Source organism: Pagrus pagrus (assembly GCF_965226575.1).
Source record: "Pagrus pagrus genome assembly, chromosome: 17".
In the NCBI taxonomy this organism is placed as follows: Eukaryota; Metazoa; Chordata; class Actinopteri; order Spariformes; family Sparidae; genus Pagrus; species Pagrus pagrus.
Genome location: NC_140201.1, coordinates 6,687,334 through 6,942,238, shown reverse-complemented (window position 1 = coordinate 6,942,238; position 254,905 = coordinate 6,687,334). Strand labels below are relative to the sequence as shown.

General features: G+C 41.5%; 24 protein-coding genes across 45 annotated transcripts; 9 read left to right on the top strand and 15 right to left on the bottom strand.

Moving 5' to 3' along the window:
- The first annotated feature begins 31,863 nt into the window (after positions 1 to 31,863).
- Positions 31,864 to 37,855, top strand: LOC311273122 (serine/threonine-protein kinase Sgk1). Its single transcript, XM_084380014.1, has 13 exons — positions 31,864 to 32,077; positions 32,592 to 32,667; positions 33,429 to 33,507; positions 33,600 to 33,640; positions 33,750 to 33,807; positions 33,914 to 33,997; positions 34,115 to 34,246; positions 34,357 to 34,469; positions 34,590 to 34,713; positions 34,805 to 34,900; positions 34,996 to 35,151; positions 35,256 to 35,345; positions 35,848 to 37,855. The coding sequence occupies exons 1-13, from the start codon at positions 32,008 to 32,010 to the stop codon at positions 36,010 to 36,012; spliced, it is 1,284 nt and encodes a 427-aa protein (XP_084236140.1). The 5' UTR covers positions 31,864 to 32,007; the 3' UTR covers positions 36,013 to 37,855.
- A 1,401-nt stretch (positions 37,856 to 39,256) lies between these two features.
- eya3 (EYA transcriptional coactivator and phosphatase 3) lies at positions 39,257 to 54,597 on the top strand. 2 transcript variants are annotated; one of them, XM_084379906.1, is made up of 19 exons: positions 39,257 to 39,363; positions 43,560 to 43,664; positions 44,046 to 44,095; positions 44,281 to 44,375; positions 44,451 to 44,531; positions 44,648 to 44,702; positions 45,010 to 45,119; positions 45,385 to 45,522; positions 45,695 to 45,792; positions 46,129 to 46,306; positions 46,725 to 46,894; positions 47,345 to 47,428; positions 47,515 to 47,604; positions 47,717 to 47,775; positions 47,917 to 48,077; positions 48,611 to 48,725; positions 49,045 to 49,166; positions 49,271 to 49,371; positions 49,620 to 54,597. In XM_084379906.1, the coding sequence occupies exons 2-19, from the start codon at positions 43,608 to 43,610 to the stop codon at positions 49,698 to 49,700; spliced, it is 1,845 nt and encodes a 614-aa protein (XP_084236032.1). In that variant the 5' UTR covers positions 39,257 to 39,363; positions 43,560 to 43,607; the 3' UTR covers positions 49,701 to 54,597. The 2 variants fall into 2 exon arrangements, with proteins under 2 accessions (XP_084236032.1, XP_084236033.1); XM_084379907.1 differs by having other exon boundaries at positions 43,557 to 43,664.
- Positions 54,598 to 55,527: 930 nt separating this feature from the next.
- On the bottom strand, positions 55,528 to 59,818 carry LOC311273114 (XK-related protein 8-like). Its single transcript, XM_084380004.1, has 3 exons — positions 58,775 to 59,818; positions 57,887 to 58,077; positions 55,528 to 57,192 (listed from the first exon to the last, which is right to left on the bottom strand). Exons 1-3 carry the CDS (start codon positions 59,068 to 59,070, stop codon positions 56,444 to 56,446), a joined length of 1,236 nt encoding a protein of 411 aa, XP_084236130.1. The 5' UTR covers positions 59,071 to 59,818; the 3' UTR covers positions 55,528 to 56,443.
- A 106-nt stretch (positions 59,819 to 59,924) lies between these two features.
- Positions 59,925 to 64,515, bottom strand: xkr8.3 (XK related 8, tandem duplicate 3). The gene is made up of 3 exons (XM_084380003.1): positions 63,883 to 64,515; positions 62,459 to 62,646; positions 59,925 to 62,250 (listed from the first exon to the last, which is right to left on the bottom strand). The coding sequence occupies exons 1-3, from the start codon at positions 64,206 to 64,208 to the stop codon at positions 61,502 to 61,504; spliced, it is 1,263 nt and encodes a 420-aa protein (XP_084236129.1). The 5' UTR covers positions 64,209 to 64,515; the 3' UTR covers positions 59,925 to 61,501.
- Positions 64,516 to 66,122: 1,607 nt separating this feature from the next.
- srsf4 (serine and arginine rich splicing factor 4) lies at positions 66,123 to 72,408 on the top strand. The gene is made up of 6 exons (XM_084380005.1): positions 66,123 to 66,322; positions 67,609 to 67,802; positions 69,531 to 69,637; positions 69,945 to 70,159; positions 70,424 to 70,501; positions 71,495 to 72,408. Exons 1-6 carry the CDS (start codon positions 66,216 to 66,218, stop codon positions 71,982 to 71,984), a joined length of 1,191 nt encoding a protein of 396 aa, XP_084236131.1. The 5' UTR covers positions 66,123 to 66,215; the 3' UTR covers positions 71,985 to 72,408.
- Positions 72,409 to 73,137: 729 nt separating this feature from the next.
- msto1 (misato mitochondrial distribution and morphology regulator 1) lies at positions 73,138 to 80,067 on the bottom strand. 2 transcript variants are annotated; one of them, XM_084378914.1, is made up of 14 exons: positions 79,891 to 80,067; positions 78,667 to 78,796; positions 78,398 to 78,467; positions 78,236 to 78,311; positions 77,888 to 77,948; positions 77,659 to 77,812; positions 77,218 to 77,332; positions 76,851 to 76,985; positions 76,582 to 76,734; positions 76,223 to 76,354; positions 75,948 to 76,132; positions 74,699 to 74,803; positions 74,496 to 74,608; positions 73,138 to 74,186 (listed from the first exon to the last, which is right to left on the bottom strand). In XM_084378914.1, the coding sequence occupies exons 1-14, from the start codon at positions 79,972 to 79,974 to the stop codon at positions 73,927 to 73,929; spliced, it is 1,773 nt and encodes a 590-aa protein (XP_084235040.1). In that variant the 5' UTR covers positions 79,975 to 80,067; the 3' UTR covers positions 73,138 to 73,926. The 2 variants fall into 2 exon arrangements, with proteins under 2 accessions (XP_084235040.1, XP_084235041.1); XM_084378915.1 differs by having other exon boundaries at positions 77,659 to 77,809.
- Positions 80,068 to 81,503: 1,436 nt separating this feature from the next.
- apoea (apolipoprotein Ea) lies at positions 81,504 to 85,012 on the bottom strand. The gene is made up of 5 exons (XM_084379287.1): positions 84,971 to 85,012; positions 84,657 to 84,720; positions 83,759 to 83,903; positions 82,830 to 83,117; positions 81,504 to 81,963 (listed from the first exon to the last, which is right to left on the bottom strand). The coding sequence occupies exons 2-5, from the start codon at positions 84,697 to 84,699 to the stop codon at positions 81,663 to 81,665; spliced, it is 777 nt and encodes a 258-aa protein (XP_084235413.1). The 5' UTR covers positions 84,700 to 84,720; positions 84,971 to 85,012; the 3' UTR covers positions 81,504 to 81,662.
- A 2,368-nt stretch (positions 85,013 to 87,380) lies between these two features.
- Positions 87,381 to 88,871, bottom strand: LOC311272611 (uncharacterized protein). The gene is made up of 4 exons (XM_084379144.1): positions 88,790 to 88,871; positions 88,648 to 88,697; positions 88,395 to 88,545; positions 87,381 to 88,183 (listed from the first exon to the last, which is right to left on the bottom strand). Exons 2-4 carry the CDS (start codon positions 88,685 to 88,687, stop codon positions 87,604 to 87,606), a joined length of 771 nt encoding a protein of 256 aa, XP_084235270.1. The 5' UTR covers positions 88,688 to 88,697; positions 88,790 to 88,871; the 3' UTR covers positions 87,381 to 87,603.
- Positions 88,872 to 109,057: 20,186 nt separating this feature from the next.
- Positions 109,058 to 110,261, top strand: LOC311272687 (uncharacterized protein). The gene is made up of 4 exons (XM_084379261.1): positions 109,058 to 109,108; positions 109,213 to 109,264; positions 109,352 to 109,502; positions 109,590 to 110,261. Exons 2-4 carry the CDS (start codon positions 109,225 to 109,227, stop codon positions 110,167 to 110,169), a joined length of 771 nt encoding a protein of 256 aa, XP_084235387.1. The 5' UTR covers positions 109,058 to 109,108; positions 109,213 to 109,224; the 3' UTR covers positions 110,170 to 110,261.
- Positions 110,262 to 111,141: 880 nt separating this feature from the next.
- On the bottom strand, positions 111,142 to 116,504 carry tomm40l (translocase of outer mitochondrial membrane 40 homolog, like). Of its 3 annotated transcripts, none has more exons than XM_084378909.1 (10): positions 116,417 to 116,504; positions 115,666 to 115,880; positions 115,419 to 115,486; positions 114,827 to 114,919; positions 114,629 to 114,730; positions 113,571 to 113,676; positions 113,256 to 113,378; positions 113,061 to 113,137; positions 112,870 to 112,972; positions 111,142 to 111,921 (listed from the first exon to the last, which is right to left on the bottom strand). In XM_084378909.1, exons 2-10 carry the CDS (start codon positions 115,877 to 115,879, stop codon positions 111,782 to 111,784), a joined length of 1,026 nt encoding a protein of 341 aa, XP_084235035.1. In that variant the 5' UTR covers position 115,880; positions 116,417 to 116,504; the 3' UTR covers positions 111,142 to 111,781. The 3 variants fall into 3 exon arrangements, with proteins under 3 accessions (XP_084235035.1, XP_084235037.1, XP_084235036.1); XM_084378911.1 differs by lacking the exon at positions 116,417 to 116,504 and adding an exon at positions 116,314 to 116,331; XM_084378910.1 differs by lacking the exon at positions 116,417 to 116,504 and adding an exon at positions 116,129 to 116,289.
- A 1,101-nt stretch (positions 116,505 to 117,605) lies between these two features.
- On the bottom strand, positions 117,606 to 128,946 carry LOC311273176 (putative ATP-dependent RNA helicase ddx6). 2 transcript variants are annotated; one of them, XM_084380090.1, is made up of 13 exons: positions 128,778 to 128,946; positions 125,721 to 126,807; positions 125,525 to 125,629; positions 125,115 to 125,244; positions 124,862 to 125,008; positions 124,568 to 124,662; positions 124,354 to 124,476; positions 123,856 to 123,984; positions 123,414 to 123,530; positions 123,038 to 123,101; positions 122,697 to 122,798; positions 122,254 to 122,467; positions 117,606 to 122,153 (listed from the first exon to the last, which is right to left on the bottom strand). In XM_084380090.1, the coding sequence occupies exons 2-12, from the start codon at positions 125,961 to 125,963 to the stop codon at positions 122,259 to 122,261; spliced, it is 1,464 nt and encodes a 487-aa protein (XP_084236216.1). In that variant the 5' UTR covers positions 125,964 to 126,807; positions 128,778 to 128,946; the 3' UTR covers positions 117,606 to 122,153; positions 122,254 to 122,258. The 2 variants fall into 2 exon arrangements, with proteins under 2 accessions (XP_084236216.1, XP_084236217.1); XM_084380091.1 differs by having other exon boundaries at positions 117,606 to 122,148.
- A 1,186-nt stretch (positions 128,947 to 130,132) lies between these two features.
- lipea (lipase, hormone-sensitive a) lies at positions 130,133 to 140,832 on the bottom strand. Of its 6 annotated transcripts, none has more exons than XM_084379833.1 (11): positions 140,515 to 140,832; positions 137,088 to 137,335; positions 135,666 to 135,950; positions 135,320 to 135,410; positions 135,091 to 135,236; positions 134,805 to 134,990; positions 134,366 to 134,518; positions 134,010 to 134,154; positions 133,040 to 133,267; positions 131,664 to 132,055; positions 130,133 to 131,094 (listed from the first exon to the last, which is right to left on the bottom strand). In XM_084379833.1, exons 1-11 carry the CDS (start codon positions 140,522 to 140,524, stop codon positions 130,828 to 130,830), a joined length of 2,151 nt encoding a protein of 716 aa, XP_084235959.1. In that variant the 5' UTR covers positions 140,525 to 140,832; the 3' UTR covers positions 130,133 to 130,827. The 6 variants fall into 6 exon arrangements, with proteins under 6 accessions (XP_084235959.1, XP_084235962.1, XP_084235958.1 ...); XM_084379836.1 differs by having other exon boundaries at positions 140,519 to 140,541; XM_084379832.1 differs by having other exon boundaries at positions 140,488 to 140,526.
- A 6,208-nt stretch (positions 140,833 to 147,040) lies between these two features.
- On the top strand, positions 147,041 to 162,516 carry slc9a3.1 (solute carrier family 9 member A3, tandem duplicate 1). Of its 2 annotated transcripts, none has more exons than XM_084379225.1 (16): positions 147,041 to 147,714; positions 155,675 to 155,977; positions 156,696 to 156,856; positions 157,902 to 157,980; positions 158,168 to 158,345; positions 158,444 to 158,664; positions 158,757 to 158,959; positions 159,044 to 159,133; positions 159,222 to 159,292; positions 159,384 to 159,513; positions 159,754 to 159,899; positions 160,257 to 160,380; positions 160,755 to 160,928; positions 161,148 to 161,202; positions 161,311 to 161,397; positions 161,655 to 162,516. In XM_084379225.1, exons 1-16 carry the CDS (start codon positions 147,402 to 147,404, stop codon positions 161,951 to 161,953), a joined length of 2,634 nt encoding a protein of 877 aa, XP_084235351.1. In that variant the 5' UTR covers positions 147,041 to 147,401; the 3' UTR covers positions 161,954 to 162,516. The 2 variants fall into 2 exon arrangements, with proteins under 2 accessions (XP_084235351.1, XP_084235352.1); XM_084379226.1 differs by lacking the exon at positions 147,041 to 147,714 and adding an exon at positions 153,736 to 153,840.
- A 124-nt stretch (positions 162,517 to 162,640) lies between these two features.
- olah (oleoyl-ACP hydrolase) lies at positions 162,641 to 165,813 on the bottom strand. Its single transcript, XM_084379227.1, has 7 exons — positions 165,706 to 165,813; positions 165,443 to 165,617; positions 165,056 to 165,194; positions 164,874 to 164,973; positions 164,192 to 164,361; positions 164,027 to 164,109; positions 162,641 to 163,520 (listed from the first exon to the last, which is right to left on the bottom strand). Exons 2-7 carry the CDS (start codon positions 165,570 to 165,572, stop codon positions 163,378 to 163,380), a joined length of 765 nt encoding a protein of 254 aa, XP_084235353.1. The 5' UTR covers positions 165,573 to 165,617; positions 165,706 to 165,813; the 3' UTR covers positions 162,641 to 163,377.
- A 1,409-nt stretch (positions 165,814 to 167,222) lies between these two features.
- ago3b (argonaute RISC catalytic component 3b) lies at positions 167,223 to 184,201 on the top strand. 5 transcript variants are annotated; one of them, XR_014624653.1, is made up of 21 exons: positions 167,223 to 167,364; positions 167,550 to 167,825; positions 171,348 to 171,519; positions 171,719 to 171,839; positions 172,080 to 172,288; positions 172,951 to 173,087; positions 173,528 to 173,662; positions 173,927 to 174,014; positions 174,114 to 174,261; positions 174,492 to 174,611; positions 174,694 to 174,837; positions 175,489 to 175,655; positions 176,040 to 176,224; positions 176,349 to 176,508; positions 176,602 to 176,692; positions 176,914 to 177,108; positions 177,545 to 177,679; positions 177,909 to 178,010; positions 178,225 to 178,424; positions 178,793 to 179,088; positions 179,261 to 184,201. XR_014624653.1 is itself a non-coding variant. In XM_084380182.1 (20 exons), exons 2-20 carry the CDS (start codon positions 167,807 to 167,809, stop codon positions 178,899 to 178,901), a joined length of 2,583 nt encoding a protein of 860 aa, XP_084236308.1. In that variant the 5' UTR covers positions 167,223 to 167,364; positions 167,550 to 167,806; the 3' UTR covers positions 178,902 to 184,201. The 5 variants fall into 5 exon arrangements, 4 of the variants coding, with proteins under 4 accessions (XP_084236308.1, XP_084236306.1, XP_084236307.1 ...); XM_084380182.1 differs by having other exon boundaries at positions 174,694 to 174,816; positions 175,522 to 175,655; positions 178,793 to 184,201; XM_084380180.1 differs by having other exon boundaries at positions 174,694 to 174,816; positions 178,793 to 184,201.
- A 2,461-nt stretch (positions 184,202 to 186,662) lies between these two features.
- Positions 186,663 to 190,625, bottom strand: LOC311273220 (free fatty acid receptor 3-like). Its single transcript, XM_084380168.1, has 2 exons — positions 190,497 to 190,625; positions 186,663 to 188,739 (listed from the first exon to the last, which is right to left on the bottom strand). Exon 2 carries the CDS (start codon positions 188,702 to 188,704, stop codon positions 187,712 to 187,714), a length of 993 nt encoding a protein of 330 aa, XP_084236294.1. The 5' UTR covers positions 188,705 to 188,739; positions 190,497 to 190,625; the 3' UTR covers positions 186,663 to 187,711.
- Positions 190,626 to 193,323: 2,698 nt separating this feature from the next.
- On the bottom strand, positions 193,324 to 197,424 carry LOC311272830 (free fatty acid receptor 3). Its single transcript, XM_084379530.1, has one exon. The coding sequence runs from the start codon at positions 195,401 to 195,403 to the stop codon at positions 194,321 to 194,323; it is 1,083 nt and encodes a 360-aa protein (XP_084235656.1). The 5' UTR covers positions 195,404 to 197,424; the 3' UTR covers positions 193,324 to 194,320.
- A 92-nt stretch (positions 197,425 to 197,516) lies between these two features.
- Positions 197,517 to 201,935, bottom strand: tekt2 (tektin 2 (testicular)). Of its 2 annotated transcripts, none has more exons than XM_084379529.1 (10): positions 201,866 to 201,935; positions 200,804 to 200,966; positions 200,362 to 200,487; positions 200,052 to 200,257; positions 199,830 to 199,973; positions 199,619 to 199,733; positions 199,180 to 199,287; positions 198,922 to 199,065; positions 198,691 to 198,770; positions 197,517 to 198,125 (listed from the first exon to the last, which is right to left on the bottom strand). In XM_084379529.1, exons 2-10 carry the CDS (start codon positions 200,957 to 200,959, stop codon positions 197,921 to 197,923), a joined length of 1,284 nt encoding a protein of 427 aa, XP_084235655.1. In that variant the 5' UTR covers positions 200,960 to 200,966; positions 201,866 to 201,935; the 3' UTR covers positions 197,517 to 197,920. The 2 variants fall into 2 exon arrangements, with proteins under 2 accessions (XP_084235655.1, XP_084235654.1); XM_084379528.1 differs by lacking the exon at positions 201,866 to 201,935 and adding an exon at positions 201,686 to 201,857.
- Positions 201,936 to 202,636: 701 nt separating this feature from the next.
- usf2 (upstream transcription factor 2, c-fos interacting) lies at positions 202,637 to 212,417 on the bottom strand. The gene is given in 11 exon segments (XM_084379552.1): positions 202,637 to 204,077; positions 204,657 to 204,785; positions 205,238 to 205,329; positions 205,904 to 205,962; positions 207,131 to 207,218; positions 207,463 to 207,620; positions 207,622 to 207,687; positions 207,689 to 207,834; positions 208,432 to 208,547; positions 208,783 to 208,826; positions 211,444 to 212,417. Coding segments are annotated over 11 exon segments (1,026 nt in total). The 5' UTR covers positions 211,482 to 212,417; the 3' UTR covers positions 202,637 to 203,987.
- A 2,725-nt stretch (positions 212,418 to 215,142) lies between these two features.
- On the top strand, positions 215,143 to 223,635 carry LOC311272850 (lamin-A-like). Of its 2 annotated transcripts, none has more exons than XM_084379551.1 (13): positions 215,143 to 215,324; positions 216,072 to 216,425; positions 218,451 to 218,607; positions 219,701 to 219,826; positions 220,125 to 220,295; positions 220,440 to 220,565; positions 221,152 to 221,372; positions 221,460 to 221,730; positions 221,978 to 222,085; positions 222,182 to 222,301; positions 222,418 to 222,474; positions 222,732 to 222,929; positions 223,081 to 223,635. In XM_084379551.1, exons 2-13 carry the CDS (start codon positions 216,088 to 216,090, stop codon positions 223,114 to 223,116), a joined length of 1,929 nt encoding a protein of 642 aa, XP_084235677.1. In that variant the 5' UTR covers positions 215,143 to 215,324; positions 216,072 to 216,087; the 3' UTR covers positions 223,117 to 223,635. The 2 variants fall into 2 exon arrangements, with proteins under 2 accessions (XP_084235677.1, XP_084235676.1); XM_084379550.1 differs by having other exon boundaries at positions 222,729 to 222,929.
- A 711-nt stretch (positions 223,636 to 224,346) lies between these two features.
- On the top strand, positions 224,347 to 229,716 carry naxe (NAD(P)HX epimerase). Of its 2 annotated transcripts, none has more exons than XM_084379554.1 (7): positions 224,347 to 224,435; positions 226,111 to 226,301; positions 226,387 to 226,495; positions 226,774 to 226,884; positions 227,530 to 227,640; positions 227,987 to 228,134; positions 228,379 to 229,716. In XM_084379554.1, exons 2-7 carry the CDS (start codon positions 226,129 to 226,131, stop codon positions 228,576 to 228,578), a joined length of 852 nt encoding a protein of 283 aa, XP_084235680.1. In that variant the 5' UTR covers positions 224,347 to 224,435; positions 226,111 to 226,128; the 3' UTR covers positions 228,579 to 229,716. The 2 variants fall into 2 exon arrangements, with proteins under 2 accessions (XP_084235680.1, XP_084235679.1); XM_084379553.1 differs by having other exon boundaries at positions 224,362 to 224,512.
- A 455-nt stretch (positions 229,717 to 230,171) lies between these two features.
- On the bottom strand, positions 230,172 to 236,585 carry scn1bb (sodium channel, voltage-gated, type I, beta b). The gene is made up of 6 exons (XM_084380217.1): positions 235,448 to 236,585; positions 235,193 to 235,359; positions 233,339 to 233,576; positions 232,988 to 233,129; positions 231,397 to 231,471; positions 230,172 to 230,684 (listed from the first exon to the last, which is right to left on the bottom strand). Exons 1-5 carry the CDS (start codon positions 235,494 to 235,496, stop codon positions 231,402 to 231,404), a joined length of 666 nt encoding a protein of 221 aa, XP_084236343.1. The 5' UTR covers positions 235,497 to 236,585; the 3' UTR covers positions 230,172 to 230,684; positions 231,397 to 231,401.
- Positions 236,586 to 236,782: 197 nt separating this feature from the next.
- Positions 236,783 to 241,733, top strand: zbtb22a (zinc finger and BTB domain containing 22a). The gene is made up of 4 exons (XM_084380216.1): positions 236,783 to 237,173; positions 238,663 to 238,871; positions 239,008 to 239,779; positions 239,902 to 241,733. Exons 2-4 carry the CDS (start codon positions 238,665 to 238,667, stop codon positions 241,017 to 241,019), a joined length of 2,097 nt encoding a protein of 698 aa, XP_084236342.1. The 5' UTR covers positions 236,783 to 237,173; positions 238,663 to 238,664; the 3' UTR covers positions 241,020 to 241,733.
- Positions 241,734 to 243,632: 1,899 nt separating this feature from the next.
- On the bottom strand, positions 243,633 to 251,419 carry mbpa (myelin basic protein a). Of its 4 annotated transcripts, XM_084380220.1 has the most exons (7): positions 251,148 to 251,419; positions 248,961 to 249,056; positions 248,488 to 248,514; positions 247,242 to 247,262; positions 245,347 to 245,430; positions 245,215 to 245,235; positions 243,633 to 244,773 (listed from the first exon to the last, which is right to left on the bottom strand). In XM_084380220.1, the coding sequence occupies exons 1-6, from the start codon at positions 251,265 to 251,267 to the stop codon at positions 245,233 to 245,235; spliced, it is 351 nt and encodes a 116-aa protein (XP_084236346.1). In that variant the 5' UTR covers positions 251,268 to 251,419; the 3' UTR covers positions 243,633 to 244,773; positions 245,215 to 245,232. The 4 variants fall into 4 exon arrangements, with proteins under 4 accessions (XP_084236346.1, XP_084236344.1, XP_084236345.1 ...); XM_084380218.1 differs by lacking the exon at positions 245,215 to 245,235; XM_084380219.1 differs by lacking the exons at positions 245,215 to 245,235; positions 247,242 to 247,262 and having other exon boundaries at positions 251,148 to 251,417.
- Positions 251,420 to 254,905: the final 3,486 nt, after the last annotated feature.

Here is a 254,905-nt window from a genome sequence, read left to right as displayed (position 1 = left end):
AAACGACAATATAGCATGCAGATTTATTGATAAGCTGCAGACTGTCATACTAAGTATCTAATCTAGCTTTACTGTCCATTTATTTGGTGTGATAAAACTAGAAATGGGGGAAGCCATCTTGGGAAAAAGTGTGAAAAAGTCAGAATAACAGGAGATTATCGCAGTCTCCTGCAGTGATGCAATGTAACTAAGTACATTTACTCAAGTACATGGCAACAGGTCCGTCATTTCCACACTTCCCACTCATTGTCAGTAAGCAGCCATACGATACATTCAAGAGACAGGGTGTTGTGTTCTCCTCACTTGCATTGTGTTGAGGTCAGGCAGCTTTATGTAAGTCAGGTACTTCCAGCACAACCTGCCGCCTCTGGAAAGTCCCAAAATGTTTTAGTCAGTGATCGTCAAACTGTGTGTTTTGTCAGTTTGCGAGTCCACAGTAGATTATGCAAATGAAGCCATGAAAACAAACCATTGTGTATCGGTTTCTTGTTTTGGAGGCAGACTGCGGTGCAGGTTGTATTGAACTCAATGAGAGATGCACAGTGAAACACACTTCAACCCAACATCTACGTTGTACGACTGATTTCCACTGATGAGACTGAAATTACACTGCAAACAGGAGCCTGTCCTACACTCTGGAGTGTGTACTTTCATTTTCTGGAGGCATTTCTTCATCAGAAGTCAAATGATGTAGTTATATTGGGTTTCAGTGTGTATCTCCATGCATCTCCCATTGATTTCAATACAGCTGGCACCACAGTCTGGCACCGAGGTGAGATTCTGTGACGTAATGACCCTTCCCTCTTTGTTTCAGCAGAGGAGAGCACCTGTCAGTCATCTATCATGACACCGCCTGTCAGGCGTCCAGCTCTGGGAAGCCCTGCTGCCACTGCATCACACCCAGAGACAGAAATGAAAGTCCTCAGCGAGACATAATCCCTCGTGAAACTTGTTGCCCTTTACATTTTATAATCTGTGTCGCTCCCAGAGGAACACTATGTTCTTCTGGGATACGAATGTAATCCCTGATAGTTATAAACTATGAATGATGTTAGCTTCTACGTCGGACTTAAATATTAATGATTCACAGCAGACATGGATCTGCTCCAATTATTCCTGCTATTGCAGATCACCGTGTGCTCGCAGACTCAGCAATAATTTAATATGTTTACACTTTGAAGTCGAGTGCGTTTCACAGGTCTGCTGTCTGCAGCTCGCCGTGCCCAGACGGTGGTATTTCACACTGTAGGATGATTTGTTGCCTGTAGAAGTGGAGCTATGTTTGGACTCTCCTTGGATGTAGGACAGTTACATGAGCACATCAACTCATCTCCCTATTTTACATAAACACACTCTGTTTCGGTTTCTGATGCCAGGACATGAGCGGCGATATTTCAACGCTGTTAAATCGAGCGGATGCAAGGTGTGAGGTTTTCAAAAGCACCTGTAAGTGATGCAGGATGCTCTTTTATCCCAAACTGAGGCTGCGAGCTTCAAAGGCTGTGGAGCATCAGACGCCCGCTCTGCATCCTCTGATCTCTGATCTGCTTAAACGAACCAGCTGCTTTCTGCCGAGATACGAGAAGCAGCCACTTGCCTCTTCCTTCCCTGGGTGAATTAGAGAAGCTGCTGTTATCAGGGTCAGTGAGGCAGAGGAGGGAGGGAGGAGGGAAGACGCTCACTTTGAAAAGTATATCAAAGTGGCAGAGAGAGGACTGATCGTGTTAGTCCGAAGCCGCCTGCTGAGTTTATTCAGTTAAAGGTTTGTTGTCACTGTGCAGTGTGATTTTAATGAGTCACGATCTTTTTAGCTGGACCGGTCCACAAACATTTCCCCACCCTTTGGCGGGCCACAGTTTTTGCCTCGGGAGGCTCAGTTTGCCGTGTGTGTGTGAGAAAGTTTGTGTGTGTTCGTGCCAGTAGACTCAAATACAAACACACACATACACGCTAGTTTGTTGCATCACCTTACATAACTCATGACCGGGTTATGGCACCCGACTCTCATGGGAGGCGTCACCGGACTTAGCCGGGGTTGCCAGGTATGTGCGACAACAACAGCCCAAAAACCACAACTTAAAATAGACCTCTGCCAAAACATACACCCAACAACAGTTTTTTCACCTATAATTACCTTCTGTAATTAGAAAGAGTATATTTATTAAATATACAGCTTTAATTACGCTCTCTGCCTCTCTGTCCTTTTGCTTTCTCTTCTGGGCATCATGTGTCTTCCTGCAGTTGCTGGCTACCTTCTTTTCTTCACAAACTATAGCAGACTTGGAATCGAGACTTTCATTTTAAAAACTTGTAGGATGCAGATCCAACGGACGCCGACCCAAGTGGCAATCTATCAGATTTTGGTGAGATCGTGAAGATACTTGAGAGGAGATCCGAAACGACTGCAGCAGATGTGAGATGTGGCTAATCTACAGTTTGCAGCAAGAATGAAGCTGCTTTTCATTTTGTCTGCACTTTCAAAACAATCTTGTTGTTGTTGAACTCCTGTAATTTCCTCCCTGATCCAGTTTAACCACCTTGCTCTACAAACATGATATTCGATATTGCTCCTATTGTCTCCGTCCGTTTCATTATCCTGGAGTCTGGAGTCAATCATTCAGCTCAGTTCAGACCTGCAGATAAATTTAGATCGGCAGAGTGATTGTTAAGAGGATTAGCCCTGTGGCGTGGTTATGTGTCACCTGTAAAAGACTTTCATTTAAAAAACAGTGCAGCATGTTATCTACGAACACAGTCACTACTTTCTCCCACACACTTTGCTTTGTCTGCATGGAGGCATCAAAGCCGGCTGGGCGAGGCCAGACGATCGACTTGCCTGTTGCGTCAAAGTGGTGCCACGATGCTATTTATAAACGGCATTGACAGGCCGTGATCAGTGTAAATGAGAGGGCGGAAGAATCCACGGTTAAATTAAGCATGACTTTTGTTAATCCCAGTGTGGTATCTGCACACCACGATCTGACGTCAAAGGAAAAAAACTTACAGACTCTTGACAGCAGCATTGTCTGCCTGTTTATGCAAATCTGTGCTTTTGTGTCAAGAGCTGGGAGGCGCTGGCAAAAATTAGCTGCGCCATCTTGGCCTAAATAAACTCCTCGTGGAAAGAAACTGTCAGAAAAAAAAAAAGCGCAGATTAACATCCTCTCGCAGATGCATCAATATTTTCCCGATAAAAACACTGTCACACGGACTGCGCTGACCCACTTCCACCTGTGTCTATAAAACAAGACGAGAAGAAAGCTGCTCTCTCCGGGGAAGGCGCCGAGTGGAAAATTCCTCCTTCGGTGGCCAAACAAACAGCGTGAGGCCCCAGAAGACGCCTGGACAAACTTGGCATTGTTCAGAGAGAATAACCGCCTTATCTGAGGAATCCCAGAAAAACAATGGCATTCCTCCGAGAGAGAGAAGGAGGAGAAAACACGCTGCAAGGTGTCGGAAGAATCAATTAAAAGACTTTCCTCCAAGCAAATGTGACCCAGTGCCCTCTGTGAATGTTCAACAGACGGTGAAGGACAAACGTGAAGCAGTTGCATAACGCTGTTTGCATGGCAGAGCTGTGATTAACCCTCAGCCTCGTCTTCACAGGAAGCTGCCGTTTTGATTCCCGTCCTTTCTCGACCTTGTGACTAAGTCTGCAAACGATCCACATCAAACATTTCACCTCATTTTGTAAACAATCTGTAGGTCAGGCCTGTTTAAACTCACTGGGCTGTTTACGGCTGTTATCTAGTAGTAAAGTGCTATAACTACCTCACAAACATGACAAAGCTCAGGATATTAATATTCTACCTTCATCCTTGAGTGTTGGATGGAGAAAGAGCACCTGCAGAAAAATCAGTTTTATTTAGAAATGATTATCTTTACATGAGTTTTAGCATTTAGGAAGACAGAATAAGACTTTGCTGCATTAGAAGAATGAATCTTAAAATCTTAAAAGAAGCTAATTTCCATATTTTTCACTCAATCTCAATCACTTTCCCGAGAAGTAAAGCTTACCTAGTTTCTGATTGTTGAGTTAAAGTCACAACATCACAACAACATATCGGCAGGTTTTTAAACATTTTTCAAAAAGTACCTTAAGCTTGGTTTTTAAGGGGTTGTGATCAATAAATGTGCTGAAAAATCCCATTTCACTCATTTTTGAGTGCCATGTCGCCCCTTAAAGCAGAGTTACAAGTAGCAGTGGAAGAGATCTCCCCTATGAACGTGATAACCTTCAAGACCTTCATAAGTTATCAGTCGTCATCAACAGACGCAACCAAACATTTCCAACATTCTTCAGCTGTGGTGACTTCTCTTGTGTTACGGTGGCAATCCTGGTTTTATCACAATGTCATTTGCCATCTGATGGAGACAGACAAGCATGAATGCTATCAATCAGGTCATCAAATAAAAAGATCACTGCTAGTGGTGTTTCAAAGGTCAACATTAGCAACAGGTGCTCCTACCCCGCCAGTCTGCATTGATATTAGAGGAGCTGTACCAAGTGTAGCAACTTCTTCTGGATTTAAGTTAAATTTCAGGCGTCATAAGCCGTCAAAGGGGACGACTGCCATGTTGAAATACGTTTAAATGCAGGACTGTCATGCACAAATCAACAATAAGAATGTATAATAAGCTAGCCAGCTTGTTAGCTACCAAGACATCAGCAAACTAGTAGCAATTGTTTTCTGATTGTTATAAAGAAAAGGACCATAACGCATCGAAACGACACCCGGATAGCAAAATCGTGGGTTCGATTGATTATCGTCCTGGCAAATTATCAGATCTGATGTTCAACATTTTTTTGTGGGATTTTTGGACTCACGTGCACTCATTTGGATCTGTGCAGCATGTAATCTGAAAAGTAACTAGTGATTAAGGTTATTAAAAATGAATGTAGTGAGTAAAAAGCACAATATTTGCCTCTAGACTGTAGTGGAGTGGAAGTATGAAGTACCAGAAAATGGAAGTAAACTACAGGAACCTCAAAATAAAGTACAGTACTTGTGTAAATGTACTTAGATCATCCATTGTTCCAGCTGTTATTGTTTTTTTAAACCAACTATCCCCTCCATGAACTTTGACAACAGTGTAAGGTGATATGGATATTGTGTTTGCGTGTGATGTATTGTGTGTATTTGTGTTAAAAACCAAACTGCCCAACACGGACATTAAGGTTTTTCTCCACTTCTTATGTAAAAAAAATGTCTGTGTCATTGCAGATCAGTGAATCTACGTCATCTTCAGCAGCAATAATGAAAGAAACAGCATCAGCGACCTTGGTTTTGTTTAAACTGCTCTCAGCCTTCAACCGACACTGAGTCACTACTGAGTCCTTGTAAGGAAATATCTGTCACTTACTGGTAGCGATTCACCACATTCTGTAAACTAATGGCGGTGGGTGAAGCGTTTGTTCGAGCTGCACACATATAAAAGTCGTATATCAGTGAGTGACGACGGTTACGGTTAGATGACCCAACAGGCACTTAGCATCGGGGATCATGTCAGAGGTTTAGCCCACAGTACACTGCAGCACACAGATGATTTAATTACCCCGTTGGGACTGTTACATAAGGAGGAACATGAGCGGCAGAGGGCTGAGACACCAGGCAGTCCCTCCAGAGAGGCTCTCTGCAGCCTTCACTAACAGGACAAGTTAAACTCAAATTGGCAAAGAAGATTTAATCAAGTCATTCTGCAGCACGTGCGATCTTTTAGTCTCTGCATCTGGACTGTGTCAAAGTGGCACCAGCTGGGCCACAATCAGCAGACACAGGAGGAGAACGGCCGGGAGTTAGAAAATCAAATTTGTGCTGATTTGGACATGGGGCCAAGATTTCACAATCTACATGAATGATAGAAATATATTTCTGCGACTGATCTGAAGCAGACCTCCAGTCAGACAGAGCAGTCGCCAGGATAAAATATTGGCAGCTAATGTTCCTGCAAAACCACTGATATATTCACATTTTTACTTGTCATATGCCGTTCACATTACATTTATATATGTCCAGCTGGAGTGTGGCGACCAAAACCTGAGCTCTTCATAACTTTAACCAAGTGGTTTTTGTGCCTAACCAGATCATAAGCACAGAAAAGTGCTCTGCCAACATTTATTCTGGCGACTGTGTTGAATCAGAGCAGTCTCACTGGCCTTGACGCTTTGATTGAAGCAGAAAGATACTTTTCCTGCCTTCATTCAACGGTGCAGAGTCGTGTATGAGGCGTTTATTTTTGCTACGACCCACAATGCAGCTTAAGATTGTCAGTCAGGGCACGCTGTCTGCCGAGGTCGCTGGTCGGGAGCTGGGTTGTGTAACGGGGACGTGAGATTGTATCTGACGTGGAACGGCGGAGCTGTAGTTGCCTCAGGATGATGTTCCCTCTTTCATAACTCTTCATGTGTTCTTAATCCTCCGTCAGACTAAGCCTCCCTCCAACCGACGCCAACTTTTACCTCCCGTACACCTGCCCCATCTCGCTCCAGCTGAGCCCCTCACTCTGTATCTGGGTCTGACCGTGACACTGCTGAGTACAACGCTTTCTCTCTGTCTCTCCGCATTGGTTGTCCTGTTGAAAGAGCCGCAAATCTCATTGCCAATATTTTATATGTTCAAAAGCTGAATAATATGAGGCGTTCAGGCGAGTTTATCTTCCTCTTCATGGTCGAGTCGAGAGATGTCACCGAAAACCAGCTCAAACTGTGGCTTCCCCTCACAAAGACCGGTCACGTCCGTCTCGTAGCATCACCGTCATTCCTCACTTCAGCACGGACGTTTGGTTGGAGGCGAGAGTGAAATGTTAAGCTCTCATCTATCAGCTGTTTGAAGGAAGTGAATCACATCTCTCAGATCTCGGTGGTTCAGTCAGGCAGGAGCTGACAGGCGCTGCTCACACCTCCCACCGCTGAGCCAACGTGGCCGGCTGTATCCGCTCGTCACCGCAAAAACACTTTCTGCTCATTTCCTTGGTGAATACACGACTTGAAAAGATCAATTCAGGACTCTTGACTCGTCTAACACAAGTTATTCATCGTCTATTTTACTCTAAATTGGACTTTTATTTAAGAAACGAACACCATGCTGTGTTAAAGACAACTTAAAACTAGAGACTGAGACCATAAACCTCTCATGAAAGTGTTTACTGAGGTTATAAATCAAGTGAGAAGTAGGGTAATTTCCTCATAAGCTTACATACAAGCTTACTTCTTTTTGCAACCAGGGAAGTCGCACAATGTTGGACTTCAGAAAGTTGGCCTTGGCCCAAAATGATCTTTTGTCGACTGATGGACAGAAAGAGAGATTCTCAGTATATGGGTTGAGAATAAAACAGAATATTGCACGTCTGTGAATAAAACTGCTGCTATAAGATCTGTTGAATAAATGCAGGGGTTCAAGCTGGGTAAGGAAATTATAATAATATATATATAAGAGTTTGGGATGTGAGCCGGGATTACACAACCAACATGAATAATAAAAGTACCATCTTAACTTTCTGCAACTGATCTGCAGGCGATGAGAGCAGCGCTGTTGATCTCAGACACTTGGTGAAGCATGCATTATAAATCAATGTGCAGATGCTTTGATCCGGTTTAATTTCTTTCGATAGATTGATTAACATTTTCACTGCATGTATCTGTACGGCTCAAGTTGATCTCAGGTCAGTAAACATGCAGATCCACGGGTGGTGGATGTCTTGTTTTGGGCTTTTATTTTAAAAAAATGCAACCATCTTCACTACCTGCCTGAGGGGAACATAATCTGTATTTGACAACTTTGATATTATTTTTGTTATTTCAATTTTCCATCATGACATCAGTTCAGAAAAAGCTCAAAATCCAGAGAGAAGAGACTTTAATCTGTTAGAAACCTCCGTGAAAGAGCCCCCGAGGGATTAAAGTGGGGAGAGTGATGCCTGGAGCGGACTGAAGCTGGGATTTGGTGAAGAGTTCATCCATGTAACACTTTAAACAACACGCTAAATATATATTCACTCTGTTTATTCACTGATTTATGATGCTGCTTCAAGCTTAAGCTGACGTCTCTTTTATTTTTCTTTCTGGCTGACCTCCATATCACACAGAGAGAAACAAACCCACACTGCCTTCTGATCCAGTCCCACAGTGAGCCAATTACATGCTGTCGATATGTGCATCGGCCCACACAGGTCTTTGAGCTAATGTCCAATTACAGCCACAGCAGGAACTCAGATCCACTGACCTTCATCAGCATCATGGGCGCTGAAATTACATGACTGGACTTTAATGATGAAACAGTGTGATAAAAATATATTAAGAGGATATTTTACAATACATATTATTGGACAAGATGAGCTGTAAGGAGCCATTTTATGTATTTTATGGTTGTTTTTTACGTTTTAAACCAAGTCTCCATCTACTTCAGTTGTTTAGGAGAATGCTGCAACGCTCCAGAAATGTTTTGTGGACTCTAATCCAACTTTCCATCGGCATGAGGGCGAGCAGATAATGACTGAACTTTCATTTTTGGTTGAACTGATCCTTTAAAGTCATCAAGATAAGGAAGTGCTGACATGGTCGATACATGCTGGCTATTTTCTAAATAAGTCAGTTAGTCGTCTTGTTAATGAATTGTAAAAAATGCCGAGTGTAATTTTCCAGAGCTGAAGGTTTCCTCTTTTAAACTTCTTGTTCTGTCCGACCAAAAGTCCAAAACCCAAAGATATTCATCTACCTATCAACTATCGCAAGAAAGACAGAAAATCAGAGTGTTGAAACGATTGATTGACTATCAAAATATTAAAAATAAGAGTGAAAACTTAAACTTAACATCATTTTTAAAGGGAGTCGCAGCGTTACCTTGCAAAGACTTCGCTGTAACATAAAGCATTAACAAATCACATACATGCAAGCCCATACAGTATTGCTGATGGATTACTTTGTGATTTCCACTGTTTACTTCCTGATCGTCATGAAGAAACACAGAAAAGTCTTAAAATCCTGTCCACGAACCACTCTGCAGCGTCTGAAAGGTCACGCACTGTTTTAACAGCATCTGAATCCTTGTTAAGCGCACGCCTCTGCCAACAAGCCATGAAAATTGCCCTTTGTGCTGCATTTGGTGGAAATACAGGTCAAAAATGACCCCCTCATAACGTGGAGGGTGTTTATACTTCAGCAATCAGCAGCATTTAACTGCCTTGTTTATTGTAATCATTGATTTATTTATTTCCACTGGCTCCTTGACACCTCCGCAGTATCCTTGCACTCCAGCGTAGGCGAACATTGTGGTCAAAAATACAGAAAAGCAGCGATTCCTGTGATTAAATGTTTATATATAAAATTGTTTTTCTGTCATTCACTCTAAATGTGACAGCTTCAAGGTCACATCAAGGCCACTCTTGGTGTTATGAGATCAGATCTGTGCTCTGTTTATATCAGGACATCTCCTGCCTCCTTATCAGTATGACTTTGTGCTGTTCCTTCAGTCGAGCTGCAGCAGCATTAACCCAGATACTCTCGGCTCGGTGGAGAAAAAAGCTCGCCTCTTATGCAACCCCATCATCTGAGTGGGGCGGCATCACCCGCGGTCTGATCCTCAGAATCACAAAGGAACGAGAAGAATGACGAGACGGGAGCAAAACAAAAATGACTGGAGGTTTACGAAGTAAAAGCCACCGCGTTCATCGACGGAGGCTCCTCGGGCCGCGAGGCCGAGCGCGGAGGCAGCCACGCGTCAACTCAGCTGAATGAGCTAAAGAGCTTTGGTCTTTCACAAGGATTGGAGTTTTTCTGCTGCAGTGGCCTTGTAGTTTATGTAAGAGAAAGACTGGCAATCAGGCCGGATGACGTCAGCGGCCGTCGGGGCAGATGAAGAGAAGACAGAGGGGCAAATTAAAGAATAAAAAGCAATCAGACAGAGTCCGGCTTTCCAGGTTAAGATGACTGAACTGTAACGTCATGTATCATCAATCTGTTCAGTCACATAACTGACACTTTAATCATTTTGTTATTTGATTGTTGCTTTATTCCTCACGTTATATCACTCGTAACTCCTTTATACAAGTGTGAAGACGAGACAAGTTACAGTTTTACATAATTCAGAGAGTCGAATCTTCAGCTCCGGTTCCACAACAACCACCTGTTCAAAGCATCAGCAAATTAAAAACACAGATTTTTTTGCACATATGGTAAGTACGTGAACAAAACAAAAGGGGTTATGTAAGCTCTTCCATGACTGGAGCTGAAAGTTTCCTGAGCTCAGCAGCAGCAGCGACATTTCTTCCACTGAGGCAGCGGATTCTCATTTCTGAGCCCAATCAGCAGAGTTAATCATGAACGCAGGACAAAGTGTGCAGGAAGCATTACGACTAAACTGATTAATGCTTTGGACACAGGTTATTTATTAATACGTGCACCGGAAACACAGCTCAGAAGAAGTTTGGAGAAGGGATGACCCGTCAGTGAACTTTAGAAAGTCGTCGGCCTCGCTCCTCTTCTCCTCCCACAGCTGTGTTTTGCGCAGACGCTGCATATTACAGCATTATTAATCTCTGGTTTACATTTGTCTGGGTTACATGTCTGCAACAGCTGGCCGATCCTGACCTGCTTAGGGTTGCACAACTCGGGTATATCCGTTTGATATCAGAGATGACGATGATGTCATTATATTTCAGAGGGAGATATCGCACTCCTACTACTCTCCACTAAATATTCCTGATCTCGATTTTGAAACTTTTTACCCTGAAACCTCCATCGATTGATGTCCAATCGATTGATCTACACATGTACCTCTCTGTCTGTCTTTATTTTGTTTTCCCCCATTTATTTTATGTCTTACTTTATGTTTTGAACATTGTTTTATTATCCTTGTTTCACGTCCTTTATGTGGCTTTATTTCTGCTCACATCTGATCTGTGTGTGCTACCGTTATGTTTACCTGAAATCTTTATAAAATTAAATAAATATTTAATAAAAAGCACTCGTACTACTCCACTGCATCTATTTGGCATCTATAGTTACTTTTTTCAAACTAAGATTTTAGATAAAAGCATACAGTGGGGTCCGAAAGTCTGACAGCACATTAAAAATCTCCTGAAACCTGGAAATATTCAGGAAGTTTGAGGATTCAGAAAGTAAATTAAAATGTCAGGAGTCACATTGTTATTCAAAAACACGAGACCTGTCAGAAGAAGGCTGTCTTGTAGTGTCTCAGAGGACGAGTAGCTATTTCTAAACCACTTCTCAAGAGGTGAAACAAGGCCAAACGCTTATGGTGGGCTAAGATACTCGGCATGGCTGATGGAAAACTGTGGATTATTCTAAACACTCTAACTTTAAAGTAACACAGCTCTTTGAAGTGCTGTTAGTCGCTGTTAGCTCCGTCATGTTTCTTTGAAATGCCTGAATATCAAAGTCCCGACAGCCCCGACCTCTTCTGTAGCTCACAGAGGCTGCTGATCAGCATTCAACCTGGTGTGACCCACCTTTTGTACCAGAGGTCTAAGCTGCCTGAGAGTTTAAATCCTTTTACAGGAGGTGAGAACATGACACCGTGTAGCTCACCTGACATTTATCGAGCAGGTATGTTCGCTATGTTGCTAATCAACACTTGATGACAGAGGACAAATGGATGTGACGTCTATAAATGTCTCGATGTGTCAAAAATAAACATTTATTGCCACTATACTGGGAAAAAAAAGCAGAAAACCCTCATATTTGATGTGAAAACACCAAATCAATTACATTTGAATTAATAAGATAGTTGCTGGTGACTCATACGTTTGGATTTTGGATTGTCAATTGAATATCAAATGGACGAATGATACATGGACCTCAATAAATCCTCTGTAAACTGTCAACCTCTCCACCTCAGTCACGTTGGAGAAGGCTCAGCATCTCCAGCTGACCGGGACTAATCATCGCCGAGTTCATCGACTTCAGCCACCTGACGGGGACGCCTGAACAACCTTTCCCGTCCAGCTCTATTCAAATGAATCTGGTCTGTCGGCTTCATTCAAACAGCTCCGTGTGCGCTCCTGCCGCTGAGTCACGCTCTGAATGCTGCTGGGTATCTGTTTTTACATACAGAAACTCTGCTGGTTAGCCTGGTTTGTTTGTTCACACGACATTCAGCGACTGCAGTCTTGCATCACCTCTGACTTTTTACAACCTCGTTTCCCTGAAAAGCCACGAATGCCGAGAACTCCTCAAATATTTCCTGAAAACGTCTCCCCTCAGGTGCTGAACATCTTCATCTGATTCGTTTTTTATTACACCTTCAGGATGAGTTTACCCAGGAGGCCTGTGCATCCTGTCATGGGATTAAAGCAAACAAAAGGCCTATTCTGCAGCAAGAATGTGCAACTCCTCCGTCATCTCGACTGCGGATCAGTAATGCGAGTCCACATGCTGCGCTTGTAGCACCACATGAGACGAGCCGGGTGGTTTCACGTGTGCTCAGAAGACTGTTTTTTTTTGTTTACGACGGGGGGAAAGACACCGATACGGTCAGATCCAGGCTGCCGAGCAGTTTTCCCCTCGTGAATTATGAACAAGTGCTTTTATCTGGTTCATCTCCGGGGATTGTTGTTACACTTTGACAGTTTTCAATTACACAAGATGAAGAGGATGTTGCTGTAGCTTCTGACAGGAGTCGTCATGCCGCCCGACACATTTTGTCAGTTTCGGGGCTCATTATGAAATGGCTGTCTCGTAAAAAAGGCTCCACTTCTCTAGCATGCATGTTAAAAAGATCACGATGCAGGTGGCCAATTCATAAGCCCAGAGTTTTTTAATTGTTCCTGCTCTCGAACATCCTTTCAGAAGCAAATGACGCACTCGTTTACGTCAGCCCAAAATGTGAAGTACTCTCAAATCTTTGATCAGTCCATGCAGAGAACAGAAAACACAAAGCAGGGAGGGATACTCATTTAATAGTTGAGCTAAACTATAAAGGAATAGTTTATGACATTGCTTTCTTGCTGAGAGTAAGAGGAGAAGATCAATATGTCCTGGTTTGGGTTTTTGGTTTAGTCATTTCCTGTTTTATTTTGTAGGTTAATCAGCAGTTTCGACAGTTTGATAAACTAGAAATGATGGAATTTTGTTCTGACTTCTGGTCTAATTCACAAATTAATCGTTTATTTAGATATCATCTACATTAAACATTACTTGAAAGTGAACAAATCACATTTGTTTTAAAACTTAAGTGTTTGTTTGAACTGTGTTTCTTTTTTCTTTGCGCCAACCACAACACAGCAAACCTCCGTAGTCACAACAAACAAACTACTTCCTTCATCCAGTCACGGCTCGAGTTACATAACTTCAGTTTGATCTCTTCCCCGTTTCCTGTTTCCCGTTTCACTATCTCGATGAACGGACGCACTTCAGAGAACGACTGATGAAGTGTGCTCTTCCATTTTCTGAGGGCATTTCTTCAACAGAAGTCATACGATGATGTAGAAATGTTGGCTTTTAGCGTGTTTCTCCATGCATCTCCCATTGACTTCAACACAGCTGTCACCAGTCTGGCCCCAGAGCGAGATTCAGTGATGCAATGATCCTTCCGTCTTTTTTAGGTTCCTTGTATTCAGTCACGGCTCCCGTTATATAACTTAAAATGTATTTCCACACTTCCCGTTAGACTCTTCACTGTCTCTACACAATGAAGGCAAAAAAGCCTTAAAAATTATTTAAACAAAGTAAAAGAAGAGATTACTCTATGGTCGAAAACAGTCCAACAGTCCCTTTTATCCGCATCGAATCGTGCTCACTCGTAGATACCAGCTCCTGAAATACGCCTGATTTTTTTCATCAAGATCCATTTATCATTTCCTGAGATATTAACAAAAATCTTGAAAATCATCCTACAAAAGACGATCCTCAGTCCAAATTTCGTGGGAAAATCTGATCAGTATTTTTTGTGTAATCCTGCTGACAAATCAACAAATAGCAGATAAGGGTGGAAACATAACCTCCTTGGGGAGTGTAATAAAGAAAATACAGATATTTCTCTTTTTGCTGACCTCTCACATTTTTGCATTTCTTGTGAAATACTGGATGCTTTTATCCAGTCAGGCCTTTAAAAATCCTTCATATGAAACAAGACAAGAAAGAAAAATCACTCTTTGACTGAACCGCTCAAACCTCATGTCCACAACAAGGCCATGACCTGTGATGAGGGGTCAAAACATTACTTCATTTCAAGCCAGAAAGTTTGAAAACCACTGCCCTATTAGAGAAATACAGGTGATCACAAATGTGTGCTTTTTATGAAAGTCATTAAAGTTATCAAGCACTGAACTCATGCACAGAAAAAACCCATAAAGACCACTTGAGTTAACGAGTCTCCACAGCTCCACAGAGTCAGAACGAGCGTCTCCACCCACGAGGATTCAGCTCAAACCTCCTCAAACAGAATCAGATTCTCTCTGAGGTGCTGCTGGTTGTTATTTTCACTTATGTTTGTTTTCTCCTCGTGTCTCTGCACGAAATGTATAGATCTGACATGTGTTTGGGTACTAAACTTGCACGCTGGGTCCAGCAGCCAAAAAAACCTCCCACAGCGGCTGCACCTGCAGGTCAGAGCCCGGCTCCCCCGCCGGTTTCTTTCTTTGGAGCCTCTCCTCTCCGGGTGTTACGTAACAAACTCCTCCACTGGACACGAGAGAGGAGTGCAGTCAAAATACATGAGCTTCAATCTGTTTGTTGCAGGGGAGATGAGTTCAGAAAAAGGGCATCAACCATAAACTCAACTTATATCCTCTCACATTTATGTAGAAATGAAAAAAAGACCAGATTTTTTAATCAACGGATCATTTCCGTCGCTGTGACAACATCGTTTTCTGTGATTTTACAGTGAAATTTAATGCAAATCTAGAAGCATGAATGAAAAATGAGGATGTAACATTATCCCTCCTCATCCCAGCTGCTGGACTCTTCAAACATATTAGTTCAAACCTTTTTTTAAACAAAAAAAATAATATTTAGTGACTTTAGAAGTCTTTAATTAACTTTTTTTGTCATGTAATCAATGGACCCGTAGAAAGTGTACATGTAAATATATGTGCAGTCTTTACTTTCACTTTACTGGTACTTTTTATACTCAAATACATTTATCATCAGATATTTACAAAATGAGCATTTTAAAGTAATAATCTCAAAGATTTTCATGTAAATAAATATCTGTTATCTATCGTCGAATGAGGTAAAACAAGCAGCAGTGGCTGGTCGGCCAGAGAGAGCAGGTGGTTCGCATGCAACATAACAGCTCTGTTCGGTCTCTGCTAGTGTTGGGAGTAAACGTTACTGTTAACTGTCATGCAAACAAAGAAAAGACTGATAACAGCAGACGATCGCGTTCATGCGGTGTTGTTACAGAGGCGTCGTAAAGCTGCCAACTCACTGACGTCACACAGGCGACACTGGGAAGCAGTGAGGTCCAAAAATACCCCTGCAAGTGCCGTTTTCTGGAAATCTTCAAGCTTGCCACTTGAACACGTTTACTGTTACTCAAATATGACTTCAGGGTACTTTATTCAACACTGCAAAGAGAAGTTTGCATTCCCCGAAGTACGGAATAAAAATAGGACTGGTTTTGGTTTTGGTATCAGTGTTGACACCCTGGTATCATGACACTTACTTACAACATCAGGGTCTTGGTTTGTCCAGTGTAATAATATCCCTGATGGATTTCCCAAACTAGATAAAACTGAAACTAAAGCGGATCTAGAGGTTTGCCTTGACCTGACTGAGTGAGTGATTGCACTTTATCACATCCTCTGTGTCATCGGACATCACAGAGTGATACTCACTCACATTATGTAAATGTTCCGGTCGTGTTCTTCAGGACTTGTGCAGCGATTCGTCACCAACACTTCGGGCCTGCACCTGCTCCCTGGTTCTCCTCTCCGCGGCCTGTCCCACAGACTCTGTCACAGCAGACGGGCTCATTAATATTAAACTCGCAGCCCCGGGCTGACGTAATCGTCCTCCTCTAAACTCTCACCAGCTCTCTCGCTAACACCCGGCGGCAGTGATGTCATCTAATGCCCAGCGGACATCTGGATTAAAAGTCTCCGCGTGGCGATGCAGCGGTTATTTGTTTGACATTCATCTCGAGCTGTGAATCAAAAATATTTTCAGGGCCAACATCGATTCTTGGCAGCGTCGTTTTCTACTTCCTGTTGGCTGGGGAGCGTGTGATGCACCCATCAAATTAAAGGCTGGAGAACTAGTTCAGTCACTCTGCACTGTTATGTAAAAGCAACATGAAAGCCTGGAGGCCAGTATTATCTGGGGAAAATGGAATAAAACTAAGGGAAAAGCTTTAAAAACGGATCCCTCGCCCCTCTCTCCACAGTTATCGGGGACATATATTTCATGTATTCTCGTTTATCTGTAAACAGACCATAACCTCTGATTTTTACACGACCATTTTTGACTTTCCATCCCAAAACTACAGGGACACAACTCTGCTAGTTTGCAGACTGATTCTTTTTCACTGGAAGTCGAATGAAGCTCCATCATTTCTGCATTTGTTGAGACACGTGCTGTGATATAAAATATCCTTTCATAGACTTTATTGAAGGTTTTCCTTTCATCGAATGTACTGTTTACCTGGCCGTAATGACAGTAATCACACAGATATATGTGTATCCTGTTATTTTGTCTTCATAAACATACTCATCATGTTGCATTGGAGTAGGAAGTCCCCGTAGTCTCCTCTGTTCTGTGGGTTTTCTTGTTGTTTTTCTCTTGAGCCCTGGAGGACGGGTGAGGGGAGGTATTTCTACATACGTTTTGTATTTTGGTTGCTTGTTTATCATGAACACCTGTTCAGCTAACTTTAAAATCAGAAGATAAAGTATAAAAAAAATGGATTCTGCATGTAGAAGATCTCCTCTCTCCTCGTCAGTAGTCCCGCCTTTAATTCCGTGACTTTGTGACATCACCACGTCACACATTTGCATAATTAATGCTTATATTCACAGTTGAAGTGAAGCTAACTGGATGCGGAGACACGGTGAGCGGTGCAGGCTCAGGCGTGTGTGAGCTGACCAATCAGGGCAGACTGGGTATTTGGGGGGGGGGGCCTTAAAGAGACAGGAACTAAAACAGTGCCGCTGTATGAAAAACAAAAGCGATTTTTGAACATCAAAGTATGTAAAACAGTTCTAGTAGTAACAAAACATAAAAATTATGAACCTGAAAAAGAGCATAATATGTCTAAGTAATGTTTAAGTAATACTGGTCAGTAATCAGTTAATTATTTCACATTTTCGTCCCTTCCTTAGCAACACGCTGCCCTCAAACTCACCTTCGCTGCTCTAAAACTCTGCACAGGCCGCCGAATCAAAACCAAACAGAGCCCTCACTTGTGTCACACGGGCAGCCGGAGCTCTGTTCAGTGTCCAGCCTTGATCTTTTAAACAACCTTTAACATTTATGGTGCTTTTTTTAAACACTTTCACCGGCCCTGCTGTGTTTGGCAGAGCAGGAGTGTGTGAAGAGGACAGAGGCGGACCGGAGAAGCGAGTGGTGATGATGATGATTTTCCTACATCTATAAACTGCAGAGTTGAAGTGAAGAGTTACCAAAAGAGAAGAGCTGATAAGTGTCGGTCAGTGGCTGAACAAACAGGAAGAGAAGATGTGATTCACTGGTATTAAATGACTTTGAGAGGGAAGTTATGGAGTCAACACCCAGTTACGGACATCTACAGCCACAAACTCTCACTGTTACATTGCTGCCACATACCAGAATACTTTCCAACACACACACACAAAACAAAACAAAACAAAACAAAACAAAGTTGTTGTCAAGGGTTTCCAATGATTTTATCAAAGCTAGAACTCATATACTTTGATTTAAGCTGTTTGTTGTTATTTCACATTTTTAGATACGATTTGGGCCAAAATTTGAAAGAAATCAGTTTTGGCAGCTGCGACTAGTGATTATTTTTTATTCAGATTTGCTTGTAGTTTGTTGCTTTTTTGATATTTTCTGCTTTTATGTTCGCATGTAAAGTGTCTTTGAGTCTCTTGAAAAGCACGATTCAAATAAAATGTATTATTATTATTATTATTTGTTTGTGCATTAAACAGCTTGAAATATCTACCAATAACCATTTCAACAATATCAGTCTTTGCCCCCAGACTGGAGTGACGAGCCTCTGAAGCAGGATTTAATCATCATCCACAAACAGGGAAATTAACTGCTATCGGACAGAACTGGGACAGAGCTGATGAAGCCTCTTGGATAAGTGACAATACATCTGTGAGATGTAATTAAGGCAATCCAATAGCCTGTGATTTTATATATTTATATAAACCTCTAGATGTTTTGGACACAGGAACATCTGTGTCTAAACAAATGCCAACTTCTTTTGCATTTAGCTTCCCTGTACATAGAGGAAACTTAGTAATCCTGCACATTCTGCGAAAAGCCTTTATTTACTGATTAATAGTCTTACATATGTGACGCATACATTGCTACTAAACTCACATCATTCCCAGTATCCCACCACATCCCTGTAATCCTCCCCAGTAGCGCAGCAGCAGCAGTTAGGTAAGGCTCTGAGAGGTGTTGTGTAACTTTCCCAGCACAAAGCGTTTCTGACAGACATTTAAACTCATCCTGCTCACTGGTCTGCAGCTCTGCACACATGCACGCGTACATTCATACCCGCAGAGTTATAGATGCATGATTGCACGCAGATATACACACACACACACACACACACACACACACACACGCAGCCCCTCTTATGCACAATAAGCTATCATCGAGGAACGGGCAGTTGATGACATTTCAGCGGAGAGATTATATATTTATAACAGGATGTGGTGTCATTAATGATCTGACCTTTTACCATGATGTAATGTGTCTCACTACCGTTTTTTCTGACCTGTTAAAAGAAATTAAAAAAAGCAGGGGACTTCTGAGAATTACATACGTGTGAGAGGTCTATTTTTATACGTTATACTTTCCATCCCGCTCTGTCCTCCGGGGCAGACTGGCCAGATGCCCTACTATAGTCCAAGCAAAGTGCGGTGTCCTCATTACTGACTGAAATGAAGCTGTCACATTTTTAATAGCGCAGTGACACAGCCGGCCTAAACTTTCCCTCCTCTCGTCCTTCAGAGCATTAAGAGTCACTTCATGTTGGGTCCAAAGTGGGTCAGTTTCAGCTGTTTAGATGTGTCCTTGTTTGTTGTACTGACATCCAGGCGATGTGCTCCCTTAAAGATCTGATATTTGACTGTTTTTACAAACTCAGGTCTTTGTACTCTGAAGTTACATGGTCGACACTGAGCTGTTAAGTAACCAGGCGATTTGTAAACTGCACTTATCTTGTCTGACTCCTTTCAAGAGCCCGTGAGAGTGTGTTTGTGTGTGAAGTTGACGTGAGGAGGAAACATAAACGAGCAGCATCTCGTGTCTGCTGGTAAATATACCGTCTCCTTTCACACTGTGAAATCACCAGCATGCGTAGCTCACGTGTGCAGATGGCCAAGAAACACAAACTCCGACATGTCTAGTGCACCGTTTCTTGTTTCCTTAACTTACTTAAAGGGTCTCTAGCAGCGGTTGGTATGGAGGTCACAGTCATACGACAAACACCTCTGACTGTAATATGATGAGAGCATGTGAGAGAGTGAGATTATAAGAGTTTGGATCCACACTCAAAGCCAGTAAGTCGCACTAATGCGCCTAAAAGTTGTTTCCAACCACCATTAAAGGGGGACTAAAATTTCTTCCTCAAACCTACATAGTGCACCTTGAAACAACAAAGGAAGAAAACAGGATATATGAAAACGAAAGAGGACACTGTGATGCTGCGAACGAGCGGTGGATCGGACGAGGACAGTGTGTCGGCATCGTTCGACAATTATATGCGAGTGTCAAACATGCTAACGTATATTAGATGCCATCTTTTTAAGTTAAATTTTAAAGCATTTTGTCTAAATGTGTCCATTATATCAGTGGGAGTGAGTCCTGAGAGCTTACCTCAAAATGCAACTTATCAAAAATACAAATATTTACTTCTTGCAGGCCTGTGTATTGGTTTTTTCACGGCAGACATTTTTATTGGTCATAGTGAGAAAAGCACATGTGATCCTGACAACATTAAGCCTTGACAGTGTGACAGTGAGTCAGCATGCACAACACCAGGAGCCTGTAACTGAGGCAGCTACATTCATTTCCTTATTAATCCACTACAACATGTTAAAATCTTCTTTCTTCAGAAGAAATGTTCACGTCCGCTCGGTCCGTGCCAAGTGTGACTCAACATTTCACATTTAGGATCGCACGGTTCTTAAGTCGACTGAAGTAGCCCAGCCTGTTTCTATTTATGTGACAGTGGGTGATAAGCTCCTCCATGTCTAGAGAGCATCTTAAATCCACCCTCACCTAATGAGTGACCCTCAAACACAGGCTGACGTAAGGTTTTCTCTTCGACGCGCCCGAAATTGTAGAAAGTCTGTTTTTCTACAGCTCTACAGAGAGACTGTCCTGGTGTTGGATTAGATTTTCACGGCAACACACACACAAACACACACACACCTGACAGATCTCTCTCCAACATGACCTGCCGCTAATCAGGTTAAACATAGCAACAGGTGATCCGGCACTGTTCCCAGAGTGACCTACTGTACAGACAGACTGATCTCAATCCCTCACCTCCTCTGGCCTCCTCACTCCTGCTCACAGGTTATTTGTCCTTGCCGTCGATGCAGTTGACTTAGCAGGTGAGAATTGGCTGAATAATGCTGAAGCAGGAAAGTGGTGGACAAACTCAAACACAGGTGCAGATCTGCAGGAAACAGCAGGACGGGATGAGCACGTGCAATGACTCTTTAGTCCATCTGTAAACACGCTGTGCGGCCGCTTTGGTTGCAGGCATTAACACTGATTTCCTCTGACTGGACACTCAGGTTTGTCCTCCATATCAGGGTCTTAACTGGGCGACTGTTTACTGTATTCCACATTGGGGCTGTAACAAAATGTTAATGCTCTGACATGCAACTGCTCAATACTTTATTTGCTGGACTAATCAGTTGAGGCGTTAGTTTAGAAATTTGGGAAATGTGCAAATTTGCTTCCTCACCGAGAGTAAGATGAGAAGATTGATACCACTCTCATGTGTGTCCATTAAATATGAAGCTACAGCCAGCAGACAGTTAGCTTAGCTTAGCATAAAGACTGTAAACAGAGGGAAACAGCTAGCCTAGCTCTCCTGGCTCCAGCATGACGTCTTTCTCTCCAACCTGTTCAGATTTATCAGGCAGATTTTGCTTGAATCATCCCTACAGCAGCCGACTTTCCTTCACATAGTACGACTCAGTTAACTGGGGTGAAGGAAAGGTAAGGCAAACAAAAAGAAAAAAATAGGTTTTACTGTTTGTGTCTGACAGGAAAAAGTAACGCAGCAAGTAATCGTCTCCCTCATTTCTGTGTCGACTCCTCAACAATGAAGCCAAACACTGTGAGTGACAATCACATGTCCGTAGCTGCGTCACTCCGGCGGCTCACACTAACTCATATCCGTGTTACATTTCCCTGCTCGCCTCTTGCCCTAATTTAAATTACATGCAAATCTGTCCAGTCAAAGTGTCACATATTATTTCTGTGCTTCGGCCTCATCGTGAAGCACTCGGGCTGTAATTCTATCAAAAAAAAACATCCCTGCAGTCTTTACTCAAGTTACAGAAAATCAATCTGTATTTGTTTTCACTTTCCCTGTGAACTATGTCATGCAGTGTTGTTCACAAGGTGATGAGCAGGCTGAAAAAATATGTTTGTTGGCGACGTTGCTGCATTTCAACACAGGGCTGCGGATAGAAGATGACTCAGTGGAAGTTTTTAAAGAGGACGCCCAGTTCTCTTCAAAAACTTCATTCTAATGCGAACAATTATAAACTCTCCTCGACCCCTTGAGGTTTTGAAATTTAAATAATGCTCGTTAGTCGGCCGTGGGAGCCGTTTCATTTCGCTGTGAGGTTCGAGTTCAGCAGCAGGACACGAATCTGTGCGTCAGAGGCGTCTGATTCAGTATTAATAAAGGCAGAATGAACGAGCTGCAAGAAACAAGATAGAAAATTGAGGCTGATCACTTGCTGTTCTTCTGTTCTTGTTTTTTGGGGCATTTCCAAATCCAAGTCTCACGTCCCCGAGGGTTTGTCCAAGTCAATTTCCTTGTTTTGCTGCACTAAACAAGCCCCGAGGCATTTATTTGGAAATTCAAGTTGGAAGTCTTGCAGGTGTCTGAATCCTGATCATTAAAATTAAACAACATTTTTCATTTATAGGCGCACTGTCTCTCCTTGTCAGCAGCACACGCCTGTTGTGTTCTCATATTTACCAATAGAAATGTAAACATATGGCTTTAAAGTACATCTTATACTCACGTTAGCTCTTGCAAACTGCTATTTCTTGAGATCTGTCTGTGTAAATCACATTTTTACATAACTTCCTGTTGGCAGGGGCTGTCTGACAGCAAGGTTAAGTGGTGAAAATAATCAAAATATAGCCTACACTTTAACTGATATTGATTTTTTTAGGTCGACCTTACTTAAGGTTGCTAAAATTCATTTTGCTGTTGACCCCGTCTACGCAGGACATCGCTTAGCTTCCTACACGGAAGGCCTCATGCCCAACAACCAGATGCTCGCCGAGGTGCTCCATCCCTTTTTTAGCCGATTCATACGGGGTCTTCAAATCACTCTTAGTCTGCCCCCTCCCCTGGGACCAATTTGCCCTGGGAGCCCTACCAGGAGCCAATGCAACATAGCCCAAAGATACACAGAAACCCCTTCCCAACATAAAGGTGGAGTAGAGATGCTGCTCCTCCATGTTAAAATGAGTTGCGATGGTTCAGGATGCCTCCTGGGCGCATCCCTTTGGAGGTTTTACGGGCAACTGGGAGGAGAATCAGTGACATACATACTTCATCTGGCCTGGGAACCCCTCAGGATCCCCCAGGAGGAGCTGGAAAGCTTGCTGGGTGTCTGGAATACCCAGCTTAGCTTACTGTCACCATGACTTGACCCTGCATAACCCTTTTGAATTAGACATGAAAACATTTAAATATTTCTGCTGCTAAGACTCAAGTGAAACCTCAAGTTTTCATTTTTGTGACAGTCACCTGACTCTACCTCTTCCTGTAACCTCGAGCAAGCCCCACACAAGCTACAAGTAGCTGAAGCAGAACATGATTTAATAATAAATGACCCGGGAAGCACCATGTTTGTTGACATGCCCTCCAGGCCCGTCTAACTAGTTTGCATATTGAAATCTGATCACCATGTAGGCAGAATCGAGATGAAGAGAGCCCTTACGAGGACCAGGTGCGAATACAAAAGCCCACGCATCGGGTGTCATAAACCAGATACTGTATCCAGGTACAGATCGCATGTTAATGTGTACAGGTGTGCTGCAAACTGATACCAACCTTTAAAGGGACCACTGAAGCGGTTCTGGTAGAGCAACGTCTCACTAAGACACATAATACTGATTTTTTCCATTAATTTCCAACCAATTTATATGAACTACTACATCGCATTTTACACTTTGCCTGTATAATTTGTCTGCTGTAAGCTTAAAGAGGCCGATTGTTTGTTTATGATAGCGGACTCCATTTCTAACGTTAGCCACCGTTGCTATTTGTTAGCAGATCGGAGAAAGGCATCGAGACGAGACACTCGAGAATGAGCATAAAGCCACATCCTTTGGACTTTCGTGGAAAATCTGACCCAGGCCCTTCACAAAGAAACCCACAGTCCGGCTGCATTAAACAACTTAAACAAATAACCCACAGGCTTGAAGAGGCAACCGAGAGAAATGGGAATTGTCACATAGAGCCCCTTTAACAGGACTGATAGGTTAAATTTAAGATAAATCACAAACTATTTCTATTTCTGAAATTATCTTTGATTTTGTTGAGGTCATTTGAGTCGATCGTTTATGAGGCTGTCATTTTTTTCAGGCTGTAAACATAAGAAATAGATAAATCACATCCTATCACCTACGTAATTTAAATAAAGTATGATCGTAGTTCACTAATCCGTGCCTCCAAAGCAATCAAATCATAATTCAGCTCAGCACCTCGCTGTGTGGCAGCAGCCTCACTCATCACTGATGCTGCTGCTGCTGCTTGTGTTCCTCAGGTGGTTCCCGTGTCATGGAAACCGGCTTCCCCTCCAGCGGGACTCCCACGCTCACGGGAGCCGTAACCAGACACCTGCTTTTGTTTTGTTCGATGCTCTCCAGGTGGATAAAAGAACAGATGAGGGAGGAGGTGGTGGGGAGGTGGCGGTAGGGGTGGGGGTTGTATAGAGGAGGAGAAGCAGGTGCGTCACGGATCTTTGGTTTCAGCTATTTTCTCTCAGAGCAGGCAGGGCGATAAGAGGAAGAAACAGCAGAGGGAAGAGGGAAGTGCAGCGGGGAAAGTTATTTGCCTGTGAATCGAAGAGTTTTTCTGACCAGAGCTGCAGCGAGAGTCACTGAGAGAGAAGACGGAGAAGGAGAGGGAGGCACATTTACAGGACTACATCTTTCTCATGCACTCCATCACCTGGACGCTCGGCAGCAGACAGACGTTCATTCATCAGAGACCCAGTGCCCGACAGCTCATATAATCAAACACGCAGGAGGACATGAAGACCGGCAAGAAATCCTTCATAGGTAGGCGCTGCTTTAATTCACCGTCGTGTTATGAGATTGGGGAATAATGTGCAGCCTCTGAGCACCACAGCAGAGGAGGATGCACCTGAAGACATGCAACTTTTCCTGTATTGCAGGTTCACATATTTGCTTGCATCCAACAGCTCGATCATCTGAATATTATCCCTTTTGTTTGCCGATTCAGTCATCTGACAATTATTTGTTTATTAACTATTCAGTTGCCTCCTCCCTTTCACATTCTCCTTATTTGCTTTGACGTCATTGGCACTACTCGGATTGCTTTTTAGCCGCACAAACGACAGGATGCCAATTTCAAAAGGCATCATCTGGCACTCCTCTGTCTGTCCCGGTTAATTTTGTTATGTCACAGAGCCTTGAACCTCTCTTGCACTTCATCTCATTTGTCACACGGGAGGATAAAAGCTACTGCCAGGCCTTGACAATGTCACCAGGACTGAGAGGGTTGGATGATTTTGGCATTCAGTGACGGCCCGATAAACTGTTTTGTTCCCATGGACACGGGCGGAAAAGCAGGGCTAGGATGATACATTTTCTCTTTATGTAATAGCTCCAAATGTTAAAGGAAGAGTCTGACACATTAGGAAATTTATGTGATTCATTGCCTGAAGTTAGACGAGAATATTGAAACCACTCTCATGTTGTGCGGTAAATATGAAGCAAGAGCTCGCAGAAGGTTAGCATAGCTTAGCATAAGGACTGAAAATGGGGGAAAACAAAATCTTCCTTTAATCCGTTAAAGAACTAAAGTGTAAAAACAGCAAGTATTCGTCCTGGAGTCTCAACTGTTGCCTATCAAACATACATATTTGGTGATAACAAGACTCCAGGGAGTTTCTGTGCCCGACCAAGAAACAGTCAGAAACAGTTTACACAACTTCTTGTTTTCACACTTTTGGGGGAGGAGGTTTTCCATCGTATGTGAGCCTTGGTCTCTTGGTCCAAGGTGTCGCTTACTCCAGGGCTAACCCCCTTCACCTCAATCTACAGGTAGCAGTTATTCATCCCCAAATAACCTAAACTGTACACACCCTGCTACCCTCCCCTATGGTTAGGCCCAGCAGGCCACCGGTCTTGCAATACACCGGCTCGTGGATTGGATTGCGTTAGCTTCAGACAGAGTCAGGCTAGCTATTTCCTATGTTAACCATTTGCTGGCTGCAGCTTACAATTCATCATACATGATTTAAGAGTAGTATCGATCTTCTCGTCCAACTACTGGCGAGAAAACAAAAAAGGATATTTTCCAAAATTTCCAACCATTTCTTTACGACATGGATGCACAAGTCCTGTTCATTTCTTGTTCTCAGTGGTGGATGAAGCTAAAACGGTTTCACTTCCTGGGTATAAAATTACCCAAATCTTCCACATTGTGCAGGCCACAGGGCGAGCGCACCAGAGACTTCCACTGGCAGAGCCGGCTAACTTCCGGGTTAGCCCCCTCGCTACATGAATTTCTTCTAGACTTTCCAAATGTTATTTGACCAAATGCATTACATCATTGTGTGGGGGTTGGGAGGATCAAAAAAATGTATCCAGTGTTTTACAGCTGCTTTTTTCACTATAAACTAATGGGGTAAAGACTTTTTAGGCCCCTGTGCATCATGTGATGTAACAACACTATTTGGCAACAATGCAAAATTGGCTTTGAAGCCTGTCGCTCTGGGATCTTGGTTAAGACTGCTACCAAACTTTGGTGTCTCCTTTGTATTTTGGTTGTGTTTCTGGGTGTTAGCCATGGCCTCACAAAGCCTACCCTCAAGCTTTACTTCACTCATCGACGTCTGGAGAAGCTCAGTAGGTGTCTGCTTGGATTAGGGGCATCACAGTTGGGCATAGACCAAAGTGGCTTTGGAGGTGATTGGATCAGACTTTAACCAACTACTCTCCCTCACATTTGACTCAATAAACACACCACTCAGTGAGCTCTTACCGCCTGGTTTCAATTTGGAAAAACACGACGGCTGTTTGGGAAATTTCCATGCACGCCACATGTTAGATCATCCACATCTTGTTTTGGTTGCTGCTGACGATGACCCTGTCATGCAAGACCACAAATTGTCCCCCAGTTATAATTTATAAAACAGAGTTGCTCGTTGTCATCATCATCTAAACCACTTCACACACTTCGTTAATTGGTTTTGCTTCCAGCTGCCACACTTGATTGATTCTCAGCGGATGTTTTCCAGATGAATATTTCATAGAGATAACTGACCCTCATGAGGCTTACGCTGGATTTGCGATGCAATCAACACTCAGCAAACCGCAAACCAAATCAAATTATTAACTTGGTGGCAGCGTGTTCGCTTTATTTACTATTCACTTTACAGACTAGAGCTTATACCACATGTCACATTTCATATGATCACAATGCAGGCACGAGAAGGGAAACGGGAACTGCATCCGATAACGGAAGGGGCCACTGTCCACTGATTCATGATGTTTGGCCTAAATGGGAGGTGCAGTTAGTGAATGAGAGCCTGGTGCTCTGAATGAAAATGTCTTTTTTTATCTGCTTCCCCTCTACTGAACTGTTATAGTTCAGGGAACCTGCTGTATGGAGTCACATGCAGCAGAAATGTGTTAGACCGGAGGAGTGCAGCTCACCATGATGATAGTAATTATCGCGGTAATAGCAGTCACGTTAATATAATTAATAGAGGCTTTGAGGTTTCAAAATAGGCAGGATCATCCCTCTTGCTTGGCAGCATATTAAAGTAACGCACCATTTGTTATAAACTGGCAGCAGTGTGTGTGTCTGAGCTGCACATAAAAGAGCAAACATTTCTTTCCATCGTTTTATCTGAAGAAGCAGGCGCATGAGCAGCCATCTAATCCCTGCAGAGAAAATAAAAACGCTTCTCATCTCCTGCCTGGGAATTGAGGAGGGAAACAAAGATGGTTGTAATTCAAGCTCTGGTTTCGTGAGCCAAAATCTGCTCCCACTCGCTGCGGCCCCCGAGGCTGCACTGCGACGCTGTCGGACTGGACCGCCACCTCCGGTCTGTACCTATGCGGTTCCCTGTATGAGTAACGCTAAGTGCCAGGAGTGTGTGAGAGGACGACGGAGGCGGAAGGCTCAAACAGAAAAGAGGAACTGGAGGGAGATGCGATGTTAGCAGAGATCTGAGGCTGATGAAGCTGGCATGACAGCGTGGGTGTGAAACTCACAAGGCCGTGATCGCTCCTGAGAGTCGGTCAACGAGACCTACAGTGTAATTAGAGATCCTCCATCCTCATTAGCCGGCAGCCTTCCTGCCAGTCCCACAGTTGGTCGCTGAGGACCTGTTTGCCTTTATGACTCATTCATCCACCTTCTGCTGCCTCCCACCTACAACACTGGAAGCAGGCAGCAAGGCAGGTAGAAATCTAGTTTCTTTTTTGCCTTTATATTTGAGTCAAAGCTTGAAGCATCCAATTTTTTGACAAATAAATACCCGGCAGCGTCTCATTTAACCGTACTCAACACTGTTCTGACAGCATTCACAGGATCCTTAGAGACTTTTCAAACCATCTGTTAGAAACATATTCGGTCCGCTGCACAGTAATACAGACTTTTATCTTTTTATCCAAAGTTGCAGCTTCTTCTCTTAATCCAAACAAATATAGAAATGACATATGTCTTGTTAGTTATTTTGGAGTATACAGTATAAAGAGCTTACTTTTTTGGAAATTGCCATTCTCATGCTACTTTATACTTCTACTCCAATCCATTTATAGGAGGGCTGGGGGATAAGGCCTTAAAAAAAATAATGCAATATATTTAGGCTATATCACAATACACGATATGAATCTTGATACTTCAAAATCTCCACAAAAAACAGTCCATAAATGGTAGAACTGGGCTAATGAAGCCTTTAAAACCAGGACAAGACGACACTTATCATGATATAATGATAACAATGATAATATCGATATATTGCCAGCCCTAGTTACTAGTTACTTTCAACATAGAAGTCATATGAAAAGCTTATATATGATGCATTAAATCTGCTAAGTGCTGTATCGTAGGACGTGTTTCGGTTTCTTGATGACGCACGTACACACCTAACGACCCACACGAATGCAGTTTGAGTCAACGGCTCACATGTGGCCGACTCTGAAACTCTGAGTTCACATGTGACCTTGACGACCCTGTAAGGACGCGCCCACACTGAGGTTAAAGCGTGCAAACTCCCCTCCTGTTAATCAGAAGTGCAGAAGCCTCTTGGATGAGAGGTGAAACGTCTTCAAGTAACTGAAACACGTCCAGTTGCCAATGATACAGCGGTTTGAATAACCTTGACCTGGATGACTGAGAGCCTTCATCAACATGCCGCATTACTATACTACAAATCTACCCAGTAGTATACAAAGAATTTAAATTCATTTTATTGTTTCAACAACAGCTGATACTTTAGCTGTCTGGCTGCAACTTTACTGCTGTGGTTCACTCTCAGCACTCTCTCATTGCCTAATTTTTGGCCACAGCAGCTGTTTTCCCGCTGTACAGTACCTGCTCAGCATCAAACAGCAGACAGACACAAACAGCAGCTAGTAAGTCATCATAGTTGAGCATTTAGAGGCTACGGAGGCAGATATTTCCCTCAGGAGACGGTGGAGACCAAAAAGAGAGAGCGAATGTCATCAGATAGACACAAACACGACACCAAATGAATGATAATGTTGCTCTGCGACTGCTGGATGTGTGGCTGAGCAATTGTTTGCTAACATTATAAAATAACAGGTGATGATGTGTCAGCGCTGTGTTTACAACCTGTTTCAGCTGCCCCGCAGCAGCAAAACAAATGCAGTTACTGCAGTGTTTTCAAAGATCGTCTGGTGTTTATTTTTCAGAGGAATCGGATGCTTGGCTCTGTGTCTCGAATGCAGCATTAGAGGCACGAGCTGGGGTTAATTTCAAATGCTGCTCACACACCAACCTGCAGCCCCAGAGGGGGCCTGAAGTCATGTGGCACCACGCTGAGGCTGGGGGGCAGTGATCGACGGCCCCCTGCGAGAGCTGCTAAGGCTTTTAGCGGATATGCTGGCAGGTGACTCACATGACTGCTTGTCAGCGAGCGGGAACACTGGCTGTCTGCTCAGCATCAATCACAAGATTGGACAAGCGGGATGGAAAAGCAGGGCAGCTAAATAAAACCTCAGTAATCTGGTGCTAAAAAGGCATTTACAGAGAGACAGAAAGAAACTGAAAGAGATTATTCTGATCCTCTACAGAGAAAATCACCTATATCACAACAGGAAAAGGCTCAGATCAGACTGACGTGGTCTGCTTTCACACTTCATGATCTATTAGTTCTGTTACGCAGAATAGCATCATTTACAAAAAGGGGAAATACCACTTCGCCCAGCTGTGTTTCTCTCTGTACCACCTGACTCTCTGTTCCATTATAGCAGCGACAATGCAAATCAAAAGGGGCAATAACGCTGCTTGAGGGGACCGCCCAAGTTTATTTTACATGTTACCAGAGATGACGACATGATACACTTGAATAATTTACAGAGAGACAAGATGAGGTGAGGAAAAAGCCCCCCGCAAACCCCGGGAGAGGTGTCGCTGTCATGTAACTGGATCTGGTGTGATTCGGTGTGTAAACAGAGACGAAGCTGAGGGTACTGTGACATGATTCACTGCTCGACGGCTTCACTCCGGCTGGTTTCTGTTTGAGCCCAACACCACAGTTCACTCACTCAGCTTCCTCTTTCAGCGATTCAAGAACTATCGGTCCTGTGATTGTCTCACTTCCATTAAAGCATGCATGACTGTCACATGTCAAACTGGGGACAAAACCCCAGAGTTTCCTGCTGTCAGAGGTCAGCTGAGTCCAGTCTCTGAGGACTGGAGCAGGTGGTTTTTAAGAGCAGAAGTGGAACAAGTACTCAGATTGTTTACGTCTGTGAAAGTAGGAGAGCTGCAGCAGCAATCAAATAACCTTCAGCTGGTGGTTTTCCATTTTAGGTTGTGTGTTACGGTTTTGATGGGTTTAGGCCAAAAATAAATATGGTTAGGGCGAGGGGAAGTCCGTTTAGGCTGAAAATACCTGCTTTAGTTGCCACAAACACAGATAGAAATGGGGTACTCTACAATCTCTAGTGGTTTCTCACTTACAAATGTTTAAACTCAGCCTTGAACTGCGGTCACTGGTGGCAGCCCTCTCGCCTTTAGGTTTTGGACCGCTGCAGCCGAAAGCAGCAGTTACGAGAGAAATGTTTTGTCGTTATCAGACAGTTGTAACCCTCGTCCCACAGCCATGATTGCTCTGTGAGCGATCCCCACGTCAATCAACAGACACACAAATCACTTTCACTGACTGGAAAATGTTCAGTGCGACTCACTCGGTCTCCTCCTCCGGCGGTATAGCTATCTGCATTATGGCACAGTTACGTAACTTAAAGGGTTAGTGGACCACATCTCTGACAGCTGGACCGATTACTGATTCGGCTTAAACGAGAATGATGTCATATGTGAGTTTCTCTGAATTTATGTAATTCAGCCGTGCAAAGTCACCTTTACGACCTTGACCTCGTCCAGCCGCGCAAATCCACTAATTATTCAGAATGCAGCACATGGAGATTTCAGGAAATCTGATTTAAATACAGGATTGTTCAAATAGGATTGTCGTTTTTCTCTTCTTTTTTTTAAAATCATGCATTTCTGTAGCTTTCACGTGGATTATCGGGGTCAGGTGCTGCAGCCGCTTCAGGCAGATGCTCGGATGCAGCAGTCGTGACATACATTTCTCGACACCCTTTCAAAATAAAACGATTCCAGCCCATTTTTTTGGTGGTCTGCAAGACATCAGACTATCTTTGCGTGTGATCGCAGTTTATTCCCCCTTTTTTTAATATCTGACTGAAGTCCCTTTGTGTGCACGGTGATTACAGTCAGTGGGAGAGAAAACGATGAAGAGGAGGAGGAGGAGGAGGAGGAGGTGGGAGAGCTCACCCTCCTCCTCCTCATCATCATCATCATCCTCCTCCTCCTCTGCGGTGAGACCTCCTCGTCATCCCCCGCCTCCCTGCAGGCAGATATGGCTGCGGCGGAATCCCGTGACGTCACGCCCCCCAGCAGTTGCCGTGGAGACGCGGGTGACGACAAAATGGGCGTCGCCCTTCCCCTCCCCCCCCCCCTCCTCGAGCACCACGTGGTCCGTATATATGAGCCGGCTGACTGTGGGCAGCGGCAACAGAGAGCGCAGCGCGGCCGGAGGAGATGCGTGTCGGAGCGGACCACTGACAGACACAGACACGGACTATTATTGATTTTTTTCTTCTTCTTCTTCGTGCTTTTTATTGGATATTTATCTTGTCTGCTCAACATGGCTGTGACCGAGGCTGGATGTGATCTCACTTACTGCAAAATGAGGGGGATTGTCGCCGTTCTCACCGGTGAGGAAAAACAAAACAAAAACAAAAACAATACAATCAATATTGATCACTTAACCTGCTGATGTATTGATTAGTGAAGCGAATTAAACGTGTTTATTGATTCGTGAACAAAACAGCCGCCAAGAGATCAAATTAAAAGTGCAAAGTGCCTTTTTCTGCTCCACTTTTATGGAAATAGCACATAAATCGCCTTTAATTGAGCGTTAATCTGCTTTAAAATCTGCACACTGATTATTTGCGCTGCGCTGGGAATCTGGGATGGAAAATGCTTTGTTGGCCACCACTGTTGGTGTCTGAATGAGTGACCCAAGTGGTTGCATAACCCATAAGCCCGCAGCATTAGGGGTCTATGCACAACACGCAAATCTACCCTATGACAGGCTGTGTTCAACTCAAAAACACAGCGGATTACAGCTCCAGCAGATATTTTCCCTCCACTAATGAAAGACAAAATGTTTGTGCATCATTGTTGTCATCACACGCTGACTTCTTCCCTTCCTCTCTTCATCCGCAGCTTTCATCAAGGAGAGGAAAATGGGGCTGAATGACTTCATCCAGAAGCTGGTGTCGACCCCACACATCTGCCAACAGTGAGTATTTCTATTTATTTTTTTAACATATTACATGAGTGTGGCACACAGGGGGCATCGCTTGGCATCAGTCACTTCCTGGCTCTATATTTATTTCCGATCATTAGCCCATTCATGATCAGTGTCCAATCCCATCAGCCACCTGAGTTTGCCAGGACATTCTGTGAACAGTTTAATCTGGGTCCGAGAAGCCAGGGTAAGAATAGTCCTTTCATGACGAGCCTGTTAACAACCTCTCCTCGGCTGCTGCTGCTGCTGCCGCCTAATCACCTTTCCACAAATCCCCTCTGTCCCCTAGACGAGGATAAACCGGTAATTCAGCTATTACATGATACATGGCTCGTCCCCTCACGGGTGTCGATCCTGACATCCAGGTCGGCGGTGTGGAAATATACCTGGGACGCTGCATCTGTTCCCTCCAGATGCTCCATGAGGGAAGGGCGTCTAAGCTGGACCTCTTGAGTCCTGCAGAGCCATCTCTCGTAGTGGGTCAGAGGCTTAAGCTTTTTCCCAGACAGGTTAGGCTGTTAAACTTGACCTGTCTCAGTCAGTCAGTCATTCACACCCCAGCAGGGAGCGTTCATTCAGCTTTTCAGTCGCACAAACTCCCGTGGATCCTGTGACTCCGCTGTGCCACAAAACTCAATAACACATAAATCATACTGAACCAAAAAAGGAACACAAAGCCACATGGTTAAAAGATATTATCTGATTAAAGTTCATCTTGTAACCAGATCTGTGTTTTCTTTTTTTCCCCCCAGTGTCGAAGTGAACAACTTCCTGAAGATTGATGAGAATCAAAACGAGGAGGTTGAGAGTGATGAACTTCCTGATAGTCCGGTAAGCAGCAGAAACTGTTTACAGAGAACGTGACTCACTTCTCTCCAAACTACGGCGCTAATTGATAAACTTCCTTAATTCATATCTTTCAGATGTGCCTAAATTCAAGAAGTTCACTGGCCGAGGAGACTCAGTAAGTATCCTTATAAAAATCTGAACTTTTAACGCCGTCAGCAACAATTCTGTAAAACAAACACAGTCTAAATAAAAATCCTAATCGTCTGTCCCTTTCTCTACATTAGGATCAAACCCTGTGATTTTGACTACCTCAAAATCATCGGCAAAGGCAGCTTTGGAAAGGTGAGTGTGTCTAACTTTTCCTGTCCATGACTGTCTTCTTTTTTACTTCCTCATATCTGTCAGCGCTGCAGCACAGTCACTGATGCAAATATTTGCTTTAATACAGGTTCTGCTGGCTCGACACAAGGAGTCGACCAAATATTACGCTGTCAAAGTGCTCCAGAAGAAAATCATCATGAAGAAGAAAGAGGTAAGACCTTTAGATAAAGTCTTTTATGTCTTTATCTTTTCATACATACACCTCAGTACATGTTCTCGCCGTTTTATAATGTAAAATGTCATATTAACTTCTATATGTTCCTTCCAGCAAAAGCACATCATGGCTGAGCGCAGCGTGCTGATGAAGAACATCAAGCACCCCTTCCTGGTCGGGCTGCACTACTCCTTCCAGACGACTGACAAGCTGTACTTCGTCCTCGACTACGTCAACGGTGGAGAGGTGAGTTCAAACCTCACAACGCTCAGAAATCAGACCAGAATCGGGTCAGAAGAACATCAAAGTATGTTTTGAGTTGTTTGCTGACGGATGTTTGTCTGTTTTCTCTCCAGCTGTTCTACCATCTGCAGAGAGAGAGGATCTTCCTGGAGCCCAGAGCCAGGTTCTACGCTGCTGAAATTGCAAGTGCACTTGGCTACCTCCACTCCCTGCACATCGTGTACAGGTAATGAGCGAACCTACAGTGCCTCCTAGTGGACTATGCTTACATGATCAATGCTGAACTGAAGTGAAGGAGGACCGGAGTCATTTTTGTAAAAGCTTTTTTCCTCTTTTTTCATCACAGGGACCTGAAGCCCGAGAACATCCTGTTAGACTCACAGGGCCACATCGTCCTCACAGACTTCGGCCTCTGCAAAGAAGGTGTTGAAGCCAACGGTACAACAACAACCTTCTGTGGGACACCTGAGGTACAAAACAAATCTCTAGATTTACGACAGAAACTCAACCAAATATGATTGTCTGACTTGTATTGACTCGTTCTTGTCTCCTTCCTTGCAGTACTTGGCCCCTGAGGTTCTCCAGAAGCAGGCGTACGACCGCACAGTTGACTGGTGGTGTCTGGGATCCGTTCTCTACGAGATGCTCTACGGACTTGTAAGTCAAATCTATCCCTTTATACCTCCTGTACGACTGCTGCTCATTCATGCATTGAATAAACTTAACTTGTTGTTGTTGCTTTTGCTTTACAGCCCCCGTTCTACAGTCGTAACACAGCTGAGATGTACAACAACATCCTGCACAAGTCTCCCGTGCTCAAGCCCAACGTGTCGAACTCAGGCAGGGAGCTGCTCGAGGGGCTCCTGCAGAAGGACCGGACCCAGAGGCTGGGAGTGAAGGATGATTTTGTAAGTGTGCAAGAAAACATGACATAAAAAGAAAGAACTGTATGAGATATGTGTGGCTTTTTTTCTATCAACCTGCTGATCTTGAAATGTATTTCTTCCTCCAGCTTGAACTCAAGTACCACTCCTTCTTCTCTCCAATCAACTGGGAGGACCTGATGGCCAAGAAGATCACTCCTCCATTCATCCCCTCAGTGGTAAGTTCAAACTAGGGCCGTGACCCACTTTTCTCAATCTATAGTACATGTTCTACTGGTGGTACGCAAGCTCCCTCTAGTGGTACGAGGCGGAACAATTATTGGAAATGAAATAAGTTCATTTAAAAACATATAATACTATCACAGCACTTCAAATGCTATAATTCAAATAAAAGTACTTCAACTGAAATGTAATTTAAATTAAGTTTTGTTTTGCCTAAAATATTTGCTCACACACGTCATCCGTGTTTTCAAGCTTAACTTGCACTGTGATGGCAATAAAGTAAACTAACTTTTTACAGTGGTCACAGTGGTGCACCTTACTTTTTCATTTTTCACATAATTGAGCAGCAAATCTTCACATTTTTGCATAATCAGTAACTTAAAATATCAATAAATTACCAGACTACAATGGTATTATGCATTACAATGAATGTCGATAGGTGCTTTGACATATTTCCTTTAGATGTCTAAATCCTGTCCTCTCCGCTTGGTTTCACAGTCCGGTCCCACAGACCTCCGACACTTCGACCCCGAGTTCACCCACCTGCCGGTGTCCTCCTCTCTGTGCACGGACAACCTGACTGTGACCAGCAGCGTCAAGGAAGCCGCCGGAGCTTTCCCAGGCTTCTCCTACGGGCCCCCAGCAGACCACTCCTTCATGTGAGCGCCAACATGTCGACCCGTCTGTCCAAGGAACTCACAAGAACCAAGACAAAATCTCTGGATTTAGAGTCTTATTCTTGACTGAGGGACCACGCTGGAGCAGCCTGTATGGGGGGATGTTACACAGCCTGATGAGAGGATCTAACTGACATGATGGACATGAAAACTTTGGGGGATCTTGTGCATGAAAAGTGTACAGATGGGTACTCTCATGTTACAACACCATTGGCCCTACTCCTCTGCCTCAACCGCCCCAAAATTAAAAATACATGTGTGCCAAGTGTGGATGCACTCTGAGGTCATGAAACATCGCTCTCCGAGGACTCGGGACCTCACAGCTTACTGGTGAAGTGACATGAGGAGAAGTGCCTGAGGTTCAAAAGGCAGTTTGGACGGCAGCAACAGCGTTATCAGAAACCGCAAATCCATTTCACTCGTTTGGGCTTTTTGACCCGAGCGCTAGCTGTTGAGGGTGATGCCTTCATTACACGTCTACATACGTTTAATCTGTTTTTGTTGTTTTCATGTAAATGCTCAATTGCACTTGAGGAAACAAGGGTCAAGAAAAGTTAAACATTCTGCTTTAAGCATCAGCAACTTCGGATTAGACAGCTGCATATCTTTGTTTATTTTCATATCTGTAGTTTCAGTGGTGTACACTTGGACCAAACTGTTAATTATGGTACGCTTTAAACACTTTTTTTTGACCGGTTTGTCCTCATAAACTGAAGATCAAAGTTTTACTGTACTGTGTAGAAGAAAAAAAGGTACATATATATATTTTATTGCAAAACCAAAAGGTTTTCCATCTTTTAATAACCACAAACATTCTCTTTATTATAAGACAGTTCTGCATATGTTATAAATGAGTTATAAATGTTTCCTAGTAAATATGATATGATATAAATATACATGAATAGATTCAATGAAAAAATATATTTCCTGTATGGCGATATCTCTTTATTTTTGGTTTGTCAAACGTCTTTTTGTTCGTGTTAATCTATATCTGCTGTTTGCAAACTTACTGAAAGACTTCTCTCGTTGATCAGGAGAGACGGAGCGTTGGAGAGTTCAACCAGCAATAACAGGCCCACATCGATGATAGCACATAATCTTCTTTCGAATATAAGTGATTGCTGTTTTATTGCAAACACTCCGGACAAACTATAGAGTCTATGATTACAGATGTTTTTGTATTTATGCATCATGTAGAGAAGAACTGTGAATGTCTTGTGCCTGTCCAAGGCGGCCTGATCCATATATATTCTATGTACATATCTCTTTTCCCTCAACCTCTTTGTCCCTTTTCTAGACAATAATCTGTTTAAGGAAGTGCTTCATTAACTCTGAAGAAGGACCACTAGGTGGAGCAGGCGCTGGCTTTCTGCAACTGTGTTTAGCCACCTGCGCTCTGCATCATATGGTTCTGGAAAGTGCAATAAAATCTTGTTAACTCTGGAAGAATAATATCATTTTATCTCTTTTAGCAAAAGTGTTAGTTGTAATTTATGATCTGATATTATTAAAAAGTAAGTTATTAAGAGAGAATCTTCACTCAAACAGAGATTGTTCACGACTTTGTTTTGCCCCACTCAGACTCCATATTGTAGAGTTTCATTTTCAAGCCTGCTGAAAAAGAAGAAGAAGAAAAAATAAGGCAACACACAGTTCTCGATAATTTTCTTCCATATTTGGAAGCGTTATTTTTCTGTTTTGTATTTTTTATGTATATTTATTTTCATGCTACTGCTACTGTATAAAGAAGATAATTTACATGATCAACTGAAATATTGAACTGTAATCTGTGTCAGAATTTCAGAAACGGCAAATAAATTCTCTAAATCAAGGCAAGTGTGCTGTTTACTTTTACTTTGTAATGCTATTCATGCTATTTTTATGTTAATAGTACTGAATACATAATAATTCGATAATACATATAGTACACATAGAAGGGTAATTTATAATTATTTTAATTGACAGTGAAGAAACAGACAAAAATGTTGTCAATTAACTGGTTGATCGATTGGTCTGTAAAATGACCAATCACCACTTACTGAAGCCCAATGTGGCTTCTTCAATGTCTTTTATCCAACTTACAGTCCAAAACCCAAAGATATTTATTACCATTAGACAAAGAAAAGCAACAAATCCTCACAACTGATGCTGGAACGAGATAACTGGGCAACTTATTCTATTATAAAAACAGTTGCTTATTAATTTTCTATCAACGCACTAACACATTTCTGCTCTTATTGAATTTATAGGGTGTATTTAGGATGAACCTCTTTACTAAGACCTAGAAGATTTAATTTTTTACTTCTTTTGACGCCTTTACATTTCATAGGGTTTGTGGTTTCTCCTGATATTTTATGTTTTAATTGATCTTTTGTCAGTTTATTTGATACATTTATTATGTTTAGTGATCAGAGCCAAATTGGCACATTTTTAGATTAATCTATTTTACTGGCAATCTGACAGAAAAATCACAGATACCAACAAATTTCAAAAATGCTGCCAGCAATGCCAGTGCCAGTAATTGGTCTAACCTTATTACTTGGTATTATTTATTTGGAAATGTATGCAGTGATCAGTTGTTACTCTTAACTAAAAAATACCAAATGCCAAAACACTAAAATCTGAGATTTATTTGCAGGAAAGCAACCATTTGAACAAATATGATGATGTAAATTGGTATTTACCTTGGTTGCAATGGATCTCATTCAGTATCGGGCTGGGCAAAATGGCCTTAAAATAATATTCTGACATTTTAAGGCTATATCACAATACAGGATGTGTATCTCTATTTTGCTAAATGCTTATTATATATACTGTTCCCAGACTGTCAAGTCCATCACAATACTGGCACCCAAAGCCTTTGTTTAATGTAATTTGTTCCTAAACATATATATGTTTTTATTTAGGCTACTAGTGCTTCTAACAATGTGAAAAAATAACAAATGAGCCTGAACTTAAACTTTAAACTTGAACTCAGCTAGCTTAAAATGAATTATTTTATTTTCTACGCGTCCTACAACTTGTTTGACATGCCTTTATAAGAAGTAACACACCCTGACACAAAGCTGACAACTTCTAACAACAGGGTTCGTCTGTTCAGAGAACAAATGTTTGCGGTTTTGTCCCTCACCTGTGTTGATGTACCGCCACACCTGTCGTCTCCCGTCGCGCCGCCACAGAAAGGACATCTGCGAATCAACGCCGCGCACATGCGCAGTAGGCCGAGCAACGACAACTTCCTGCTAAATAGTGCTCCCTAACAACAGACAAAGCTTGACACTGTGGATTCAATTGAAGGCGCTTTAATAAAAGCGTTTTCTCGTTCACTCCTTCAATGGTAAGACTAGTTTCGATCATTTTGGCGGTTCAGGAGTGTTTGTTGTGCGATTAGCTTCGCAGTTGGGCGCAGCGGGAGTGAGATGCTTCTACACGATGCCATTTCAGTGCCCACTCCAATGGCTGCTGGTGCCGACTAATTTCTGGAGCGGAAAACTTCAATGCCCGGGCCAAACTAAGTTACTCCCCGCCAGCTTACTTATTAAACCAACATAAAGGACAGATAAATAAACTAGCATGCATGGTAAACTAACACCGGATGACACCGTACTTTCCCATTGAATTACTGGTAAATCGTGTAAATACCTCGACTCTGTTGGCTAACGTTAGGAAGCTAACGTTCATGTTGGATAGCTTGCACGGTGGCGTGTAAATGCTGGGGGGTTCACTTTATTCATGTCTGCTGTAGTCTTACTAGTTATGTTAGCTGGTTTCCTAGAGCCTATGTCTAGCTTCATGTGCAGATTATGTTTCAGCTGCTCTGTGGTTGAATTAAAGCAATAGGAGGCACTGCTTCCCTGGATTTAATCTGATGTTAGAGCTGCATAGCTAACTGTACACGGCTCGGGTTATTTGCTGGATTCGCTAACATAATGGTTGTACTCGGCTAACATTTGCAGATGACCTGGGGAGAAACTGTGCCAGGATTTCTGCCCTGATTATCAGTGTGCAGGACAAACAGTTCAGGGGAGATGGGCGTTGGATCCAACAGAGTTGTTGGCACAGATGTGGTTAAAGTGTTTAATCATTACCAGTCTCTGGCCAGACACAGATTGTCAGACTGTAACATAAAATTAACGGTTGCATAACTGCAAAATGCAGTCAGACAGCTTCATGTGTCTTCATCAGAAATGTGTTTGTAATCTGAGTTGTTACTGGATGTAACTAACAGAGGTAGAAGTAGTTACTAGAGGTAACTAACTAACTAACAACCCCCTTTTTTTATTTTATTCATAACTTAATAATTTAAGTACATCAGTTATGTGAAGACCTTTGGTTCATGCTTAAGTTGACAGCTCCCACATTTTGCAACTCATTTCCTAGAAAGAAACAAAGATGACAGTGCAAATTCTTAGAAAGGTTTCTGGAAAAGCATATGTTACTTGGTAGGGTCGACCGATATGGCTTTATCAGGGCTGATACCGAAACCGATTATTAGAAATCAAGACCGAAAACTGATATTTGGGACTGATATTTCAAATAACCGATGATGTTTATACTTCCTCTTCATAAATTTTGTTGTAGCTTAAGTATGTTCAGTTTTCAGAGCAAAAGTAGCACCTTTTTGAATAGTTAATTTTATCAGCAATCTGACAGAACAATCACTGATACTGGTAACAGGAAAAATGCTGAATATTGGCCCGATAATCTGCCAGTGCCAATAATCGGTTATATATGCAGTGGTCGGTTAGATTCTGAGATTTCTTTGCAGGAAAGCATCCATTTGAACAAATATGAAGAGTAAATTTAAATTAGTATTTACTAGAGGTTGAATGGACCTCATTCAGCATTTTCCGATTATCAGCATCATTAATTTATCTGTCAGCTTGCCAATAAAATAAACTAACACTCCGCCAACACTGAAAAAGATGAATCTGCAAAGTCACCAGTAACCGAGTATTAAGTAGCAGAAAATGGAAATACTCACATAAAGTACCTCCAAATTGTACTCAAGAAAGAACAGTTCTTGAGTAAATTGTACTTCATCCCATCACTGGTTGTCCGAAATTATGACATTACTTTAATTTTTAATGCAAATGAGTATCAGTCCCAAGTATCGGTTTTCAGTCTCCTTGATTTCTAATAATCGGTATCGGCCCTGAAAAAGCCGTATCAGTCAACCCCTAAAAACGACTATCCCCATATTCTCAATAATCTCCTCTAATTCAAGTCCATCACTATATTGGCGCACAAAGCCGATGCTTAACTGATTTTCCCTGGTTGTGGTGTCCCCCAGACATGATCCTCCCTCCTTTGGGAAAAGACAGCGATCACTTGAAGCAGAGACTCCCAAAGGATCCTGTATCAGGGCGATGTTGTTCCTCAGGTAGCGCTATTTAACCCGAGTGTTGTCGTGATGCTGGCGGAGAAGAGGTGACTGTGACCGGCTCTGTTACCGGTGGCAACAGCCGGAGGGACGGCGGCTTTGATTAATTCAGGACTCTTAAAACCGCTAGAAATAAGAAGCAGTGATGTGTGGAAACTGGCAGTTTCTGGTTTGATTTAATAAGTAATGAACATGAGATTGTAAGATGTTTTAGGGTTTGTGCAGCTGAGAAGGTATATTATCAAATCTTTTTACTTAATCATGTTTAAAGTTTGTGATTTAAGCAGGGTGTGGTCAGATATGGCCTTACAATAATATCACGATATTACAGGGTGTTTCTAGGATAATGATTTTCTAGACAACATGACAAATAATAAAATAATGCTGGTTTACAACTCAAAATGGCTGTTGAGCTCTCCTCGTACTCAATCGAGTGGCCTCTGTGTGCGGTTGTGAAATAAGTTTGCAAGTCATGTTTTGTTGCCGTACATTTAAAAATAAATCTGACCTCAAGTTGTCATTCATGTTTACACGCTGACTCCCAAACTTGTGTCCCATCTCATTAATTTTTTCTGAACATGTTCAGTTTTCTGCCCTTTTTTTGCATTCGTCAAAAGCCTTCAGAGGGTTGTTTGACTGTTCGAGGCCGCTGTAGCGTGATAAAACACTGCCTTGTCCGAATATCTGCGGATCAACTTGTCTGTGGATCAGTGGTCTTCTTTGTAATGTGTGTGTCCAGTATACCCAGCAGCATATCAAACTGGACCACTGACCTCCTGAAATAAGTCAATTAATTTGTTCATCCAGCCGTAGCAAACAAACTTTCTTGACGTCAAACCCTTTTACTGCCACACAAGGACAGTTAAGGTTAGGGTTATGATTGGATGAATAGCGTTTCATGTTCATTTATTATTCATGACTTGACTTTGTCATCCTAGGAGGATAAATTTCACAGCTGGTGGCAATTTTAGTTCGCTTCCAGACATGCTTGTTTGTAGGGGAAGACAATCTGGACAAAAACTTGTGAAACGACTTGTTTAATCACAAAATTGCGATCTCTTTTTCTCCGTTTTGAAGTGCCCTGTAGACTAAAGCCAGACTTGAAATAGCCTATGAATTCTCCATTTGCACCATTTAAACACATTTATGACATTAAAGATAATTCTTTATTGACACAAGCGCCTCATTTGCCATGTTGCAGGCCTTATTATTTACAATATGTCACCCAAGGCAGAGCCACAGGAAGTAACTCATCCAGTCAGCATCACTCAGTTGGTATGTTTATGTAGTACGGATCTGCAAGTCAGTGAAGTCTGGAGACAGAAGTAAGACAACATTAAATACCGCAATCTTTACGATTCACCTTAAAAGTAGATTGCAGATGCCTTCGAGATCGATCACGAGTTTAAATCGTAATATATTTCAAATATGATGTTTGTAAGTTGATTGATCATCAGTCAGTACTTCCAGTGGCCTTAATTTCTTTCAAATGTCATCCGTTATTGAGTTCAGTTACATAAATCTTGCATAAGCTGACAGATGTGTCAATGGCCCAACCAACTTCAGTGACACTCTATTGAATTCAGAACGTGCACCGTTAACTGCTGCTATACATTCATGTGCCTTTGAATTTGCCGTGTGACCTTCTTTCTCCATCTGTGTCTGCATTATGTCAGTTGAATAAATGCTCCATCTCTCCGGCGGTGGGGAAAGGCCAGTTAAGCGAGCAGTGGACAAAATTAGGTTAGATCTTATCCCCTCGGGGCATCTATTGATACGACAGCTTGCACCTGAGCACCTAATGCCTCTGGAGAATATGTTTTCGTTGAATGAAGGTTAGGTCACATGTAAGGTGGCACGCTTCCTTAATCCCACTGTAAACATAAGCGTGGTGGGGACGTTGGGCAACTTGAGTGCCACACGTGCCTCACCTGCAAGTCTCGTGCTGGAGATTAGGCCAGGGTGCCCCAGTTCCTCTTATTACCGCCACCTCCCCGCTGATCACCCCGCGATAGTGCCAGGAGAGAGATGCATCGATGAGTGTTTATGGCACAAGGGGAGGGGGGAGTCGCGTGTCAGAAAACTACATAAGGCATAACCCCCGGCCATTTATTCTTTGTGTTTTTTGCTCCTGTGGTTGTGTAAAGCAGGGTCCGGACACGCTTTCCAGGTGCAGAGAGTAGGCTGTGCGTGCAGATATGTCGGGTCGCTCTGCTGCAGAGATGGACGACTCGCAGGAGCTGCCTGAGCTGCCGGTGAGTCTCCCAACAATGACGGCAACACACATCATGGGAGGGAAATGACTGCATAAATAACTGCGTTCATATATTTGTGTTTCTCTAGATGTTGAGAATTTTCTTTATTTATATGAACTTGTGAATTTCAGGTGAACTAACATGGGTGCTCTTATTGTATTGTGAGATTAATGCAAATATTTAATTAGTATTTTATATTTTGTGCTTCTCAGATCTCAACCCACCATCAACTCAGCAAAGTTGATGGTGGATTTCAGTGGATTTTAAGGGTGATGGGTCAAATTAAGAAAACATGAGCTTGACCAATATGTGAGGTTGATACAGCTGGGATGCAGCAGAGAAAATAGATTTATTGTGGAAAACCTTTCTGTGTGTGTGCAGACAAAGAAGGCCAAGCTTGACATAGACGGTGGACTGGAGAAAGAGCCAAGGTTTGTCTTATGGTGATTTCTTTTTTAATCTTTTTGAATTGCTGCTTACACATTCCCATAGAAAACAACTGAGAGCAAATGTTGAGTTTTGAATAGAGTATTTATTAAAGAAAGAAATGTATTATTTATGTGGTTGTGATTTACAGAAATCCTGTAATTGTAATGAATTCTTTATGCTCCTCCAGTGATTTAGGTGCTGATGATAGTCCAGTGGCTGGACTGGGTCCATCAGAGCAGGAAAGCTCTTACTCTGCCCTGTCCACAGCCCAGCTTGATCCAGGTGAGTGAAGAAAATGTGATAGCACTCAGAAATATTCCTGGAAAATATGATAATATAATTTGTGTTTGATCGCAGGTGATCAGGAGCAGTCAGATGCAGACAGTAGGGCAGCGTCTCAAGCGTGCAGTGACTCCTTGAACTCGTATGCACATTCAGGTAAGAACTGAAGCATCGATTTTATTGTAAACAACATACAGAAAAGGTGTGAAAAGAGAAGGAAGTTTCTCTTGTATGTCAAACTGAACCCGTGTTGTCTCTTGTCTTTTTGACAGCCACAGACACAACAGCCGCATCTGAATACACCCAACAGGTTTATCAAGGAAGCAAGTGAGTACACTACATTAAGCAAATCAGATTCATCATTCATCGTGTTCGAATGTTACGCGGGTTTAAGAAAGTGAAAGGTGACTTATAGTGCAGGGTCCCAGTGTGCAACCATTTGACTAAAGTGAAATCCAGAAAAACAATCTTGTGCGTCGCTAATTTTTTTGCAACTTACTCCAATTCCAGCAGGTATAAATGTGTCACTAAATAGCAAATGTTACAGTGAGGAAAGATGGGTTAAATACCAAATACTGCAGGTGTACCCTGATTTGATTTAAGTACTGAATCTCCTGCTCTTTCCCTCTTTCAGCCCGGCAGTGACGTCGTACACCAGCCAGGTGGCCTTTCCTCCTCTGGCTCAGTCCACTGTGTACTCCGCCTTCCCCCAGACAGGCCAGACCTACGGCCTCCCGCCTTTTGGTTAGTCCCTGCTTCTTCTCTAACAGCCTATTTTACCTCCGGCTGCTCACTAAAAACCCAGCATCACACCGTTGTTACTTTGCTTACTGTGCTTTGGCGCTTTTGAATCGATTTTTGCTTTTGGTCTCTGCTTAAACACATTAATTCAGTCCACATCTCGACTGAAAGACCTGATTTCTTAACTTTCTGCCCCAGCGTCTTCAGCGACACTCTCCTCTTGCTGCCTCCTTCATTCTCTGCTTCCATTGCTCTCTTTCATCTTCAGGTGCTATGTGGCCAGGCATTAAAACAGAGACAGGGCTGCCTGAGGCGCCCTCTGGTGGCCAGCCTGGGTTTCTCAGCTTCTGCACCGCATATACCTCAACGCAGCCAGGCCATCTGCACTACTCATACCCCAGCCAAGGCAAGCTGCGACCTCACTCTGTCTCACAAGATAACACCGTCACACTCTCTGCAAATAATAAAGGAGATTTTTCCAGTGGCACACCTCTCTGTTTTCCTCTCTTGTTGTCGGTCACTTCAGATACTTTGATTTTCCTCTTGCACTGATTTAGTCGAGCACTTTCTGTCCCCAGGCTCAAGCTTCACAACATCCAGTGTGTACTCCAGCATCCTTTCAGCTGCGGCTCCTACAACCACCACCACCACCTCCTCCACCACAGCGGTCCACCAGGTCAGTGTTCCTCAGAGAAATGAAGAACAAAACTCATGTCTCTCTGTGTTTATTGTTATCGATTCTCCTGTTTATCAGTGCAGGGATAAAGAGACGTTTATTTTAATGAAAAATTCTCTGTTTGTTTTTTATATTAGACTTTCAGCACACACCCAGACTTGTTAATATATTCCATCCCCTAAAATGTTTAAAAGAAAAAGATCAACTATCAATTAAGGTGGATGATATGAGAAGATCTTGGATGGTGTAGATTGTTATCTTTTTCTACCAAACCATCTCCTATCGATAACAGTTGTTTTGTTTTGTTTTGTTTGTTTGTTTGTTTACTTCCTCCAGGAATTTAGCAGCTACAACTCTCTGGCACAGAATCAGTTCTCTCAGTACTACGCTCTGCCTCCCAGCTACGTGCCTGCGGGGCTGCCCAGCAGCGACGACCAAGGTGCCGGTGTGGGAGCGGCCGGATATTCAGCTGTGAAGTCGGAGCAGGCCGCCTCAGCTGGACTGCCCCCCAGAGGTAAACTCTATATACTCTATGTAGCTATATAACTCTGAACTGTTATATTATTTCTGTTCAACGTTCTGTTTGTTTCAAAAGAATGATATAATATTCTGTTAACGTATGAAATAATGATTTAAAAAGATGAGTGATGATTTTGAGATGAGTGTAATAAATAGTATAACAATAAGGCTTAATTTTCTATTTGACATTTTATGATTCTCTAATATTACAGGTGTATTAATAAAGATCAAAGTGTAAAAATATAAAGGACCTATTAGATATAATATGGCCAGTATTTACAGTATAGATAACAAAGGTCACTGATAAGAGTTAACTGCTGTGCACAAGATAAAAAAAAATCACAATCAAGTTTTAAGGCATAACAGAAGAAATGCGTTATTCAGATACTAATTTCAGACTTTGTTGTACTTAGATGCGTCCCCACCAGAGAGCCTGCCGGCAGGTGCGGCCCTTCCTGCCAGTGTGGCTCTCCCCGCTGGAGCCAGAGATCAGGATGAGGTCGGACGCAGGAACTCTGTTGGAAAAGCCAAAGGGAAGGGCAAGAAGTCTGATAACTCTCCGCCTACTGAGAGTGACCTGGAGGTAAACAAGTCAGCAGCTGTCTTTTTATTTCACACATTGACAATCTACTAAGTCACTGCTTCACAGCTTGTTGGTCACCAAAGTATAGATTATTATTTCAGGTTAGGGTTAGGAAAACTCATGATGACTGCATTCACAGGAATAGATCTCTAATTTAATTCAAATCGCTCATTTTGCATAAACTTCTTGCAGTTATTATGTTCAGTGTTTTATTATTATGCATTGAATATTATATGAAATATCCATGAAATATCTCACTTGTCAGGATTCATCAGTGTACTCGATAGAAAAGATGTCCGTTAGAGTTTAAAACAAAGCTAAACATGTGTTGTCTGGAACAAGTCACATGGTCTGTAAATATTCCTTCATGTCAATTGTAAAACACAAAAGAAATCGATAAAACAGTGTTGAGGATTAACATGGCATATTTTTCTTTCATGTTGTTTTCAGCGCATTTTTCTGTGGGATCTAGATGAAACCATTATCATATTCCACTCACTGCTCACCGGCTCCTACGCTCAGAAGTTTGGAAAGGTGTGTCTCTGTAAATACGCACATGAAACTCAGGCGTACGACAGGATAAGAAAACGTCCGACTCAGTTTCTTGTTTGTTTGTTCAGGACCCAGCAGCAGTGCTGAACTTGGGCTTGCAGATGGAGGAGCTGATCTTTGAGCTGGCAGACACACACCTTTTCTTCAATGACCTGGAGGTACAGATTCAGACTGGTGTCACAGCAGCTGAAACTAACACAATGGGCTGTCAGTCAACTTCAGTGAAAAGAAAAGAAAAGAAAACTTGTCTGTCTTGTTGTTTTCTCTCAGGAGTGTGATCAAGTCCATGTTGAGGATGTTGCCTCTGACGACAATGGACAAGAACTGAGGTGTGTACACAGTTTACAGAACGACGACTACCTCATCACACACGTATTGGCCTTATTACAGCCTTCAACTTAATAACTGGGATGTAGGTTTGTTTCCATCATCTAAATAAATAAACAAAAAAGTATTTCTTCCTATTTTAGTAACTACAACTTCTTGGCGGATGGCTTTAACGGCCCCAGTGGTGGAGGGGCGTCCGGAGCAACCACAGGAGTCCAGGGAGGGGTGGAGTGGATGAGGAAACTGGCCTTTCGCTACCGCCGGCTAAAAGAGATCTACAACAGCTACAAAGGGAACGTTGGAGGTGAGTTGGAGTTTGAAATGAAATGCGAACAAGAACGATTTCACTCAAGGACACAGCAGGGACACTTGGATACCACCTTTGAAAGTACACTGTGCTCTGACGTCCTTCTTTCACATTGACTCTTGTCGTGCTTTCAGAGGCCTGTTTCAAGTCTTTTTTTTGTTTTCCTAAGAAAAAACCCCTCAAGCACTTTCAGCCACGTGAATTCCCATCATGTTTGAGGACAGTAAAAAACAGCTCCACAGTCAATATCCAAAAGGCAAAATTATGAAAACACAGGTCTGAATTCCCACAATTTATTCTGCGACAAACAAGGTAATGTTTCAGCCCGGTGGCCAAAATAAACAGAGCTGTTTGTCTGTCTGTGTGTGTCTGCTGCCTTTTTGCCTTTTGAGTGTCGGACTGTGAAAACGCTTGATTCAGAACGTTAGATTTCACGTGTTTGATCGTGATTTTCTAAATCTCGTAGTGTTAAGGTCGTATTCATACTGCACATTCAAATCTTCTGCATAAGTCCATGTTGTCTCTTTCAGGCCTGTTGAGTCCGATGAAGAGAGATCTTCTTCTTCGGCTTCAGTCTGAGATCGAGAACGTCACAGACGCCTGGCTCAGCACGGCGCTCAAGTCTCTGCTGCTCATCCAGTCCAGGTCTGAGCAGAGCACGGTTATTAATTTAAAAAATCTTTAATGTCTCTGCAGTGAGATGAATGTTTATTGTGAGGATGATACAACCCTAGATACTGTTTAGGAGAATATAAGTATATGCTTGGTTGTGATCTTGTCTCACAGTTTAGGGTCTTTCAATGATGTCTGTCATGTATTTTATATTTTATTCAGCTGAAATTGGCCCAATATCACTGCAAGATAAATGGCTCGATATATCGACAGTGTGCTCTGATAAAGCTTTTTGTTTTCACCTTCGATCCCATATTTATGTGCTTGTGTGTGTGTGATATTCCACCAACAGGGGGAAGTGTATGAATGTGTTGGTCACCACCACTCAGCTGGTTCCAGCGCTGGCCAAAGTGCTGCTGTACGGCCTGGGAGACGTCTTCCCCATCGAGAACATCTACAGCGCCACAAAAATAGGTACACATGAAACGCGACAGAGGAGGAAGTGGCATTAAGATCCTGCTTTTGGATTCTGTGCAAAATGTAATGTATCATTTTCCCTGCGGTTTCCCTTCATGCAGGGAAAGAGAGTTGCTTTGAGAGGATCATCTCTCGCTTTGGGAAGAAAGTGACGTATGTGGTGATAGGTGATGGTCGAGATGAGGAGTTTGCAGCAAAACAGGTAAACGTGAAAGTTTTTCGCGGCCTCCCTTCAGCTGCCTTCTTGTGTTTGTCTGTAGGCAGTTTACTGCAATAAAGTTGATTTGGCTGCTTAGTCCCAGATATATACACTCAAATAAGTGAAAAGAAATGGAAATTTAGTCTGATTAACTAGCGAATGTTGATCAGATTATTTTCCCACCTTCAGTTTGACTACATTTGGAGTGTCGTTTCAAAGATGTCTGTCTGTCTTTCTGTCTCTCTTCGTAGCACAACATGCCTTTCTGGCGGATCTCCACTCACGGCGACCTCGTGTCCCTGCACCAAGCGCTGGAACTGGACTTCTTGTAAAGGAGGCGGCTTTGAAAGTCGCTCACTAAAGGGAAAATGTAGTCGTCGTCGTCCTGTTGGTCTGTGGAGTGACATTGTGTGATTAAAATCCTCCACGACCTAAACGATACACACTATTACAAACACCTATCTGCCCTCACTAACGACTGAAGACTCACTGTGTGATGTGTGATGTACTGAGACAGACTTTGGGTCGGAGCTGACTGTGAGAAACAGACTGGACGCATCATTCTGCTGAATTGAGGTTCCTCACGTCCAGCGCCCCGTCCTCTACGGCAGCTAACCTCAACACAGCTGAAACTGGCACTGATCTGGACACAGAAGGGAAGACATCCATTTTTTTTTGTTTCCTCCTCTTTGATTTCATTTCCTTTTTTAAGTATCAAAACCTCCTGCAGTAAAACAATCCCTCTACTTTTAATTTCTCTTTGTGGATTCAACAACCAAAGGGCCTTTGTTTATTGTTTGTTGTTTGTTGTTTTCATCTTTTTGGATTGTTGCAGCTTTTTCTTTCGGCTCTGTGTAAGTCAGAGAATAATATCAAAGCTAATTTGCCTCTCTCTGGGTTGTTTTGCACTCATTCAACGACTTGAAAGCATCATTTTGCAGTCTCCCTCACAAACCAGGTTATTCACAGTCATCCAGTATCAAATGATCCCATTCTTATTTTGCCTCCCATGTAGCCATTCAACTATTTAACCTAAGGTACTAAATGTGGTCAAACGTATAACTTGGTCTTGACTTCCCGTCCTGATCTGACCAAACACCACAGCCTCAGTCAGCTGTCCTGACCTCTCCACTGTGTCCTTACAGGTGACGTGTGCTCCTCTTAAAAAGCGGCATGTGTGATGTCATCTGTGGTCAGTGAGCATGAGCCAACTTCTGCAAACCTGAACTGTATGACTGTATGTCATATGAAAGGTAGAAGGCAGAGCATGATCTGGTTGTGCTTTGCTAGTAAAGAGTGCATTTCCCATAAGGGAACCACTGATTCTTAAGCATGACGTCTAGTGTATCAATACTGGAATTTCCGACTTCGATACACCGTAAAAATTATTATAGATTCTTATGGAAAGGTAAATATAACAAGGCTTTTATACGGAAGCCCTGAGGGGCAAGTGAAGTCATTTTTTTTCCTTTCTAAGGATCCATTTTCTGAGTTTTCTCTCCTGTGTTTATGACTTGTGGGGAAAAAAGTTTCTTTCCATGTGTGAAACAAAAAATAATTTTTGATTTCAATTTATTATTATTAATTCTTATATATTTTCTTTAACCAAGTGGGGCGAGGGAATTCAGGAGAAAATACATTTTCGTGTTTTCGCTGATGGAAAATACATTAAGGAAAGATTATTCTGGCAAAACCTTTTTTCCACCAGTTCTCAGGAGAGAAAACAATTTAGATCAGACGTAGAAAATGGATCAACAGGAGGAAAAAAAACTTAACTGTCTCCTCCCGGGCTTCCGTACTTACATGACAATAAGGTACATCATTTTTTTCTTTTCTTGGCTAGTAGCAGCAGAAAGACGGGAAGGCGTTACATTTCTCACTTTGTTGAAACATTTGTTTTTTTCTCTTTAGATTTGGTCTTTTAAAAATAATGTTTGCTGTCGGAGAGAGGAAAGAGTGAGCTGGTGCCTGTGTATTGATTCAACAGAAAATGAGTATTGAAACTGTTCAAATATTCAGGATCAATATATCAATATGTTTGACAACGCTCATTACTTAATTAGTATAATCACAAAAACCTGAGGTCTGTCCCAAATCCATATTACAGACTAATTCCTGTAGTCATAGTATATTGATTTAGTAGTTTACAAAAAGTAAACATTTCATGACTGAAACGCTTTATACTTGCAACAAATGACACAATGTCATTGCAAGTTAATGACACAATGTCATTGCAAGTTAAAGACACAAATAGTACGCAAAGTGTTTTTAATCTTAATGAGATGTTTTTTTTCGAGATCTTTCTGGAGCTGTTTCTCCACCCGCAACTTATTTAAATAATGTTTCAACAACCACGAGCAGCTCCTTCATTTCTTTTGTGCATTGTGGGAGAATATTGGTCATCAACAGACCACTCCAAAATATACTGCGTTTAGTCTGTACATTTAACTGTATCATTTTTCTAGTGTGAACACAACATATACTAAAAACCTGTTTAGATTAGTATGGATACTGGATTTGGGACACACCGCTCTGGGCTTCAGATTTGGTGAATTTGAACAATTAGTGAAAAATGTTTAATTATTTGACCTAAAGCTAAAATCAGGACTGTCTGAGGGCCACCAGTTGTTTGACTGGATGTGCACAGTAGTGGATGAAAATGTTCATTAACTAACATTTTCTATTTGTGTTTTTTTTCTGGAAATTTGGTTAAAGCTTTGCCTTGCGCTCGGATTGGAAACCTGGCCACAGATAACAGCTCAGGATGCAGGATCTGAATTGGCTTTGAATGGAAACTGCAGGTTTTGAACCAACAGCAGCTCCCGAGAGCTCTGCTTCACCTGCAGGATGTGGCTCCTTTGTAGGAGCACAGGGGACCCATTGTCTCCTAATCCGTCCGTGCTCACACCTCTCAGCCTCTGACTCAGCTAATACATTGTCAGGAGGATCATTGTTCACTCAAGAGGTTACGTTTTAAGGTTTGCTGTTCTTTTTAGTGAATTGCTTGACAGTTGTAGCATCTCATCACAATGGTCACCAGCACAGTTTTAGTCTGTGGGACTGTTGAATTGTGGGAGAAAGAAAGTGACGCGTTAGCCGGTAGAATTACATTTTATTACTTTTACATGTTGTCATGGTTGTGTTAGAAAATCAGAATTGCTTTTTTTTTGTTGCGACTGATTGTGAAAATGGTCGTTTACCAAAGACACTATTCAACATGTTTCCTCAGTTGCTTAGGTTTTTCAAGTTGTTTGATTTAGCTGACGTTCGTTGTATTCATTAGTTAAAACTAGAGCTGCAAATAACAACTTTTGGCATTTTTGATCAATATTTTTAGGTTATTTGTTGAACAATTTGCAGTGAAATAATCAATCAATATAAAAAAATGATCTTCAACTATTTTGATAATTGTTGTTCCGGCTTCTTTGATGAAGGATTTGCTGTCTTTATTTGGTTTATATGATTATATATGTTCATGAGTCTTCATGAGTATTTTTGCTGAGGCTGTCGGTCAAAACAAACGTTTCGAAGACGTCACTTTGGGGTCGGAGACATTGTGAGCGTCTTTTGTTTACTTTTTATTGAGATTGAGAAACTAATCTGCAGATTAATCTGTGGTGAAAACGGATGTTAGTCGCAGCCGTAATTCTGTCTATTAATGTCAGGATATCTTTAAAATGCACATCACATTTTTTCAGAGCCCCAAGAGACGTCTTTAAAAATCCAAAGATATTCCTTTAACTATCATAGAGGAATTAGAAAAAACGGCAAATATTCGCTTCAAAATGTGTGAACTTTTGGTACTTTTGCTTCAAAACAGGTCAAGCGGTTAATCGATTAATCACCTCATAGTTGTGTCAGATGACTACAACCACAGAATTACTTAATCGCTCAGCCACATGACAAACCCCAAACCTTTCGCAGACGTAACGAGGGAAAGCGAAACAAAGGATGGTGACTGTGCAATACATTTCTACTTTGCTCATTAACTGTAAATCAAGGGATTTAAAAGAAGCAGGAGGGGTCCACTCTCCCCCGGTCTGTATGAGATTACGAGTGAACAATACTGAGCCTGAAGAAGATTTCGTATTTCCACACATGCAGCTTGACCGTTAAGAATGTGTATTTCCGTGTGTATTTGTTTGTGTCTTGCGTGACTGTGCATATTTATATTGTGCCTTTAACCATCATCTGTATGCATAATCTCAAAGGGAAACTTGTAAGATTTTTTGTTTGATACATTTATCACTGCATTGTTATATTATCCAAAGTGTTATCTTACTTTTTTTTTTTTTTTTTTTTTTTTACTCAATACTTCTTTTAAGTTCTGGTGAGACTTTTTGTTTCTAGATTTGATTGTCCTGTCTGCACTGTATTCGAAAGGTCTCCTTCTAGAAAACTATATATCCATTTTTGGGGGAAATGTTTATGTAGAACGCTCAGTTTGTAAAGAAAATTTCAGTGAAGGGCTTCAGATGGCTAACAGTTGACTTTGCTTTCAGAGTGACAACACGTTCTTGTTTTTCATAAATGTTCTTGTGAAAATATCACTTTTACGTCGGCTTCGTATTAGATTTTTTGCTTCCTTTTGGAAAGGAGATTGCATTTATTTTGTTGCTGTGAAACGCTTAGCGCCGCTTAGAGACAATCACAAACTAAAACACATGGTATTTTAAATGCAGAAAAGCCTGTTAAACAAGGTGCGCTTTTGATCGTTCAGTGTCGTACTACCTAAGTGAGTCCAAGAGCAATGAGACATGTTAGAGAAAATTGAGAATCCATATGCAATCTTTGCTTTTTTTTCCTGCTTTTTGAATGTGTTTTCTGTTTATTTTTACTTTGTCTGCATGTCATGTCTGTTTTGAAGTATACCATTGCTGTTAAAAAAAAAAAAAAAATGACCACGCAATGTTTAAGGGGCTATACTCTTCTTTGTGTCCTCTTTTTCTTTTCAATGCCAAATACTGTTTATTATTTTTATCTCTGTGTTGTTTTTGTTATGTATCTCATCTCATTTTCAAGGACCTGTGAGGCCACGTAGGGTCATGTAGAGAGCCTGAATGTGATCCTGTAAACCTAACACTATCATAATAATCAATGCTAATTTAATTACAGTAATCACTATTTTCCTTACAGTAGCTGTTCGGGACCTCGAGGCAGTCTTGTAAGGTTTTCCTGTGTACCTAAGACACTCAATACAGTGTAAATAAATGTAAAACAAGTTTCAGACTCAAGTTTATTATTTATTGGTGGAAAAAAAAACATTGACAAACGAAACATTTCAAACAAAGTTGGTCTCTTGACATGGCACACTGCTATGCTGGAAAAAACATCAGGGTAGCTGTTACAGGATAGGTTTATCTTAATACATTAAAAGCATTATTGGCTACTAAAAGTCCTTCTGTCCACACAGGCCACCTTCCTAAATTATGGGTATTTTATTGCAAAATGTAGAGAAAAGTTGAACAAAGCTGACCTCTGACCTGTGAATCCGCCTGAGCAGCAAAACGGTAAACAAATGCTTGAATTCGTCGGCTGTTTGGGTTTCAGGGAGAGTGAATGAGGGATGGATCGAATTACAAACTTGTAATGTCTTCGCAATAAAAGCTACCGCACATTTGCCAGTTAAATGCTTTTAATTTGAAGCAGCAGCCGCAATAGATGTTAAGGCAGCTCTGACACTGTCGAGTCAACGAGATATAATTGATAAAAGTGCTGGATTACATTCATGCATCCTGTGAGTCCCTTGTGTAAAGGCAGGCAGTCTGAATCCAGTGCTGGAATGGCGGACTCCGCCACTACCAATAAAAGCTACAGAGGTAAATGCATTCAATCACCGAAACTAATGGCGTCTGGTCCTCTGGATGAAAAAAAAATAGATGTTCCCAAAGAATACTCCTTTTTGTTGGCTATGTATGTACAAAATAATGCTTAAAAGTGATTCCTGCCTACAACAGAGTGATTCTTCTCATGCAGTTACTGTAGTATATCTATACTTAACTATTACTACTGGCTGCGCAGAAAGGTTAAAATAGTTTTTCGGGATGTTGGTGTAAAAGCTGGCCTGGGGCCTTGACAAATTTCTGAAAAAGCACCATAAATAAAAAAAAAAAGAATAAATGTATATTAAAAAAAATAGTAACAAAAAATTAGGTTTGATTTCACAAGAATCTGCAGGATTTACATTTAAATTGTAAACCATTTTAAATGAGTGTATTTAAATGCTCCTGTAGTGTTTTAAGATATTTGTGCGGAGGCTGTTGCAGTTTTTTTTTCTCTGTGTCAATTATTTTTCATGCAGTCCCTTAAAGTTTGGAAAGTATTTTTGCACACAGTGCATATGTGAATACAGTAGTAAAAAGCCTTTTGTGGCTTCAGGGGAAGCTGCATGTAATCTAGTAAATCCAGTGATGTCACTCAGTAGCTAAGAAGAATGTGTGGAATATGAAAATATATGGTATCAGCGAGAGCAGGAGTCGATTTACAGATCCAATACTATATATTCATCAGAAATGGGACCTTCCCAGCAGCTCCCTGTATACAACTTAACCAGTAGCCAATATCAATATCAATAAACGCGCATCCATACATTGGTAATATACAGCTGTGAAAAACTACAAAAAGTACTCAGTATCGGTATTTTGAAGGAAAAAATGGTATTTGACATGTCTAGTGTTGTCTACCATACATTATACCGCTATAGCATTATAACTGCATCCCTCTAAGTAAGTATGAGAAGGAGGAACAGTTACAGCGACCAGACAGTATTATCTACATAAGGCCACTTAAGTTTTGTTTACATTTAATCTTGTAAACAAATCCTTCAAAAAGGAAAACAGAATAAATAAATATTGACAGCTTAATGTGCTTTGGTTCACAGTAGTGAAAATGCAGCTATCTTAACTTGAACCTACGTCGTCCCATGAGGTTGTGTCTGTGGGCGACCAGAGAGCAGGCCACAGTCCTCTTTCCCACACAACCCCATGATGTTGATTGATCAGGCTGGTCCACTGAGAGTCTGCATGACTCAGTCTCTTTCTAACTTCCGTGTCGGCTGGATGTCAAGTGATGCAGGTCAGGAGTAGAAGCTCTCGGCCAACTTCCTCATCCTCTTATTGCAGCGCTTGTTGTCGGTTGCTGGTGGGCTTCCATCGACCCTACATAACATCGACCTCGTTTGCACAGAATTATCGTTTTCTTCTTGTGAGGGCAAAGGAAAGTCTACCTCATCTATGCCCCCTTTCAACTCCTCCTCCTTGGTGAGGTTTGGATGAAAGCGCTTATAATATATCATTTTAGAAAAGAGACCAAGCGTGTAAACTGCAACAACACTGACTGCAGTGATTATAGCATACAAGACTGATGTGTCAAAATAAGGTGGTTCTGGGCTCATCTTCATCCAGCAATATAAACTGCAAAGGAGGGAGATATCAGCCAGTATGTACCCATGATAGAGCAGAGTTTGGTACCTCGTCTTCCCCTCGACCACATTAAACCAGTCGAAATACCAAATGAGGGCTACAGTGGCTCGGTAAAGCCACTCTCCGCAAGTGCTTTCCATGAAATTGGTCTGGGATCGCCAGGCGAAGAAGAATAAAACTATCCAAGAGCAAATGAAGTGGGCGACAATGAAGCAGGGTAGCACGGAGGCAAACAGAGCGAGGGCGGTGAGGCGAGGCGCGATGAGAAGCAGGTTCCAGATAAAGTAGACCACTGACGAGCTTGGCCGCTGCTTCTTCTTGTCAGGCAGGAAGGAGCGCAGGGAGCGGTGGTACATGGTGACACTGCAGGCGATGGCTAAGGCTGACCCGATGGCCTTCAACACTGAGGAGGAGAAGACAAAGATGTCATTAGAGAAGCTACAACTAAAAAAGAATGAATAAATGGAGCCGGCTTTTAAAACTCAGAAAATATACTTTCTATTTCCGATGAAGTAAAGCTAGCAGAAGTCAAAAATAACAGAGTAACCCACAGTGAAGAGGATATTGCATGATTCAGTGTTATTATTGGACTGCTGAGGTGTCTGTTTCCACAGGTTGTATGAAAATTATCCAGAATAGCCAAAAAATGTTTTCTTAAAGGTCATTTTTACTGCTTGGAGCTACACAAACTGAATTTGCCTGTATTGTATTGTGTTGGAGGCAGAAATCTCAGAGACCTAAAACCTGAAAACATTGTAAGGTTGTTACAATGTTTACAGAGAAGAAAATGTTGTAAAAATACTACTGAGCAATATAGTAACAACTACCAACAACACAGGACAAAACCTGAGTTTATTCATTCATTTTGTCTATAATGGAGACAAAACGGAAATTGCAGTAACTAAGTGCAACATGTACTTAGTTATGTTCCACCATTTGGTGGAACTGACCCTTTAAGGAACTGACCCTTTAAAGAACTGACCCTTTAAAGAAAGGCTTTGGATCAGGACATCTCTGGCTAAATCTGTTCTGCACTGGTAACAATTCTGCCTGAAATCTACATGACTCAATCCCAAGACACGAGTAACACACTGCACCTGTCTCAGGGTCGAGCTGGCCGCGCTGCAGAATGACGGTGAGCATGAGGACGAGCTGAGGGGAGCTCTCTGAAAACGTCTCTATGAGCCGCAGCATGCTGAGGTCGTGGCTCAGGTACACTGCGAAGTCCTCACCATCATGGCGCTTTGTGGAGAAGCTGCGTGCGGAGACCTTGAAGACACCTGCATGCCTAGAACACACAGTAAAATATTGTTATCATCATATATCAACATAAAAACCAGTTATAACAGAGACATACACACCAGGAAAGACAATCTTTTGACTTATTTGGCAGTGTGGTCACACATAAAATATGTGTGATATATAAAACCAGTTTTGCAAAAATAATCAGATTATCTTCTGAAAGGAAGGAAACTGTGATTCAGCCCATGTCACCGCTACACACAAAAAAAGGCCACGTTACACTTAAACATCCTGTGTCATGCACTGTGTAAAGAGGAAATGAAAAAAGCGATGTAACCCATAGTGGAAGATTACATAATGTTGTTTTCTTCTATTACATGATATTAGAGTGCATTTCCTTAAACAATTTTCCTGTTTACTGTATGCCAAAACTAAACATTAAGTACCCCACCCTAGGAAGTAGGAAGTGCAGTACGATGCACCACAGTTTTCCTTTCAGATTATTTGTTGCCGTTTCCCATAAATGGATTGTCATGAATAGAGTGAGTGAATGAGGGTGGAGTTCTCGGATAAAGAGCCAAACATTTGAAAGAGAAACAACTAAAACATCTTCATTTTAAACACTTTAGTTCCCTGCATGCACACCCAGTTTTCCACTCAAACTACAGAGCAGAGCAGAAAGAAAAGCAGGCTGAAGGTATTTAAAAACACCAACATTATTACAGTATACAAAGCTACACAACCTGAAGTAGATTCCCAGTTGCAGCACATGGAGCAGCTTTAGTTGCCCCAGGCTCAGGCATTTCCCAACAGGCGTCTCCTGCTTAAAGTCCTCGTAGGTGTACCAGAGCCAGCTGAAGGCCTGGACAAGAACAGACGAGCCCACGAGAAACAGCAGCAGGAAACCGAGGCACACGTAGTCCTTTTCATTGTAGAAAGTCACGACAGCATATATGTCCAGCACAACGTCGAGAAGTAAGAACACCAGACCTAGGCAAGTGAAGCCAAAGTCCAGTGGGGATAACTCAAACACAGCCATTGTGTGTCACTATAAACTTCTTCCACGTCCCCTTTAAGTGCCTGCAGCGAGTGCAGCTACATGCCTCAGGACACAGCTGGTTACACGTCAAACCTCAGAGGGGTTTGAAAGCAACCGAAAGTAAGGAACAAGCCAAAGTTCAGTATTCAAATCCTGTGTAACTCCTCCTACAAAATGACCCTCCTTTAGGATATTTGACACCTTAAAGAGATACTGTAGTAGTGTGATCAACAGCAGTTTACGTAATCTATAACTCATACTGAAAGCTGTCACTTTATCAATCAACACTGTTACATTATGACATTACCGTGGAATAAAGGGAGGAACTGAGCTGTAAACCATCCAAGTCAGAGTCACAGAAAAAAAAACACCCGTTAAAAGAGATTGCACAATATTGTTCCACTTTAATAATTGCACATGGCATATGAGGTAAAAGATTAACAACCAGCAGTGACCTTGACTTTTGGTTTCAGCAGAGAAGTGGATCCACAACACTTTGTATGCACATTTGCAGGAATGAACAATGAGCTGGAAGAGGTTTAACAGGTGAAAATAACTTAAAACAACAAACATGCTCGCTCTAAAATCATGCTGATTGTCTAAGTGTAGCACCGTTTCATTGAGAGTTTAGATTGATGATTGACACGTGACATTTCAACAAGCAAACACTGAAAGAGTGAAAGAACAGAAGTAACACTAGTGTTTGAACCTATCTGACAACTAAAGCTACAATGATGACATCTGTTGTTGAATATGTAGAGTTGCAACAATTAATCCATTAGTTGACAACTATTAAACTAATCAACTATTTTGATAGTAGATTAATAGCTTTGAGTATTTTTTTAAGAAAAAAAAAGAAAAAAAAAGTGAATATATTCTGTTTTTTCTTGGGGTTGTGGACAAAACAAGACATTTGAGGACATTTTCCCCATTTTTGACGTTTTATAAACCAAACAACTAACAGATTAATCGAGGAAATTATAAATGAAAATGGTCATTAGTTGCAGCCCTCACTATAATAACAATTCTTAGCTGACATGTAAAAAATTAGCACTTCCTGACTTGTTTTACACCATTAATATCATTTTGATAAAAAACTAGCACCCATCAGGTGCTCTACAACAGGTGTTTCCCACAGTTAAAGAGCATAAAAATGACAAAACAAGAGATTATGTTCAAAGCTACATTCAAAGTCCTTCAATAAGTAACAGTATCAACAGCTGTAACACAACCCAAAAACACAACATACAAAATCAGATAGCCCTTTTTGTGATGCAAAACCCTCAGGATATCTGATCTTCTTTGAATTCACACATCACGTTTGTGCAAGGCTATGAGGAAACCTACGTGATGTGTCGCATAACAAGCCCCTCCTTCTTCTACAAGAGGTTTAGTAGTAACTTGTAGTAACCTTGGGGTTACTAAACCGTTTCAGATTTGACTGGATAATGTAAAAAATATTGTGATTTTGACATTACAGAAGTATTTGGTTTATGTTATTTATTACTTACCTTGTTGTCAAGAAACAAGGTTATTCTTTTACTTCCTTTTTCTCACAACAGTAAAAACAAAACCCTTTTCATCACGTCATATGATCTGGGAAAAAAGATGTCTCACGCATATGTAACGATAACAAAACATAAACTTGCGTTGTAGAAAATATATCAAAAAAAACTTTGATAGTTTAGAAATTAGCTTAATAAATGGCCGCAGTTTCAAGTAGCTTTAAGAAATATTACAATGTATGTACCATGTACGGTTTTCCACAGTTTATATGCTGTTTGTAATGAGTTAATTCCACATTTTTTCAATAGATTTCCCAATAATGTACTATAAAGCAAATGTGAAAAAAGTAGTATAAAGTCTTTTGTGACTTCAGAGTAAGCTTTCTGATAAATTTCCTCCAGTGGTGTCACTCGGTGGCTCAGTTGCATTGTGGGTACTGTAGGCGCCAGGTTAAGAAAAGGAAGAAGAAAGCGTGGAATAAAAAAAAGCCGATATCTGTTTCTGCTGTACCGATTTGTATCATTTGTTATGTAGTCCAACAGTGTCATTGGAGTGCAATGTTAGACCAGTGGACTGCTTTTCAAAAACCTGTTGCCTACATTACCCACAATGCAACTTTGCTGCTGAGTGACTTCACTGGAGGCAATTCATTACATGCAGCTTCCAATGGAGCCGCAAAAAGCTTTAAAACTACTTTTTTCACATATGCAGCAGTACTCCCCGAGACCTGTAAACACACTTTTGGTGGTTACCCTTTAAGTACCTTTTTCAGCTTGTATTTTGGTTTACAGTATAAGGAGAATGTGGTGAATTTGCAGCATAAATAGGAGACAGTTTAAAGAGAGATTGCTGCATTCAATCAGTACCACAGAAGGTAACATTTATCAGTGGTACACGTTTGGCCAAGCGCACACAAAATCAGACATCACAATCGTGACAGCTCCACTCTGTTTGTGCCATCAGTGTTGCTAACAAGTCCTTGCTCGGAGTAAAAATGAGTGGCATGGCATGCCATCCTTTTGTTGAGAAGCTGGGACGACGTGCCGTCCTGGATGGAAAGGTTTCTAAAGGACACTTCTGCATCAGGCAGATCAGTGGGAAGTCCTGGGTCCCTCGCAGGGGGCCTCCACAGCTTGGGGTGGAAGCAGCAGTAGTAGACGGTTTTGAAGAAAAGCCCCAGGAGGTAGGTGAGGGGTAGTGTGATGATGAGAGCGAGGGCGTACGACTCAGACTGGACAGGGTCTCTGTAACACCACCAAGTTGCCAGCAGGATTCCCCCATCAGTGGTGATGAAGGAGTGGTAGATGATGCTCCTGCCTCTGGTGCGACCCTCTGCTACATTAAACCAGCTGAAGTACCAAATGAGCCCTATGGTGGCCCGGTAGAGCCACTCCCCACTGATGCTGTCCATGAAGTTTGTCCTCTGTCGCCAGGCCCACAACACAAAGACGAACCACAGCATCAGGAAGTGGGCGCCGATGTACCCGGGCAGGACAGAGGCGAAGAGGGCCAGGACTGCAACACGTGGGGCAATTAGCAGCAGGTTCCACAGGAAGTAGATTAAAGAGGAACACCAACCCTGCTTGGCCTTATCTGGGAGGAAGGCGCGCAGGGAGCGGTGGTAATCCACCACCATCCAGGCTATGGACGTGGTTGATGCAGCAATGCTCACAACTGCAAACACAGAAGTAAAACCATCAGTGTAGAAACCAACAGGAAGTGAACACAACATGTATTTGTGGTGTGTGTTGACTTCCCAGAACCCAGGCGGTGGGCTTTTACAACCTCAACTGTGCTAACATCGATTCTGAAATGCCTCACTTGATTGCATATGTACGATTTTATTGTAGGCAGGAAGTAAATCAAACTAAAGAGAACTCACACTGAACAGTCCTGGCCTTGTTTGTGCGCAGCATGACATAGATCATGAGGGTGAGCTGGGGAGCACTCTCACAGAAAGTCTCAATAAGCCGGAGCATGCTGAGGTCGTGTGTCAGGTAAACAGCGTACTCTGACCCTTCCTGTTTTCGCCACCAAACCCTGAAGCCTTGACGTATGGCAGAGATGTGCCTGCATGGATGAACATGTCAGAGAAGTTATGACACACAGTTCACAACATTTTCTTTTGAGAAGCAATCTGTCAGGATGCATTAAGTGTCTTCAACAGCACTGACTCACTCATACTTTGAGCTTTTCATCCCTCATCATTTGTGCATTTTAAGCATTCAGTTCTCTGCTGAGACACTGGATTTACTAGTTGCCACACCTGTCATTTATTCATGTTCACAGCACCTGTCAAATGTTATTGCCTATTTGCATGCCAGCACTACTCTGTAGGACTTTCCAGTTTTTAATAAACAGATAGAGCGAGAAATACTTCTGAAGCTGAGGTGGTTATGCCTGAGGATGTGTCTCAAGAGTATTTTTCCAGTTTGTCAAGACTTAAGTGTGTTTGCATCACACATGTCATGTTATCTGCTGCTGAATCGGTTCCCACATATCAAAGGGGCACTATGTAGAAAGTCAAACTCAGAATTTTAATATCTACAATATTAATAAAGAAATAACACCAACTCAGAAATATTTATCTTTTCCATAACTGAATAAACAAGCTGTTCTCAGAGGAAACACCAGAACACTGTTTGAAGCTAGAAAGGTGGCAGGGTCCGCCAAATATAAACAAAGTGAAACAGTATTAAATTGTGTCGTCCTTTAAGGTCAGTTTGTTTATTCTGTTTATTCAGTCATGAAAGCAAAGGGAGTTTGTTTATTTAGATCGTTAACACAAAAAAGTGCACCTTTAACTGCAAAGCCTATCCTGTTGAAAAGTCAAAAGACTAAATATTAAGTATTTGCAGTCCAATAATTACTTTTATAATATTTGTATACATTTCCTGTATTTCTACTTAGAAATTCAAACTCAGAATTTCAATTTTTTAATTAATAATGAGGTAATAAAACAAACTATTTTCCATAAATGAATAAACAACTTGTTTTCAGAGGAAAATAAGGTCCCCAGAACACTGTTTGAAGCTAGCAAGGTGGCAGGGTCCGCCAAATACAAACAAAGTAAAACAGTATAACACTGTGTTGTCTTTTAAGATCAGTTTGTTTATTCAGTCATGAAAGCAAAGGGAGTTTGTTTATTTAGTTTGTTTAAGGCATAAAGTCTTTCCCCAAAACAACATAGTGCAACTTTAAGTGCAGTTACAGTCCCAGTTAAATATTTATGCTCTGTCCAACCAACCAAGTGATCAGCTGCACTTTTCTGCATTATTCTCATTAAATATTCAATCAGTTTTCTACCTGCACAGGAAGCCCAGCTGCAGCACATGCAACAGGCAGGAGAGCTCCACTCGGTCCCCGAACAGCACTGTCCCTCCTCCGGTCTGCCCGCTGAACCCCGGCAGCTCTCGGTCATACTTGAGCCAGAACCAGCTGAACATCTGGACCACGACCGACGACAGGACCATGAGGCCGACCAGCACCCCGAACCAGAGGAAGTCCCCCCGGCAGTAAAACTCGGTGGCCACCCACACGTCCGAGCCCCAGTCCACCAAGAAGGTGCACACTCCGACGACCGAGAAGACGAAATCGATCCAGGAATACTTAGAAAAAGTCGCCTGCTCCATGACGAGCTGCGCCCGGGTCGCTTCACGCTAACTTACGTTGACCAACCGTCCGACCTGTTGCTGGTTAGCTAACATTCGGCTAACGTCGTGTACCGTTATTTCCCTCCCAAAGCGACCTCACACTCTTCAACCCATTGGAGACAAAAACAACTTTCGCCCTCGCTTTCACATTTTAGCAGCAGGTTGAACTCACTCCCAAGGACGAATTTCAAAACTTTTAAGGCATATTTGTGTGAACGAGTGTCGGCCTGAGAGATAAAAATAACCGCCACGGAGAGCAGCTGGTGTGTTTGTAATGATGCTTCTCAGAGTCTTTGTTAGCCCCGCCCACCGCGGTTCGTACGTGCAGTGGACAGGTCACAAAATCCGGGACGGACAGGTTTTAATATTTAAAAACACCACTGTTTGACCGAATAGACACGGTCGATTATTCGATTAATTGATGCTTACACCAACAGGATGTATTGACAACAAGTATTAATGTCTTTCCACACAGTTTATATGGTGTTTTTAAGTTATGTTAACAATTCTTCAATACTGTACTACATAGAAAATGTGAAAAAAGTAGTATAAAGTCTTTTGTGACACCAGAGTAAGATGTAAATAATCTGATAAATATCCTACAGTGATGTCACTCGGTGGTTAAATTGCATTGTGGGTATTGTAGGTGCCAGGTTTTAGGAGGTAGTTGTTTTCAATCACTCGTTTACATAGTTTTCTAAGAAAAAATGCTAATGAAAGTCACTGATTGTGCATAAATGCCAAACACATTTCCAGCTTCTTAAGAGTAGTATTTGTTGTTGTGCAGTGTTTTATATGACTGTAGACATCAACATTTAACTTAGTCAATGAATATATTAGTCAGTCAGCAGAACATTACTTAAAGGTGCAATATGTAGGAATAGAGTGTAGTTTGTAGTCCTAAAACCTGGAAATCAGTTAGCATTTTTGCATATCCGGTTCCCTCGTCTCAAAGTTAATGGCTTTTTTGAATTGGTTTTTGGGTTAGATGTCTAAAATAATGTTTGTGGTGACCACAGGCTCAAGATGTTTACACATTTTAGTCTATGACATAAAATACATCATTAAATGTCCCAAATTTGAATCATAAAGCGTTTACGTGTCTTAAATAGTGGTTAAATGACACTACAGAAGTTGTCAGTGACATTAAACGTCATAACAGCAAACAGTGTGACTCATCTACTCACTAATCCATCTTTATAGGCCGACTTCAGTTATAAACTATTCTAACTCTAACTTTACAACTAGCAGATTTAGCAATTAAGAAAACGTGTACAGTAATTATGTAGTGAGACGCTTAGTGGTGGTGATGTTTACATCATGCGACTGCAGTGTAGTCTGTTTATAGTCTAACGTTAGCTTTTTACTTTTAGTGATTTAATTTACACAACACAATTTCATTACTTTGTTTATATTTGGCGGACCCTGCCACCTTTCTAGCTTCAAAAAGTGTTCTGAGGACCTTATTATCCTCGAGAACAGCTTGTTTTTTCAGTTATGGAAGAGATAAATATTTCCAAGTATTGTAAATATTAAAATTCTGTGTTTGAATTTCTTCTCTAAAACTGCATATTGCCCCTTTACAGCAAAAATAATCCAAAACATAAATAGTTGCATGAGGATTAAGTACATTTATTAACAGCTATTCTAAGACTTTTACCCAAGTACTACTTCAGTAAAAGTGTGTACTATATGGGTTACTTTCACATATATCAAACAATGTTTAACATAATATGTTTACTTGGAATCAAATATGACTTTTGGCCACTTTGTACCACACCACATAGTTTGCCTGGATACAATGGTGCTGCCTGAGAGACTAAACTCAGGCCAGAAGAACCTACGTCATCAGAAGCCGCGCCCCCTCCAGCCGCGACCTATTGTATCAAAGGAGCGCGTGTATGTATCCTCGCAGCCTCGCGCCTCCTCTCTCCTGTGTGCCGCTCGACGGATCCCGCATTTCGCTAGCACGCTCGAGCTAACAACATGTCGAGGGTGTACATCGGACGGCTGAGCTACAGAGCCAGAGAAAAGGACGTGGAGAGGTTCTTCAAAGGCTACGGGAAGATACTCGAAGTCGACCTGAAAAACGGGTAAAGTTGAAGCCGTTTGTCGGTGTGCGTCGCCGTCGAGGCTAATGCACGCACAAGGCCACACGGGCCTTGCTGGCTGCAGCGACCGCGGCCTGCTAATGCTAACTTAGCTAGCTAGCACGTTTAATACTTCCCCAAAAAAAAATCCGTCGAGAATGTGAGCTAAAGCGATGTCTTAGTGTTGCTAGTATGTTAGTTTTCGTGATCAAATACGAAAGCAAAGGTTGTTTGTGAGTTTTGGTGAGATTTGTGCGATTTCCCGACAACGGTGAACTAGCTAGCGATAATGTTGGACGTGGCAATGTCACAGGCGGCTGTTTGTACCAACGGCTAACTGTAAGCTAGCTTAACAAGCTCAAGTCCAGGCTCCTTCCGTGTGTAGCATTAGCTGGGCTGGATCTACTTTGAACAATAAACGTGCACGCGTTGTTGCATAACTGAGTTTCTGTTACATGCTTTACTTCCTGTTTAAACCAACTACCGTTTGGCTTCTGCATTTGTACCAAGAGTTAACTCTACTTACATAATGCTGAAGCTTTTTTTTTATTTATTAACGTTTAGTATTCATTTGAAGATTTTTTTTCACCGATTAACTTTTAATCGTAAAAATATCTGAATTTAAGATATATGTAGATATATGCAAAAACGATCGATGTCTGGTTTCGTCTGACCGCCAGTCTAAAACTTGCCCGATTAGTCTGACTGGTTAAAACCCACCATTGACTTGTCTGTACCACTGAAATGGGGGTCCACTGATTACGAATAGCCCCTTTAAGGAAATATAACATTACTTTGGTAAACTGAGGGCACACCCGCATTCATAGCTGTGCAAAATAGCCTTCATGTAGCATGTTATCCAGTCACAGATCGGGATTTTTATTTTGTATATGGTGAATGTTTTTGGTCCATCCATGCACATGGATATGCAACAAATAGACAATAGATGCACCCGTATCCCAGTATCCCTAACTAAGTTTGAGTAGTGTAATTGCATAAATGTAGCCACAAAAGTTAAAAATGAGTGAATTTCTCCACAGTAAAGCGATCAGACTCTTAACATTTGTTGTTTGGATTTATATTGCAGTAATAATGCATGGTCGTAACAAAACCTTGTGTCACACCGGGACTTGTATCACTGCACAGTAGTTTTCCTTTGCGAACCATTTTTAAATCACTGATGTACGGGATGTGTTTGGCCAGTGACCTCCACTGTGATAGATATAAGTAACATAATCAAGCCCCTTACTCGTATCCCTGTATTAAAACCTGTTCTCTTCTCTTGTAAGGTATGGGTTTGTTGAATTTGACGACCCCCGCGATGCAGACGATGCCGTCTATGACTTGAACGGCAAGGAGTTGTGTGGGGAAAGGGTCATTGTGGAGCACACCAAGGGACCCCGTCGTGATGGAGGTTATGGAGGAGGAGGAGGAGGAGGAGGTGGTGGAGGAGGAGGAGGTGGTGGTGGTGGAGGAGGAAGAAGTAAGTCTTCACCGGAGTATTGTATTGTATTAGTGTCACATGAATGATGTCATTGAGGGATTTCATTCATTACAGGGAACCATTGACTTAATTTCAAAGGGGCAAAATTTTGAAGCTTGTCCTTGGTGGCTGATGTGCATTCAATTTATATCCTAGTGTTAGTAATAGAAATTGTAGGGGTGACACTCCTGACACTGAACATTTTCTGCTGTAGATGATGCATCGAGCCTGGTGATTGTTTTTGTTATAATCTCTCTGATGTTTTTATTTATTATTTATTCATAAAAATGGCTTGTGTAATAGGCTGAATGTTTGTTTTTTGATATTGGTATTTCTGTGAGAAAAGGGATTTGGGTAGTGACAGAGATGTCTCGGAACCAGACTACAAATAGGATCTTGTTATTGCTTAAATTCACGAGGTAGAAAATAAGTAATGTTTTACTTTGGTCAGTGTTGCCCAGCTCTACTGATCTCCATTCTATGTCCCAACAGAGTCTATCGTCCTTCTAACTTTAACAGTTTTCAGTGAAACTAATTGTTTTCATTTTAGTTTTGATTGTCCTTGATTTGCACACACCCATCCACAACCACCCATCTTAATTTCATCAGGTCTTGTTGAGTTGGTTTCGATGAGCACTCCTGTTATTCAATGGCCTGTTTAACATATGGGCATGTCTTTTTTTCTGGATTGAGTACTCCAATTTTGTTGTTTGTTGTCTTGCAAATAAGCTAGCAGACAGTTGAACCACAGCACTTAGTTTATTCACACACTGAACAATAGACGCAGGAGGGTATTTCCTTCTCAGCACATAACATGATTAAATTTGTGTGCACCAGAGCCACCAATGACTTTGTAAAGTGTCTTGGATTTCCATAAGATGGGTTGAAATTGCAGTTACATGTGATGGGGAAATGGCTTACTGATGGAAAGGATATAAATGTCTTAATTTGAATACTGTAAACTAACTATTTGATTGTTAAATATCTTGTAATCTATTGATGTCTTATTTCGTTTTTTATTTCATATAAAATGATTGTCAATTTAAAGGTAAAGATTTAACAAAGAACCTCAATGTTTTAATTGAAAGAGTCCTTTGCTGACTGCCTGCCCCTATTGCTGGCCATGGTGTCCCCCCTTTCCAAGAGTGTGGTTTGACCATTCTGGGCCCCTGGGCAGACCAAAAAAGGGAGCCATTGTGAATGAAGACCGCTTTTCCCATTAGGCCCAGGCCGGGTGGTGAGGATGCCATGGGGTTAGGAACAGATGTGGGTTCAGCTCTTATAGGTGCCTGAAAAAAAGAACATGTTTTGTAACAGTGAAATGTTTTTAGATAGGATAGCTTAGAAACTTGCTTTAGTTCACCGTAAGTACTTCCTCGATCAGTTATGTTTTTGAATTTGATTTTTTTATTCTTTTTTCTTTATAAAATAGGCCTATTGGCATTTTTACCAAAATTTAATAAGATACAGTTGTGTTGTTTAGGATTTTAAATACAGATCTGAGCTTGTAGAAATGAATAATTAGGGTTTTATTTTTTTGATTTATGTAAATCTTTTTTTTTCTTTTTTTTTTTGCCACCTTTTGTTTTTCACCTTCTTTGTTTCCCTTTCCCAAGTGAATATTGACTAATTTTTTAGTGTGTAGCTTGGAGTTTAGTAAAAATACACCATCTCTGTTTCTTTTTCTTGTTCCTCATTTTTCCTGTCCTTTCCTTGTTACCTTAAAAGGTGGATATGGTCGCTGGGGAAGAGACAGATATGGTCCTCCGATAAGGACAGATTATCGACTCATTGTTGAGAATCTTTCCAGCCGTTGCAGCTGGCAGGATTTGAAGGTATGTATTTGTTGTTTGATAACATGTCAAACTTCTTAAGTGTTAAGGAAGTAATGTCAAAGCCAACAAAAGTGTCATGTCATTTATCATCTGCCTGTTTCTTGAGAACTTTGCATGTACAAGTACAATGCACTGGAACTGTCAAACCAGTTTTGCAAGATGTTCATTCCCAGTTCACAGGAATAAACTTTTGAATTTTTTCAACCAGCATGCAAAAAGGGAAGTGACGGCCGATAGTGCAACTTTCGTTGCTATTTTCTTCTATAATGTACATCAATCTTCAACATGCGTTTCCATTTCTCTAAAGGACTACATGAGGCAGGCAGGGGAAGTGACCTACGCTGACACCCACAAGGGCCGGAGGAATGAGGGGGTGATAGAGTTCAGGCTCTACTCTGACATGAAGAGAGCGCTGGAGAAGCTTGACGGAACAGAGGTGAACGGTAGAAAGATCCGGCTCATCGAGGACCGTCCTGGAGCCAAACGCAGACGCTCTTATTCTCGCAGTCGCAGCCGTTCCAGGTGAGACACACCACTGTAATTATACATTATGCATGTTGATGTTTCTCAATATAGCAAGGGTGAATGCAGAGTTTTATCTGCACATCACAGAATGGCATTTCAATGCGCACAGATTTAAACGGTTTCTAAAAAGCACTGCTTGAAAAATGAATAAATATATAGGAGTAAAGCTGGCGCCGCGATCGACAGACTCATAACAATCATTGCTGCAGTTGGTCTGCAAGAAGTGCGACTCTTGCTAATTGTTGGTTTGTTTTCTCTCAGGTCTCGCTCCAGGAGCCGCAGGTCTCGCAAGAGCCGCAGCCGTAGTGACAGCAGCAGCCGCAGCCGCTCCCACTCCAGGTGAGTAATATAAACTTTAAAAGCAGGGATATTAAACCAAATACATGTTGTCTCTGTAGTGAAATGAGCAGCGGTACACTTTTAGAGTAAACTTACTTGCAGAAGCTGTTTTTATGGATCATCTTGTTCTCTGCAACTGAACAAGACGCTATAGAGGTGCACCATGAGACTAAAAATGTGCATTCTAGTTCCCAAAAAAGCCTCTGCATGCTACTAACAACAATGGCAGACCATGTTTAAGCCTCTCAGCAGAAGCCTATTTCAGAACTACACTGAGATATTGACACTTCATAACCAGTTTGCAGTAAGATGAGAGCACATGACGATTCTATGAATAGATATTTACAAGGCCACCACACAGGTGCATGCACTGGTACGCAAGTAGCCCATAGCGATAGACCGCAAGCCACAGCCTAATATTTACAGCTGATGTTTTGCCACAGTCTCCATGTATTTGATAGCTGTGGGCTATTTTAATCTGAGCAGGCAAAGGAATGTAACCTTTTCAAGGTGGATGTGGGCTGGTCCCTCTCTGTCATAGTTCGTTTACTTGCCATAAAGGCTGATGTCAGAATGTCTCTTTAAAGCAGGACTCACACCTTTTATATTAAAACTGCCTGGTGGTCATCTTGTCCTTTTTTTTCCCTTTTTTTTTTAATGGTGTAAAACCATTCATTAGAAATAATTGGCAGAACTTTCATAAATTGGCTGAAAGTTTTTGCATAATTTGCCATTTTTGTGTTGCTCTGTGTAAAAGAGCTTTTAGCGTAATGGGTTGTTGTAGTAGGGACGAGGGGTGGGAATCAAAGTAACTCACAATACCAATAAATCTATGTGAATATAAATTAGGTTCACACCCCAAGGAGTTAAGATGTATTTTAATTGGGGTGGAGCAAAATCAAGTCATGTGTAGACATTTGTTTATTTCTTTTTTTAAAAAAGCACAGCAAGGAATCAACAACACTATGTTTCTCTATCTGATTTTGTCCACAGAGCGGCATCCCGCTCCCGCAGCCGTTCTCGTAGCAAGAAGAATAAGAGCAAGGGCAAGAAGGAGGAAGAAGAGCGCAGCAACGGCGCTCAGAAGAACAAGGACCGCAGCAGGAGTCGCAGCCCCAAGAGCAAAAAGATCAAGAAAGATGGGAAGAAGGGCAAGAAGGACGAGTCCAGGTCCAGATCTCGCTCCAACTCCAGGTCTCGCTCTAGATCAGGAATGAAAGATCGCTCTAGGAAATCTGGCTCAAAGGGCCGCGAGCAGGCTAAGAGCGACGACGAGGGGGGCGAGCCTGAGAGGGGCTCTCGCTCTCGTTCACGCTCACCTGACGAATCCAAATCCAGAGCCCGGTCTAAATCAAAGTCCAAATCCAAGTCCCGTTCCCCCTCACCCACCAAAGCCCGCTCCCACTCCCGCTCCGCCTCCCGGTCAGAGTCCCGCTCCAAATCTCGCTCCCAGTCTCGTTCTCGCTCCCGTTCCCGCTCTTAGTTCATATTTTGGACTGTTTGTCATGAGCCCTAATCCCACCGTCTCCCCCTGCCCTCGATTTACATTCCCCGAGCCCCACAACACTACCCCTGCCTCCTGTTTTTTGATAAGTAGCTGTAGAATACGTGGCACTCTACTCGATGTCTTTATGCACATGCTACTCCATTTCATTTGACTTTTACTCTGCCTATTTTTTCATTAGCGCTGTCTTGTATGGAGGTGTTTGTAAAATAACAGGGTTCAGTTTTATAAGTTTCAATGATGGTATGGTAAGTGTCTTAGCCTTTTTTTAATCAAACGTAGAAGCATACTGTTTTGTCAAATTGCCGGGTGGGAATATGTTCTGACATCTCCTCACCTTTTGTGAAATTCCTTGTATCATTTTATTTCAAATTAAAAAAAGAAGAAAAAAATGCTTGTTCTACATTTGTCTTTGGGTTTTTTTTATTGGTAGATTTAAAGTCAGTGATGTGGGATTTAATGTAATGATATTTGGAGCACATGACCATCTACACAGATGTTTTACACACATCTTTGGAACCATTTTTTCTGATGGGTGATAAACTTATTGTACCATATGTTGATGTTTAACCTTTTTTATATAGACATCACCATAATGAAATTACTATGGTTTTACAAGGTCAACAAACTAAATTTCTGTTTATCACCCCCCCTCTCTCATATCCTATTTTTCTGTCATACTCACCTGTCCAATAAAACCATGGAAAAAAGGGCATAAAATAGTTGAGTAAACTAAAAGAAATCACTATTGTATAACTGGACTACTACGGTCTACCAAGCACTCTACAAGATGTCACAATCGTACACACACTGAGGGAAAAGCCGTCCGTCTGAGTAATTTTGGAACCAATTTAAGCACCAACATTAATGGACAACTCCTTGCAGTCAGAGCCATCGCCATTTTTCATAAAAGTATTTCTATTACCTTTTTCTTTTTAAGTTTTACTACTTCAGAAGGAACTAATGGGCTTAGGGCTAGATTAAGAACACACTGACAATTAGTTTTGGCCTTCATGGGATCTGCTTATGGCATTATACACGGTAACGTTGGCTTTATCCCTGAAAATTTTTACTAAAAATCATTTTCTGACCGTAGCTGAACCTTGATTAAATATCTAAAACTGAAACAAACCATCTGCCAAGAATTTATTACAATTTTTCAAACCATGAATTAATACAAAGCTTGTATTAAAAGGTGCAACATGAGATTTTAAGTTTAAACAATCAAAAGTTAACGAATTATCACCAGAATGTGAGGAAATTAATCTGACTACATATCAATGTGATTCAGCGACATCGACTGAACTTGGCATGCTAACCAGCCAGCACCAGCCCATCCTTTTTCATAATACCACTCAGAGTTCCCAGTCAGAAACACTAGCTGCAAGGCTAACTAGGTAACAGCAGCTATAGTTAGCAGCAGTTAGTGGTTTATCATAATATATAAATAAATCTAGCTGCTGCTTGTTTTGGGCTCTGGTATTATGATATTGAGAAGTTTAAGTGCAGTGTATGGTCAGAGGAACCTTATGCCCAAAACAGTGTGACACGTACATCTCTTTATGTAAATACAGTCATTTTATATTGTACACTCAGTATAAAACACATTAATTACACATAAACAGTCATCTGAGGAAAATGTAACCACAGTCCGTACAGTCATATGATGCTACATCCATCACCTTCATGAATACTACGCATGGATCTCTTATAGAGGTCTATCTTCTTGCAGCTCAGTTCTGTCAGAAACCGTTTGCCTCTTGGTGTTTCATCAAACTCAGTGCTGGTCCTTCACCAACCAGAGGCTCAGCTCCTCTTCCTCTCTGTGTCAGTATGAGTGCATGCAAGCTGGTAAGCAAAGCGGATGCCAGGTCAGCAGCCATCAGTCTATCCAGCCCATGGGCCCCTAAGACTGCCACAGTCAGTCATCATCATCTTCCTCTGAGGAAGAGCGCATCACCCCGCTGCTGTCGTCACGGTAACACCGGGCCAGTAGGCGCAGCTGCTCCAGGGCCTCCTTGTAGTCGGCCATTTCTGGGCCCTGGGAGAGGAAGCTGGGGGCCAAGCGGCGGATGTCGAAAGTGCTGGCGCCACGATGCAGCTCGGAGAGCCACGAGCCGAGTGCGGGCCCCGACTGGAGGGACGTCATGACGGGTACAGAGGAGACCACAGGGGCCAGAGCTGCAGAGATAGAGGAGGAAAAAACAGGTTGAAGGAGAGTTGTTTTAAAAGGGAAAAGACATATTTTCCCTCTAACCTGTAATGCTATTTATGGAAACCCATAAAATATATATTTTTGGGTTCGTGCCATCTTGCTCCATTATATTCAAGAGAAGGCAGACATCTCTATGACCAGTATCTTTAAAACTCACACCAATATAATCTAATGGCACTACAGGTAAGAGGAAATTGTATTTTGAACTGTCCCTTTCAAGCCACAACAATGACATGCGGACAAAAAGATCTAAGTGAAATTAGAAATGTGCTTACAGCCCGGCGGGGGAGCCTGGCTCTGCAGGAAGCCCTGAGCATCGAGCGACTGACTGAATATCTGAGGGAAAGGTGGCGTCAGCTTGCTGGGAGAAGACGCCAACTGGAGAGCGCTGAGAGAGCGAAGATGGAGAGAGAACATGTAAAAATGTTTTATTTACCGTAAAGATAAACAAGTGATTTGTGACGGCGTGGGGACTCACAGAGGAGCTGTAGGGTAGAAAGATCTGATGTAGGCAGCCAGGACGTCTTCCCCACTGTGGAGGCTGTGCAGAGGAGTGGGTGGTTTAGTCCCTGGAGCCAGAGAGCTGAGGAGAGAAAATTGTTTCAGCAACGCATTGAATGTTTAATGCCTGCATGCCTCTGTGAGATATTTTCTCCGTTGATAATCCATTAAAATGTGGACTGCAACTTGTGTGTGACTTCATGTGACCGAATGACTTCATGAAATACTTAAATTCTCATGGATTCACACTGAAAGCTCAGAATATAAAAAGGTGGCCAAGCTCGAAACAAGGATTAAGAAATTTAATGGATCCTTTTTTTTGTAGTTGCTCTGATGCATGAGGTCTTGAGGCGCCTATGGTGCTGTAGAGGAGTTACTATTTTTATCTGTATGCTTTTATTTCCCTCTTCTCTCTGTATGTACTGCCCAGCCGTCTAGTGGTCTGGCCTCTTTGTCACCTTTGAGTTCATTTCCTTTTCTGCTCAGGCGTTTGAAATGTTCCATCCACAAATAGAGGAACTGTGACGGTTTCACCCGGAAGAAGGCTGTTTGTGGCGCTTCGCATGGGTTGCAGCTCAACCTGTTTTTAACATGCATTGTCATTATTTTTAAGAATTTCATCATGAAAAAGACTTTTGGACCTTTTGTGGTTGCGCCGTTTTTAATCTTTCTTTCTTATTTTTGAAGAATTGAAATCCCACCAGACTCCATGTTAATTTTTGCAAACTATTCCATACATTCACATTTGTCTTTGTCTAATACCTTTTAAAGTGTCTGGACTCCACATGCAATATATTTGGCTTTTTCAGCACAAACTCAGCTTCGTCAGTTTTCACAAAATATTCAGCCACTAGGTATATAAAATGCAAACGAAAAACTTCACCCACGCCTGTAAAAATGTTGAAAACTTTAGAGATGATGACTCAAAACATTGCTATAGAACAATTCAAGTTTGTAAAAAATAATGTACCGGTAATCAGTTTATACACACAAATCTAACTATATTTCTACACTATATTTGCAGTAACACTATCACTGAAAATATTATAGATGTTGTATGAAAGCCTTATATCAGCTCTTTGAACTGGTTTTCTGAGCTTGTCTTAACCTGATATATAAATAAAGTTTTGTCACTATAAAAAAAAAAACATGCTCAGTGTTTTAGATAACTTTACATCCTCTGTTTAAAATAACTATAAAAGCAGGGTACATCCATTTATGCTGACCTGGTTAGTTTCTGGCCCTCAAAGCCTTTGAGTGTCGCCCACTGGCCGTAGCACCGACCGTCGCCAGCTTCAGAGCAAGCCGATAGCGGTTTCCATGGCAACACATCTGCGCAGGCACTCAGGGCGTCGGGGAGAGAGCCTCCGTGCATCATGGGAAAGGGGACGGCACCGTAAGCAGCCACCACCTAGAATTTAAATACAACATGTCACCATACGATCAGAGGCTTCTTAAAGAGACGTGAACACGGCTGAAGAAAACAGTATCAGTGCGTCACCTTTCTACCGGACACGGCCAGTGTGTCTGCCACCTGCCACATGGGGACGCTGTTGTTCCTCAGCCTGTAAGGCAAAGTGAGGGCGTCGAGGGCCAAAGCCAGGACGGAGCTGGAGTGGTACCACAGTGAGGGCTGACACACAGGAAAGACAGTGACAGCCAATCAGTTTTTTAAGTTTACTTACATTTATACATATTAATGCCTAAATAACAGCATCTATGTAAGTCTTAAAAAGTCCTTGGTCATATATAAACTCAAAAACTTAGAATAAAGGGTCAGAAATACAGTTTTATCCTCCTTTATCCTGTCTCTTAAATGTGTGTTAGTAATACAGTAATAAGCAAAAAATCAAAGCTCACATCACAGTTGAGGAGGGGGAAGGTTGTGGGAGCGGAGGGTCGTCGGCCGAATCCTCCACGCAGGGTCAACGGGCAGAAGAAAGAGCTGTTATTGGCCAAGTGGACGGTCCCTAGTGTGCAGTTTAACTGGTGGTAGACGTCCTTCATTGGAGTCTGGTTGAAATGAAACAGTGCCATCAGTACAGAAGCCCATTTAAAAAACATCAGCTTTTACACAACAGTAACAGATAAAATAGCCACAGAGATAATGAGTTAAGTTTGTGACTCACTGAGTTTGGGTGGCTGACAGGCGCTAACCCCCACGTTAGGATGCCTCTCCCGCCATAAGAGTCCTGCAGCATCTCTGTGACCTTTGACCCCAGGCCTGCAAAGCCATCAGCCAGGTCACACAAAACCTGGAAACCCTGAGAGGAAAACAGGAGGCAGAAAGAGGAGAGATAATGAAAGGAACAAAAGAAGATGAGTGAAGTGCAGCTTAATGACTATGTGAGTATTTAGGAATGAAATACATCAGCAAAATATTTTTTTTCAATGTGCAACATCCTAAATATTTTTTGATTTATTGTTTGTTTTGTGCAGAAATGTACAAAATATTCACCAGGGAATGTGCAAAGTAATCCAAAAACAACGGCTGACCTGAAGGTAGTCGCACTCCTCCACAAAGAAGTGTAGTCTGTCCTCCAGGTCCTCGAGCACCGACCCCTGCAGGAGAGCCTCTCCCTGGCCAAAAGCCTCCAGACGGTGAGCCTCCCTGGACAACCACACATAAAAATATTAAAGCTTACTTAACCCACTGAACAAGAAAATCCATTGTTTAAACATGTTTGCATGGAGAGAAACTGCTCTCGTGCCCCAGTTAGTGATCTAACAGCATCTTTTCATATCAGATGTAAAAAAAAAAATTTTTTAAAGTTGGGCATTATTATTTAGGGTGCAGTCATGAGTAAAACAAACTTTTAAGATTCAGCTCACAGAGAGAAATCTGTGTAAAGGCTGACATCTACTGGAGAATAGCAGGTACTGAACTGTCTGTGTGGAACAAATCAAAGACTTCAAACTAGCGAGTCTGCTCGTTACCCGTCATGGTTATACTGGTGGATGACAGAGATGGTGCGAGGGTGCAGGTGGATCCTGAGGAAGTCGGACCACACCTTCACGCTGCCCTCCAGCCTGTAGCCCTTCTGGAGTCGATCCAGCTGGCTGTTCACAGTGTCTACACTCACTGCACCTGCTGGTGGGAGAGTTTTCAGAGTGAGTCACAGCTATGATGAATGCAAAATTTCATACAGAGATTAGTTTTTCTTACCTGAGCACTGAGGCTGCTGGGAGTTGATGTAAAAATCTGCATTGCCCAAGATCTCCCCTCTCTGGTGACAAAAACAGCTGTGCGAATAAGACACTCACCAATTGCAAAGACAGAACTAACAGGGCAGATCAGAAAATACATATAACACCAACATCGAAAGAATGTAAGAAGAAATTTATAAAATATCAAGATACAAATGTACAGAAGAGTGAAAGTCAGACTTTAAATTTCGCTGACAGCTGTTTTGTGTTTCGTGCTGTAGTTTACACCTGGCATCAGTGTCAAGAAAATATAGTGACATTACGATTCATGAAGCTGCTTTGTTTCACCTCCACCGTAAATACTCACATCCAACTTGTCCAGATCTTCAAGAAAGGGGTTCTTCGCAGCCGGACTTTCCTCATGCATCATGAGGTTTCCCTCCCTGCCGGACGGAGCACAGTTTTAAATAAAAAACTGCACGATATGTAAACACACAGGCAATAATTCAACACAGAGACTCTTATTTACCATGTGACAGCAGCGGTGTCTTTGCCAGGGTCATACAGATTTCCCTCCTGCCGTAGAGTCCGAAGACTTCCTGTTATAGAGTGACAGGCAGAGAGCAGGTTAATTTCTAAGTTACTGTATGAAACTACAGTATATACATTTAAGGAATATAAATAACAAAAACAGAACCCTTATAAAGTAATTAAACTATTGCACAAAATAGCAGACATTTAAATTAAAACACAAACATCTGCTTCAGCATTGATAAACACATGTGTCGGAGAAGTTACCTTTGAGATCCATGGCAATGAGGCGAGGTGTGTGGGTGACATGTCCGCCCAGAGTCTGTCCTTCACGAAACACGACATCACTCTGGACGTCACCTGGAGGCGTCTCTGGATCGTATGATAGAGACGCATCCTGCAGACAAGGACAAATTTCATCATTTATTTGTCAAAGACTATGAAGGCAAAGTGATTAAAAATACCAAAATACAGTCAGCTCCATCTGAGAAGAAATGAGAGTGAGATCCAGACTGTCTCTTGTTTAGGCTTCACAAATGCTTTTCCTTGTCTTTTTGTTGATTTCTGTACAAATCAATACTCTGGGTTTAAGACAAAACAACACAACTGATGGCATCATTCTGGGCTCTAGAAAGTGATGGACATCTTAACTGTTTTCTGATGTTTTATAGACCACGCCACAAAGTGATAATATCTTTAACTGTTGATTATGAAAAAAATCATTACTTGCAGCCCTAGTGTACAGTTTATATTCAATTAACTGGCATGTAAAAACTCCAGGCTAGACCTATAAAACTGGTTAGCATCTGCATCTCTGCTCCTTCTATCTAAAAAGACAATTAGCCCAAACATTTAAGGCCCGAAGGGTTTCAGGTTTCAGAAAGGGTGCCAGGCTTTTGTGTGGCAGATATTATTAGAGCTTTGGACAGGAGACACAGCTCTTATATGATCTTACGTAAAATAAGTTATGTTGTTTTCTGACAAGTGTTTCACCACTGCAGCTGTAATTGCGGTGTCTTACACGTTCATGTGGGCTGGGCACACTGCTGTATGTGGATTATACAATAAACAACAACTACCTTTACAGGAGACTGAATGTATGTTATACAACACAATCAGCATCAACATCTCCATCATATAAACAGTAGCTAATTAATCTGCGTCTTCTTCTGAAGGATCTTACCAATGTCTTTATGTGTTAACCTGGTCTAAAATAGACAGCTAACCTGACACTATAAAGTTAGCATCTTTAGCATCATAAAGCCTGGTGGCTGACGTTATTTGCTAAGTTGCATCTCCCGTTTACCAGCTTCATTTTCTCGCACGTCCTCCCCAGTCTCGTAAAATGACCATAAAATGCACATTCACGGTGCTGCTAGCATTAGCTGTCCCTCTGGTACAGAGCAGAACAGAGAGTACTCTCTGAAGTTTGACAACACATGCAAAGCTAACGCTAGCTAGCTTCGCGTTAGCCGCTACGGAGATCCTCACCTGTAAATTCCACCAATGAGTCCCGACAAAGTTAGAATAATGTCCCAGCTGAAGAGTGATGACTTCTCTACAAGGGTTACTCATCGTGACGGTGATCAATAATCAGGATAAGGTACAAAACTCTCTGCTTCACACATGATGGACATGTTTAGAAATGACAACACTGAACAGCGACAATCTAACGATGTGGGTGGCTCATAAAAACCCGCTTCTGTGATTGGCTAGAAGATTTGCATGAAGAAATGTGATTGGTGGCGCTTATGACGTCGGCGTGATAGTGTGGTTTCACCGTGCCGTAGCTTCACGTGTGGTGTCTGCAAGCTAGTCTGACAAAGTTTTCTATAATACGCATTAAAAATGACGAAATAATGATTAAATATATATAAATAAATAATAAATGTGATGTTTTTGTTTTTATTTTATCACTAAAGCAGGAAATGTTGAACGTGGTGCTTTTATTAAAATTATAAAAGTGATTTGTTAGTAAAATTAGAATCCAGAATTTTACACGTTTTAGTAAGAGTATTAAAAAATGGTGACATTTTATTATAAATATCATAAATAAATGGTAAATTTGGTAAATAGTTATTTCACTGTCAGCAAACAATAGATGCTTAATCAATATTTCATCTATAAACATCTTTTAGTGAATTAATCATTTTTTAGTGAATTAATCATTTTGATTCACTAAAATGTTTTACTGCTGTTGTAAAGTATTTTTATTGACTGCTGAAATATATATTTTGAGCTCCAGTGTTGAGGATGCAGCAGCAGAGCCAGTGTTTGGTTTGTCTGTTCTGGGCTACTGTAGGAACATGGAGGTGCAACATGGCCGACTGCCTGCCTCTGTAGATATAATGGGCTCATTTTAAGTAAACAAAAACACAACTGTTCTTAGTTTCAGGTGATTATACACTAATAAAAACATAATTATGAGTATTATATTCCATTCCTGCCCCTAAATCCTTCACACTGGACCTTTAATGCCCAAGATGTTAAGTTTGTACCTACATTACCTTTTCTCAGATATTGTTTTTGATATAAGATATCTATTGTGGTCTGAAGATGAAAACTCATTTGATTTGAAAGACTTCTTTAACGTCCATGAATGTGAGCAGCTCTGTCTGTAATGAGTGGTGCTTTGCATTTTACTGCATCTCAAACTCTGTTTCTTTTCTACAAGGTTAACACGATCGTCTTTGCTGGACTGAAGAAACAGAAACAGGTAAGATACATTCTGTGAATTTATATTGATCTGTGAAAATAGTTTCTAATACAATAGTTTTTCAAGAATGGACACTGTCATGATTTTTCTCTGGTGTTGTTTTGTTCAGTCACACATCTCACTAAAGATGCCAGCTCACCTTCACCCTCCCAGTTCACATCATGGATTTTCTTAAAGAATAATGCAAAATCCTGTTGCTGTACTCCAAAATACTTCTTTAATTACAAATAACTGAGCTAAATTAAATCATTTCTGTGATTATTTGTCTCAAAGAAGTATTCTAGTTTCAATAATTTTACATGTTTAAAAGAACTGAAGAAACCTGTGCAGGAGGACTTAGTGAACATGTTTGTGCACATTATTGATGATCAATGATTTTCTACACAAATGTGAGCAGCTTGTTTTTATTGAAGGTTACCTTCAGTGACAGACACACATTTAGACTGATGGTGGACATTTGTGATGAAGCAGAGACTTCCCTGTGAGTCTCATTAATCCGTTAAGGTGGTACTAATACAGACAGTGGCGGATAAACAAAAAGTCCAGATTACATTGAGAACATGGAGAGATAAGGCTTGAACCACTCGTTCAGCTCCTCCATCTTGTCCTCCATGGTGGATCTCATGTCTCCAGTGGTTGTCTCGAAGCGATCCTTGATGTCCTCAGCGGTGGTCTGGATCTTCTCCTTCATGTTCTCCACCTGAGACCTCAGCAGGTCGTTCAGGGTGCTGATCTTTGCCTGGGCGTTGTCACGCACCTGAGCGAAGTAAGGGTTGAGACGGGTCTTCATTTCCTCCACGTTGTCTGAGGTGCGGGACTGGAACTCGTCAACGTAGTCTGCAACTTGTCTGAGAGAAGGACAGAAGAGATTTAATGAGTGAGGACTCAAAAATATCAGGTTTTAAACTTCAGCACAAAGTCTGGTGTAAAGAAAGTGATGTTTACTGAATAAATGCAGTGTTAGGAGTATTCAGATCCTTTACTTCAGTCACCACCACCACAGTGCAAAATACTACATTCAAACATAATACTTCAGTAATAGGAGGAGGTATTATCTGCAAAATGTACTTTCTCACTGTATCAAAGGTATTTGCATGTCTATATGACATTATTTGTGTATTATTATTGATGTATATTTAACACATAAGCAGCACTTAACTGATTGAGTTTAAGCCAATCAACTTCTTTATATACTTTAGGGCAGTTTGATCCATAACAATCGATCATATTTTAGGAGTTGACCACAACATGTGGTGTAAAGAGCCACAGTGCATTTAATCTATACTCTAATATTCACTTGGCAAATATATGAACCAAAGTAAACTGACTAAAAATGACTCAAACGATTGACCGATTATCAAAATAGTTGACGATTAATTTAATTAACTAATAAATTAATGAACAAATCACTGCAGCTGTAGTATAATCACAACTGTTGACCTCATCAGGACAATCCACTCACTATTAATTCTGCTTTCTGGCAACATACAGTATATTAAAAACCAACAATAAAACATCAATACAACATCGATAAGTTTAAAGTATTAGAGAAATGAAAATCAATTTTTCTAATCAAATTCTCTCAGGAGAGCCAATAAATCTCAATAAAACGATAAAAAGTTGTTGTAAAAGTTAAAGAAACTGTCTCTTACTGGACAAAGTTTCCCTTCAGCCTTCAGCCTGCAGCGACTCCTCCCTGCTTCAGTTCACTCACCTCTTGATCTCCTGTGTGTCCTTGTTGAGGCGTTTCTTCAGCTTGCGGGTGTAGGCGGAGACCCTGACCCTGACGTCATCGACGTTCTGCTCCATCATGGTCTGGAGCTCCTGGCTGTACTTGTCCATCTGCTCCCGGGCCTCGATCATGTGTTCGCGGAGTTTGTCGGACAGTTTCTGCATGTCTGTGGCCATGCGCTCCCCGGCCTCCTGAGCGTACGGGGCCAGCTTGGTCTGCACGTCGTCTTTGTACATGGAGAGCTCAGACATGCTGTCCTGGATCAGGGTGCTGTTGGGGCAACGAGACAGTTACACTGAATTACTTTATTGGAAAAATGTAGAGAGCAAAGATATACATTTATCTGTAGCTCTGTTTGTACTGAACACCTCCATGTCCAAGAAATCAATGCAAAAATCAACTGATTCTAACTGAAAGGTTGAGTAAAGATACAACAGTGTCATAAAAGTCCAAATTAGACATCTAAAGAGTGGACTTGAGTCACAGCAGGCCTCAGTCAGCAGCTCTTTACATGTCTCACCTCACTGGCACATGCTGATTAACCTCCTCACACTCAGCTGAGGGCAGAATATATGTTGTGTAACGTCTAACAGTGTTGTGTCGAAGCTTTTTCATCATGCCAGCATACTCGAATCAGTCTGACGAGAACACAAAGACCCAGATAAAAGCTGGTTGGTCGCAGGTAAAGTATTCGGTTCATTTACTTTACGGCGACTACATGGAAGTATTGTGTGTTGTGATCAGTTATGAGTGTATCAGAGCATGTATGTGGATTGATAGCACATAAAGTGTATAAAATATCCACATAGAAGTCAGAGGTCATACAAATGTGCAGTCAGTTATCAGGTATTACTGATTTACGACTTGGATAACTGTTGCTGCGTTCATTACTGTGACGTAAGTGAACTCACTCCAGTTCTCTGCTGATCTGGGAGCTCTTTATGCCGCTCACCACCTCATCGGCCCTCGTGTTCAGATCTGTGAAATAAGCGTTGAACTTGTCGACCGTGGCCTCCCAGGGGGTCTGATCCTGAGGCAGGCTTTTGGCGTGGCAGCCTGGTGGGGAAAGAGACACATATGTCAAATACTCACTTCTAAACAAAGATGGAGGAAGTTTGGACATGAGAGATAAAACACAGAGTTTAATTATCAATGGCTGCAAACTGGAACAAGTTTAATTACATTTGATGATTTCTCTTCGGCCACTTCATAAAAATCTGTGACTCTATTTTGACAAGCTGAGGCCAAAAGAAGAGGATTTCTGGGCTGAGGGATCTAACCAGCATTAACTGAGTTTAGAGACAACTTTTAGCTGTTATTCAACATTTAGTTGACAAGAAGTTATTTTTGTTTCCTCTGTTATATCATTATTATTATCTTTATTATTATCATTGTTAGTGCGAGAGCATTGGTGGTCCTAGAATATAGTATTTTCAAAATTAAAGTCCCAAAAGGTAAAAACTTTCTTGCTCCATGAAGCTTGCACGCATCATTTGAAGTGATGTTTTATTAATAATCATTTTATTTATGTTTAGTTTGTTTCATTCAATTTCCTCCCCATTGTCCAATGTCCGTACTTAACTTTATTTTTCTTGATTTAATTAACTTGAATGAATTGTATTAAGACCACTTATACTCTCTGAAAAGGTAAAATTTTACAGCGCTGTTGATGCAACGCTTCTGTGCACAATATTGTATTTTATGTAAAATCTATAAATATAACTGTCAGGATTAGTTTAAAAAACAAATGTAAAATATAAAAAAAGGTTGAAGGAGTTTCTTCCATCAGACAATAAGCTCTGAACTCACCTGAGAGGACAGCCAGCACAAAGATTGCTGCGAAGACCTTCATGATGAGCAGGAAGACGGAGACCTGGAATATAAAAGAATAACTTGGTTAAAATCAGCTTAACATTTCACCCGTTTAACATTAATGAAGACTTTTTGTTTAAGTCAGATCTGAATCCTCGACATGTTTGTATTCTTGAGTGAAGCATTTCTCTTAATTACAACTGTAATTTTTTTAAATCACTCATTTAGCTCAAATAAACATAAATGTTGCGAATGATTTTATACAGTTAACTTCAACAGACTGTAAAAGTTTTATAGAAAGTGCGACTCACCTGAGCGATCCTGATCTGTGACGTCTGCGAGGCTGACTGAGCTCCTCACTCACTATTTATACAGTTTGAGAGGCATTGATTTGGTCCAATAAATGTCAGCAGGATTGCTGACCTGTGTCCGAAGTTCCCAACATGAACTGCGTTGTTGTCATCTTTTATTGCTGTGTGTGTTGTATTGGCTCCACGTCGCACACTGAAAGTACACACGAGGCACAGGCCAGAAATTAGCAAAACACCCAAATGTCTGATCAGAGTTTGCAGGAATGAGAGTGTTTGATATGAGAAGTTACAGTTTAGTAAAATGGGATTCTGTCTTCACCAAACTCATGTGACTCTAATCAGAAAAGCTTTGTATTTTTACTCTGTCCCTGTCTGACAAACTCAATGCTGCTGATAGCATCACAGCAAAGAGGCCAAAGGTGACTCTGGTATCGTTTCATTGTCCAGCTGATCTGATTCATATCTGCTTTAACAGCCGCTGCCTGCATTTATACAACTTTTATAAGATGACAATCTTTCAAATGAACCACATTCTGCGCAGACAGGGCGATAAATAAATAACTTTATCGCATGTATGTGTGGAAATGAACTTTGGCCCTCACTGCTGGCATTAATAGAAATAGACATGAGGCACTGAATGCATTAAAAACCATCAGATTTTATCAGATTTGTTGAGAACATTTAAGTCTTTTCAGTGCATTAATATGTAGACGTTAATGTTTTGTTGTGGCTCTTCACCTGGGTGTCAGGACTCTCTCAAGGAGACCAAAAACGAAGATGCTGTGAGATGATAAATGATATAAAAGCAGAAAAAACATATTTCTTCCTCACAGATATCATCTATTTTTCAGACTTTTCTTCAGGGCTCTAAAAATAATTTGAATAAGGTAAGAAAATGCACCCAGTGATGAGGGGTCGCAAGTAGATATTGCTTTATTTTGACAGGTCATGAGCCCAAAAAAAGGTTGTTAACCACTGGATTTAGGCAACAAGGTTGTCTTCATAGTTTTTCTATCAGCTTAGTGCCTTTAGCTTTTACTTCAAAAGTTTGGATTTGATATTTTTTTCACCAAGATTTTTTGTGAGCAGCACAACATCAACCGAAACCAAAACATGTTGGTCCGATAATAAAGTTGTTGATGTTTTGGCCTCCTTTGACTTTTCCCCTTCTACATACACCCTGGAAGTAGGGACATTTCTGCCACAGCTCTTTACTTCTACAATACTTTTTAGTAACACAATGGTATCATCATCATTATAAGAAGTTACTGTTATGATAAAACATTGTCAAAGTGTTTTATATTCAGATGATTTTTAGCTTTTCTTCGGTGAAGCAGAAGTGGAAACTACCCCTCAACTGTTTCATATTTCCTGGTTGCTCTGTCTTTCTGTGTTTGATGTTTTATCCATTCACAGAACTAACTAACATTATTTTATAGTTACTGCCAATCAACAGGAGGAAGTGGCTGTCTGCAAAGTTAAAGTAAGACCAGTAACAGTTTCAGGCTGTCTGAAAGGCAGGGGTCAAAAAAATAAATAAAAAGGGCCCGAGCACACGGAAAGCTGTGACACATTTAGGGTGAAACACTTCAAAGATCTTTTCTAGGACTGAGGGGAATCCTACAGGGCACTGCTTCATGTTTTCTTGCACATTGGGCAACAATAGAGGGCAGTTTATCTACCATGGGGTGCACAATAGGGCACTTGTGTTTTATTTTGTTGTTTGTTTTGTTTTCAAACAGAGGCACCAGAGAGGGAGATGTCTGCTGCATTCTGAATTGCATAACTTTTATTACCTTCAGTGCGTACAAGAGCTTCACTCCTTATTGTTCTGTTTTAATGTTACCTGTGTTTCCATAATAGATAGGAACAATGACTTGAATCTTGAATCTTGGCGTACTACTCTGTCGTAACATTGCACCTTTATTACGTGACATGAAGGCACTTTTATCTGTCGGAGAGCTGTCACCTCTCTGTTATCTCAACGGCTCAGTCAATGAGACCAATCTCACACTGCACAGAAGATTAATCGAGCCAGAGAAACATGCTGGCTGCATACTGCAAAATGGGACTAGTGATGTTATTTTGGCACACTGCATTTGACGTATTATGTATTAAGACAAGCTAAATCTTCTTTTCTAGCACACTTAACAGTATGTCGGTGTGGATATTTGAATGCAGCCTCTAACTTGTTTTGAACAGTAGTCACTGTTGCAAAAAGCAGCAATGACAAGATAATGATAAACACTATAATGTAGCTTAAAAATAGCACCAGATAACCAGAGTTATAAAGGAATGTTAATCTATCCTAGATGTGTAAATGTTTCTGCTTATAAATGTTGGACGACAACGGTTACATTCCTGGATTTAAAGCGCTTTTTTTTAATTCAAAGAAAGTGATGACTCAAAATACATTTAATTTAATTTATTGCTGTTTTAGAGATGAAAGCTTACAGTAGTAAACAGTAACACAATAGAGGAAATACTGACAGTATTCAGAAGGTTTCCTTTGAGAGCATCCTTCAACATAAAAACACAGACGGTGAGGTATTGCACTTTTTATCTGTCCCATAAACACCACCCTGATTCAACAGAGCTGATGAGGAAGAGGAGGATTTCAAACAGAGTCCGTTTTACTGGATCAGTTTGGTGAAGGACCTCCACAGACCAGTCAGCTGCCTCTTCATGTTCTGGGTGTCGGCGTCCAGCTTGGCCCTCAGCTCCTCTCCCAGTGGAACCAGGCTCTGCTGGATCTCCTGGGTTTTCTGGGTCAGCTGGCTCTCAAAGCTCTGGGCCAGGGGGATCATGCTCCTGCGAAACTCCTCCACGCTCTGCTCCATCTTCTCCTTGATCTCCTCGGTGTAGGGGACCATCTGGGCCTGCAGCCTGTTCACGTTCTCATCCATCTGCACCTTCAGCTCCTGGCTCTTCTGCAGCAGGACAGTCTTCAGGGACTCGGGGTCCATGGTGTTAGCGTAAGGGACGGCGTCCCTCTTCAGCTCCTCCACCTTCCTCTGGAGGTCAGCCACCAGCTCCTCGGTGTAGGGCTGCAGACGGGTTCCCATGGCGGTCAGATCTTTCTCCACACGTGTCTTCAGCTGCTCGGCCTCCTGGGCAAACTTGGACATGAGGTCCTGGGTCAGGGGAGCAACCTGAGTGCGGAGAGCGTCGGTCAGCTTGTTGACGGCGTCGGTGCTCTCAGAGATGAGGGTGCTGCAGAGACACAGAAACAAAGATTTGAATTAGTCTAAAATCTTAAAACAAGTCCCCATCTACTTCAGCTGCAACAATGTTTTGCTGTGAAGCTCCAGAAATGTTTCGTGGACTGCAAAACCTCATCCGACTCTCCATCAGCGTGGGGGTGAGTAGATAATAACTGCATTTTAATTTTTAAGTGGACTTATCCTTTAAGTAAGTGACTTACTTGACTTCCTTGCCCAGCTGCGACTGTCTGATCTGCTTCAGGGAGTCCTCTGCGGTCATGGTTGCCTTGGCGACGTAGTCCCAGAAAGCATCTTTCACCATGTCGACCTGCTGCCTGGGCTGGTTTTGCCACACGATGTTGGCATTGCAACCTGCTGAAAGAACAGAGATTTAAAAAACTATCGTCTTAATTCTGGTTCCAACTTTAATGATTCACTTCTTGACTTCAACAAAAATTATTTAACTTTTCTCACCGGTGAAAACAGCGAGCGCGAGCACCACGAGGACCTTCATGACTGACGTGCTGAAAAGAAACATGCAGAATTATCTCTCTGTGGTTACTTTTCATATTTATCTCACATGAATAGTGACCTCCTCCTCCTCCTGGTGTTTTACCTGTGTGGATGAGCTTCCCGTCCAGTCAGCGAGCTGTTGAATACACAGTGTGTGTCCTGCACAGCTCTGGGCTCAGTATATATAGGCAGCCGAGTTGTATAGAGGAGTCTCAGGAGTAAAGTCCAAACTCTGAGTGTCGTGCTGTCACGGCTGCTTCCACATCACAACAGTGCTCACAGTGGTATGTAGGAGATGACATCATCACTGTCTGGTGACCTCATGTACATTGCATATTATTACATCATGTCATCATACATCAGAGAGCTTTCAGAGCAAAGCAAAAAAGCTAATAAAGTTTGAAGTTGTAGGTGTGTGTGTGTGTGTGTGTGTGTGTGTGTGTGTGTAAAAAGATAAAACACAAATCTATCTACAAAGGTCATGTCTGTAAACACATTCAGAAGACATTATAATACATTTGTAAAGCTTTGAAAAAGTCTTTATATGTGTTTATAATCATGCATGACATCTTATAACAAGGATTATAAAGAATTATAAGCGGTGGACATAACAAGTCATAAGTTCAGCATTCATAACACTTTATACCTCCATGTCTACAGAAACGCTAACTTAGCCTGGGGCTAAGACCGCTCTAAGAATGCTATTAGCCCTGGGCCTAGTGCAGCGTGATGTTTGTATGTTTGTATGTTCTAATATGACACGATGTCAAGTGCTTCTGTGTTTCCACAACAGAGGACTAAGATAGACCTCAAAACACCAAACCAGTCAAACATTTGCAGTGCAGGCAGAAAAGTATATGAATAGAGCATATTTACAGTAATTGACTACTTGATCAAATGATTAAAAATCCCACAGCTCAAAGTTATAACAGTAAAATCTTTGAGTTAAAGGAACATCAGAACACTCTTAAATCATCATTTGCACAATATTTATTTGATTGAAGATGTCCAACATTGTCAGATTTGTGAATTAAACATGAAGGAAGAGAATATTGTTGGATCATATGCAGACAATTTTAGATAGTAGTCTTCTTTTTAACTGTGCAGACAGAACACAGTAACAGACTGTACTGAATGTGAGATAGTTATACTTAAAACTGTTTAGAATTTATTTTAATAATTTGATTTGATTTTATTGCATGCTATTTTTTGTTATGCCAATTTAATGATAGTATTATTTTTGTTCCTGATGGTGTTCCAGTAGGCCTTGCAGACCAGGATCAGGGACAGGTAAGTGTTATTCCAGGTGGTATGTGGGCTGGATGGACATATATGGTGTAGGCCAGATCTGGTCTGCTTCAATTTTGCTATCTGAGTCGTGCTGATGTTCTCATTTTTTTGCAGCCTGAACTAATTTAAAGTTTTTTTTAATTCATTGAAGAATTTCTTCAATGAAAGTAGGTTAACCGGAGCACCCGGAGAAAACCCATAGAAGCTCAGGGAAAACCTCAGATAGCAAAAATGGAGCAGAAACTTGGACCAGTTCCGTTTTTTTGACTGTTTTGCCATTTTGGTAGGATGGAGGGAGTTGGGGGTAACAAGATAGTTGCAGGATGACTTGGTTGTGTATGACGTAGGCTGGCAAATTGTCCTCAGGATCTCTTAAATAACCCTTTGACTCTTTTCCACACAGAAGGTTGTTTCGGCTTCTCCGTTTGCTCGACTAGGATGCGGACCTTCTCTGCCATATCATTCAATTTTGTCCCCCGGGTTTTCTCCTCAACCTCCAGGGTGTGTTGGATTTCACTGAGGGACTGGATGAGATTGGCCTTCTCCTCCTGCCGCTCCAGCTGAAGACTCTCCAACTCACTCTCTGTCTGATTGAGTGCAGCCTTCAGTACGTTGTTTTCCTTGTTCATCTGGACCACGCACTTGTTGAGGTCATTCTGGCTTTCTTTTTGCTGCTGAAGAGCCTCCTCAAGCTGCTGTACTTTAGAGAGCGCTTCAGCTTCAGTCGCCTTCTTCTCTGACAGCTGAAACTCCAGGTCCTCGATGGTATTCATCCTCTCCATCTCAGCCTCTTCATGGACAGCCTTGTTTCTTGTGAGTGTTTCCTGTAACACCTGCATCTGAATTTCTAAAGCCTCATACTTGCTCTGAAACTTGGAGATGCACTCTGCCTCCCACTCCTGCCGCTCCAGCTGAAGACTCTTCAACTTACTCTCTGCTCGGTTGAGTGCAGCCTCCAGTAAGTTGCTTTCCTTGTTCATCTGGACCACGCACTTGTTGAGGTAATTCTGGCTGTCTTTTTGCTGCTGAAGAGCCTCCTCAAGCTGCTGTACTTTAGAGAGCTCTTTAGCTTCGGTCGCCTTCTTCTCTGACAGTTTAAACTCTAGGGTCTTGATGGTGTTCTTCCTATTCATCTCAGCCTCATAATGGACATACTTGCTTCTCTCGAGTGTTTCCTTTAACACCTGCATCTGTGTTTCTAAGGCCTCATTCTCGCTCCGAAGCTTGTCGATGCACTCTGCCTTTTTGTTTATGAGCTGCTGAAAATCTAGCTCAGAGATGCAGATCATGGTCGGCTCTGTCTCACTGGTCCCAGGCTGCTGAACCTGGAGCCCAGGCACAGGAAATGTGGCCTGTTGTGTCTCAGGGTTATGGCATTGTGGGTATGGTGTCCAAAGCATTCCGTCTTGGACTGGACCGCTTTCGAAATCAGTGTCCTCAACTGCACCTGAATGTTGTGTCTCAGGGTTGTGGAAATCTGGGTATGGTGACCAAAGCGTTCCATCTTGGACTGGACCGCTTTGGAAATCAGTGTCCTCAACTGCACCTGAATATTGTGTCTCAGGGTTGTGGAAATCTGGGTATGGTGACCAAAGCGTTCCATCTTGGACTGGACCGCTTTGGAAATCAGTGTCCTCAACTGCACCTGAATGTTGTGTCTCAGGGTTCTGGCACTGTGGGTATGGTATCCAAAGCGTTCCGTCTTGGACAGTCCAAAGCGTTCCGTCTTGGACTGGGCCGCTTTGGAAATCAGTGTCCTCAGCTGCACCTGAATGTTGTGTCTCAGGGTTGTGAAACACTGGGTATGGTGTCCAAAGCAATCCGTATTGGACAGTCCAAAGCGTACCATCTTGGACTGGGCCCCTTATAAAATTAATGTCCTCAACTGCACCTGAATGTTGTGTCTCAGGGTTGTGGCACTGTGGGTATGGTGTTCCGTATTCGTTCATATTGGCTCTGTCGATCTCTCTCTGTCTGTTCACTTGAATAGCCTGACTGAGAATGTGGGAAGTTTATAAGACAAGCTCCTATAATGGGTTCCTTGCTGGATCAAAGGCAATATTCTAGATGCGTGCTTTGATGGATCAAAGGCAATATTCTAGAATGCGCCTGAATGGAAATAACAGAAATACAACAGAATGTTGTTTTTTTTTAAGAATCCATTCTTATTACCATGGAAACCACGTGGAAACACTCTTGCTTCAAGATGGCCGCCTGAGTGGACATTCTTAATGAACCGAATCATGGTGACGTTGTGGTAACAACAACAGCTACATCCGGATAGAAAACCGGCTGCTGATTTGCATTGTGCAGATATGTGAAATTGGCAAACTTGTTTAATTGTGTCATTCTCAGCCATAATTGTAACATTTAAAGATGTATAGTAAAACACTTTGGCCCAATCTTTCTGACATTTCGTTGGCTGACCTTTCTGTGCTTATTTAATTAACTTTAGTGACTAGTTATTTTCAGATTATTTTTCGGTTACATGCTGGCATTCCCACATCCCAAAATTCCGACATCGCAAAAATCCGACATACCGCCATTCCGACATGTCACCATTCCGACATACCACTATTCAGACATGCGAACGTTCTGCCATTCTGACAAAGTTTCGTCCCGGCATTCCGACAAGACTAATACTAACCCAACCCATAACCCTAACCCTAACCTTAACCCTTTTAAAAGATGTGTCGGAATGTCAACACGTTTAAAAAACGAAAAAATACCGCCATTCCGACCTTAGGAGGAAAAATTTGTCAGAATGGTGGGACGTTTAATTAAAGGTATAAGTGTTGCCATTCCGACAATTAGGGCCTCATGTCGGAATGGCGACATGTCGGAATGGTGGTTGCCCCCCTAATTTTTCATACCCTACTGTGCAGTGAAAACAATCGTATGTCCCGATGTGTTGATTTTGAATGTTTTTTATGATAAAATGAAGCATGAAGTGTTCCTTTATGTGCTGAGAAGACTCTTCTCCTTAAGATAATAAACTATGTTCTTATATGACACAGTGTCAAGTGCTTCTGTGTTTCCACAACAGAGGACTAAGATAAACCTCAAAACACCAAACAAGTCAAACAATTGCAGTGCAGGCAGAAAAGTATATAAATAGAGCATATTTACAGTAATCCCAAAGCTCAAAGTTATAACAGTTAAATCTTTGAGTTAAAGGAACATCAGAACACTCTTAAATCCTCATTTGCACAATATTTATTTGATTGAAGATGTCCAACATTGTCAGATTTGTGAATTAAACATGAAGGAAGAGAATATTGTTGGATCATATGCAAACATTTTTAGATAGTATTCTTCTTTTTAACTGTGCAGACAGAACACAGTAACAGACTGTACTGAATGTGAGATAGTTATACTTAAAACTGTTTAGAATTTATTTCAATAATTTGATTTGATTTTAATGCATGCTATTTTTTGTTATGCCAATTTAATGATAGTGTTATTTTTGTTCCTGATGGTATTCCAGTAGGCCTTGCAGACCAGGATCAGGAACAGGTACCCAGCCCAAGCTCTCTAAGAAGACGAGGAAAAACTCCCTGTGAACCTTAAAACTACCTTGAAAGGACACAGGAAGAAACCTCGGGAAAGGCAATTCAAAGAGAAATCCCCTCTCCTCGGATGGCTGGGTGTGTATGCGCATTTGTGCTTGTATATTTGCGCGGACCAGGGTCATTTTTACACTCGAGAAATGGTCCTTCATACGGCCTGCTCGTGGCTCAGATCTGGCAAACAGAAGTGGACTGTCCAAGTGCCATCATTCCAGGTGGTATGTGGGCTGGATGGACATATGTGGTGTAGGCCAGATCTGGTCTGCTACAATTTTGCTATCTGAGTTGTGCTGATGTTCTCATTTTTTTGCGGCCTGAACTAATTTAACTTTTTTTTATTCATTGAAGAATTTCTTCTTCACTGAAAGTAGGTTAACCGGAGCACCTGGAGAAAACCCATAGAAGCTCAGGGAAAACCCCAGATAGCAAAAATGGAGCAGAAACTTGATCCAGTTCCAGTTTTTTGACTGTCAGTTTTACACTCGAGAAGTAGTCCTTCATACGGCCTGCTCGTGGCTCAGATCTGGCAAACAGAAATGGACTGTCCAAGTGCCATCATTCCAGGTGGTATGTGGGCTGGATGGACATATGTGGTGTAGGCCAGATCTGGTCTGCTACAATTTTGCTATCTGAGTCGTGCTGATGTTCTCATTTTTTTGCAGCCTGAACTAATTTAAAGTTTTTTTTAATTCATTGAAGAATTTCTTCAATGAAAGTAGGTTAACCGGAGCACCCGGAGAAAACCCATAGAAGCTCAGGGAAAACCTCAGATAGCAAAAATGGAGCAGAAACTTGGGCCAGTTCCGTTTTTTTGACTGTTTTGCCATTTTGGTAGGATGGAGGGAGTTGGGGGTAACAAGATAGTTGCAGGATGACTTGGTTGTGTATGATGTAGGCTGGCAAATTGTCCTCAGGATCTCTTAAATAACCCTTTGACTCTTTTCCACACAGAAGGTTTTTTCGGCTTCTTCGTTTGCTCGACTAGGATGCGGACCTTCTCTGCCATATCATTAAATTTTGTCTCCCGAGTTTTCTCCTCAACCTCCAGGGTGTGTTGGATTTCACTGAGGGACTGGATGAGATTGGCCTTCTCCTCCTGCCGCTCCAGCTGAAGACTCTCCAACTCACTCTCTGTCTGGTTGAGTGCAGCCTTCAGTACGTTGTTTTCCTTGTTCATCTGGACCACGCGCTTGTTGAGGTCATTCTGGCTCTCTTTTTGCTGCTGAAGAGCCTCCTCAAGCTGCTGTACTTTAGAGAGCGCTTCAGCTTCAGTCGCCTTCTTCTCTGACAGCTGAAACTCCAGGTCCTCGATGGTATTCATCCTCTCCATCTCAGCCTCTTCATGGACAGCCTTGTTTCTTGTGAGTGTTTCCTTTAACACCTGCATCTGAGTTTCTAAAGCCTCATTCTTGCTCTGAAACTTGGAGATGCACTCTGCCTCCCTCTCCTGCCGCTCCAGCTGAAGACTCTCCAACTCAGTCCGTGTCTGGGCGAGTGCTGCCTTCAATAAGTTGTTCTCCTCTTTCATCTGGACCACGCACTTGTTGAGGTCATTTTGGCTCTCTTTTTGCTGCTGAAGAGCCTCCTCAAGCTGCTGTACTTTAGAGAGCTCTTCAGCTTCGGTCGCCTTCTTCTCTGACAGTTTACACTCTAGGGTCTTGATGGTGTTCTTCCTCTTCATCTCAACCTCATCATGGACAGCCTTGCTTCTCTCGAGTGTTTCCTTTAACACCTGCATCTGTGTTTCTAAGGCCTCATTCTCGCTCCGAAGCTTGTCGATGCACTCTGCCTTTTTGTTTATGAGCTGATGAAAATCTAGCTCAGAGATGCAGATCATGGTCTGCTCTGTCTCACTGGTCCCAGGCTGCTGAACCTGGAGCCCAGGCACAGGACTTGTGGCCTGTTGTGTCTCAGGGTTGTGGCATTGTGGGTATGGTGTCCAAAGCGTTCCGTCTTGGACTGGGCCGCTTTGGAAATCAGTGTCCTCAACTGCACCTGAATGTTGTGTCTCAGGGTTGTGGCACTGTGGGAATGGTGACCAAAGCGTTCCATCTTGGACTGGGCCGCTTTGGAAATCAGTGTCCTCAACTGCACCTGAATGTTGTGTCTCAGGGTTCTGGCACTGTGGGTATGGTATCCAAAGCGTTCCATCTTGGACAATCCAAAGCGTTCCGTCTTGGACTGGGCCGCTTTGGAAATCAGTGTCCTCAGCTACACCTGAATGTTGTGTCTCAGGGTTGTGAAACACTGGGTATGGTGTCCAAAGCAATCCGTATTGGACAGTCCAAAGCGTTTCGTCTTGGACTGGGCCACTTATAAAATTAGCGTCCCCAAGTGCACCTGAATGTTGTGTCTCAGGGTTGTGAAACACTGGGTATGGTGTTCTGTATTCGTTCATATTGGCTCTGTCGATCTCTCTCTGTCTGTTCACTTGAATAGCCTGACTGAGAATGTGGGAAGTTTATAAGACAAGCTCCTATAATGGGTTCCTTGCTGGATCAAAGGCAATATTCTAGATGCGTGCTTTGATGGATCAAAGGCAATATTCTAGAATGCATCTGAATGGAAATAACAGAAATACAACAGAATGGTTTTTTTTTTTAAGAATCCATTCTTATTACCATGGAAACCACGTGGAAACACTCTTGCTTCAAGATGGCCGCCTGAGTGGACATTCTTAATGAACCGAATCATGGTGACGTTGTGGTAACAACAACAGCTACATCCGGATAGAAAACCGGCTGCTGATTTGCATTGTGCAGATATGTGAAATTGGCAAACTTGTTTAATTGTGTCATTCTCAGCCATTTATTTATTTTATTTATTTATTTATTTATTTCGGCATGTTATTAGACAGTCATCATCACACATCATCTTAGTTAAAATCAGGTAGTACACATGGCCGAAAGGGAAAGCGGGAGAAGCAGATGCTTATCTAGTCCCGCCCCCGTTACCCACAGAATACATTATTTCCACAAATTATATTTCTTTTGTATTTTGACGTACATGTTACAGCAGCATGCAGTGAACAGAGCTGCAGTCCAGCTCTAGACAGTCAACAGACTACGTGTGTGTCTGCACAGTGTCTATATTGGTCCATCATGAGTGAACAACAGTCTCTACTTGTTGCCTGGAGTGTAACACAGTCATAGTTAGAAGCCACGTCTGCTCGCATCTTTCCCATGTACTCGCACATTGTGGAGATGCCAGATCGCATCTCCACCACAGCACTCCGAGTTTTGGCGTTGTCAGCCCTCACACTGGTCTGCTCGGCAGCGATCTTTCTCAGCTTCCGAAGTTGCATGAACATTCCATATCCCAGGGAGAGCATTCCGATTGTCATGAACGTGAATATGTACACGTCCTCAACGTCCTCTATATCCATTACGGCAAGGCACAAGACTCTCCATTTTCCCCATCCATCCATTGTGTAGCCGGCCATGAAGGTCCCGTCCGGGCATGTAGGCTCACCAGAACCAGTACGCCTTGTTGAGAACACTCTGTCGATTGCATTCAGTGACCAGTTTAGCAACTCCATCATGGACCAATAGATTCTCCTTTGTGTCTCGATTAACAGAGTCAGTTGAATTCTTCACAAAAGTGGATATTTGTACTTTTCAGTGTCAGCTATTGTTTGGGTACAGTTGGTACTTGTTTAGTCTTCCCTGTAGTCTCAACATAGCGTTTGCTGATTCCTGCCTCTGACCTTTACCAGACTCTCTTCTTGGTTCAGTTTATAACGATCAATAATCATATTTACATACTTTTTTTTGAAAACACTCAGATTTGCAGATTTTTTGAGTTCCTCATCAAGATTATTCCATTGTCTGACACCCATGACCGACATGGTAAAAGACTTTAATGTAGTTCGTACCTTTCTCTTTCTGAAAACAAAGTTCCCTCTCAGATTGTGTCCCTCCTGTCTATGTAGGAATAGTGTTTGTAAGTTGTGAGGGAGGCTTTTGTTGGCAGCCTTGTACATCATTTGTACTGTGCGGTAGTTTATTAAATCAGGTAATTTGAGTAATTTTGATTTGATATATAATTGATTGGTGTGTTCCCTGTAGTTGGCAAAATGTAGAATTCTCAAAGCCTTTTTTTGAAGCATTAGCAGGGGATGTGTGTTACCTTTATACGTGTGTCCCCAGACCTCTGCACAGTATTGTAGGTGTGGAGAGACTAGTGCACAGTACAACAGATATAGTGCTTTTTGATTAGGTAGTTTTTGCGACTTCCAAAGTATGGACACACTCCTGGCAAGTTTGCTTTTTAAGTGTTTAATGTGGGTTTTCCAATTTAACCTGTCATCGATAGTCACCCCCAACACTTTGTATTCATTGACCCTTTCGATATTCACTCCATTGACTTGAATGTTAATACTCTTGTTGTGGCCCTTCTTCCCATATAGCATGTATTTAGTTTTCTCTAGATTTAGTGATAGTTTATTTATATTGAACCACAAGTGGAGCTTGGCCATTTCATTATTGACTGTTTCCACTAATTGGTTCAAATCGTTCCCCGAACAAAAAATATTTGTATCATCTGCGAATAATATTAATTTCAAAATATTGGTTACTTTGTATATATCATTTATATATAGTATAAACAGCTTTGGACCCAGTACCGACCCCTGCGGGACCCCACAGACTATCTCCAAACAAGTTGATGAGTTCTCTCCCATTTTAACATATTGGGATCTCTTGTGTAGGTAGCTCTTGACCCACGTCAACACTATGCCTCTAACACCATATCTTTCCAGTTTAGCTACCAAAATATCATGGTTAATTCTGTCAAATGCCTTTTTTAGATCTATAAAGATACCTATTGAGTGTAATTTTTGGTCAATAGCATCAGTGATGAATTCCACAGATTCCGTTAGAGCTAGAGCAGTTGAGTGTTTTGTTCTGAATCCATATTGGCTATCGTATAATAGATTATGTTTGTTGATAAAGCTATCTAGTCTATTGTTAAATAATTTCTCTAGGATTTTAGACAGTTGCGGCAGTATTGAGACTGGTCTGTAATTTGTAAATTCATGTATATCACCTTTCTTGTACAGTGGGACCACTTTTGCAACTTTCATTTTGGTAGGAAATACTCCAGTTTGGAATGACAGGTTGCAGATATATGTGAGAGGTGAAATGATTCCATCTAAAACTGTCTTTATTAGCTTCATGTCGAGGTCATTGACATCGGTGGATGTTTTGGATACGCATTTGTTGACCAGGTGTCTAATCTCTGTGTCCTTCACTGGTGTGAGAAACATTGTGCTGGGATTTCTGCCTCTGTCCTTATCAAAGTGGTCCCAGTGTAGGGGTGAGTCAGGAATGTCCTTGGCTAGATCTGGCCCCACATTAACAAAGAAGTTGTTGAATCTTTCTGCTATGATTTCCATATTGTCTTCTTTCATATTATTATCCTTAAAGTAGGGAGGGTAGCTGGGTTTTGAGTTTTTGTTCTTGATCACATCATTTAGAATATCCCATAGTTTTTTGGTATAGTTCCTGTTTTCTGCTAGTAGATTACTGTAATATTCTTTTTTGTGATTATTTAGGATATTATTTAGTTTGTTTCTGTATCGTTTGTATCTCATTTCTGCCTGGTCCGTCCTTAATGTTATGTATTGTCTGTACAGGGTGTTTTTCTTCTTGCAGGCATTTATCAATGTTTTTGTCAGCCAAGGTTTCATGTCTTTGCTCTGTTTAGTTTTTCTTTTTTCTACCGGACAGTGCTTGTCATACAATGTTTTAAATATATGCAAAAAGGCATCATATGCATCATTCACATCTGTTGTATTGTAAACACTGCTCCAGTTTTGCCTTATTAATTCATTTTTTAGTGTATTCAATCCTTTGTCATTCCTAACCCTTCTATACGTACAGTTGGTCTGTATTCTTCTCACAGTGTGTTTCCAGTCATAGATAGCAAAGATTGGTAGGTGGTCACTTATGTCATTTATCAGTAGTCCGCTTGTTATGTCGTTCCCCATAATATTAGTGAAAATGTTATCGATTAAAGTGGCACTGTGGGTAGTGATTCTACTTGGTCGTGTAATGAGAGGTTGTAGGCCCATCGAATACATCGTATTGGTAAACTCATCTATCATCGTATTATTTTTTGGGTTAAGTAGGTCAATATTTACATCACCACAGATGAATACCCTCTTTTGGCTAGTTTCTGAGAATATCCCACCCACACATTCATTGAAATCATCTATCTTGGAGTCTGGTGCTTTGTAAACACAACTTATCAATATATTTCTACCTTTTGCAATACAGATTTCAATTGTCACACATTCCATTAAATATTCAACAGCTATAGACATATTTTGTACCGTCTCGAACTTGATGTTATTGTCAATGAAAAGGGCCACTCCACCTCCACCTTTGTTTCTTCTGTTCACACAAACAAGCTTATATCCTTCCAGGCAAAAATCTGCGCCTTTGTCTTCATTAATCCATGTTTCCGACACCGCAATGATGTTGAAAGGATTTTTGAAGTGGTGTAGGTATTCCTTGATGTGGTCAAAGTTGGTATATAGACTCCGGCTATTAAAGTGAATGAGAGACAGTTTCCCCTCCATCTCAATGCTCCCATTGTATTTCTCATCCGTGTAGTATTGGCATTTCTCAGTCATGTTACAGTAGAAGTGATTTTCCGGGTCGATTCCTTCATTCGGGTCTGTTAAGGTGTGTTTCACATGTTGATGTGTTATCAGCTCCACATTTTCATGTGTGGCAATCCTCTCTGTTATATTCATTGTCTTTTTGTACTGTGTAAGAACCCTTAACCTTTGTTGCTCTGTAGTTATGGAGAGATCGTCAGCCATACCTTAATTGTTGAATTTGTCCAGTTCTTCCTCACTCCTGATTTGCATTATTTTGACGTCTTCTGATGAAGATCCATTCGTTTTGATGTAGATTCTGCAGTTCGCCGTCCAGGTGTGTTGGATCTTGCCTCCTTTCTTCAGTTGTCGAGCTTTTCTGGCGATGCTCGCATTCTTTCTGGTGAGATTCTCGTTGATGTAGACGTCCGAGCCTTTGAGCTTCCTGCCCTGCTTCAGCAGTGCTGTCTTGTATTTTCTGTTGGTGAATCTCAGCACGACAGCTCGTGTTCCAGAGTCCTTCCTCCGGGGTAAGAGGTGACATACTTCCACGTGGAACTCAGACACCTGTTTCTCCACAGATTTGATATCTGATTCATCAGGCTCCAACGAGTTGGTCGCCGTCGCAGCTGCCTTTGCGTAGGTCTGATGCTTAATCTTGAGGCCCGTCACAATCACCTCGTTGAGTCTCCCTTGCTGTTCCAGGTCCTCCACTCTGTTCCCCAGCTCCTTTAGCAGCTGGTCTTTTTTTGCATTCTCTTCTTGGAGCTGTTTGATTTCAGCCATCATCTTTTGGAGAGGTTCCATCTTCTTCATGATTTCGGTCATGCTTGTCTTAAGCATTTCCTTTATCTCCTCTCTCAATGCGTTCATAGCCTCCACCATTGTCTCAGATTCGGCTCCACTGGTTTTATTAGGTCTTCCCATTTCCTTTTCTTGTCTTTTTCTCCTTTTCTGCTTTTCTCACTTGCTTTGTAGTGCAAGTTGTCTCAAACTTGGCTCTGCTGCGCACTGTTGCTGCTTGCTTGCAGCTCCACCAAGGACAAGGTGGAGCTGCAAATGTTACAATTATGTTACATAATTGTAACATTTAAAGATGTATAGTAAAACACTTTGGCCCAATCTTTCTGACATTTCGTTGGCTGACCTTTCTGTGCTTATTTAATTAACTTTAGTGACTAGTTATTTTCAGATTATTTTTCGGTTACATGCTGGCATTCCCACATCCTAAAATTCCGACATCCCAAAAATCCGACATACCGCCATTCCGACATGTCACCATTCCGACATACCACTATTCAGACATGCGAACGTTCTGCCATTCTGACAAAGTTTCGTCCCGGCATTCCGACAAGACTAATACTAACCCAACCCATAACCCTAACCCTAACCTTAACCCTTTTAAAAGATGTGTCGGAATGGCAACACGTTTAAAAAACGAAAAAATACCGCCATTCCGACCTTAGGAGGAAAAATTTGTCAGAATGGTGGGACGTTTAATTAAAGGTATAAGTGTTGCCATTCCGACAATTAGGGCCTCATGTCGGAATGGCGACATGTCGGAATGGTGGTTGCCCCCCTAATTTTTCATACCCTACTGTGCAGTGAAAACAATCGTATGTCCCGATGTGTTGATTTTGAATGTTTTTTATGATAAAATGAAGTATGAAGTGTTCCTTTATGTGCTGAGAAGACTCTTCTCCTTAAGATAATAAACTATGTTCTTATATGACACGGTGTCAAGTGCTTCTGTGTTTCCACAACAGAGGACTAAGATAAACCTCAAAACACCAAACAAGTCAAACATTTGCAGTGCAGGCAGAAAAGTATATAAATAGAGCATATTTACAGTAATCCCAAAGCTCAAAGTTATAACAGTTAAATCTTTGAGTTAAAGGAACATCAGAACACTCTTAAATCCTCATTTGCACAATATTTATTTGATTGAAGATGTCCAACATTGTCAGATTTGAGAATTAAACATGAAGGAAGAGAATATTGTTGGATCATATGCAGACATTTTTAGATAGTATTCTTCTTTTTAACTGTGCAGACAGAACACAGTAACAGACTGTACTGAATGTGAGATAGTTATACTTAAAACTGTTTAGAATTTATTTCAATAATTTGATTTGATTTTAATGCATGCTATTTTTTGTTATGCCAATTTAATGATAGTATTACTTTTGTTCCTGATGGTATTCCAGTAGGCCTTGCAGACCAGGATCAGGAACAGGTACCCAGCCCGAGCTCTCTAAGAAGACGAGGAAAAACTCCCTGTGAACCTTAAAACTACCTTGAAAGGACACAGGAAGAAACCTCGGGAAAGGCAATTCAAAGAGAAATCCCCTCTCCTCGGATGGCTGGGTGTGTATGCGCATTTGTGCTTGTATATTTGCGCGGACCAGGGTCATTTTTACACTTGAGAAATGGTCCTTCATATGGCCTGCTCATGGCTCAGATCTGGCAAACAGAAGTGGACTGTCCAAGTGCCATCATTCCAGGTGGTATGTGGGCTGGATGGACATATATGGTGTAGGCCAGATCTGGTCTGCTACAATTTTGCTATCTGAGTTGTGCTGATGTTCTCATTTTTTTGCGGCCTGAACTAATTTAACTTTTTTTTATTCATTGAAGAATTTCTTCTTCACTGAAAGTAGGTTAACCGGAGCACCCGGAGAAAACCCATAGAAGCTCAGGGAAAACCCCAGATAGCAAAAATGGAGCAGAAACGTGGTCCAGTTCCAGTTTTTTTGACTGTCAGTTTTACACTCGAGAAGTAGTCCTTCATACGGCCTGCTCGTGGCTCAGATCTGGCAAACAGAAGTGGACTGTCCAAGCGCCATTATTCCAGGTGGTATGTGGGCTGGATGGACATATATGGTGTAGGCCAGATCTGGTCTGCTACAATTTTGCTATCTGAGGCGTGCTGATGTTCTCATTTTTTTGCAGCCTGAACTAATTTAACTTTTTTTTATTCAGTGAAGAATTTCTTCTTCACTGAAAGTAGGTTAACCGGAGCACCCGGAGAAAACCCATAGAAGCTCAGGGAAAACTCCAGATAGCAAAAATGGAGCAGAAACTTGGGCCAGTTCCAGTTTTTTGACTGTCGGTTTTACACTCGAGAAGTAGTCCTTCATATGGCCTGCTCGTGGCTCAGATCTGGCAAACAGAAGTGGACTGTCCAAGTGCCATCATTCCAGGTGGTATGTTGGCTGGATGGACATATATGGTGTAGGCCAGATCTGGTCTGCTTCAATTTTGCTATCTGAGTCGTGCTGATGTTCTCATTTTTTTGCAGCCTGCACTAATTTAAAGTTTTTTTAATTCATTGAAGAATTTCTTCAATGAAAGTAGGTTAACCGGAGCACCCGGAGAAAACCCATAGAAGCTCAGGGAAAACCTCAGATAGCAAAAATGGAGCAGAAACTTGGGCCAGTTCCGTTTTTTGACTGTTTTGCCATTTTGGTAGGATGGAGGGAGTTGGGGGTAACAAGATAGTTGCAGGATGACTTGGTTGTGTATGACGTAGGCTGGCAAATTGTCCTCAGGATCTCTTAAATAACCCTTTGACTCTTTTCCACACAGAAGGTTTTTTCGGCTTCTTCGTTTGCTCGACTAGGATGCGGACCTTCTCTGCCATATCATTCAATTTTGTCTCCCGAGTTTTCTCCTCAACCTCCAGGGTGTGTTGGATTTCACTGAGGGACTGGATGAGATTGGCCTTCTCCTCCTGCCGCTCCAGCTGAAGACTCTCCAACTCACTCTCTGTCTGGTTGAGTGCAGCCTTCAGTACGTTGTTTTCCTTGTTCATCTGGACCACGCACTTGTTGAGGTCATTCTGGCTCTCTTCAAGCTGCTGTACTTTAGAGAGCGCTTCAGCTTCAGTCGCCTTCTTCTCTGACAGCTGAAACTCCAAGTCCTCGATGGTATTCATCCTCTCCATCTCAGCCTCTCCATGGACAGCCTTGTTTCTTGTGAGTGTTTCCTTTAACACCTGCATCTGAGTTTCTAAAGCCTCATTCTTGCTCTGAAACTTGGAGATGCACTCTGCCTCCCTCTCCTGCCGCTCCAGCTGAAGACTCTCCAACTCAGTCCGTGTCTGGGCGAGTGCTGCCTTCAATAAGTTGTTCTCTTCTTTCAACTGGACCATGCACTTGTTGAGGTCATTTTGGCTCTCTTTTTGCTGCTGAAGAGCCTCCTCAAGCTGCTGTACTTTAGAGAGCTCTTCAGCTTCGGTCGCCTTCTTTTCTGACAGTTCAAACTCCAGGTCCTTGATGGTGTTCTTCCTTTTCATCTCAACCTCATCATGGACAGCCTTGCTTCTCTCGAGTGTTTCCTTTAACACCTGCATCTGTGTTTCTAAGGCCTCATTCTCGCTCCGAAGCTTGTCGATGCACTCTGCCTTTTTGTTTATGAGCTGATGAAAATCTAGCTCAGAGATGCAGATCATGGTCTGCTCTGTCTCACTGGTCCCAGGCTGCTGAACCTGGAGCCCAGGCACAGGACTTGTGGCCTGTTGTGTCTCAGGGTTGTGGCATTGTGGGTATGGTGTCCAAAGCGTTCCGTCTTGGACTGGGCCGCTTTGGAAATCAGTGTCCTCAACTGCACCTGAATATTGTGTCTCAGGGTTGTGGAAATCTGGGTATGGTGGCCAAAGCGTTCCATCTTGGACTGGGCCGCTTTGGAAATCAGTGTCCTCAACTGCACCTGAATGTTGTGTCTCAGGGTTGTGGCACTGTGGGTATGGTATCCAAAGCGTTCCATCTTGGACAATCCAAAGCGTTCCGTCTTGGACTGGGCCGCTTTGGAAATCAGTGTCCTCAGCTACACCTGAATGTTGTGTCTCAGGGTTGTGAAACACTGGGTATGGTGTCCAAAGCAATCCGTATTGGACAGTCCAAAGCGTTTCGTCTTGGACTGGGCCACTTATAAAATTAGCGTCCCCAAGTGCACCTGAATGTTGTGTCTCAGGGTTGTGGCACTGTGGGTATGGTGTTCCGTATTCGTTCATATTGGCTCTGTCGATCTCTCTCTGTCTGTTCACTTGAATAGCCTGACTGAGAATGTGGGAAGTTTATAAGACAAGCTCCTATAATGGGTTCCTTGCTGGATCAAAGGCAATATTCTAGATGCGTGCTTTGATGGATCAAAGGCAATATTCTAGAATGCATCTGAATGGAAATAACAGAAATACAACAGAATGTTGTTTTTTTTAAGAATCCATTCTTATTACCATGGAAACCACGTGGAAACACTCTTGCTTCAAGATGGCCGCTCGAGTGGACATTCACAATAAACTGAATCATGGTGACGTTGTGGTAACAACAACAGCTACATCCGGATAGAAAACCGGCTGCTGATTTGCATTGTGCAGATATGTGAAATTGGCAAACTTGTTTAATTGTGTCATTCTCAGCCATAATTGTAACATTTAAAGATATATAGTAAAACACTTTGGCCCAATCTTTCTGACATTTCGTTGGCTGACCTTTCTGTGCTTATTTAATTAACTTTAGTGACTAGTTATATTCAGATTATTTTTCATACCCTTCTGTGCAGTGAAAACAGCAGAGGGGGGTGCAGGCAGGACGAGACATGAAGGCATCTGATTGGTTCTTTCAACTCGGACCGAGAGGGAGGGATTGGTCAGTTTTTACAGGCCTGCAGCTGCCACAGAGGTCTGATTTATTTTGTTCCTTTTTCTGAACACATTATGTACGGACTCCTCTCAGGGTGGGAAGACCATTTCACCCAGTATAACAAAAAGTGTTTCTGAACAGGATTACCAACTATACCTTTAAGATAATAAACTCTTTATAAAATCACCAGGGATTAGCTAATGGCCAACTTCCTGTTGCAGCAACAGTCTGTGTTTGAGCTGAATGCTACTGTTAGCATGCAAACGTGTTCACAATGACATCTAACATCACACTGATGTTAAGCTAGGGTGACCAAACGTCCTGTTTTCCCAGGACATGTCCTGTTTTCACGTCCTGTCCTGGCCGTCCCGGGAGATTTTTATAAAATGGTGAAATGTCCTGTTTTTCATTGGGCCATTAAATTGACGCTCACAACGAGCGAGCAGACAGCCATAGCACTCCTGCCTGCATCATCATGCCGAAGCGTAAATGCACATTTAACGATAAGCTACAAAAGAAATTCCCCACTTACCGTCCCGGTCGGGGCAAGTGGGAGGCTTCGTGCACTGTGTGCAAACCCAGTACATATGTTTCGGTGTCCAATGGGGGTGCCAGGGACCTCAAAGCCCACATGGACACCGAAAAACATAAAAAAAAGTGTGCGAAGTGAGTGTAGTAGTTGGATTGATGCAGAGGTATTTTTCAGTTATTTATTATTATTTATTTTTCTAATACAGAAGAGACATTATTTCTATCATTATTTCATTTGTTGTTTTTGAAACAATAAATATAAATAATAAATAATGTAATAAAACATGTTAAGTAACCTCTGAGAAGCATGTCTGAATGTGTGTCTTTGGTTATAGATAGTATTTTGTTTGTAATATATACATTTTATATCCATACAGAGGAGGCATACTTTAAATGTACAGTATGTTCATTTTAAGGCATCTTTGAGTGGATTTTGAGTATCATATCTCGTTGCTGGGCCGAGTGTCCTGGTTTTTGGTAATCAAAATATGGTCACCCTAGTTAAGCAGGTGTTGTGTTTCACACGTTTATTAGTTTTAGTTTCGCAGGTAAGCATGCTAACATTTGCTAATTAGCACAAAGTGCAGCTGAGGCTGGTGGGAAAGTCACCAGCTTTGCAGATATTTTGAAGTTATTGGACACATTATTATTTTGACCTGATGATTGCGCTTCATGTAAAGTCAGTGGATCAGAGAGTTGCTGAAATTCATCTTGAGAGAAATGGCAACGTCACCCTTCTGAGAAAAAGTCAGAAGATCACCAAATTCAGTGGAGTTCATCCTCCAGGGACCATGAAGGTCTGTACGAAATTTAAATGCAAAGTGGTGGAAAGACAGACTGATATTAAGCAGCTAGCATGGCTAAAAAAAATTATATTATAGCACATACAATGAAGAATTTACTACTTTGGTTACTGCTGTTCATTGCTGCTGATCAGATATAAACTGATACTAAACCGAACAATTTGAATAGGAAAATTCTGTCCGAAAAAATTCAGTGTTATATAAGTTATTGAACAAACTTAGGAAGGACAATCACAAAAACATATACTTCTACATGACGTCAGACTCTGTATAAACCCATGAGAATAAATGCACATTATCTGTTGAACAAATTAAATTAAGATTAGTGTGAAACACTCAGGAGACGTGGATTTGTGTAACCAGTGTAAACACATTGATGAGTTATGACACAGAAACTTCAACACTCGAAGAAATATCAGCAGATAAGATACTCGACTGTGACTGTTTCACTCTGTTGTGTCATACAGTACAAATACTGATTTGTTTCTGTTGAACACTGAAGAATCACAGAGTAAACACACTGACTCACTTGAATGCTCTCAACTTTATATCGACTGATCAGTGTTGTCAGACGTTTATAGGTCAGCGAGATGTGAGCAGGACTTTGATCGAGCTGTGCCATCTGACCTGCAGATTATCTCCACAGAGGAATGTTACGTTTCCTTATGCAGCGCTTCAGTCCGGACTAACTGATAGGACAGAGTGTTCCTCTCAGGACAAACTGCTGATAAACATACAGGTGTTTTCATATGACGCACACAAAGACTTTGGAACGAATTGTAAGGAGATTTGGAGAAGCTGATCTGACAAACCAAGAAAAATATCATGTATCTGTCATTTGAGTGTAGAGAGAATACATTAAATGAGAGCCATGGTTTCAAAAGTACATAAGAGAAGATGTCTTTAGACAGGATGATATTATTAAATGCCCTTCTCCCCCAGTGTCCTGTCGACTTTAAGCCTCCACAGAACCCTTTCTATTGTTTTTGTTTTCCCCAAATGCACTATTCTCCTTTAAAATTTCAGTTCTGTCATAGGATCGTAGCTGCGACGCTGTAATTTTACTTACTTTACATGAAAATGATGAATCCTGGATGCAAAAAAGGTGTTTGGCTGCTGAGCTTCAAGAACTTCTACAGCAATTTATTACAGTTTGAACAAGGGGTGTCGCAATGCTGCGATATTCACAATGAATGTGATATTAAAAAGTGAAATGCTGATATTGTGTTAATGATACACATATGATAAGATCGTTTGAATAATCCAGAGAAGATGTTCTTCATTTTTTTGTTCATGAGTTCATCTGGTTTCCTTCTCACTAGTGATTGAAACTGGGAGCCTCGAGACTGCAGATATACAAACTGTTGTGAGGTTAAAACAGTTTGTCTGTCACTTTCACACCATTCAGCTAATATAGCCACTAATCGAGAATATGTCTGATAAAAAGTTGCAAATGGCACAGGCAAAGAAAAGTAGGAGATGGGTGAAATCACAGATACTACAGCAACAGGCTCTTTATTTCAATTTCCTTTCTTGTGCACTGATTCTGCTTATCACAGATGTTCCCCAATATAGGCCTGTTATTGATCATGTGTCAGGGCTCCACCACGTTTGCCAAAATGCCAAAAAATAATTTAATGAACTTTTAAGTGAAAATTTTCTGTACATTTAGTTGCTACTTTAAGTCACTGCACTACTTGTTTAAAGGCCAGTAGTCACTGGCTTCTGTGTACCTGCTGCACGTGGGTATAAACTGATACTTAACCCACCCAGATGGCAGAGAATACTGTGCATATCACAAGATGAAAAAGTCGATGACACTTGAATTACGACGTGGAGTGACAGCAGTGACAAGAATGTGTCCACCGGGGCAGCCAGAGGAGGACTTTACCCTTCAATATGGCTATAAAAACTCAGCACGGCCGCCTGAACAGCACAACCCATCAGCCTCTGAGAGAAGAAGAGACGAGCTGCCTCTGCAAGGTAACACATTTATTAATATTAAAACCCTTCTCATGAATTCAGAACTCAATTATATGTCAGATTACACTAAAAATAAATTGTTCATCTACTTTCTTTATCCACAGTCAGATTCAGTCATGAAGGTCCTTGTGGTTCTCGCACTTGCTGTTTTCTCTGGTGAGTGAAGTTTTGATCCACGTCAACCAGAAGTGTTTGTCTTCCACAAAACCTCTTCGTTAAATCTGCTGTTTTATTCATCCACAGGTTGCAATGCCAACATCCTGTGGCAGGAGCCTCCCAAGAGCAACCTGGATATGGTGAAAGATGCCTTCTGGGACTACGTTGCTAAAGCGACTCTCACCGCTGAGGACTCCCTGAACCAGATCAGACAGTCTGAGCTGGGACAGGAAGTGAAGTAAGAGCCAATATAATAAAGAAGACTAATCACATTTAAAATACTCCATGTTTCCATCTGTTGATTGTTTTTCTCTGTGTCTTTCAGTGCCAAGATCTCCCAGAGTGCCGACACAGTGAACCAGTACGTTGTCTCTCTGCGGACTCAGGTGGCTCCTCTCACCCAGGACTTCATGACCCGCTTCACCCAGGAGGCCGAGCAGCTGAAGGCCAGTCTGGAGAAGGACCTGTCCACCGTGAGCGCTAACCTGCAGCCCTTAGCTCAGGAGATGGTGGCCAACCTCCAGAAGCAGGTGGAGGAGCTGCAGAGGGAGGCGGCCCCCTACGTCGAGGCCATGGACCCCGAGCACCTGAAGACCGTCCTGCAGCAGAAGAGCCAGGAGCTGAAGGTGCAGCTGGAGAAGAGAATGACCAACATGCAGGCCCAGATGGTTCCCTACGCCGAGGAGATCAAGGAGAAGATGGAGCAGAGCGTGGATGAGTTTCAGAAGAGCATGATCCCCCTGACCCAGAGCTTTGAGACCCAGCTGACCCAGAAAACCCAGGAGATCCAGCAGAACCTGGTTCCACTGGGAGAGGAGCTGAAGGCCAAGCTGGACGCCAGCGCTCAGGACCTGCAGGCTCAGCTGACCGGTCTGTGGGAGTCTTTCACCAGGAAGACCCAGTAAACAGACTGATGCATCCGCCTCAGAGCACTCAGCAAATAATTTATTTTGACTGTACACAATGTATATTTTATTAAATAAACTTTAAGCAGTGAGTTCAGTCTCTCGTTGTCTTACTGAGCATGAAAAACTTGTATAATGCTAAAATGCCGTATACAGTTACAGTACAAGGGAAATATTAAAACAGTGTCTGTCCTGTATATAATAATGGTAAAGAAAAACAAATATTTAAAAATGTATCCTGTTTTTATCATGCTCAAGAATGCATTTTACAAATCCTAACTGATGTCACACCAGAGGACTAATCATCCCTTTGAATATATTAAATATTAAGTACATTCACCCTGAAATGACTTTAAAAAGGTTTTATTTCTTAAACTTTTCCACTCAGTTTCAGTCTACAAGACTCTTCTCCAGGAGTACAGCACCTTTAATGCCAACCAAATATTAGAGTCTTTTCTATTTTTGGGCAAGGTTACACTGCTAATATCCAAATCTTAAGAACTAATGATATTCTTATATTTATTACAGCTGTGAGGGGCATTTTGCCAGCCTGATTTGGCTCCCCTTAGAGGAAAGGGTCACTGCAAATCAACACATTGTTCTAAGTGATCAACCTTGTCCTACGGTTAAACTGTCCTGAGGGGAGTCGTTTCTTCCGAGATGAAAATGCAACCATCCAGAGGGCACGAGGGCGACCTGATTGATGAGTATAAAAAGTGAATCATGTGATGTGAATCATAGGCCAAGTCCTAATGTCCACCCTGAAGCCTTAGGGCCAGAGCACTGAGGGACCTAATCCTTTTAATGCACCATGCACCTGCGAGGAAGCATCTGCGTTTGTCATCTTTCCTCACATCTTTATTTCAATTAGTCATCTGTGTTCGCATGTTACTATGAAAGTTTCTAATGTGTTCTTATCTGAACTCGCACTCCAGCAGAAACCAGATCGACTGAAGGAAACGACCACAGACATGCAGTTTTTGTAAGAAATGGTATTTATCAGTTTCCAAGAGGTATATACAGGTCATATATACGGTTTCATATGTACGTAACATAAAAAAGGCAACAAAACAAGTGATGGATTGTGAACATGCAGTACAGTACACTCTTTCCAGATAGCCGGTAAACTTGTCTGTAACCAATAAGTCACCTTTAAACAAACAAATGACAACGACTTCATTCACTGCACGCCAAGACAGATTTTACAGTAAAAAAACAAGAATAAAATTCAGAACTGGAGCGACAGGCACTGACCTCAGTGACAAAAACAAAGAGCTCTGTAATGTCTCATAATGTGTTACGTCTTTCTACTGTCTATTGGTTTGTGTCGAGAGTCCACGTCAACAACTTCCTGATCGACCACATTATTTGTTACACTTCTGATCAATCAGGCAATTCATGTTATACGATTAAAAGGCGTTAGATTTACATTATTACCTTCTATTTGATGAAACACAATCTGGGAAACGGATAACATGAAAATGGCCGAATGGGGGCAGATTGAGTTGATGGGACACAGTAGTGTACACGGCATAGTCTGCTCGTCCATAGTGAGTCTGTCTGTTCTGTCGGTCCGTCTGTCCGCGGGTCGATAACCCGCCGTTCAGTCAGTCTAACCGATGGTGACGCCAAAACCGCACTGGAACTTGTTCTTGCGATGGTTGAGGAAGGTGCAGAGGACCAGAGAGAGCGGCAGCGGGAGCAGCTTCTTTTCTAACGTTGCACCAACTACCCAGTTACTGTCTACTGAACCTGAAAGAGAAGCAGGAGACTGAACGTTAGGACGGGTCTTTTATGAAAATGAATGACGTATGACGTTTCCAAGAAAAGTGAGAAAAACATAAAATATGTGTGTTGTTCTGTTTATCATTTGTCAAAAGTTGTAATTAGTAGAATATGGCCAGAAGTTGAAGGAAGCTCCAAAAATATAGCAGCTTATCACCAGAGTAACCGACAACTGCTGCCCTTTGCTAGCTATATTTTGCTAATTAGCTCAATTAACTGTGGAGCTAGTGGCATTATTAACTGACTGGATTTGGCCTTGGATCATAAGGGGGGGGGGGTCACCTCAGGCAGAGGGGCTCAGCAGCCTCCTAGTGAGCTGGACACCAGACTGGTGAATTAAGGTCAGTTTGACGACACGGGATACAGTACGATTTAAAGTGGGTCTGGTCAGGACTATGACTACGACAAGACACTGCAGGCAGGGACAGGAGTGGTGTGCAGCGGCAGAGAACTGAGAGGAAGTCAGACATCAGCGGTGGGTGAAAGCGGCGTGTAGAGCTGTGATATTTTCACAACTTACTTGGTGAGGTGAGGATTTATTTCAACCAAACCAGAGGAGATTGTGGAAAGACAAAACAAGACTGTTTGTCAGTTTTATTTTGTTTATGTCGAGTTTAAATGAAGTGTGTTTCATGATGGATTAACGAGGCAATCAAGCTCCTTTTAGTTTGGTAAAGAGTGAAACTTGAATTCAGAATGTGTACGGTTGTGTTTTTCTGCTTATTAAGGAAAATAGGTATAGAAATATCTAATTTCTTGACATTTTGGGAGTTTATTTTGTTGTGCCTCTGTAATTTACAACAAAAATAGTTGGCTAAAAACTTAAAGACAGTTGTAAAGACCGCTCCCTGTGCAGGATGATCACTGTGGTAATGAACGTGTTGCCCTTTAAATAAAAGTTTATACACACTGTACCTTTAAACAGTAAATTGGCTTTTGGAACATCTAGCTGGTAACCGAATGACACGCTGGTGTCCTGCATGCGGCTGCTCGCTTCATACTCTACTCCAATCTGCAACTGTTGAAGAGCAGCACACAGTTAAAAATAGCATTAACACATCAAGAGGCCACAAACATGCAAAACAAGTTATAGGCGACAAAGTTACCTGGTCGTTGGCTTTGTGATAGTATGAGGCGTGAGCCCCCGCTGAGCCGAGCGTCAATGTGGCGATGTAGTTACTGCCTGTATGGAGGGAGGTGAGGTCAACACTGAGTTATCCAAATAATAATAATAAAAAACATTATGGACACATTAAATCCAAAAAGTGGATCCAGACAACATGTTTGAAAATGTGTCTCACCTGTGTATCTGCCAACTAAAGACATCACTGCGCCTTCCTCTCCAGGCCTGCGGTGGTAAACCAGCTCCCCTCCCAGAGCCAGATCTGGTGTTATGGACTGGAGGTAGTGTGTTACAACAATACCTGACAGGTGGACAACGAGAGGTGTTCAGCTTCAGAACAACATCTTTGTTTTGGTCAAATTAAACATTCCATCAGAAAATTTTAAACAATCCTAAAACATCAAAGATAAAAAAGTTATTTTAGTCTCTGGATGACAAAACGTGAACATGTCGGCAGACTGGATCTACACAGCGTCACTGACTGAAGACTTACCAGAGCCGACAAGGACGTCTGGGTTTCCTAGAGTAACCGTTGCAGTGAAATCTTCTCCCCTGATCTCGGCATCGCCTTGCCAGTTCACAAACTTGTTTTGTTGTGTCTGCGATGAGACAGATTTGGACAAAGTTAGACACATTAAAAGCCTGAATGAAACTGGAATTATAAGGCTGATACAAAGATCAAAAGGCTATATGAGACTTAAAAAAAATATGATAAGGATATATCAGCTGATAACGATTACACAATCAGAAAACATACGCAAACATTTTTGGTGAGTATCTGTAAAGTTTTGTTATCTAAGAATTGTGACCAAGACTCATAATGAGTGAGACATTTTTCAGTCTGGCGGAAGTAACTTTGCAAGGAGGCAAATAACTCTGACACTGCAGTTTCTTATGTCTTATCGGTCAACATACATCTATATCAAACTATGTTTGTACAGCTTTGTACCAAAAACCAAAGATGTCAAGACTCTTGAAGCACTTATCATCACATCTAAACTGTTACTACAAAGGCAATTGCGAAAAATTTTGTTTACAGAATTCCCTTATCCACTCAGCATTGAATGTTTATTATCACTTTGTTTAATTTACCAGCTATCACATTAACTCTGATTGTATTATAGTATGTTTTGTCAATCTGGTTCCAATCCGTGTCGGTGTGAGGAACGAATATGAAAATGGGATCGTTTCATTTCAAATATAGAAATATCTTTGGTTTACATGAGTGAGTAGATAAAACACCAGATTATGTTGACAATCATGCATATTTCAAGAAGTATATTATAATTCCTGCACATTACTAAATTACATTACATTTTCCGAACTATCAAAACTTTGTACAAACCCTGTATACAGATAGTGGTACAACATGTGTGACAAGCCAATTCTGGCCTGGCAAATGTATCAGTCTAGCTCCAGTTAACATCATGGACAGTGAGAGAAATCTTCAAAAATCTTTCAAAGTGAAAAAATGCTATAATCAGATTATGTTGGTGTTTAAGTTATGTGATAAAAGGTTCAACAGGGGGGAAAAAAATGTTGCCGGTTTACCTGGAAGGCCAATTTGGAACGTATTCCGCTGGAGATCTGGTGGATGATTTGGGCGTTAAGGCTGCCGCTGTTGTCCATGTCTCCCACCATGACTGGAAAAAACTGAAAAAGAGGAGAACATTCGATTAAAAGTTCATACAAGAAGAAATAAACAAACAACTTACAGATGAGATTGACAGTGACTTTATGGCAGCGTACCTCTGCTGGACCCATCTGCTTTGGTCCAACGTATGTTGCACCGAACCTGTAGGAGGAATCTCCCATGGTGCTCAGCAGCACAGTGTGATTCACCTTAAAGAGAGTTGAAAAAGAACAAAATTAAAATGTCTTTTTAACACATCTGCAGTTCGCTTCATTTGGTCTGATCCATAGTGGAACTTAGGCTGGGCCAACATGTTAAAATTGTTAAAAAATTGTCTTTGTTAATCTGTCCCAACAATCGTCAGCCTAGGTTTGGTCAAAATAAACCCGTAATTCATCAAGTCGCAGAACAGTGTCTTTCACCAGTTCTTTGGATGCAGATCATTAAATTAACAGAATAAAATGACAGAAATGACCCCCAAACAACCCCCTCAAACAAACAACCCAGCGATGGACGCCAAACACCCAACCCAAGTGGAAGTGCTGAGACACACACACGACTGAAATCTTACAGAAAACCCTGAGCTTTTAAGATGTGGTCAGGCTTTATTCTGCATATCAATCAGTCAAAGGCCAATACAAACAGGGAAGAAAACTGTTCTGATTTCTGTGGGTAAAGAAATCTAATGTAAAAATGAACGTAACTGACCTGGAAGTGATTGCTAAGGCCCTTGTTGACAGTTAGCCTGACGCCCTCCATCTGCATAGGGAACACCTCTGTGAAAAAAAACAAAAACACACAAATGCAGATATGAAACATGTGAAGGCAACACCAGGAAAAACAGGAAGTTTAAAAGCTTGCTACATATTCCCTTGCAATGCAGCTTAATATCTACTTCTACCCAGTTTCCTGTGGTATTATTTGTCAGTAGCAAGACTGTGACTTCTCCATTTACCTTTGCACTTGCGATGACACTCATCAAATGCACCCGGGTTAGGCAGAGGGCTTTCCGCCTCTGGCTGCTGTCCTGAGGCTGCCTCACTGGGAGATAAAACTGAGGAAACTGGAGGCATCCCAAAACCTGGTGGCACCGTCAGCCCCGGGACGGCAGCACCACCAGAGGCTGGTGGTGGAGGGTTGGGGGAGCTGGCAGCCAAAACACTGCCCATTCTGTGATAAAGCAAGAGAGGGTGCATGAGTGACTGGGTTAAAACCAAGAGAGGACATGAGGCTGTTATTTCCCATATTGAGAAATCTGATCTTCACGAGTACAATGGGTGGAGTGCCCCTTTAACCTTTCACACAGCTCATGCTCATTCATATGAAGTTAGAGCTGCAGCACGGAAGAAACACCGGCTTGTATTAAAAAACAGTAACATTATGTGATGGAGATGGGTGATAAAATAATGAGTACTTACTACTTTCTTTATTAAATGTTGCTAATGTTTTAAATGAACCTGCTCCACCTACAAGCCAGTATAAAAAAGTTAGCTAAGCTAGCTCTTTAGCGCCATTTAGTGCAGTGGTTAACCTGCTTGCTAGCTTGTAAACCGGCTGACAGCATTAAAACACACAGTTGCTGCCGGCGGAGGGAAACAAATACCGCTTCGTTGGGTGGCAACCGACGAATAAACAGCTAATACGTTGATATGTTTCCAGCGAAACCTCTTATTATGTAAAACACACAGGTAACGATAGCTACTCACGTTGTGATTTCCAGAGGACGATGCAGCCGGAAGTTGAAACCGGTGGCACCAAAGAAGAAGTTGCTCGACGCGTGACGCTAGGGCCCGCCTATTTCCTAAAGGCGCGTTATGATTGGACGACGAGTCGTAACTCTCAGAAATGATTGGCAGAAAGACCTGTCACTCATTTATGATGCGTGAAGAATCGAAGGCGGGATTATATGTCGTTACGTCACGCCCCCACTCAAACGCTATTTGCTAATCAGTTGGAGAGGGGCGGGACGTTACAGTCCGAGGCTACCGATTGGCGGATGATGAAAATGTCATGGATAGAATACCTTCAAGGTCAAACGGCAGCCGGAGGGTCTAAACACAAAGTCACAACCGCTCCCGAAACACAGTTTATTGAATTTGTAGCTGACGCACAGCAGCGCCTTTCTCTTTATTCAGCCACAGTTCACACAGCAGCAGCGCTCAGGAGTCACACATCCCTGTTTCCACCGTGTAGGAGCCACATCATTCATATGAATCATGTAATGTTATCACAGAGGAGAATAATAAGGACATGCGGGCTGTGGAAACACAGATCTTCTCCCTAAGAAGTTTTTTTTGGGGTATTACATTTGAACAGGATACTACATAGAAAGTATGTCTATTCTTTTTTTTTTTTTTATCAGTATTGTCACATATATAATTGTCATTACTGTGATTATCTGCTTTGTACTGACAAATGCTTCGCTCAAGATGGCTACTACACATGAATTTGTATTATATTAATATGCAGAAAGAAAGACAATATTTTTTAAATTCCTTTTCCAGTGTCATAATACTTAAGATGTATTTGCTTAGTGGATTTTTTGTTTTTTTGATAAACGTCATAAGGCATTAGTCATTTAAAAGGTGCTAAAGAACAGTTATTTTTTCACTCAATGTCTTACATAATGAACCTTTAATTTTCCTTTGTATACAAGATACAAGATCAACTGAGACCGATATGGACTGCAGGTGATTGTTGCTTGATGCCCTGTCCGTGTTGTCTCTGTATGCTTTTATCTCCTCTTGGGACCATTTCAAAAGTAACTATTGTTAACATGGGTCATATTGCATTATCCCCGGTGACGTGTATGTCCAGTATATTTGTGCATTTCTGTTCTAAATCAGTGAATACAAAAGTCTGAAGAGAGTAAGAAAAAGAGATCACAAGTCAGCGTAAATTTAAGTTCAATTTATTGAATTTTTTAACCCCTGCATGTATTTCCACATTACAACAGTAGAGGACAGAGTGATGAACACAAGTTGTTGAGATACCTTGTGCCTTTTCAGTGTGTTTCATAAGGAAAGAAAAACTAAAGCAACAAAGATGAACAATGAGAGGATGACATTTTTTGCAGTATCATCTAATCATTACTGAGTTTTTCTCCAATGGCACAAAAAGGGAATAATAGGACAGTGAGGGAGGAAAATAAACATGGAGTCTGGTTTTAGGCAATTCACAATTCAAGTCCAAAATGACGTAAAATCACTTGAACATGGGGTTGAAAACTGATTTGGGAGAAGCGGGGCCACAAAGGTACCAATACGTAGTGAGAAGACTGAACTCAGGTAAAAACTGATTACAGAAAAGAACATTTTTAAGCATGTGGGATCAACTGAACCAACATTTTTGCAAGCCAATTTAAAACCACTGTATTACCACTCATTCCTATCCATGTTGTAGAGAAAATACTGGAGCGACCTTATCCCCCAGTGACATTTAAATTGAAAAAAACAGGAAATTTGAGAGCCAATTTAGGGTCATAACACCACTGGTTTCTATCCATGTTGCAGGGAAATACTGCTGTAACTTTACCCTCAGCTTACTACAACAATTCTGCTGAGTTCACCATTAAGTTTGGCTGAAATCACCTAAAGCGTGGGTGAGTCTACATTAGTGCAGCAAATTAAGAGGTCCAATTCAATTTCGCTATGCACAGTAGAAGTATTAGGGGCAGTTCAGCCATTAATACTAGTTTTAAATCAAGGTGTTGACCTTTTTCTTGCCATTTTGCAACCAAATCTGCACCCTTTCCAATTTTTCCTTTTTTTTTTTCTTTTTTCTTTTTTTAACAGTTACCCTTTTCAAAACAGGTTTTTGACAAATATCCCTCCCACCCGTCAGCACTCCTGACTCCACAGGTCAGAGTGCACACACAGACGAAGACGTCTTAACACCACCAGATGACAAAATAAAACCGATTCACTCGACATTCATGACTGCATTGGTCATGATCTCCTTCGTGACCACAAAAAAATTCAAATTTACGTCAAATGCAGCTTAAAGAAAAGTTGTGCAGCTCTGGTCGTCAGTTCTGCAGTGCACGATAAAGCTGTTCCTATCAAAGTGTTGTCATAATGTAGCTATTTTTAGCAGTGTTGCCTTGTTCTGAGAGCTTAGGATTTACTTTGATGAGTAAATTATCATATCCGCCATATGGCTGGAAAAATACTACAAAAATTATGAAGTGCAATAAAGGGAACAGATTCCAGGCAAAAAAAAAAAAAAACTACATTAATGTTTAGTTAAAGCAACAAAAAGTAACTTCCTGACACAAAGATGCAATCACTCAACAATCAACTATCTTTGTCCAGGAAGTTGCACCTTGTTGGTTTAAAGAAAAACAGTTTATTACAACTTAATTTTTGCAGCTCCAGCCATCAGTTCTACAGCGCATCATAAAACTCAGCGTTGAGCTCTCCAACGCTACAATGCGCCTATTTTCAGTGACGCTGCCTCGTCTGAGATCTCAGCAATTACTTTGATGAGTAAAATCTTATCACAACTGATATAAACATATGGCTGGAGCTATAAAAATACTAAGTTGTAAAAAAAAAACAGTAAAGGGTAGTTTTCTTTGTGGGGGCATTTTGAGAGAAAACAAAAATATGGAAAACTCCACAACTATCCTCACCAACTCTTGATAGGTTCAGCTATAAACGTGTGTGTAATCACAAAGGAGATCATGGAATGACTGTCAGGGATGAGATCAGGGACATAAAACATAAAAAAAGAACAGAAAAGTGGAACTTTGTCATTAGAAATCAGATTTTTGTCCACAAAATTGAAGCAGGAGATGGAAAAAGGAGAACAGAGACGAAAAATCCCATCCCTGACAACTGTAACCATCCATACCGATAGTAAAGACATCGTACACCGCCAAGAGAAACACAGGACGAGTCTGCACATGAAAAACACAGAAAACAAAAAGACGCACGCTTACATGCAGCTCCGGACTGTTAACGAGACAGTTATGTTGTCATCCACGTGAGTAAACACGTTGGTTCTGGTTACTTGTGACTTCTGACCTTCTCAGAGACGAGCAGAGTCCAACAGTTCGGTTGAAGCTGCATGTAAACGTAATGATTCTTAACAGCCTGTCACAGCTTCAAACACACACGTCTCTCTCTAACACTCAAGACACACACCTTGTTCAAACAGTCGCCTGCATTTTTCACACTCACACAAACACATGATCTCTCTCTCTCACTCTCACACACACACACACACACAATCTCTCTCACGCGCACACTCATACGACATTCTCCTTTTTTGGTTTTGCTTCAATGTAAATCCTGAAAGTCTATTTCAAGAAAAAAACAAACAAACAAACAAAAAAAAATAAACAACCTCCTCCTCCTCCACCCATGAAGCAAAGTATTTTCATTTTTTTGTGTGTAGAATTGTAAACGACTGGAGTAAACAATGAATCACTTACAATTGTGTTTCCTCAAAATGATTCATAACACCTCGTATTAAAGATTGCCCTAGTGGAAAAATGGATCGAGTTGCTGAGAACAAATCGTAGCACTTTGATCGTCTCTCACAGAAAGTAGAAGATCACAGTGCTTCAACGCTTCCCAGAAACTCTCTCCTGTATAACTCCCTCTCTCTCTGGCACTTAAACCACGAAGAAAACCAGGTATTTTTGAGGGGAAAATGACTTTAAATCAAAGCTTTTTGTCTTTGCTTTAAGTACCAGAGAGAAGAAAAGATGCCCAGAGAGCATCTGATAAAACACTTGGCTTCTGCAAACCCACCCAAAATAAACCTCCGCAAGATCCCCAGTGCTAAAGCCTCACAGTCCCTCCCCCTCCAAACTGCTTTAAGCAACATCAAAAATAAATTTTAAAAGCAAAAATACTTTCTTTTTTATGTCTTTTTTTTTAGCATTACTGCTGCTCTGTAAGGGGAGGACAAAAACAAAGAAGTCACAGCTGCCTGTTCAAAGATGCTACAATTTTGCTTCCATACACAGAGCCCACCCATCATACCCCCGTCTGCTGCTGCAGAAAGAAAACTGACTTTTTCTTTTGTTAGATTGTAGTTCAATTCAAGGTCAATGTGGTCCTTTAGAGACTGAGCAGGTTTCATCCCCCTGGTCTATGAAACCATTTAATCAAAGCAAAGCCTGAAAAGGAGTTTCTTGTGCAACAGCAGCAACACCAAATGACAACTGTCAAATATAAGAGCTTGGCGTTCAACCACTGGGCTGTAGAGAGTACACATTGGCAACATATACATTCACCAACTTCAATTTTGTCACGATGGGGCTTAAAAAGAAAGTTTCACTTTAGGATTTGCAAAAAAATGCACTTTCAAAAAGATAACTGAATCTGAAGCAGTAGGGGGAAAGAAAATGACAAGAAATTCAAACTGTTGTTTTGCACCAATTCCCTCAAAAAAACAATTCACTCCTTGGACCGATCAATACTCAATTATCAGTTCAGTAATGACAAATGTGGCTATCAAACCTGTTCTGAACCAGTCTCGATGCATTAGCGGAAACCAGTTGTTTATCTCGCAGCTGCAGTGGCCGATGGGTTTACAGTATTCACCAGCTCAATGTGATTTTTTATGTAAAAGAACCTCCAGACAGCGGCAGCCACAATGCAACAGCACGAAGCCGTTATTCATTTCCCACGCCGTTTTGTGTGGCTGCAGGCTAACATCCATGAATCAGTATGGGGGCTCGTGTCTTTAGCCGTCTTCTCGTATTAAATCCGCTCATGTTTTATATATAGTGAAAGGGAAAAACAGTCACGCAGTATTTAAATAAAGCTGCCCTTTTTTATTGCAACGTTCACATTAAAAATAAACGTTCACATTCAGGATGGTTTTGAGCCGTGTTGCAACACACCTCTCAGCAGGAGTGTGTGTGTGTGTTGTCTTTTTCCCTTGCATAATGGATGTTTAAATAAACTCGGGTTTCTATTAAATTCATATTATTTGTGCTTGTACTCTGCTGCATGACAGAAGACAGCAGGCTATGAATGGATGAGTGCACATGGGAGTAAGTAAGGCACTTAAGTGACAACAACAGTGTTAAGTGGACAGAACGATGGCTGGTGTAAGTGCACCATTGTAACATTAAAAAGAGGCCAACCCTGCTGCTGGAAATGAAAACAGTCTCCAAGGACGACGGGTTCAAAACAGCCTTGATAACCATCTGCACTGCCACCTAACCACGACACGTTTTCGGAAAAATACACTGGATGCATGGTCCACTCTGAGTTTGGTGCAAAACAATTCAGTTTAACTTCCTCAGTTAATTAAAATAAAAGAATGAGGCAGCTCTCTTTGAGGAAATGCTAAAAATAAAAACAGCCTTTACATCCATTTGAAAGGCTCTGAAAACAAGTGAGAAACATGAAACTGAAGAGTTGCCTGAAGCCTGTGTGCAAGCGCTGATGTCTGTGCAAAAGCCCGGTGTATCCGACTGTCCTGGAGAAAAAAATAAATAAATAAAACTCTGATTAGACTCAGATAAGTCAGAGTTTTCATGCAAATAGAAGTCTACAAATATATATTCAAAGCATCTCACCTGTTTTAGGCGCTGTCCTGTCCTGGCTTCTCCTCCACCTCCTCCACATCACAGTCGGCACCGGACGAGTGGAACTCGGCCACGTAGAGGCTCTTGTCGATGCTGCCTGGAATGGGCTTGATGTCAGTCACCAGCTGGTCTTCAATGGCCTTCAGGTTGAATCGGTCCTCTGATGTGATCAGGTTGATGGCCAAGCCCAGGTGACCGAACCTCCCTGAGAGTCAGAGTGTGTGTTTAATAAACAAATTCACTGTGACTGAGCTACAGGAAGAACCAAATACATAAACACACTGTTTGATGCATCATTTGAACAACTTGTAATGCATTAAAGCTACTGATTACTTGTGTTTGTACTTGAGGTTTTAAACCGGTTTCCACGAATGTGACAGTGAAGCTTTAATATAATACGTCGGTGCACATTTATTGAGGAGTGAACAATGTACCTGATCTTCCAATACGATGGAGGTAAGTCTCAGCATTCTTGGGGAAGTCGAAGTTGATGACGACATTGACGGCCTGGATGTCAATACCTCTGGTGAAGAGATCTATTGGAAGAAAACAGAAAATTAGATCATCTCAGAAAACCTCTGTGCCTTTCTGGATAACACTGGAACACTAGTTTGAAAACATACAATAGTGTTTCCTTAATGAAAACTAATAAAATATTTCAGGACATGATGACGACACGGCACCAACATCATTTTGGTCTGTTTGTTGGCCACAGTATGAGAAACGCTGACGTTTCAGACAAAAACTACAACAGATGGAGACAACAGAAACTCACCAGTGCAGACCAGGTTTCTGCACAGTCCATTTCTGAAGTCGTGGAAAACACGGTTTCTGTATTCCTGAAAACAAACAAGACAAAATGTCACGAAGGAACTAAGACATCCAAAAGATTCTCAGCATTGAACAACTTTTGGCCATTTTGCTTGCAGTATACAGGTTGAGTATGTGTGTAAATGAAGGTCATCCCTCAATGATCTCTCAAGTAAACATAAAGGTTGATTGAATGATTGATTGAATACAATTTGTGAAGGCTACAAATACAAATTATATTCATTAAGATTGTCATGGCATTTTCTGTCCCGTCTATGAATACATTTCTAATTTGATCGACATCTATGACAACATTTTGTCAGAATGTGCCTCGTCCTCACCTGCATCATCTTGGCATGGATGTAGAAGCAGGAGTAGCCAAGCTGAGTGATCTTCTTGGCCAAGAGCTCCACCCTCTGAGTGGAGTTACAGAAGATAATGGACTGGTTGATCTGAAGCTGTGACGGAGAGAAGAAAAAACACAAAGAATACGTTATGGATCAATACGTCACCCTCATGTCCTTTGGTCTGATTTTGACCAAATTCTTACTTTACCAATTTGCTGTTATAAGAAGAATTGAAGCAGGAAAGATGAATAAAAATGTTCTTTTTCAACAACTTCAAATATGCTGTTGTATTGTTTTGCCACTCAGGCAATTTGTGCTCAATGATGCATAAGCAAACCATGTTTTTTACACCATTCACTTTGAACAGAAGCGTCTTTGTGACCATACGGCTGGTAGTTAAAATGCATGGATGGTTGATATAGAGTTAGTCAGTTACCCTGGAGAACAGTGTGTTGAGGCAGTGGACTTTCTGCCTCTCTGTGACGTAGGCGTAGTACTGAGTAATGCCCTTCAGAGTCAGTTCCTCCATCAGGTTAATCTCATAGGGTTTCTGAAGGTGCTTGGCCTGGAGGAGGGACACAGAATTAACAGTTTACAGTGTGAATTTAAAACAGCAAGTCGACAGCAGGTATTTTCACAAATGTACAAGCAAGTAGGACATCTAATAATTAGCTAATGAAATTAGTGTTGTTGGACGTTGGTTAGCTTTTTTAAACTGAAACCACAATTATTTACATATTTAGTCTGCACGATCCAAAGGACGCAGACGTTTACAGACTTTCGATGAAGTCAGCCCTGTAAAGTGCACAACAGACTAACACAGATCCGGGCGCAGTGTGAGAACAGCTTGGTCTGCAGTGTGAGCCGAGTGGTGCCAAGTGGCCCCGAGCCATCAGGGTTGGCTAGGCAGTGAAGCAATTAACCGACTACTCACCATGAACTTCTGCACACTGATGGGGAAGGTTGCAGAGTAGAGCAGGATCTGCCTGTTCTTGGCCAGGAAGCTGATGATATCCTCGATGAGCACCACAAAATCCTGAGACAGCAGCTTATCCGCCTGAGAGACAACGGAGACAATTATGGTGATTATGATGAACATGGAAATGATCCATACGGCTGATGATGAGCACACTGCTTAGTATCTTTACCTCATCCATCACCATCATTTGGACTCTATCCACTTTTGCCACTCCCTTCTTTATCAAGTCCAGGATCCTCCCAGGCGTTGCGATGACAACATGCACTGATGTGGAAAAAGGGGAAATGGTTAATGCCCATCGTATTTGTCTATTCACTATGAATTGTACCCTGAACCTTACTCATGTAGTAGAAGAAGTAAAACTGACCTTCACAGGCCAACAAGTAGATTAGACTTACAAATGTCTGATATTGGTGAGCCCCATGGCACTGTAGTATGCCAGTAAGATACACTGAATTCTTACCGGTCTCGTCCAGGCGCATGATGTCATCTCGCAGGTTGGTGCCGCCGGTGGTGGCCATGATTTTGACTCCTCCCAGGTGTTTGCTGATCTGGATAGAGATCTGGCTCACCTGCAGTGCCAGCTCACGAGTGGGCACCATGACGAGTGCTACGGCATAAAGAAATATACAAGTTACAACATTGTTAGAGGTTGAGAGCTTTTGCAGAGGAAGGTTGGAGGACGATAACTGTATAATCTACAGGTGGTGTCTCACCCTGTATGTGGTCCTTTTTCAGGTCTATTCTCTCCAGCAGTGGGATGAGATAGGCTCCGCTCTTCCCTGTTCCGTTCTTGGCCCGAGCCAGAATATCCCGCCCAGAAAGGGCGATGGGAATGCTTTCCTCCTGCAGGGAAATAAAAATCATTATCCTCGGTCTCATTCTTTGACTAAACTATAGCATCATATTGAAGTTAATCATAACGCTCCAACAATTTTCACACATACGTGACAATTTCTGAACTCCTAAGTTATGGATCAATACCTCAAATACATGGACAGAGAAAGGAAAGTCACTAAAAAACTTTTCTCAACAACTGTATAATCTCAATAACTGCTGTTGAGACGTGAGAGTCCCATTAAGCTTTTTTGGTGAGCAAATTAAATTTGACTGAAATGAACCATACCTGGATAGGAGACGGTTTCTCCCAACCCATCTCAAAGATGCCCATCAGGAGTTCTCTTTTGAGACAGTAATCTTCAAATTCATTCCCCTTGGTTGACGTCACATCCTGCAGTGGACACAGAAAGGTTAGGAGGACAGTAGAAAACTAGTCTGAAGCCAAAGTAAGATCAGAGAAACTGTTGCCAAGTTGGACTCACTGAGGTTTTGACCCTGGTGTCTTTGGGAGGGAGCTTTAAGCTCTTTTTCCAGTCATCTCCAAACTTGATGCCTCCTCCGTCCTGAGAGGCACCGCCTGCTATCTGGGGTGCACCCAAAGCCTTTCCTTGAGTTGTGGGTGCTGGCTGGACTGAAGCTGGTTTGGTCTGTCCTCTGAGCTGCCCGTTCTGCTTGTTCAGTCCCATGACGACTGGGCCAACGTTTTCTGTTCTGGCGGTTGCCATTTTTCCTGTTTTGCTTGCTGTTGTTTTTTTTTTTTCTTCAAAGTTATTAGATTTTTGCCTCTTAGGTTTTTCTTTTTAAAAATTCTCTTCAAAAGTAAAAAAGTTTAATAAAGCATTAACAAACAATATTCTCTATTCTTTTAAAGTCCAAAGCTTTCACAACAGAAGTCAATTCGTAGTATTTACATATACACATGTACGTGCAGTTCGGTCCCCTTCAACAACAGAGTGACTGACGTACAAGAACAACAAAAAAAAAAACACGTTTTTACACAAGAGCTCTTCAAAATGAAGAGAAATTTGCATTCATATGCATGAATCTACTTGCTCACAATATAGAAAAATTATATGTGAACAAGTATCAAAGCGTTTCAAGTCCTGAAATAGAACAACTAAGGCAATCTGAACTTGGGGAACAGCTTTTTGAATATAATCTTAGTTCAACGCTTAAATTTCTGTTTCATCAAGGTTTCCTGTTTCTGTTTGAGTCCATAAGAGTTGCTCAATATCCTTGTCCTTGGAAAAAAAAAGGATGTCCAACTTTGTACAAGTCTTTCCCCAAAATCATATAGTCTATAATGCTCGCCGTTTATTTCCACTGTGTGGATTTATGTCGCTCCGTGTCTGAGAAAAACTGAATCCTGAAATCCCAAATCATACAAGGGGTCTAGTCCAAAGCCAAAAAGCTTTCCACCCCTGATGAGTCCTCAGTGTGCGTTTTTCTGTCTCCTCCAGGTGTTCGACCTTCTCTCCCCGGACACCACAGGTCTTCAAAAGTGTGTAAAGTGTGGCCGTGATCAACTCGCTGCCTCCTCAAAGTCAGCCAACAATTCAAACTTTTCACCTACAGAAAAAATAATGCAGTTGACCAATTACTGAACAGATCAAATCAATAGAAAACTGACAGTTAAGGTAATTATTCTCAAGTAACTAAACATTTCTTCATTACATCTTAAATGCAAAGATTTATTTTGCTTTCTCAGTTTTATATCATAAATTGAACACAAAGATCTTGGAGTTGTTTAATCAGACTTAACTAGGTCTGACTTAACTAAAGCATAAAACAGCAACTCCTTTCAATTGAAAAGCTCAGACACAGAGAAAAAAAAAATTGAAATTGATCAATTATCACAATACTTACCAATTCAAACCCATAAAATGTCAATCATCCAATAATTTCAGCTCTTAACATATACTTAACCATGTTTTTAATCTTGCAACCCCTCGGTTGTCTTGTCCCCCAGGTGTGAAACCAGTTTAAAAAAAAGGTTAAGACGTCACTTTTCATCTCTGGCAACTCGTGATAGGGGCTCGTCATTGCTCACATTGTACCAGTGATGAAAAATAATTAAGTACATTAGCTCAAACCTGCACTTCAAACCTGCAATCAAATAATAATGTATGCGTTATTGTAGATTAAGATAAGACATTATTGATCGCTGGAGAAAGTTCACAAGTTACCCAGCAGTATATACAGCATTAAAATCAGCTCCACATTTAAAGCTGCACTTTGCAGTTTGGGGTAAGAAATCTTAATGAGCAGAAAAAAGGTCTTCATTAACTGACTTTTATGCCTAAAAAACTAAATAAACAATCTTCATTTGAGTGACTGAATAAAGAAACTGACCTTAAAAAGGACAACACAGTGTCATACCATTTTACTTTTTTCCTTAATTGAATAAACAAGCTGTTCTCAGAGGAAAATAAGGTCCCCAGAGCATTGTTTGAAGCTAGAAAGGTGGCAGGGTCTGCCACATATAAACAAAGTAAAACAGTATGACATTGTGTTGTCCTACAACGCCAGTTTGTGTGTTCAGTTTATTCACTCATGAAAGTTTGTTATTTTAAGCATAAAAATCAATCAATGATCTTTCTCTTCTGATTAAAATTTCTACCCAAAAACTACATAGTGCACCTTTAAGTAAAAGATCTGAGGAAACCATCCACAAATGCACTTTACAGAGTTAACTAGGACTTTAATTCAGAGTTACTGAAAAGTGATAATATCTGTTAGTTCAACGATAGACATCATAACTGTGAGAGGCTTTAGCTAATTCGCTAAATCGTTTGGTTTAAGGTTGCACAGGTGAACCTGCCAGGTGGCAGTCTTCCGAGACAGATTAGTGAAGCCAAAACTGCCAAGATTCAAAAGTCTGACCTACAGGAAAGACTTTGGATTTGTCTGAAACAAATGTCACAATCACAGTATGTCTCGAAAGTCAAAAACTGACGGTCAAAATGATGCTAACTTTCAATGTTGATGTACTTGAGCTGGATACAAACAGTCGACTTGCGTCTCTATAATAACGTCGCTAAACTTACTTTTTTCCCACGGTTTTCCAAATACTTTCTTCAAAATGGTTAAATAGTCAAAACACAAGTGTAGCTTTGGTGGGTTTTACTCAACTTGCTTTGTAAATCAGTGACTTAGCGACGTTTCCTTCATGCTGCGTCTCAAGGGGAACAACATTAGCAACGTCGGGCTACTGAGTTAAGCTAAGCAGCTCATAGCTAACTAACCGCTAAGCCGTCCAACACTCGCGTTTCAGACTTTTAATACGCTTTAAATCACAAAACATGACGATGCTAGTGAAGCGCTAAGTGACAATAACATTACACGTCGTATTATACACCGTTATGTCCTTTGTAATTTTCTCGTCAACGCTACACGGCACAATTAGCAAGCTCGTTAGCCTCAAGGCTAATTTAGCACAAATAACTCCACTCGCTAACGTTAGCTTTGGGCTAGCCAGCTCACAGCAACTCGGATGTTTTTAACGGAAACTGGCAGCTTCCAGGTCACCACAAACCTACCTTAGTTTCTCTGTTATTTTACAAGGGATGCTCGGTGTGCGGTTGATCCACTACTTTCCTTACAAGTCGCTTTAATAACTGAATTTTACTTGGAATAAATCGCCTCTATTGTGTTTCTTCTTCCTTTAAATCAACATGTCCGCCCTCTTCTTCGTCCTCTCTTCTTCGACGCCTCTGTCATGTTTATTACATGTGAGACTGGACGCCGCTGCTGCCCCCTGCTGTCACACCTGGTTACTGCTGTGGAGGAGTCAGACAACTACATATCTGTGTATTCTGTGTATTTGTCTCCATTAGTGGCTGAAATATTGCAAGAATATGCTGCTGGAGCTAAAACCCTGCAGTGGTCCTTTGCTTTGTGTCAGTAACAGTATGCCAATGACATAAAAACATCTGTCATATTACTAAAATAAAGAATTATACGTGATAAAAATAAAATGCAAATGTATATTTAACTTTCGTTTATGGTTTTTCACTGTTAACAAGCAATGAAATGCTTCATAATCTATTTGCAATTGTTTATTGGAAAGTTGCAACTTGTAAATGGTTAAGTGCATCTGATGTTTTTAACCTTTACAATTGATTTATGAACCAGTTCTTAACACTGTTAACTAAATCTAATAAGCTATACATTTACCATTTATTAATGATGGTTAGTATAAAGTGTTGCACGTGTCAGTAAGTTCTTTTTAGCAAATAAGTTTAATACATTTAAGTCAAAATTAGCCATATTTGTTTTTTTTTTAAAAAGAATCAAATATTTGACGATTAATTTCAGTTAATTGATTTTTGCAGCTCTTAACCTGAGCTGAGATTTTGTTCTAAATTCAAGATTCGAAAGCTTTATTGTCCATTAATGCAGATGATGATGAAGGAAATTTGTCTTTCACTGGTGCATGGCTCATATAAAGTACAATAAAGTAAATATAATAAGGTTTAATTTCACTCAAACTTACCTTTGATACCAAATGAGATTCATATCATAATGGGAACTCTGGCAACAGCAACAAGGGCAAAAATTGGATTTGGTGGAGTTGAGTGTTGGGAAACATTAAGCTTTAAAAAATAACCCTAATTCTGAGATTGTTCTCCTGGTCAGGTTAAGTATTATGCTGTTTGGCGTTGAAATGTGTTTCCATTTGGTTACTTTGTCAGTAATTCCTCTGCAATACAAGCTTGTGTACAGTAATAACAACAACCATCTGCCCGTGAAAACCCAATTCAGCAGTGTTTCTACATAAAACACGCTGTAATAACCACTATTTATGAAACTACATCATTTCCAACTTACGTGTATTATACAACAGTAGCAGGGTCAAAAGGTTTTTTCAGGTGGCGGCACAGAACAGTCGAGACATTCTTGCAGTTTTGATTTAATCCAGACTTTAAATAAAACAAAACTGATAAATATTGACATTAAGAAATAATAAGAATTATTTTACAGTTTTACAAGTTACATTCACACCCACATACTGCTGGTAGACACAACACGAAGGCCTCCTTGTCAGTTTGATGTAAACACTTACACAACCAGGTTCAACATTAAATCAAATATAATAACACTACAGTGTATCTGGACTGTTTCCAGTAAGTAAACCTTTAATCCTGGTCAGTTTGGTAACGTAGGCAAAACTATGTTTCATTTAATGCAAATACAGCAGCGCTTTAAATTCAAGGCACAAAAGCTTAAATCTCTGACGTGTATCAGTAAGAAATTACTGCTCGGGCTGGTTAGGGTGAACGTCCGTTATGTTGTCATTGTGCGCTTGGTCTCGATCAGGATCTTGGTAGAAAAATACTTCATTGTTTCCTATCTTGTCATCGTTGAGGATAATTTTAGAGCTGGTTAAAGAGAGTTTTAATGTCTCTCTCGATCATTATTGCCTACAGGAATTTTGTGCGGTAAAGGTTTCGAGTGCAGGATCCCTAAGCTTCCTCCAGTTTTTGTACATCTTCATTATTCTCCCTCAATTGTTTCCTTTTCTTGAATTCATTGCGTCTCTCACCACATACTCTCACGTCTCTTTTTAACCCTAGATCAACAGCTTCATTAGCCCGATGGATTCGTACTCTGATGAGTATCTTCCAGCTTTGGCCGTTTGCTGAGAGCAGGCGTCGGGTTTTCTTGCTGAAAAATCTTCCTCATCTGCTCCACGCAGATTTCTGAAGCCACCTCCGTCTCCTTGGCGAGTTGCGACAGGCTGAGGAAGCCGTGAGGCAGGTCCTCCACCACCGTCAGACTCACAGGCTGGCCCATGTCTCGGAGCTTTTTGGCAAACATCACCGAGTCATCCAGCAAGGCGTCCAGAGCAGAGGCCTGTGAGGAGACACGGAGAAATCAGGAGACAAGGACATAGCTGGGAAAAACAAACCCTGCTGGGAAAGCTTGAATGATATTGATACTGATGTCAGTTACTGGGAGTTTAAAAAATCTCGTTACAAAATATTGGTCAATAGTAATTGTTTTTTTTACATAAACATGAACCTCGGACATGTACAGTGGGCCATTCACAGTTGAAGAATCAACTCGTCAGTGCTCTCTAGTGGTTAAACCATATAACACTGTTGAACAACACCTAGTTTGGTATTTCTGCACCTAAATTTCTTGATGCTTATTTGTCGACAAATCAGCCTGACAGATTTATCAGTTAGCCCCGTAATGGACCCAACAGGTATGAAAATGAAGCTGGCTTAGGATGTGTGTGTTTGAAACTGGACTACACTGAGCTAGTGAGAACAGTTTCCTTTTTTTTTTTTTACTTAAAGTAAAAGGAAATGCCAATTTAGTCTCATTAGCAGTTTAAAAAGCCAATGTTAAAACTGCTGAAGTTTTGCATGTTTAAAATAAATGAAGCTAAGTGATTAAACTGTCCTTCTCTCTCTTACCACTATGTGTACAGGCGGCAGGCCTCTCAGCAGGTTGTTAGGAGACAGCAGGGGTGACACAAACGGGTTCCTGATAATGGGGGATGAAGTTGGGCGAACAAAAGCCAGGCACTCGGAGCGCATGGGCTCAAAGCCCTCTGGGTAATCCATGCGATCTCCGCAGTTTGGTGTGGAGGCGTGAGTGGATGTCCCGCGAGTGTTGTTGCTCTGAGACCTCACCGGCGCTGATGACAGCGAGCGTGTTCCACCTGAAGTCCTCATGGGGTCCAGAAAGGACTGGATCCAGTTGGAGGCTCCCTGTGTGAGATCACTAAGCAGCACAGCAGTGTCTCTGCCCAGAGAGCTCAGACTGCTGCTTCCCACCACAGGCTGCACCGTCTGACAGTCTGCACCTGGGAAGGAGACGATGTGAAGTGATTAATGAGGCTCTTCAGGATACAATCATGGCTTGTATGAGGTTTTTCAGTAGCCACTTAAAACACTGTAGATGTGTCAGTTTAATTTTTGCTGTGACAATATCAGAGGGTAATGTAATGTTTGTATTGGTGAAAATTTAAAAAAATGAAGGGAATATTATAAAAGTGTAACAAGTTTCTTTCTCCTATGTGTGTGTGTGTGTGTTACACTCTCAGGCAATGTTACATAACACAGTACATTTAAACCAAATTTAGAAATCAATCTATCTGGATTAATGAGAGTGCAAATTTAGAAAAAAGTCATGTTTCCATTACTGCAGGCAATGGAAACAAACCTCTCTCTCACACATGGTGACAATAATTACACAGAGATCAGCTCCCTGACATGTGATCTGAGATGAGCTCAGAGAAGCAAAAATCTGTCACTGGTTCCAAGAAATAATTCCTGGATCCGTCCCTTTATCTGGATCTGCACCAAAACCAAAACCAACAAACAAATGGGCACAGGTGAAAACAAAACCTCCTTGGCAGAGGTAATAAAACGGAAACCAACTGTACCAACTGGTATATCGTTTACTGAGACTGGGATGTCTACATGGCTGTGAGTCAATTGCCTTCCCAAACTGTTGTGTTTAAACTTTAATATCTTTTCTTAACTTATTTTATCTGACGAATACCTCTCATGTTAAAAAGAAACCCGAGAACATATACTGAAACTAATAAAAACAAACCTTTTTAAACTTTAAAACTAAACTCAAAGTAGCAAACTAAACTGAATTGAAAACAAAATTAAACGTGAAATACAAACAAAAACTAATGAAAAACACAAATCTATAACAGCTCTGGTCTTTGCATAACATCCTCTGTTTTCTGTTCCAGTGGCGCCGGAAAGTGCTCTTGTGTTAAATGAGGCATCAAACAGCACACACCTTCAGCTCTCCTATTGTAACCCCTACATACCTGCATAGGCATTGAGGCACTTTGTGAGAACACCCAGAGGCAACAGCGGGTCAATGAGCGTGAGCAGGCGGGAGGGCGAGGCGTCAGTGGTGAGCAAGGTGGCGGGGTAGGCGGCCATGATGCCGTCAGGGACTCGGATGCCGTTGGATATGGCCTTCATGGACACGGTGACGCAGAGGTTTCCTCCGGCGCTGTCCCCGGCCAGACAAACCCGCTCAGCTGTGGAGCCTGAGACACACAGACAGGACTGTTAGCATCTGAATAATAAGGTTTGTTTTAACTACATTCATAAAGTACAAGGATGGAGAACAGGCAGGATTTATCCAAACCAGTTTACACTGCCATTACTTACTGAAACGATAGGTCCACTGTAGGATTACCTGCTTTCCCTGTGTTTAATCTGTTTGCTTTGCATGTCACTGACCTTTGGACAGTTGTTGGACAAAACAAGTGATTTGATGATGTCACATGTAACAAAACAAAAACTGAAAACATATTCAACAGATAACTAAGATAACAGATTAACATTTAACCTTTAATCCCATCATTATCAGTTCCCTAATGTACCATCTTTCTTTCCTTTTCTCCACCTTTTCTCCACATGACATCCACATATGAGACCTTCCCTGTTCCATGATCTGATTATGTACAGATAACATTTCACATGCCAGTTTCAGTACATAATGTGCCCCTCCTATAGGAGCTTCTATAAAAGGGACAACCAGTCACACCACATATGAAATTAGTACAAAGTGTACATGTGCTGCCTGCACCTGCAAAGGCAACATGGAGCATTTCTTAAGGTGTAAAGATTCTCTGTTGCTTTCTGTACAAATATATCCATGTATAGATCTGCTTATGTACTGTAAATGTAGTCACATATATTTGAATTTTTGCCCAGGAATATATTTGTGGCTTTGAAATCACATATTCTGATACATTTGTAACGAGTGTGACGTCATAAACATACCCAGTAGATGACAGTTATTCAGAGCCCAACAGTAGGCGTAGAAACATTCCTCCAGAGCTCTGGGAAAGGGCGCTTCGGGGGACAGAGAGTAGTCCACGGAGAGTATCGGTACGTTCAGCTCCTTTGACCAACTCCGAAGATAATTCTGATTCATGAGGAGGTGGACAGAGAGCAGAAAACATTAACAGTTGCTTATTTTGACTGCATTTAATAAATAATTTGTTACTTTTGCAGACTGTGAAACACTTTGTAGGACTGAGTAGTAGTATTATTATAACTGGAAGCATTAATCACATTTGCAAACAACTAATACAGATTAAAATACAGCAGTCTTTCACCAGCAATCTGTTCTGTACCTCATGGGATCTGGAAGTCTGGGCTACGAAGCCCCCTCCATGGAAGTGGATGAGCAGCCAGGGGGAGCGAGGCTGCTTCTGCACCCAGGGGAGATGGGACGCGGTGATGGGGGGAGGATCGTCTCGAGAAAATGATAGCAGCTCCTCACTGTCCTATAAAGTAAGAAACAGAGAAACTGTATAAACAGAGATGAGCAAGAATACGTCAAACAGTATCTTGTTAGGAAATTACAAATACTTTCTTATTATATATGTGACAAATCAAAATGCAAAATACTGGCATGAGAAAATGTATGTAGTTTCAATAGGCAGTAATAAGGAGGTAATTTACGGAAACTCTATTCAGTTTTTTTCAATTTCCAAAGGTCACTATTGTCTGTTTTAGTTTTTTTCTTTTACATGTTCCTTACACCTCTGTCCTAGACCTGCAGAGTCTCACCTGTCCTTCTCGCAGCTCATGGGAGATAAGGCGCATGTGGACTGGCCCGGGACCCCAGTGGGCTATCGGAGGAGACACGGTGGCTGTTAGACTGGGGTCTGAGGCCAGTGGGAGGTGTAGAGTGACAGGAGGCAACGTCATGGTGAAATTCATCTGCACTGGGCAAGAGGCTATTCTGCTGAAGCCCTGCACGGAGAGAGACATGCAGGAGAGGGTTGAGCAGTGAAAACATGAAAGAAGACATCAGCTAATTTGAGTCAGTGGGAGAATATTTGACCCTGCCTACTGCTATAAGGCCGGACTCTGTGAGGTTCCAGAAGGACTTCCAGAACTGCATGTCCAGGTTCTGGGTAATGCGTTCAAACTCTGCACCCCGCAGCTCTGGATCCATGACGTACTTCCCTGATGTGAGGAGGGAGAGGGCGGCCATACCTGGAAGAAGATGGATGATTTAAAACACGAAAAGGACCTTCCATCAAAACCAGAAAGACAAAAAGACAAAAACAATGACTAACCCAAGCCAGACTGCTGTTTCCCATACGTCTCTCCATATGAAACCATGCTTATGACAACAGTCTGGAGGAAGGGACGTAGAGTTGGTGAGAACTGTAAAAAAAGACAGGTTTAAATGATTAAAATAAGGGACACATATCATTTCATAATGAGGCCAAAACTGACTATGAAGTCTCTTGAAAATAATTTAATTGGGATCTGACGTTAAACTACATATTGTGACTAGACAAAAGGTGCTCAATAAGCTGACAATCAATCATTTTGCGAAGAAAACCAACTCCAACACGGTAAAATTAAACTTGTCGGTACAAAATAAAAGCAACTGGTTTGATGTTTTTGCTGGCTGACCTGAAAGCCCAGACAGCGGCCGTAGAAACAGGCTTTGTGCATGGAGCTGTACTCCTGCACAAACTTGCGGCTCAGGTCCCTGTCCTGCAGGGAGTACAGCTGGCCGCACTCGTTGTCGTTGATGAGCTGCTGGGCGAGGTGGAGAAGGGCACGCAGCTGACACAGAGCGCTGCAGTACGCCTCCATCTCAGAGGCGTTGTGCTCGGCCCTGAAGAAGGCACTGTTGTAATTAGAAGCAATGTAACGGCCCTTGTGAATGATGTGCAAGAGGCAAGACTGCAAGACCTGAAAGAAAGAAAAACAGATAGGCCTGTAAACATTTCAAGGATCAGGGTGGTGATAAATGTTTATATAAAAAACAAGACTTAATCTTAGACATAAATTTGCTGCTTTAGATGTCTGACTGTTTGACTATTTAAATCTGAGAGGTTCAGTATAAATGAATCTTTTCCTTCCACATGCAACAAATATGTAATTAACATTCAACGTACACTGGAACATGTCATTAAAATTATACGAAACTGTGAATGTCATACAATAAAATGCTTGTTTTACATGTGAAAATGTGTCATATTAAAACGGTATTTTTGTATCAAAGTAAAACAATTGCATGAGTAAATACTAATTCAAGCTTAACTTTTCATATATTGATATTACAAAAACAAATGCAGCCCAAGACGCAAGTATCAACAGCTTGAGATGAGAGGCAACAGGTTTCAGGGGAAATTTAACTACCAAGTATTATGAAATCTAAGCTACTAATCATTTTAATCACACTGTCTTCAGTGAAGTGTAAATATACAGTATTCACATAAAATTAATGTTTCATAAGCAGAAATGATTTACATTGAATTAATTGGCATTGGTCATTTTTAAAATATCAAAAATTAAACTACAGTTTTAGTTTTCACTGTTTTCTGAAGCTGTATAGACCAAATGATATGAATGAAAACAGTAAATATACTTGTTTTTGTTTCTTCTACATTCTGTCAAGGGAGGTGGCCCATCAGAGTAACAACATTGCCACCACAGCTAGATAAATAAGACATTGTACATCTTGATCTTGATCCCAAATCAAAACAAAACATCCCCAACACAAGCAATCATAAGGCCGAGTGCATAGATTAAGCCCTTCAATCATGATTCTAATGAACAGATATGAACGACATCAATATTAACAATTTCTCCCTGGGGATTAATAAAGTATTCTGATTCTGGTTCTGATTAGTGCTGAAATAATTTCGCACAACAACCAAAACTGAGACCAATAGGCAAGGATGTGGAACAAATACCAAAATAGGCCCTGCCAGCACTGCTTTAATCACAGAGGAAGCATTGATAGGTTTAACTCATTAGTACAATCACATCTCAAATAGCAGCCTTTAGTGGGACAACACATCCAGTCAGTGGGATCAGTCCTACCTTAACCAAGGTGCGGTAGCCATTCCCAGGCGTTTGTTCGTCAAAGTCATAATGGTGGTAGACGGCGGTGAAGCTGCCGACCACAGGCTCCAGGGCTCGGCTGTGCTCCTGAATCTGTCTCAAACACGTGACCAGGCGATTGGCAACATTGCCGTACGGCAAATCAGAAGGCCCACACAAAATAGCAATGTTGTCTTCACATACTGTTTCCAAGGCTGCGAACACAACCGTGTAATCCATGTCTGAGGCTGAGGGAGAAAGAGAGACAAGAGCAGAGTCAGGGATTTGTTTAACCTCCTCTATTTATTGGCCTGAGTAGCTATCGACACAGCAGACATGTGATGTGAACTGAACATCTTAAAGGAAAGAGACCATAACCTAAACACTGATTCTGACATCATCCCATTGCTTTGGTGATTATATTCTTATCTGTTTGGTCAAGGGTTGAAGTCCCAGCACAGCCTGAGGATAGCACTTTAAAAAGAGGCAATAAAGACAAGCTGGCTGTGATGGCATCGAGAGCTGGAGAGGATTTTCATTAATAGTCCAGATAGAGCATAAACTCACGGCTCTGTACAAGTAATTCCTCTTAAATGTCAGTAAAAACACAAAGAAAAAGATTAGATAAAATGACTGGAATGTGGTGCTCAAACATGCATGTCCATTGTAAGATTGATTGAAAATATTGAAAACCTGAACATCAATACTCTGGTTTTTCCAGATAAAGGACAAAGGCTGACAAAAAAAGGTTACAGCTTTGGGTTCTGATGTGAAGCCAACAATATAACAAAGGGATAAATGGAAAATTGACCATTGGTTTGTGACATTTCAACTGAAAGTGCGGGCCTGTTCTGCAAAAACAGAGGCCCCATTGTAGATTCCTGGAATTAAGCTAGCACCAGAATAAATTGTTACACAAAGTGTCTCTTTTTCAAGGGCGTTACAAATTAAGTTAATACTAAGTTGTTTTTAGCCTAGTTTAGGCTTGGACGGTATGATGACGCTTTCCAATATCATTTAGACTTTAGATAAATCTAATGGAGCCTGAGTGATATCATCAGTGCACTGAAACAGTTAACCTCACTGGTAATTTAATCATTTTATACCTAATATTTATCACATCAAGAATGTTTTTGTGAATTTAAATCTCCAAAAAAAGCTTTCATATTGGCCAGGCTCTAATTTATAAATCAGCTGGAGCAATACTTTGACTGATATTAGCTTATAACAAAAATGTTGGTACTGGCAAAAACATCAACAGATAAGTAACAAAAAAATTCAGCATAGAAATACATTTTAACAATTATCTAACACATATATTTGTATTGTAAGTGTGACAAAGACTCTCATTCATTAGTCAGGTATTTAATTTGCCAAGAAAAGATCATTTGACCCATAAATCTCCATTTCCTTAGCTGATTTTCCTAAAAAAGTACTATACTAGAATATATATCAATATAAAATCACACATACCATGAGAGAGGATTTGATATGATTGTAGTTACATCACCGAGCTACATCAAAACCTCGTGAGTATTTGTATAGGAGCCTGTTCTGCAGTGTGGCCGCAAATGTTATAAAAGTGGAAAAATCTTTACTGTGTCAGCAGCAGCTGTCAGCGTTATAGCCTGGAGTGGGGAGAGAAATCAGGACACTCTACTGTTGATGTCACAATGTTCATACACTGGAGGCTTTATCACAGTTTTAACACTTGCTTAATTGTGTTTTTTCTGTTTCGGCTCAGCAGGCTCAGTGCAGAGCTTTTTAGGTTTTAACCTAATCCCAAACTAACAACTGTAGAATGTGAAAAACTCCCCAAGTCTTTTAAATAACCCAAAATCCCTGCAAACAATACTGAAGACATAACATCACAGTCTCTGATAACAGATAAACTTCTGTCTCAGGGAACTGCATCAGAGAGAATGATTATTTGTGGTTATAATTAAGTGCCGAGCTCTGAAACTCTGTTATGGAAGCAGAGATAAAAGTGATTCAGCAGTCAACCCTCTAATCTCTGACTATCTTCTCTTTAAAGCTTATTGATAAACTGTAAAACATCCTGTCTCTTTTATAAATCTTCGTCCCAAGTGTTTGATATCCACATGTGTAGTATATAAGCTGTTTTAGGAACGTGTTACTTCCTAATATCTCTATCGACATCTGCCCCAAATATTGAGACAATATCAGTCGGAGAGAAAATCATTTTAATTAAACATTTTAATTAAACATTAAAGGTGCAATGCGTAATCATTTTAGAGTTAGAGTTTTGAGGTTATGCCAAAGACATCTACAGTATATGTTGTGTTGCAGAGATATCTACTGAAGCCCCGGCCCATCCTTAAGCGTAATACCACTCTGAGCTCTCAGTCTGGACCACTAGCTGCATGGCTAACTGGGCTAACTAGTTTACAGCATCTACAGCAAGGACGTTATATTAAAACCTGGATGCGATGCAGACGAAGCCGAGAAAGCTCGACTTCTGCGGGGTAATCTCTACCGCACGTATTCAAAGGGCCACATAACCAGGAAGTAAACGCAGAAGCAAGAAAACTTATATGCACTATGCGAGCAATTCTCATTGGTTTGAACGGGCGCCATCTTTGCATCTGGTATCTAGTTCTTCTGTATAAATCTATGGGCTTGATCTACAGTAAGCAGCAGTTAGCGGTTACTTTTGGTGATATGCTGCCCCCTATGTGTTTGGAGCATGAATTTGAGGGGTGGCGTTCTTACATATTGCACCTTTAACAATAACAGGATTATTGTTTTTAAACAGTATTCGGTCAATACAGCAGCACACAATCATTACAACATCTGAGCTACGAATAAAAAGCTAAATCAAATGAAACATTAAGAGCAACCAGGTGTATATTATTATTTTGTTTTCAGTTTCTGTTTTGCATAACTCAGAGCCCCCTTTTGTTTCCCAGCTCAATCTCACCATTTACCAAAAATAAAAAAAATCCTGGGCTGTCCTCCAAAAAAACCAAAACGGCTGATAATGACGTAAACCTGTCAACAGGCTCGCCTGTCACTGTCCCACACTGATGTCCGATATCAGTTTACATCGCAGATATCGGCCTAGTGTTTTAAACACCTCTCTTCTTCAGGGTAGGACCAGGCGTTGTACTTCCTACATTCCTTCACACAAACGTCACCGGTAAAAAAAAAACGCTGCCCAAACCGCTCTAGCTAGCTGTCGAGCGACCGTTTGCTACCGGTGACAACTTCACCCACAAGTTGGGAGGACTTTTTAACCGTCACCTCAGCCTGTTGCTTTCCGTCTCAGAGCCGCCGGAAAAACGGCTGAAACACGGTGACATCGACTCACACTCGTCGCGAGCATCCCACGCCGCGACAAACCGCTAGAAAACACGGCACACACGACGGATATGCGTACATGAATACATGCGTGTTTTCCTCTTACCGACCCGCATCCTCTTCCTTGATGTTCTGCCGGCGTGTGTGTGTGTGTCATGGATGTATTATTAGTGGATACAGGACCGGAAAATGGCCGCCGTTGATTTCAACGGAGTTGCTCGCCTGGCGCATACGCCGAAAAAGTTTCTGACTTCCGGGTTTACTTCCGCGTTATGGGGCCCATAGAGCATGCGCAGTTGAGTCACCCCCCATGATGCTCTGGGGCCTCCCATCATGCCCTGGGGCAATGAGAACGAGCAAATTGCGTTCTGGACAAGCGCTGCGCGCTCATGAGTGCTTGTGGATGAGTTTGAGCGGTAACGACAGATCTACACAATCAAATGATGGATTTATAGCGCACATCAACCGACGATGTTCTCAAAGTCATGGTTATAGACTACACGTGGTTAATTTGTGTTGTGTTATTATTTCTAAGTAAGGATAAAACGTTGTTCTCCGCTGTTTTCCTAACCCTCCTCCCGGTCGTATGCTTTTGTTTCAGCGAAGTCAATCGGTGGATCGATGGATTATCATATACATGTTGTGTTGTGTGTATTTGTGTAGTCTGATCTGTCATAAACAACAGATTACATGTTACGGGGCGCGTTTGTGTCGCGGACTCACGGTGCCACAGAGATGGGAACTTTTTTTTTTTCTGTGGCCAGAGCGACTGTCTGTTTAGTGTTTCATACTGTACACAGTGACTCAACTACATCACACACTGATGGCACTATAGTCTACACATGTGAGACACAGTAATTATGGCACATGTTCCACCAAACACTAACAAAGTGATACAGCATGTCCAGTCTCCTCTATTCAGGATCCTGACTCTCCCTTTCAGGCGGAGCTGCTGTGATGTGTAAACAATGTTGTGTGCGAATCCAATAAAGTACAAATATCTCTACCGAAGTGCAAGTGCCATTATTCATGTGCATTAAGTTGATTGTGTATATGTATAAAAAATAATTGTAAAATATTTCCAAGGCTCAAACAAATCTGTCCCAAGTAAACATTGTTTAATTTGTGATTACAGTCTGCAAACCTGAGAAAAATAGTTTGTAAGAGCCAAGTGAGAGAATAACATGTGACTGCATGTTGACTTGTTTCTTACTTTCTTTAAATAGAGAACGCTTTGACATTACTTAAGTAAAATGTGCATTTCTTAGTTAATTGTATCTTATATTTTTCTATTTTATTCATCTTTATTATTTATTGCGTTGTCGTTTATACTTGCATCATCATCATCAGCTCTGCTGCAGACTGCATGACTCCAGGCCGTCAGACTGAGACGGTTCAAACCGTAATAAAAGGTCGTTATGACAGGATGAAAAGGATATTAAACAGTCATCAGACCCTGGTGACACACATCACCGACACTATCACATGCATGGTAAATAACTTTTAGACTTTTCCACAGCAGTGGCACTGGCAGTAAGTGAAAATGCGGTCATTCAGCGGGTGATTTAACGCCAAAATACCTTTAGAACTGCATTTAAAATACATGGCATTAAAATATGAAACTTGTATCACAACGCTGTCTTGAAAAAGACTCACCCTGGAGTCATTTAATTCACTTTTCCCACCACGTTTAGCCCCGTTCAGAGCTGTCATTCAGCCAACAGGCATCCTCGCTCCCGAGACACAGCGCGACCGCGCTTGGGAGTGCACGCACACAGCTGTGACGTCACCATGGAAAATGAGACTTTGGGGGGGCTTTTCTGGCCTTTACAAAACTTTGTGACGGTTTAAAAGTCCATGACTTAAAAATATGGAATACAAAGATTAGCAGTTAACAGTGGTGACAGCTGGAGGTGTCCTGAGAACAGTTTTACAGGCTTCTCTTTTACTATTACGGCTTATGGGAAAAATGCTTTCTGGGCCCCATGGGATTTTTTGTTGCAATACCGCGAGTGGCCACTGGAAAAAATCGGCGTGCCTGCTGAGAGGCTTCGTCATATCCAGGTTATATTATAGATCCATGGTGTGTGTGTGTGTGTCCCGCAGAATGCTGGGTAACGTCATGTGAGCAGAGCGCGAGGCGGAGAGGCAGCGAATGCGCGCGCCCACTTGGGGATCCTGTTAGCATGATGAATCAACAGGTAGGCTAGCTAACACACACACACATAGACAGGGAGGTGTTATTAGGAATCACGGTCAGATTTTCATGATGAAAAGTATTAGAAAGACACATTTTATTCCTTGGGATGAGTTTAATTAAAGTAGGAGTGATTATCTGATAAATACAGTAATTTACTGTATGTATGACAGTTTGTTCCCGAAGGTGATTTAACGTTAGCATAGTGTTATTGTAATTCAGAGTGAGCTGCAAAGCAAATATATGGAAGCAAAATCACGCCCGAAAATGCTCATGGTGAATCAAAAAATGACACCGCCGTGTTTTGTTTTAATGTAATTATAAAGGTGCAATATGTAAGAATTGTCCACTTGTTGAATTGAATACTCAAACAAAGAAACAGCTCATTACTGCCAACTGTAGCTGCTGTTTGCTAGTTAGCTCAATTAGCCATGCAGCTAGCGGTTCTGGCTGGGAGCTTGGAGCACCTGGGAAGCTTTGAACCTGGACAGACCAGGGCTAGCTGGTGGTAGCTGGTATCGTACCGTGTTCACTTGCAAGACAAATATATGGAAGCCCCATCATGCCCGAAAATGCTCTTGGAGACACCAAATTTCGACTTGTCAAAGTGCGATCGCCACCATGTTTTGATTTAATGTAATAGAGAGCCAAAGTCACGCCCCTTCCTGGTGGACCATGAATCTGTGATATGTTCTGAAATGATTATCATACCTTAAAAATCTCATACTGTTGTCACTAACAACATTATGTAAGGCTCTCACTCTGACAGTAACAGTGAGTGAGTTAAATGGGATCATTTACTTTATTATTTACGCCTGTGTTTTACCTACTCTTACAGGTCAAATTGTAGCTTTATGGTTAAAAAAAAAAAAGGCCCATGTCCTGCTGCTAAGCCTGCCAGCTTACAGACGTCTGCAAAAATGTTACCATGACTAGTCATATTCTGTGTGTTGTTTGGCATTCTTGAACCTCATAGCTGTGCAAACACAGAATACAAGAGGTACATGCTGGCTCACTGCAGTTGATCATTTTCTTTTTTGTGTGTATTTGTTATGAGGTTATGGGAGTCTCTAGTGGCCGTCAGATCACTTGCAAAAACCTAGGCATAGGTTAAGTTTTGCTCTACAGAGGGGCTGGACTTGGACCTGGACCTAAATGCTCGTATTAGGTTATGAGCTCGAACACAAGTAGAGGTGCTGGTTAAACCTGAGATAGTGTCAGGTAATTTCAGCTTTAATGTTAAGGTTTTGATCACCTTCTGGAATCATGTGGTGCATCGAGTAGTTAGGATGAGTGATTCTCAAGAAAGCTGCAATGTTGACTGCACAATGCAAATAGAGGACTTGTATTAGTCAAACAAATTGTAGTTCCCATACCGGGAGTCGAACCCGGGCCGCCTGGGTGAAAACCAGGAATCCTAACCGCTAGACCATATGGGATGTGCTCATATCCGTGACTTAACTTCTAACTTGCTACACTGTTCAGTTCCATTGATCTTCATATTGCAGAAAATCAGCTGTAGGTTTTATGAGAGTTCAAGAATATCAGATTGGTGCATGTATCAAAGGTCACCTTAGTGATCTTGTGTTGCCTCAACATTTCTGTGTTACTTGCTTGAAGTGTAAACCTAAACACGTCCTTCATTCGACTGATGTCCATGCAGGTTTCACTGCTTTTATTTAGCATCCTCTTCTCTGCAATCTGACACCATAAACAGAATGTGAGGCTGACGAACGTGCAGTGACTTTTCCCTAAACAGCTACATTCAGTAGTGGGAAAAATACAGTTGTATTTGTTGTGCCAAGTCTCAGACTACTTAAGACCTCCTTACCCTCCTGCCACAGCTATGTCATGTTCCTTTTTGCGGACATAAAAATATGGCAAAACTATTTAAAAAACATTACTCGTGGAGTGTGTGTGCAGGAAAAATGCTGAGTCACTGGACATTTCTTAACTTTGATATATTATATATAATAGAGATAAGCATGTCTAATCAGTCTACAAACTATTGCCTGGGACACGCACTAATCCAAATGTAAATACTAAATACTTGTTAATGATCACGATCACAGGAATGCAAAAATTCCAGGTTTTATTTTTTTTTGTGTCTGACTCTCGCTTATGAATGCTGAGTCAGCATTCTCTACTGTAAATCATTTGATATGCAAGTCAGTGCTTGATAAAAACGATGATAAAAAGATTTCATAGTCTGTGACTTAAATCTGTAGAGTGACAGATTGTATATAGACTTGTGTCCGAGTTTGGTGTGCCCCCATAAGTCCAGTATTGGTTGCCCTCTAATTTGAATTTTCTGGAAGAAGAAATTTCCAGTATGCAGTGATAACGACTACAGGAAGGCAGTTTGACCCGTTTGTCTTCCTTATTGGAAAGGAGAGCGTGCACCCCAAACATCCCCTCCTCTTGCCACACTGCACAACAGTGTCTGTGTTGAGCCTTCATTGCCACTATAGATGTGTGTTTAGGTGACATAGACTTGTAAATGAACCTTAGTTTGGACGGGCTGTTTCTTTTCCATGAGTCATTCAACAATGACTTTGCCTACCTGTCGGACACAATCCCTACAGTTACAAATTAATCAGCCATATCAGCTCCTATTGTCATTGAAGAAATCCTTGGGATAAGTTAAATTTGCGTCATTAAGGAAATGTGCGATCAGGGCCTTTCCAGAAATCATCACTTCTACACAAAAGAAAGTGTTTAAATAAGTATTTTCCTTATAACTGGTTTCCTGATATCTGTGTCATTGGCGATAGATAGGGATGTTAACTGACTGAACGTATTTTCACTGATTCTTAATCTCTTCCGTTTGACACGTTTTCCTAATCTATCAAACAAAACAAGGCCTCTTTCTCCCTTCCTGTTACTATGAACGGCATGAAGCAGACAATAAGACTTGACTTAACACATCAGACCACAGTGACACCTGCACAGGCGGTTTCATGCAGGTGTCTCTTTCCTGACACCGGCATGGACTTCAGGAGAGCTGTTTGCACGGCAGCTCTGTTGACAGTTTATGAATAAACCGGCTGCATTGATTGCTACCCTTAAGATACATCTGACATCTGTATCTAAGGTCAGTGGTAATGAGAGGGTCTCTGCGAGGGCATCAGTCAACAAAGCTCTAAGGTCAGGCATCCAAGGAACCAGATCAGACCTGCTGCAGGCCACCATGGGGGTTTGGGTATAAATAAAAGAATGACCACTATGTAATATCATCAGAATTACATCTACGTGAGTCACAAATGCAGAAACTAGATATCAGTTTGATTAGGTACAGTACGGTTTCAATTAGTCAACACTTCCATGAAAACTAGAATCGCACTCAGTAGAGCGCATACCACCGCCAAGGCCCAACAGTCCCTTTTAATTCAATCAAGCTAATACAATATCAAATAGGACATTTTTAAATCTACTAGATCCAGATTTTTAACCCTACCCTTAATGGGATCTATTCTGGGCCGAGACCCATCCTTCATTCAAGTTTAGTGGAAATTCGTTCAGTAGTTTTTGAGTAATCCTGCTGATTGTAGATCTGTTTTTTATATCTTCAATACTTTCAACACTATCTAATGCAGATATTTATCGTTTTAAACTACAGATGCATGATATATATTGGAAAGATGACTTTAAGTCCCAGTAATGGGAAATTTACATTATCGGTTATCGGCCAATACTGAAATTATAGCCGATAATATGAAGCCAAATTGCTTTCATTGACTTTACAATAAAAAATGTTTTTAAAGTTTTAACAAATGTTGTTAGAGCTATGTAATATTAAATCATCAGTTATTTCTCACTGTATCTTAGCCTTCGTTGCCCTCAGGTATGCATAAAGTCAAAGTTAGGAGCTTCTTTTTTAAATACAAAAATGTGAGATTATCAGTTATCTTATCGGTATCAGCCATGAGAATCATTAATTCCCGATTATCGGTATCGGCTGAAAAAAATCCATAACGTCCATCCTTATTTTAAACATGTGGTATCGAAAAATATCAAAGTAATGATACTTCTGACGTCCTTACTGGGATGTAAAAACATGTATATTTGAACAAACAGTTTGGATAATTACTTTCATATTAACCTTTGTTTGCTCTTCAAAATACAGTAAGTGGTTTAGATCACTGGCTAACAATCTTTTTGGCTTCTGACCCCTTAAAAAGAATAAATACTGGTGTGGATAGTTTTGTGTAGCAAAAATGTTTTGTCTTGATTCCTTTTACTTCTGCTGTCTAAGATTTGACCCAGAGAGTATGCCTAAACGTGTGAGGTGTTCAAAACCTGTCTGAAGTCAACAGCCACTTCAACCGTGCTCTTATTACATTGTTACATGTGACAGCATCATGATTCCTTGAAATGTGATTGGAAAAGGCCTTAAACAGTATTCAAACAAGGAATAGCTTCTGAAATTGGGGGATTTACAGTGAAAAGTTGCTCAATAAACATTCACGCTCAATAAAGAAAGGACGAGAACATCAACTCCTCCATTGAGTAAAGTGGCCAAACTAGCTGGTCTGGGTACAAAGTGGGAGGAGACAGACTAGCATCAGGATGGGCTGAACCTCACCTGCTGTAAAAGCTGTATCCTTGGCAGAGGGGAGAGCAGAGAAAGGGCCACAATGCTCAGGGTAGATAAAGATGTGGACATAGGTGAGAACAAAGTGAAAGGGACCTGAGAGGGAAGGAGCAGACACAGGGACAGGAATGAGAGACTCACACACAGTCTGAGGTTGACCTGAGCACTTGAGTCAATAGTTAGTGGAGACATTTTCCTAAACATGGCAGCTACTTGGAGATTTGCACTTTTTCTCTGCATGTTGCTGATGGTGTCTGTAGGCTCGAGCCTGGCCAATGAAGAAACAGGACATGACGCCCCGTCGAGCGGCGATAGTGGGACCAACTCCAGCTCAGACACTGGACACGACGATGGTCATGACGCCGGACACGGCGATGGTCATGACACTGGACACAACGGCGGTCACGGAGGAGGGCCCATCACCACCCTGCCGATTGTGAGCTGGAAGTGGGAACATGTCACCACCCCGTACCTGGTGGCCCTCTGGATCCTGGTCAGCTGGCTCTGCAAACTTAGTGAGTCCTAATGAGTCATCTGATAAAGCTCTGTACCCCAGAACAGTTGTTTAAAAGTAAACATGGCTGAGTTTAGGTCAATTTATTTATATTATATCAATATCGTTATATGAGACTTTATATGGTGTCAGAGTTTAGATATCGTTACACCCTGATAACTGTTGTCTTTTCCTGGTTTTAAAAGCTGCATTAGAGTAAAGTGATGAAATTTTTCTGAACTTACCAGACTGTTCTACCCACGTAGTCATTATATTCACATTACTATGATAATTTATGTTAAATCTCATGGTGTTAATATTTTGTGAAAGTACCAATAGTTATCCCTACAATATTGTCGCAATATCGATATTGAGGTATTTGGTCAAAAATATTGTGGTATCTGATTTTCTTACCTCTTCGTAAAGTAATTATACATATATATACATGGTTGTATAAACTGTATACTATGGGTCGATTGATTTTCTGCCTCACTAATTATCAGATCCGATATTCAGCTTCTGATTATTGGAATCTATGTTTTTAAAAAAAAATTATTTATTAAATTGTTGCTTTGCCTCCAAAATGAAGTGGAGTGGAAGTATAAAGTACCAGAAAATGGAAATACTCAAGTAAAGTACAAGTGCCATACATATCATACGCATCAAATACATATTACTGGATTGTTGGAATTTAACTACTTTTAAACTGTTTGGTGGTTAAATCTCTAAAATGTATCGTATGTTTAAATCTAATCACTCAGTTACCAGTTTATTAGGTTCACAAAGCTAAAACTAAAGCAGTCTAGCATTTTTTAAATAAATCTACCTTTATGAAGGTTAAAATGTTCAGTTTATGAGGTATTGATTCAATTCGCTGGTCTTTTTGGAAGCTCTAGTTTGAGACGCCGTTGATTTACAAGAAGAGGTGTTTCTAAAATTTTGTCTATCCTATTTATATCAACGAGTGTAGATTATTTCCCCTTGAAAAGTTTAGGTATGGAGTAATATGAAATAATAATATGTACCTTTTAGATATGTAATTAGTTGCTTTTTTTATTATGGTACTGTAAATTTAATTTTATACGATGCTTCGATGATACACTGATCCTTATTGAAATTCAGTCAAGAAACCATTAATATTTGATAAACAGCAAAAAAAATTTGTATTAACGATTAATCAGCCCATGATTTTCACAGTTAAGCCTTGTAAAATGTAAAAACAAAAAAGAAATGTTGGAAATACCCAGCAAAGTTTCCCTGAGCCCAACATCAGCTGTAATGATGAATCAGACATAAAAGGGGGCCTGAATAGAGCTTGACCTCTGTTGGATATCACACAGGATGAAGCTTAAGTAACTCGTCCTGTCTGAGCATGGTCATTATCATTTCATGTATACACAACAGACACAAATGGGTTGCAGCACTGTGGACAATGTAAATGAATGAGCATGCATTCATGTGTGTGTGTGTGTGTGTGTGTTTGTGTGTGCTTGTGTACACCTCCACTTTCATAAATATGGGACTGTTTGTCGGTACATGATGCAGGAAATGACTGTGGCTAACCGAGCAATGAAATCTGATACAGCTAGCTCACTTTTTTCAAAGTCTGAAAGTAGTTACAGTAGAAAAGTCAGTTTGTCAGCTTCAGTGTTAATCTGTGTTGCCCTTAACTGAAAATGTTACAGCCGTGTTTGTACCGACAGGAAGTTGCGGAAGTCAGAAGAAAATTAGTTACCGACTATTTTGATAATTGATTAACTTTTTCTGTCATTTTTGAAGCAAAAATGTCCAACATTTGCTTAATGAATGCGAGAATATGCTGCTTTTCTTTGTCAGTCATGACGGTCAATGAAGAGTCTTCGAGTTTTAGACTGTTGTTTGGACAAAAAAAGCAATTTGGAGAATTTTTTGACATTTTACTGCCTTCATATACTTGAGTATTTCCATTTAATGCTGCTTTAGACTCCCACTCTACTACATTTTAAAGGAAAATATTGTACTTTTTCCAACTGAATAGCGACTGACGTTTGTCCTTTCAGTTTTTGTGAGGACATTTCGCAAGTTCAAGAGGTTAAATACTTTAAATATGACTCAACATGCAACATTTAGACATTAAAATTTCTATTTATAAGTTAAAATGTTAAAACCCAGAGAAATCTGTCATTTTACTCAAGATAGCAGTGTGTCTCATTTGGTCGTCGGGCCAGATGACACATCAGAGTGGGAGGAAAGAAGACGGTAAGCATTACTAAACATTACGTTAATATAACTTCAAAACATTACCTCATCAATACATTTCGACCTGAGTCACGTCAGATAGATTTTCATCAGCAGTGTTGGTTGTTAAACAATGACGACGACACACTACTTCACAACATCACCAAACAACGTCTTTTGTTTTTGTTGTTGTGATTGAGAGACCTCTAAAGGAAGAAATGACACTCTGTGTCTTTAAGTGTATTTAAATCAACAACTGATTTGCGAGTTTAAGTTAGAAAGACTGCAAGAAACGTAATATCTATCAGAATCGGCACACGTCCTTGAGGTAATTTAGAGTTCACACTTGAAAAGGTTTAAACAAAAACAATAAAAAGAGCAAAGGCTGTGTAGAGGGCAAACATTGGCACAAGGATTAGAGGACATCTCTAAAATGTGACCACTAAGTCTGCTGTTTCATGTAGGGATTAAACGTGTGGATATAGAGATAAAAGGACTCATAAATGTTTGATTGTAAAGTCTGGACAGCACTGTGACGAATTTGTTCTCTATTAGCATGTACTTAACTTTATATACGTTGAGAAAGTGAACATACACACTGCTTTTTAAGAAAGCTATGCATTTCTATATGGTTTAAGAACTGATATGGTCGGCAATAAAACGTAACATAAAGCAATCTTACGTAAAGCACACAATATGTGCACGTACATAAATGTTGACTTTATACTTACTCAACGTACCTCGCTAAAGTGCAGACAAAGGCGCCCTCTTTTCATATCTTGTTTCCTCTTTAGAGATTTACAATGCTTTCCTTCATCCTTCTCACTGCAGGTATTCCCTCTGCTCTGTGCTAATTAAAGGACAATAGACAAGAAATTCCTGTTCACCCGTCAGTCAGTGCATGAACATAACGGAAACATTTGATTTTAAGGTCCATACTTTTATTTTGGGAGTCTACTAGAGAATGTTAAGATGCTTTAACCTGTTCTTATATCTGGAAATGTATTTCAAATTAAACTAAAACGTCAGCCAAGCCTAAAGTCAATTCAAAGCTGTGTTTGAACCATTTGTTGTAGATGCATGGTTTTGGGACCTTTACAGTTCAGGGACATAGGACCATTTAATCACATTTTTTGTGGTGTTGTTAATGTTTTCTTGTTGCTGATGTTGTAATTTAGGATAATTGCATTGTTTACTCATTTTACATTTATCACAAGGATTGCATCAGGTGAAAACATGAATGTACCATGTTTTTATCAACCTTTACATCTTGTGAGACTGAAGCATTCGCCGGATGAGGTCAGAAATGACATTTCATTGAGTAAAGTAGATTTTTCCCATGCAATAACACAACAATCCTTAACTGTAGCTACTGTACCATACCTCCCAGTCTGGAAACAACCTTTACGTGACCTCTCGTTTCCACCATGAAGTTGACCTCTCTTTGTAGCTGTTAGAAGTGTGCACATAGCGTTGGCCATTTTAGAGCGATTGAAAGGTTAAAGTTCAAGGCCAGCCACTGTTAAGTAAGATATATTAGGTCATTAGTTAATAAGGCTGAACAGGGGACTTCACGCTTGACTGTGCAGGCTGTTTGGATAAATGTTCTCATAAAGATGATTTACAGCTTTAAAAACAACAGGATGCCCATCAGGTATAAAGCTGCTTTCATTACCAATAAACCATTGGGAAAAGTTGTCATACATTAGTAATTATATTAACTTCACTGTGAAATGAATAACTTGATTTCCCAAATAACACATTTCAAGAGACCTTAGATGTTTCTGTTACTTCGGTGTTAGTAGAGACATACTGGTTCTCACCTGTGCCTGTGTGAAAGCTGACGTATCAAATCATTAAACCAGTTTATCTCAGAAAGAGACTATTGTCTCTTGTTCTGTTCAAACAGGACGGGACTGTTCGCAAAAACATCCAGTCATAACAGAACAGATCCTGTGAATCAGTGCTTATGGGCTCAGTACAGTATTTACAGAAGATCATTTCACAATGTGGGTTAAAGTACCTTTGGAGAGGTGTTTGTGTCAGTCTACTTCCTTTAAAGATGTGACATCGTCATTCAAAGATAAGGCTGTTGTTCTTCTTACACTCAACAAATCTCATGAAAAAGACAAAAACCAACAATGTGTTAGTCTTGCTCTTAAAATTTTCCGACTTCTCTAATCTATCTGTGGCTCGCTGATAACGCCTGACCACATACATCTTGAATAATGACTTATAAATACACAGTTGTATTTTTTTAGAGGCTCAGTAAAATCCTGAAACAGCTGGACACTGCGGTTTTAGTTTTACGACTGAAGAGGTCGATTGCAGATGATTTTCTTCATCAGAAGTCATACGACGTAGATATTTTGGGTTTTAGTGTGTTTCTCCATGTGTCTCCCATAGACTTCAAAACAGCTGTCACCACAGTCTGGCCCCAAAGCGAGATTCAGTGACGTCATGACCCTTTCTTCTTTTTTAAGTTCCTTGACATCCTCCTTTGCATCGGTCATAATTACTATGACCACCAGAGGGTTAGGGTCGCTGCCGAACATTGAACGTAAATATGGGTCGTAATAAGCTGCTTGCATAAACGACCTATACAGTCGTTTTACTTTTTGGGAACTAATTTCAGCTGCGGATTGATACACACTTGTATGCCACACCAGGACAGAGGTTTTTAAACTAAAAGTGCCCATGTTTGTTGTGATAAAGGAACATGTGCCCCATTTCAATGGTGTGGCAGTTTTTTAAAAAGTTTTTGGAAACAATGCGGCTCTATTCATAGTTCATTGTTGGCTTGTCCTTTAAAAATGTGCATCATTTCATATACATTATAGAGATTTTCATTTTGAAATCTAAAGTTATTATTAAACATTCAGATACAAAACTATTTCATAACCGTAGTAACTGAATCAATGCTCCATTGTATCTCAGCAGTAGTTTATTTAGGGACTGTTAGAGGACATTTTTCTCATTTCTCTTACGTCAAGAGACCGGGGAGTCTAACTAGGAATTAGTAACGCCAGTGTCAATCATTACTGAGCACAAAGTTGTGAGATGAACCCAATGGAAATGTTTCTAAACAGATAAAGCTACTGGTTCAACATCCATCAAATGACCTCTGCCTCATCACTTACTCTCCACTCCTCAATGTGTCACGACAAACGTGACTGAATGTGTTTGAGAGCGGAAAGCACAAACGAAGCAATGACCGGTGAGTGTTTCAAATGTGACTGAATAACTGGAGACCTTTCTTGGACATCGGTTACTCCTCCTTTAATCCTTCAACCTAAAACACACACACACACACACACACAACCTTGCTCATTGAGGAGATACTGTGCATATAAAAGGCTGAGTCCAGGGTTGTACACACTTCTGACCACAGACCGTGGGAGGACTGAGGATACAGAGTCACAGACCTGAGATAGGAAGATGGAGCACTTAGACGGAAAGAGAAAAAGATAGTGATAGTAAAACAAGAGTGAGTAAGACAGAGGAAGCCATAACAGAAAGGAGGAATCAGAAGTGTGGCACACTGTCCGGCACTTCAGTCCGGCTTTGGTTCAGACGGTTCACCTCGACATCGGAGGTTGCACGGGCACAAGACAGAGGACTTTTTTGGGGGGTCTGCAGCCTCTCTTCGCTCTTTCTTTAAAATTAGAGGAAATGCGAGGCTCCGGATATGCACACCTGTGGCTGTTGGTCTGCCTCATCTCGGGGGTCACGAGGGCCAACGGGGACGCGGCCTTAACACATCAAGAATCCCCTCTGAAGCCGCCAGAGTCCAAATCGAACTCGAATCGCACCGAACACGGCCATGACTCCGTCATCACGGGAATCCCCATCGTGACTTTTAAGTGGCACCATGTGGAGGCCCCTTATATAATCGTATTATGGATTTTGGTGGCTGGTTTGGGTAAAATGGGTACGTAACAAACATCTGAGGCTATAAGATATGCCTCAGAGGTGTTTTTCCAGGATGTAGACAGGAAAACCTGTTACAAGTTTCTTACCTCATATGATTATTGATCTTAAGGTAAGAATAGAAGTTAAGAAGAGCCAAAAGCAGCAGCCTGTTAGAGTTACGTCACACATAGTTTGGATGTTGCAGTCTGACACATTCCTTTATCAAAGAAGATAACGTTGAGCTATTTTTAGCACATCCGATGTAAAATAATTACAAAGTTGCGCTGTTGTCACACACACACCGGAAAATTCTGATCTTAATTCTGTCTTTTACCAAAAAACCTATTTTCTTAATATTTCTTTTAAAAAGTTTGTTTTGTGAAGAGTGAAGTTTAATTTCTATATTTTAATAAACCTTTAAAATATTGTTTCAACTTAACTGTTACTTCATTAAACTTAAGATTGATGACATGAAGTTTATCAGGACTGAGTGGATTCGGTTTGACCAGATTTGACCGACTGATGCCAGATTTTGTATCAGAATATTGCTAAACTCTGAATAAAGACTTTACTATTCCTCCCTACATTTTAACACAAATATCTGTACTTTCTACTCCTTACCTTTTTGTAAACAGGCTTGTTTTAATTTAGTTTAGTTTTAATGTATTTGAGGGATATTAAAGATTATTTATGATGCTTTACCAACCCAAAATGTCGGTATTTGACGTCCTGGGAATAAGTCTCAACAATTAATTTTCTTTCTGGTGTGTCTACAAACATCTCAGATAAATCCTACTGATTCTACCTTTAAGTTTGATAGTCTTTGAATTATATTACCATGACGTGAGAGCACATTTCTGAGCCTGTACTTTATTACATTTACTTTAGTAAAGAAGTTGAATTAGTACTTTAACTTTTACCACGTTTTTTTTTTTTTTTACACAAGTATCTGTACTTCTACCTGGGTAAAGAATGTGTGTACTTTTTTAAAAATCTAATTGGTGCACAGAAATATGTGACATCGTTTACTCAGCTGAGTCCTACATGCTTAAAACCAGTGACAAGAGCAAGAATAAGAACATAAATACAGAAATCTATCATGTAAAATAACATGAATGTTGTAACTCAAGCTGAAATGTTTACGTTCACATATTGTAAGACACCTTTACAAATAGTTAGACGCTGATTGAGAAAATTATGTTCCCAGGAACAGAACGTTTAAGACCATTGTTTAATATTTACTCTCTTTGAATACTTAATCACACAAAAACAGTTTAAAGTTTACAATGTAAATGTTTACAATCTTCCTGCTTCTTTGGGTTCCACTGCTCTGAAATATGAGAAACCTTCATCCAAACTTTTCTTAGTTCAAATCAGGAACATTTAAATGTAAAACATCTCAGCACAACAAAAGTCTCGCCCTGTGGGGGTGGAAAGTGATAGCATCAGTTTGAAATGGCTCTATTGCAATGCTTCATTTGGTTTATTAATTATAAAAACATTTTTAGGGCCTTTTGTCAGGCCATTAAGTCACTAAACCTCTCAAGAGATTTCATTTGCATCACCATGCTGGTTAATCATACGCCAGGGAACAAAAGTGACACTTTCACAGTCGAGCACGACAGTTGATGATTTGCAAATTATGCAACCGCACAAAGACTTGATGGTTAAGTTATGAGGAAATGTATTTGAAATGTCGTCATCAAAGAGTCCTTGTAGCGGCTTTGGTTCGATTCCCAAACGTGGTGATTTGTTGAAGTCATAATCTCTCGCTGTTCAATTTAATATTAAAGGGACGAAAAATGAAAATTCAGTCTAATAAATCTGCACCTATCCCTCCTTTCTTCTCTCAGTCATCGAGGCCAACCACCACGTGACCAGCGTGATCCCAGAGAGCGCCCTGCTCATCTGCTTCGGCTTCATCCTGGGTGGGATTATTTGGGGTGCAGACAAGGTGCAGACCTTCACGCTGACCCCAACGGTGTTCTTCTTCTACCTGCTGCCTCAAATCATCCTGGACGCTGGTTACTTCATGCCAAACAAGCTCTTCTTCAGCAACATGGGCGCCATCCTGGTCTACGCCGTCATCGGGACCTGCTGGAACGCAGGCAGCTTGGGCCTGTCGCTGTGGGGCTGTCACATGGGAGGAGCCATGGGTAAGAGGGATTTACAGGTTATTTCACTATTTCAGTTGTTTTGCCCCTGATTTGGCCTGAAACTTGTATCAAAAATCGTACTCCCTGTCTGAGTAACAACTCAGTCAAATATGAACACACAGACATGATATACATATTTTCAGATTCAGTCATTATTTTTGTCTGTTGCAAATAAACGTCCCTAAATCTGCCTAGAAATTAGAGGAAATAAGCCGCGAAACTGCAAAACTTACCTGAAAAATATGACGATTTTAAGTTCTCTTCAGTTTCAAATCCAAACCTTTGATAGTTGTCTGTTCATTAATGAGTACACTGCAAATTGGTAGTGCGAATGGCTAATTCAGCATTCCTTCAATGAAACCAGTTTGCCAGAAATGTAAACAAATATAGGCTAAAAATAAACGACCTCCACAGTGTCAGGCTTTAAAACCACTGCACTAGGGTGACAAACACTGGAAAGAGGTCATAGATGGAGTTTTGTAAGTGTTTATGATGATCGTCTGTACCAAATTTTATGGCAATCCATCCAATAGTTGTTGTGAATTTACGTTGTTGACCAAAATGGTGCATTCAGAAGGGTCGGTCATAGGATATTTCATGAAATTATTGGATTTCAAGGTGGTAAAAAGGCCTGATGTCTTGAAAGTTCTTCAACTTCTTACTCAGCTCTGTGAAATAAAAGCCATCTTCAGACTATGTCCTGCCCTGTGTGCCGTAGGTGACCTGGACATCGGCCTGCTGCAGTATCTCCTCTTCGGCAGCCTGATTGCTGCTGTGGACCCTGTAGCCGTCATCGCCGTGTTTGAGCAAGTCCACGTCAACGAGGTCCTCTTCATCATGGTGTTTGGAGAGTCGCTGCTCAACGACGGCGTGACAGTGGTGCGTATGCTGCGGCGCTATTCAACTGCTGGGTCAACAGTTTGTGAGTTTGCCGAGACATCCATCACTGGAAAGTACACTTCCAGACGTGAAGTGTTGAGAAAACAAACATGCTTTTTCTGCAAAGTAAGGACCTTTACCCTGACCGAGGTCTTGTAAATGTGCCTGAATTTAATCCCTCATCAAAGCGCTCTTTGAGGTGGTTGATCTAATAGGAAATATTTAATGTATGTGTTATGAATCATGGAATTCCTCTCTATTCATGATTGCAAAGAAGTAAAAGGTGTTACTTTCCACTGTCAACACCTTTCTAATGTTTAAGAACAGTGATGGAGGATCTGTTCAGATCCTTTATTTAATTAAAAGAACAAATACCAAACTATAAAATGACATCCTCCTTTCAGAACCTTACTCAGGAAAAGTATGACAGTTTTATCAGCAAAATCTATTTAAAATATGAAAAGTAAAAGTACTCAATCCACAGTAAAATGTTTCCTGTCAGTATTTTACTGTTATATCTGATGTTTTTGGATCAGTATTACTGCTGCATTAATGTGTATGTTGCATTTTACTGCAACTTAAGCTTGAGCTCATTTTTAACTACTTTATAGACTCTTGGTACCTTTAAAAGTTTCACAAGCTCAGAAAAACAGTGTGTTTTCAGCTCTGTGATGATGCATTTTTCAGCTAATACACGAGGGTTCGACCCCAGATGGTCTTCATCATGTGTAGATGAGCTGTGATGACACGTCACGCGTCATCTGCGAATGTGATAACTGACAATATACATGACAGGATAATATCATTTCACATCTACAAGAGAAAGAAATTCTGTTCTAAAATGTCCTCAAAACATTTGGAGGTCAATTGAAAAACAAGTTTGTTCAGAAAAACCAAAGTAAACGTAGACATTGTGACAAAAAAGGACCTGCATATGTGAAGTAATTCCAATAATAAGAAGAAAACATTTTATTTAATTATAGTATGTTTAAAAGTCATATCCATTCTTTAACTTGTTATATCTCTCTTTTTCTTCTGCTCTCAGGTGCTCTTCAATGTCTTTGATGCATTTGTGTCACTGGGAGGACCCAAAATTAATGCTGTGGAGATCATCAAAGGAATAAGTGAGGAGTGACATTTACTTACCCATTAATAGGGATAATGTAGGAGTGCATGTGGTGTTGATGGTCCTGCCTGGGGTTGATTTCAGAGAGCTATTCGGGATATTAGTGTTCATTTAATATAATATAGTCCAATCTGAATAACATGAAAATACCTTTTTGTGCATGTTTCCTCTTTCTCTATTTCCAGTTTCCTTCTTTGTGGTGGCGTTCGGTGGTTCCCTCGTTGGTTTCTTGTTTGGTCTGCTCATCTCTCTTTTGACCAGATGCACTAAAAACATCCAGATCATCGAGCCGGGCTTCGTCTTCGTCTTGGGATACCTCTCCTACCTGACGGCTGAGATGCTCTCACTCTCTGCGATCCTTTCGTGAGTACTCAACGAAAATAAACCTCATTTATTGGACGATTTTATTACATTTATAAAAAGGATTCAGAAAGATGAAATGTGTGGTTTTTGTCCTGTAGGATCGTCTTCTGCGGTATGTGCTGCCAAAAGTACATCAATTCAAACATGGACGAGAGGTCCGTCACCACAGTCAGATATGTCATGAAGGTTTTAGCCAACGGATCAGAAACCATCGTCTTTGTGTTCCTCGGCATCTCGGCCATCGATAAAGCCATCTGGGTGTGGAACACTGGCTTCATCCTCCTCACGCTCCTCTTCATCTTTGTGTACAGAATCATCGGTGAGATTGTGTCTTTTGTTTTCAGCTTCGTGTGTAAACAGTAAACAATCTGATCTCTAAACAGACTGGGTTTGTTTGTGTGTGTACTACAGGCGTCTTTTTCCTCACCTGGATCCTGAACAAGTTCAGGCTCGTACCCCTGGAGTTCATAGATCAGGTGATTATGAGCTACGGTGGCCTGCGAGGGGCCGTTGCATATGGCCTGGCTACGATGCTGGATGGGAACAAGATAAAGGAGAAGAATCTGATGGTCTGCACGACTCTCATCGTGGTGTACTTCACTGTCATTCTGCAGGTAACAACCTCTCTGTCTTGAAGCTAAATTTGTGTATGGGTTCATTTGTTTTCTGCAGCTTACGTTTGCTTGAATCTCTTTCAGGGAATAACGATGAAACCTCTGGTGACCTGGCTTAAAGTAAAGAGAGCTGCAGCGACTGAGCTCACACTCGTAGAAAAAGTGCAGAACAAGGTAAAGCTCAAAAAATAAACAGGAAGAACCATGACTATCAGTTACACTGCGGTTCATCTTTTACACAATCTTTGTTCTTGTTGTTTAGGTGTTTGATCACATGCTTGTTGCCATAGAAGACATATCTGGACAAATAGGACACAACTACATGAGGGACAAGTATGTAAACACATTTCAAACAATTTAAATATTAAAATGTCTCAACTGTTTCATCTGAAGTTGCAATTATCTCTTCTCTCTCGCTGTGAAGGTGGAAACACTTTGAACAGAACTGGATGTCGAGGTTTTTGATGAAGCCGTCGGCGAGGAAGAACCGCGACCTCATCTTCAATGTCTTCCATCAGCTGAACCTCAAAGACGCTATGAGCTACGTGGCTGAGGTGAGGGTCATATGCTGAATAATATGGAGGACTGAAACAGTCACAATCAAAAATAAAGAAAGAAATTAATGTAATGAAATGATCCAAAAATAATACTAAAAAAAAATTACTTTTGATTTTGACTGCTTCAGTCTGTTTTGTTTATAAGTTTATCCAAGTTTATCCTTTTCTTAAATGGACTTTAAAGGAAACATTTAAGCAGCAGTTGTTAAAGGAAGTCGTCTGGTCTCGCTGTTGCAGGGCGAACGCAGAGGCTCTCTGGAGTTTGTCCGTAATGAAAGCGCAATTATCGACTTCAAGAAAAAGTTTGGTGACGAGTACTCAGAGGTCATGCCTGACATCATGGCCGACACGTCAGATGATCACGGCCCAATGTCCCCCAGTGGGTGAGCAAACATTTTTAACTGTTAACATCATAATCACCGAAGAGCTACAGGGTCCGTGTACGATCAGCTGGTCGGGAACAAACCTCTTCTGTTCCTGTCATTAGTTTCATTTCAGCTATGAATTTGAAGATAGACACATTTAGATATAAGACACCAAAAGGATAATAACTCAGCTAATTTACATTAACTGGGGTTCATCTACTCTTTTAATTGAACATCTACTTACATTATGTCTGTTCAGACACTGCCCCCTGGTGACCACAAGCGGTTACTGCATTTGTACGAGAATCCTAAGTCAGCGCTATAACCGAGTGTGATGGAGACATGAAATAACTGACATTATTTTTCCTTGTGTAGGAGAGACCCTGTGCCATCAGTGAGCCTGGAAATGCACGAGCAGACCATGAACGGTATGAGGCAAACAGAGGACGTTAACAGTCACCACCTGCTGCAGCAGCACCTGTACAAGGGCAGGAAACAGGTGAGCATCGTCAGGCCCAGTTAGATAAATCGCGAGCTGGATGCAGCAGAGGCCAAGATATCCTGATTTTTAGTTCCCCTACTACACTTCAAGCCCTAGAAATGCTGCATCCTACACTTCCCATGATGCAGCACATTACTTTCTTTCATTAGATGTCACCTGCCTCCTAATTGCCCACTTCTGTCAGACGCCCCCAGTTTGTAATTCAAATTAACCCATGATAGTTTGTTTCAGTAGTAATCCCAATGACGAATGAACTGGGTTTTATTTGTAGAATCAGAGGAGCTTCCCTTTAAAAACAATGTCTGAACTCGTGATATTTGTCTTCTGTGTCTTGACTCTTCCATGTTTGTCTCTTCTTTCCTGGTTCGTAGCACCGACACAGGTACAGCCGGAGCCATTTCGACGTCAACAAGGATGAGAATGAGGTGCAGGAGATCTTCCAGAGGACCATGAGGAGCCGTCTGGAGTCCTTTAAGTCTGCAAAGATGGGCGTCGCTCCACCAAAACACATCACCAAGCACACAAAGAAAGACCAGCAGCAAAAGGTTGGAGCGTCAGAATTCATTCTTATGAGACAATTTTTTTGAGACGATTCTTGAATGATAATTTAGCCTCTTTAACAGTTACCAAAAATCACAATCGTACCAAAATGTGTAAATATTACCCATCCTTAATAGTCAAAACGTGTGTATTACATATAACTTGTGTATTCTAACGTAGTTTTCAGATGTACTTTACTAATAAAGTGACTGCTCTACGTGCAGATGCCAAATGGAAAATCAGTGGACAAAAATAGAAGCTACTATTCTGGTGATGAAGGTTTGTATCTGTGCTTCAGTTTTAAAAACTACATACATTGTAAGCCATGAACCGGTCGAAATACTTAGTGAGAGCACTTTTTTAAAAACCATTTTCTGTTTCTTTTAGATTTTGAGTTCTCGGAGGGAGACAGCGCCTCAGGCTTCGAGGCTTCAGGGAATTCCTTCCCCTTGAGGGTCACCTACAGAGCAGGAGGTAACATAGATCCACAATCCACAGTGTTAATACTTCCGCATCAACTTGTAAGAGGAAGTAGTGAAACTATTTTAACTACTTTATCAAACATATTATCTTTAGACTTGCTTTTTCTTAATTTGTTTTATTCATTTTTTGTTTTGCCTCCTGTTTTAGACTTAGACCCAAAGCAAGAAGTACTTGTAAATTCAGCTCAAGTACAGTGCTTGAGTAAATGAACCCTGTCAGCACTAATTCAGTTTCCCTCCTTCATCCAGCTGGTATTGAGAACCCAGCCTTCATGCCGGAGATGGACCCCATGTCCCAGGTTCAGATCCCTCCGTGGCTGGCGGAGGCCGAGCTCGACAGCGGCGTGGTGGCTCCGTCACAACGAGCCCAGGTGAGGCTGCCCTGGACGCCCAGCAACCTGCGGCGCCTGGCTCCGCTCCGCAACAGCACTCACTCCACCGACTCCTTCATGCTGGCCGACGCTCCTGCAGCTCAGCAGAGGGACGACGAGCAGCAGCCGCCGCCTCCACATCCCCCTCCACCTCCACCTCACAGAGACCACATGTAGCAGCAGGCCACCCCTCCTCCTCCACCTGCCTTTAACCTGACTGCCAAAGACACAGAACCTCACCTCAGACTTTGCACCGTCCATCCTCAAAATATTGACTAGGGAATGTTTTCTTTCCGTGCTTTTGTGTAGTCATAGTCCTGAGTTTCTAGACAAAACTTTCACAATCCCTCAACCTTTGTGCTCCTGCACAGCTTCACATGTTGCTCTAACTTCACCCTTCACTGAGCAGAGGGACCTGAAGCGAGAGTTATTCACCGGCACATGTTGAAGATTGTCACATCTCCTCTGGTTTATAGTAAACCAGTCGGTCCCGGTGGAGTATCTGATCCCTGAATGTGATGCAGAAACCTTTTTCAAGAATGTAGATATTTATGAATTGTGTTGTTTATAAAGATTTAATTAGAGTGTTATGAAATTAATTCCAACTCTGTAATCTGAATAACGTGTGTTGAGAGAGAGGTTGAGTTCAACATGAAGGCGGCTGTAAAATAGTCATATGTATAATAAAGACATATTTATTCACAAATGAGGTTTGTTATTATGTGGACAGGTCCAGCATCTCAAATCTGTGCACGAGTGAGCAGTTAAATGTATTTTATGTACCTGGAACAAAGAACGCTGCGACTGAATGGACACAGGTTTCAACTTCATGGATTTAGAAAGAAAAATGAAGAAAAATGCATCTTTATGGTGAATTAATGATTAATCACACAGGATTAATTTATTAAGAAATAAAATGTCAAACATGGGCTGCATTTTTGCTCATATTATTATAAATTAATAAAAAAAAACTAAGTGCACTGCAGATATAAATGAGCTTCTAAGCTAAATCTGGCACATTTACATCAAACTGATGTTAATTCATATGTGACGTATCTAATAGCCTACTTAAATGGTGAATAAAGTAAAAATTAAATGGCCATATTTCACTATTTAGTGACTTTTTTCTATTTTGTAAAGTAACTTACTAATCGACTCAAGAATTGTAAAAATAACCATCAGTCCAGAAGTACGGAAGACCTAAAGGGCCACGCATTCATACATTTTATTTCCTCCGTTTACCATAATAACGAGTTAATTTCATTTGTTTTCTCGAGATCTTGAGTTATTATCTCGAAATAACAACTGCCGTTTTCCCGAGATAACGGGATAATTAATTTGAGATCTTGAGGAAACAAAACGATTGTTTGCATGTTTTTCTTTCTCAAACTGATTAACTCATTTTAATAATAGCTCACGAATAATTTAATCAGATTAATCAGTAATACAAATAACTGTTAGTTTCTGCCCCAACATCAGCTGACTTGTTAAGATTCATTGCACAGGTATTCAAGTACACTTGTCACACAACATGTTATTAATTAATTTCCATCACAATGAATGAATTTAAGTCATGTTAAACAGTGACTGTCCATGTGTCATTACAAATAGTCCATTTCTGACGTCTCCAGCTGTTTTGTGACAAAGTCTAAGATAATTTTTTCATTCGCAGAATCCTTCAGGTAAAAGTGGGATCCATCGAACATCCTGACGGTGAAATCTCCTGATGTGATGCTTTTCCAAGCTGTTGATAAAAAACATGAATGTAATGTGTTACACATTAACTTAGACAACTTACACTGAGACATATGAACACTTAAAGGCAGCATTCTGGAGCAATATTACCCTTTTCCAGTGTTTCCCTTCACTACAGGCTCATAAACATGGAGTGTATGAGTCTTTCTGCAGGGCACTTTGTGATGCACACTGTCTGTAATTCGTCTGCAGCTCGTCTTAAAAAGTATTTTTAAATCAGTTTGTGATCTTGGGTCCTCCAGAGACTGGGATTACACCGGAATAGCTGTATGGAGCCATTTCATGTTTCTTAAGGTTGTTTTTGACGTTTTAAATCAAATCACCATCTGCTTCACTACTTCGACACTTTCCCTGACATTTTCATCGTCATGAGGGTGAAAAGATAATAAACACATTTTCATTTTTTGGTTGAACTTAACCTTTAAGCATCTACAACCTTACATAGGCCCTGTCTATAACAGTGTGGAGTGAGTGTGTAACAATCTGAGGACAGACCTTGTAAGTCATGAGGAATGTCATCTTTTCCATCAAAACATGTGAGCGGGCAGGAGAGGATCGGACTGTCCGGCTTGTCACGCCTGCGAGAAAGTCTCCGATTACTGCATCATTTTTTAATGGCTAAATATTGATTACAATTGAGTGACACGGTTTTCAGCTCACCGGTAGTTCTCCACAACGTGCAGGTCGGCCTTCAGGGCAGGAAGGAAGAGCTTCAGGACTTCGGGGTTGGCCAGCAGCTCAGGAGGAGTTCCTCCGATCAAACTCATCCACTTGAGAAAGTCTTCATCAGACAAGTCGCTTCTCTTCGGGGTGTTGATACGCGTCTCTGACTAGAAGACAAAAAAAAACATATTATTAGTATATCATCAATCTGTGTCTTTTATTGAAGAGTCTAAACTGAGTGATGTAACAGTTGAATACATAGAAGAACCAGATGTTTCAACCCGCAGAATCTAAACCACTTCCCTCTGAATAAAGTAGCAGGATTTTTACTTCCTTCTTGCAGGTTCTTTGGTTATTTAAGACTTTATGGTGTCTGAGAACATCTAAGATTTTGTTCTACATATTATCCAGGAGTTTTTAAATATATATTATTTGCAAAAACAGGATATGTTGTGCAGAAGAATGGATGGATGTCAGTAAAGGATATGGATTCAATTTATTGGATTTTGCCGTTTTTCTTCAGGCAGTATTGTCATGAAGGCATTAAAACTGGACTTACTGACTAAATTATTATTAAACTCATGATTTATTTTTATTTTATTTGTTATTATCTGTCTGTTACTGGCTATATTAGCCACCAAAATCACTTCGCTTGAAGAACGGTGATAAATAAACTCACATAAGGTGCAGAGGCTCCAGACAGGAAGATGTGCACTGGTTCGAGGTTGTGCAGCCTCTTCAGAGCGTCCGCCACGGCGAAGCTCGTGAAGGCTCCAAAACTGAAACAGGTCAGGACAGAGGAAAGAAAATGTAGAAAAAATAGATATGATGTCACCTTTAAGACTTGTATCGTTGTCATACCTGTGTCCAAACAGAGCAAAAGGCTTCTCTTTCAGCAGCGGTAACAACACACCAACAACCTCGTCCACAATCTGCTGCATGTTCTGGAAGAAGGGCTCTTTGGCTCGACTCTCTCTGCCTGGAAGTTTGACGGCGAACACTGGAAGGAACAGAAAAGGGATTAAAACAGGAATATAATCATACTGACACACATCTAAACCTTGATTTCATAGTAAAATGACATAATTTTGAAGATCAAGCCCCAATAATTCCTCATTTCAAACTGTAGATTATATTACAGACTACATCAGTAATATTTACAGTCATCAGAGGAACTGTGATATAGAGCAAACTATAGATAAACGGAGCAAAGTGCAGCACTTATGCAACATCCTCCAGGTGAGTTACCTTCTATGGAGCTGTTGACGACGTTTCCCCAGCGTGCATAGTGTATGGAGCCTCCGCCCGCCCAGGGGAAACAGATCAGCCGGCTCACAGCATCTGGCCTCCTCTTGAAACAGTTGATCACCTTCTCCATCTTAATTGAACTGATTCACATCTGCTGGGCCTGTAGTTTATGCTCCTAAAAAAGAGGAATTGCATGCAGAACAAAGTGATTCACCTTGAAAAAAGATATATATAGGGAGGATTATGGACATGTGAAGTCTCACCTTGCAGCTCCATCAACTTCTCCCAAGAAAAACAGCTGTAATTCCTCATGCTGGAGCTGAAGTGTGAACCATTTCCTGGTTGTGTTCTTCTTCTGTGGTTTTATGTTGAGAAATGATTCTCAGTGGAGTCTGGAGACACCTACAGTGTGGAGTGTGTACATTCAAGCACTCATCCAAACAATTTACACTAGTTTCACTCACTCTGGGTTATTTTATCACTAAGTGTCATAATTTTGCAGAATGTTTTATAACATGTTTTTATTACACCTGGCTGGAGAGGACAGGTGTTATCTGGTATCTCAGAACATGACGTAAATAGTTGAGAGAGGGAAAAAAAAGTTTCCCGGAAGTGACGTTGTTTTCTACAGTTGGTATTTCCTGACGGGTTTCCCTCGGTGGTGGTGGAGGAGGAGGGAGCAGCAGCTTCGTCAAGGTAGACAAAATGAAACAGGCTCATCCCGGAAATGCCACTATATTTTGTGTAAAGGCCTTCAGAAACTGGAAATCATCAAGGATATACTTAAAATATCAGAAGGAGGTACTCATATGCAAAACTTGTCCTTCAAGAGATGTTTATTTTCATTATTATGTATATTATATTCCTTGTAAGTAGCATTCAATTGCTGTATTTCATCATTATGGAGCCAGTTTACTCAATGTTATACATCGATGGGTTAATATAATCTATGCAGCAGTTCCCAGTCTGAGGGGTCAAGGTATACTGAACTCCAGAATTGAGAAGCAAATAGATAAGTAAATATAGAAAACAAAACAATTATGTATTTCCCTCAGGTGGAGCAGAAGTAGAATATAGGTCAGTATAAAATGGAAACATCTAAAAATATTACTTAAGTACAATATAAGAGTAAATTAAGTGTGTAGAACAATAATAATCTGAACAGAAATCACAGATTTTTCTTGTGGCACTGTAGCTCCAGTGATGAAATAATTGATTGAGTGATTAAATATATATACTTGGTCTTCCAGATGAACCTGTAATTAAAACAGCTTTCCTGTAACTTTTCTATTTGTTTACATGCATTGTTTGTTGTTGCTTTTCTCTGTTATGGCTGGTGGAGAGGCTTTGGGATGGATATAATGCCCACCATTTTTATTTATTGCTATTTTTATTTTATTTTTGACTCTTACCTACTAATTTTGTCGTGTCATGTCTGAGTTGCTCTGTGTTGTATATGAAAAATGCAATAAATATAGGCCTATTCTACTAAAAAAAAGAAAGAATAGGCCTCTTTTAGTGCTTTTAATATCAGATACTTTAAGATTTTAATCAAGTACTATTTACATGGGTGGCTTTCACTTTAACCAAAGTAATATTTTAACATGATGTCTTTACTTTTGCTCATATATGAATTTGGGGTACTTTTTACATCACTGTGGAGCTCTAAACAAAAAAACACCACAATTGAATCATTGATTATGCTTTTGTTTTGAAGGAGAACTCCGGAAGTCTCGCATTTCTATTCTCGCGAGCTTTATATGAGTGAGCGAGAGGGCGGTGTAAGTGCAGATTTCAGACCGGTTTCTAGCCGATACCGAGGAGGACGCCGGGGTAGTGAACCCCTCATATCTGTTTGATAAAAGAAGAATAGCGGATTGTCACGCTCACCAACAGGGACGACGGATTCAACCGCTGACCGGGTAAATATGTATACCAGTGTTGTGTGTCGAGCTGCCAGTTAGTCGCTAGTTGTCGACGGCTAAAGCTAACTGACGCTGTTAGCTTACCACCGCCGCTAACGACTATCAGTTAAAACTCAACCGACTCCGAGGCTGAACTGTCACAAACACTCACAGCGCTGAAAATAATCTCACTCTCCTTCCAGATACGAGAGGCACAACTCCAAACGTCGACAGCGGGGACATTTTGTACAACTTCGAGCTGTCATTTGCGGTGAGGCAGGTCGGCTGGAGAAGACTTCCAGCCGAGGGGGACCCCAAGCGGCCCGGTTCCACATCAGCGACCGGGGAGCCGCGAAGCCGAGGAGCGGGGTGTCGAGCAGCGGAGCTATCGGCACGTTTTTAACGGGTGCAGGGAGAAGTAATCACTGTGTGCCGGGTCATCCGGACAGAGACCTCATGAATGGAAATCGGAACAACAGGTGGGATCCCCCGACTAACGGCCATGCTTAACAGAGCTAATTTGGTGTTCAGGTGGAGCACTTGTGGTTATTTGCAGACGGTGTGCGGGGCTAAACACACGCTTGACCTCCCCCATGTTTCACCGTTGGGAGCTGCAAGTGTGTTTTTGGGTGATGTAGGCCATCAGCGCGGTGGGGAAATAAGTTGTCAGGCTATCGGGGGGGCACAGCTTGAAAAACTCAAATTCCCATCTTTAGCGGCAACGAGCATAATGTTGTACTGGTCACTTCTGGCCTCGCTGTGTGTGCGTGCCTCAAACCAGTCTCACGGGTTACTTGCATTGTCTACGTCATTCTTTGTCGGCTGTCAAAGGCAGGTGGCGATCCCCGTCAGGTGTGCGTGAAGTCTGTGAGAGGCTGGCTCGCTTTCAGGGAGGTGTGTGTGACTTGGCTTGTGTGTGTGTGTGTGTGTGTGTGTGTGTGTGTGTGTGTTCATATCCGTTTGAAAGGCAGCCTTTCACACTAGCTGCTGCCATAGTTACCCAAGCTATTGAATAATGTTCAGTTAACCGCTGCCTGCGATAATTACAAATCAATTGAGCATGGCAGGACATTATTCAATTTACTTCGTTGCCAAGGGGCTCAATTTGTGAGTCACAGCTTGTGTATTATTGATGTTGTTGGGGCCAGTGCTGGACTAGCAGGGGGAGAAAACGGGCCAAACTGGTTCACTGAAACCGACCCATTTATTGTCCACCCATTTTTCATCTTATTGAGCAGTACAGAGCCCGGCTTCATCAGGGTTACATTAGGAGTTTTTTAAACAGTCAGATACATTAAGGGACTCATGAATATTTAACTCATAATAACTGATGTATCAGCGGATATCAACAAGGTTGCAGCACTCTGCCTATACTCAAAAATGTGTAACATGGGTATTTGTAAGTAGAGGTGATTGGCGTAAAGGACATTATGGGATTTTTTTCCTGTCAGTGGACTTTTGAGCTGATCCACTTGCTTCAACAGGCCAAACTTTCCCTCGTTTAGACTGAAATAATAGGACTGTGTGAACGTGAGACGTTGGTGCAGTCTATATTTGTTTCTTGAATTGAGAGCAAGAAGTGAAAAAGTCTTCTTTAAAGCCGGCTGGTTGCACCACACAGATCAGCCTCTAAATAGTCTTAAAATTCATCTTGCAAACACCCAGAGTCCCCCAAGCTTTTTGTTACATGTTTTGTGTTATTTCACCTTTTTAATTTTGTGTATTTATACATGAGTCTCCAGTTTATCTGTGTTAAAAAAAATCGTTCCTGTTTGAGTTCCCTTTCAGTAACTTGAGGTCTAAAAAATTTTTTCTCCACCTCACATCTTGATAAGAGCTGCAACAGGCGGATATTTTTTACAGTGTCGAAAACTTTTAAAATAGCCATCATATCTTCACAGAGCTCAATAGTGTTACTTATAGTCTTAAGCAGAAAAAAGTTAATTCTCTGAACTGAGAAGCTCCAAGTGGAGAAGGTTTGGCCTTTTTGATCTTAACTAAAACTAAATTTAACGCTTTGCAGGTTTAAAAAGCATCAGTCTGCACAGCATGAGTGTTTATCACTTTAAGAAGTCTGCAGAGTACTTTTCAATGGTTACGTTTTTTAGTCCTGAGCATCTAGTGTGGTGATGTCAGGACTGTACAATATAACATCAATGGAAGAGTCTATTAAAGTGCGTGGGTTGAATATGTGGGCTGATACCGGCTGTGTGGTGCATTTGTATGATGAAGCAGACTGATAAGTTGTCATTAATTCTCTCCATTGTTGCTGAATCAGTACAGTGAAGCTTTGTGTTTTTGGGTCAGCTGCTATCTGTTTTGTACCTTTTTTGAGGATGTTTTCCACAATTGCTCAAAGAAATCTTAAGTTACGATTCTTTAGTTATCATGTTTTGGTATGAAAAAAGTTTTACAGCATTCAGAGCGGCTGCAATTAATCGATTAGTTGTCAGTTATTAAATTAATAGTCAGATAGTGTGATGATTAATCTGTTGGAGCAATTTTTAAAGAACAACTAAAACATTCTCTGATTTTAGCCTTTTAAGTGTGAATATGTTGTGGTATCTTTACTCCGGGACAGTAAACTGAATATCTCTGGGTTTAGAAAAAAGACTTGGCCTCTGGGAAAGACTGATTGATCAACCTTTTCATCATTTTCTGGCATTTTATAGATTAAACAAGTAATCAAAGTAATTTTAAAGAAAATAATCAACAATGAAAATAATTATTAGTTGCAGCCCTAAAAACTTTCTTCAGGTTAGGAGAGTAATGAGTTATGTTTAAACTTTATTTAGTCTGTTAAATGGGTTAAAGTACAGACTGGTTTTGATCTCACAGGGTCTTCATCAGGGCCTAAGTAAAAACAGGTTAAGTGCTACTCTGAACAGAATAAACAATAATGCATCACTTAATAAGACAGAATATACAGCCATCGCAATGCCATCAAATATTAATATCCTAAAAACAAATAACGACCATAAAAATAAAGTAAAACATAGTTGTTGTAGTCGCTGCTGCTCAGAGATGAGTGAGACAAATGTGTGTGCACCTGTTTTTCCTCCTCCTGTCAGAATGCCTTTAGTTGCCATAGAGAAACTGTCGCAACATGAGCGCTATCATCATGGGAACAGCACAGGGGAGGAAGAGACCTGGGGAGGGAGGCTTCAGCAGAAAGTTCAGTCCTTCACTGAAAGATGACTCCTTACGGCAGGTCCAGGGTCAGCCCTCGACCCTGACAGGAGCTGGAACAGTTTAAGACTTTCCAGCTGCTGTCGCACTTATTTCACGGTCACAGTCATCATTACTGCTTTTTTTTTCTCTTATTACAACACAGAACACCTCTCGCTATTTCAACAGCTTGAGCTCTGTGCAGACTTTATGTCATGTCAGTCATCGATGTGTGTGGATCCTCTGACTCACATTTGTGGAAATTGTGTGGTTGTCTGATGTCACATCTTTTTTTCACTGAGTACTTTCCAGTTTGGCATTTCTGAAAATTGGTGTCAAATTTGCGTGGTGTGTCACCCGCCTACTTCTCCTCTCGTCTGGCAAAGGCCATGTCACTCAGCAGAAGTCTGTGAGCGCCGAGCTGGTCTTTATTCAAAATGTCACCAAACTCTGTAACCTTTTTATACGGTCATTATCAGATGGATGTGTGGGGAATGGTGTCGCCCGGTTTGTTTCAGTTTTGTCAGATTGACGTGAGGCAATTTCTAACGTCCCTGACCATCTTCAGTCCCAGCAGCCACCGGCTGTTCTTTCCTCCTTATTAACCACTTCCTTCCTACAGTTAGTCTGCCTCTCAGAGGTTGTTTGAAGCGGTATAATACAGTCATGAGTAGATGTTTGGGCTATGTTTTAGCCTTGAATTTACATAAATGCAGTTGATGGATATTGTAGGTTGGTTTTTATGTTTGATTTTGTGGGATTATGTGCCACATCACATTGTTTGTTGTTTTTTTTTCTTCTAATTTATTTATATTTGGCATGTGTTGTTGCAGGAGCCGTTGGAGCCCAAGCCCTTTTTACGTTGCCACGGCGACCTGGCTATGGCACCATTGGGAAGCCCATCAAGCTTCTGGCCAACTGCTTCCAGGTGGAAATACCCAAGATCGACGTCTACCTGTATGAGGTGGACATCAAGCCTGATAAATGTCCTCGCCGGGTCAACAGGTAACAGACTGAAGCTGGTTCATGTCTTTACAAGTAGACCATCCTCAGGACACTGGACTGGTTTGTCAAGACCTGAGAATCTAGCTACTTTCAGTATGTCATTTTATGCCTGAAAAGTCTTCAGGTAAGCTGTGAAATGCCTACATTCATTCTGTATGTTGATTGTGGTGTGTGTTTCTTTCCCTGGTGGTTTTTTCAGGGAGGTAGTGGACTCCATGGTTCAGCATTTCAAGGTGACCATCTTTGGCGACTGTCTGCCAGTTTATGATGGGAAGAGAAGCCTCTACACTGCTAACCCACTTCCTGTCGCCACTGGTGGGGTAAGACTGTACTCTGCACAAAGGTGCTGGTGTTTTGTGCAGTGTGAACCAACAAAAATTACAGTTTAGTGTGACAGAGAATGTCAAGGTCAAAAATTGTTGTGTGTCTGACTGCTCAAGTCAGATTTTTGTGTCATCCTTTTGCCAGTGAAACAGCCCGAAAAAAGAATCTCACTTATGTTAAATCAAAGTTAAAGTCATATTTAATCAGGCCACATTAACCCTCGTTTTCCTCATCAGGTCGATCTGGATGTCACCCTGCCAGGTGATGGCGGGAAAGACCGCCCGTTTAAAGTCACCATCAAGTTTGTGTCATTGGTCAGCTGGCACATGCTGCACGAAGTGTTGACGGGACGCGCTGTTGCCGAGCCGGTGGACCTGGAGAAACCCATCAGCACCAACCCCGTTCATGCCGTGGACGTTGTCCTTCGACACCTGCCCTCCATGAAGTAAGTTGTTTTATTCCTCTTTTTTGACAACTCTTCTTAGGAATATTTTAAAAATATCTTCCTAAAATATATATTTGAGAATAATACTAGAATTTAAGACCGATGATCAATGTGTCTGCTGCAGTTTTCCATGTCTAACATGTTACAGTTTTTAGTGTCAATGACTAGAAGATAAAGACAAGAGTTACAATATAAATAGCACTGAATTAAGCATGAGAAGATTATTTCTTGTTGATTAGTTCTAGTCATGAAATATTATCAGTGAACACTTCAACCCTGGAGCTACTGGAAAGCTCCGTGAATTTGTCATGCAGTATTGCAACCACAGCGTTGTCACAAATGAAAACACACTTGTTTCCCTAAATTTAGGTGGGCCGAGTGTGATTTGAGGGCAACATGGAGGCACAAATAAAAAGCATCTTTTATGTAATCTTACTCAAGATGTGCCATGTGCTAAATCCATTAACCAAAATAGCTTTTAGTAACATGAACGAAAACCTTTTTTAGCCTCCTGTGGTTTCAGACCTGTAACTCGGGGCTTGTGTTTGCTGCACCCAATGAACCACACAGGAAATGCAACCAAATCCCAGCCCAGGTGGAGTTTTATTTTGGTGCTCTACTAACCTTTTTGTCACCTTTGTGAACTCTTCTGTCCTCATCAGGTACACGCCTGTCGGACGATCCTTCTTCTCCTCCCCAGAGGGCTACGACCACCCGCTAGGTGGAGGTAGAGAGGTCTGGTTCGGCTTCCATCAGTCAGTTCGGCCGGCCATGTGGAAAATGATGCTCAACATTGATGGTGAGTAAGCACTCTGGGAAAGTGTGCAACACCATTATGGATCCCAACAGAGATAGACGTTTTGATAGACAGTAAAATCCTTCTTGTTTAACCAGAAACTTCCACTATGTCGCTCTTGCCAAGTCCCCCAGACTCCATTTACAGAAATGCCATGTTAAATGTCAAATCATCGTAAAACACAATTCATTCAAACTTTTTTCAAACATTCAAACAAACATCTCTGGTTTGGTAAAAATAATCCATAATCCATCCAGGTAAATGTGAAAATATCGCAAGAAGAGTGTGAAATAACAATCTGATCCTGTCGGTGGCAAAAACGAGCACTTTTTATTTTGTTGATCCTGGTGAACTGGTTCATTAGCAGCATTCCTTCTAATGTGCAGGCGCCGGTCAACAAACATTCTGCTTCAAATTTGTGACCTTGTCCTGTATCATTTCAGTGTCAGCCACAGCTTTCTACAAAGCCCAGCCAGTGATCCAGTTCATGTGTGAGGTGTTGGACATTCACAACATTGACGAGCAGCCACGCCCTCTCGCTGACTCCCACAGGGTCAAGTTCACCAAAGAGATCAAAGGTATGTCACAGAGGAAAGGCAGAGCTTGTTTTCATTGTGCTGCAGTACGAAGCCTTACCCGAACTACTTGATGCTGTAGTAGGCTCTTCAGAGTTAAATGTTTTCCATGTTATGACATGTTATGTTTTATTTGATGCATAAGAGAGTCGCAGATTAAAACTGTATCTTGGTGAGGGAGGAATTTAAGCCTGTTCAGTTGTTCCACTCCAATTATTTGAATGTTCCGGATGCTTATTTACATCGATGCCTCCACCATCCTCACAGGTCTTAAAGTGGAAGTGACACACTGTGGAACCATGCGTAGGAAGTACAGAGTCTGCAATGTAACACGACGCCCTGCCAGCCTCCAGACGTATGTTTTCTACGTTGCACTCCAGTAGCTGTGAACCTGCAATCAAAGCTGTTGTTGGCTTACATTAACAGGAGATTCTTGTCACTTTGAAATCCACAGATTTCCACTGCAGCTTGAGAATGGTCAGACTGTTGAACGTACAGTGGCGCAGTACTTCAGAGAGAAGTACAATCTGCAGCTGAAGTACCCCCACCTGCCTTGTCTGCAGGTGGGCCAGGAGCAGAAACACACCTACCTGCCCCTGGAGGTAAGGACCAACACAGAGGAGACAGTTTTACTGCAAAATTCATCAGTTTTCTTTGTTTTTATGAGTTTTATACATAAATCCAAGCATCTTTTTCTGCACTGTAATCTCAAAAAGCAAAACATGAAATCAACTAACATGAACACAACGTCAGACTGAATGAATGACGTGGTAATTCAGTGTGATTATCAGCCTGGATTACGAGCTGGATTAACCCGGGCTCCCATTTTTAGGTGTGCAACATTGTAGCTGGACAGCGCTGCATTAAAAAACTAACAGACAACCAGACGTCGACCATGATCAAAGCAACTGCTCGCTCAGCACCAGACAGACAAGAGGAGATCAGCAGACTGGTGAGTATCTCGTGGACCAGAGATAAAACGACAATAGGCTTCTTTTTTCCTGAGGTATCAAATATATTTTTTTCTGTTTTAGGTGAGGAGTGCAAATTACGAGGCCGACCCGTTCGTCCAAGAGTTTCAGTTCCGCGTGCGCGATGAGATGGCGCAGGTGACGGGCCGCGTCCTGCCGGCCCCCATGCTGCAATATGGCGGCAGGGTGAGCTCTGAACAATTTATGGTACCTTCCCTTTAAATCACGCTTCATATGCATGTGTGTTTGTCAACATTTTTCTTTTGTGTGTGAGTCAGCAGGGTTTCCTCCACTTTGCTTCAAGATAGACCAATAATTTGACATTTGGTGGCCAAAACAAAAAAACTCTGATATTCTGATTCTTTTTAAGTATTATACAACTCGTTCAACATTTCAAACTGAGCCACAAACAACAAATTTGGGCACATTTCTGTGTGGAAACCCTGAAATGACAATCTGATGTTATACTTTTCTCCCTGTTTGCATTTTGTTTATCTCATATCTTTTCTCCTATTTTTAGACAGACTTTATGCTGTGGTTTTATACTCTTTAACACATGCATGCTGTTCTAAGACATCATGCATACAGGCAGTTTTAATTTGAAAGAATTCTCCGTTTTGCATGTCAGCCATTTAAAATTATGTTTTCTGGCAGTACCTGACACGCTAAATGCATGACCCAATCATAGCCAATCACAGATAAAACTTTAAGGTTAATTTGTCTCCAGTCACTCTCAGCCTTTAAATAATCAGAAGCCCTTCATCTTGAGATCCCCACTGGCTGCCTGAACCCTTTAAATCTTTGAATCCATACATTTTTTCCGTGTCCTCGTACTGTTTGTGTCTGTGTGACTGTCAGCCCCAGCAGATCAACCCTGCACTGTCGTTGCAGAACCGCACGGTGGCCACACCCAGCCACGGGGTGTGGGACATGAGGGGGAAGCAGTTTCACACCGGAGTGGAGATCAAGATGTGGGCCATCGCCTGCTTCGCCACCCAGAGGCAGTGCAGAGAAGAGATCCTGAAGTGAGTTCACAAAATGACAGTTGGCTTGCTTAGTTTGGTCTAGTTACACACATTTTTGCATGAAGCTGTGGAGAAAATCTTACATTTAAAAATCCAAGTTAAATTAAGATTTAGATAAATAAAAAAACACATTTTTGGGGGTAATTAAATTAGGGTAACAGTTGAATATGCAATTATATATTAATTATTTAAACTGCAACAGGACATATTTTCTTCGAATAAAAAACACTGATTGAGGAGCAATAAATTACCCCTCAAGAGACGAGGAGAATTACAGACTTTCCATCCATAAATCACAATAACCCAACACTCTGCTCGTAGTGAAATTTAAAAACACATGGAAATGAAATGAGCATGTATAACTCTTTTTTTCTTCTTGCAAAGGAGCTTCACCGACCAGCTGCGTAAAATCTCAAAGGATGCTGGGATGCCAATCCAAGGCCAGCCGTGTTTCTGTAAATACGCCCAAGGAGCGGACAGCGTGGAGCCCATGTTCAGACACCTGAAGAACACCTATGGAGGGCTGCAGCTCATCATCGTGATCCTGCCTGGGAAAACGCCTGTTTACGGTACGAAATGACTCCGACATAGAGACAAACCTAACTCTCTTCATGTGAGGTTTGTGAGGCATTTAAGTGCATACAGTTAACAGTGAATGATGAGTTAAAGGAATATTCAACCTCTGCCCCACAGCTGAGGTGAAGCGGGTGGGTGACACCCTCCTCGGCATGGCCACTCAGTGTGTGCAGGTGAAGAACGTGGTGAAGACGTCCCCTCAGACCCTCTCAAACCTCTGCCTCAAGATCAACGTCAAACTGGGAGGAATCAACAACATCCTGGTTCCTCACCAACGGTACATTCAACACAGAAATGTCATCATCCTGCCAAATTGTTATGATTTTGTCTGCCTGACTGACAGATTTTTTTCCTCTTCTTTTCCATCCAGACCTTCTGTGTTCCAGCAGCCTGTCATCTTCCTCGGGGCTGATGTCACTCATCCTCCAGCAGGAGACGGGAAAAAGCCATCTATCGCAGCGGTGAGATTTCACCTCAGGAAAAGAAACACTTGGCCAACTATCTTGTACTTTCTCTTCACTTAGACTACTCTTATAGATCTGTGTCTCTGCCTTGAAATGCACTTGCTCTCCCTGAAATAATGTTGTAATAACATTTAAGAACGTACTTACTTTTGAAAAAAGAGATTGTTTCTTAAACATTATAATTGCTGACCCTTCTGACTGATGTTGTTCCTGTGCAGGTTGTGGGCAGCATGGACGCCCATCCCAGCAGGTACTGTGCTACAGTGCGGGTCCAGAGACCCAGACAGGAGGTCATCCAGGACTTGGCCTCTATGGTGCGAGAACTCTTGATCCAGTTCTACAAGTCGACCCGCTACAAGCCGACCAGGATCATCTTCTACAGGGACGGAGTGTCAGAGGGACAGTTCAGACAGGTAAAACAACTGGTTTCATCTTTTATTTCTTTCACGTTTTGTCAGGCATTTTGAAAATGTCATGCCGGTTTGAAAAAAACTTAACTTGTAGCTGTAATTTTCTTCTATACCTGGGGGCTTCCATCAAGGCAGCAGTTTGATTGTTTTATTCAGCTCCTCAAGACTTAATGGGCACTTAAACTCCTCAATGAAATTTTAGTGAGATTCAGCTGTTCAAAAAAATCTCGCTTTGTTTACATTCATCTGACTCTCTGATTTGTAAAGTTGCTCATAAGACTCCAATACATTGTTAATTTCTTTTGGATTGGTGAGCAGATTCACATTTTTGCCTCTTTCCTTAATGCTAATAAAAAAAATTTCTATACCTGCCAATTGTACCTAAAGCACGCTTGCTAGTTTGTTTTCTCAGCATGTCTAACTGTATGTTTGTGTGCAGGTTCTGTACTACGAGCTGCTGGCCATCAGGGAGGCTTGCATCAGTCTCGAGAAGGATTACCAGCCGGGGATTACTTACATCGTCGTACAGAAACGCCATCACACACGTCTCTTCTGTGCAGATCGCAACGAGCGGGTGGGAAACACAAAGTTGCTCTTTTTGTAGACAACACTGAGTCTTATTACCATTATTATTATTATTATTATTATTATTATTATTATTATTATTATTGTGGCTGCCTCCTCTCTCTACTTGATGGATTACATTTTTTTAATTGGGGCAAAAGATTGTCAAACATTTTGATTCTTAAAGGCGATATTTCAGGTGTTACCCGCTCTTGAATGTTTTCGTTTAATTGTATCAGGTTGGACGAAGTGGAAACATTCCTGCCGGCACCACCGTGGACACAGACATCACCCACCCCTACGAGTTTGACTTTTACCTCTGCAGTCACGCTGGGATCCAGGTGAACTTTTAACACTAAAAACCCTAAACTCACTGGAAAAAACAGTAACAAGATCGAGAACTATGGCTTTATAGAGATTTTATATCATTACTCTGTTGAGCAACCAGGCTGCCTCCCTGCTTCACGTAATTTTATCCGCTGATTGTTTGTCCTCTCTCCATGGAGCTTCTCTCTCTTGGGTGTGATTAACTCGGCTTTGCTCCCCTCCCTCCAGGGTACGAGCCGGCCTTCCCACTACCACGTTCTGTGGGACGACAACTGTTTCACCGGCGACGAGTTCCAGCTCCTCACCTACCAGCTGTGCCACACCTACGTCCGCTGCACGCGCTCCGTCTCCATCCCAGCGCCGGCTTACTACGCCCACCTGGTGGCTTTCCGTGCTCGCTACCACCTGGTCGACAAAGAGCATGACAGGTGCGGAGAAATGGACACTTTTTTTGTCAGAAAAGTATTTATCTGTAGTCAGACATTTTTTAAGAATTTAAGTCCACGTCTTGTATCTTGAAGGAGCTATATAATATTTTTATTGTAGCAGGAATTTATTTGATCAATGCCCCAGTTGGGATTCATTAATTTTTCAGGGCAGACAGCACTTAGTGGCATTAATGTGGAAAATTTTACTTGTTTGTGGAAAGTAACTGAGTGCATTCACTTAAGTGCTTTTCTTCAGAGCAATTGTTTCTCCATGTCATGCTGTTTCACTACAGTGATTAAGATTTTGCAGTTTCTGAAATCTGATTCTTCCTCACCATCGTTTCCTTCTTGTTGTTTCCTCCCGACAGTGCGGAGGGCAGCCACGTCTCAGGGCAGAGTAACGGCAGGGACCCGCAAGCGCTGGCCAAGGCCGTTCAGATCCACCACGACACACTGAGGACCATGTACTTCGCCTGAACGTGCCCTCTGCTTCCCTCCATCTTTCCCAGCCAGTCTCAGAGTCCAACTTCCATCAGCCGCCTCGTCTCATCGCGCAGAGCGACCCCCGCTGGGCTGGTGCAGCTTTGGTCAGCGGGCCTCGACGGTTGCGACTGCAGGCTGCGTGAGGATGTAATAAGCCAGAGAGGAGTCACAGCCACATTATGCAAGTTGAAACCAGCCAATCGTTTCTGTGCTCCCGCTCGTGCATCTCTTATCTCCTCTGCTGTATTTAAAATCCTTATGGACTGTGTCTACTTTAAAGCTCGCAAGTCACGTCCTCGCCTTCCAGCAGCTCAAAGTTTTATTTGCTGTTTTTTCCTTTCGTGTGTTTAAAGATCGCGGAGCAGCAGGGACAACAAAAACTGACGATTCTTTTGGTGCATGAAGCAGAGCCAGAGATGACCTGACTTGCTCCGTAGCCTCACGTTGAGCCTAAATGTTGCTGGTTAATATTGTAGACGGTTTTTATGCGTTTTGTTTGTGGGTTTTCAGCTTGTCTAGATCCAATATGTGTTATATTTCTCTGTCGAGCTAATGTGTGATTGCCATGGCAACACGTTAAGCTGAGTATGCCCGTAGTTGGCAGGCTGCCTTTTAGCGGTTACTCTTCTGTCGCCCTTTAAGCCAATGGTTCCTCACAGTCATTCAGCCAGACAGTAGGAAGCATGACTCTGCACTCTACCAACACAGACACTGAATGAATCTTAATTTTTTTTTCTTTTTTTTTTTTTTACGAAGCCACGTACAGCCATCGATGAGGTATTGTGTATCGCTTGTTGCCTTACTGCGAGGCGAGGTGCATAAAGAGGACTGCTAGAAAAAAATGCCATGGCCACAAAATGGACAATTTTAAACTTCTTTCACTTCTAGTTCAGCTTGGTACAAAGTGTAATACCAAACGTTTCTCGTGTGTTTTATTCCTCTTGCTATTTATGAGTTTGTTTTCATTTTAACTTAAATTAACGTTCGTTTTCAGCAATAGCGCAGAGTAGACGGTTTATATCTTCTGACGACCACAAACCTTTTGACTTTTTGAGGAACTGACCAATGTAGTTGTCAAGAACTCCTTCAGTGCAATAAGGTGTTAACGCAGAGTGAGCAGGTTCGAGCAGTGAATGTTTTCGACCAGTATTGGTGCGCTAAACATAGTTTACGAATGAGTTTTTGGCAGGTGACAATGAGCTTGGAGTCAGGAATGTAAAGTGTTTGACATTCTTGGGAACACGTAGGACTGACGCCGCAGGTGTGTGGATCAGTCGTGAGGTGGGATGGTGTTTGTTTGGAGAGATTAAACAAAGTGCCTGATTCGGTTAGATGTGAACTGTTGGAAGGTTTTTAAGCGTATGTCGGTTTGGGTGCCTCTGTTAATGCATTCAGTGAAATGGGCTCAGAATCCCTCAGCGCATGCCAAGTTTGTGTGATTATCCCTGATGGTAAGGTTTCTCCTGACCGGGAAATAATTGCCTCCATATCGACTTAACACACTTAGTTTCTGTGATCAGAGTTTGACCATCACATAAAACAAAGCTTACGTTGGTCATGAAATACGACAAACTGTTTTCTCCAGTTATCTCGGACTTATTGCTTAGTGATCTTTAGTGAGTTTTTGTGTCACATCCTAGAAGTTCATGCTACTTTCATAATCTAAACGCTCAGTCGCCATTTTATTGGTAACAATTGTCAAATTCAAACCAACCATTCTGCCATAAAGTCGACTTTATGATGCCTGTAACGCTCAGGTGTTGACATAAAGGTTTTAATTAAATTATGTGACAGAATATTAGAAACACATCAATATTACGTGATCCAGTACGATAACACATTTAACTATGGCCTCAATAATGAAGCAGGATTCAATTAAACATTTCTGACAACATCAACAAAGACTGAGCGTTATAAACTTCATAACGAGGGTTGCTGTAGCGGCGTTGGCGTTTACAGGTGTACATAGTAAAGTGGCCACTGAGTTGAGCTTCTGCACTTTTTCTTCTCCGGATCATTTTTTTCAGAATAATCGTCTATTATGTCATGAGCTCTAAGAAACGTAAAACAAAGCTTGTTAAGATCGCAGGGAGAAAACAAAAACTATTATTAATCGCACTCGTTGCTTCTCTGTCGTTCGTTAGGATGCAGTTTGAGAACGTGAATGTTTGAGCGGGTGAAGACAGACATCAAGTCATCGCTGTTCGCTTCATATTCAGATTTCAGAGTCTTTTTCACCTGCAGAGCTGCAACAATTGACGGATTAGTTGTGAAATCGTATATTAACTGCTAACTATTTTAATAAAATTAGATTTTTTTTTTAGGAAAAGAGGTACCCCTCTATGACGATTAACTGATTATAGTTGGGTTGTGAAACACTGATTGACATTTTTTACCATTTCCTGAGATTTTATAGACAAAACAACTCAATTAATAAAGACAACGGATCAATCAACAATGAAAATAATTATTAGCTGCAGCTCTACTCACCTGGCTTTCTTTATCTACAAAACTGGTTTCAGCTCTTCATATTGTACAGTATTGAGTAGCTGCAACTAATGATTACATTCATCATCAGTTCATCTGCAGATTATTTTCTCTGTCAATCATTTCGCCCATAAAATGTCTTTTTAAAGGTCCATTATGTAGGATTTAGGAGGATCTATTAGCAAAATTAAATATATTATTCGTAATTATGTTTTCGTTAGTATATAATAACCTGAAAATAATCATAATTATTGTGTTTTGGTTACCTTAAAATGAACCGTTTATATCTACAGAGCAAGCATGTCCTCTTCTACAGAGTCCGCCATGTTTCTACTGTAGCCCAGAGAGGACAAACCAAGCACTGACTCTACAGAGGGCCTTTACATTTCTCGCAGCCACCGTCGTGGAGGTTGAGGCGAGGGAAACTGGACCTTTTTAAAATGTTTGTTCCAACTTCCAGCATTCAAAGGGGATGTATCAGATTTATCTATTTATGGCGGGAAAATGACCAAAAAGATAAATCTGTTATCATGAATAGTTTTCTGTCAACTATCGTCGCAGCTCTAAATCAGAGACAGCACTTCTAAAAAAAATACCTTTCTACTTCGGAGAAAACAGTCTGTCTTTATGCAAAGGGGAACAGGCTAACGCTTATATTATAACAAATTAATAATCAGTAGAATCACATAAAAGGACGTCTACTTTAATGCCTTTTAATATCTGATTTTGGATTCCTGGTCCTTCATGGTCTTGCAGTATAGTTTAACACAGACGAAGCCTTCAGGTTTCGTCACTCGGACCAAACCAACGTGCCTGGTCGGGGTGAGGGTGGAGGACTCTGGGGAGGGGGGGTTGGCTCTCTACTCTCACAGCCTTACAGCGTCGTGCTGATGGGCTCTGTACTGCTAACTGTGCTTAGTCACCAAACTGAAGCTGCTATAAGAAAACACATTATTTAATAATTCATCAGATACATATAGGCTATATATTGATACAGAGACGAAGACGATATGGTATTTTACTGCACTTAAAAAGATGCACGTGTTTAAGGTTGAACAGTCGTGATGCTGAAGATGTTTGTTGTTTCCGGGCAGAGTTTGAGCAGATATTCTTTCGTTTGGAGCATTTTAATTGGAAGAATATCAGAACAGGTTGTCCCCTTCCGTGTTTGTTGTCACGTTGAAGCTGTTTCTTAACGTCAGACATTACCAGCATTTGATTTTACTTGAAGAAAATTTAGTCGTGGGCATGTTTAACATTGTTGGCTAGTGCTCTGCTTGTTTTTGACAGTCTATATTTAGAGCCTTATTACAGGAATCCCTTTCCCGCTCGTAACGCCACGTACAGTAAATCGACCTCTGGACATCAGATGCCTTTTTTCTCAAAAAAAATAAAAGCATTTTTAAGTCAGAATTGAGATATATTTATATGTAAAGATATTAATGTAATGCACACACCTTATTTTTTCTAACAAAGTCCTATTTGGAGCAGAAGCGTTGATAGCTGTAGTGAAATATGGCGTTTAATAATATTAATAATAATAATAATCGTAGTGGTCTGTGATAATTTTTTCCAAATTTGATAATGCAATAGGTTTACTTGTGTGAAAAACTGCTTCATGGAGATTGTCGGGGTTGTTTTTGTCATGTAAGTGTGATCCGATGAGCCGTCAACCCTCCTCTGCAACGACCTGTGAAGACCTCCCCTCTCTACTGTTATTTTAATCATCTCAAAAGCTCGTCGAAGATGTGATGAGGTTAAGATATTTCTCATAGCATGTGCTGCAAACTGCAACAAAGATATTTTTTTGCATATTGATGATGAGCGGAGGAGGGTTGAGCTCGTCGTCCGTTAACAGACTGTGCCTTTCCTGATGGTGCTGAAAAAATAAATCAAAGAAATCTTAACTTTCAGAAAGGGCAGCGAGGCCCAAGTCGATAAGTATATATTGATACATGACAATACTGTAAGGTGTGAGTGAGTGTGTGTGTGTGTGTGTGTGTGTGTGTACATGTGTTGTGTGTGTGTGAGTGTGTGTGGATACCTCTGACATATGCCAAGAACACAAAATATGCAGAACTGATCCGTGTGGAGCTGACCGGACCAAAAGGCCTGTGGGGATCAGTTTAGTGGGCGGGCACTCGCAAGCACAACCCAAAAACTAACATTTCTAAAGATTAGAAAAGAAGGGGAACACTCATGACTCTGTAGGTAACGAGTAGCACGGTGTAGACATTATGTAGCATTATTTATTTATCTTTATCTGTGTAGGAACATGACGCCTCCCGTACTGCCTGTGAACACGTTATGTTCCTCTTTTAATTTATGTGTTCATTCCTCGGATGAACGGCAATAATGAAGTTTCTGTGCAATCACTTCGTCTGGCCTCGCATGTCATTATCACCACCTTTTTTTTTTTCTTTTATGATTTTCTTTTATCTTCTAATGTGAAATTTAGACGTTTACAGATTTGGGATAGTTGTTCGGTTGAGTCGTTCCTCCACGAGTGCCCGTTTCTCATGTTAAGGGATTCCCCACGATAATAAATCTTTGAACCTCTGTGGTTGGCTGCATATCGTACTCAAAAAGAAAAATAATGTTTGGGTTTCACAGTATATTAATGTGCTTTTTTTGTTTTGTTTTCTGCCTGATTATGAAATGGTGTCACTTTTTAGAAGTAAAACTGTATGTTGAGACCTTTTTTTTTTTTTTTTTGTCTTAACACTCATCTGATCCTGGTCCTAAGTTGAGCCTTTTTATTCGGTTGTCATATTTAATTTTTTGAATAAATACTCTATGTATGAAAACGTGTGTGTGTTTGATGTTTGGACAGCAGGATGTCAAATCATGTTGTCATCTGCACTCGTAAAAGAAGATGGAATACTCATCTTGTGGTTCATGATATTGATCTCTACATAATCAGAAGCTAATTATAAGTAATGAGCTTGTACACCATCAACCAGACCCATTCAACTGCCGGCCCGTGGGCCAGATATGCCCCTTTAACAACCTCATTGTGGCCCTCTTCGAAGCTAGAAAGGTGGCAGGGTCCGCCACATACAAACAAAGTAGAACAGTATGAAAGTCAGTTTGTTTATTCAGTTTATTTACTCATGAAAACGAAGACAGTTTGTTTATTTAGTTTTTTTTGTTGAGCATAAAAAAATAAGTCAATGAAGATCTGAAGATTAAAATTTCTTTCCCAAAACTACATAGTGCACCTCAAAGTATACGTTCCTAAAATAAAAAGTTTACTGGTATCGCATAACTAGTAAACTAACAGTGGATATAAACTTGCAGTGTACTCTCATAAACTACAAAATGGGCTTGAAGTATATAGCAGTACTTAGAAGTTCACTTAATTCACTGTATAGTTACAGAACAATATAAAACTTAGATGTAAACTAGTTGTGCACTCAAAGTTGACTAATCTTCCACTAAAAGTATTCTCAGAGGTGTAATTTTATAAACTTAAATGTGGGACAATTCAGTCCCAAGAAGTATTGAAGAAGTACACTTGCAAGTATGCCACTAGTACTTACTACATGAGATTAGTGTACTTACTACATGAAGTAGATAGAGCGCTGACGTCACGCCCCTTCCAGTGGACCTCATGGGACCTTATTTCAGAAAAACTTTGTATGGCAGTGAACGGAGAGAGACAAACCATTTCTTTGGATCCTGTTTGAGTCGTGTCATGAATCACTGATACGATGTTTTTCAATTTAAAAGATAATTTTCAAGTTTAGAAGTCGCAGTTTGTCATAATAACTAAATAGAAGACGTGAAGACGTGAAGTATACTTCTTTTTAGCGAGGGAAAGTGAGCTGCAACACTAATGCAAATAATTAAAAGTGTACAGATTGTAAAAACCAAATCAAATATCCCAGTTACATTTCAGGTAAATATTAGTGAACTATGTGACCCAGAAACAAAGAGTTTCACAGAACTGTGTATCATAATATGATTCTACCTGAAGCTGACAGGCCTCATATTAAAAATGGGAGCGAATGAAAAAACATCCAGTGTTTTTCAGCCGTCTTATTTGTTTCCTACGGGAGAAAAAATGAGTAAACAAGTAAATTAGATATTCACTGAACAATTTTTTATAAATTGCTGGTGCAGACAATAAACTAATAAATGAACAAAGAGCTCTGTGAGCCAGCATGTCTGTCTGTCAGTGTATACAACAGGACACTATAAAGGGATGTTATCTGTGTGTACATGCACTCCACCTGCATAGGAGCGCTGCGTTCTTTATTACTGACAGGAAATGGCCAGAGGGCGGTTATCAGTCACTTCCTGTTTGAAGTCCCGTCAGATCAGACAGAGACACGCTTTATAACTGCGCCTCACTACAGCGCTGTGTAATCTCTTGTTTGTACACGTCCGGCTGTCCGAGCCTATAACTTCATATTAGCTCGGCGGTGGACAGTCGCCGCTTCCTGCTTATGTAGTCCAACATCCCCTGGGTTTTTAATTGCTTTATCCCTCCCTCCTATAAAGCACTCGTATTTGATGAAACAGTGTCCCGTCACAGAAAAGGATATTTAACCTGGATGCTGCCTGCGTCCTGTTCATTTTATACCCAAAGGTCACAGAGAGAGCATGTCTGTGAAACATGCGGTTACCGTGGTTAGATCTCTGAAAACATCAAACTGTTTTTCTCGTAAACAGTATGTGACTCACTATTGGAGGGTTTCTGCTCGAACAGGCAGGAAATCATTCATGTCATCTCAGGTAAATGTGGTTCTGGTGGCACTTTTACCTATGTTTATTTTTAAAGATGTCCTAATTGTTTGTCGACTATGAAACACAGAAGTCTGCTGCGTAATGTTCCAGTCCTGTAGGTTTATGTTATAGGTGTGATTATTCCTCCTCTGTTTTTCATGTTTTGTCTCTGTGGTTGTCTCTAAACACTGAAGATGTTTTTTCCGACATAAAACCTTTGTTTTAGAAAATATCTCTGTACACATGAGAACCTAAAAATGATCCCAAGCTCTCAAACGAGCTTGCCAGGCCAGTAGGTGGCGATAAAGTCTACGTCAAACACCAGAGAAGAGCATTCGGGGCTCATTCTGAGTGTGGGTGTGGTACGACAGTCCTGCAGTTTTCTTCCAATAAATAATCCCAGGGAGAGTTAACCATTCACTGTTGCTGAGACTTTATTGCAAAATAAATGTAATAGTAAAACGAGAAGCAGTTCAACTGTAGCGTAGCAGACGCCCATCAACAGCAGACGCGTTCATGGTGCCCTCATCACCTCTGGAGGGTCCACGTATATTCATGCAGTGAAGAATAACAATGTGATAATTTTCTTGAGTCAAATAACTAAATGAATGTTTTAAAAACCTCCTTTGAGTGATGTAAATGAAGACGAGGCTGAAGAGAAACCGGTTCATACAGGAGGTGCCTCTTTTTCTTCTGGGTTCTCGTCCCAAAGGCGGACTGTTTAACTTCCAGGCACCAGAACAGCATTCACTTGCATCTATATCAAGTGTAAACCCTACTGTGAGGTCACCTGTTGGTTTGTGAGGTACTGTTTTGCATTACGGCCATCGCCATCTTGTTTTTTTTGAAGCCATGACTGACCATATTTGGATGAGAGGTTGGAGCTGGGGAGGATCTTCTGATTCGATCTGACTGAGAGCTTGTCAATCACAGAGTAGTCAAAGCTGGGACCATGATTTACAAAATGAACATCACGCTGTGATTGAGGAAACAGTTTACTGAGGCAATAAATCAAGTGAGACGAAGGGTCATTTTCTCATAAGCTTACATGCAATCAGACTGCTTTTTAAAACCAGTACTGTCTCCCTCTGTTGGCCATCAGAAAAAGGGCAGGTTTAAGGCACTTCGGCATCGACTTCGCTTTTCAGACACTGACACTCCATCCATATTTTAGACAATGATCTGTGTACTTAACAATAATGACTTCCCTAATCAGAGGTCACATGGACTGTTTGCTGTTTTGCAGCCTCGACTCAGACGTCGGAGTTTCCCACTGAAACATATTGAACCTGAGCTAAGCGCTTAGTCACCTAGATAAATATGCTGTAATTGCTTTTACAGCACGGCACACTTGGTTTGTTTTGTCTTTTTGGTTGCTCTTTATTTAACTTGGAATGATCCTCCAGCAGAATCAGCAGATAAATAACTGACAATAAGCATCGCAGAGGGTACCGACATACTCTAACTCGTCTGTTAGCCACAGTTGTAGCTCCAACCCTTCATTCTGTACATATTTTTTGCATGAAATAAAAAAACAAGCATACGCCCTGAAAAACACATTAAAGTCAACAACTTCTCCAGATCTTTCATGGATGGGGAGATTCCTCGTATTTCTGAGCCCGGGAGGGTCTCTGCTGAGGACCGTGAGGAGCCTCTCCACACCTCAGGAGGTGCAGCTTCGCCCTGATGTTCCTGCAGCAGTGGTCCAACATGCTTCTGACGGCCGCTGAGGAGAAGTAGAAGATGAATGGATCCAGGCAGGCGTTGAAGGTGCTGGAGAGCAGTGCCACGTTCCTCCATTCCTCGCTCTCCCGACGAACAAACCCCACCACGTGGGAGGCGTTGTAAGGCCCAAAACAGACGGCGAATACTATCAGCGTGCCGAGGGCGAGACCGATGGCACGCAGCCTCCGTCGCCTGCCGATGTTTGGAAGACGGGTCATGATGAGGATGAAGTTGACGTAGCAGAAGCAGCAGATCAGGAAGGGGATGCAGAAGAGAACGATGAAGAGCTCCAGCCGGACTTTCACCAGGATCTCCAGCTCGTCATCGCTGAAATCCAGGTAGCAGGTGGGTGGTGGAAGGGCAGGGCTGTTGGTGGTGCTGCCATTGTTGTCAGCCCATTCACCTTTGCTCCACTGGGCGTAGGGGATGATGTAGACAAAGCTGAGGTTCAGAGAGGACACCAACCAGAACATGATGCTGGCCACCACGGCGTAGCGAGGCCTGCGATACAGGGAGTACCTGAGCGGGAAGGCGACGCCCAGGTAGCGCTCCACGCTCACAGCAGTGAGGAGCAGGGTGCTGTTGTAAATGGTGACGTAGAAGATAAAACCAGTGAAGGGACACAGCGGGTAGGGCAGCAGCCAGGCCATACCATCATAGGCCTCCTTCATTTTAAACGGCAGGAACGCCAGGAAGATGAGGTCGGAGATGGTGAGGTTGAGGAGGAGGATGTCTATCGGGGTGGCCTTGCGATGCACCTTGCGGCAGAAGGTGCAGAACGCCAGGATGTTGGCGGGGACCCCCATCAGGAAGGTGACGAGGTAGACGGCAAGCAACAGGCGGCTGCACAACATGGCGGCTGCTGACACCAGGGACGAACTCTCAGACACTAGATACAAGAAAACATGAATTATGATTTTAAAAAGCAAAACTGAACAGTTCTGACCGACATTATCTGTCTGACTGTGAGGACCAATAATGATCACAGCAATATCTAACGTTTTATCACGTTTTCAGCCAGAATAGCGGTGAGACAGAGAGCAACGTTCAGACTGAAATACACTTCAAAAAGAAATAAAAACACAATAAATACAAAGTGCTTCTTGTTTGTAATAAGCAGATAAATCTCTCTGTCTAAAAATAACTATAGTATACTTGGTAAGAAGAGTTTTTGCAGTGTTTCCACCTCTCCTGGCAGTGGTTTGGATGATGGACTGGAAAACATGACCACATTTCACGCATCCTGGCTTCCTGGTTATCTGAATGAACTTTTATTGATCCGCTATTAAATTATTTATCAGATCTTTTATTGCCCTACGCCCCCTCCCGCTCCCTGATATCCTCAGATGCGTCGTTCCTCATTGTTCCAAGGTCTAATTTGGGATCAGGTCTCACATGTTACAAATGTACGTGTTGTAAAAAGGCCGAAACATTTCCAGAGACAGCTGCGCACTGAAGGTTTTAGTATACGTTACTCAAATAGGAGCAAATCGTTGAGATGTTGGGGACTTTTTTCAGCTGCAGATTTATTGCTCTAGTGACTAATAAGACTTGTTTGTAGGACTGATTAAAATAAATTACAAAACCTGTTCACCATTATAAGTATACACAGTATAAGGATGTGGCTCATTGACTTGTTTTAACCATTTTTGGATCTATGAGACATGCAGGGAGGAAAATGCAGTATGAGGCTTCGGATACATCGACTGTACTGTACTGGGTTGCTGGTTTTAAGGTTAACCGAGGTATTTAAAGCAGACGGTTATCATACAGGGTAGCCCTCATTTGCTCAGCTGGGGTAACTCTGCTGTATCAGTGTTTTAAAAAATATATATAATATTCAAGTTTATAAAAAAACCTGTTTTGAAAACTGTTTTAATTCCTTTAAAGGCCATTGAGACAGGGTATAATAGTGTAATATCGTGTACTGTGATATTTTATGAGATGGTTATCACAGCATGAATGTCTTTGTTGCAGCCTCGCTCACTGGTAGGATCGATTCATTGCTAATAGACTCTTAAAATCTTTGAATTACAACATTTTCCTCAGTTTTACCTGCAACACTTTCTTACCAACCTAATTTAAAAAATGAGAAAACAATTCAAGTTTTATGCACTTCACTCAAGTACTTTCTACTTCTACTCCCCGGCATTTCAGAGTCAATATTGTACATGAGTACCACTAAATCTGTTTGATAACTCGAGTTACTTTGCAGATTCAGATGAATAATACAAAATATAATCAACAAATATTATTATTAAGTGATTTAATATTATGGATTAGATAAAGTGATTCCCAGGGTGAAATAAGCAGAAGTTACCCGGCAGCATACAGTTAAACATTATTGTGATGTTTGTATTAATACATCAATAATTAGAATTCAACTGTATATTTTATATTATTATGAGATGTTTTTTTCTGCAATGTAGGTACTTTTGATGACTTTTTTGTATTGTAAGTATATTTTGATGCTCATGCACTTGAATGAAAGACTTTTTCTTGTCTTAGAGAATTTCTACACTGTGGTTTTTTCCCTTTCAATAGACAAAAGTTTTGAATATTTCTTCCTACACTAGAAACGTTACATACGGTCAATAAATCCCATCCATGCTGCTGAAAAGAAAAAAAAATATGTGACAAACTCACCTCAGTAAATCTCACCCGACCCGACTCTCCATCACTGTGCGTCTGTCCTCTCTGATGCTGAAGCGCTCTGGCAGCATGCTTCGCCTCCCGGCAGCAGACTGTTTGATCAGATCAGAAGACTGCACTTAATAACACGTCCTACTGAATAACTGCTATCTCGCTCTCAATAGGGGAAATTTAATAAGCCTCTGGAAGCAATCTTTGTTGTCCGCTCTGTCCAAACATCATCTCCCAGCAACCACTCAGAAGGTCGCCGTGATGTAACAACTTTTCGTGTGAAAGGTCCGGACAGTGACAAAGTGAAGGGCAGATGCTGCGTCAGTTCAAGATCATAAAAGAGGCAGATTGAATCTGTCTGCTGTGCCCACCAGAGGGCAGAGAGCTCAGCTGCTCTCTCCAGATTCCCTCTGAAGAATTGCAGCTTTTATTTTGTTTTCACAACCGTGTTTAAAGAAATATGAAGTGACTGTAAAGGGGAAGTGACACCTTCCTTTGTTGGTTTTATTTACAGATGAGTTTGAGATGAACTCCTGCTGCCTTCATCACTTGTGAGGGTATAACTTTTTATAAATGCAACATAATCAATTTCTGTAGCTAAAAACATGTATTTTGTTAATGGCGGTTCTGCATTAAAAATAAAATAAAAATACCACAATTGTAAATAATCAAGGAAGCTGTAAAAGTGCTTAACTGATCAAGAAACACTTTAAAACTATTTAATGATTACAAATCAAACCAAACGGCACAAATAAAAGATACTTAACTGAATCCAATTTTATGCTACTTTTGCACATTTTGACAATTGTTGAATAAAGTTTCAGAGTTTTGTTAAGAAATTTTGACAGTTCACTGTATAAACCAATTATAGGCCACCATTCAGGGGGTATACAACTTAATATATCAAAGGAGACAAAATTATACACGTAATCTAAAAAAATATATATCAATATAAATAAACAAATAAATAATTGATAATAAGTTGTAAGTTTGGGCAATTTACAAAAACATTGATACATAAAAAAATAGAAATAAAAATAAATTCAAATCAGCTGACCTACCTGTGATCTGTTAACACTACTGACATGATTTCCATCAGTCACAGATGAGTTCAGTCTGCAGCCTGTGGATCCACTCAGCTCCACTGTGGTCAGTCAGTCAGTCAGTCAGTCAGTTTGTATCGCAGCACCTCCCACCAGCCCCGTTTTTATACCGTCTATCTGATGGACGACAAACCTGGGAGCACTCTGCAGCTCGGTGCCAAATGACGTCTGGCTGATCTGCACGGGTGCAGGTTGAACATTAGAGACACATAAAGACCACACACATGTTTACAAAGTGGTTCACGCGCAAGTGTGTAAATACAGTAGCCCAATACCCATTCAGTGCATTTATCTTTGTCTTCCAAACACGAGGAGAGCAACCTGTTTTAATCTCAAAAATATGATTCAATAAAAGTTTATGTTTGGTTTTCACTCTGCATTTTTTGTATTTTTTTTCTCCTCATCACCTTTTTGATTTTGACATGTTATTGTTTCAGTGGTCTTCCTCCAGATTAGTCCATGTTTCAGCACGTCTACCCTTGAAAATGTTGTAAATTGTGTTAAAGATTTAGTTTTGTTACATGTTCATGTACATGTCAGCATAATAGTCTTGCCTTTTCTGTATTTTTCGTCCCATTGAGTGCTTTGTTTGTGTATATTTGATCAAATATTGAGCTCAGTCAGTCAGTCAGTCATATGGTCAATATGAATCCAGAGCATGAATGGAGCCTCCGTGGTGGGAGGAAAAAGAGGTAAAAAGCATGGCATCCTTTTTTTTTTTTTTTTAAATGTAAGGCTCCACAGAACTTACAAGTCTCTAGGGAATTATCCAATAAGTTGTTTGCAAGACAGTTAAGTCTCATGATTGATTGTTTTACGGGTGGCATGGTACTCATGAACGCTAAGCCCTTTTGGAATCGCTGAGCAGTTACGCTTCGTCACTATGACGGCAGTTTGCAGACTTCGTGACATCGGCCCAGGATGTGACACAGAGCGACCAGTACCAGACTCACAGTGTGGGTAAAAAGTTGAGACTTTGAATGTGATTGTTGACAGTTTGGTTCAGTCTAATTACTACTTTAATTATATAGAAGCCTATTGAAGCCAAAAAAATACATGTTGGATGGACAACAAGGCCTCTTATATTCAGTCGGGGTTCATCTTCAGTACATGTAGCGTTCAGTGTGTGTCTAAAGGAGCGGGCATCATTTTATGCCCTCTGGCAGCCATGTGGTGATTAATCATTCAGCGAATGTGACGTATAAAACTGATAAGCGCACCAGTAAAGATATAGATCTTTCATTCAACTTGAAAAATTGGCTTTTTATACCTGAGTCAAGCATAAGAACAATATACAATGTATCTCAATATAATCTGATTCTGAAAATAGCAAAAAAACATCTCTCATTTCAGTCACCCAGGAATCCTGCATATTGAGTATTTTGTGGATATTTTGTGCAAAAACTTTTCATTTTTAATTTGGTTTATAGTTGATTTAGAGTTTATACTTATATATTCAATTCAAGACAGATAATTCATGAGAAAACTATTTAACATTGTCGATGCTGCTGAAATTTTGTAGAAAAATCATGAGCGCAAACATTCAATCGTTACGTTTATCTTTTCTTTTTACACTATTTAATTTAAAAACTCTCTTTTATTTTTGGTATCATGACTTCATCTTCCAGCTGAATGCAGGTGTATGTTGTAATACAACTATAAATATTCATTGAATGTATTTTAACATTTGTTTAATTCTTTAAAGAAAACAGACAGAAAACACAATGCACTTGTAAACATCACACTTTATTTTGAAGGACACTTTAGAACATTTTACTAGTAAACAGACTAAACTGAGAAAGTAATTAAGATGTTCAGCAACCAATCAAATAATGCACAATCATGTTATCAAAATGGATAATGAATCTCTAACTTATAGGTGAGAAACCTTTATTCCTCAGTAGTTTAGCACGTGTGCAACGAATAACATCTGTTCCAGTTTGGTGAGCCAAGACAACCATTTTATTAGCTGAAAGTCAAAATATTTGCCGTTGGAAAGGTCGGCTCACAGGTCCACTGGATTTAAAACACTTTTCAGAAGAGAACATGACATATTTGAAGTGATTCCCTTGTTACAGCTTTAAAGGGAAGCCAACAGACACCAGGTGGAGCCATTTACAACCGATGACGTTCACAAACTCACTGTTTTCAGAGTGAATTAAGGAGTCTGACAAAGACAAACGAACACTTTTTCAGTTTCCTTGGCCAAACACATGGATTTCCAGGTCTGCTAATAGTCCAAGTGTGTGAAATACAAGAAAAAAAAGCATAATGTGTCACTTTATCATCAGCAAAAATATTGATATAACATGAGATACATTTCAAAATCATCCGTTTTCTTTAGAAACATTTGATCTGAAGAAAAAAAAGGAAGTTGCGAGCTGATGACACAGTGTGATGTAGCTTTGATGAAGCCATTCTGACACAGCGACATTAAATCGATTGATTGATGGTTTCGTCTGTTAGTTGAAGGCAAACTGAATCTGAGGCAGATAACACGGGTGGTGCTAGTTTTTCTGGGGCATACACAAACAGCTTCAACCAGTCTGTCCGTGAATGATTTATCCTATTTCTCAGACATGTTAACCAAGTAATTCGGTCCAAGTCTCAAGCAAGTCCAATGTGATTTTTTGTCAAGAGACCTTAGTTAAGGTAAGTCAATCCCAAGTCTTTAACCTCGAGTCTTTATTTTCTGTCATGACAAGTTGCAAGTCATCTACACAGTCACTTGGGTTGACTCGAGTCCACATCCATGTTTCTCCTTTTGGATTTGTCACGATTACTTGAAGTCTCCACCCGCTGTGGAGACTCCTGACTTACTTTTGTCCCCTCTGCCCCTGCCTGGCTCCTCTCAGATAGTGAAGGCGGTGCCTTGACCTTTGCAACACCATTTACGCTACTGAATCGATGCTGAAGTCCCTCAATCCGGCTGAACTGGCTCTGCCGTCCACAGATTCTACCCATGATTCCCTTCGACACGGCTGGCGACAGCATCAACATGACGACAGGCTCCAGGAAGACATTAAAGGCGCTCGTCAGCATAGCGTAATTCCTCCACCAAACACTCTCCCCCAGCACAAACCCCACGATGTGCGAGGCGTTGTAGGGTGTGTGGCACGCCACAAACACAGCCAGCGTGGCAAGTGCAACAGTCAGGACTCTTCTTTTTCCCACAGGGCGCAAATTTGAGTGCCACACCAGGGTGACGCAGCGTAGGGTGCAGAAGGACGTCACGATGAGAGGCAAAATAAACAACATGATGGCCATTTCCAGGCGTAGAGGCAGCAGAACCTGCAGCTGGGAGGCGTTGAACTGGTTGTAGCAGACTACGTTGTCGCCCTTAGCGGAGACAAAGTTACCTCCTCCTTCAGCCATCAGAGCAAAACTGAGGTGGAGGAACACCAAGACCCACAAGGCAGCACTGATGAAGCAGGAGAGTCGAGCGCGGCGGTACCTCTTGTAGATGATTGGGAATGCGATGCTGAGGTAGCGCCCCACTGTCACAGCTGTGATGAAGAGACAGCTGCCATACAGTGAGGAGAAGAGGAAGAAGCTGTAGACGAGGCAGATGGGTGCTGGCAGCCTCCAGCCCTTAAGCAAAGTCTCCATCGTCTTGACGGGCAGCCAGGCAACAAGCACCAGGTTGGACGCGCACAGGTTGAGGGCGTAGACCGCGTTGGGTGTGGCACCATGCTTGCGGGCCTTGCGCACGTACACAAACAGGACGAGCAGGTTGGCGGGAAGGCCGAGCAGAAAGGTGAAGGTGTAGACAAAGAGAGCAAAGCAATCTTGGTAAGCCACAGCCATCTCTTTCGTTTAGGATGGGAGTCCAAGAAGTAGGTAGCGCTGCCTCCAGTTTACCATGACAAGGATGAATCTTTAAGCAAACTCAAGCTGATAGGGAGCAGATTATTTGACAAACAGTTTGGTGGATCATCGTCCTCGTATCCTCTCTCTTTGTGGCAGTAATGTCCGTTTCCAAGCTGGTAAAGGAGCCGCTGCGGTGCGAGGTTTGTCCCTTCGTCATGTCCGCACTCAGCTCTGAGACAAGTGACAGCAAAAAAAAAAAAAAGAGGCGGTGGCCACAAATGTGCTGATGTATGTGGGCACGAAGGGGGCGAGGTGCACACGACATCATGACCGATAAGGAGATGCATCCGCTCATGCAGAAGCAGGGGGGCATTTAGCAGGCACCAGGCTGCCTTAATTGCCCTCTCGGTGGAGGGCTACAGACAGGTAGCATCTGGGCCCTTAAGTGAAATGATTCAGAATAATTCAGCGTGTCAGGAAGCACATGGCCGTCCGCTCAAAGCCGAGGCTGTCTAAATGAACTGGAGGGCCGGGCTGTAAAGTCATAAATGCGATGAAGTTGATGGTCGATGCGAGGACAGGATGGGTTGGGCTTGTTTGTGGCACTTCTCACAGTTTTATGGCGGAGAATCAGTTATTAAGCGTGTGTGTATGTGTGAGAGGAGAGTGGGCGTGCCATGCAAACGGCTTTAGGTGAAGAAAATGGAGCAGAAAATCACTGTGATTTGTTGCAGAGGCATTTTATTGGAGCAGAATGATGGATACCAAGAAATGTTTTTCCAAGACACGACCTGCAGCAGGTCAAAACATGGCTGCTATCTGTTTGACTAGTCTATTGATCCACTGTTCAAAACAAATGTGTGTGTGTGGCGGTACTCCTCTGATATCTTGAAATGAATGTTTGCTAAGTATTGACTGTATATTTACCTCGTTTATTAGTTGAAGTGAAATTGACTTATTTTTTCTGTTTGTTTTCAGCAGTCTCAAGAGATTGCAGTGGGTATTTCCCACACGAAGGCCAACTAACTGTAGCTTTTAGGAACACAGGTTTGATGCTCTCAATAATTAATTTAGCTAATATTGAAAATATTAATAATATATTTGTCAAAATAACTGATTTTTTTGGCCACTTGGGGGCAGCAGAAACAAGTTGTAAACGCCTGATGAATAAAAATCAAATATTCACTCTCTTTTAGCTCTGTTTTTGGTCTCCACCACCTCCTGAGGGAAAAATATCTCACTCTTTAGCTGCTAAATGCTCCACTGTGTTCACCAGCTAGTCACTAACTGTGTCTGTGCCCCATTAGGCGCTAAGCAGATAGTGTACTGAGGTTTTTAACACTTCTTCTCTGATATCGGCTGCCTGCAACAAAAACAACACTATTGCTGTCTTTCCATCACATCTGCCAGCCTGGCTCCACTCAGTTTGACTCGGCACTGCAGCCCCACTCGGCAGGGATTTGCGTTTCCACCACAACTGGGCTACCAGTGATACGCTTGTCCCAAGGTCCATCACTGCTGCGGCTCGGCTCAACTCAATAAAACTGGTGATGGAAAAGCAAATCAGAGTGGCGCAGCACAGTGCGGCATGGATGTTTGAGTCTCATTCCCAACAAATAACGACTGTATTTGGATTTACTGCTGTTGTTGTAACATATGATAATCTGATTATTCCAAACAGAAAATGAATCTATTTTCTTTGACAGAGAGGAGAAATGGACCAAATATTTCTTAGAAAACACATCTTTCTCTCCCGTCTAAATCCTGTAGCAACTCAAACAAACACATCTATTTGAAGACTTTACAACTGAGGCAGGTGAGAGAGTTATGGGGGTTTATTGTCTGAGGGATCATGTTTAGTGCCTGTTTACCAGATTTTTTATCTAAACCGCGCATACTGTATGAGTCAAAGTTCACATCATTATCACCGTCTTCATGCTCCACACAGCGTCAGTTGGTCAAACAATATGACAAGGCCAAACAAAGCCGTTAAAGCTAATGGGCGATAAAAATAATAACCTTACCAGACATGAACGTGAGCACTGGTGAACTGTTTTTAAATTCTTAAAGAAGCAACCTTAAATGCATAAATACACTCACAGGCCACAAATACTGTCATGACTGAATGTTTAATTGAGACTAGAGGAACACGAACAGGATTTGGATGTTTTTTTAAAGTTAACCACACATACTGTAGGTAAAGTAATTCAACACAACACAAATCAAAACAAATCAACAACACCAAAAGATGATCTCAGGTCACAGGTCAGGAGACTAGTTTTACAAGAGACTGACAAATTTTGTGAAATACATAAACAAATTACAGAAAGGGATTTTTGTTCTCGAGCACTAATGGGGATAATTAATTAATTCAAGACTTCAGAACTGACTGGGCAGAACCTTTCAGTGGCATGTCAAGTGCTTGTTGATGGCCGCAGAAGTCAAAGCTAAAAATTACAAATCCGAATGTATTTGAGTTATGTCCCTTCCCTTCAAAAACTGGATGTCGTCATCTTACTGAGCCAGCAGCTGCAGGTTGCTCCTCCCGCTGGAGTTTGTGAGTGGAACCAGCAGCACCGGGGTTTTATCAGTGCAGGAGGTGGATGTGAGGCGACCGCGAGTGTTCATGCTTCGCTGCTCCAGAGACAGAGCTTCCTGTTTTCTGGAAAGGTCCTGCAGCATGTGTGAGTGATGGAGCTTCATCTTCTGCAGAGAGTGCCTGAGTGAGGGATGAAAGTTTTAGAGTGATTTCTTTCCTTTTACTTGGTAATTGAAGGGTAGTTCAGGTATTTTAAAACCTGGACAAACAAAAGGGGCAACCGAGCCTGTCGAAGTAATGTTACACCCACGTAACTTTCTTATTTTTGCCTCTAACAGGCCCATTTTGTGTCTGACAACATAATGGCGTAAATATAAACAGCATTTTTAATAAAGTAAGATAATTTTTGTTCAACCAGAAAAAGTCGTTATATCTCTCTCCTACAGCCACCAGACTCCTTTGAAAAAAACAGGAATTTTACCTTTCAGATCATTTAAAAAACAATTTATTCAACAGAAACAAAATAAAACTCACCACTAAAACTATGTATTTGTTTTAATAGAGATATAGATATATTTTTAAGCAATATTCCCTGAATGACTGAATGTTACTCTTTTAATGCAATGATTGACTTCCCTGCATGTGCTTCTCTATAATATACTTTATTCCTGAGGAACGGGTAAATAAAATTATGGATAATCTATCAGCTCCCCTTGGTGATCATAGTAACAAACTTCTGACTCACTGAGCGTCAGAAAGCTTCTGTTTCAGAGCTGTGATGGTGGCCTCCAACTGATGGACTTCATTGACGAGGCCGTACTGCACCTGAAAACAAACAGGAAGAAAAATATAAATAGGATAAAGCCTCTGAACATTTTTTTAAACATTAAAGCAACATTAACCCTAGTGAGATAACCTGACCTAACAACTGCTGTTATTTCCTCTGCTACTGCTAATATTCTGTATTCATTTAAACCTCGTCTCTGCACAGGTCCATGCCAGGTCTGTTGGTCCTGTTCTCCAGTCGGGTGTGAGCCAGTTTCAGTGAGGCCGTCTTCGCCTGCAGATCTGCATCCAGCCCGTGGATGTCACTCTCCATTTCTGCCATTTCATCTTCAGTCTACAGGCAGATACACAGACAGTCAGAATCAGAATCATCATCAAAAACTCTAAAACATGAAACCTGCAGTTAAAAAGATAAATACCTGATATTATAAGCTATTAGAAATCTTACATTTTTTATCTGCCACTTAAGCTCATCGCGGGCCTGCTCTTCATGGTGATTACGTTTACGAAGAGCAAACTCTGTAGCCCTTCGCTGAGTGTCCAACTCATTCTGCAGCTAAGAAATACAGAACAGAGAAGGGATTCATTGCACATGTGCCGTATTATACACTGAGAGCAAGATTTGTGTAATATTTATTTAGGAAAACCTTAGTGGGAAACATGACTTAAATTTCCTTTAAGATTCTCTGCTTTGACATTTGTGTGTCATTCAGTCCTGAGCAAAATGATTGTCTAAATGTTTTCTGCTGAAGGAGTTAGGTTGTGATATTATTGGGATTTGCAATAAAGGACCCTACAAACGCAAAACTAGCATATCTGCAACTTATGTGACACATATTTACACTACAAATACTGCACATGCAGGTGTAGTTGCATCATACACACACCTGGGCTCTGGTGAGACTCATCTCCTCCCTCATTTGATAAGACAACTGCATGGCCTCCTGGGCATTAGCCATGTTATACTGGCTGAACTGGACCCACTCCTGGGGGGTTGAAGAGCTACAACAAAGGAAACATTATTTTACTGATTCTGTTTAATGGATTACAATAGTATATATGATGCAAAATGGTTTAAATTATTTGAATTTTAAAAACCCTGAAGGTATGCGAGTTGGGTTGGTCTTCAGGGAGATCTGAGGTGACTTTATTGTAAGTGACAGGCAGGACATATCAATGTCCAGGGCGTCCATCTTGTTCTGCAGGTCAGCAGTCAGCTGGTGCCGAGCCTCCTGCAAAACACTGAGAGCAAGAACAAAGAAAGGTCAAGAGAGGAAAAGTGAAAACAGTACCTCAGCATCTCATCATCGTGCCCCTTACCACAGCTGCTCAAAGGACTTGTCGATGTGCTGCTGCAGGACTTGCTGCACTCTTTCAATCAGCTCCACTTCCTTTTTTAGCTGCTCGTCTACAGGGTCAACGACAAGCTCGCACCCTCGCCGTCCGTCCCTCAGTGTCACGCATTCACTGCTGACCTCCAGGGGAACGGTAGTTGCAGCCAGGGCCTGCTCGGTTTGCTCCTTAGACTGTCACAACACACAACATGGACACATAGGTATAAGGTACACATGAGTCTGACACTTGAATGAGACAAGCTCTCAGTTGTTTCAGAGGTCTTTGGACAAATCACCAGGGTCAGGGCCTCCATCTCTTGATCCACTTTCTGTGCGCAGGCTTCTAACGCCTCTTTATACCTGGCAACATCCCAGGCCCTGTCAGACAACCTGCGAGAGGTGTCGCTCTCATCCCAGGTAGTCTAGAGAGAAACAGCAAGAAAATGACTCGGGTTGGTTGATAAAATGTGGATGTATAAAGAAATGTGCGGACCATTCATGGTATAACATAAAATACTTCATCATGTAGAGCAGCGGTTCTCAACCTGGAGTGGAACAACACTGAATGAATTTGATTTACGCAGGGAAAATAAACAAGTGTTTGCTGAGGCTATTACGCTGACCTTTATTTCACTAAAATGCTGTTTTATCAGTTGCTTCCCCTATCATTGTTAATGATTGACAAAAGAGTGTGTCTGGTTAGCATTCTGGGAGGTATCCTCACAAACAGGAACCCACCTGACAGTTGGTCTCGTTGCGTAGTGACCTCCCCTCCTGCCGGATCACATTAGAAACATGTCGCTCATGTTGTGCTGTCTCAGACAGCTGGTGGTTGTTGCTGTACCACTCTGACACACTGTGGCGCAGGCCGGGCTTTGCAGGAAGTGCAGACATCCTACTGCTGCAGAAACATGCAAATGTCACAGTGACTGAGTTTGCCAAGTATGGTTAAATGTGCTAGATTTGTTTTGGTGACAATTTCACAGAAGCATATTTATAGTCTTGAGTTACATAGTAAACACAGACGGACATGGTACAGGTCCAACAGAGCTACTATGACATGAAGCACTGAGAATTATTGAGAATTTGCATCAGCAGTCAATAAACATTTAACACACGTTTTCAAAAATTATATATAAAAAAGTTTTGTTTCCTAAATAATAAGGCTACTTTCAAAGGTTTCTTTCAAAAACATTTTCACAACAATCTCAAAAATGCACTTATTGCTATAGTTATATACCAAACTGTGCATTAAGTAAGCTAGTTATAATTAGCACCACCTGGACCCGCAGTGACACTTAGAATAATTGGATACTGTATGACAACAACGTTTTTTTTAAGAGTTGTGTTACCAAGTATGAGTTTGAGTGCAGCTAGCTTTAGCAAATTAGCTAAATTTGACATTAGCTAGCTTAGCCGTAAAGGTGACAGCCCCAGGGGGATGGGACTTGACAGATATATTACCATGACAGACAATGAGCAGAATCCCTTTGAGGCAACAGAGAGGATAAAATTACTTGAACCAGCAAATTCTAGTGGACATTTTGCAAAAAAAAAAATCGAGATGAATGAGAGTTTAAAGGCTTCACTCAATTACAATTGGAAACACTATTCTCATACCAGTTCATTTGACTTCCATGTTCTTCCAACGCCATAAAAGTGTAGCTAGTTACTCGCAAAAGACGAAGCTTGTCATGTAAGTTGTTGCTACCGTTGATAAATGTGAACGTTAAACACCGCGAGGAGTTTAACCGTCATTAACCGTCACGTTAACGTCTCTTCTCGTGGAATTCTACTCACCGGAGTACTAGAATGTTCACACGGCCGGCGCGTGCTGGTTTCACCGGACGGGGTTACCTATGGCAACAACTACTCGAGCGGTCTCCAGGCAACGGGCCGACACAACTGAAATTCTTCAATAATTAAACTACTGCTGCAACGGTCAGGACATGATGTTGTACTTACATGTAGTTCAGTTCAGTAAAAGTGTTAATACCGCTGTGTAACATTTCATACAATTATAATATTGTGCTGATTCAACCAAACATACCTGTTTTCATTCTTTAAAGTGTCACTGTAACTGATGGAAGTACTAATATTGCGATACAATAATTATGAGGAGCCGTTTAGGCCAAAAACACATACTTCACTTGCACACACATGCATACTCTCAGTAGTGTATGCGTGTGAGAATGTATATATGTGCCAGTTAAGTATGTATATATGTTAAAGTGAGTATGTATGTATGTATGTAAGTAAAAGTGAGTATGTATGTAAAAGCATGTATGTATGTAAGAGTGAGTATGTTTACATCCTGAAATCGTGATATTTTCGGAGACAGTTATTGTACAGTAAAAAGACTCACTGTTGTAATCCTACTACTTAGTAAATGTACTTAGTTACATTCCACCACTGAGCTAAAGTTTTTGATGGTATAAAACTGAGACTTCCCTTACACTCAAAAACAAAAGTGAACAGAAAGCTCCTAGATAAATCTAATTCAACCTTGAAAGTATCTCCCTTGCTGCTCAAAGGCAATTTAAAAACACACACACCTGTGATAAACACCACTCAGGTATAAACACTTCAGTTTTATTGTAGTCAGATTTAGTCATGCCAGTGGTTATATTTCCATGCTGTGGTGACAAAAGCTGGTTAGTTACAACTATCATCACTCGCATCCAAACTACCCTCGTCAGCACATTCCTGGCCACGGTCGTCTTCTGTCAGCAGCAACGGTTCCCAGAGTTTTTTAAAGAATTAGGGAATATTGCGAAAGAAAAGCCACCTGGGGTGTCCACTAAAAATGCAGCAGGACTAGTGGGCCAAACAGAGGCCGAGACCTCTCATGACTGAACCTCTATTTCAGTGCATTACACCAGTGACCTATTTAGCAGATATACAAACAAACCATATTTTAATGCCCTTTAAGAATGACTCACGTTGAAAATCATCTCCATACTCTCTTATCTGTACATTGCACCTACTGGGGACACGACAGAGAGCTAAACTCTATATGTAAAGACTTCATCGAGTCTGGGAACCACTTGCCAGTGCACTATCCCAATTACCTGAGCTATGTTAACACCTAGATTCTCCGACAGGCTTCTATTAAGGCCTTGCACTAAAAATAAAACCTCCATGCCTGTGCTATCAAAGCTGCTTTTACTTTGTCAGAAAAAAAAGTATCATCGTTTCTGAATGTACTGACTCAGACTGTGTTTATAAAGTTTGTGAGCTCTGCCTGGTGTTTGGAGTGTCAGTGTTAAAAGGCAGAAAAAGTTACCTCAAACTGCACACAGATCAACTATATACACACACACGTGATCCACTGACAGTTAAACTCTCCTTCGAAACAGTGATGAGCACGATCAAAATATCTGATCTGCTCATTATTCGTCCGTTGCTGGGGAAAAAGTGAATTCAGAGATCAGCTTTTCTTTCTGTGTACACATTCCTTATTAAAGACTAATAAATTAAAAGTAAATGGATGCTATCATTCATGCCACATTTAGTAGTTTCAAACACAGCAAATGTCAACAGAAAAAAAAGGAACAAGTAGGCGTTTGTGGTACGATAAAAAGGTGAAATCATTAAAAGTAAATTTTCTGTGGCAGGTTCATAATTTAAAATAAAAAGAAACGTTTGGTGCAAGCGTGGTGGTGCTGTGCAGAGGTCGTTTTTTTTTTTTTCCTTGAAGCAGAGGTGAGAGGTTCAGTTAGCTACACAGTTAACGGATTTCAGAGCCGTCGAACAGCTGGAGGTCCTTCAGTGTTCATCTCGAGCCCTGCGCGTGTTTTCGTGGTCCAATTTCAGATGGAAATCGTCTCTCATCGTTATTATTCCTTTCCTGGTTATTGTTCAGGTGGGTGGGAGGATGCGACGTTTGTGTTTGTGATGGTACAAGTGTCCAAGTCCACAATCACTGTGGCGTTGCATCTCCGTTGACTTCTACGCCGTGCTGCTGTAGCTGTGCTCGAAGCAGTGCATTATCATTCTTCAGTTCTTCAATCTGGAAAATAAAAGACAGATAATTAGACACATTAAGAAGATTACATGTCTGTTTACATCTGGATGGGTAGAAACTGACATTTTAGGAAACAATGACACGGACGGACACGTTTATCAGTGTTTGTGGCATCATTGACAAAGGTGAACTCTGAGTATATGTTATGATATTGGAGTATTTGTATTTGTACAGTGACTGAATGGATGTTATATTGTTAAACATTATATTTAGAAAGACACAAATGGACATTGATAATACAATGATGGAAAATTGAGACAAAAACACAATGTTTTTGCTGATAAATTATTCAGAAGATTCTGCAGATAGCAGTCAGTGTTTCCCTGCCTCATTCATAAGCTTGCATTAACATGTTAAATATGTAGGGCAAGGTTAACTTTTGGTTCTAGGTTGGATTTTTTTTTTAAAGGTTTGTTTCCTGTCTAGATGTTTACCCACTTTTACCACAGATTAAATGGGCAACCTCTGTTCAGGCCTGCACCTTAAAATACTTTTTACATACACAGAGATACATAGAGATAAATTCTGCCCTCAAAGAATGACGGGTTCATATAAGATGTTGACCTGTTGTCTAAGCAGCTCGTTGTCCATCTCGACCCGCTCCACCTCTTTGTAACTCTCCTGCAGTCGCTGGTTACTCTGACGCAGCTCTCGGATGTAGTCGCAGGCTTTGGACAGGATGCCTCCTTTACTCTGAGAAACGCAGCAACAATGAGGTGTTAAATGTGTCAAGTGTCACTCGCATACATTTTCAGTGAACTTTCCTCCAGTTACTGAAACATTTCAGACCCAACCCTTGGGTAAGTACAACGCCACATGTCCCAAACAGTTGAAATATTACTTAATAGAGCCTCATTTTAACTGAGACTGAAATGCCTTGGCTGTGGTTACGTGCGGTGTTTCAATCTGACTTTCAGCACCAGTTATGCAAGCATGCATTAGCAGTGCAGACACACTGCACTGATTCCAGTATGGAAGTGGTCAGAAAATGTAACACAGATGCTAATTTCAAAAGATCGCAGATAGACAAGCAGCTGCCGCCAGCAGTGCGACCTCAAAATACCGGATCTTTACAGACAGATTTTATGTAACTTGTTATTATGTGCTTTGGAAAATATATATAGGCTGACCTCTGAGGAACTCACCGCTCCAGTTCTGCTGTCTACGCTGCAGTCGGGGATGATTTTTGAAAGCGTGACGATCCAGTTGTTAATCTTGTCTCTTCTTCTTCTCTCCACTGCAAAAAAGAAACACAATTGAAACACAGTTAAACTACAACTACAGCCTGTGTTGCATTCACAAAACACAGGGACTTCAGAAAACATCTCTTAAGCCTCATTCAGACCAAATTTGGTGTTCGTCTGACTCATTCTATCACAAGATTTGTGGGAAAAAACTTAGTTGCCTTGTGGCGAAAAGTTAAAACAGAATCAAGCCAGACCGGCTGGTCAACAGTAATGTTGTTCAAGCCACCATAAATACAGCCTGCTTCATTCATACTTATAATGGAAGTTCTTTTGGTGGCTTATCTACGCTGGTTGACATGACGCGTTTGGTGTCAGGGTGAAACAAATACAGTCATATAGCAAACAGAGCGGATGTTATCACAAACGTTCAGAAGTCCACCGACTTGCTCTGAGTTTCTATTATGTTGCTTGGTGTCTCACGCAGCATTGTACAAATGATGTACGAAAATAATGATACTATCCCAACTGTGTCTTCCTGTACTGCCACAGCACCTGATTTGGTCCAAATACGGCCTAACAGAGACATCACAGTTTCAAACTCTCCTGACACCGACGACCACGTACCTTCATTGTGCTGTGCTCGTCGCCTCTCATCTCTGGGCGCCCGTGGACCCTCCACCTTCCTGTAAAGACAGGAACAGACGAAAACAAATATTTACAATGAAATTCTAAATAAAATATCCGACTTTCAATATTAAACAAATCTGTAACACCTGAACTAGAACCCAGTTAACAAAAAAAACATTTTGTCAAACAGTTCTGAACAAAGGATTGGCTTTTGTTATTATCTATTTAGGCTGGTTGAAGAGCAGTACCCACATGCACCGTTAGTTTAGGTCTTTATTATTTGGAGAGGAGGTGCAGGTACAGATGAACCTTCAGATCCTCTGCAGGGCAAAGGTTCGTCGGATCCGGCCACTGAATCAAGATGTATGATGGCTTATTTATGCTAACTCGGGTTTAGTTTACAGCTTTAAGCTAGCAATGTTCTATGTCTGCCAACTCTTGACTGTATATAAAGATGGACGACGCGTCTCCTCTTCCTCTGACTGTACAAAAATGAAGCAAAAACATCCCGGATAACGGGTGCTGCCATCTTGCACTGATGACATGACTTGGAGCCAGAGTCTGCGCATTAGAAAACTAACACTTGAGGAAACATCAGCATGATAAGAACGACTTTTTGAATGTTGGGGACAAACACTCTGCATCTGCTAACATGGCGACGGAGAGGTTTTTGACCTGTACTGCACGCCAATCGAAATGTTTCATCCTCACTCTTGAGAAGCCGTCACGTCGCCCATCTTTACATACAGTCAACGCTGCCAACATACAATTCACAATACAAGGATGCTAATGATTGATTAGTGATCCCACAAACGTCTGTCTCTACAACACATGATGGGGGCAGGGTGGGGGCGTATGTGAAAGTTCTTCTCACCAGTTTGAACTGCCATGCTGCAACATCTCGCTTTCACCAAGGTCTCTGGGGATGGCAGGTAAGTAGGACAGAGTGTGGTTTTCAGATGTTGGATGTTTAAGATGATGGATATAGATTTGTTTTCTGTATCTTTATTTGTACACACAACTAATCAAACAAAACGGTTTCATTCCAAAAAAAAAAAAAGGGAAGGAAGAGTTAAAGAAGATCCGATCCACTGTGAGGTTACAGGGAAAGGGGTGAGAGAATGTGGAGGTGAGAAGTCGGCCAAACATGTGTGGAGAGAGTTATGGTGATGGTAACTTCATGGATGGGATCAGTGTGAGGGGGGAGTGTTTTATTATACTCACGCAGTGTAGGTGTGTGTGCGTGGTGCGATGGTACGAGGGGCCGTCGTCTGCAGCACCTCCGGGGGGCTCATCATCACGTAAAACTGACCTGGATTTTGAGAGACAAAGGATGAAAACTGTTAAAATCAAGCATTTTCCAAACTTTCAAGACTTTGCAAGAAACCCTGGGAATGTGACTAAGGTCAAAGGGCGGCAGGACATGCAACATGTGTTTTGTAAATCATCAACAGAAGCCCTGAAGTATTAGAAGTAGAATAGAAGTATTCTGTTATGCCGCTCATTCATGTTGTCCCACAGGTGACCGAGGAGCGAGGTCACAGCCGTTTCCTCACCTCCTGCCTGTGTGATCGTTGGGTCGGCGGTGGCCTGCACCGACACGGCTGTTCCATCGCTGACAGTGGCCGCAGGGAAATAGGCGAAACGTGTCTCTCCTCCCACAGTCTCCCCGCCAGGACTGCCCCCATTGCTGAAAGGGTTCTGGATAACAGCCTGGAAGAGGTGGAGTCAGGGGCAAGTCGGTCAACCATGTAAGATAATAAGTTAGACGATGATCACCTCCTTACAGCTGCTGTATGTTTACTCACCTGTGCCACTGCCTGAGGGGCTCCGGCGAACGCCGCAGCAGAGACGACGCTGACGGCTCCGGTCCCGTCAGCTGTTGCTTCTAATTGATCATCTGTCACCTGGACCACACGATAGGTCACCTGAGGACAGAACAGAGAGGAAAGGTCTCAAAAAAAGAGTGATCAAACAACTTCACAAAGTCTAAATAAAACCGGGACCTACTTGAAGGAGCACTATGTAGTTCTGGAGAAGAAATTCAAACTCAGAATTTTAATATTTAAAATACTAATGAGGTAATAATACAAAAAGTTCCATAACTGAATAAACAAGCTGTTCTCAGAGGAAAACAAGGTCCCAGAACACTGTTTGAAGATAGAAAGGTGGCAGGGTCCGCCACAAATGAACAAAGTAAAACAGTATGAAATTGTGTCGTCCTTTAAGGTCAGTTTATTCAGTCATGAAAACAAAGAGAGTTTGTTTAAGCATAAAAACCAGTCGATCTTCCCCAAAACTACAGAGCGCTCCTTTAACAAAAAACAGCCGACTTCACCTAAACACACAGTATTTGAGATTCACGCTCTCTCATTCGTTTTGTTTTGCTAAACTTCCAGTCACAACTAACTGCTTATCAGGCGTTAACATCCGTCTCCTCTGTTGGGGTTTGCGGTTATTTCCAGAATTCAAATTTCTCGAAAACCGGCTGGTGTGAACGCGGCTCAGATTAATCTGCAGCTCACCTGCCCTCCGCTGTTCTCTGTGCGGAACTGGTACTGCACATTGTGCTCAGCGAACGCAGCCTGCGGGACACCGGTGATGGTCACTGCAGTCTGCTCCTCCGTCCCCACCGTCTCTCCTGCAACACACAGGTCAACAAGGTTCAAATCAGTGACGCTGCAACGGGGCAGAGCCATGAAAGATAAAAAACAGATGTGAGTCGAGGAGTTTCCTTCAGACAACGATGCAGGAATGCACTCAATGTTCTCACATTCTGCCTCAAAGGAGCAAAACCTAAATTTGCATCAGAGATTTTATGTTCAGACAAAAAGCTGATTATTTGCTTTCAGGATTACAAGAAATGAGGCTCCTACCTTCCTGTAGCTGCACCACCTCTTCTGTTTCCTGTTTGTCGTGACTGAAAACAAAAAAGCGACACAAATGAGTCAATTTTAAGAGGGGAACCTGTACATTTCTCAGAAAGCATTACTTATCAAGGTGGAGCGAGCCCTCATAACGGTTTTATGACTGAGAACTCAGATAGTCGTCTCCAATGTCTCCAAGTCAAGTCCCTTCAGTGTAAGTATGGGTGTACAACAAGGGTCCATTCTTGGTCCTCTTTTATTCATCATATATATATAAACTATATTATCTCTGTCACACAGATGACACCATTTTATACGCCACTGGCTCCTCTTTTTATGTCCTCTGCAAATCTACAGTCTGTTTTAGAAACATTTCGGATCTCTCTCATCGAACATGAGCTTGTTCTGAATTCTGGAAATAATTAAAAACGCTGTTCTCTACATCATCTAGGAATATCCAGGCTGCTACCAACATCCAAACCTCCTTCAGAGTTCTGAAATTGACATGGTTGAATGTTAAAAATGACTCTGGCTGGATACCAGGCTCACTTATAAAGACCCATATGTAACAACTGTCAAGCAAACTGGAGATCAAAATTAGATTTTTGTAAAAGACCCAAATCACGTTTTTCTTCTAGCTAGTGGAAAGACCATCCTATCTGAAACCCGTCTGTGCTACTGATACTGTATGCCTGCTTCCCTCTCCACAGTTCACCCAAGTCTTGATCTTGAAGTAAATATTTGTTTGGTACAGACCCCAACAAATCTCACATCATCAAGATTTGAATAAATATTTTTGAGTGACAATGGAAAATGTGATGCGTAGAAGTGAATTGTGAATCATATCACAATATCTGTCAAAATAATCGCAATAAACGCTTTAAGCTTAGCAGCTACAGTGAAGATCTCAGCTTTTAAAAAAGGGGTGTATGACATATTTTTAAAATCAATTAAGGATCTCTGGGCTTCCGAAGAATCAGATAATGTCTGACGAGCTGTTTGGAGCCATTTTATGTTCTTTATTTAGTTGTTTTTTTAAGTGTTTTAAAAACAAGTCCCCATCTACTTCAGCTGCAACGCCGTTTTGCTGTGAAGCTCCAGAATTATTTTGTGGACTACGAAACTTCACCTGACCTTCCATCCATCCGTTGAGTAGATAATGACTGAATTTTCCTTTTTTTAGGTGAACTTATCCCTTTAAATCCTCTTGACTGTGTATCACAGCCTCCTAATTCCTCACCACCGTCGCACCTTAAATGAAAAGGTGGAATCGCGCTCTTTAACAAACAGACGGGAGCAGCAACGTATGTTGTCGATTTACATGGCTCGACTACAGAAACCACCGAGTTACCTCTGCTCTCCTGTGAATCCAACTTACAGTGTTAGTGTTTCACTTGATTGTTTATTCTGTAACATACTGGATTTTTTTGTTTTGTGAATATTTTCTAATGCGACACTTTTCATATGACTTTTATTGCGTGCACATGCACATAATGCACCCATATCCCCCCAACTAACTGCACGATATGGTCAAAAAGGGACATCGCAATTATAATTCATGATTATTATGGATGATTAAATTTGACATCACAATTTTCACTGTCATTGAAAAACTAGTAAAATCATGATGATGTGGCATTTCTCCCGGTCTCTGCCAAACACATGTTTTATCACATCTGGAGAAAACAAGCTCTGCAGGCCAAGGCACCTCTTCAGCACTACAAAACTTCATTTGAACACTGTTTTGAGACACATTTTACCTTTTAATTTGGATATTGCACTCTGTCATACTGCGATTTTGATTATTTTGTGATTAATCCTGCTAATCCAGCTCTGTTAACTCATTTTGAGTAGTGCAGGACTGCTTACAAATAGAAAACAATGTCAAAGGAACATTTTAAAAAAGGTATAAATCTGCAATCACACTGGAAATTGTTTTCTTACATATGAAATCTGAAGTGTGAACGTGTCTGTCTGTCTATGCTTAAACTGTAAAGCTGTCTCTTGAAATGGAGATCTTAAAAACTGCCTGTTTTTTTTTTTAAAAAAAAGGATTAAATAAAAATAACACACTGTGGGAGGAGGGCGCCCCCAGGTGGTCACAGGAGGAGATGATGATAACACATAAATAAAGTGATATATAAACTGGCGTGCAAGCGTGACAGATATCAGATTTTCTGCAATTTCCAGGAGGAAAACTATAATTTCCTGATCATTAAATCTCTTGTTAGTGTTCTGATTTGCTGCACAAGTCGAGACAAACTTAACAAATAACTAAAATACCCCCAACACCGCCCTCCTGCTCTAAATTAAAGCATTTAATCCTAAAAGAGCTGCATCAGGTTCACTAACAGCACAGTGCAATGAGATGCCTCAGTGATTATAGTCAGAAACTGCAGCTGTGCATTTGTCTTTCCTGTCATGTAAATAAAACAGCAATCGTGATGTTCCAGATCTGCAAAAGGGCGCACAAAATGTGCCGAAAATGTCTTTAAATGCACCACAACTGCAGGCTGCACCGTCACTGACTGGACCAGAAGCTGAAAACACAACAGTGCACACACATTCAAAGTATCTGCAGGTTATTATGAGAGCATCGCAGGGAGAAAGAGGGTTTTTAGGCCGTGGTGGGAGCCATGGCTGAGCAGGAAGCGGCCAACAGCCTCTCACCTCGCCGAGCTGTCCAGACTCTGCTCCAGCATATCCATGAAGCTTTTTGCGGGTTGTAAAACGCCGATATTCAACGACACTGATTTACGGAGATGGAAGCGCTGATCACGGGGACAAACACACGGGTCATGTGAGGAAGACAGTCCAGGACACGTGAGGCACCGACCGGGCAAGGAGCTAAAATGGAGGCCGCTGCCGAGCGGGACGGATCCGTCTGCGTCTGTGCGGAGAGCAGGAACAAGAAAAGAGCCCGGGTGTTTACGCAGCTTCGCGGAGGCGGCGGGGCTCCGGTGTGAGGGCTGGGATCGTTAAAGTCTTTCAGATTGGCTTCTGTATATGCGGATGGGAGATTATTTCCTTATAGCTTCGCGTGAAATCTTCGTGTCCTTGGTTTCTCTTTTTGTTGCTCCGCTGCGAACAGCTGCTGTTTATCCGCGCAAAGCTGCGGCTGCGACATGCGCCCAATAAGACGCGGAGTGGACTAGTTAGCGCGGTTTTATCGTGTCGAGAAACGACTGTTTTTTATCCCCGAAAGTGTTGCTTTGAATGTGCAAGATTTCATTTTGTGTCACGCAGTATTCACGTGACTCCTTGGATGTAAAGAGTTTGGCCTTTAAATAACAGATTGTCGCGTTTTTCTCGCTTTATTCATGCGTAAAACTCGCATTTAGACGGATTACCCGCCTTTAACTTGTGACACAGTGTCATATATGTGTGTGTTCAGGCTCTCGTATTGATCTGAGCTGTGTTAGTCAAACATACGCTGACAATCAGCTCGTCAACGACACTTCTCTCGGGTCCTGTGCCCAGGTGACCACAGAGATCCAATACGGGTTTTCCCACAAACCACATGACAGAAACGGTCCGTGTCGTGCCACGAAACCAACGCACAGCTCTCACGCTCCCCATAACTCACAGTTTTATGTCACGTAGGACAGCCAGTATCAGTTTTACTTAAAAAATCAGACGACAGATTGAGCTGGAGGACGTTAAAAAGGAGATTAAGTCGAGTTTCCTGCTGTCAGCGCGGAGCTTTACATCAGATTCAGCCGAGCAGAGGAGGCGATGGTGTGTCAGCCTGCAGGCGTGAAGCCCCTCAGCAGAAAATATAGGAAATAACCAAACCAGGACTGAGATCTCAGCATGTCTGCCTGTTTACATGTTGGATTTAATTCACACATTATGTTTTTTAAATCAACATCTTTGTTCCATTGTGTTTTCACGAGCTGCTGGTGAACAGCTGCACTGAAACACCTTTTAAATGATTAATTAACTAGAGGAGTTAAAGATGCACTGTGTAATGATGAGAGAAGATCTTTACCTGATCAAAGTTTTACTGGGAGCAGGTAAATAAATAAATAAAATATTACAAGGGAACTGGCCTAATGTAAACCAGACAAAACAGGATCAGTGGCTGGAAATTATCCAAGAAATGTTTCTTAGGAGTAAATCAACAGACCGTCTGGATATAACTCAATAAAAACTTAAGTGTGAAAGAAAGATGCCTTATGTAGTGTAAGATTAATGAGGTAACTACTATACTATACTATACTTGTATGCAGAATAGTTTAATAGTTTGCACTCCAGAAAACCATCAGATAGTAATTTACTTAAATACACAATACACAGGTACATGCACACATATTCCTGGGTCTCCGATCTCGCCCTGCTACTTTTGGTTACTTGTTCCCTTGTGCTGCTGTGTCAAAACATCTTAATATGACGTTAATTACCGTAAATTAATTGACAAGATCATTACAGAGTGTGTACATAAGCATCTCCTGTCGCATCAACATCAACATTTGACAGTTTTCCCTGAGATCAGTTGGTCTGAACCAGGGAGTCAGGATCCCACAAGCTAAAAATAAGCAATAAAAAATACTAATTATACCTTAAAACAGTGACATGAAGTATTTTAATTAAATGTAAAAGTTCCATCTTATTGTAAGTGTAAGTGTCTCATTTAATGCAGTTTTTCTATCACGTTGAGTCAAAGTGGGTAAATTAAATAACTGCAGATATACATCAACCTTCTGTTTATTCAGTTATCACATATGAAGTTAAGAGGATCGGCTACATAAACATTGTTTAATTTATACACATTGACTCAACATGATAGATACATTTGACCCTTTACATTCATTTTATGTAACAGAATTAGATGGAAAATGTACTTTTAATTAATGTACTCAAAGTCACTGTTTGAGATTATTATTTTGTGTTTTGTTAATGTGTGAACATGATTAAATAGCTGAGACAGAAAGAAAAACACATCTGTCACACATGTATATATGCATAGCCTGTAATAAAAATGTTTATTGTATTTTTAAATGTCCTCTTTTTTTCTCTTGATACTTTCACCTCTTTGGATATGTGAAAATCCCTCAAATGAAACAGTTATCATTATTGGTGTCCTTCTGTTTAAGGCATGAAGCATTGACAGAGTCACACTTCACATTTCCTGTCTGTTTACTCTCAATAAAGACATAAAACGCCCCCAAAAATACAACAATATGTGAAGGAAGAACCTTTTCTCATGCCCACACTGAGACCCACACCTGTGACAAGGTGTCACAAGCACATATTTCCACATTTTAAAGGTCCAGTGTGTGGGATTTAGGAGGATCTATTGTCAGAAATTGAATATAACGTTCATAATTATGTTTTCATTAGTGTATAATCACCTGAAACTAAGAATTGTGTTGTTTCTGTGACCTTAGAACGAGTCTGGAACAGACAAACAAACACTGGCTGGGCCTTTTGCATTTCCCTCCACGTTGGAGGAGGAAGATGAGCTGAGGATCTTCATTTGGTTGCAAAATGCAAAACGACTTAATCCTACGCACTAGACCTTTAAAGGTTTCAATCAAATTAGGTAACAACTGACACAGCCCCAAAAAGCACAGCAGGGTCCAACATATCCAATAACTCATTTTATTGTGTTCACTGATAAGTGAGTTTTCTTTGACTGATATCATTCACACAGATGTTCAAGCTTACAAAGTTCTTGAAAGCGTAAGTGTGGAGAGGAAAACACTGAAACTTTCTGTTTTAACACCCGTACACATCCAGGTTTCCCCTTTTACTTCCTGTTGAGTAGCAGTTCCTGTGCTCGCCAGCAGGCCACCTCCAATTTAAATGGGTTTTTAAAAAATCCTTACAAGTATCATGTTTGTGAAAGAAAGCCAGAGTGACATTACTGTGGTCTGCTTGAGCATTCTAGTTTTTTTTCTTGGCTGTGTTACAGTTGAGACTCTCTTAAGACAGGGACGTTTAATCAAAGCTGAAACACACATTCCTGAAACTTAACCGACCATATAGATGTTTTTAAAGAGTAGGGAAAGTCATTTAGAGTTGTTTATCTTAAATAAATATGCACAAAACGAAGGTTCGAGCTCTGAAAACTTCAGCTAAGGAGTTAAAACAATCTGAAACCTCTTATGTAAGTTCGTGCAGAAGTATCGGCGGTTTGAGTCAAAGTAAACGAGTAGATCCCGACTCGCAGGCAACAGATCTGCTTAAAATTATCCCTTGTACGTATCACATGGCATTGTGAGTTTCTTTGAGTGGAGGATGACTCATTCATTCAGACTGCACACCCATTACAGTGAGAGAGAGAGAGACATAGAGGGAGACAGAGAGAGAGAGAGAGTGAGGACCAACCACCTACCAAGTGCCAAACTTGAGGCCAACCTCTCTCCTCTCCTCCCATCTCATTCTTTCCTACATGGGCACCGTCAGATGGACTTGCAGACAGCGCAGTAACAGACTGAGCAGTGCTGGAGATCTCAGAGGGACTTTCATCACAAGAAAATTCACAGAAAAGTCTACGAATATATCTCGGAGCAGCCTTTTCTCTTCACCTGACGAGCTTTAAAAAGGTAAATCTTCTTGTTACAGTTGGCATCTTTTGTGCAGGGACATTTATTTGATTTTAGGGTGGAGTCGATAACCCCTCCCATGTCTTTTCATTAATTGTACTCTTTTCTTTTGTGCGTTTTATGCTATCGCACTCAAAAGAGTTGGAAGTTTCTAGAAACAGAGCATATTTCACAGTGATTTATGTTTATTTTCAATGCTAAAGTTGCAGTTATGGCCTCGTTATACACACATGCGAGTTCACACTTTTCCTTGAAAGTAATGAACATGTTAGAAAATGTTTTCTTCATCTTTTTCTGGATTATTTTAATACTAACAGAGGTGAATTTTAAATGTAAATTTGTAGACTGAGCCAGATGGTCAGTTTCCTCCATCCTGCTATGTAAATTATTCAAATATCAAAGTAAGTAAGTAAAACTTTATTTGTAAAGCTAATTTCAATTCATAAAGTGCTTTAACAACAATATAAAGTGAAAATTATGTACAAAAGAAATGAAAAAAAATAAGCACAGAGCATGTGCAATACCAAAAATAGTCAAAAGTACATGCAGAGACAGCAAACACACACTCAAAGTATTCAGAAACCCGTAACCACACAGAGATAGCCTCGAGATCACAGAAAAAAACAGGCTGAAAAAGTGTGTTTTTAAGTGTAAAGTACATCAAAATAAAAAAAAAAGTCCTTTACATTTTTAATGCATGAAAACAAACTATCATTATAACTAATCTGATAATCTGTTTCTGGAAAGACAGCAAATAAGAACAATGGCGACGCCCAAAAACACTCCCCGAGGTGCAAACACACCGATCTCCCCCAACCGCATCACTCGCCTCCAGGAGAAGGAGGACCTGTCCAACCTCAACGACCGGCTGGCCGTCTACATCGACAAGGTGCGCTTCCTGGAGGCCGAGAACGCCGGCCTGCGTCTGCGCATCACCGAGTCGGAGACCGAGGTCAGCCGGGAGCTGACGGGCCTGAAGGCGGCTTACGAGACGGAGCTGGCCGATGCCCGTCAGACTCTGGACTCTGTGGCCAAAGAGAGGGCGCGTCTGCAGCTGGAGCTGGGCAAGCTGAGAGAGGACTACAAAGAGCTGAAGGCAAGGTGGGTGCCAGAGGAATTTCTTTTTTTAGACTCCATTGTAGGCATGTGAAATCTTGCACACAGTTACTTTAACTTGTGTTTAATGTTGTTTTTGCTTTATAGTGAAGAAAAAACAAACAAAACATACAAAAAACATGTTCCTATTAGTTAATCCTTTAATGCATGGATACGTAAATGTCCACTGCAGCAGACACATGCAACAACGCTACAAAAAGCGATTCGATAATAACTTTTAAATCCCATTTCTATAACGTTTTCTATGCTTGCATGTGTGTGCTAGTGGAAAAAAAAGGACGAACACTTTTGAAACAGTGACAACCAAGTGTGAGGTAGGGGGGGTTTAAGGGGGCCTCAGCATGTTAGAGGCCCTGGATTTCTTTAAAGCACCCCTGAAACATTGTGAGATGTGGTGTCTTCTGACTGCGTGTGAAACAACACTCATAATACTCCTCGTACAAATTAAAAAAGCTGAGATCATAGAGAAAAAAAATGCATCTCACACTGCCGTGTTACAGCCACGTGCGTGGATCCCGAGACCGGCCCTCCTCTGTCTCTGATTGGCTGCCCTGTTATTCTTACCCTAACCTCACACCAGAGCCCTTAAGTAGAGAGAGTCGCGCCATCTCCGTTAACTCCAACGGACCATTTTCTTTTAAAGCAATGGCGGATCGTGGAGCTTCTCAATAGTTCCCTGAGGTTAGCTGTGAATGCTAGCAGCCCAAATCAATCAATCAATAAAGTCAATGAAGTCTCCATGTATCAGGTGACGATCTGCACTTTAAACTTCCATTGTTGCAACTCGCTCTGCTCAAGGGCTCTGCCTAAACCTGATGAAGGCGACCAATCAGAGGCAGGAAAAGCAGTGGGATCCATACGAACAATGGCAAACTAGATAGGCCCAAACATCGCTATCAACCTGACATTACCGTGTCAGTTCACTGTCTTTATGACTCTTCTCTACTTGTTCTATTGTTACGCAACATTTTACTATTATCCCTTAATTATCACTTGTGGCAAGTAATAACACAGTCGAGTCAGAAGTACCAAACCCTCTCGGAAAGTACTTACAATATAACTGCAGACACCGCAACACATAACAGAGCGAGAGACCTCTTCTCCCCAAGACTATAAAAGTTTTTTTTTATACGAAAGTAAAACAAATCAGCCTTTAATCAAAATGAAAAGACACTCTTGATCCAGAGATCTTGTTTATCTTATGATCATAAAAAGAAACAGCTGCCCTGAGGCTGCTAAAATCCCCATTTTTCATCCGAGTCCTTCCCTTTAAAAGACCATCAATATGTGCACTAAAGCTTGACTGAGAGTTTTTTTGTGATTGCAGTGTTAATATCTAAAAACATTCCTGCCACCGCAGCACAACACTCTCACTCATTAGCTGTAATTAGCTGATGTCTGTACAACTCCTGCTGACGCTCTGGGGAACAGTGTCGCCCTGCTGCTGTCGGGGCCACTCCCAAGCTCCAGCATACCCTCCTCATTGCTCACTGCTGTTTGACGTTGGACTTTTCTACGCCGACTCCTTCCCATGCTGCCACATCCAGAGCCCGATGACTAACTCTTTCCCCAGTTTCTCCTCCTTCACCAAAAGTAATCATTATGCACACAATACGTGGCAGTGTTTGGAGGGCTGCACTCTTTGCGCTTCCATTATTTTTCCATAAATATTGAGACGGAGACAGTTGTGTGTTTGGCAAAGCCAAGCCGTTGCCATGGCAGCGTCTCCGCTAAACACCAGTGGCTGTGGCTTGTGGCTACCGCATACACGTGACTGGACGCAGATCCTTGTGGTCTGTGAGTCATATGCACCGAGGTCTTTCCCCTGTTTCTATTTCATCCAGACTACATCCTCAATCTAAAATAGCCCAGATTGTGTTTCACTGCACCGTGTAAAGGAAACTGTAGTAAATAAATTCCACTTGGTTCCTAAGTTACAAAACAAAATGCATGTCTATCCCCTTACTCACCATTTTCCTCGCCTCTTATGTACTCTTTTTGTCTTTACAGGAACACCAAAAAGGAGTCGGACCTGGCCGGAGCGCAGCAGAGGCTCAAAGACCTGGAGGCTCTGCTCAACTCCAAGGATGCGTCCCTGACTACGGCTCTGGGAGAGAAGCGTAACCTCGAGGTGGAAAACAGGGACCTGAAGACGCAGGTTGCCAAGGTAAACTCCAACTCACGCTGAGTTTTAAAACTCAGTGGAAACACATCTGGGCCTCATCTTTCTGCAGTTACCGTACACGCTCACCAACACACAGTCAGTTCCCTCAGACTCCTCTGTGTTTCCAACTTTGTCGTTCTAAAGGTCAGCTTATCACAGATCAAGTCACAACCCTAGTCTCGCCTTGTTGCCCCCAGCTAACTTTTTCTTTTTTTCGAGCTTTTCCAGTTTTGCAAAGACATCACAAGGCCAGAGCCTGCATAACATTCTTGAGTAAAAATAAAACATGAAACATCTTGAACTCTGTGTCTGTATGAGCAAATAAATGATGCGTTTGCTGTCTTCAGACTTAAAGTGACAACATCCCAAATATTTCTCCTCTTATCTGTACTCCTATTTAGTCATCTAGATTGTTTGGTGCGAGTTGCTGAGTTTTGGAGAAATCAGCTTGTGGAGATGTCTGATGAAGGAGCGAGATGTCGCCTGGCTTGTGGTACTCAAAGCGCCAAAAAATAACACATTATAAAAACTCAACGGAAATGTCTCTCTCCAGAAATCATGACCCAGCTACTCAAGATAACCCACAGAGCTTGTTGTGAGCAGTTTTTCATGCAGGAACTACTTTTGTTCGGTATCACCAAGCAGAAGGAAACATGTATCCACTCATGGACTTGCTTCCTTTGGTGCGGTGATATGGAAATAGTTCCTAAATTAAACTACTCACAACAAGCTCTGTGGATTATATTCAGTAACCGGGTCATGATTTCTGGAAAAAGACATTGCTGTGGAGTTTTTTCACATGTATTTTTTGGCAATTTGAGCACCAAAAGCCATATATTCAAGAGAACGCAGACATCTTTACCACTGATATCTACAAAACTCTGTAACTCACACCAAAACAATCTAGATGGATGAATGGCACCACAGGATTTTTTATTTTGCGGTGAACTGTCCCTTTAAGACTCTTCAAGCAGCCTCCCTTCTCTCCTGTCCTCGTACTGTATTCACCGCGTATTTCTGCGCTCTGCTGCATGTCAATATGAACGTTTGTGCGTTTGCTTTTTACTAATATTCACTTCCTGTTGTGCTCTCTTAGCTGGACACCAGTTTGGGCGATGCCAGGAAGCAGCTGCAGGATGAGATGCTGAGGAGGGTGGACGGAGAGAACCGCATCCAAACCCTCAAAGAGGAGCTGGAGTTTCAGAAGAACCTCCACTCTGAGGTCAGACTCAGAAAACACCTCATCATCACTATCAGTGAATCATTTTAAACCTTCACTTTCTTTATTGTTTTCCCATTTTGTCAGGGCTTCCCCTAACATTTTTAAGCTTAGGGTGCAGCGCCCAACCCCAGCAGATCGGGTTAATATTGGTCCAACATGATGTGAAACTGCCAGATACATGCACTTATCTCTTCCACAAACCGAGGGGAAAACACTGCTTTCATCACATCAGCACCTGCCAGTTATTTAAAACATAAACATGCATTTGCAGTTGATGATTTTGGTGACTCTCCAACAGGAACTGCGGGAAGTTAAGAGGCGCCATGAGTCTCGTATGGTGGAGATGGACAATGGCCACCAGCAAGAGTTTGAAAGTAAGCTGTCGGAGGCGCTGGCAGAGTTGCGCAGCCAACACGAGCTGCAGATCAAAATGTACAAGGATGAGATTGAGAAGACCTACAACTCCAAGGTAGAGCATCGATTTAATGTTGTCATAAAAACATACACTTCTTTTATGTAGCTTTTAGTGGAAGATAAAATATCAGTAACGTGACAAACGGCACAGAATAAATATCCACAACATATTTTCTTACCTTGTCGTTTCCTCTGCCAGTTGGAAAATGCTCGTCAGTCAGCCGACAGGAGCAGCCACCTGGTTGGGGCAGCGCACGAGGAGCTGCAGCAGACACGAATCCGCCTGGAGTCGACGTCGACTCAGCTCAGTCAGCTGCAGAAACAGGTGACCTGAAAACATCCTGGGTTATTACACTTAAACATGTAACATAAAGCAGCAAAAGGAGGTTAATGGGACGTTTTCCAAATGTTCAAGCAAAGACAAAAACTTCACTTTAATGTTTTCTAAATTTAAAACATGAGATTATTTATTCATTTATGGAGATTCAAATAAAAAAGACAGTTGTTATATGTTTGGAGTATGAATTCAAGAGGTGGCCAATTCTTACACATTGCACCTTTAAGTGTTAAGAGATTTTTGACTGGAAAATGAGACAAATGCACTTTTTGATTTTGAGGTTTTGCAATGAAACAAACAGTTGTGTCCTTGTTGCAAACAATGTTTTGTTGATTTTTCTCATTTTAAGCAGATTTTCCTGTTTGTTTTATATTTTCTGAGAAGAAAAGGGCACTTTTTACCATCTTTTGACTGATCTTAACAAAACTGGCATATAATATAACACATTTTATTAGGACAAAATTTCACTTAACTTCATGTCACTTAAAGATGTCACTAAAAATCATCAATTACAGCGACTGACTTGTCTAATTTTGACCTGACAATAACCGTGCGATTCTTCGGTCTGGTCCAGCTGGCGGCCCGTGAGGCGAAGATAAGGGACCTGGAGGACGCCCTGTCTCGGGAGCGGGACACCACACGCCGCCGGCTGGGAGAGAAGGACAGAGAAATGGCCGAGATGAGGCAGCAGATGCAGCAGCAGCTGGATGAGTACCAGGAGCTGCTGGATGTCAAACTGGCTCTGGATATGGAGATCTGTGCCTACAGGAAGCTGCTGGAGGGAGAGGAGCAGAGGTTTGTTGACCCTGAGCTCACAATGAGTTTATTCAACGAATAAGAGTGACACCCAGTTAATAATCCTCATCCTGTTTGTCTCTGCAGGCTGCGTCTCTCCCCCAGCCCCCCGCCCATGAAAGTGACAGCAAGTCGCTCCTCTGCTTCAGCGCACTCTCGATCAGTCAACTACAGCAGCCAGAACTCTCCTGCCAAGAGGCGCCGCCCCAACGACACCGACAGCGAGGCTTCCAGCTTCACAGGTGGAGCCGTGGCCCGCACTCGCATCACCCAGCAGGCCTCAGCCAGCGGACGGGTCACCGTGGACGAGGTGGACCTGGAGGGGAAATATGTCAGACTGAGCAACAAAGCAGATGAGGTGAGAAGATGAATAAATTATTAACTATGATCTATTATATGTCAGCACAAACATGCTGTCTGCAGTTTTCTTACATTTTTATCAGAGGCTGAATCTTTTAGAAAATAGAGCTCCCATCTTCACTTGAAGTCACAGATACAAATTCCCCTCATGCAGCTTTAAAAGCCCAGATTAATAATTCATTACCAGCTGAGGGAGAATATAACTCGGAGGAAAAAGATCCGCTGACTTTTTATTCCACCATCAGGATCAAAACCTGGGGAACTGGCAGCTGAAGCGGCAGGTTGGATCCGGTGCGTCCATCATCTTCAAGTTTCCAGTGAAATTCACTTTGAAGGCCGGACAGAGGGTCACGGTATGTTCACTCAGCAGAATCATAACTGAGCAGCACAGCGATGAACACAGTCACTGATATCTCACTCTACTTGTACCTTGTAATCGTGGTTGACAGATCTGGGCCTCTGGTGCTGGTGGGACCCACAGTCCTCCCTCTGACCTGGTGTGGAAGACTCAGCCCTCCTGGGGCACCGGAGACCTGTTCCAGACCACCCTGATCAGTGCCAGTGGAGAGGTATGTTACATTTTAAAGTACTGTGATTAGATTTTCTTTATGGCCACAGTCAATTATACAACACTGAGTGCCACTAAATAAATGAATTAATAAACATATACTACTTTTCCCTCCAGGAAATGGCGATGAGGAAGGTGACCCGCACACATCTTGAAGAAGATGATGATGACATGGTGAGAGAAACTGTACCTGTAATATGCAAAACACAGAAATCTGCAGGACCAGTTAGCTACAGTTTACTGTGTTCACCAGTTTCCTAGTTTTTTAAAATTATAAATAGAGCTGAAATACAAAAAATAGTCCCACAACATGCATCTTAAAGGGAAACCAGATTTACACATGAAAGTGTGTTTACAAGTCTTGGGGAGAACGACTGAATATGTGAAAAAAGTAGTATAAAACCTTTTTGTTTGTCTCTCTGCCTCAGCAGGTGGCTCACAGCACCTGTGGGGGGGACAGTGAGTACAACCTGCGGAGCCGGACGGTGGTCTGCGGCTCCTGCGGACTTCCTTCAGACAAATCCAGCAGCTGCTCGGTGAGCTCAGCCTCCCGCTCGTTCCGCAGCGGAGGCCTCTCCGAGGGTTTACTGCCACACTCCTACGTGTTCAGCACCAGCACTCCTCGCAAGGTGGGCACCAACATATGACCTCCTTTGAATCTTTTTAAAGGCCTAACTGGAAAACAAACAAAACATTCTGCCACAAAACTGTTAAATTGACATTTCTTCTGTCTTTATTTTTGTGTGTGATGACTAAAACTCTGGTAATATCTTCTCTCAGGCTGGATTTGGATTGGAGAGCTGTCCAGTCATGTGAGCCTCTGGATCCTCGCTGAAAACACTTCAACTATTCAATTAGTTTTTAGTTATTAGTTCTTTAGTTACCAGTTATCAAGTTCAGTTCATGTACTTTTGAATTATGTTAAAGATACTGTATGCAATAAAACCTCATACTGCTTTTTTATAATGTATATAGGCATGCCTTTGACATATGTTCTTGAATATAAAAGGTGATTAAAGCCGCCACTTTTGTATCAGTGACATTAAGGGTTGGGAATTTCTACCAGGCTTCCAGTAAGTAGTAAATCAAGAGCTTATCAGCAGCTTAAAACAACAGCTTGGACTAATTTATAAAGCTGGTGATATCAACAGCTTCTGCTGCTGGTCGTAAATTATACTTATTGTGCCAAACAGATCAGGTTTACTCTTGGTGAACGCTGATGCGGCAGGGTTTCAGTAAATTCATTTGTGCTCACTTATGTTGAAGGATACATTTATTTAGAACAGAATTTACTTGGAGTTAATAAGTAAATTTAGCCAAACCTTGCTACGGATCCACAGGATATTGTGTATTTTTACTGATAACAATAAACACTTTTTTCAGAATTCTGCCATATTTGTCTTGATCAACAAAAGTGACACACACACAAACACACAACACAAACACTGCGTATGTTAATTCAGCAATAATGATGTTCCAATAATATGATGGCCCATCTAATAATATAATACTCCGAAAGGGGCCCTTCTGTGTAATACGTACAAAAACAAACAAGCAAAACAATGTTTACCTCTACATGTACAGATTTATATGAGGGGATGTTCTAAAAATAAAAATAAAACAAATAATTATATACTTTAAAATTTATGCTTTTTAAATAAAATATAATTTCATCGCAATTAAATAAAATGCAATATAAAACTGTAACTCATCAATTTAATGTATGTAATTTTAACATAAAGTATCACTCCCAAGTGTTGATCCTTTATTTTAAAAATAAATACATTTAATCAGTGAGTTATAGTGTTATACTAAATCTTACATTATATTTAATTCCCATGAAAGTATATTTGATTATGTTTAACTGATCACGATGATGTTTTATAACATTTACCTCTTACAGACTATTTATGGTGTAGTAGTATTTCTATTTTTACTTCCGCCACTGTCCATTTTCATAATAAAGCCAGTCCGCCCTCTCCTGGTGTATTACTTTTAAGTGTAGTTCCATTGATCGTACTTTTATTTTGAAATTAGACCGGATGTGTTCGTTTTAAAACCCGGAAGTGTGTGACACCGCTGGGCTGGGAGTGTCATTTCACTGCTGCTACTTTCTTTCAGGGTGTTATCGCTGTGTAAGTTGTGTCACTGCATGTTTTAAAGGACAAACTTGCATGTGAAGTTGTTTTCAAGAGGGGCTTGTTAACTTTTGGTGAGTTTTATCAACGCTTCGTCACGAAGTCAAGCAAAGTCAAGCTAATGCTGAGCGTTAGCTAAAGTTAGCAGCTCACAACAACAGCAGAAAGTAAACAGACTGTAGAGAAAGTGCGACTTCATCTTTCTGCGTCTCATTTCAAGTCCAACTGTAAAAACAAACCTTTTAAATTAACACACTTTACTCTTAACTTACTGTCATGTCCGCAAAGGGCAGGTTAGCTTGTTGCTGTCTGCTAAAGTTGCTAAAATAATTTAGTAAAGCAGCAGGTGGAGCTGTGTGGCAGTTTAATATCATTTAAAGTAACATCAGCATGATTATTGTGTGTATTCATATAAACTGATGTGTGCACTGTCACTTAATAAAAAGTAATCAAGTTAATGTTAGTTCAATAGAGCTGCATGTTATGAAGTAAAACTAGCTTTCAAACTGTGTTAACTAAATTTTATCCTCATTTTGGCATTTGATTCATACATTTTTCTTTTTCATACTTTTTTAAGATTTGTTGGTTGACAGAAAATTAATCATTGACTGAATTTTGTCATGGATGCCCTTCTCAAATCTGAAAAATCATGCTTTTCTCTATTTTCTATCACTGACAAATGTCTACTATTTTCATTTCTACTTTTGTCCCTACAAGTGTCCATATTAATAGCTTTTTTTTCTAATTATTTTCTGACGTTTAATGAATGAATTAATAAAAAATCAAGCAACAGATCAAAAGAAAGTGAGTGTAATGATCAGTTGCAGACCAGCTTGTTATGATCTGTTCTGTGGAGTATGATTCTGCTCTAATCACAAGTTCAGACTCCTGTATTAAAATATTTGACTTTATAAAATACAGACGGGGCTTCCAGGTCTAAAAAGTGAGGTCAATGCAAGAGTGCCTTAAACTGGCATTCTCTATCATGGCCAGCAGGGGGCGATAGAGTATATAAGCTTATGAGAAAATGGCCCTACTTCTCACTTCACTTATTACCTCAGTGAAAGTTTCCTAGTGAGTTTATGGTCTGGTTTATGGTGTGGTTACCTTGTGATTGACAAGTAGCATCCAAGGCGTGTCTTCATTCAGGTCCCAGCTCCACCCTCTCGTCAGAAAATGGTCGCCTCTCGCCTCTTACCACCGAGATGGTAACGGTCATAATGCCACACTCGAGTTCACAAACCAAAGGATTGTTTTGCACTTGATTAGAATGCAAAGTTTACAGAAAAAGAAAACGGCCGTTGGTGTTGGCAGCAAGAATGTTCGTGCTGTCTCTTCCTGTGAAGCATATTGAGTAGAAGCTGAGAGCACAGGGATGACTAATGCAAATCCCCCTCTGGGACTGAGTCTCTGCAGGTGGACGGAGGAAGCAAAGAAGAACGCGAGCCAGCAGCGAAAGCAGTGTAGCAGCTGTAGGAGGCAGCGGTGTCAGCAGACTGTGCAGCAGAGCTTTCATTAGTGGGAAAACGTACACAAACACTGGAGTTGTCTGTCTGAATCATAGCTCCCTCTCAGGCTTCTTGTTTTTGCTTTACACTTCTGCTTCTGTCAGTTCTTTAAGTCATGGATGGGATCAGTGTGGGGTAGATGACTGTGGTCTCCTCTGTTGCAGGAGTTTGGATCCACCTGAATGTTGAGTGTGCGGGCTCTGTTTGGGATCGGCTTCCTGGTGACCTCAAGAGCTGCGACAGTCCTCGCTCAGCCGGGGACATGCCCGCTGTCCGCTGCAGCTAATCACCACAAGAAGGACTGTTTCAGTAGCAGAGCAGCATCCACCATGGCCCAGACCATCAAATATCTTGGGTGAAGTTTAATATCTTGTAAACTGAGCAGTTAAACCGTTAACTGACTGTCTGAGTGTACAAACTGACCCGTCGATGCTCCACAGGCAGGAGGAGGCCCAGCACATCGATGAGGAGCTCTTCAGTGAGTACGGCTTCAGTGTGGACCAGCTGATGGAGCTGGCCGGACTCAGCTGCGCCACAGCCGTCACAAGGGTGAGATGCCGAACAGGGTTAGGGTTAGACCTTTTAGGTATCACTTCTACTTGGTTTCTCCTCAAAAAGCCTAGTTGTGTTACCAGGAAACCAGGTTTTGCATTAACACTAATCAGATTATTCCCTGAAGTCTAATCAGATGTTTCCGTTCTCTGAAACTGTCTCACTAGAAGTATTTCTCCTGAGAAGCTGCTGTGAAGAAAATCCTTGTTTTCTTGTCAAACACCAGTTGTAGTTCAGTGCTGTATAGATTTTCTCTGTCTGTTTTTTTCCTGCAGGCGTATCCACTCACTTCCCTGGTGAAGGCCAGACCTTCTCTGCTGGTGATTTGTGGACCAGGTAACAACGGAGGCGATGGCCTGGTCTGTGCCCGACACCTTAAACTCTTTGTGAGTGTCCTTCACTCATGTGACAGTGAGCTCGTAGCTAAGTACAGTTCATTTTAATTTCAAGAACAATTTCCAGGTACTATTACTTCACTTGAGTATTTCTATTATTCTACTCTAATTACATTTCTTTAACAGCTTTGACTGCTGGTCATTTTTCACACATTTTTTGACGCCCTTTTTCGTTGCTCTCAATGTTACAGAGTTACACGTTATATAAAAGTTGACTTATTAAACGATGAAGTCGTTAAAATCCGCTACAACAAAGATGCATCAGTAATAATCATCCAATAAAATAACACTATGAAAGGGTTCGTTTGGCTTAACAAGCACCCCCGTTACTTTATGTACATTAAGAGATATTTATTCTTTTACTGAAGTAAAGGATTTGAATCGTTCTTCCACCCCCGCTGCACAACACCAGATTAATACTCCATTAGTGTATTAGAGCAGACTCTGACCTCAGGCGGTTTAGCAGCGCTAGCAGAGTATCACTTAAGGTCAGTCTCTGCAACATAATGCCTCAGTTGGCATTTTCTTTTTCCACAACTATGATATTAACCTCCTGGTCTGTGCAGAGTTCAGATTAACCTGCTTGGTCAATCTTGTAGCTTTCACTTTTGTTCATCATTGTGCGTCCTCTTGCAGGGTTACGAGCCCACCATCCTCTACCCGAAGAGACCGAACAAACCTCTGTTCCAGGGTCTGACCACACAGTGCCAGAAAATGGAGATCCCCTTCCTGACTGAGATGCCTGAGGTTTGTTGATAATAAATTATGCAGCAGTGTTGTACACACAGCGATGAATACAATGCTTCTTGTGTATTGTGTTTACGAGAGAGCATTTTATCCCAAGCTGTGAGAGTATACACATTAGATTGTGATAAATGAGGCTGCAGTTTAGATCAGATGAAGCCTCAATTATTCCCCTGTGGTGGACTCACTCTATTATGTAATGGATTGATTGATACAGTCATCATGCAGAGGCTGGAATAGTGGCTGTACTGATGTTTTCAAGTTGTTGTTTTGTGATAGTAAAAGCTCGGTGTTTGCCAGTGCAAAAGAAAAAAACAACACATTTATTTTGAAATCATTGATTCCTCAGGCTAAAGTGATCGATGAGGCTTACAACCTGGTGATAGACGCCATCTTCGGCTTCAGCTTCAAGGGGGCCGTGCGAGAGCCTTTCGGTTCCATCCTAGAAGTGTTGAATAAGACGACAGTCCCCATCGCTAGCATCGACATCCCCTCAGGTCAGTCCTCACAAGAATAAAGATTTCCACTAAAATATTAACCTCCTTCTATGTTAGTAAGTTTGAATCTGCTATCAAGGAGTACCTAAAAGAATGTTACATATAACTATGTTTTTCTGCTGCTTTTCTTGGTCTCAATACAAGATTTTTAACAAATTTACCATGTCCAGTTTCGCCAGTGAACCTCCAGTGATTGTGGATTGTTGACATCCCCTTTCCTTCCCTTTTGTTTGTTTTTTTAAAGGCTGGGATGTGGAGCAGGGACGTGCAGACGGACTGCAGCCCGACATGCTCATCTCTCTCACTGCTCCCAAGAAGTCTGCCTCCTTGTTCAGAGGACGATACCACTTCCTGGGAGGCCGCTTTGTGCCACCGGGCCTGGAGAGGAAGTACCAACTTAACCTGCCTCAGTACCCCGGCACAGACTGTGTGTTACAACTGTAGATCAGAGGTTTCAGTGTCGTCATTAAAGGAATAGTTCTTGATTCTCGTCTCCCTTGCGATTGGTACCTTTCTAATGTCTAATAATTACGGAGCCCGAGTCTGGAGGTAGCCTAGCTTAGCATTAAGACTAGAAATGGGGAAAACAGCGAGCCTGGCTCTGTCCTACGTTGGTACATATGCCTACCAGCACCTCTCAAAGCTCACAAATGAACACACACGTTGTTTGTTTCATCTATACACAAACAGAAAGTAAAAATGAATTGAGTTATTTCTTGGCAAATATTAATTTTCCAGGAGTTTTATCATCATACCAAGTTTCCCAAATGCCAAATACCAGCATGCCTGTAGGAACAGTTCACCCCCAAATCGAATATACATCCTTTTCTCTTTTACTTGTAGGCCTGTTTATCAATCTAGATGTTTTTGGTAGTTTCGGAGAGAAGGACTCATGCATCTACTCATATACGAGACGTATACTAAGCTTAAAGCTAGCTAATACAACAGCTCAGAAAAGGAGGACACAACAAGGTCTGTGGATTATCTTCAGTAACCAGGGCATCATATCTGGAAAGAGACATTGCTGTTGAGCTTTTCAAATGAATTATTTTGTGCTTTGAGCGCAACGAGCTCAGAGGCGTCTAGACCCACTATATTTGAGAGAAGGTGGACATCTCTACAGCTGATGTAGATATGTATTTTTTATTTTATTTTGGGGTGTTCTGTCCCTTTTAAAATGCGTGTTCATTGACAGTATATGGTGATAAATTGATAATTAGGGAGCGTTAAAGGAGCTGGTAGGTGTTTTTTTTTAAGTCTGTATGCTAAGTTTTGCTAATCATGTCCTGAATCCAGCTCTGTGCTTTCCACCCAGACATGAGAGTGGAATCAATCTTTACATCCAACCTTTGCAAAGAAATCAAATTAGTGCATTTCCTAAAAGTTAAACTATTCCTTTAAATCTGGGAATTTCATTGGTTCCCATTCTGTGTATGATGATGGTTTGGATCTGAATTCTGTGCTGTAATAATAATAAGGTGTTTCAATAGAGCTTTAGTTAAAGCACAAAGTTGTAACATCGTGGATGCTTCACCTTCATGAAAACACTAAAATGAAAATGTAAATAAATAAATAAAAATGATTGCAAGTTGTCTGCTTTGTTCCCACGCCAAGGAGGTTATGTTTTCACCCATGTCCGTTTGTTTGTTGGTTTGTCAGCAAGATTACATAACAACTACTGAACGGATTTTTTACTAAACTTGACCGATTAACTTTTGGTGCAGATCTGGATAAAGGGACGGATCCAGGAATTTTCCTCACTGTCTATAAAATTGTGAGATACAGTAGGGCGTTTTTCATCATTTTCATTTGAAATATTTCTGACTTGATGAAAGAAATCAGGTGTATTTAGATGTCTGGTATCTATGAGTGAGAACAAAAGGGAACTGTTTGGCCTTGACGGAGGTATACTCTCTACTGAGTGCCATTCTAGTTGTTTCTGTATCAACAGCCGTCCATTTCAAGCATCGACAGAGAAATCAGCAACATTTCTATGAGGATGCATTATTACCATCAACAGAAGACTTCTCCATTACATACTTTTTAATTTTTTTATTCGTACATCTTAAGATTGGATGTCATGTACAACTAGCAACTGGAAAGAAAGTCTATCATACTCCATTACATTCTGCTTTATAAAGAACGTTACCATACGTGTTTTGTGTCTTATGATTTATACATTAGGTGGTGGTGATGTAGTAAAAAGCTTTCTTTTACAATCAGCCTCATGGAGTCCGCCATAGTACCACTTAGAGTTCATATAAACGTGTGACTACGTACACTTAAAGAAATACTGTATGTACAGTATATGCTTCCGACAATGTGGCTCATTAATGCATAATGGGTTCTCATGTAAGTGCAAGACATGCTGTTGAGCGCAGAGTACTATATACAGTGCTGGTACCATGTTCTCTTTGTTTGTCATATCCAGTTGTGATCTTTGTCGAGGAAAAGGTAAAACAGAGACTTGAGATAAAGAGGAGATTTTCCTCTGAGTTGTCTACATGCAGGTCAGAGGGTGGAAGGATGTCTTCTGTCCACGGGAGAAGCCTGAAGATAAAGACAACATGAGTTAGGGATTTAATGGAAACTATTCAAAACCAGTTCTTATAGAAAATCCAGTTCATCAAGAAGCACTACACTGTTCATGATGGAGGGTTTATTCTACTACAACTGAGTCTTTATGGTATAGAGTTGATACAATATTATAGATCCCACACAAAACAGACAGAAGACTGAGAGAAACCACCATGGATTCATCAATATTCAGCACAGTTAGGCTGCTGATATATAAGAGCTGTGATCAAACTACAGTCAGATCAAGAATAAATGGGTCAGACAGACTGGAACTGTCCCCAGATATGAAACACAATTCATCTGTTAGGTAACGTATTTAGACTTAAAGCTCAATCAAGAACAAATGTGGAAAGAACTTTTTTTTAATGTTGGAAATTTGTTTTGTTGCAAAGCCAGTATCTTTTAGAAACGATAATTGCTGATTACCTTTACAAAGTAGCACAACACAATATAAAACGGGACTGTATAAAAGACTTAAATTGTAACTTTAAAATGATTTGTTATCTTATTGGTGTCGGCCATGAGAAGCAGGTAACTGTGTACTGTACACAGTTGGGACCAAACAAGTACTGCGATTCAAGTCTTCGTTAGAACTGGTCAACAAGGGATATTTAACAACACACTTCAGTGTTTCTAATGAAAAACACGTATGACAAACACGTACAACATGGACATCACAACGTACCTGTGCTATTCTCCAACCTGCACTCCTGCGCAGTTGTCTTTACTTTCTGAGGCTATAGCTAAATACTCAGCATTTCTAGAGAGAGAGGAGAAAAACCGAGCCCAGGTTATCAAAAAGAAAAAAATGTACTTTGGCAGAATGAAATGGGTGAAAAAAATGCAAAACTAAAACATCACAGCTATGGTTGTATGACAGGTCTTTGTTTCTTGACTTACAGGAGGGAGGTTTTGGTTTTGGTTTTGGTTTTTACTAGGAAGGAGGATGACAAGACGAAAACATGACAAGTAGACACCGGGAGCGTGACAAAAAGACAAAAGTGAAAACACACAAACACGATGGAAACATTGATCATCTTGAAAATAAGTACGACGGACAAAATGGGAGCATTTTGAACCAAAGAGAGGACGTGACAAAGCTCGGTTAAATTATAGGTGTGACTTCAGCAATAACACATGAATATAAATGTGCAGTATTCATGGGGAAATACACACTTATCAAGCAACATTTTCACACCAAATGTTTTATTTTTAACACATCGGCGAGTTTGGGAATGAGCTGTTTGAGTAAAGGACTCAAATTTGCTTCCAAAAGGGGAACCACTGTCGCTAACAAGCTAGAAAGTCAGAAAAAATGCTAGTGCTAGTCAGTCCAAAATCGCCAATTGCTAAGTTTCCAGTGAGTTAGCTCGGTAACTCAGTCAGTAACTTGGTCATTAGTTAGCTTGATAACTCACTGGCTAGCAGGACGATAAGCTTACAACTTTATTTGACAGATATATAAATTGCCGCAGGAATGAGTCCTAAAACCTGAAAGTAAGTCAGAATTTTTTAACTTCCAGTCCCCTCGTCTCAATGTCAAAGGGTTTTTTTTTAATGGGTTTATGGTTAAATGCCATATATAATTTTCTGCCATTATCCAAAATCCAATTGAAGAACCCCCGTAGAAACAGGCCGATGCTAACTTCCACCACTCTGTTTGTACAATCGACTCCCGTCTCGTAGCTTTGTGTGAAAACCATTCCTCTTTTGTGGAGCAAAAGAGGGTTGATGGAAAAAGTGGAGCTACTTAGCTTCCTTCAGTTTGGACTTTTTTGGCTCTCCGTTTGCTCAAAGGTCAGAACTGTCAAGACAGCTTGCTGGTGGTCGAGCCCACCAATTAAAGCTCTGTGTGAGAGATTGACCCGGCTTGTTTCGAGCTTTGCATGCACGCAAGAGCCAAAGAGATATATCGATACAGTAAACTGACCTGCTCAGTATCAATATTTTTTAATCAACAAATTTATTACATTCTTATCCATAATAGTTGCTTATGTAACCTGTTTATTCTAAAGACTAATCATGGTCGATATATCGTGACTGGATTTTTAGACTCAAATATCTGTGGAGGTATTTGTCTCCAGTACTTCGTTTGGGCTCTGCAACACACGAAAACCTTGAATCTCCAAATTATCTGCTTTTCAACAACTGCGTTTTTAGCTTAACCATTCATTAAATAATCAAAGTCAAAACTGAATCATCATAACTGGAGCGACAAGGTTTTCACATGTCGTGAGCACGTGAGCATACAGATGTATGCAATCAAAAATACTTACGCAGCTTCTCGTAATGCTTCCTCCCCGGCTGCTGATATTTTCCTGTAGCAGTAAATCATCTCTATGAGCAGCCAGACCTGAAGGCCGATGATGGACACGTACATCATGACCTCGGACACGATGGAAGCTGTTCCTCTGGTGGCTGAACGCAGGAAGGAAATTCAATCAATCAATCAATCAATCTTTTGTTGGGATGGGAGTGATAATGCAAAGCTATGGTAGATCTGTCTGTAAACACTCATATCTACTCCGCTCGGTCACGTGGACGGCTCACCACAGTAATTTCACATTAAAATCTGCCATCCATTAAATGCTCATAGTTACAGAGTACTGCACTTGATTTCCTCGTACCTTTCCTCACCACATTGAGGTGGACCACCTTGCTGACGATGGTGTTGTACTCATAGTTGGCGTAGAAGAGGATGCGGTGGAAGTAGCAGCGGTAGGTGCCCGTGTCGTTGAGGGTGACGTTGAGCACGTAGATGGACCCGTCTTGGATGTCGTTGCTCCTCTTGCTCCCGTTCCAGTCCACACGGTCAATGAAGTGTTCGTTTTGTATGGAGGGGCCGTCCTCGTTGTAGGTGTAGATCTGGAGCCCGGGAGACATCAAGGTTAATCAGATCTCATTACGTCTACACATACATCGATTGTGTAAGTATTGCAATCGATCGTCATTCTCTCCGTACATACAAACAACAACCGCAAACAAAGTTCGTCAACTATTTTGATAATCGATTCATCCGTTATGAGATTTTTAAGAAAAACTAGTCAAAATTCTCTAATTCCAGTTCCTTAAATGTGAATAGTTTCTGTTTTTAAACTGAATATCTTAGGGTTGTGGACGTCGTCTTGGGCTTTGGAAAACAAAGAACATCTAACAAAACATTGATTAATTGAGAAAACAATCGATAGAATCAACAATGAAAATAATCATTAGTTGCACGACTGGGAACCTGTCTTGGTCATCACACATCACCACCCTGGTTAAAAAAAGCACAGAAAAGGCTCCACCTTCTACGGGAACTAACGAAGACTAAATTCTGGAGCAAGATGCTGGTCAACGTCCTGACATCCTGACTGGAAACATCACGGTTCTTGCACGGCCCAGGACAGGAAGGCTCCACAGCGGCTGATTAAAACCTGCCCAGAACATCACTGGTACCATCTACAGAGCATCATTGACATCGGTGAAGTGAGATGTCTGCAGAGAGCGCAAAGGATGCTAAAACATCACAGACACAAACACCAGCCCAGCCACAGTCTGTTCACCCCGCTGCCTTCTGACAAATGATACAGAAGTATCCACAGCAGCTTCACTCCTCACAGAGCAGCTTCACTCCTCAGACTGCGAGACTCCTGAACTCATGTAGTACGTAAATTTTAAATGCTGTTTAAAAAATGACAAAAACATCTACCCTGTATTTTGTACATAAACACAGTCAGAGGTTTCAGGGTTTCCAAAAGCTTATTACTTTTTGTGATTTAAGTGGAGAATCAGTTCCAGAAGAAGATGTCAGAAGTTTTTGTTTCATAAATAGAAAAATCAAAGCATCCGGCCTATTGTTGTTTTATTAAAAGGTTTTTGGGCGTCTCCTGGTAACCCATGGTAACCCTTTGTTTAACGCTGTTACACTATGAACTGAGCGTTATTCCCTCAGGCAGAGTCAGCGGAAATGAGGACTTACGGAAAGTGGCCATAAAAGGCTCCTTGAGAGACCCTTCAAGCACTTCGGCCCGCTGGACGCACCTCAATCCTCGGTCTTGTTGCTATTCTGCTGGGAAGTTTCTTTGTATCGTTTCTTGTTGAGAAATCACATGTGGGATTTACTTTGGCTGTCATCCTGACTCAAATATGCAATAACAGGAAGTCAACACAGCTGCGTGTCATCTCTGGAGCCTCGGGGATCTCTCGCTGGTCTAAAATATCACAATCGATTCCATATGAAGCTCACTGTGACCTCCACACTAGGAGGCATCGTCTAATCGAGGGCGTAATTGTGCAAGAGAGAGACAAAGGAAGGGACAGAGCTTGGCAGTGCAATATATACTTACATAAATAGATTGTGTCTGCAGGAATGCAGCCGAGGACAGATTTGATTCTGAGGATGCTTGCACGACTAAAACTCCTCCAGGAGAACAAAACCTTCCTGCACTCTGCGGCGCGCTGCGTCAGATACAATTTGTGCTGACTAAAACATCACTCACATGGACAAAATCGGCGTCTCCTTTGGGCCTGAAGTACCATTCAACGGTGGCGGAACCGTCCACCTCACTCCTCCTCTTGCAGGAGATGCAGCCCAGTTTGAATCCCTTGCCGGCCACCGCCTCAGTGTCAGAGTCCACCTCGGCACAGGCCCCATGACACTGGCTCACTGTTTATAAAATACAGGAATGATTACTCAGGGTTGACATGATGTAGAAGCGTATTATAAAAGGTGACAGGTAATGAGCTCGACTCACCAAACAGGCTGCAGAGGAGAGAAAGGAGCAGAAGGTGTGACTCTGCCATGTCACCGGTCGTTGGAGTCGCTTGTTTTTGTGACGAACTTTAACACCAGCGCTCCGAGTGTGGAGACACTCGTACACTGAGCACCTCCCAGTTTAAGGAAAGGATTTCCTATTGTACTTTAATAAAACTGGATCTTAAAAGCTGTGCGTCAGTAAAGTCACGTGTTTGAATCTAAACACAGAGGCCTCCTCTACGCCTAAAATCCATCCACTGTTATTGTGTCTGATCTTTGGCTCAAGCCAGCGACAGCTTCCTGATGGTTACAAAGATTTATTGCCACAGATGTATTGCTGCTTTTCGAGACAATCCACCCTTCGTGTATCTCTACCCAGGCTTTGTGCATTCAAATTCCTGCTTTTTTAAAAATTATCAAGGTAGCATCTGAAGCAACCCAGATCTATCTCTGGTGACTCACAGTGCTCCCCAGATCAACAAACACCCTGAGATTAGATTATCTGTTGTGTTTTTCCCCCTGAGGTCCCTAATGTGAGATGATTAGTGGTGCCTGGGGCCGCGTGCTCTGACAGCAGGTACACACAGGTATAACGGATGTTTATATAACATGCCAGCTACAATACAATACGCTTAAACACGGGTGCATATATAATTAACTTGCATGCTCTGTGATAATCAAATGGCTACAGTACTTAATGGTGGAGAGCCTGTTCTCCTGGATGGATCACAGGCCTCCTCCTCCTCCTCCTCCTCCTTCCTCTGTCCAGGCTCCTCGGCAAAAATCAAAATCCTTCTCGTGCGATGGAAAAACCTCTCACCTATCCGCTTCACCGATCTCGTGGAGGGGACGCGTCGGTCGTGCGCGCATTGCAGATAAAACCGCGCGCACGGCTACATAAAAGCCCGAGAGAGAGAGAGAGAGAGAAAAATATATGTATCTATAAATGAAACACGTCCTGCTGTCCCGGTTATGGATGTTTTCTCCTACGCCACAGCGGCGCCCCGATCAGAGGATGCTGCAGATGCACTGCGGTAAAAAAAAAAAAAAAAAGAAAGAAAGAAAGGACGGCGTTGCGTGTCTGTGCGGGGCCGAGCAAGATGCTGCTGGTGACGACCCTTCACGCTCCTGTCCTCCACCCAGCTTTAGCTTTTTTAGTCCTGAATCTGCTGCTACGAGGAGGCTGGTTTAAGGGGGGTTTGCAGCAGGAACACACACACACACACACACACACACACACACACACACAAATTGTGGTAGCACGATGCTCGGATATTGTGGTGAACTGGCCCTTTAACTGGAGCTCCACAGGGGGGGGCGGGGGTGAGCCGATGATGGCATCTTCTCCCTCACATAACTCCGGATCAGTCGTTAATTAACCAACACATTCTCATGCTAATGTTGAATCCAGCTCTTGCAAAGTGAGCCCGACATTTTGTGTGACACTGCGGACAGTGTGACGCCGGTTTGTAGTGATTAAAGCCACGTATTCACACCAAACACCCACTCATGTTGTGCGTGAGGGATGCTGATGCTGATTTGGCAACCAGCTAGCACCAGCTAGCACCAGCTTACGCCTCCGGGCGAGCTGCTGTTAGCATTTATTAGCTTGCTTTTTTTCCCTTTTTTTTTCTTACACAAACAAGAGAGGGTACATCGTGTCTGGAGTTCACGATAATAATGTGATGCTGCAAATAGCTACAGCACACACCGACAGCTCAAAGGTAAAGTACCTAAGCTAACGTTAGCTAACTAGCTAGTAGCGACTCCCGGTTAGCTTCCTAGATGAAAACACGGGGCAGTGTTGACTGGCGACACAGCCAGACTTCATGTTTATAATACCGTTTTTAAAAGACAACCGTTTGACATTATATGACGAGCTATGTCAGCTAACGTGTCGCTTCGTGTCTTGAGAAGCTACCGTTAGCTGTCTAGTAGCGTCTCCTGGTTAGCTAGGCGCTAACGCAGGCATGCACCTTTTGTTGCTTCCCCGACGAAAACACGGGGCAGTGTTGACAGGGGCCATAACCAGAGTTCATGTTGATAATACCGCGTTTAAAGACAACCGATTTACATTATATGACGAGCAGTGTTAACTAACGTATTGCTTCGTGTCTTGAAAAGTAGCTGAGTGATGGCTAGCTAGTGAGCATCAGGTGGAGCTAGCTGCTTTTTAGTTTTTGATGCCCACAACAGGCTATAAATTCATGTTTATCGACAATTAACCTGCTTATGTTGTGTCTGATGTTAGAGCTTATATATATGCATGTATAGCTAATCAACTGACAGAGTGATCAGTAAGTAACAGGAAGTTGAGCTCTTGTTAAAATGTAAATGATTAATTGATGTCAGGCAAATGTACCAAACAATACATTGTCCCAGCCTCATAGTAATGAGGATTTGCTGCTTTTGTTTATATGATTGTTAGGTAAGGCAAGTGTTAATCTAGAAAACAACCAATTAAATGATAGATCATTTTGATTTAATGACTTGGTTTGTCAAATAAAAGTTCTGAACAAGAGTAAGTGTTGACCGATAATCAGCACTGGCCGATTATCGGGGCCAATATTCAGCTTTTTCTGATTTATCGGTATCGGCATTTTTTTTTTGTCAGATTGCCAATAAGATTAACTCATTTAAAAATGTGCTACTTTGGCTCTGATGCATCATCCTTCACACGGTGTCCTGCCCACAACTAACCTAATGTCGTACTTATTCACACATTTTATTCAAATGTGGTCCTCAAACATATAAAGGAAAAGATACAATCATAATGAAGGCAGCACTGAAACTGTAAACTTAACTGGGAATTTATTACCTGTAACCTACCAGAATCATATGTTGACATTATGTTCTGTACAAAAATCACATCGGCTCATTTCGGACAACATAAACCCCGATACTGATAGATCTGTGACATATCTTTGTTCAGATATATCTCTGTTATGTGAATAATGTGAATTGTCAGTTGTTGTTATTGTTTTAAATGCAAGTGGAGTTTCTAAAGTAATTTGCCCAACAAAAAGTACCGAAGATGAGATGAAGTAATTTATGCAGTGCTAGGGGAAAGGACGTGTCACAGCTACGAGTCGAGTCGAGTCGAGTCAAGTATTGAAAAATGTCTTGTTGTTCGATTCAAATTTCAATAACTAAGGAGTTGATCTCGTCAGTGTCACTTTGTAATGCTTCAGTCTTTTCTTTACTTTTGTGTAGCCATGGATCCGACCTGCAGTGCTTCAGCTGCTCCTGCTGGTTTGACGGTCCAGGTGTGTTTCCCCGGGGCCCGTGCTGCTGTTCTGGACAATCTGAACCGGCAGCGGGAGGAGGGCCGGCTGTGTGACCTCTCCATCCAGGTGCAGGGTCAAGTGTTCAGGGCCCACCGCTGTGTGCTCGCTGCATCCTCGCCTTACTTTCATGACCAGGTAGGCCAGAGTACATCAGTGCTGTGTGCACAGATTCATGTATTAGAAACAAGTTGTTTGTTTTTCACTTGACTGAACCCATATTTCATCCAGATGCCTAAAACTTTTAAGCATTTTTGTTCGTATCTCTCAACAGGTGTTACTGAAGAATGTCACAACTGTTTCTCTACCTTCGGTTATGGACCCAGTGGCCTTCGAGAGTGTCCTGAGCTCTGCCTACACGGGCCAGCTGAGCATTGTGCACGACGACATTGTTAACTACGTCACCGTGGCCAGTTTCCTCCAGATGTGGCACATCGTGGACAAGTGCACCGAGATCCTGAAGAGGCCCCGGCCCTCGGCTGAAGTCATCCCCGGAGAGGCGGCTGTAGCTCACCATGGCACTGCATCTCGCCAGCAGTCCCCGAGCAGCACCGACTGCTTATATCTGGAAACAGAGGGAAGAAGGAAGGAGAGGAAGCCTGATGCGTTACCTCCATTAGCTACATGGAGACGCCCGCAGCAATTTCCTAGATGGGGGCGTCCACGGCCCTCATCGGCTCAGCACTTAGCAGACTCTCAACTGGACACCCTCCCTGGATATGCGGATGGTGATTACACCAGCTGTGAGGAGGCCTGGGTGTCGAGCCAAGCCAAAACAAGCCACTTTGTTCATGATGGGCCAGGACATAATACTCGGAACCACGGGGGGTTCCCTGGCGGTGACGCGTTCAAGCAGAAAGTCAGGTTTCAACAGCGGGGAGCGCCGGCAAACACCGATAGACCGCTTGATAAGAATAGAGAGAGCGGCGACTGTGATGAGACACGGGAGAGGAGGAAGAGTGAGAAAAGGGAGATCGAGGCCGATGAGGGAGTCGGAGACGAGGCGGTGGAGAAGAAGGAAGGCTTTGCACAAATGGGACACTGTGGTAAGACACAAAAGCCTCATTTTACTTTTAACACAAGTAATATTTCTCTGCCGAACAAACTATTCTCTAACTAATATGCTGTAGTTCTCTGCATCTAATTTTATTCTACGTTTCTCCAACAGGCCTCCACCCAATTTCAAATGAGACTGCAGGTCCCGGACATGTCACAGGGAAGGCCAGTGTGGAGGAGATGAAGGAGAAGGTTCAGAGAAACTTGGTAGAAGGTGATCCCTCCTCAGGCCCGCCCGGTGTTCACGCTTGCCAAACAGCTGAAGGAGCTCCAGGTCCGTCCTGTTCGGTCTCAGCCCGGCTGCAGTGGCAGACGGGTCCCTGGTCTCAACAAGAGCAGAGGCCTCAGGAGGGAGAGGCCGGCAGCTGCAGTAAAGACGAGGATGACGACGAGGAGGAAGAGGATGCGGACTTTGAGTGTTTCACGGAAGGGACCTTCAGCAGAGGCACGTATGACGAGATTGAAGACGGCACAGGGCAGGTGTCCCAGAGGCCTTTAGTGCCGGTGTCTCCTGACTTCACCGTGGCAGGCTCGGAGGTGAACTGGCCCTCCACCAGCGTGGGTCAAGGTGGCTCACTGACTCCCACCTCGAATCGCAATCCGTCTCCATCCTCTGCTGCGTTTCCACCCCCCTCTTCACCCCCAACCCCATCTTCGTCCTCCTCGGTGTCCCTCGCTGGCGCCCCCTACACGGGAAAAGTCCACTTCTGCCACTGTGGCAAAGCCTACACCCTGAAGAGCATGCGTGACCGGCACGTGAAGATGCAGCACCTCAATCTACGGCCCTTCGGCTGTCCCGTTTGCACAAAGTCCTTCAAGATGAAGCACCATCTAACCAAGCACCTTAAGACTCACGGGGGGCTGCGGCCCTACGAGTGCGGCCTGTGTGGGAAGAAAGTCATCTGGAGGGACAGCTTCCTCAGGCATCAGGCCCGATGCGAGAGACTCGCCTCCAGCTCTTCAGCTAACGGCAACAACGCAAGCACACCAGCAGCCGATATGGACGACGGCTACAGTTACGGATTTGAAGACGGGGAGGCTTTTCTTGCAGCGGGAGGACAAGTGAAAGTGGAGGAGGTGGATTTTCACGGGGAGATGGAGGACGGGATGGGTGGCCTGTTGGGCAGTGTGTCTGGGATCGTGGATCAGCTAAGAACTCAGTCACAAAATGTAGCCGCCGGGAGTCACGTTTTCAAAGAGGAGGCGAGTGAAAGCTTTAGTGGAAATTAATGTGAAGCATACTTTTTTTTAACGGCACTTAAATTGCAACCCAATCACCAGAATGAATGTTGGAAATTAACGTTTCTGCAAACCGGGGATATCTTGAAACTTAACATTCCTTAAGGTTCAGTTTTCTATTTTATGTTGTGACAATGCTGTGCTTATGATCTGGTTAGGTTTAGGCACAAAACATCATGTTCATGAGATGCACAAATGTGAACTTTTAGGCTGTTTGCAGAAATGCTAACTGCCAACATGTTATCCTGGTGCCTGGGACATAAATACATAGAAGAAGGACAATGAATGTCACGATGACTTTAAAAGTCTACGGACTCTAATCATTGAAGGCCTCTTTGAGCAGCCACTTATGTTTTAACTTTTGTATATGCACTCTTTTCATGTCCTTGGTATTTCTGAGAGTAAAGTAACAATCACCTGCTTCATTCAAGTGATCCTTTTTTATTTTGTGCGGTGCCACGTGGCCTCAGTTCTTGTTTGGTGATGCTGTACGTCTGTAATAAGCAGTGTTGTGAATGTACTTCTCGAGCCCGAATGAAGTTAATTTTGCACATAAATTATTTACCATTGATCTGCATTAGGAAATAAATACTAAAGGTATAAAACATGTTTTTCTATGCCATATTGATGTCTCTCCACAACATGTAAAGAAAATGAATCTTGGTATATACGGTAATAAAACCAGTTTGGGTTTTTCTGATTGATTATGGACTGTTGGGTTTTATTCAAGAACCTTGAGGCTCATCGGAGAACATTTGTGGTTATTCGAGGTCACTGAGGAAACTGAAAGCATTGAGCCTTTTTAAACGTGGCGTTGATGCGTCTTGGTTAATCCGAACAGAAGTGGACATTTGCCGAATTACCAAGAAGACCCAAATAATGAAGAATTTGTAATAGTTTTCACAAATTATAGTATATAAAGTTTCTCCTATCTCAACATCTCACAAAATTAAGTGATTTCTTAAGGGAATCTGAGGACTTTCTTCACGGGCGACAAAGAAGTAGCCCACAGTAGTTATGTTTAAGGCTGGGTATTAAAAGTTATACCTTTATGGTGCCGACCGAATTGCCTCCATGTTACCGAGTATCAAAAAATGTCTTGTCATTAGATACCAAATTTCAATACAGGAGCTAATCTCTTCAGTGTCAGCGAGCCAATAAGCATGCAGCATGCTTGTTGTCCCAACGGTCTAATAGTGCTGGTGATCGGCTGTCTCCCGAGGCTTGCAGGAAAAAACACTGTTACAGCCAGAGGAACGGGTATCGAAGTAAAGGTAATGATACCCAGCCCTAGTTAAGGTGTACCGTATTTATAAAATTTGACATGTCTGTTGTCGGTACACCAGAGCCCAGTGAGCCACATGGACATCAGACAGTGTGTCATCCATTCTGCCTTCCTGTTGTTTCGGGGATGTCAGTCGGTGTCCTGTCACTTTAACAAACCATCACGCCCTGCACTAATGTAGCTATAAACTAAGCTCATTTAAACTTGTGCACTGTGCATCAATCTAGAACAGTTCGGCTCGTACCGGATCACTGAACAGTAGTTTTGCAGCACAGTGTTGGAGCACCAGAGGTCTCTCTTGCTCAGTGCTGCAAAAAAAGGTCTCATTTGCACAACTGAATCACAGGAAATGGATGCTGCAGCGTTTCACATTCACTGTGTTTGATGAAAACATCCCCCATCAGTCGTGAAAGACCTCCGAGCTAATATGGACTGTTGTTTAATGAATTCAGATGCATTCAATGGAGAGATTTCCATTTAAATGCAAACATGAGACTGTGACAACAAAGGATACCCCGACAAAGAGGTGCAACAAGAGCAAATGGTATTTCATGACACCATATGTAACCTGTCGTATTCAGACGCAGTACAGGGAAACGACAGAAGAAGAACGAATGTCCATTTGTTTTGATATTTCCCGTTACTTGATGTGTGTATGACCACTGTCGGCGTAGAGACGACCCACAGTGGCCTAAAACGTGAATGAAAACATTACCTCTCACCTCGCCTTCATGTGATTTTACCACGATGAGCCAATTATCGTTGGGAACATGAGAGAGAAAACGATGGAGCTCTTCGCTAATCGTGGTGTTCGGCCAGTCGTCCTTGAAAAGTTCTATCTGTGTGCTTTCTGATGATGAGAAACATTGGTTTTTCTCACCTCTGGGTCTCCTTAAGTGTGTAATTATATATAGGACAACATGTACAGCTTGATGTAGGTGAGCTCTTCAGGATCGTTGTCTGAGACGGATGATTGGCCTCCAGAGGATATTTCAAGATGTGCGTGGGAGTGTTTCCAGTGGTGGATCATGGGTTGATTAAGAAGCCAATACTTTATTTTTTTCCCTCCCTCCTCAGTTATTCAGCTGTAGAGTAAACATCAGGGCTGCTTCAGACATGGTATGTTGGCTTTTAGTGTGTTTCCACATGCATCTCCCATCGACTTCAATACAGCCAACACCTTTGTCTGACCCCAAAGCGACATTCGGTGATGCGATGACCCTTCCTTCTTCTTTAGGATACTTGTGCATAACCAGGAAGCTAGAAAACCTTTTGCGTTACCTTATGTGGTTGAAAATAGATGCAATCAAGGAAACAGGTTTGTCAGATTTTAAACCATTTAATAACAGAGAAGAAGACACGTTTATTTCCAGTTAGAGTTTTACATTAAGAGGAAACAAAACACTCAGTTTTCTAAGTATCAGTTCCTAATCCTGTAGCACCACCACACGTCAGCAACCTCAGAAAGAAAACAACAACAAAAAAAACAACCCATACAGTTGTTTTGACTATTTTGTTAAAGTGAACATGCAGACAGAGAATCGGGATGCGAAAATAAAATGACACGTCAGAACATTTGAAATCAACATACTGTCCCAAAAAAACTCCTCTTCTCGACCGTCTGAATGCTCCCACCATGAACCACTTACTATCCGACCATCAGACAAAAACGCACGTTTATCATCTTCTAACATTAAAACTTCAAACTTAATTTAAGATGCAAACAGATAAAAGAAAAGAGAGCAGACCAGTCGGTTCTTTTGGTATTATTTAGTTTAAACAGTGCATTTGAAAAGGGCGCTTTGGATGACATCATACTGTACATGTGTTTTTAATTACACTGAAGCGTAATGAAACAAAAGTGTTACGTAAAAACAATATTAGAGTCCACGCTGCTCATACACTGAAGGTTTCCAGTTGTGTTTTTCAGATACATTTCTTTTTTTGCGACATACATTTCACTCGAGCACAACGACCACAAACGCTCCGTCTAGACTTCACATGTAAAAACAAAAAACAAAGGCTTGTTCGGTGTGAGAGTCGGCGAGATACATAAAGCGTCACTCGTGTACAAAAATGCAGATGACGGGAGACAAATATAAAACATCTGCCATGCACAAACCTCAGACAGCAGACAGTAGCACCATCAGACCAAGATACAGCTACATAATGACTGAGACGAGATATGCTGAGGAGTAGGATTAAAAAAAGATGGTGAACACCTACACATGGTGGATTTCATGATGGGTGTCACCGTCTAAACATACAGGAGGCCGCTGTTAGTGTGTTAACATTTCTTGAGGTTGTGAGTCCGCCGCTTGCAGATCTGTTCCTCCTCCTCCTTCTTCTTCTTCTTCTTTGTCTTGTCCCGTCGGCGTCGGATCTGCTGTTTGGTCCTCGGCGGAGAGCTTAGAAGATGGTGCTCCAGCGTTTAGGGGGTGGACGGGACTTGGTGTCTCCCTGGAGAGAAGGAAGAGGATGATGAGGAGGCTGAGAAAACATCTGGTCATCTGACATGTAAGATTGAATGTGGGGTTTTGTTGTTGCTGAAGGATTTGATTGTCGAATGCTTCACATTTATTGGGAGTGAAGGAGATCGTCCATGCTGAAAACAAAGCCTCAGAAGAGTCGAGGTAGATTTACAGAAAACGAATCAATGAAAACAAGTATGACAAGTTTAATGTCTGTGTTTAGATGTAGTGTCACTGTAAAAATGAAATGTTGCTCTTTAATTCATTAGTTCGTTATGATGGCAGGCTGATGTGTGCGAAGAGGATTAGGACCACTGTGAAAAGACACAGTGGTCCTAATCCTCTTCCCTGGCTGTGAAAGCGTGTCGATGAAAGAAGATGAGTGAACTTAAAACGATGACTTATTATACTGCTTTTATTTATTACTCACTGATCTCTGACGAGAGCATCACTGTAGCATTAAACACAGACAGGAAACAGTGTTTATGAAGCCCAGTTTTTACAGTACAAAGAGGAAAAATCAGAGTGAAACAAGGATTCAAACGTGCGGTAAAAAGCTCACCAGGTTGAAGAGTCTGGACAGTGTGCTTTGGTCTCTGCGTCTTCTGACTGGTGACTTTGTGCTCTCGGCACGCGGCGACGAGGCCTAGAAAAAAATGCTCTATAAGCACAGATGGAGACCTGAAACCAGCGCCCTGCTGCTCCGTCATGGTCTAACCTTTAACCAGACGTTTAACGCGTTTTATATCGGCTCTTGGCCTCATTTTTTTAACGAGATGAGGATCATTTAATCTCAGAGCGTCAGAGATGTCTGACTTCTCTAACAAAATGCCCAAAACAATTGCTTAAATATGTTAAAGAGGGCACAGTTATTACAGCTGTTGGACAAAAAACACAAATCCACAAATAACATGTCCTGATATGAAGAAGCTGAAATTCCCTTGGTGATAATAACGATGAAGTGATGGGAGGTTTTTAAAAACTATACTTGAATTGTAAAGGTCTAGAGTTACCATCTGTGTACAAATAACACTGTAGACCTTCAAATTGTGTGCAGCACATATGCCAAATTCCAATTTTGCGTGCAGGTGATACTCCGATCCAAGTTTAATTAAGTTTAACTTAGCAATTAAGTTTTGAGTAAAACAAACAGAAACCGCAATACCACATATAAAACATGTGGGTGGACATTGGGGCTGATGGATGGAGACTTTCCCCAGGAGACTGGTGTGTGTCCCATCAGAAACTGAGAGGCAACGCTGACTTTTTCAAAGTTAATGGATGTAATGTTTTTAAGTTACATCATGCAAGTGGTCTTTTCTCTAAACCGAACAAAGTAGTTTTATTTAGCCCATCCTCGTTAGAAGAAGACCATATAGGTCGACTGCAAAAGCAGTTTATTACGACCTGTATTTTCTTGTTAGACGGCGACCTCTAGTGGCCATAGTCATTATTAGGGTAGCAAAGGAGGAAGTCAAGTGAAGAAGGAAAAAGAGCGAGAAATTTCACATAAGGAGGAGGACTGGCCATAACCATATTTTTACTTTTATTGCTCCTAAGGAGCGGGACAAAACAACAAAACTATGGTTTCCCTGCAACAGCAGCAGTGTAATGCTGAAGAGTCGTCTCTGTTGTCTGAGAGAATAACATGATCGAGACACGGAGGGAAAACAAGAACACGTGACAGGACCAGACTCAGGAAACCTTCAGGAGGAAGAAAATGGATGGCAAGGACGAGGTAAAGTCCACAGTGAAAAGACAGACACGCAAGTGGTCAATGGCCGTCAAATGACACATGAATGGCTGTCCAGAGTCACCAGACAGATGAGAAGAAACAAAGGAGGGTGGAAAGGCAAAACAGATGTATCGGTGAGTCATCTCTGGCACAGAGAGGATGGAGATGTTACACAGAACGAGAGTTGTGAAAGAGAGGAGGAGGAGGAGGAGGAGTGAGGTGATGCAGGCCAAGAGGTCCTAAGAGAATATGTTTACCGGTTGTGGTTCATAAATAGCTGAGCAGTTTCAAAGTCATCCAGAAGCAGTGAGCCGCTCTGGATTGAAGCAAAGAAAATTAATTCACCAATAAGCCAATACTCGATGGTGTCAATAACGAATAAATCGATCTTTTCGACTGATGAATCAGTGAATGAAAGCGGTTTTCTGTGGGAGAGTGAGCTGCTGTAAGCTTTTCAGCTACTGTATGTAAACACTGGTGAATCATCCCTCCTTTTGAATATGTGTAAAATCAACGTGCTGGAGTATAAAAGATATTTCTTCGCGAGGCACAAAGCAGAGACAGAGACAGGAAGAGCGTGAAGGTTAGGTAACAGGTGCACTGCACACAAAGGAGACCATGCAGAGGAGCCCTCTACACACACACACACACACACACACACACAGGTTGTGTCAGCAGTGGGGCTATTGTTTGACTGGAGGAGGGAGGGTTGTGTGACGTACCAAGCCCAAGACGTCTCTCCACTGGAGATGAGAAAGAAACAGACAGTGACATGATGAGATGAGAGTGTAGAGGCATCATCCAGTTAAAGATATAAGATGGTGAGATTAGGCCATGATGTGATGGTTGATTAATTAGAGTAAGAACCAAAATGTTTTGGTTTCTGGTCCCTGACGCATGAGTTGTTGCGCTAAAGAGTGACTTTTCCACCGTATACGTACACTGTGACCCCTCTGGTCTATAATGTGACCCACTGGAGCGGTCCTGACCCACTGGTTTGGCACCACCCATGTAAAACATGCAGTTCCATCAATAAACGGTAGAATTATCATTTAGTTTGAAATATAAGCATGAGAAATATACAATGCTTATAGCGTAACATTAGCTTAAAACTAGTGTTTACTGCTACATGTAATTAGCTAAACTAGTGTTTAGTTGCTACTAATAGGTAAACATTAGCTCAAAACCATTGTTTAGTGCTAATTAGCTAAACTGATATTTAGTGCTTATAGCTAATCAATAGCTGAAAACCATTGTTGGTGATAATTAACTAAGTTAATGTTTCATACTTTTAGCTAAACTAGTATAAAGTGCTAATAACTAAACATTAGCTGAAAACCATTGTTAGTGCTAATTAGCTAAAGTAGTGTTTAATGACAATAGCTAAACATTTGCTTAAAACTAGTTTTTGCTGCTAACTAGCTAATGTTAAACTAATTTATGTCTATGTGCTAATAGCCAAATATTAGCTTAAAACCATTTTAGTACTAATTAACCAAACTAATGTGTTATGCTTTTAGCTAAACTAGTGTTTAGTGCTTATTAGCAAATTTTACCAGACAAATCTTTGCTATGACTGTAGCATCTTACACATTTTATTGATGGCCTACATTTTTGTTGGTAAAAATTTGACAAATTGTCTTCAGGTCAGATCCAATGAGGGAGGAGGATAGTAGCAGTGTACTACCACTGGATGGTGCCAAAGCTATAAGTACCATGCATAATGGCCTAAAGCCCCCAAAAGACCGACCCCAAGGTACCCAGTGAAGCCTAAAGTGGAAATCCAAAAAAAAAGCTTAAAACGTCATTCAAGAAACTTCAGCTGTTTAAATTTGACATTGAGAGAAATGATGGTGAACACGGCTAAAGCGTGATCAGAAGTCTTCTTTTGAATTATCAGTGCATCTCTGCATCTTCACCCCTGGAATGATTAACAAAAACAAGATATTGTGAAAAAATGAGACTCACCCTGGATTTAGGACGAGGGGAGGAAACCTGAGAGACACCAAGCAACAAACAAAAAAAAAAACAAACAAACAGAATGACTGATTGGGCCGGGCAGGAAAGCAGAACAACAAAACTCTGTTGTGAAACAAACAGATGATTGAGCTGCTGATTGAAACCTTCTCCCGTTCCCTTTTTTATGTAAATGAAGGAGTCACGCAGCTTTGTAATCTGTGAGGGAGCCGAGGAAAAACAGTTCAGCGTGCTGTTCTTGAGACGCTGCCGCAGTTTTGATGCCAAAAGTCGAATCCAAAAGCAAATCAAAGGAAAAACTGACAGTTCAACATTGGAGGAAAATGGTTTGTTCTTTGTTCTGACTTGTTCTGAGTAATACATCAAACTGTTTGGATGAAACTCAGGATGTTAGCATGAAGGAAAAATAAGTGACTTTATGTACATGGATCAACGTGTGTTACGGTCGGTTATAAGAAACTTACAAAGCTCCTGAAGAAATGCACCACAGCATTTTCATTGGTCCGGCGGCGAGTGGAGGATTGCAGGGGTGAGGAGGCAGAGTGACCCCTGAACGACCCCTGTGAGGATCAACAGAGGTCAAGTTACTGCTGCACAAGATGGAGTAAAGCTGCTGTGAAATCAGAAATGCATCAGGTTTTTTAGACCCTGAAGCAGTGTGTATCTAAAATCTTTTCACGCAGCGTATTCATGATGGATTAGCTCGGCATGAGCTCCAACAGACATCAGTTACTTTCCTGAAAGCGTGTCCTAGCTGCGCCGTACCTCCTTATATAATAATTACAATAATTATAGTAGTTTCGAGGCCTTGCTGAGTGGAGAGTCGCATGATGTGAGAGAGAAATGAAGTAGAAGAAGAATTGATCATTTAAGGTCCGATAAAATACAAGTGGGGTAAGAGAGCGAACTCTTAGTATGAAACTAGAAAGTCCTGCAAACCTTCACAGTAACCTCATCTGACCATCTCTGCCTGCACCGCAGACGGCTGATTCGTCCTGCAGTCTGACGTTTGATTGTTGTAATTTACGTGTGTTTTCTGCTACAGTATGTTTCACGAGCGCCCTAAAAAGACACCTTTCATGTCTAGATATCTGTCTTTGTGGTTTTCTTTTGGCTCTGTATTATCATGCAAATGCAGGACAGAAAGCCTGTAACATACGATGGAAAAGATCTTCATCCATCTGAAATATTTGTGATCCATGATACATTGTGCTGCAGCTCCTCATGTGAGATGAAAGGAGGTCTGTATGAGAGCAGCTCTGACTCCTGAGGGCCCCTCCCATCACACGGCGCTCAGTCTTGATCTTGGAAGAGGTTTTTTATCCGACAAACTCAATTTACGTGCATCTTAGTGATGTTGCATCTATTGTAAATTTAGTTTAGGCTCATGTTTTCTCTCACAACATTTCAGTGAGTAGGTTCTTATTATTCTTTAACTTATAAACTCAGATAAATTATGTGAACTGATGAATAACTGCAGATTAGAAAAGCCAGGTGTTGAGTCTGTACCACTGAAGTGTCACAATAAAGGTCATGTTTGTGAGAAAAGCTGATTTTTGAGTGTCTTTTTCAAACGCTTTGTGATGGCGGCCGACCCGACCTTCAATCCCAGAGCGTCGCTATTTGACGAGTTGGGAAAGAGACTCTGAAAGTAACTTTTCTAACAAAGATGACCCTTAAAAGTCAGTATCTTAACAGTGACAGCCACTTAAACCTCTTGGTCCCAGTCAACAGTCCCAATAATATTATTAGATTAACCTTTATAAAAGATAAAAGTTTTCTGAGTATGAATTTTCTTTTTCTTTTTTTTTAATGACATAAAAATCTTGTTGCATCTTACTTTTCACAAAAACTACTGCACGCCAGGCTGCATTATTCCCTTAAAATTAAAGAGGAATGAAGGTAATTGTCAAACAAAATCACAATCAAGGAGATTCTGGTTTGGCAAATAAGCGCTCACTGGTCCTTTAAACAGAAACTCTCCAAATCCCTTCAGCTACAAGCAAAGCCCAAACTGAGAAATGTACTTTTTGCAGGCGGCAAGTGAGTTTGAAATTAAAAATGTAAATCTACATGTTTAGCGTGTGGAGCCCTAATTTTTTCCATTATTGGCAATTGATAAAGTTGAAAACATGGATTCCTGTTTTCTTTTCCTTTTTGTAAGATTTTTTTTTAATGATTTATGGCATTATAATCGCAGAATACTCCACAAAAGGCAGTTATCCTGCTCTCGCAGTTCAGTTTAATTTTTCGTTCAGTTGTTTTTCTAATTATTATGTTATTTTGTCTTTTTTGTGTTCCTTAATGGATCGAGGAAATTCTTCTACATCTTAAGCTTTAACACAACTTTTACAAACTTCACACTGTCACATAATTAAAAAAAGTTTTCGTTTTCCTAGATTATGAAGAGCTGACATTCTGGTTTTCATACGACATCAACAAAACCGTCCTCAGAATTCATATATCAGAAAATCAGGTGATTCTTTGGAGGAACTGGACTTCTCGAGTCTTTAAGCCACTGACTTGAATTTCAAGCAAATGTTTCCAAATTCAACAAAAGTCACAGCACAGTATTGTGGTATTGTACTTTACTAACATGGAGAAAAAAACCCTGAACTATCCCTTTAAAATGCAGACGCATCAATACTCACCTTGCTCCTTTTCTTTTTGTCTCCTCCAAAGAACTTGGTAATCTGATCCATGAGACCGGGGTTCTTCTTTTTCCTCCCGAGCCCGAAGGTGCTCTGCCCTGAGGTGCTCGCCGTAGCCATGCTAGTATTCGCTGAAGCTGGGTGGAGTTGACCTTTCTGTATCTACTGAGTACTCCTCTTCAAGACTGCCCACAGTGCCAACACCCGTCTCTGCTGCTCCTTCAGTGTCGTTCTGCAGCTCTTATGACGCGTCTTTGAAGGTGTTGTCCCCTCGCTCCCGGGGCACCATGGGACACGAGGAGGGTCAGGTCGGGGTGGGTGCGGTGAGGCTGGAGTGTCAGTGAGGTCCATGGCTCTGGCTCGGTTCCAGGCATTCTTCAGAGCTTCAGTGGCTGTGTCAGTCACTGCCGCCCTCCGCATGGGCCGGGCCATTGTTCCTGTCCCCATCTGCTTCACCCCGGCCGCAGGGACAACAAGGGTTATCTCTGAGTCTGCACTCGCACCCTGATGCAAAGCAGCCCGCAGAACTGTGATCCATTGTTGAATCGGACTCATATATTTTCTTAATGGATGGTGTTTAAATTAGACGTACAGTCACCCAGATTAACATATGGAGAGGCCCAGAAGGAAGAACGAGCCTGTGTGACAACTCGTGTGAACGCGAGCCAAGTATCTGCGTCTGCAGTGATGAAATAAAGTGGTGGTGACTTGGCATGTTCGGATTTTCTTTATTTCTGTGCTTAAACAAATTAAACTGAAACAGCCCTATGACTGAAAGCTTATGACTAATAGAGCTTCGAGAGGGGAAAGAGGGCCAAGGAGTGTGTTGGGATTGGGCCTTTGTATCTACTGCAACGAAGAGGGCAAATTATTCAGTTATCCATCTACAAGTCGCATTACCATTCATGTTAAGACATTCATGTTCCCCACTGGATGGATCTGAATAACTTTGGTGATCCCTGGATTTTTCCTCTAGTGCCATCATCAAATATGAATATCAGTTTGTCCAGTATACGGTCGCCGGTTCGATTCCCGGCTCCCCCAGGTAGCAGCAGCAGTAGCATTAGTGGTAAGACCAGTAATCAGAACTGTGGTGATTATAATAATAATCAATGTTAAAGTAGTATTTCGTAGAAAAAGCTAAACATGTTTGGTGCTAATTAGCTGAACTGGTGATTTGTGCTTATTAGCAAATGCTAGCATGCTAACGAACAAAACTAACACGAACATGTGTTAAACCTGCAAAACACCAACATGTTAGCATTGTCATGGTAAACACGCCAAACTTCACGGACAAAAAGTCTGAAGTGATCAGAGTTATATAAAGTTTGAACTTCATGTCGCCTTTTGATCGATTCAGACTGACTGAGTAAGGAAACCTTGAGACACGACTGTTGTGTTCAAGCTGCTCAAGCTCAACATTTATTGTGAGCGCTTCCGCCATTGTGTCTTGGACACACAATTTTAAATAGCCTTGACTATTTGTCGAAGTTTTTATTTCATTTGCCATTGTGAGAGTCGTGCATGTGTTGTTTCGCCCGCGGCGGCTGCAGCAGCCAGTGAACAAAGCCGGATCTGTTGCAGGGTAAGTTGTGTTAGAAAACACCCATGCAGCATCAGAATATTAATATTTCAGAACAGATGCCTTTTTGTTGGAGCTGTTTCTTATTTGAAGTCTGAAAGTTACTTTTAGAGAAGACGTAAAAAACTCACTTTTGTGAAACTGAAGGAGTGGCAGATGAAGCTGTTTTCATATCAGAGAGCATTATGACAAATGAAAGCAGGAGGATGGTGGAAGTACAGCTGCAACATTTCAGAAATGTGTTTTTATCCTGTTAAGTAAGTGAAATACAAGAGAAAAGTCCATATTTCATCTGATGTGACCGGCTGTATGAATAATATTTGACTTTCTTTCCATTTAAAGACTCTCACAGATGTACTGTATATGTTAGACCTGGAAATGAGATAGTAAATAGAAAAGTGTCATGCTCTGGCTGGGTGAAATATCTCCTACAGACACAAACCGGCTGTGAACAGGAGCAGTATCTCCACTGTCATGCTGTGCTGTCACTGAGCTTCATTACAGGATAATGCTTCAGGGTCTAATCATGTTCCTCTCGTCGACAGTCCCCTGCTGATGTCTGCGCTGGAGCCTGATGTATCAGGACCTATTTTTCTCCCCTCAGATGAAGCTCCTTGCACATTACAAAGAACACCATGTGATTTGAAAAATGTGCATGTTACATAAACCATCAGTGTAGCTGCATGTTTTCATATTATTCTGTTACACTACATGATGACCAGGGAAGGATATCAAGACCCAAGCAAAAAATCTCACCAAAAACAGAATAACACATCCACGTTACCCACAAGCATTTTTGTTATTCAGGAAACAAAACACTAGTACGCTCGTGTGGCTCGGGAGGTAGAGAGGGTCATCCAGTAAGTGGAGGGTCAGGGGTTTGATTCCCGCTCACTTCAGGTAGCAGTAATAGCAACAGTAAGGTTGGTAACTGGACGGTGGTAGAGTGAGTCATCCAGTAATCGGTATGCGCCTGCATGATTCCCAGCTCCCCCGGGTAGCAATAGCAGCAGTACGACTGTGTGGCTCAGGTGGTAGAGTGAGTCATCCAGTAATCAGAGGGTAGCTGGTTCGATGGGTCATCCAGGGTAGTAGTAGCAGCAATATGGGTGGTAATCAGAAGGTATTCACAAAGTATTCATTTTGAGTAAATCTATACTTAGATACTAAGTTAATGTTCTTCAGTGAAAAACAACATGACATTTCTCACATCACATGTAGTTTCAGCAGCTTCGCTCACATACTTTTAGTTTGGCGAGTCATCTGAGCCACCATCCGGCACCGCGTAAACCAACTGTTAGTCCTTATAATACAAACTAACTATAAAATTACTCATCTTTCAACAACCGCACGAGTCTCAAACGCAACTCATTCACAAAAATTAGACGCAATTATTCAGAGAAAATGAAAATCCTCGTAAAAAACGGACATGAGGCCTTTATCTGAACTCATCTGCTGAGGAATCCTGACTATGACAGTGGGTGAAACGTTCATCATGAAACATGAGCGCCCATAACACTGAAGTCTACATGGCTGCCCAGTTTCCTGTATGAACAGAATAAAATGGGGAAAGACTCAGAGGGATACATGTTTGTCCACTCTGCCCTGTGCACAGTGCTCTGTCTGTTTGCCCTGCAGGGCCGGGCCTCGGCGCGGCACCCACGGGCCTGACAGAGGTAGGGTACAGGAATGCTGATAGTGGGCCGACCACACTGCTGTCCAGAAGAGTCTTGGATTTGTTCCTGCGGCTGGAAGGTCGAGGCCAGGCGCAGGGGAAACAATAGCGGCCATGCAACAGAGCTGTGGGACACAAACACGGGAGATATCCTTGAACCCCGGCAGGAATGTTGATCTAGACCAAGACGCCCACCCAGAGAGGCAGCTGAATATCTATCTGCTGCTGGAGAGATGGAGGAAGAAAGCCAGCCTCTGTTCCATCACGTGTGCAGAAAATGAACATTTGGCCTTGTTTTACAATAATGAGTAAAAACAGTTTTTATGACTCCTGAAACGTCTGTGAGTGAGTGCAAGAATTAATTTGATGCTGTCACTTCAGCTACAGAGAGTGTTGAAGGTCACTTGAGCTAAAAATAGTCAAAAAAGGAGTACAGTTTGTTTCCCTTACATACAAACATTTCTGATTTCAAAAGTCAGAAGACAGGAGAAATTACACTGA

Excerpts from the sequence above, each read along its gene's own strand:
- LOC311273122 (XM_084380014.1), top strand. The coding sequence starts at position 32,008 with ATGGCTGTGACCGAGGCTGGATGTGATCTCACTTACTGCAAAATGAGG. Across the intron at positions 33,508-33,599 it reads ATGAACTTCCTGATAGTCCG|ATGTGCCTAAATTCAAGAAG; the intron begins GTAAGCAGCAGA and ends CATATCTTTCAG. Across the intron at positions 34,714-34,804 it reads CCTTCTGTGGGACACCTGAG|TACTTGGCCCCTGAGGTTCT; the intron begins GTACAAAACAAA and ends CCTTCCTTGCAG.
- eya3 (XM_084379906.1), top strand. The coding sequence starts at position 43,608 with ATGTCGGGTCGCTCTGCTGCAGAGATGGACGACTCGCAGGAGCTGCCT. Across the intron at positions 44,096-44,280 it reads GGACTGGAGAAAGAGCCAAG|TGATTTAGGTGCTGATGATA; the intron begins GTTTGTCTTATG and ends ATGCTCCTCCAG. Across the intron at positions 44,703-45,009 it reads CAGGTTTATCAAGGAAGCAA|CCCGGCAGTGACGTCGTACA; the intron begins GTGAGTACACTA and ends TCCCTCTTTCAG.
- LOC311273114 (XM_084380004.1), bottom strand. The coding sequence starts at position 59,070 with ATGGCTGTGTTTGAGTTATCCCCACTGGACTTTGGCTTCACTTGCCTA. Across the intron at positions 58,078-58,774 it reads CAACTGGGAATCTACTTCAG|GCATGCAGGTGTCTTCAAGG; the intron begins GTTGTGTAGCTT and ends TGTGTGTTCTAG. Across the intron at positions 57,193-57,886 it reads CCAGCTCGACCCTGAGACAG|TGTTGAAGGCCATCGGGTCA; the intron begins GTGCAGTGTGTT and ends TCTCCTCCTCAG.
- xkr8.3 (XM_084380003.1), bottom strand. The coding sequence starts at position 64,208 with ATGGAGCAGGCGACTTTTTCTAAGTATTCCTGGATCGATTTCGTCTTC. Across the intron at positions 62,647-63,882 it reads CAGCTGGGCTTCCTGTGCAG|GCACATCTCTGCCATACGTC; the intron begins GTAGAAAACTGA and ends TCATCCATGCAG. Across the intron at positions 62,251-62,458 it reads CAAGGCCAGGACTGTTCAGT|TTGTGAGCATTGCTGCATCA; the intron begins GTGAGTTCTCTT and ends CTGTGTTTGCAG.
- srsf4 (XM_084380005.1), top strand. The coding sequence starts at position 66,216 with ATGTCGAGGGTGTACATCGGACGGCTGAGCTACAGAGCCAGAGAAAAG. Across the intron at positions 67,803-69,530 it reads TGGTGGTGGAGGAGGAAGAA|GTGGATATGGTCGCTGGGGA; the intron begins GTAAGTCTTCAC and ends TTACCTTAAAAG. Across the intron at positions 69,638-69,944 it reads GCAGCTGGCAGGATTTGAAG|GACTACATGAGGCAGGCAGG; the intron begins GTATGTATTTGT and ends ATTTCTCTAAAG.
- msto1 (XM_084378914.1), bottom strand. The coding sequence starts at position 79,974 with ATGAGTAACCCTTGTAGAGAAGTCATCACTCTTCAGCTGGGACATTAT. Across the intron at positions 76,735-76,850 it reads CTGTCAGCCACCCAAACTCA|ACTCCAATGAAGGACGTCTA; the intron begins GTGAGTCACAAA and ends CATTTCAACCAG. Across the intron at positions 76,355-76,581 it reads TCCCCCTCCTCAACTGTGAT|CCCTCACTGTGGTACCACTC; the intron begins GTGAGCTTTGAT and ends CCTGTGTGTCAG.
- apoea (XM_084379287.1), bottom strand. The coding sequence starts at position 84,699 with ATGAAGGTCTTCGCAGCAATCTTTGTGCTGGCTGTCCTCTCAG. Across the intron at positions 83,904-84,656 it reads TGTGCTGGCTGTCCTCTCAG|GCTGCCACGCCAAAAGCCTG; the intron begins GTGAGTTCAGAG and ends TTTCCCCACCAG. Across the intron at positions 83,118-83,758 it reads CAGATCAGCAGAGAACTGGA|CACCCTGATCCAGGACAGCA; the intron begins GTGAGTTCACTT and ends TTGCCCCAACAG.
- LOC311272611 (XM_084379144.1), bottom strand. The coding sequence starts at position 88,687 with ATGAAGGTCCTCGTGGTGCTCGCGCTCGCTGTTTTCACCG. Across the intron at positions 88,546-88,647 it reads CGCGCTCGCTGTTTTCACCG|GTTGCAATGCCAACATCGTG; the intron begins GTGAGAAAAGTT and ends TTCTTTCAGCAG. Across the intron at positions 88,184-88,394 it reads CAGCTGGGCAAGGAAGTCAA|CACCCTCATCTCTGAGAGCA; the intron begins GTAAGTCACTTA and ends GTGTCTCTGCAG.
- LOC311272687 (XM_084379261.1), top strand. The coding sequence starts at position 109,225 with ATGAAGGTCCTTGTGGTTCTCGCACTTGCTGTTTTCTCTG. Across the intron at positions 109,265-109,351 it reads CGCACTTGCTGTTTTCTCTG|GTTGCAATGCCAACATCCTG; the intron begins GTGAGTGAAGTT and ends ATTCATCCACAG. Across the intron at positions 109,503-109,589 it reads GAGCTGGGACAGGAAGTGAA|TGCCAAGATCTCCCAGAGTG; the intron begins GTAAGAGCCAAT and ends TGTGTCTTTCAG.
- tomm40l (XM_084378909.1), bottom strand. The coding sequence starts at position 115,879 with ATGGGCAGTGTTTTGGCTGCCAGCTCCCCCAACCCTCCACCACCAGCC. Across the intron at positions 114,731-114,826 it reads AGCAGATGGGTCCAGCAGAG|TTTTTTCCAGTCATGGTGGG; the intron begins GTACGCTGCCAT and ends CCTCTTTTTCAG. Across the intron at positions 111,922-112,869 it reads AGCCAATTTACTGTTTAAAG|GTTCAGTAGACAGTAACTGG; the intron begins GTACAGTGTGTA and ends CTTCTCTTTCAG.
- LOC311273176 (XM_084380090.1), bottom strand. The coding sequence starts at position 125,963 with ATGGCAACCGCCAGAACAGAAAACGTTGGCCCAGTCGTCATGGGACTG. Across the intron at positions 125,245-125,524 it reads AGAAACCGTCTCCTATCCAG|GAGGAAAGCATTCCCATCGC; the intron begins GTATGGTTCATT and ends ATTTCCCTGCAG. Across the intron at positions 124,663-124,861 it reads CATGCGCCTGGACGAGACCG|TGCATGTTGTCATCGCAACG; the intron begins GTAAGAATTCAG and ends TTTCCACATCAG.
- lipea (XM_084379832.1), bottom strand. The coding sequence starts at position 140,524 with ATGCGGGTCGGTAAGAGGAAAACACGCATGTATTCAT. Across the intron at positions 135,951-137,087 it reads GCTACCGCACCTTGGTTAAG|GTCTTGCAGTCTTGCCTCTT; the intron begins GTAGGACTGATC and ends TCTTTCTTTCAG. Across the intron at positions 134,155-134,365 it reads AGACTTCCAGATCCCATGAG|AATTATCTTCGGAGTTGGTC; the intron begins GTACAGAACAGA and ends CTCATGAATCAG.
- slc9a3.1 (XM_084379225.1), top strand. The coding sequence starts at position 147,402 with ATGGCAGCTACTTGGAGATTTGCACTTTTTCTCTGCATGTTGCTGATG. Across the intron at positions 158,665-158,756 it reads CTTTGTGTACAGAATCATCG|GCGTCTTTTTCCTCACCTGG; the intron begins GTGAGATTGTGT and ends TGTGTACTACAG. Across the intron at positions 159,134-159,221 it reads TAGAAAAAGTGCAGAACAAG|GTGTTTGATCACATGCTTGT; the intron begins GTAAAGCTCAAA and ends CTTGTTGTTTAG.
- olah (XM_084379227.1), bottom strand. The coding sequence starts at position 165,572 with ATGGAGAAGGTGATCAACTGTTTCAAGAGGAGGCCAGATGCTGTGAGC. Across the intron at positions 164,362-164,873 it reads CTGGAGCCTCTGCACCTTAT|TCAGAGACGCGTATCAACAC; the intron begins GTGAGTTTATTT and ends TTTGTCTTCTAG. Across the intron at positions 164,110-164,191 it reads CACGTTGTGGAGAACTACCG|GCGTGACAAGCCGGACAGTC; the intron begins GTGAGCTGAAAA and ends ACTTTCTCGCAG.
- ago3b (XM_084380179.1), top strand. Across the intron at positions 175,656-176,039 it reads TGCAGAGAAGAGATCCTGAA|GAGCTTCACCGACCAGCTGC; the intron begins GTGAGTTCACAA and ends CTTCTTGCAAAG. Across the intron at positions 176,225-176,348 it reads TGGGAAAACGCCTGTTTACG|CTGAGGTGAAGCGGGTGGGT; the intron begins GTACGAAATGAC and ends TCTGCCCCACAG.
- LOC311273220 (XM_084380168.1), bottom strand. The coding sequence starts at position 188,704 with ATGTTGTGCAGCCGCCTGTTGCTTGCCGTCTACCTCGTCACCTTCCTG.
- LOC311272830 (XM_084379530.1), bottom strand. The coding sequence starts at position 195,403 with ATGGCTGTGGCTTACCAAGATTGCTTTGCTCTCTTTGTCTACACCTTC.
- tekt2 (XM_084379528.1), bottom strand. The coding sequence starts at position 201,720 with ATGGCGTTGGAAGAACATGGAAGTCAAATGAACTG. Across the intron at positions 199,974-200,051 it reads AAGTCCTTTGAGCAGCTGTG|TGTTTTGCAGGAGGCTCGGC; the intron begins GTAAGGGGCACG and ends TCTTGCTCTCAG. Across the intron at positions 198,126-198,690 it reads CAGAAGCTTTCTGACGCTCA|GCACTCTCTGCAGAAGATGA; the intron begins GTGAGTCAGAAG and ends TCCCTCACTCAG.
- LOC311272850 (XM_084379550.1), top strand. The coding sequence starts at position 216,088 with ATGGCGACGCCCAAAAACACTCCCCGAGGTGCAAACACACCGATCTCC. Across the intron at positions 216,426-218,450 it reads TACAAAGAGCTGAAGGCAAG|GAACACCAAAAAGGAGTCGG; the intron begins GTGGGTGCCAGA and ends TTGTCTTTACAG. Across the intron at positions 222,475-222,728 it reads AAGAAGATGATGATGACATG|CAGGTGGCTCACAGCACCTG; the intron begins GTGAGAGAAACT and ends TCTCTGCCTCAG.
- naxe (XM_084379554.1), top strand. The coding sequence starts at position 226,129 with ATGTTGAGTGTGCGGGCTCTGTTTGGGATCGGCTTCCTGGTGACCTCA. Across the intron at positions 226,302-226,386 it reads CAGACCATCAAATATCTTGG|GCAGGAGGAGGCCCAGCACA; the intron begins GTGAAGTTTAAT and ends GATGCTCCACAG. Across the intron at positions 226,885-227,529 it reads CCCGACACCTTAAACTCTTT|GGTTACGAGCCCACCATCCT; the intron begins GTGAGTGTCCTT and ends GTCCTCTTGCAG.
- scn1bb (XM_084380217.1), bottom strand. The coding sequence starts at position 235,496 with ATGGCAGAGTCACACCTTCTGCTCCTTTCTCTCCTCTGCAGCCTGTTT. Across the intron at positions 233,130-233,338 it reads CCTCAATGTGGTGAGGAAAG|CCACCAGAGGAACAGCTTCC; the intron begins GTACGAGGAAAT and ends TCCTGCGTTCAG. Across the intron at positions 231,472-232,987 it reads GAAGCATTACGAGAAGCTGC|AAATGCTGAGTATTTAGCTA; the intron begins GTAAGTATTTTT and ends CTCTCTCTCTAG.
- zbtb22a (XM_084380216.1), top strand. The coding sequence starts at position 238,665 with ATGGATCCGACCTGCAGTGCTTCAGCTGCTCCTGCTGGTTTGACGGTC. Across the intron at positions 238,872-239,007 it reads CGCCTTACTTTCATGACCAG|GTGTTACTGAAGAATGTCAC; the intron begins GTAGGCCAGAGT and ends ATCTCTCAACAG. Across the intron at positions 239,780-239,901 it reads TGCACAAATGGGACACTGTG|GCCTCCACCCAATTTCAAAT; the intron begins GTAAGACACAAA and ends TTTCTCCAACAG.
- mbpa (XM_084380218.1), bottom strand. The coding sequence starts at position 251,267 with ATGGCTACGGCGAGCACCTCAGGGCAGAGCACCTTCGGGCTCGGGAGG. Across the intron at positions 248,515-248,960 it reads TGCATTTCTTCAGGAGCTTT|GTTTCCTCCCCTCGTCCTAA; the intron begins GTAAGTTTCTTA and ends GGTGTCTCTCAG. Across the intron at positions 247,263-248,487 it reads CCCCTCGTCCTAAATCCAGG|TGGAGAGACGTCTTGGGCTT; the intron begins GTGAGTCTCATT and ends TCTCATCTCCAG.